This window comes from Siphateles boraxobius, unplaced genomic scaffold, assembly GCF_051911475.1.
Source record: "Siphateles boraxobius isolate OS27281-9 unplaced genomic scaffold, OSU_SipBor_1 41, whole genome shotgun sequence".
Lineage (NCBI taxonomy): Eukaryota > Metazoa > Chordata > Actinopteri > Cypriniformes > Leuciscidae > Siphateles > Siphateles boraxobius.
Window position 1 is genome coordinate 22280620 of NW_027509042.1, and position 244158 is coordinate 22524777.

A 244158-nucleotide genomic window follows, 5' to 3' on the forward strand; every position below is an offset into this window, starting at 1 on the left:
GGCCAGCAACTCGAGGCAATTGATGTGCCAGAGGCGGCGGGGTCCTGTCCAGGAGCCCGCGGCAGCACGTCCATTGCACATGGCACCCCAGCCCGTGGAGGAGGCATCTGTCGTTACAACAATATGCCGCGAAGCTCGTTCCAGGGGCACTCCGGCCCGTAGAAAACTGAGGTCCGACCACGGGGTGAAGGTCTGACGGCAGGACGGAGTAACAGTTACTCGGAAGGTGCCGTGTTGCCATGCCCACCTCGGGACTCGGTCGCGAAGCCAAGCTGAAGCGGTCTCATATGAAGCAATCCGAGCGGTGTTGCCACGGCTGCAGATGCCATATGCCCCAGGAGCCTCTGAAAGAGTTTCAGTGGAACCGTACTCTTGCCCTCGAACTGTCTCAGGCAAGTCAGCAGTGACTTCGCGCGCTCGCTCGTAAGCTGCGCGGACATGGCGACCGAGTCGATGTCCATACCGAGAAAAGAGATCCTCTGCACGGGGCAAAGTTTGCTCTTTTCCCAGTTGACCCGAAGGCCCAGACGAGCTAGGTGCCGGAGCACTAGGTCCCTGTGTTCGCATACCTGGTCTCGAGAGTGAGCTAGGATCAGCCAGTCGTCGATGTAGTTCAGGATACGAACCCCGTGTTCCCGAAGGGGAACAAGGGCTGACTCGACGACCTTCGTGAAGACGCGAGGAGACAGGGCTAGCCCGAAAGGGAGAACCGCGTACTGGTATGCCTGCCCCTCGAAGGCAAACCGAAGGAACGGTCTGTGTCGAGGGAGAATGTAGACATGAAGTAGGCGTCCTTCAGGTCGATTGCTGCAAACCAATCCTGGGGCCGCACACATCCGAGAATGTGTTTGGCAGTGAGCATCTTGAACGGCAGCCTGTGAAGGGAACGGTTCAGCACACGCAGGTCCAGGATTGGTCGTAACCCACCGGTTTTCTTGGGGACAATGAAGTACGGGCTGTAGAAGCCGGTCCTCATCTCGGCCGGAGGGACGGTCTCGATCGCACCCTTCGCCAGCAGGGTGGCGATCTCTGCTCTCATGATAGGGGCGTTGCCACCGACCAAAGTGGAGCGGACTCCCCTGAAGCGGGGAGGAGACCGCGCGAACTGAATCGCGTAGCCGAGCCTGATCGTCCGTGCGACCCAGCGGGACAGGAGGGGGAACTCTAGCCAGGCTCCCAAAAACTGTACCAGCGGGGTCATACGGACCACAGACTTCCCACCGATGGTGCAGCAGGGCGGAATGACTGGCCCGGACGTGGACGGCATAGCGGCCCGGTGTGGAGGTGTGGAGGTTGCTGCTTGGGCCGGGCGGGAGGGGCGGGAGCCGCAGGAGGGCGCCCTCGGCGGCGAACAGACTGAGGGATCTGCCCGGTCGGCTGGGTGGAGGCAGCAGCGGGCCGTCGGGGCAGAATGTGCCTAATGGCCTCAGTCTGTTTCTGGGCGGTGGAGAACTGTTGGGCGAAGTCCTCCACCGCACCGCCGAATAGGCCGGCCTGGGACATGGGGGAGTCGAGCAGGCGAGAGCGCTCAGCGTCCCGCATGTCAGCCAGGTTCAGCCACAAGTGTCTCTCCTGGACCACAGCTGTGGACATCACCAGACCCAGGGAGCGTGCGGTCACCTTCGTCGCCCGGAGGGCGAGGTCGGTGGCGGCGCGCAGCTCATCGAAGAGCCCTGGGTCCGTCCTACCCTCGTGCATGTCCCTTAGCATCTGCGCCTGATAGACCTGCAGAGTGACCATGGCATGCAAAGAGGCAGCCGCCTGTCCCGCCGCTCTGTAGGACTTCGCCACTAGGGTAGACGAGAACCTACAGGCCTTGGATGGGTGCTTAGGCTCGCCGCGAGAAGAGGCACTCTGAGGACACAACTGCATCGCAACAGAGCGCTCAACCGGGGGGAGCCCAGTGTACCCACGGGCGGCTGCCCCATCGAGGGGAGGAAAGGCGGATGAAATCAACGAGCGGTCGCGGGAAGACATGGGAGTCTTCCAGGACTTCGCGATTTCATCATGCACGTCCGGGAAGAAAGGTATTGGGGCAGGCTGAGGACGGGAAGCCGCAGCTGCACCCAAAAACCAATCGTCCAGCCGCGAGCGCTCAGGACAGGGTGGAGGGTTCCACTCCAAACCAATGCTCGCGGCCGCCCGGGAAAGCATGGCCGTCATCTCTGGATCAGACTGAGCCACAGCCGTATTCACACCCGAGGGTGGCAGCTGTGACGAGTCGTCACTTCCAGACGAATCAGACCCGCCTAGTGATGCTGCGATCGACATCGCATCTTCCTCTGGAGCGCCAAAGGACACCCGCGGGACCTCAAAGGACGGTCCCGCGATGATCCCCTGAACGCTCGCGGGTTGCAACACTGGAGAAGGTGCTGCGGGGCACGGACACATAGTCGGCGCTTTGTTCCACACAGTCACCCTCAGATCACCCTGGCCACCAGCCGAAGTAGAGCCTCTCGAGGAGGCGCTAGATCGGGGTGTGGATGAGGGGACTCTCACTCTTGCGAGATCCTTGAGTCTCGATCTAACTGTTGCGATGGTCATGTTCCCACAGAAAGAACATGACTCATCCACGAGCGCTGCTTTAGCGTGATCAAAGCCCAAACACACCAAGCAGCGCTCGTGCCCATCAGAGTCAGACACCAGTCGACCGCAACCAGAAGTGCACGGGCGAGGCATCTTTAAAAAGACGTGCCGCGTGCAAGCTCTTTTTGTGAGAGAAACTCAGTGCTGAAGCGCCCGCGGAGAACACACTCGCTGGCAAACCACGCTCAGATAAGCAGGAAGTGTGCACTCGCCGGGAGATCGCCGCCACACCAACACTGGAGAGTTGCTCGTCTCGTAATTAGCAGACAATCAGAGATAGCTTAAGGAGTGAAGAATTACACTTGGCTCCGAAGCGAAAACATATCTGCCTGTTGCTGGCGTCCTCCTTTTATACCCACGAGGTGGGGCGGAGTTACGTCATGCAAATTCCGCAGACCCATGGCATTTCTTTGCCATTGGCTCGTTTTGTAATACTCGAAGTTGATAGGCTTTCTAAGCGAAACCCCATTCGTCGTCATCCGACGTAACTCGGAGTGACAACGAAAGGGAACCTTGGATGTCCTGTTGCGGTGTAAAAATAAACAAAAACCGATTCAGTATAAATTACACAGAGTGGCATGTAAAGTTCTCACATTTTAATGTTTACCACGGCTCTGTTTTTTGGAAAAATATTATAGTGCCTTTAGTCTTTAAAACAAAAGATAAAGTAATATGTGGGTCATTCCTGGTATGCGGTGACATTTAGGCTTCATAAATGTTGGGAAAAAAAGGGCATGATTTTCATGTTTTTAGCATTCTATCAAAATAGTGACATGTTTAACATATAGGTTTGATGTTTGACATATAGGTCAAGCTTAGGGACTCTATAATAATAATTATTGGTAGATTGTTCAGACACTGTCCATAAAGATATTCCACCCTGTTAGGGACATATACGTATATCACAACATGTTAATAATGTAAATGTTAAACAATAATGAGCTTTTCTTGCATAGTATATGTCCCTTATGCCATCTTAGATTTTTTCTTCTTCTTGAAACAAGCAAAACAATTTTTGATGAATCGAATATGTTTAACATTCCACCCTGCTAGGTTTATAGATCTAACAGGGTGGAAAATTCTGAGCTAAGTTAGCCATAGCTCTTTGAGTGATCAACATTTTTAGCTAGCTAACCTTCTACAGATGAACAGAACTTTTATAACTATGTCAGATTTGTTTTTACATTTTTTTGATTGGACAAACATTCTCCATAACATAGCCTAACAGGGTGGAACTTTAAGGGTGGGACAAGTAGGATAACATTTCAAAAACTAAAAAAAAAAGTTAGGAGTGAGAGCTGAAGCATACCTCAGTTTGTACAGTTGAATTCCAGCAGGTAAAAGAAAAGAAATTTCACTTCTTGACAATGGTCTCAAGGAAATTGGAGTTGGTTTTGCAAGGCAAAAAAGTACATACTAACAGGGTGGAAGATGACTTCAGGTACGCAGTAATTGAAGAAAATTTTAAGAAAAATACCTATATTTCCACATGATTTATATGTGATTAGGGGCAATTTAGCCTAGTCTATAACATAATTTAAAAATATTTTGAGGTTTTTGTCATTTCATGGTTTATATTTCTTGCAGAAGTTGCTTACTGTGCACTGAGGACATGATATAATTGAATGCATACATCAATTAAAATTGTGTAAAATACAAAATAGTATTTTTAATGTCTATTATCTCTGATTAAATGGTATACTTAATACTTAAATCTACAATTTAAGCCATTTATTATAAATATGTGACTCATTTTAGAGGTAATATGAGTAAATAAATCATTGGGACAGGAAAGTCACCGGATACCAGGAATGACCCATGTATCTATTTTATATTTATGTAGACGCGCTGCCGCGGAATAACACTGACAAGTCATCTGCCGAAATTACGTTAGCTAATCTAATGTTACTGGCTTGATCAGTTACACATGAAAGTAATCAGACCAACATATGGTGCGATATTGCAAAATATATACTGTAATTGAGTGTGTATATACCATAAACAGTGACGTGTCGAGGTGTTTCTCCTTCTCTCCTTCTGTTTGAAAAACGCGGACCTGTGATTCCGCTTTGCAAATCGCAAATCAAGCAGTGATTGACAGCGCTCTGATCCAATGGCGTTGGGCATTGTCAGGTTGACAGTAAATCTAGCCCAATGATGTTGGGGGGGGGCACCAAGGGGGGCCAATCATATTTCAGGGGGGGCCAGTGCCACCCCGTGCCCCCCTTCTAGACACGCCCCTGCATGGAGTTACTGATCCGGGAGCTACTGTTTGCTGACGATGCTGCCCTCCTTGCTCACACAGAGGCAGCTATGCAGCGAATCACGTCTTGTTTCGCAAAAACTGCTCAGATATTCGGCCTTGAAGTCAGCTTGAAGAAGACTGAAGTTCTGCATCAGCCCGCACCACAAAAAGAATACCATCCACCAAGCATCTCCATCGAACAAACAGAACTGAAGGCTGTCAACCATTTCAGCTACTTGGGAAGCGTGATCTCGTCTGACAGCAAGATCGACAAAGAAGTCGACAACAGGCTGGCCAAGGCAAACAGAGCATTCAGCAGACTATACGGACGTGTCTGGAACAACAACAACCTTAAAAAAGACATGAAGGTCAGTGTATATAAAGCTGTTGTGCTGTCGACTCTCCTATATGGCGCTGAGTCTTGGGTCACGTACCGTCATCACCTGAGACTCCTCGAGCGCTTCCATCAGCGCTGCCTCCGCACAATCCTCAACATTCGTTGGAGTGACTTCGTTGCCAACATCGAAGTCCTCGAGTCAGCGGAGGTCACTAGCATTGAGGCTATGGTCCTCAAGGTTCAACTTCGCTGGGCAGGGCACGTCTCTAGGATGGAGAACCATCGCCTACCCAAGATCGTGCTGTACGGAGAATTGTCCTCTGGCTACCGCAACATCAGGGCAGCACGAAAGCGTTACAAAGACTCCTTGAAGAAGTCCCTCACTGCTTGCTGCATCGATCATCGTCAGTGGGCAACACAAGCACAACATCGTGACTCCTGGCGGCGCACAGTCCATCAGGCCACCTCCCTCTTTGAAGATACCCGCAGGGCCAGTATGGAGGACAAAAGGAGAAGAAGGAAGAACCGTGTCCCCTCAGCACCCATCCTGGCCCAGACCTTTACCCGCAGCAGTTGTGGCAGGGCCTGCCTGTCCCGCATAGGCCTCGTCAGCCACCAGCGTGCCTGTAGAAAACGTGGATCTTGGTTTGCGAAGCCAAGCCATGAAACGATGAAAAAAAAACTTTCCAGCCTGACCACACATAAAGTCTAATACGTTTTATTTTCAAAAACTATGTTTAAAGCAGTAAGGAGTTTAGATAAGATGTATAAAGTCTTGCTTCATGGACTAAAACATCCTGTAGTTAGATCCTGGTCAAGGCCACATTCTATGCCTTTATACAGTACATTTTTCATATTCCACCTTATATATTCCACTTGACAATTCTAAGTAGTTCAACTGTGAATATCAACAACGGGCCTCAACCTCAAAGTCAGCCCTTTACCTCACTCTCTTTTGAAACATCACCTAAACCCAAAATAAACTCTGATGACCTACAGTACATTGAGTCATTGTTGTTTAAGACAGAAAGCCTGTTCCATTATCGAGTAAATCCCTCCTAGTACTTTTTCTTTCTATTGTGACTTGATCATTTTATCATCATCATTTTTTATTTTTTGAAAAGTTGATAAACAATTTGACACATGACATTACAATATTACAGCCTTTATGGAAACTTTCCATAAATTACATAGTCAGTTGATCAGGTAGACTCTTATTGGAAAGGTAATGTCATACTGAATGTCCATTGCCCCACACTGGTCAGTGTTGGCCTGGTTAAAATTTATGTCACCACATTCCATTTCTCTCAGGGCTGTTTTTTTCTGTAACACTTTAGTTTAGGGTTGAATACTCCCTATTAACTAGTTGCTTATTAGCATGCATATTACTAGGATATTGGCTGTTAATTAGTTCTTATAAAGCACATAATGATTTAATGATGACCATATTACACATCCCTTAATCCTACCCAATGCCTAAATTTAACAACTACCTTACCATTAAGCAGTAATTAGGAGTTTATTGAGGTAAAAGTCATAGTTAATAGTTAGTTAACAGTGAGAATTGGACCCTAATCTAAAGTGTGACCATTATTATTACTTAAAATGGCTTTACTTCCATTCCTTTTATATTTTAGGATTTTTACAAAACAATGTACTTTGACTTAGGGGCAGTTTACACGACACTGTTTTCAACTAAAAGTGGAAAACTTTTTATGCGGTTTGGTCGCTCATTTAAACAACAACGGTGTTTAGGGGCAGTAGCACCTCAATGCAGTACATAGCCCCTTTCACACAGCGCGCTGATCCCGGGAAATTGCCGGGAAATTGCCAGAACGCCTTCTGTGTGAACGCAAACACGACCCGGGATTGATGTCGGGATTGATGCCGGGTTGGGGACCTAAGCCCCTTTCACACAGCGCATTGATCCCGGGAAATTGCCGGGAAATTGCCAGAACACCTTCTGTGTGAACGCAAACACGACCCGGGATTGATGCCGTGTTGGGGACCTAGTAACATTGCCGGGATCAGTCCCGGAACGCTCGCTGTGTGAACAAAATCTGTAACCAATACTGTGTCGTAATGATGACGCTGAAGTGAAGTAAAGCAGGCTAGTGAAACGGTATGTAATACGCTAGTTTATGATCGAATCAGAGAAAAAAAATGCACAAGCGTGGTTTCTCCAGAGAGAAATCGCAGCTCATAAGCAAACTATAGACGCTGCTGAGACATTACGTCACATCGAAGAAACGTGTCTTCACGGGATTTTTACGGGTTGTGTGTGAACGCACTCTTTGATTCCGGAAAATCACTGGCAGTGTGAATGAACCAAAGTCAAACGAACCCGGGTCGAATCCCGGGTCACTTTATCTGTGTATTTTCCGGAATCTCTGTGTGAAAGGGGCTCATGAGATCCACGGGGAGGAGTCGGATCAATATCCAAGGGGTGGAGATGGGTAGGATTAGGGGTGGGTTAGGGATTAGGGGTGGGTTTAGGGATCAGGGGGCGGAGATGGGTAGGTTTAGGTACATGTAAGGTGGGAGGAGTTGGATCTGGATCCGACTCCTCCCCGTTTCATGTTCTGCAGTGAGGACCATCTCGTTTGGGGGGCCTGACAACGCAAGCTTTGAAAACGGGTTTCAAAGTGCAAGTTTTTGAAAACAATACCACTATCGTCTCCATATACACAACAAAAACGTGAATTTGTGACGTTGTGTGTGTGAGCATTACTTATTCAGTCAGGCTCGTAGTGTTTCTTTACAAAGTAACATCGCCAACTACTGGCCTGGCATGAATAACACAGTCCTTTTAGTCGTTTTCGCAGATCCGTGTAAATGTGGAAAAGCAAAGGGAAAAGATTTTTTGTACATTGTTGTCGTGTAAACGTACCCAATAAAATGTTTTTATTGACCTACTTATTGGAAGAAATGTGTTGCCCAGCGAATATTTTAAATAAGCACACAAACAAACTCCCAAAAGATTACAAGAATTTATTTGGTATATACAGAGCATACATATAGCATGCATATTTACACCACATTGTATTTACAAACACTACAAGGTTTCACATACCATTGGAGGAAAAAAACAAACAAATACAAAATATTCACGAATAGTGTGTAGTTTCAGAGCAAGACAGCCTGAAAATGTTGAAGTCTAATTCTGATAGGATCACATTTACATCTTTCAGACTTTCCTCTTTTGTCGGAAAGCCCAGTGACTGATACGTTGTGAACTGTCACATCAAGATCCACACAATATGTACAGTAGCATATTCTTGATGTCAAGACAATGAAACCTTATACACACATAGACACACACTCAAATGAGGTAGATAAACAGAAAGACAGCACAATCAATTTCACCATTCAACATACAGGATGGTTGCTGTGTCAAACACAGCAGTGTGAACTTACATTTTAGAATAAAAAAAGTGTATCTCAAGACAGAGTGTTTACTGGAATGAGAGAAAGACCTTTAGATAAAAGGCCTCTGTTACAGCCATTTAATGACTCTTGATTACACCTATAGAGGTTCAAACTCTGTTAGACATGACAGCATTGTTTTAAACATTCCCAAAAGACACAATACAACAAGGAATATACATATAAACATTCATTTAACCCACATACATGCTTACATAGAGCTATAGTGTGACCAAACCCACGCAGACACTTAAATGGTGAAGAGCTTAAAAGAGAGATCAAAACATTTATGTCATCAAAATATATTTTATAATCCAAATAATATTGTGTTCTCATTTAAAAAATATATCTATAATAAAATCTTATTTTATATGACTATGTTAGGAGAATATAAGTGAATGCAGCTCACTTCAGCATTATGGACTATGTTTAGATTTAGAGAAAACACACAAAACTTGTCCACAAAAATTCACAGTATGCAGATAGAATTATAGGGTGGCTCTATGTATATATATATCTCTGGAAAAATATAACTATACACAAATAAATGTTTAAATTCTTACTCTCTTCTCTCTTACAGGAGACATTTATACATGTTTACAATGAAACTAAGGTTTGAAATAAAGTACATTCTATAGGTACAGCCTGTAGCAAGCAACACAAACCAAAAAAAGCAACATTAGATACTAAAAACAACCAAACAAACAACTAAATGCACAGGTTTGGCAGATTTTCACATCAGAGGGTATATACTGTGCTTAAAGCAAAGCAAACACCACTTCCCTTCTTGCCTCATTTTATCTCTGAAATTAAGCATATACTCAAAGTTAAGGCACTTATATTGTATTGACATTCATGTAAAGTTTTGACGGTGGGATTACTCTAGCTTTGCATTCATACATTTCTTGCACTTCACAAGCACATCTGTATGGATGTTTAAAAACAATCCCAAAATGTTAACTTCACATACACAGCAGAAATAAAGTAATGATTTTTTGTTGTTGTTGAGAAAAGTTGATTTTGTGTTAACTTTAGTGGTGGGTTAGTACCTAAACATGTAGACCGCAGATGCTGCTGTGACCCAAAAAAGACTGGAAAGTAAATGCACATTCTTTGGCCTCAGATTATGTACATCTTTTGCGAAGAGACTGTTTAAATCATTCTTAACAAATACTCATTTTGATTTAGTACTTTAAGGATGAGATATCGAAATATAACAGTCTGCTGTTTGCTGAAATCATTAACTTTTATACTAATGTTGAATAATAATGCCCAGCATTTAAAAATAACATTCTATAAAATAAAGTCATTTTTTTACTCATAAAATGCTTATTATCTGTAATTATCTGTACAGAGACTTTAATAGTGGCTATCAAACAACAAAATATGGGAGGGAAAATGAACATCATAATATGAGTTTTATTCCCCGTCTTATTATTTTGCAACTATCTTATTTAGGCCAATTCTGGGAAAGAGCTTATGCATGTATATATGTTCATTAATTTTTATTAGCCTTTATGATTAATTGTGTAATTTTAAAATGATGTCCTTAATGATGTATAAACATTTGTTAAATATTTGGTTTTAGTTAAAGCTTTTTTATGGAGTGATTTCTACTTTAAATCTCATTTCATTTCAATGGAATCTGCATTCCATTTAATATTCACAGAATATACATTATTTTACTATATGCCAAAAACTCCAGAAGACAGTTGGTCTTAAAGAAAACTATATACCTTAATGTAGAATTAAATGATTGGCATCTGGGTATTAAAAGTCAGATATGGACAAACTGACTATTAAAATCTTTAAATATATTTATCTTATATATTAGTATGCTCGATGGGGAAAGGCACTGTTTAGGCACAGACAGAACCCTTGCGTAACCTCGCCGAGTACTAACTGTTCCTCTGGACCGCCTTCATGCCATAATGGCTGGTGTAAACAGCCTTTGTTATTTTCACACTGATCACAACCATATAAGGCAAAAAAAACTCTCTTGTGGGGTTCAAGAAAAAAAAAAGCAACATTTAAAAACCATCTGGGATCTTGATTTTGTTATTTCCCTCACCTCTAAATGTAGCTTATTTGATCCGGTTGTATATTCAGCCTAACCATTTCAGTTCAAATTGTGAAAATAATAAGGCATTGTGTTCTCAAGCTATGCTACTTAATCACGTATTCTTCCATTCTTCTACGAAGCATAATAGCAATGTAAGCAGCATTGGGTCCAGCTGCTCTATGCGTTACTGCTGCTTGAACACGGCGTGCTCTGTGTGCTGCCGATACTGTGAGCCGCACTGCTGTTCTCAGACACCGGCTGGGACTTTGGCACCTGCTGCCTCGCTCCTGTGCCACCTGAAGAGGGAGATTGATAAAGAACATGTTAAGATTACTGTGGGATTAAGATGAATTACATTGTATTTAGATTTTAAGGGTAAAGATGATGCAATCAGATGAATCTTTTGTCTGTAATGGCTCTTGGAGACCCTGTCTCATTCTTTGAATAGTTATGCTGATTGGATTAGGACTGGTGACACTCTAGAGTCTGGGGTGGGTTGCTATAACTGTATACTTCATTTGCATGCTTTGTAAAAGGTCGCCATCCAGGTGCTTTGTCTCCATTTCTAAGCACTGCCTCATGTATATACTGTAAACTAGGGGTGTAACGATACTCTCATACTGATACGGTATTATTGCGATACTCCAAGACCTATGGTAAAAGGTTAACAAAAAATGAAGTGTTGATTAAAATGCTAAATTTGGGTATAAATGAAGGCTTGGACTTGTTGCTTATAACCCAATCAGCAGGAAAATGCTGACACCAGTATAACAATATTCATGATTCTGAAGCTGAAAATGCATAATTATTTTAGACAAATATGCTTGCACTCTGTCACTGACTAGATATGTTTAAAATAATGTGGCCACTTTTTCTGGTAACACAAGACATTCAGCATTATCAGGACCCACAAATATCCCCCCATTGCAATATTATACATTATATTCAGCATTATATATATATATATATATATATATATCAACTCTCAACTTTCTCTTCACAATATCCCACAGATTCTCTATGGGGTTCAGGTCAGGAGAGTTGGCAGGCCAATTGAGCACAGTAATGCCATGGTCAGTAAACTATTTACCAGTGGTTTTGGCACTGTGAGCAGGTGCCAGGTCGTGCTGAAAAATGAAATCATCTCCATAAAGCTTTTCAGCAGATGGAAGCATGAAGTGCTCCAAAATCTCCTGATAGCTAGCTGCATTGACCCTGCCCTTGATAAAACACAGTGGACCAACACCAGCAGCTGACATGGCACCCCAGACCATCACTGACTGTGGGTACTTGACACTGGACTACAGGCATTTTGGCATTTCCTTCTCCCCAGTCTTCCTCCTGACTCTGGCACCTTGATTTCCGAATGACATGCAAAACTGAGCAACAGTCCAGTGCTGCTTCTCTGTAGCCCAGGTCAGGCGCTTCTGCCGCTGTTTCTGGTTCAAAAGTGGCTTGACCTGGGGAATGCGGCACCTGTAGCCCATTTCCTGCACACGCCTGTGCACGGTGGCTCTGGATGTTTCTACTCCAGACTCAGTCCACTGCTTCCGCAGGTCCCCCAAGGTCTGGAATCGGTCCTTCTCCACAATCTTCCTCAGGGTCCGGTCACCTCTTCTCATTGTGCAGCGTTTTTTGCCACACTTTTTCCTTCCCACAGACTCTCCACTGAGGTGCCTTGATACAGCACTCTGGGAACAGCCTATTTGTTCAGAAATTTCTTTCTGTGTCTTACCCTCTTGCTTGAGGGTGTCAATGATGGCCTTCTGGACAGCAGTCAGGTCGGCAGTCTTACCCATGATTGCGGTTTTGAGTAATGAAACAGGCTGGGAGTTTTAAAAGCCTCAGGAATCTTTTGCAGGTGTTTAGAGTTAATTAGTTGATTCAGATGATTAGGTTAATAGCTCGTTTAGAGACCCTTTTCATGATATGCTAATTTTTTGAGACAGGAATTTTGGGGTTTCATGAGCTGTATGCCAAAATCATCAGTATTAAAACAATAAAAGACCTGAAATATTTCAGTTGGTGTGCAATGAATCTAAAATATATGAAAGTTTAATTTTTATCATTACATTATGGAAAATAATGAACTTTATCACAATATGCTAATTTTTTGAGAAGGACCTGTATATATATATAGTAGTTTAATGTAGTGACATATTGTAGTGACACTGACACAAACTCTGTAAACTTGATTTCTTTTCTCAAGTAATTTTTATTTTGGGTGAACTATACACAATAAATATTGTCACTATCCTTGATACATATTGTTGCATTTTTGTATTGCGATATATTGTGGCAAGATATACTGTTACACCCCTAATATAAACTACAATGTATCACTGCCTTAAAGGGATAGTTCACCCAAAAATGAAAATTCTGTCAGTATTTACTCACCCTCATGTTTTTCCAACCCCGTAAGACCTTCGTTCATCTTCGGAACACGAATTAAGATATTTTTGATGAAATCTGAGAGCTGAATCACTCCTCCATTCTAGTCCATAGGCTTCTTCAGGGATTGAAACTTGCCAGCCCCGAAAACTCATTAAAGACATCGTTAAAATAGTCCAAGTGACTACGGTGGCTCAATCTTAAGTTTATCAAGCGACGAGAATACTTTTTGTGCGCAAAAACAAACAAAAATAATGACTTTATTTCAACTATTCATTTCCTTCTCTGTTGGCCTCTAGTCAGTTAATGTAGTGTGATTGCGTAGAGCTACGTCACACGTAGGCTCACTATTGGCCGACGCTGGTCATTTGGGTGATGTGGGTGATGCGTGTGACGTACAACAACAGATCATACGCTATTATACTAGTGAACTGACTCGAGGCCCACAGAGAAGGAAATTAATAGTTGAAATAAAGTCGTTATTTTTGTTTTTTTTGCACACAAAAAGTATTCTCGTCGTTTGATAAGTTTAAGATTGAGCCACTGTAGTCACTTGGACTATTTTAACGATGTCTTTAATAACTTTTCGGGGCTGGCAAGTTTCAATCCCTGAAGAAGCCCTATGGACTAGTATGGAGGAGTGATTCAGCTCTTAGATTTCATCAAAAATATCTTAATTCGTGTTCCGAAGATGAACGAAGGTCTTACGGGGTTGGATGCTTACCGTTAATCTAGTTAATGATTTAATGCACTGATCACTGCTGTCTAATTCCTAGTCAGATTAAAATTATATCTTAGTTGTATATATCATTTACGATTGCATTTTCTGAAGATATGGCTAGACGCACAGTCTACCAATAACATTAGAGCGACAGTACTAGGAATGCCCACAATTGTCATTCATACGGAGACTAGCGACATGGGAGGTGTGAACGAGACTTTAGTTGGACTTGGACAACACGTTCTCAATAAAAAAATCCTGCTTCTGAGTTTCCTACAAGGCTTTCAGGGACACTCGTTTTCTAGATGTCATGAATCTATTACTCGCAATAAATGCGACTTTCTGTGTTTCAGGTCTTTCAGAATGGCAGAAGTTGTTAACCCCGAAGTCATGAAAGCATAACGTTTTCAGGCACAGACACAACATTTATTTCATAAATGTTTTTTTTTTCTGTCGCAGTGAGTGGTTTGGCCGGTGCACGCACTTACATTCATTCTGACCTTTCCATTTCACAAAGAATTCTTCATAGTGAAAAAAGGATCATAATTGAAATCTTCTACACACAAAGGAAAAAAAAAATATTTTAAGAATTGTTCATTGAAAGGTTATTTTGGAGAACACAAAATGGGCACCATTCAGCACTGATTTTTACTCGCATTTGGCTCTTGGCGAGAGTTCCATCTCATTCTTCTGTCTTTGTCTTCACTGATTGTTGTTCTAGATAGACTTAAACATTCCTCTATCAGAGGACTCAACCCTTCATTAGAGTTTTTAGTCAAATTCCAGGTTTGCTTTACATACTTGGCATTTGAATAAAAACACCAATATTAATTAATCACTCTGCTCTCTTACACTACACGCATCTGAATTCTCTGTAAAAACGTCTGTAAATAATTTCAACCAACCCAGCATTGTAAATTGCAAGTGTGTTTATGTATGTGTGTGCTTCTCTTCTCAGCTCAACTGGACGTGTCTCTGCTTCCCTGTTTTAGGCCCCTCTGCTGCTAATATGTGCCAGAGATGTGCTGCCAAGAGCTCCAGCTAAAAACAGCCTATTTCCTCATACAGCGCTGTGTACTACACTCTCGCTTATCTGCCGCCTTACATCCCATTTTTAAAGATCATCTTGTGAACATACACAGTGACAGCACACAGACTAACAAGTAACAAAATTTGTTGGATTTAGTTAAATTAAACTGTACTCCAAACAAAGATGCATTTTGTGTATGTTTGAGAAAGAGTTTGATGGCAGCTTGTTGACCACTTCCACTTGACCGTGTCATTTCGTTGTGTAACTCCCACTCTGTGCGCACAGGGGCAACGTCCTTAACCTATCAGTGTGATCTACGACAGGGATGGTGATAGGATTACAGGAGCTGTTTTTTAACGGACCCCCCCAACATTCCACAAGAGGCTTTCCATAAAATAGTAAGCATCCCTAATGTATGGAACAATTATGTACTCATAATCATTATACACATCACTCTTCTAGTGTGAAAGTAAAGTGTTGTTATTGTTAAGTAAAACAAGTTAAACTAAAATATATCTAAATCATTAGTTGATTGAAATGAGGCTGAAATAAAATATAAATATTAGACAAATAATTAAATTATTTTTTACAAGAACTGTAAATACGTTGAAGTATGAAAATTACTGAAACTAAAACTGAAATTAAAAAAAAAATAGAAATTGAAAATAATAACAAAACAACATAAGATTAAATTAAACAATTTAAAAAAAAATCTTTATTAGTATATTTTGAAAATAAAATTACTATATATATATATATATATATATATATATTAGGTTTATACATTTAGATGTATTCTAGGGAGTAGAAGAAATGTGCTGTTAATTAATAAAATTAAAGTAAATAATTTACATATAATATTTTATTCACTTTTTGGCTGACTTTGCAAACAACATGTTTTCTTTAGAACAATAGACAAATTAGGGGTTATTGAGATCAAAAAGTATTTAAACTCCAGTAATGCACTATACTTTACATTATTATTTGTCATTTTTTGAGAACTACTGGGGAAAAAACAGATTCATTCTGTGGATCTAACTGACAGAGAGAGCAAGGGAGGATTTTGCCTTTAATTTCACCAAAGCCTTTATTTGGCATTTTCCTACACTTCACAGTTAAGAAAAGCACCACAGTTTTTTTGATATTTTTCGTCTTTAAGCATTTTTTTCAATAAAAAGTCAATAATTTAGGCTGCTCCAAACATGAAAAACACTTGGGGTTAACGTCAGTATCAAAAAATGATTCCATGCAGGGCTATTTTAGTAATATGTTTAAATACTTTACAATATTGTGTTTAAAGTAATCAATGGCATTATGAGAAACACATGGCTGGAATGATCAGAGCTTAGTACGCCAAAACTGAAAAAATAAAAAAACAATTCATTTCAACATTTCATTTTTTCTGACCAGAAAAAGTCATAGTTTTGACCTTAAATTAACTTAGAGGGTAGTCGAATGAAACAAATGAAACAGTCTTACCAGAAACGCATAACAAGTGACCCTGATCTAAGGTGCAACCATAAACTGGCAAATAATAACAAACTCGGTCTCGGGGGTTACCTGATCTAAACTCTTCAGTCTCACGTAACAACAACAATGAGCAGGAACACAGCTGGATACTGTCATCCCAACTGAATACTACATGCAATATTAATAAAAATTATACTGATTTATGTTTTTGAACAAACTCTAGAATAAAAATGAAAGCTAATAAAAGCTAAACATGACTCCTTTTATGTCAAGACACGGATATATCCAAGATACACATGTCCAAAAAATAGAAATAGCTCAAATTCAGAAGGGCTTTGATCCTCAGTCAACATACTGATACTCATTGGCCTACACTACTACAGATTCTGGAACAGTGTTCAGAATGAGAATCCCTTCAAATGTGTGCCATAAAACGGTAGCAGGTCAACGTCACTGAGGACATAAACCAGAGGCAAGACTAAGGGTGAATGCAAATGGGCGGAAATGGGGGCTAAGAAAGAGCATGCGCTTCCTCTGAAGGGTCAACAGAGGTCGTCGGCCTGGCGACAACAGGGCAATGCAGCGAGGAGGGGTGGAGTGAATCTTGGCATTCAGCTGGAGGATTGTATATGTATTTTCCTGTGAGGCCTGGAGACACCCTTATGGATAGGGGGAATTCCAGTCCCTTTTGGGCTATTGTACCCAAAATACTGCCGACCATCCAGAAGTCCCCCCCAATTTTTGAAAGAACGGAAAAGACAGATGCGCTTCTGCTGACGAACGGGATATATTTATGGGCTGGGAGTCAATTTGCTATTGTTAATATATTGCTGTTAACAGAACTGGCAAGCCCTTCCGACGATCAAAAATGAGCATGTTTCCTTGCTTATTTTGACAATATGATAAATGACATGATACATAACTAATTAGAGTGAGGCAGGGAATGAGAACAAGGGTCAGATGAGTTCAAGGCTGTTCTAATGTGAATATGCAGGGATATTTTCTCACCTGTATGCGAATAGATGAACCAGAGAGCTCCGGTCAAAAGGGCTCCGATCACAAAGGCAGCAAAAGCGATGCCCACCACAGTCGGGGTGTCCAACACATATATGATGTCTGTGAGAAAGAAGTCAAAATGTAGATTAAAGTATGTCTATAACATGTAACAGTTCAGATTTTTCACTCTGTGGTCAGGGTTACAGTACAGTATTGTAATATTTGGTACATCGCAATTCGGAGTGCATCAATTTGTAAGGATGACTCCACACAATATGCACCAATAGTCAATAAATATAAATAAGCTAGTTACACATAATGATTCTTAATTCATAGTCAAGATTGTTCTAAAACAACATGAATAGTGTACAACAGACCCAATTGCCATTTTTTTTACACTATTCATGTTGTTTTAGAACCATCTTGACTGAATTAAGAATCATTATGTGTAACTAGCTTATTTATATTTATTGACGATTGGTGCATATTGTGTGGAGTACACTAGATGTTTGTAGTGGTGTCACTTGGACACCTATTTTTCACTTGGAGATCTCTCATTTGGTCTTGTGTTTGTGTGGTTTAACCTCTGGCATTAGACATTACCTGAACTATTGCCTCTAGTGGCCAAGAAATTGTGTTGCAAGTACCAGAGTGGCACACCTGAAATCAATGCAACTATAAGTATGACTTGATTCTGTCTGTTTGTTACCAACACCCTGATGAAGGCCAGTGGGCCGATACGCGTTGGTTTTTTAATGTTTTAGCCCTTAAATAATAAAGGCTTTTTAACTTTTGCATCCTACTGAGTGCCTGGACTTGGATTTTTTCCAAACTGAATCACTGTTGGGGTTTTAAAGTAGGGTCCTCCACTCCCTGCTGGAGGCTCAACTGGTCCATGCTATGTGGTGCAATTGTTTGGTGACCACGTATAAAGTAAGAACACATGCTTGGTATGGGATTTGCAGTGGCATCCGAGAGCAAGCCAAGCATCTGAGAGTTTCCTTGGACTCGCGCCACAGGCCGAATGACTTTCAGAGCTCTAATTATCTCTAATGATCACTGATCACACAGCACAATAGACCCTGTGTGGCCACCAGCTTCATAGCCCATCTGGTCTAGCGCCAAAATCCCAAGCACAATAGAGGCTATTCTCAGAGAGAGCACCTTCAGATTTTCATCCCCTCTGACAGACTGATGACAGACTATCACTGGAGCGCTCTGTTAAAACAAGAGCGAGTGCTATGTAACAGCTCCCACCTCAGGCTTTTACCCTTTACCCCAAATCACCACCAGAACCAACCCCTATGTCATATCTGTGCAGGGCAGCTCAGAAATATAAAGCTTGTCATCAACACTTCTGTCTATGTACATGTTTTGAGGCCTAAGCAAAGGGTATAGAGAAACAGAAAACAAAATAAACACTTAAAAAAAGTTCAAAAGTTTGCAGTCGGTGAGATATGTCTCTTATGCTCACCAAAGCTGCATTTATTTGATTAAAAAAAGAAGAAACAAAAGAAAAGAAAAAGCTAAGAACAGTAATATTGTGAAATATTAAAATGTAACTATTTTCTCTTTTAATATACGTATTACAAAGCTATTTATTCAAGTGATGGTAAAGCTTAACTTTCAGCATTAAAACAGTTGTGCTGCTTCTTTGATGAATAAAAAGTTCAAAAGAACTTTGAAATAGAAATCTTTTGTAAAATAATACATCTTTATTGGTCACCTTTAAGCAATATAATTTAAATGCATTTTTTTGAGTAAAGTATTAATCTGAAGTATTCATTTCTTTTAAAAAAGCACACTTATTAAGTTTTAAATGGTAGCATATCTTTGATAAATGTCTTTTTTCCTTGCAATGGGAAATGTAATGATTCTTTTTTTATATATATAAAAATTTAATGAGGTCCGATGTTGTTTGGACTTTACTGACTATCAAAAATATCTTCTTTTGTGTTCCACAGAATACAGAAATTCATCTATGTAAATGATGACAGAATTTTCATTTTTGGGTGAACTATAGAAAATTAATAATAAAATAAAATCTCACAATGTACTGTATGCATGGCTTACAAGAGGAAGCGAAACAGAACAGAGAATAAAAGCTTGTACGATTAGAGGATTCCTGAGAGAAGCTATGTCAAGCTATGAAGCAAGGGATGTGGTTTGCTCCGCCGTTGCCATAGGTTTGTCTGAGCTACTCCACCCACAAACCCTGTAAAGTATCATTCACATCCAGGGAAGTAAATTAACTAGCCCTAATGACTTGGACAACATTGCATGTAGTCACCACCGCCCAAGATCTCCTCCCGGGGTGTCAGAACATATTTGTGCTGTTCTTTACTTTGCCCTTTTTAGGGCTAGCTGGGTTTCTCAAAGGAAGTATGAACACAAGAACAATACTCTTGTGTGTATTTTTTGGACAAGCATTGGACAAACTTCAGCAAGATGATGTGTTTACCTGATTCAGCAGTGAAGAGCACAGTCAAAATCCCATTCACTGTATTCATAATGAAATAATTTAAGCAAAACATAAATCTTTGAAGACAGACTTACTGTACCATGAGTACCCAGTCTCTCTAAACTCTCAGCCAACTTTTGAAACACACGCTAGGAAGTCAGAACCGCTCTGCAGATTTTGGGCAGTCCGAGTTGACCATATTTTGCTGAAAATCGCATGGTTTATGATGGGCAGAGAATAAGATTTTTTAGCTTCAGATTATGAATCTGTCCAGTTGGAGGTAATCATACATGTTTGATATTTTGAGATTATTTTAAAACACATTGTTTTCATTTGCCATGCATCCCCTAGTAAAGTTGTATGTGTTCGGAAAAACTTTTAAATCTAGTGTGTGATCCTCAGTCATTTACAGTATAATTATTTTAGTAATTAGTCAGCAACTGTGTGATTATCAGCACACTAAATTAAAATAAAAACATTTACAAAAAATCATTGTGAGGCTGTACCTCTGCTTTAGACCAAAAAAGGTATGGAAGTATTGATGTTTTCTGATCATGAATCTTTTTTCGGATGGCAAGGTTTAGTTCTGCCATGTTTTTCTCAAGCATGGCATTCCCATAAACTGCCCTCTTTGATTTGTAGATTAAGGCAAACATTTTGGGATCCTGTCCAGAGCGGCGCTTTGAGTTTTTTGAAAGTCTTTTTGCTTTTCTGCCATGTCCGTACAAGAGTCGTCTTTGTGTTCCAAATGAGACGAAAAGCCTGTTTTCTTCTTATTTTTATGGCATATCTGAGTTGACTTAATTCACACCAGAGAGAATAAACCTGGCATTGGCAACGCACACAAGCTTGTTCATCAAGAGTGAGCCCACAGTGGATTAACACTGAATTCACATACAATCTGGATTCACTCCACATTTCCCAGGTATGTGTGATCTGCTTTCTTTGGAACAGAATTGTTTTATTTTGTTTCCACTCAGAAACATCTAAACCTACATAAAACATGACTTGTGGTAATAAAATCCCAGCTTGCATCCTTCAGGAGTGGCAATCACTCACCTAATCAAGTGTGACTAATAGATGCATGCTCCATTTGCTACAAGCAGCACAGCAACATTGTGTTATTAGACCGGAATGATTTTAATTAGAGTTCCGAGTCAGTAAAGTTGATTCACTCCAACCGCAGTAGGTGCAATAGTGCCAAGAGGATGCAGGGAACAGAACAAATCAGTCATGGTCAAATTAAGTTTCTTTGTAAAAAAAAAAAGTTTAGACAACACCCTGGTGCCCTCTTGTATATCACACAGTCCATCTATGGCAAATGCTGACTGCAGGTATATAGTGCATAAACCCCCCCTTTCTTTATCACGGTCAAGTTTCTTCCTTATCTTCATTCTCTCCTTTTTCCCGCTCTCTGAATCTCCTTCTCTCTCTGTACAAAAAGGGGAGGCCTTAAAGAATGTTTAAGTGAAAACAAATGCTATCCAGAATTGAAAAGTTGGTCTTTTTCTTCTCCTCTGATGCATCTATGAGTCCCTTGTCCCACATCTCTAATGAATCACATACTTTAAAACCACATTGAAAGCACAATAAACACACACATGCAAACGCACACATACTCAACTCAAATGCCACATACTAAAAGACTCCAGATGGGTGTAATGCACCACAAAGTGAGACAAGACAGGAACACACACATTTTCCCATGATGCTCCATATATGCCAATCACATCAAGATGTTCTTCAGAATATCTAAGGCTAAGATATTAAACACAGCACAAAAACAAAAACAAAAACAAAAAAACAGCTATAATACTGAAATGACTGAGGTTTGCAAAAAATAATACTAATTTCCAAAAAAGTGCACCTTTAATGTCTAAAGTTGGATGTTGTATTGACTTGTGATCTTTACCTAGATGTGGTGGAATTTTCTCCTCAGGGACCTTAACAGTGACAGGTGTGTTGTCGGAGATGACCACCATTGGCTTGGTGATGGTTTTGGTGTTCATCATCATGAGTAGGATGTTGTCCAAACTGAGGGAAGTGCAGGCTTCATCGGGTAACATACACTACAAAGAAAAAAAGCAGAAATGTTAGAATAAGATACAACTGTAATCGTTGGCATATGGGCACCACCATCCTCAAAAAACAGCATGAACCTCCCTCATGAGATAAAAGAGCTTCTTATAATAAACAGGCTTACAACTGCACTTCTTTTATTATGAGGAGAGGCCAAATTTTGGAGTCTGATGCAGCCTGGCAAACAGAGAAAACAGATATTCTGAATGTATAAAAAGGATGTTATTCATTATATATACCTTTCAACATTCATTCATTTTCCCTTTTAAAAGGTACACCTTTGTATCTTATTTACCCCTAAAGAATTTCTATCGTGGCTACCTTGAAGCAATTGGGAAGTTTTTCTAACCCTATATTAAATGTATTTGTTACGTTTTGTCAAATTCTTAAAATGCGGTTAATCTAATTATTAATGTGATAAATAAAGAAATAATTTAAACTAAATCAGTAATTTCTTTTTCAACAAAGCATCTAGATGTATATAAACATTGTTTAATGCTGCTCAGAGCTGGCATTAATGCAATTACAATGGCATAAATCATGTTATGAGATAATGTTTTAATTTAAAAAGTTCAATAGAGAAATATGAAATTATGTTAACAGTATTTTTAAATATTAAACTAAAACCGACAGTAGGTGGTGGCAATATTGATAATGCTCTGTTTAAAATGTACGCTACTTAATTTTATCTTTTGTTTGTTGAACTGTTGTATAAATTCAGTCACACATTTGCAATCGTGTTGATTTTCGGGGAAAAAAGTATTATTGCTCATAATAAATTATCAACATTAAAAACAAGAACTCAAACAGGGTATGTTTTCGTATCGAAGAGAGTTTGAGTCTTAAATTGATCTCTATACACAATCTGTGTCTATATTTATTCTTCACCTTTATTTATATAGTACTGCTTGTGTGGATGCAGTCAGTTTTAACCATAAAATACAAGGTTGGATATCATGTATTTTAACATTTACAACACTACCATGTTTCCTGTTTTTACACTAGAGCCAGAATTTTGGCTTTTAGAAATACATGCTCAGTTTTAATGTTATTTTAAGGCGGTAGAACCACTGCCTTAAAGGTTCTTTACCTTTTTTTCTGAGAGTGTAGCAATTTGTTGCAACACAATACTGATTTGTTATCAACTGGTCCGAAAGACTCTCAGAGTGACCCCATCTGACCATCCATATTGTAAAGCCATGTGATGTTTAAAATTTTCACTTTGTTCTTCATAAGCATGGATTAGTGTATATTTCAAGCCATTAAAGCCATCCCCTTCGTAGCAGAAATGGTGCCTGAGCCAAACTGAACACACGCTCTTCGAAGAGAAAGCACGTATAATTTCATAGACAGTTTATACAGTTTGACGCGTCACATCTCTTATCCTCATCCAGATTATAACTGAACTGTAAACATCTACGACCAAACAATGAGTCACTTTCAAGATCATGTTAGGTGAGACATAAACAACCTTAACGTGCAATATGATGATTAGAGTGGGAATGCAGGGGATTAAAATGATTATGACTAGAAGTGAGGGAGGGAGGGAATTTGAAAAAGGACAGTGAAAGTTGGAGATTTGTTTTTCCTCTGTGGATGGTAACTGAAGTATCCTGAGATTTATGCATCCCGCACTCAGAGAGAGTGGATTGATGCTAGCAGCTGGCATAGAGTGACCCGTGCCAAGGCAATGAATCAAAAAGCAACTCTTAGGATGGACAGCAAAGTCAAACAGATTATATAAATGAATTAAAGAGTGTGTTCATGTTATTCATATAGTATAAAACAAGCATACACAATGCAGCTATAAATGATAATGCAATAGAATGATTTTCAATCTGATTGTTCGAAAAAGCTAACACACCTGTAGTTTATATGAATCAGCTTAAATTGATTAGTACTGGAGTTAAATAGTTTTAAGAATTGGAACTGTGTTATCACAGAGTCATCCATAAAGATCGTAATAATACAAAGAAATGAGGGAATAATGAGTGTATGATGAAAGCGAAGATAAAGGAGATAAAGGCAGTGTTCCAAAACCTAGTGAGCTGCCGCACTACCTACTGCCAAAAAAAAGGATGCTTCCTTCTAAGGCAACATCATAACCGAAATGGAACTTCATGAGGAACCCATTTGGAAGGTTCTACATAGCAGTTCCTACAGGATTTTGCTATCTTGAATGTAAGAATTACTGCAAATTCAAAACCATTTTGAAGTTTGGATTCTTTGTCTTATTTACATAATTTTGAATGCCACAAAAAAAAAAGAAGTTAACTGGAGGGCGGTAAAGCAATATTAGCTATTAAAATCCATAACTCTGAATGCAAGCAAATCATTATGTGTTTAACTGAATTACAGTGAATTCTATCATAAAATAAGGAGGAATGGATAGGCCACAACTGATTTCATGTACAGGCAACTACTTTTAGTGTTACTATTAATACTAATTATATAAATACATTATGATTACTGGTGTTTTTTTTTTTGCTGCAAATCAACACAAAAATGCATAGAACAATCCAAACTTAATTTAAACATAGTTTGATTTTAGCACGTGGCTAAGCAATACTCAAATAAGGATACTATAAATAGTACACCGCATTATTGGGTGTTTATAATTATAATAAACTTGCAGTGATTTATTTCAGTATAGAATTAATTATATGTAGAATAAACACTTCTCTTGCTTTGTCTGTCATGACAAAGGATTTCAATAAAGGTTGACAAAACACAATTCTCTAATAAGCATAAATAAACATAAGATACAAATAATGGGTCTTTTTTTATTAAATTACACTATTCTCTATTCTCACTATTCTCAATTATATTTTTCAGTAATGAATTAACATTTCTCCTGCTTCTGCCATCTTGGGTTTATTTTTTAACTAGTATTGCCTTCGATGTGAATGATACACGTGATGATGCTTTAGAATTTACGAAAACAAGGTACAGTGTATCTTAGAAGGCAGCATATTGTCGCTGCCCAACTTTTTAAACAGCATTTACACTATGAACACACCTAATGTACAGTGTGACGCCCTTAAAATACTGCCTACAAAGGCAGCTCACTAGATCTTGGAAAAGAGCTGATATGTCAGTTAGATGATGGTTTCTACCTCTGGCAGGTTCATATCCTGGTGATTTCGTCTGGAGCAGAGGGACATCTCACAGTGCAGGAAGAGCAATGACACGTTGAACTTTGATCTGTAGGTGAAACTGAAGCGTTTTTTGTCCATCTGGGCGTGAGGGATGGGGAAATCGCTTCGCTGAGGGTAATAGAGAACAGAGTCGTCCTTGGGACATATGTTCTCTATGACAACGTAGTCTGAGGGCATGAGAGGATTGGATTCTGGAGATATGAAGCAGGTCTGGATCATGAACCCAAGGTTAGGGTCGGCTTTTGTGGCGGAAATCTACAGAAAAAGGTCACATGTCTCTGTTAATAAAGGAAAAGTCATTTTTCTGTGAGACAAATTATGCATCTGCTGCAAACAATAAAATATAGAGACAGCAAGACAAAGAGCGAAAGAAAAACTGCTTTCTTTATCTTGATTAATACAACTTTTTGATCATTTTTCATAAATATGATCAAACGTGATTCATATAGTATGAGATGGATCAGCAGAGTGATGCTTAGATGCTATATATTATGTCTAGGCCTCTGCCAGACACGCTCAGTCTATCTTTTTTGATCGGTCTTTGAGATTTTTTCCCCCACAAACTATCTCAGGCATCGCTTAAAATCAGCAAATAACGCACAGAGGCTGTCCATTTGTTTTAACACGGCACACTGTCTAAAGAAACATTGTCAAAGTGTTCACCGTTCCAAGAATCACAAATTCTGACGTCAGATTTCTGTGCCTAGAATAAATCTTTGAGGATCATTCAGTTGTAATAGTTTGGCCATCTGATGTTGTAAAAGCATGCATTACAGACAAGAGCAGCCACGTAAAACATCACATCCCATTTCCTCAATATAACTGTGCCAAAGGGGTATCAAACTCAGGAGAGTGGCCAAATCATTTCAGGGAGGCAGACTATGATCCTCGTACAATAATGCGAAAGATGCAGACATAATATTGACTTTTAATGACAGGCTATCACACCACAAAAATGACTTGTTAGATTTCTAAAGGCATAAATTAGCCTTGTCTGAGAACAGTCCAAAATTGAAGTCATATTCCACACAATATTCATATTCAAATTGAGCAACACATTTGGTTAAAAGATAAGGGACCATCACTGATGTCAAGACTAGTGTGATGCATTTACATATACAAATGCATTGTTGCACAAATGGGCTCAGAAGACTTGGATTTACAGTCAGTGATCACTGTCTAAAATGTTAAAAAAGCTGGAATCTACATTTCGAACAACATGAACATCAGGAATTTTATTTTTGGGTGAACCAGGCCCGGATTGGCTAATCGGGAGCACTGGGAGAATTCCCGGTGGGCCGGTCTATTTAATTGGGCAGGAGGGCCGGTGTTGTCATGGCACTGGGTTGAATGCTCCAGTCAGAGCGCAGCACCACTATTTTTTTATTATAATTTTCTCGCAGCCCCACAAAAAAAAAAAAAAGTCAGTTGTTATAGATGTGCAAACAAAGAATAAGAGATGCAAAACATGGATAATAGGCGCAAAGGCGGCACTGAAAAAGCCAGAATAATAAAACATCTCTAGAAACTCAAGCGGCCAAATAGCCTCATGGCCGTACCCACCATTGTGGTCTCCGAGGTCCGGACCTCGGTCATTTTTCTGAGTGTATAATGAACTTTGTGAAATAATTTCCTAATACTCCAATGTGGTGCTGCAATGATTCTTATATTGCGACGATAACCGACCTAATAATCTGAGCTGCTTCAGTAGCTACTCAACACCGCTCGTCGGCAATTGCAAAATGTTTGAGATGACCGATCAAAGCAAGCGGTATTTATGTTAACAGAAGCGCGAGCCGTGGCCGCGCGCGAATCCCAACGCGACGCTTCAAGAGATTAGCAAGTGGAACTAAACTAAACAGCTGTTTTACAATAGAAGTTTTAAACGATCCGAAATAAATAATCAGTTTGCAAAGACTGTATCAATCAAAGCTCAGCTTCGGGAAGGGGAGATTTACAGGTAACCTAAAGATAAAGAGACTGAGAGAAGAAGAATGAGAGAAGGAGATTGAGATGAGAGAGGAGAGCAGGAAGAGCAATAGCCTATTGCATACTGTGCCCAGAAGGAGAATAACTTTATCACAATGGATTCCTATTTAACACAGATGTACATGTTCTTTGCCAATGACAGTGGAAAAATAATATGCCCCCGAACCCATATCACTTTTGGGACCTTTGTATTTGTACTATGTACGGCTATTGCACTGAATAGACAATTATATTTTTGAAAAATACAATGAATTACAAGGCTGTACAGAACAGTGCACTATTGCAGACTTACATGCTGAGGGTTTAATTACATTATTTTAATATAGTCGGTCAGGAACTAAAGTGGGCCGGTCTAAGGTTTGAAACTCCAGGGCTGAAAACTAGTCCCACTCCGGCCCTGGGGTGAACCCATTGATCCGAATAGAAGAGAAAGAGTTAAAAACGGGGACCTGAGCATTCCACTCTGAGATCAAATATTGTCAGCCTTGCCCCTTTGAAACCCCACTGATTAATAGCAATATGACATGCTCCCGGACCAGACAAAATGTACACATACACTCACAGCAGACCGCAGACTTCTTTACAGCGATTGACAGAGAGACATCTAAAAACACGTGTGTACTTTTGCAGCTGTAAATGCTCACACACTCAGGACAATGTCTGATCAGACCGACAGACACCAGGCGCTTATGGTATTAGAAACATGAAACCCTACACAATGAGAACCACACATTATGGTTAAAGGGTAAAAGCAGATCTTGTATTTCAAGAGCTTTTGGCAGTGATTATATTTGTGTATATGGTTTCTCATTCAATTACTAAATTAGATTTCTAATGTGGTTACAACACTGGAAATGGTTTTATTGAACCCCAAAGGAATCTTTTCCATAATAACGCACACACATAATGTATGTATTGCACAATGTAATGCCCCATGGTTTCCACATGTACACTACTGTTTTTTTTTTTTTTTAAATAATACTATTATTCAGCGGGATGCATTAAACTGTTCTGATCAAAAGTGACAGTAGAGACTTTTAAATTGTTACAAAAGCAATTATATATCATGTAAATGGTGTTCTTTTGGTGAACTTTCAATTAATCAACGAATCCTGAAAAAGTCTAGCACAGTTTCCACAAAAATATTAAGCAGCACAGTCTTGACATTGATAATAATATAAAATGTTTCTTGAGCCCCAAATCAGCAAATTAGAATGTAACACTGAAGACTGGAATATGGCTGCTGAATATTCAGCTTTGCCATCACAGGAACAAATTACATTTTAAAAATATAATAAAATAGAAAAAAGATATTTAAAATTGTAGTAATATTGTGAAATATTATTACAATTTTAAATATATTTTTTTCTATTTTATTATATTTTTAAAATGTAATTTGTTATCAGATGTGCAATCTTACCAATGCCAAACTGTTGAATAGTAGTGTACATGTAGGTTTTCAAGTTGTGTTTGTGTGTAGAGTATGTGTGTGATAGGTCAACAAGACAGAAATGTATTGGAACATCTTGAAACTGAATTTTATCGATCAGAATCAAGAATTAAACCATGTTGTAGTATTTGTATATTTATATTTATATGTATATGTATATCAGTGGTGTGCGGTGTTGTTTTAAAATGAGAAGGCAAAGTCCTCACATTTTTTTATATATATCAAATGTAAATGTATGTCCCTGTTAGACTTAATTTTCCTGGTTAAATAAACATTACATAAAAAAGAGAGACCAAATATAACTATTTTTTTACACTAACTATGTAATGTTGTATTTATTAAAACCAAGCATACATTTGAAATTTCTTTTTTAATAGTCAACTTATTTCCATCTAGCTTGTACACAATGATCACAGATGAAGTTGTAGCCTACATTTAATTTCACCAAGGTGATTGCTCACTAAAAACCCCAACAGTCATCTTGTTTTCAGTCCATTTCATGTTTGATTTTAACATGACAAAGCGAAGGTGATATCTAAATGGCTGAGTTGTTTACTTTCTTTTTAATTAGTCTTCCCATTAATGCCATCATTGTCTTCATTCAGGCCGATTCGAGAACGTGCACAAAAACAAGAGGCGGGATTTATTGCACAAACCAATCATATCCAATTATAACCGTTCATATCCAATCATAGCAGGATGGAGGCATTGCCTCATCTCATGCGACTTTCCCTCATTCATTCTCAATAACCACCTACTGAACCCACGCACACTTTAGGGGTTCTGTTTAAACTCAACGGGTTCAGAGGAGGCACGCGAGACATGGTGTCCCACTGTAACTGCTAAAATTGGCAGATGTGCTTCTTCGTAGCTAGGTGGTTCTGTCCTTTTCACACTGGGGTAACCCACATTATTATGTTTCTTGGGTCTGAGCTATTCCCCTCAAAGCAAACAAATTAGCTCAGATTACATAAACTTCGCAAGCAAATTGAGTGAACATAATTTGCGGAAATAACCCGCCAAATTGGCTACTGATTTGACATCAATACAGTTGATTTGTATACGCATTTAGTCGGTTGGCAGGTGTTTATTTCAAACCCAGTGTATATGTATATGTATACATATGTATATGTATGCTTACCTCCACATAGATGGGCCTGTTCTCAGTGATGGTGAGGAATGACTGAGTGATGGGGAAGTGGAAGGGATTGTTATACAGCTCCATGTTAAAGGTAACATTGTCTAGAGAATCTACAACGAAATCATCAGATCCAATATCACTGTCAACTGGGGTGCCCTGGTTCTTACGGTATGTGCAGTTGAACTAAGGACAGAGAAACAAAGAATTGGAAAATATTAATATGCATATTTTATGTAAGTGAATATTCAACTCAATTGAAGAGAAATGTGAAGGTGAGAGAGACCGAATAGTTATTGTTTTCCTGATAAACACAGTAAATACAGTCCTAATTAAACTTAAATATATTATCATAATATTAGAATATTATAAACAAAGTATCTTCCTATGGTGACGCCATAAAGAATAAAAAAAAAAACATTCAAACAATTGCATTGATGGTTATGACTAATTAGAATAATTAACTGTATTTTAGGTTTTCTAATCAGACATCAGGTATAATATTCGGCACATCTGATTTGAGAGTCACAGTGATAGGAAGATTTTTAGAGAAGAATTACTTAAAATTTGGTCTTGTCCTCAAACAAATAAATTGTTTGTATGAGGATACAATACATTGTTTGTATATATTGTAAATTTACTGTTTCTATTTCGGTAGTACGATTTATAAATAATATAGTTTGACATGTAAATATCATACCAAGATAGTCGCCCGAGGTCCACTTTCTGGTAAAATTCTTCCAGTCACCTCCGGATCTCCTGGTATTACAACATCTCCTGTCTCCAGATCTTCATCGTCAACAGGCCAGCCGCTTCCATCCTTCTGTTCCGATTGGCTAATAACAATCTGCCAATCACAGACACACTTAGTTCCTGACTTCTCAGTAATAAAGTAAGGTAAACCCAACAATTTCCTAACAATCATACAATTTCCTCTACAAAACGTTTCTTAGAAATGACATTGCTTCACTCTGGTGCACACAGATACAGTCAGAGATAATCGAAATATATACTTGCCAAAGGTCTGCCAAAACAGATAAGAAAACTGGATTTAATACATGGGAATGCACAATTTCAGCAATGTAACTCCCAATGCAGATGAACAAAAAAAAATCTCTCAGTTCTTCTCATCGGAAAAAACACGGCAATCCATTTACATTATAATATGAGAATTGCGTCTTTGAGCTCAGGACAGATTATGGGTTCAAAGGTGAAAGAGGCCTGTGAACATTGTCTAATGGAGGTGAAATTGATTCACACTAGACTTGCCAATTTGTCATAGGATTGTCGTTGCAACAACATCCTCCTTTGATGCTCGGTGGATCTCTCTCTGTGAGCCAGTACTGTGCTCTGACCATACGGGTCACATCGTTTTAATTGCCCTTGAGGCTCAGAGTTCTGAGTAAAAGATACATATTTGGGAGGTTGGCCAGTTTTTTAATGGGTTCAAGGCTAAAAGTGTTTTTAGGAATTTCCGCTATTAATGATCGCAAAAAATCAGTGTGGAAATGAATCATCCCTGCTGGGTGAAAACACACATGCGGGAACAGGAAACACAGAAAACACATACAGCGTGTTGGAGGGGAGACTCCAACTGACCCTAGGACTAGATTTCACATCTGATATTATTGATGGTATATTGGCTTTAGTACTCACTGAATTGATATAGAGGACCACTGGGCTGGGGTGGGAGGGGATTTTGGTGGTTTGGCAGCCAGACAGGGGCGTCTCCAGTATATAGTGGGTGGTGTTGGAGGTTGCTTTGCATTGGGAGTCCTGAAGAGTGATGTTGGGTTTTCCAAACCCATTGGCCTGTGAGGACATTAGGATAACATGACTTCACAGGAAAAAATCTCAACCTTTGCTAACATATCAGACAAGATCACTCTTCAATATATTGCTTTCTAAATCTATTGTGCTTTCGAGATCTATTGTGTGTTTCAACTTTTTACAGTGACAAACAAGACTTGTAAGCTGGTCTAACTTTGCTCAGAAGCATTTTAATTGTAGAATGAGGGTTTTCTCTCTCTCTGAAGTGGTAAATTACACCACTTCTGGTTTCTGACGTCAGTGCATATGGCCCACACATTCTGGGAATATTCACACTGCATCAGCTTGAGGGAAAAACAAGGTGTCTCTCACACAGCACTTCTGCACTCATTTAACGTCTAGTTCTTACCAGTGTTAGGAAAGCTACTTTCAAACAGTAATTTATAGTGTAGCTATACTCAAGCTACTCTTTTAAATAAGTAGTTGGCTATATTACAAACTACTAATAAAACAACAACAGAATACAAAAAATACATCAAAAGATTTTCACCGAAAGTTTTTTTTTTTTATAAATGTATAATTTTATTGTATTTTAACCATGTACCATGTTTTCCACAAAAAAATATTAGGCAGCACAACTGTTTTAAACATTGATAATAATAAGAAATGTTTCTTGAGCACCAAATCAGCATATTAGAATGATTTCTGAAGGATCATATGACTGAAGACTGGAGACTGAAAATCACATGTAAATTACATGTGAACTAATTTGAGACTTAAGAGCTAAATAGAGTTGCGTTAGTAGTCCCACTACTTTTAGTTAGTTACACTGCGATAGTCATCCAATATTTGGTGTACAAAAGGTTGTGTACTTGTCACTTGTGTTTCCTACCTGTAGAGTTTCCTTGTCAATGCTGACCACTATTTTGTTTTTCTCACACTGCACACTGAATCCTACATTTGGAGATCCCTGATGCTCCTCGGGACCCCCAGCCTGATAGAATCGCTCCTCAAGAGATGGCATCGGAGCTGGTAATGACAGGCCCTGCTCCATGGATGGCAGAAAGGGGAACGGGAACCCGGTCCGGGCAGGGGAATCCCGGGCGCTGGGCTTTGGAAGTGGGTTGATATTGCGGAGAATGGACAGCTCAGGTGGGAACATTCCCTCATCAATGTTCCCTAGATCTGGAACTGATCAAGAAAGAAGAGATTTAAACATCAATCTGCCTGACAACTTCTTGGTAATTTAGATTCAAGAAAATCACACACAAAGCAAACACAGTTAGAACCAACTGACATTAACTGTATGTATTATTTTTTATCAGTACTGAAAAAAAAAGAATTCTTCAGTAAAAAAGTATACAAAATTGTATTATGAGATTTACTTAGCAACCAAAAAGAATTGCTTATGAAGAAAGAAATGTATTTGCCTGGTCACTTCATGCGTTTTCTCTGATCAGATATCTATCCGATTTGTGAAAGGGGTTACATCTACACTTGGCCACATAAATGTGTCTCCGCAAAAAGAATATAAATTTGATCCTATGTCAACAAAAGCAATAGATATTTCCTTTGCGGCAGTTTGAGTGTTGGCTTGCTGAAGAGATGCTCAGCTACTCATCTGTGTTGATCTGCATGTTGCAGTAATGCTGTCATATCTGGCTATAATGTCATATAGCCTATAACACACGTTTATTTTTAACATATTGGAAAGAATAAAATTTACATATGTGGTTTCAACAACCATATGCACTTACATTTGTCCAGTTTCACCTGGAATGTGTCTCAGACCACCTCCTAAAGTGGTTTGAGTGATCGAGTGAGAGTGATCGAGTGATCGATTGAGTGAGTGAGTGAGTGAGTGAGTGAGTGAGTGAGTGATCGAGTGAGTGTGTGAGTGATCGAGTGAGTGAGTGAGTGATCGATTGAGTGAGTGAGTGATCGAGTGAGTGAGTGATCGAGTGAGTGAGTGATCGAGTGAGTGAGTGATCGAGTGAGTGTGTGAGTGATCGAGTGAGTGAGTGAGTGAGTGATCGATTGAGTGAGTGAGTGAGTGAGTGAGTGAGTGATCGAGTGAGTGAGTGAGTGATCGATTGAGTGAGTGAGTGAGTGATCGATTGAGTGAGTGTGTGAGTGATCGAGTGAGTGAGTGAGTGATCGATCGAGTGAGTGAGTGATCGAGTGAGTGAGTGATCGAGTGAGTGAGTGATCGAGTGAGTGAGTGAGTGAGTGATCGATTGAGTGAGTGAGTGAGTGAGTGAGTGAGTGAGTGAGTGAGTGATCGAGTGAGTGAGTGAGTGATCGATTGAGTGAGTGAGTGAGTGAGTGATCGATTGAGTGAGTGAGTGAGTGAGTGAGTGATCGAGTGATCGAGTGAGTGAGTGAGTGAGTGAGTGTTTGGGAGGGCATTTACACCTGGTCTTTTTATGACCGGATAACTACCCAATCAGAGAAAATGCATGATTTTTTTTTTTTTTTGCTGTGTATTCAAATAATTAAGCTTATTTATATTTTTAATTAATTAAGCTAATTGTAACTATTTTAAGTCGATATTATTAATATCTTCGGATGTTGCTCTTGCCTTGTTCTCTGAGGCGCAGTTTGAAGTGGTTGGCGACAGGGGTGTTGGTGTAGGAAGTGACGGGGTTGAATCCGTTTTCCTCTGCCCATTGGATCAGAGCCTGAGCTCCGGTGGGCAGCTTCTGTTTGACCGTCTTTGATACCTTCATCAGCCTTTCAGTGTCATCATTCAGGCCGACAGTATCTGACGTCTGAGAAGGACAAAGGGAAATAATAAGATAACACGTTCACTTCACATGCAGAAACAGGAATGCAGTCACACATGTTCATTCTTTACTGTAGTTTAGAACAGAAAAATTATTAGTCAGAAATTAAATAAAATATCTACTTCTGCTCAAGTCCATTTTTTTCTGAGACACATTTCAAAACTCTCTTTTTAACTATAAGCCAAGGTTCTTCTTGTTTTCACTGACAACATATTCTGATCTAATACCTTATTTTAAGGTACAAAATGAAAACTCGCCAAACTCCAAATTGAAGTACAGAAAAAGGCCAAAAAAATATTGCAAATTGCATGCATGTTTTAAATCAAATTTCAAGAACTATAGACTGATCCTCAAGAACTATATGATCCTCTTATCAGGGCTCAAATGCCAAACAACTTTTACCTTTTCAGCATTAATTTACCAACAGAAGTAATTCATAATCTCGTTTTATGTCGAAAATCAAACAAAAGTCACCCAAACAAAAACTAATAAACCTGAACGTTTTGATGGTTTTACAGAGAGATTGAGACCTCACCTCATCTCATAAATACTCCTGAGCCTGAGTTTATAGACAAAAAATAAGATTATGTTAATAAATAATTTTTAAAAAATTTGCTAAATGCAGTCTCGTGGTCAGTAAGAAAGGCTTTTTTTGTCAAATCACATGCCATTGGCAAGTATGACAAAAAAATATATTTTGGCACACCATCATTATATAAACATTTGTATTTTTGACAAAGTAAAATCATTTGCCAGATTAAACTTAAATAATGGTTTGAGATCTTGGTCAAATTACATAGGAATTAAAAGTTAGCATCAGTTTGTTCTCTATTGGGTGTGAAGAACAGATGTTCCTCATTCCTAGCCATGTTTCCCACAAATGCCTCACCAGGCGGGACAACGAGCTTAAGCCAATATGCCAACAGTAGCAGGGCTTTGATTTTACAAGGCTGTGGATCGTATCACACACATAACTTACGCATAACATTCACACTAACTGATACGCTCGGACACGGACAAGTGCAACACATTCATGGCGACATATGCGTTATACACACACTTAGACATTCATATTAAAATGCTCTAATGAACTTTATGACTCTTTGATTGTCAATGCCAGAACACCTATAGCATAATGCAGGACCACTTCTAATAGTTTGATCTACACACTTGTGCATCTACTGTAAAACAAGGATCTAAATATATCTATATCATATACATATACATATACATATATATATATGTTATATTTGTACTTTATAAGAATTTTAACTTAATTTTACTTAAAGTCTTTATGTATAATTATGTATTTATTTTACCAGGAAGGTCCCATTGAAATACACAAACTCTTCTACCAGGGAGTCCTGGTCAATGCATTATGAAACTATTCATAATGTACCTTATAATGCATTATATATTTTCATAAATAATTGTAATCAAAGTTAAAATGCATTAAAATATTTGCAGATTCCTTGTAACATCTAAATTTTAATTTTAAATCTTTACTTTTATATGATGCATAATTCATTAAGGATTTAGTAAATCATGCTGTTATTATGAAAAAATGATAACCTCTAAGTCTGTCTGACATGTTTTCTTTTTAAATGATCATTTTTTTTATCAGGCTCCTATGTTTAGGTATAAAGTAATTTCACTTTAAAGGCAATGAAAAGGCTATTAGTCAGTTATTGAAATGCCTTCTTTTCACTAATGCCACTATAGTCAATTCATTGGTATTTAACAAATGTAACTGTCTTTTGTAGCAAAACCAGCTAAGTCGATTTGTTTTTTCTAAGCTTTTTTTGCAAAAATGATGCAAGTGACTTCCACGTTCGTCTCTGTTAGAGTTTTACAGCAGCACAAGGAACACTGTTGTATTTACTTGCTACTTGCTACGAAATCCTGTCATTGCCACTGTAAATTGTTGTCTACTGTACTTGTCACGTTTAGCCTTAGTTTTGGTTTCGTTTTCTGTCAGTATGTTTAGTTACAGTACCTATGTTCCTTTGTTCTCCTTATCCCATCATTAATTAGTTGTCATGGTCACTCATTAATGTCCACACCTGTTAATCTTTGAGTTAATCATTATTGTGTATTTAAGTTCCTCATTTCCTTTCATTCGTCATTGAGTATTGTTTGTGCTATGCACACTGTTTGTTTGTGTTTCTTCACTTGGATTATAAACTACACTTATGTTGGAATTCCAGCGTCGTCTACTTCACTTCGACTAAGCGTGACAGTACTATTTTGGTGTTTATCTTTGTGTATGCAGTGAGAGATCAGTTTGTAAAAGAATTGCCTTGAAGTTGTATATAAAGTGCTGTACTCTACATTACACTTTTCCAGCTTAGAAAAAACATATATAAATGATCATATAAACACCTTAAAACTCTTAAACTAATATGACTGTTCCTAACGACAGTGTGGATTTTTTCCTTATAAGCAGCACATAAAAACGCACAAATATTTAGTAATAAATTAGTAATAAATAAATGGAGTCGCTCTCCAAGAGCATTGGACAGTGTAGTGACAGTTTCAGTGGTGTGAATGTTATGCTGTGCTATCTGAAACCAGCAGACAGACGCTCTCATAATTCATATTCTGAAGTCCCAGGCCAATGCTACAATAAAAACACTCCAAAGGCTCTGGCTGAAGAAAAACTCACTACACCCGTCCTTCTGTTATTACTCCATCTCATAACAGGCCTCCAGATCACACAATTCATTGGATCAACCTGCAATCCATTGCTCAGCCTTTTCACACAGTTTGAAGAGTAAGCATTACGTATAGTTTAATGACAAAAATAATAAAATCATACCGTTCAAATTTTTGGGATCATCACTATGATTGTTGTTTTGTTTTGATTTGTTTTTTAAGAAGAATTTGATACTTTAATTTAGCAAGGACATATTCACTGGATAAATCTTTAAACTTTCTTTTTAAAAAATCCTGAAAAATTACACTGTATTATGGTTTCCAAACTTCATCAAGCAGCGCAACCACAAGACACTGAAGTGGAGTAATGGCTGCTGAAACTTCAGCTTTTATTAAATAAAAATACTAAAATAAACATAGCTTTAGTGAACATAAGAATACTTTCAAAAACTTAAAATAATCTAACTGATCCAAACTTTCTGAACAGATATACATAATGTACCTGCAAATCCCTCATGACCATTGTTTTTTTATTCCCATATTGCATGTGGCAAAAAAAATGTAAACATCATACCACAATGTCCAGTTTGCCGATGATGCTGTGGGCTTTGATTACCCAATTCACTGACTTCTCACATTTCAGAAGTAACACAATGTCACGATGGAGTGGGGCGTCACCATCCAGCGGCCTTAAATCCACGATCACATCCACTTGGAATGCACTACTCAGAGAGAGAGAGAGAAAGAGAGAGAGAGAGAGAGAGAGAGAGAGAGAGAGAGAGAGAGAGAGAGAGAGAGAGAGAGAGAGAGAGAGAGAGAGAGAGAGAGAGAGAGAGAGAGAGAGAGAGAGAGAGAGAGAGAGAGAAAAGAAATGAAAGGAAGGCCATAAGAATCTTGGAAAATTTAAACTTCAGCTTTAACATGCTCTCCGTCTGGCCAATTGATTAAAAAACTGGATCGTTTCCTAGAAAACAAAGCTGGACACATGTGAAACAGACCACATAACGCAGTGCTGGGATCCATCATGATGCTTGCATATCTTTAGATCTGTTTTTCATTTTTAAGTCACTATTAGGCAACAGTGAGTGATATTGTTGTGGGCAGAGACAGTTTTACCCTGCAGAGTTTTCCAATATCAACAATACCCCAGTTCCTGCCTATTTCCAAATAAACTGTACAAAACTGGAGGAAACACAAAGACAACCTAAAATGACAAATACAAAGAGACAAGCACGTACATTTACACACGAAAGCAAACACACCCATCCATGAACACTCGTGTATATATACACACCATGGTATACTAAACACACCCATATGAACAAAAATATCCTGCACAGTATGCTCAGCAACACAATTATTCGTAGTTTGAATGTTTTTTCTTACATGAATTTTTTGTCTGGTAAGGCCTTCAGGCTTCAACAGCAGATTAAATGATATGCACAGGTTTTCTTTTTATTTTTTTTATTAGAGCAAAAAATAAATGGTCTGACTTTAGCATTGTAAAATTACAATAACCAAAGTAGATAAAATTTTTTTTTAAACATTAAGCAGCCAGTTTATGCAATGAGCAAAACAAAGATGCTAGAGCACTTGTTTGTTTTAATTCAATTATTATGTCCATGTAATTTTAAGATAAAATGAAATGACAATCCTAAACAGAACTAGCAACATTGCCTTCATTTATACATTTTATACAGTGTATGAAAGTTCTTTTTACAAAAAGAAGCATTTTAGCTTGAGGTGCGTTCACGCCATGTTGTTATTACCGTAATTAAATGATTTCAACTTGTAAAAAGCGTTTACGTCCTCGTACAGCTCGTAATTACAGCTTGTAAGATGGGAATTTTCGGAGAGCTCGCACCCGTACCACGCGACCGCTGTATCACCTAATCGATACAGATTCATTTAGCCGTTGATAGTGTTGCCATAAAAATATGCATAATTTTCAGTCCAAAGACATGTAACGCTCTGAATAGAATGTCATGTTCTGTCATCTCGAGACTATAGTAATTACAAAATGGCAGCATTTGTCATAAGCTAGTCTGTTTCTTTTCTTGTCCACCACATGACCAACTGAGCTGAACAAATGTTCACTACCTCATGTAGGGTGCACACAGGTATACGCACACGCAGCTTCGGCAAGCACAGGAAAGTGTCTCTTATTTATATGGCAGCAGACGAATGCCTGTTTGCTTCTTGGTGTCTGCGTCTGTTTGGCATCAACACTTTTAAATTACTCATCATTGTCTTTTGGGAGACTTTTCATTTGTGCTTTGCAGACATTACAGCTTTATAATATTTCCACACAGTGACATTTGGTAAATGATTCCAGTGCAGTTTGTGAGCATTGGTGTACTTCTGGAACACAGATCAGACAAAATAAAATGCAAAAACCCAGCCGTTTCTGATTAATGACTGGTCGACCAGTACATCTCTTAATTTAATTGGTCCTTGCTGTTTTCATATCTTTGAAGGAAATTAATAAATAAATAATATCCTACTGACTCCAAACTTTTAAACAATAGTTTACATTTCCCATCATTCTCAGCATTTAATGCACTTTTGTTTATTTAATACCAAGTTCAGTCATGAAACCATGACACTGATTGTCTGTCTCGTAGCCGGTTTTGCAGTCAATCAACTGCCTCTTCCTATCTTCACTCGCTTTTATTTTGCAGCCCAACTAAATGGAGCTCAGTTCTGCACACACTGTCTATAGCCCCCCCTCCTCCCCAGCACCATCTGTCTAGATCTGCTATGGGAGCTCAGCTTTGTCTTGCACCAGAACTTTTTATGTTCATCATAAACTCGTTGTGTCATGCCAGAACATATTATCATACACTCTTAGGGTTTAGCAGAGCAAGTCTTTGTAATAATGCACATTCTTTGCTTTTAATTTAGCTGTTAAAGCTCTAAAAAGCTGTCTTTTAAAGAGAAAATTATATAAATAAATAATATAATTAAATAATGTGAATATTGTACCGCTGTATTACAGAAACTTTTACAGAAATGTCTTAATCCTTGACTTGTACAAAAGTACAACAGTATTCTCCTCACCTGCTGGAGTTTGGTGCATGGAGCTCAATGATGTGGACCTCCTGGTCATGATCAGGACCTGAGAGAACACACCCTGTGGATGGTTGGGGCTGGACGTAGCTGGCCAGGTAGTTCAGAGACAGGAACTTGTTATCAATCTTACAGGTCTCGGAGAAGACGGGGTCTGAAACAAATATGAGAAATGTTTAGGCCAAGGGCTGATAGAAAATTAAAGGACACAGAAAAATAACAAATAATTAACCAACAAATATATAATGACAAATGACAATAATGACAAATAAATTAACCAACATTTAGCTACAGTCCTGTAATCTGATATTTAGTATAAAAGCACTGGAACGTTTCGCTGTTTGTATCACTTGACTTGTCTGTGTTTCAGACCACTGTACATGAGCAGTAATGGAAGCAGACTGGAGTTGAACATTTTTTAGGAGTGGCCCAAGATTTTTTAATGATTTGGAAAGACTCTTATACTCACCAATGCTGCATTTATTTGATCGAAAATACAATAAAACAGTAAAATAGGAAAATATTACGGTCATGATCCAAGCCTGTGTGAGGACTTTTGTGTTATTTCCTGTCTTGTGCCATGTTTTGTAGTTTTTCCATGTTGATTAGTCTCCCCAGGTGTGTCTTGTTAGTTCCCTTGGTTACCCTCATGTGTTCCCATGACAATTTACCATGCCCCCTTGTTACCTTGTTAGCCTGTGTAATAATTGCGCTTGTGTTTCTCTTGTGGTTGGTCAGTTGTTGTTTGCTGCAATATGCTCCTGTCCTGAGTTTCTCTGTTTGTCCTGGATTCCTTGGTTTGTTTTGTTAATAAAGTAGTTCTTGCAAGCGGATTCTCTCTCCGCTTTATCCCTGTCTCAGCATTATATTTACGATTTAAAATAACCATTTTCTATATATTTTAAAATTTAAAAGCTGCATTTTAAGCAGACATTACTCTAGTCTTCAGTGTCACATGATTCTAATTCTAATGTACTGAATTTGGGACTCAGGAAACTTTTCTTATTATCAACAGTTGTGATGCTTAATATTTTTGTGCAAACTGATAAAAAAATTTGGATTGAAGAAATTTAAAAAAATGTCAAAAGAACAAAATTTATTTGAAACTGAAATCTTTTGTAACAATATAACACGTTTTTTTCTGTCACTTTTGATCAATTTAACACATCCTTGTTGAATAAAAGTATTCATTTCACCCAAAACTTTTGTACAGTATTGTAAAATATAATTAAATTATGGCAAATTAGTCTTACAGAACATTTACTCAAAATTCCCCTCCAAAAGAAATCTGCATTCATTGACAAACCGGTCAGTAAAAATTGGAACTGTCAAAGTAGGAAGACACTTCTGACCAACCAATAGGAGATGGATATCAGTCGATGTTTATAATCTTGAAAATGGCCAAATACTGGCACTTTAATCACTTATATAAATTAAAACCATAATCATTCAATCAAAACCCAGCCTGACCTGATTGCTGTCCTGTTGCAGATTAATTACTTCCTAAAAAAAAATGCTCTCTACTCTCAAACACTGTTCCCTTTCAAGGGAACTCGAGCTGCGTCAAACGCTGTGGGAACGCCCCTGCGTTGTGCGTCATGAAGCACGTATGGAATCAGCCCAATGGAGAGATGGAACGTCATAGGCGGGTGACGTCATCGACCAGGAAACTATAAAGCACCCCATAAACACAAGCGCAACAGCTTTTTGTGCCTTCAGTCGCGCTATATGTGAATCCGTCCCTGTGTGAATATTGTCTGTCTTTACATACTCTGCACCACACAAACAATTTATATATATATATATATATATATATATATTAAGAGAAATATGGCGAACAAACAGCAGTTTAGGAAGTGTGTCCCTCCCTGCTCGCGTTATTTTACGAGTGGGGATACACACGTTCTTTGTGTTGTTTGTTTGAGAGTGCAGCATGCCCAGTCAGCTCTCGAGGGAGCTGATTGTGAGCATTGCGAGCGTCTGCCATTAAGGACGCTGTGCTCCCGCCGGGCGCTCTTCGAGGAGAGCGGTTCGGTGCGCTCTCCCCGCGGTTCGGGTCCCGCTCTTGCTGAGGCAGACTGACGACGCGTATCGTGGGGATCGCAGATGGATCTCTCAGCGGGGTTAGAGACGGGCTCTGCCTTATCTCTCCCTTCACCTGTGAGATCCAGTGCCTCAGTCCCGTGTTCGGAAGCACGCGCTGCGGTTTCTTCCGCTCCGGCTGAGGCACCAGTTATAAATGAGGGAGATGTGGAGGATTCGCCACCTTACACTCCCGAAAGTGATGAGCTAGTGGAGGTATTATCAAGAGCTGTAGAAAAACTCAGCATTGTATGGCCAGTGACTAGACAGGAGTCTGTTTCTAAATCAAAATTAGATGAGAGATTTTTGCCGTCACGAGTGCAACCCACACGCCGGTGCTTGCCGTTTTTTCCCAATCCCCACATTGAGGTGTCAAAATCGTGGAAAAAAAAACGGTGTCATATAGAGTGTTTAGTCCCCAGACTTTAACATATTCTAATTTTGTGGGGGCAAAATCATATGGTTATTCGGCTATGCCTCGCGTGGAAGAGACGCTTGCGAGTTTTCTCTCCCTCGAGGCTGCGTCATCTGTTTAGGCACCGGCATTACCCACCAAGCCTCTTAGAAATATTTTGGTTTTTGTGGGTAAAGCGTATTCGGCGGCGGGTCAGGCTGCGTCATGTCTGCATACTATGTCTATTATGCAGGCATACCAGGCTGACCTGCTGAGGGACGTGAGTGAGAGTGAGGAGGTCAGTGCTGACGTGGTTCGCGAACTGCGTCAGGCTGCTGATTTATCCCTGCGCGCAACCAAGCTCTGGTGGCCGCAGAAAGACATCTGTGGTTAAATCAGACAAATATAAAAGAAAAAGAAAAAGCTTTCCTTTTAGACAATCCTCTCTCCCCCCTGGGTTTATTTGGCGATACTGTAAATTCTGTCATCGATAAATTCCAGGAGAAGGAAAAGCAAACAACAGCTTTTAAGAAATTTCTCCCTTTTAAAATTCATGTCCCTGGGGCTGCTGGGCGGGAGCAACCCCGGCCGTCTGCGAGCTCATCATATGGGGCGCTGAAGCAGAGTGTCGCGTCTCGTGCTTCCCCTGCTGGACAGTGGGCTCAGCCGCGGCACTCTCAGCCGAAATCTCCCAGTAATAGAACTGATCTGAGGACAGTTATATTAGCTAAGAAGGCTTCGGCTAAGAAGAAGTCCTGGCGCCACGGCGCGCAGGACACTGAGGGTGGTCCCCGCCGAGGCGGAAAGGTATTCACCTCTTTCTACGGTGCCCATTCTTCCTCGGTGCCCTCAGGGGCCCGTTCTGCCAACCCCGCCTTCATGCCGGGGCGCAGACGGTCCCAGCGAGCGATTTCCCGAGGGACGCTCGCTCCCTCTGAGGAGGGTTTCAGAGCGGTTAGACCAGTTGTTCCCTGCCGGTGTGCCGTTACAGGGCGCTGTGTTTGCTGCTCAAGTTACACCAGAGGCCAGTCTCGAGAGACTGGTACCCTTAGAAGAATTTCTGGCAGAGTGGAAAAGCCTTCCAAAAATATCTCATTGGGTCCTGCAGACAATAGAAAGGGATTATGCTATCCAATTCAGGTGTCGTCCACCAAGATTCAGAGGGGTTCTGCCTAGAGTGTGGGCCGCGAGAAGTATCTGGTTATGGAACAAGAGGTGAAAGCACTCCTTCAAAAGGAGGCTATAGAACGGGTTCCTCCTCCCAGTGTGGAGTCAGGCTATTACAGCCGATATTTCATAGTTCCAAAATAGGATGGGGGGTTGCGTCCAATTTTAGACCTGCGCCTATTGAATCGCTCGGTAGGGAAGCCAAAATTCAAGATGCTCACTATCAAGGAGATCGTGTCACAAATCAGATCCGAGGACTGGTCCGTCACAATAGATCTAAGGGTACGCGTACTTCCACATTTCCATCCTTCCACAACACAGGAAGTTCCTGAGGTTCGCCTTCGGGGGCGAGGTGTACCAGCACAGGGTTCTTCTGTTTGGCCTAGCTTTATCTCCCCGCACTTTCACGAAATGAATGGACGCAGCACTAGTGCCCCTGAGGCTTCAGGGTGTTCGTGTCCTCAATTACATCAACGATTGGTTGATTTTAGCTCAGACAGAGCAGATGGCGGTTCGACATTGAGATGTCGTTCTCGTTCATATCAGGAAGTTGGGGTTGAGGCTGAACGCAAAGAAAAGTGTATTATCTCCTCAGAAGACCACTTTTCTTGGTGTCGTTTGGGTTTCGGTTTCGATGCAGGCGCGACTCGCTCCGACCTGCATCGTTTCGATTCTCTCAGCTGTGAAGCAAGTAAAGCTAGGCCAGCTTCTTACTATAAAACAGTTTTAGAGACTGTCGGGTCTGATGGCAGCAGCGCCCGACGTTATACCTTGCGGCCTGTTGTACATGAGATCGCTACAGTGGTGGCTCAGGACCAAGTGATTCTCCCCGAGGGGAAATCCACTCCGCACGGTCAAAGTCACGCGGCGCTGCCTTCGTGCTCTGGTCATGTGGAAAGAAACTTGGTTCCTATTCAAAGGGCCTGTGTTGGGGGCTCTTTGTCGTCGCGTAACGCTAACGACGGATGCTTCCCTCACAGGGTGGGGAGCGGTCACGACTGGTCGTCCAGCCCAAGGGCTGTCGCAGGACCATCATCTATCAAGGCTTATAAATTTTCCAGAGATGTTGGCGGTGTTCCAGGCTCTGAAACGCTTCCTAGCAGACCTGAGAGGTCATCATGTGTTAGTTCAGTCAGACAACACGTCGTTGGTCTCTTATATAAATCATCAGGGGGGCCTGCGGTTTCGCCGGCTTTACAAGTTGGCCCGTCAGATCCTCCTGTGGTCCCAAGGGAGGTTACCATTTCTGAGAGCAATGTATCTTCCTGGGTATTTGAATGTGGTAGCAGACTCCCTGTCGAGACAGGGGCCGAGGCAACAGGGGATTGGAGACTCCATCCCGAGGTGGTGGAGCTCCTTTGGTTGAGTTTCGGTCGCGCCGAGGTGGACCTATTCGCTTCCAAGGAGACCCCGCATTATCATCTGTGGTTTTCCATCAGCCATCCAGTCCCTCTGGGGTTGGTGGCTATGGTGCAGCCGTGGCCGAGGTCACGTCTGTTCGCCTTTCCCCCGATTGCTCTGCTACCTGGAGTTCTGGAGAGGGTTCGCCGGGACGGGGTCACCCTACTATTAGTAGCCCCGTTCTGGCCGGCCCGAGTATGGTTTGCGGACCTGATTTCTCTCCTGGACGGCTCTCCCTTGGAGCTCCCGGTCAGGAGGGATCTACTCTCTCAGGCGGGCAGCATGATATTTCACCCCCACCCAGTATTGTGGGCTTGGCCTCTGAGGGGGCCCAGCTCATGAACTCTGGTCTCTCAACCGAGGTTGTTGAGACCATTCTTCACTCCAGAGCTCCATCCACGAGGAAGCTTTATGCCTTGAAGTGGAAACTCTTCACTTCTTGGTGTGGAGAGCACCTGCAGGACCCAGTTAACTGCCCAGTGGGTGCAGTGCTGGAATTCCTGCAGGAGCGCTTCTCCACAGGGCTATCCCCCTCCACACTAAAGGTGTATGTGGCGGCACTGGCTGCTTACCACGTCCCTTTCAGTGGAGTTTCTCTTGGGAGAAACCCGCTTATAACTCGTTTCCTTCGTGGCACACTGAGGCTGAGGCCAGCAGTTCGTACGAGGGTGCCGGCCTGGGATCTGGCCATCGTATTAGAAGGTCTTTCCCTAGCTCCTCTTGAACCTATCGAAGAAGTTCCTGAGAAGTTTCTCGTTTAAGACTATCTTTATTCTTGCTATCTCCTCACTAAAGAGAATCCGAGATTTGCAGGCTCTGTCGGTTTCACCCTCGTGCCTGGAATTTTCGCCTGGCATGGTTAAGGCTTTTCTGCCTCCTAGACCAGGTTACGTTCCCAAGGTCCCTACTAATGTTGCTAGACCTACAGTTCTGCAGGCCTTTTGGTCCTCCTCCATTTCTGTCGTCTGACCAGGAGAAACTTAATTTACTCTGCCCTGTTAGGGCGTTAGACGCCTATGTCCACAGAACTGCCCTGTGGAGGAAATTTGGGCTACCCAAGAAGGGGTGTCCCGCGTCTAAACAGAGAATGAGCAAGTGGGTGGTCGAGGCTATCTCACTTGCCTATGAGTCGGCTGGTCAGCCTTCACCTTTGGCTGTACGAGCCCACTCTACCAGGAGTATGGCGGCTTCTAAAGCCTTACTGTCAGGAGTTTCCCTCAGTGACGTTTGTGATGCGGTTGGATGGTCTTCACCGCATACTTTCATTAAGTTCTACGACCTAGACTTAAGTTCTACCCCTGGGGCACAGGTGCTCTCGTCCTCTGTGCGCTAGTTCTCACATGGCGGTCACTTGGTCCTATGGCGAGGTGGGTATTAGCGTTCCCACAGCGTTTGACGCAGCTCGAGTTCCCTTGAAAGGGAACGTCTCGGTTACGTATGTAACCCTAGTTCCCTGATAGGGAATCGAGACGCTGCGTCATTCCACCATACTCCCGGCATTCCCGCTAGCGCTTCCTTCAGGCCTATCAGAAGCTGTTGCGCTTGTGTTTATGGGGTGCTTTATAGTTTCCTGGTCGATGACGTCACCCGCCTATGACATTCCATCTCTCCATTGGGCTGATTCCATACGTGTTTCATGACGCACAACGCAGGGGCGTTCCCACAGCGTTTGACGCAGCGTCTCGTTCCCTATCAGGGAACTAGGGTTAGATACGTAACCGAGACGTTTTCTTTGCTACTCCACAAAAGAGATGACGGCTCTTCTCTATGCCCCAGAGAAACAGAAGACAGATGCTTCCTTATTTGGCCATTACGTTTTTGGACAAAGTGCAAGTGTGATGAGTGTCAACTCCTCATGAAAGGCTGGCATCTCTTACTGTCTGCTCTTCATGGCTCTTTGAGGTGCTGGGGGAAAGAGGGTTGCCTGTTCTCTCCAGCAAACAGATCGGAAGCATGTCCGCTCTCATGCGGAGCTACAAAGGGTTGAGATAGAGTAGAAGGCCAGAACTCTCCTGTAGAGGTAAACAAAGCCTTTTGAGTCACTGCCAAACCTCAAACTCAAACACCGCTGGGCCAAATGTTTTACGGGTCTGACTGGAAAGCGTACTTTGAATGATGCAGTCATTACTTTCTTGCAGTACTGGAATCTTGTGTTCTTTTACGGACTGAAACATGAACACCAGCAGTTTAACCGGGCAACCTGACAGCTGATAGATGCTGAAGTCAGACGTGTTGCTGGTTTGGTCTTAGAACTCAGCGGGGGAACACGATGGAGCCTTGGGTGAAACACACAGCCGGATCTGTCCTTTTCTTCTTTCTTTAAACAATCCCTGCAGCTTGCTGCGCTAATGGCGCGTATTTGCAAGTATCTGTTTCTGCTTTCTATGGTTCATGCTCTCAACGAGTAAACAACAAACTATTTGAATGTGGCAGCCCTGTCTGACTCAAACATCATATCAAAGTCCAAGCGTCGGTTTCAAGTTAAATCCCCCTAAACCGTTTCCATTGAGAATAAGCCAATTTCCCGCCCTACGGCTCATGTCATTGGGCAGATCGCTAAGATACTTTCTTAGCAGAATCTTGCCAGGCTTCCTGGTACTGCTATAAATTTGGACTTTCTGTTTTTGGCTCTATTTTCTTCTTCTATACCCTCCCTGCCAAACTTTCCTTTTGCTCATTCCCTTTTTCCTCTAGGTTTGCTATTCTCCCTCATCCTTCCCTTTTTAAAAAGGACTGTTGTGAAAGGCTTCAGATTTGGCAAAGGGCCCGTACGCACAAGCTGGCAGTCAGGGCTTTCATCTGAAACTCTTCCCGTATGTTTACTTGGCCTTTCCATCCATTCTCCACCTCGCGGCTGCTTATGAGCCTGACATGCAAGCAAATCAACTGATTACGAATGAAAGACAGAGCAAGCCCACAGATTTTGCCATGTTGTATTTAAATGAAACCGAATGACGCCCAGTGGAAATTAGGTGGCTTCACTGGGATTTGCTTTATTACCCATGGGTCCAGTTACTAAACACAGTCAATAGGCACCATTGAGAGTGAATTAGCATGTGCAGGGCGATGATTGAAGTTCAGAGGCGGCAGAAAGTAATGGCACAACGTTTATTTCAGGACAAATAAACAAACTAAATAAACATATTTTTTTAACAAAGAAAATTGATTTAAAACAGTGTCAGGTGATAAGAAAAAATATTAATAACAGTTATTAAAAAAAAAGATTTTGAGGGAGATGTAAAACACTGTGCATGCTCAGAGATACATACCCTCTCCAACCTTGATGTAGATGTCATGAGCCATCTTGAGCTCGCTGAAAGAGGTAACGGCACGGTAGCGTTGATGGGCCCAGGAAAGAAGGTGTTCATTGCCATGAGGAAGATTTTCCATCTTCACCTCACATGACTCAGAGAAATTCCCTGCCTCAAAATGGACTTCAGATCCCTCTGCAACCTAAGACAAAATCAACAAAATAAAACAGTTAATGTATTTTCTATCACAGTGGTGTTAAATACGTAATCCTGATTAATAGATTCTGATTCTGACTGATTAATAGATTCTGATTGGTTCTGATTGGTTGATAGATTAATTTTTCAATAACAAAACAAGTATGCAGTAGTTCCAGGTTTGATCACTCCAATTCCATATCACTTTGACTAGTAATTGTGGCTTTTGTCAACACAATAATTCATAAGTACGCATTATTTTTTGCATGATCGTATTATAAAGAGAAATTGGAAGATTATTTTCTGTTTCGGAGCTACCACGATGTACAATACAAACCCCTTTTGTTAACTGGTGGACCGTTTTTCCCCCTTGACAGTTCAAGAAACAAAGATCTCTCTGTTGATGAAGACGGGCCCATAAAACTCAGAGCTGTATTGATATGCACATCCCATTTCACAGGGAGAAAATCTGAGGTAATAAAGTTTAAGGGCAAGACGACAGATTACGAGAGGAAAGGAAAAGAGTATCACAACAGGCCTTTCCAAAATGAAACCTTCCACACGATCTTTGCCAAAACACATCTTTAACACTCTGTCCTGATGTTTCCTAAAAGCCTCTATGAATGTGTGCTGTGCACCATATTTTTACACATGGTCCTCTAACACAATAAGGTGTCCGCTTTCCACTGTTTATATAACACACTGCTGTGCAGCAGAGGAGATGGACAGGAGGTAGAATAGAGAGCTAACAGCTGAGATTAGCCTTATAGACAACATATGTACACACTTTCACACATGCAAAAGCAATGCAGACCATCAAGGTCAGACTTTAAGGGGATCAAATACTTTGTCATGCAGTATGCAGACTCAGAGGAGTGTGCATACTGAACCCATAATAGGACATTTGCCAAAATATGAATATGCCAAAAATTTAGCATTCTATGGTTTCAAATGGTTAGCATTAATAAAGTTAGGATAATGCATACTTTTAAAAAAAGTAGGTAGAATACAGTCAGTTTAAGTGTAAGTCCTTATAACTTTAATGTCTAGCAGACAGTGATTGTTTACATGCACAGACCTTTTTTCTATGTAAATAAATTAAAACTGATTGCAGATTGCCAACATGCTGTTTATATGTACAGATCTGCATCAAATGTATTCCGCATACAATATCTTTGAAAGAGAAGCTCGGATAAAAGTATGCAGCAAAGATTAGTGGGAGAGAGATGTCCTGCTGGAATTCACAGTTTTGGAATTTACAGATTCAGGATAACATGGCATGTTTTTTTTTTGTGCTATGTATTTTATTAAAGAAAACATGGCTCTTGCAGAAAATACAATAAGAGCCCCTCCACCCCAATAATATGTGTTTTATGTTTATTTATAAAAACACAATAAAAATTGCTTAGTTATTCTGCAAAGAAACACACTGCCTTGTGCATAAATGCAAGCTGAAACCAGTTGAATTTAAAGGTTTACACACCAATTATTCCTTAATAGTTTAACTAATTATTTTCAAATATGCACCTTCCAAATATGCTTCTTCAAAACATCTAAGTTTCATTCAGAATCCAAATCACGATTTCTCTGGTGTTTTTACTGTAGTACTTTTCATTGTGATTGAGCTATCATTCTGATTATAAACAGAGTATTATTCTACATGCAAACATAATTAGAGTAGTGTTAGTCTTATAGTGGATAGGAAGAATAACACAGTATGTACACTTCACAGCTGTCATAGCAACTCTGAGGAGTCTTGTCAGCTTCTGCCAGCTAACCTTTCATCCAGGTTACTCTAAATACGTGTTATGTGCTTGGTTTCCTTCAAATGCTATGTTTAAAGAATGAGTTGCAAATTATAGAAATTACAGAGATTTAAAGCAAGCTTTAATGTGAGCAAATGATTAAAGTAACATGGCCAAGAGGTAAGAAAAAGTAAATATGAAAAATAAGAAAATGTGTTTAAGTTTCATTTGATTGCTGGCAAATGTGTATATGCTCTTGCAAATGCATAAAGCATTGCGTTGTGAGTTTCTCTGTACTGTCGTCTTGCTTGACTTGGGCGGGCTTTGCTCTGAAAGTCCTCCCTTTTGGCTCCAAATGGACCCTGGGTCCACATGCTCCATTTCAGAGAGATAAACATTCACATATGCTGAAAAACTCGCCGTACAGCTCCACACAGCCAAGCACACGGTCTAGACAGCCCAGACTCATTACATTTCCATGCTTGTGAGGGCTTTTTTTCCATTCATTTCTCTCTCTAATTCTCCCAAAGGTGTTCTTTCTACTCTCAGTGGGCTCTGTGCTGGCAAACCCAATTAAACCATTACATCACACCACAGCTTTGGACCCCATACGAGCTACGCAGAGAGCCAGACAGCCAATCTGAACTACAGCCAGAGACCTGTGTGCTATTGTGCGGTGAGAGACAAAAGAGGTGGAGTGAGGGAGAGGGAGAGATAAAGAGAGGTATATGACGTGCTGAATGAGCTGAGATCTGTCCTGGTGCACGACCCAGCACCATGAGGAACATCTGCTTGACCTCTGGACGGCTCCCCAGGGAAACGCCCCATCCTTGCCAGGAGTGATAAATTTGAAAAAAGAAAAAACATGAGAAAGGCATAGCGTAGAAGAATTTTGGTCTCGGTTGAAGGTTATTTTTAGGGTTCCTCCGTATTGTAGACCGTGTGTAATACTGTTCAGTTTTTCTTTTAAAGGAATATTGAGGGTTTGTATATGTATAATGCATTATAAAAGTATTTTTAATGCAATAATTATGCCTTGTAATGCACCTTATAATGCATTTAATGGTCTCATGAATAATTTTAATCACAGTTATAATACATTATAATACACCTTTAGAAAGTATAATGCATTAAAACATGACAAACCAATTTCAGATGTAACAAGGATTATGTGAATATTATAATGCATTTTTAACTTTAGTTATAATTATTCATGAAAAGGTATAATGCATTATAACATACATTGTGAATACCTTTATAATGCAGTATACATAAAGGCTTAAGTAAAGTGTTACCAAAAACTGTTTTAAATTTTAAGATTCTTAATTTATTTCTGCAATGGCAAAGCTGAATTTTCTACAGCCATTACTCAAGTCTTCAGTGTCACATGATCCTTCCGAAATAATGCTGATTTGGTGCTCAAGAAACATTTATATTTATCATCTCAGTTGAAAAAAAAAGGTTGCTGCTTAATATTTTAGTAAAAAACGTGAATATTTTTTTTGATGAATAGAAAGTAATGTAAATCTTTTGTAAAATTATAAATATCTTTACTATCAATGTAATACCATTGAATTACCATTGTGTATGAAATGTGCTATATTAATAAACTTGCCTTGCCTTGCCTTGCCTAATACATCCTAGCTTTAAATATATTAATTTCTGTAAAATAAATCTTACTGATCTAAAACTTCTGAACGTTAGTTTACAGAAAAGGTTTGCATTGTTTGCATTTAACAGTTACAAGTGCTGTTGATTTAGAATAAATTTGGAATATTCCTTTAAAAAGCGGAGAGGAGAGGAGAGGAGAGGAGAGGAGAGGAGAGGAGAGGAGAGGAGAGGAGAGGAGAGGAGAGGAGAGGAGAGGAGAGGGGAGGAGAGGAGAGGGGAGGAGAGGAGAGGGGTTGTGTTCTGTTGGCAAGCCCAACTAAGCACGGAGGAGTTTATCGATTTAATTGCGGGAATAGGGCTGTAATTAGTCTCGAGGAATTAGAAGGAAAAGCTTAAAAACTAAATTAGCTCCAGGATTTGGGAAGAGTTTCAAACCTCAAGAATTTCTAAAGGGAATATGGAAGCAATAAACCCACTCTGGAGTTCAGCCAGACCCCTAGCCCCCAAACCCAAACCATCTTCATCATTTCCAAAGCCATCAAACTCAATGCCAGCATACAGACGGGCAGACATGTTTTTAAAAGATTATGGCATATAATAAAACTTGAGTTTACTAACTTTTAGTAAAGACATCAAAAGTACTAGTTATATGACTGTTATCAGATCTATAAACAATGTATCCTACTTGGGTTGTCAAAAGTACCTGTACTTCAGGACCAAGTCAGTACTGAAATTTTGAAAATAGTCAAGTCAAGTCAAGTCACCTTCATTTATATAGCGCTTTTTACAATACAGATTATTTCAAAACAGCTTTACAGTGAAGAAGCTACAGGTAGTAAAGAGTATGCTACCGGATATATCCAGTACCCGCTGACTGTTTTTCTAAGTGCAGGGCTCCAGACTAACTAACCACAAAAAGACTTTTTAAAAATGAATCTTGGATGTTCTGCACATCTCTGTGTAAATGGCACAGACGCGTGGTTTCAATTACCACACATACAGACACACACCACTGAAGCACGCGTGAGGTTCGCTGTGTTATCAGCCTCTTCCACCTCACTATGAGGACATGAATGCATGAACTAACTTCATCTCCAGAGCCGCTCTGGGTCTGATTCACTTCATGAGCATTTTACCTTTTCATTTGAGAAAAAAACAATCATCATATCATACACCCACAGAAACTCAATGGTCTTTACGACAACCGACAAAATAAAAGTTTGGTTTAACTTGAAGAAATTGACAAAAATATTGGGCTACTGTTGTACAATAGATGTATCTATGTCTCAATTTAATAATAATAATAATAATAATAATTATACTAACACTAATAATAATAGTAATTATTATTATTATTAATATTACTAGGTACGCGTAGAGGGTTGATTATGTTTTACTTTTTTTATAAACAGTTTACTTTTAAACAGCATGTGGCCTTCAAATGTTTATATGTATTATTTACTTATAATGATTACCATCATAAATAATAAACTCATTGAATTGAATTTAATATTTTTTTCAAATAGTTAAATCAAATAGTTAAATAGTTCTAACAGATTTTGCTGTCGTACAGAAATTGGTATAGAGAACCGTAAACTTTTAATGGTATTGGTACCAACTACTGGAATTTTGGTATTGTGACAACCCTACATCCTACACAAGTAAAAGAAAAAAACATTTCTCTCACCAGTAAGAAAAGGAAAATTTGGAGTGGATCCCAAGTCATTACAATACATTTTGGGAGAGAAAAATGTCACTCCATCTAACTCACACAATCGACTCCCGGTGTCATGCAAAGCTTGATACTTTGACTTCTTTTGGAACTATTTTTGTTGGCAGAGAAAGAATATACAAACTAATGTGCAAAATGTTGAAATGTGAGTGAGGCAATATTAATATGAACTTCTTGTTTATATAATTGTTGTATAAAAGGAGGACATATACGTACAACAGTAGAAACTTGGAATAATCATGTAAATACCATGGTACAAATATATGAGAGACATTTAGAACCATAAAATATATTAGTACCATAAAAAATACCATTGCCTGCTATAGAAAAGAATTGGCTTGAATATGCAAATCTTGTACCTGAAAATGAAGCACAATGAACATTTAAAAAAATATTTGAGGTAATAATGACTTTGGAGTGATTACAGAGTGAAAAGTGAGTAATAACACAGGGCAATTACTATACACAATTAAAAGGCAAGTTTCTCTTTAACGGTGTGTCTCGTGAATGATGTGGTAAGTGTCAGTAAAGTGTGCTGAAAGCTGCTGCTCACCTTTATTGAGCATAATCAGTGGTGTGTGTTAACAGCAGAATCTCTAAGTGGGAGGCAGTTACCTCAAGCTGTCCAAATTACTAGTCAGTTTTTTATTTCTGCATCTGTGTGAAACTGGTTTGAGGGTAAATAAGAAAATAAAAATAAAACCCTCTTTATTTTTGTTCTGTCTATTAGATTATGATTATATTTGCTATTCCTATAAACCAGTTTCATCAGAGCATCTGATGCATCAGATTAGCTTGTGCTTTTAATTTAATTGGATTTATATATATATATATACACATATATATATATATATATATATATATATATATATATATATATATATATATATAAGCAATGCATATAACGCATTTGTTTAAATATTTAAAAAGTTTTCTTATGTGAGAGTGCATCCTAAGGGAAAAAACATTGGAAATCCTTAAATGGATATGGTTTGGGTGTTTACTAATCAAAATTAGAGGGTAAGAACCAATTTATATGTGTACGCACCTGTTCCGGAAGAAATTTTAGCGTGAGAACCTTTTCTAATCACGGACACCAAGAACATTGGCATGCAATTATTAGTGAACATGACCTGTTGTTGAGTGATACTGTACAGCTTTCCAATGAACCTATCCATAAAAGATGCCATAAAGTCATAAATGCATTTTCTATCCACTGAAAAGTGTCTTTATTGGAGCAGTCTCATTTGACAAGAATGACGTTTCCCTCAGTGTCTTGAGTGTCATCATTTCTCAGTCCTGCTATTCTCACACTCACACTAACCCGTCTGGAACATTTCAGCAGGCTTAGCCCGGCATAAATCGTCCTGTTTATGTTTTATCTGTCAGTAAACAGGTCCAGATTGGAGCTTAGCCCTGGGTTTGCTCAGAGATATGAGCTAATGTCCATGCTCTGCTCTCGGGAGTCTGATTCCGTCTGAGTCGGTGTTCAGGCCCACAGGATCACTGAAAGACCCTGTGAGGTAACCTGACAAATTCAGAAAAGTCATACAGAGTTCTTGAGGCTTACACAACCCAACCAAATATCACACCATCCAGCCAAACCAAAATGTTTTTATCTACTTCTTCTGAGAAAGCAAGAACAGCTTGACATCTGACATTTGCTGATCCAAGGGTTTGAAAGATTGGGTTATGAAATTTTACACCCCACTGTTGTCATGGTTTTCGCACTGGTTTTGTAATGGTACCTACGTTTACGCCTCAGCCAAAGAAGGCGACATATGAACCATTTTCATCACACCCGTGTTCTCCTAATATGTCCGATTAACATCTGTCCTCCAACTAGTAAACCACATGCATATTTCACTGGATTTCCTGCACCTTCTGCCTATCAGCATACATATTACAACCATATGTTAAGGGGAAAAAAAGAGATGGCATGCCAAATGGTTTATATCAATTATAAGCACACACACTAATCTCCAAAACGTTAACAATGAAACACCCTCTACTTGAGAAAGCACAAATATCTGTAGGAGATGATGAAGTGCTCAAAACAGGCGTGAGAGAGGAGGAAAGGGATGCGACGTGAGCTCCTGAGATGGGGGGAAACAAACGTGCCATGACGTGCTGAAGAGATGAAGGCAGTAAATAGATTTGTGGGTGATTTGTTCTGCTTACTCCAGAAAGCTAATCAAGTTCCTGGCAAAGTTCCATGGTCGTTTTCCTGTGAGCTGTAGAGAGAGACTGTCATGGAACAAACAACACCATCTGTCTGCAAGCGCCACAGAAGAGCGTTCCTGAAGATCAACCTCCATCGCAAAACCAATACTGGTCCCGCAATGGTTTCAATTAAAAATCAGAGGGAGACTGTTTTTGCAAACCTCCCAAGGCAATAAAAATCAGGAAAACAGCCACTTGGCAAATACAGAAAGAGAAACAAATTTACAACAGCCAAAACTTTTTTTAAATGTTACACCATCAATTATTTCAGAAACGCTTGCCAGATCGAAAACAGTCCCCAAAAACAGAGACCCTGCTGAAGATCACAGATCAGACCAGAACAAATGTACAGACTGGTTAGTTCTGGTTTAGTGCTGGTCTAGTTTGTGGATCATAACATCTGTTGTTCACCAGAAAAACTTTCTTTTTGGTAAAGCAACTTTCTGACCAAAAAAGCTAAGCAGCACGACGAAGATACAAATTGGCTGGTCACAAACAATGAAAGTTCAACACATGCCAACTATTCTGGTCTTCTTCAGACCTATCTTGATAAAAACAATTTTTGAGATCATTCTGATATACAAGTGTCTACCCATAGCCCCCTTCAGACTCTTTCACGACTGGTGGAAGATTGGCAATGGATTCACAGGGATTGTGTTTAACAATGAGATGTTTGGATTTCAGGGCTTTTGTTTTAGGATGGGTGGTGAAAGCAGCCAACACCAGCTTTTTGCTCAGACTCCAGGACTCCCATCTGCCTCTTTGGACCTCCAAGTGCTGGAACCAGGAAACAAGGGTTGGTAGGGCTAATCCACAGACAACCAGCCTTATAAAGCCATTACTCAACTGTAAAAATATAGGGCCAACATTGAGGGACTAAGAGGTAGAAACTGTGACAAATGACAAATAACAGTGTCCAAAATTAAGAGATGGAAAAATTATTTCAAAACATAGTTTGAAATGGATGAACCAAGTTCTTTGAAATGTATTATTTGTTTTCATGTTGGTTTTGAAAAAAGTGTCTGCCATTTTCATCAAAAGTTTACATGTACTGTGATGTGGTGTAACCATCAAGTAAATAATATATTTTCTTTAAAATATATATATTTTTAACTTTGCTTTTTTTTCTCTAATAATTAATAAAAACATGATGCTAACCTTAAGGTGTTTTTTATATATATTATTATAATATTAGGACAGCTGTAGCACCATATTTAACTTTATTCTGTGAAAAAAATATCAACATTTATTTTACAGTTTGAAATTGAAAACATGTTCATCATAGAACACATTTACGGAAGTCATTGTATGAATGCGATTTTTATGATTTTTCTTTAAATAAATTAACAGATCTAGCAAAAAAAAAAAAAAGAGAGCATCATGTCATTGACCCTAGAGTAGTTGGGTTAAACTAGCTGGGTTGATTTGTGCCTAGACATGAGCAGATGTAAACCCTCTGCTTCCTTTCCAACCATGTTTGTAAGTTTTAAACAAAATCGCACATGACTTGGCTACGTTGCTACTTAAGCCATCTGCAGCAGCTAAGTGCTGGAACTGAGATCAGTTCACGGAGCATTGAGCCGGAAATAGTTCCGCATTAAACAGGGTGTTTGTGAAGAGCTGTGCTACGAAAGGATGAAGTCTGTCAGTGTGTCAGGATGCCTGGTAAGGAGGTTCTTGTAGTAAAAAAAATATAATAATGAAATAGTGTGAGCTCATTGGCTTGGCTGATCTCTCACTAACTGTGAAGTCTGTATGTGTATTCAGATGATGTCATATTTAGACATGGGCTAATAAAATCAAAGCCAAGTACAAAAGGAAGAAGTGAAGTGAAGGATGAAGGTACGTGCTGACAGCTAAACAATGGGATCACGTCTCTGTTTGTTTCACAGTCCTGACTCATTATTGAGATGTTCCAGTGGAGAAAGAGGGCTTGAGGAGTAAAATTCCCATTTGCATCAAAAGGGCCAACAGATTACATCATCAGCTCACACAAGGCACCAGCATTTATGTCGAAACGAATGGTCAGTTGACTTTTCAATATAGCTGATGTTGATGGTAATCCAGTATGTAGAGTGCAGGGTGGCCAATATAATAAATATAAATAGACACTCTGTACATAATTTTATATTGTTATAAATATAAAGTTGATGTACATCTATGGTAAATTGTTGCATAAAAAAACAATTTTACTTTTCAGTGCTGAATAAGGCCTTTATAACTGAGGTCCCTTCTCACTGAGCTCATTGAATCTACTAACGAAACGTGATGTTGCCCTAAGCAGCCAAAATGAGGTATGCCTTGTTTAGGCAGCCCACTAGGTTTTTAGGTTTTGGAATATATATATAACTGTCAGGCCCTCAGAAAGGGCCTAAAATGTCATTAAAAAAAAAATTCAATAATAGTTTAAAAAGTAAAAAATGTATTAAAAAAGTCATCAGTTGTAATGTTATTTTTGGAATTCATAAATTGACAATAAACATCTAAATCTTCTTGAGGAAACAAACCCTTAAAATCTGCCTATTCAGTTTGTGTTGTGTTGTGTAGATGCCCTCTAAATGGGTGGGGCTTGTTATCACTTTGGCTGAATCTGAAATCGCCCATACCCTCATATAGAGCATTATTTGAGGGGGTAGCCAGTTGTAATGGTGTCAGAAACCATAGTGGACGATATTAAGTGTACTCATTCTATCCCACATTGAACTGCAATAACGAATGTACAGTTAGCAACTCAGAGACCATTATGCACATCTGCTGTAATTATGCATAGTAAAATTTTTCCCAAATCTTAAGATTATTATGGTCTGTTACATTCACGGCTACTGTGAAAATGTAATGATCGCTGTTCACTGTTATGATGCAGAAGTTTCTGTCGCTAATTTTTCTTTGGTCTTGCTGTGGCCATGATGTTTCGGCTTACATAAAATTTTGTTGGTTTTGTGTGTTATGCGTTTTGCAACCTGGCCAGTTGTCACCATATTCCTCTGAAACGATCACACCGGTTGTGTGATAATACAATTATTTGTAATAAGGATTTGAGGATAATGAGAATGTATTACTTTTGTTTATTTCGGTTATAACTCTCAAACTCACTATGCGGATTGCTTGTTGCAATTTTTTTTTTTTTTTCAAAGTTAAATTATACAGTAGTATAGAAGAAGACACGGTAAGTTAGGCTGAATTTAGGCTGAGTTTACTTTTTTGCCAATGAGGGAAGAGGTGAGAGGGCCAAGGTTCAAGAGTCAGGGTTCACTACTGAAATTTCAGTCGGTCAGCTTTCATTTATCAAGTCAATCATATTGGTTGTGAGCACTTTGAGTATTTGTCTTGACCCTACTGTAGCTACCTGCTAAAGTATCTGTCATAAACACAATGTTTACCCTTTCTCGTAATGCTAGGGCACATAGCCCTCTTTATTAGCGCTGTATATGAAGCTAGACATTTAAAAGAGTGTTTACTTGCTAATAAAAATCCGAGGATGACTATTCTCCTCTGAAATACATTTTGGTGAATAGTCATAAAGTCATCTGCATGAAATTACATGAAGCTGACATGAGAATACATTGTCTCTACAGGAAATAACTCAATTTGCGGTCTAGCAAAGTATTACATTTTTCTCATCCATAATCTCAAAAGTATCTGTAACCCGAGCCTTGGTTACAAACCATAAAAAACATGGTTCTGTTTCATTCTGTGCTCATTTTGTGCCATGCAACGAGTGAAATGTGTTGACGGGCAGTTTTACAGAATAAATAGTCCCTTCCCACAGCCAGGTGATGAATGAAAACTACAGGATTCTGAATTTTGGAGGAAAGACCAAATCTAACATGGTAAAAGTGGACTGACTCACACAAAGAGAATGCAGGGTGTAGTAGAGTTGGACATTTCTCTGTGGCCACTAAAGGAGTTATGAAGATATTATTATGCTTGTCAGTATGCATGTTTAGAAAGTCCCTTACATAGACAAAGAAAAAAGCATGCATTTTATTTGCACATACATAATCTCAGTACATCGCTGCATGTACAGCACAAGCAGGAGAGCAGAACACACATGGAAATAATAGTGGCTCTCAGCATTACATTCCTCTGGAATGCTATGGTTTTAAAACACATTTGAAAATGATTATTGCATAGAACCGCTAGCTACATAAAGGTATTTACAGTGTACATAAGGCAGGAAGAGTGTGAAAGAGTTAAACCAGTGAGGCCTATTGCTCTCATTTCATTGTGATTTTCTCATGTGATAGGGACATGATGGGAAATTAAAACCCGCTACCAGCCAAATTTGTGTATTTGGGTGCATAATGTATTTACCAGCAACTGTGGTGGGCGACCTGTCACGGATTGGACTTTACAAGGAATTCTTAGTGACAACGGCATGCACATGTACGTTTCTAAGAGCAGAATTGTGTATTATATGTTATTTAATCTCAGGTCCATGTATCTAATAATCCTGGAAAATGTGCCAGAAGTGCTGGTAGTTCTATTTTGAGGAGCAATGGATTCAACTGATGTAGTAAGTTATTTATTCTTAAGGCGAAACGCGGCAGGCAAAAACATCTTTTTTTTTTTTTCACTGGTCAATTTTGAGATTTTTGGATATTTGTCTTCAATAACATGTCTTCTTTCAGACTTGTGGTGAAAAAAAGTTCGAAATACACATTTAGGTCTTTATTTTACTACACTTTGTCTGTTTGCATCTGTAGATTTCTCATAAATTCATCAAAAGTTGGCGTTCTAAATCATCCCGCTGCTCCGTGATCGCGATCTGCACCCTGTCATCACACACACCGTTAGAAAGCTCTCTCTCTCTCTCTTGTACAATGCTGTCGGATCCAAATATGGTCTTTTTTTTTTATCAGCAACCAATCGTGAAAGAAAAAGGGGGGATTTAACTCTAAATGTGCAATCTCACATTGGCTGATGCTAAATCTTTAAAGCCCGTTTTCTCAAAATGACTTTTCTCTCATACTCAAAGTCCGAAATCTCCACTTCAGTAGCACCTATATGCACCAAACTTCCCAGTCTTGTATCTAGTTATATTCTGAAGACATTTACAAAGGGATTTATAAATATATTATCCCTAGCCTGATTTATAAAACATTTTATTCTTACAAACATGCCGAAAATATTTTTTTAAGGCTATTGGCACTATATTCTGATTTACAGGATAAGAAAAGTAGATATCCATAAATCCCTCTGTAATTCTTTCCCCATCTAATATGTGAAGACAATGAAAAAAATAATTTTGAACCTGGCTTTATCCAATACTCAGATCTCGTTGTTTTAAATATATGCAAATTAGCGGATATTTAATTAGATAATGGCTAATTTGCATATTTAAACATTAAATTACAGAAAACTTGTAATACATTTTTTTCCCATCTTAATGTAGGTAATCAACTGGGAAAGTTTCATGGTGATATCTGCTAGTTAAAAAAATTACCCTATTCACCTGTAGTGTCTCGCCTTAAGTGCTTTGTTCTAATCGCGATATTGAATAGTGTCTGTAAACCGCAAAAAGACTATTTAAATTTAAATTGCGTGTCTGTGTGTGAATGAATGAATGAATGAATGTCCAGTTCATTCACTCTCGCACCTACAGTAGTAAACATGTTATTTTTACATGAATGAACACGTCCAAACTATATTGCTATAGCCTACTGAGATGAATAAAAATAGACTGAGATATGTTGAAATAAAATGTCTGTATAAGCAACAAACTGCAAATTAACATTTATATGCTGATATATCATAAACACGGTATATGTTACACTAAATATTAATGTTTAGACAAGACTTAGTTGATTAGTTTTGGATAGATTATAAAGGCTACTGGCACATCAAATAAGCTTTTGTTCGCCAATTTCTGCTCATATGTTACATATATAGTATGGGATGTTTTGTCAAATATAAAGTAGTATATTGAATTATCAACTAAGATGTTATTATAGTGTTTGTTCCAATATCCAAACTAATGAATCCATACTTTGAAATACGTATGATAAAATGTATACTTTTTACAAAGAAAGATTACACTTGAAAAATTGTTAAAATTGTAAATGCTGTTGTAATTGTAACCTATTTGTAATTGGTTTCAATTTCTAATTGTAATATATATATATATATATATATATATATATAAATATATATGTATATAATTTATTTTTTCCTCAAATTCTTTGGTACCGAGTGACACACCTGTGTGAAAGGCTCATTATGCAGCTCATTATGCGGCTCATTATGCAGGTCATTGTCTTCTCAGGTGTGAATCAGAGCATTATTCATGATCATTCACAATCATTCACGCCCAACCCCAAATTTAAATCAATGTATTGTTAGATGTGAACGATGAAGCAGGATGATTTTCAGATCATTTTGAAGCAAAAACTCTAGACGACAACATCCATTAGTCAAAAATCTTGTGGACACATATTTAGTATGTGTTTTGTGGCCTCATTTCTACGGTGGCCGAGAGGTGCAAAACAAATCACAATTATAAGAACAAAATAACAATTCAGAAAACACAACGACAATTTAGAAAGCAAAATAACAATTCAGAAAACACAATAACAATTCAGAAAACACAATAACAATTCAGAAAACACAATAACAATTCAGAAAACACAACGACATTTCAAAGAAAACGGAAAAGGTAGGTACATTTTGAGAATGGCAAACTTGTCGCTGATTGGACGAGACAGCTGTCAATCAAGCTTTACAGGAAGTAAGAAATTTGTGATCAACTTTGTTTTGCTAAATGCGAAAATGAAAAAGATTCTCTAGAGCTCCGAGTTTTTAACTAATTTGCGGGCATCAGGGAGCCGCTATCAATATGCGGGGAACTTCCGGGAGACTTGGGATGTCTGCATATCACTCCATGGGACCGAACTATCTTTGGCATGTTGATGGGTGCGATAAACTTAAGCCATTTGAGCACAAGCTCATTTTAATGTCGTGGTATGTCGCCAGCATGTCCACAATCACGGCATATGAATGTCCTTCTTCAAAGTAACGTTTAAATTTCTTACTTCCTGTAAAGCTTGATTGACAGGTGTCTCGTCCAATCAGCGACAAGTTTGCCATTCTCAAAATGTACCTACCTTTTCCGTTTTCTATGAAATGTCGTTGTGTTTTCTGAATTGTTATTGTGTTTTCTGAATTGTTATTGTGTTTTCTGAATTGTTATTGTGTTTTCTGAAATGTCGTTGTGTTTTCTGAATTGTTATTGTGTTTTCTGAATTGTTATTGTGTTTTCTGAAATGTCGTTGTGTTTTCTGAATTGTTATTTTGTTTTTATAATTGTTATTTTGTTCTTATAATTGTGATTTGTTTTGCACCTCTCGGCCACCGTACATTTCAGAAACTTTCTGTTTTTGTTTTTTCAATAACCATGCATAAACAATATTCTCTCAAAAATACAAACATGTACATGTTGCTCACATATTATGGTAGGCCTGTTTGTGCTAAACGTTGCCATTAATATGTTTATAAGCAACTGAAAAAAGCACAAATGTCAGGGCATGTCAAAACATCTCAAGGACCCCAAAAACACCTTAGACCCCAGAGGGTTAACACTGAAAAAGAGAAGAACATCCTATCGCTGAAAAAATCCATCATAAAAGGGGGTGGTGATGGCGCAGTGGATAAGACACATGCCTTTTATGTTAGAGACCCGGGTTCGATTCCACTGTGAGACACCAATGTGTCTCTGAGCAAGACACTTAACCCCTAGTTGCTCCTGAGGCGTGCGACCTCTGAAATATAGCAATTGTAACTCGCTTTGGATAAAAGCGTCAGCTAAATGAATAAATGTAAAAGTACATTTCCCATTCAATGCCAAATGAACTAATTCAATAGCACTGCTTATGATCAGAGATCCTTCCCAGTCCACTGTCATTTTCTCATTAAGCCTGACTAATTGTGGTTGGCTATTCACTAGGTGGCTTTCTTTACTTACCACAAACACACACACACACACACACACCCAACCCCACGCTCCTCCAGCTCTACTCTGAGCTCCCTCAGCGCAAAGAGGAACTCCCTGGATCTTGTCATCTTGTTATTTTGGGGTGAAGAGGAGTGAAGTAACTCTGCTCTGTTTCACAGGATGGCTGAAAAACAATAATGTTGTCAGGGAGAATCGTTGTTGCTGATCTCATTTGGTCCTTCATTTATTTGTGAGTAATGTTGCTCCGAACAAAAAAGTGTTTCAATGGTTTCCATGAATAAACAACTCCATGGCAAACAAAAGAGAGATTCTTTTGTTTTTTGTTTTTCTGGCTGTGAATGTCCTCTGCTGTGCAGTAAATACTAAAGGGTTTGGATTTAAAATATGTGTGTAGAGATGGATTCTGATTATGTTCCAGGCGAGACGTTTTGAAAGCACACAAAAAGAAATGAAAAATATCAAAGGAGTTCTTTTCAGTATCTCAATAGTTTGTCCTATAGTAGATAACATTAGGCCTCATTCATAAAACTCATGAATGAATTTGTATACAAATATACATTGTTTGTAAGAGCATTCTAAGGTACACTGTCTTATGCAGTGATATAGATATAATAGACATGGATGTATGGGAAAAATGCCGATACCGATTATTACAGATCAAGTAGACCGATAACCGATATTTTGAACCGATATATAGCCTATGTCTGGTGTAAAAGTAAATTAATGTCAAAATTAAGAATAACAAAGGGTTTTGACAAATACTTTCTTTAAACATATCTTTGAATCTGAGAACTGTTATTAATAATAATAATAAATTAAAAAGTGCAGGGAGCACCCAGCAGCATTCTGTAAATATTTTGTAAAACTCTATTTTAATGTTTAAATTAAATTTTAGTAATCAAAAAGCATTTCTAATTAATTGAAATCATCAAACTTATCCAATTTATTTATAGTTTAATTTTTTTTTAATTTTTAGGGCCCTATGAAAAGACAAACTTTTATTTTGACGGGTTGCCGTGGAGATCTTTGAGTTTCTGTGCGTTTATGATATGACTATAGCTTTTCTCAGTTGAAGCATTAAAAAGCTCATGAAGTGACTAAGCGGCTCTGGAGATGATGTTTATGCATTCATGTCCTCATATAATGATGCGGCTGAGGCTGAAAACAGGGGTGCTCCAGTGTGTGTGTGTGTGTGTGTTTGTGGTAGATTAAATCAGGATTCATGAACTCGGATTGAAATTCAATTTGATTCTGTACTGACCTGCTTTTTATTAATTCATCAAAAAGTTTACAAATTCCGTGACATTCCACTTTATACCGTAAATTCCGTTTTTATGACTGGATTCCGCGATTCCATCTGTGTTTTCTGCATCGCGGAAATCACAGGGCCCTATTATATTGAGGTGTTTTGCAACTTAAGTGTAGTAATTTATTGCTTCTTCAGCAAAGTCTGCTTCTGCCTTAACTTTGAGAGACAACTGATGTGTGATCAGTGAAGCGTCAGTATTCAATATCGCGTCAGACACTATTCAATATCGCGATTAGAACAAAGCACTTAAGAATAAATGACTTACTACATCAGCTGGATCCGTTGCTCCTCGAAATGAAACTACCAGCACTTCTGGTACATTTTTCAGGGTTATTAGATAGTATTATTCCTCACAGCGTATGGATACGCTGTGTACACAGCTGTAGTAAGATACTTACTAAACACGATGTGTTTTATAATCCAGCGTTGGCATGTTTGAATGGCTTGCCTTAGATCATTTGCGTTTGAATAATTGGCACTTATCAGGATCTAATGATGTACAACACTTAATATGTAAGATCAAAATCAACAGAGTATTTTGAGTTTCTTTTGCACTGATAAGAAAAAAAGCTCAGAGGGTTAATATCGGCGCCGATAATCGGCCAGGCCGATAATCGGTCAACCCCTATTGGGAAGTACAACCAATTAAAACGCATTATCAAAAAAGAAAAAATGTGTTGGGCGGGGACCGGGGAGTTGGTTCTATTAATCGGTTGTTGAATGGACGGAGGCAGATCTGAATGTGACATTGCTGTCAACTGTTAGTAAGGGGGCAGAGTTTAAGTGGACTAAATGATTGGAGAATTCTGACACACATCACTAGAAAGAAGTCTATAGTTTCACCGGAAGATCGAGTTATGACATTTCGATAAAAAATTACGAGGTCAAAATATATATATATTTTTTAAATGACACATGCATGGATGAATTGTTGACAATAAGATCATCAAGTTGCATATAGTATATACTGTATGGTGAAATTCTATTTCATGTCAACTTTAATATAAAAAAGGTGGATGACTATACAGTAATATGTTCAGTCCGGTAATCCAGATATTTGATCGTTTTATAATTTGTTTATTAAGTTCAGAACATGCACTATATTTGGTTACTTAGTAATATTAATTTACCAGCATCTCACATTAAATTATTGTTGATAATAAATTCAGAAGCATGATTAGGGAGGGAAAATTCAATCCATACCAACCAGAATGTTTCCAATCTGATTCCAGATTCTGAAAGTACTGTTTATATGAACCCTAAATTACAGTGTTCAGAACGCCACCACGATAATGTCACCGGAGCTACAGCAAGTATAATTGTCATTTTTGCCTTGATGACATATGCCAGCTTTCTTTTAAGATACATGTCAAAAGAGCTTTTTAGCATAAATCAAGTAAACATTCAGTATACAATGTGCAGTTTGTAAGACATGACGTGTAAATAAAAAGACGCATGTTCATATGACGTTAAACGTATTCAAGCATTTACATGCTTATTTCTTCCTTTTGATTGGATAATATCAGGTCTACACCACCCCCTTTCAAACGGAGCATAATTTCATTCGGATTGAGCTCAATCGGATTGATTGAAGTGTTTACATGAAGGCTTTTCATTTCGATTAAGCCATCAATCCGATTATAAACAGCTTATTTAGGTGCATGTAAACATAGCTATTGAGGGGACACATCCATTTCCAAAACTATGCAGATGGGTTCCCAAAAAAAAAAAATGTTCAGCTTGTGTTTCATAAATGAGGCTCTCCTGCTGCTCAGATTTTTCTACTGAAAGCGTCCAGTCGTCTCACACGTGTCTCCTCTAGAGTTTCAGTAGAGATCTCTGCAGACTTTTAAATTTGCCAAGATATAAAATTCTGCAAATCCAAAGTCAGGGACCTCAACATGAACATTTCTCATGAAAGTTTTCCCAGACCAAATAATCTGAGCCATGCTATCCACATTAATAACTCTACAATCTTACTCTATGTCAGCAATTATCCCATTTGTGTCAATTTTTTTTAAAATAAAAAAGTTTATGCATATCTGGGAACTCTAAGTCTCATGAGCTATGAAAGAGCACCCACTGAGCAATAAGTGTTTCTGTGGCAAAAGCGATGGTTAAAGCAGTGGGAAACAGAGCGAAGCCACAAGCGTCTCGACACCAAACATCCTTTAGGCAGCGTGGTGAACATCCACAGCAGTCAATATAAACCTGTGAGCCTGTGCCAGATGCAATTACACAAGCCTCTGTCTGAAAGATGGTTGTGTTGGCATGGGGTGTGTTTACGTGTATATATGTGTGCGTGTGAGCGTGTTTGTGTTTCCTCTGGGTACACACACCTGAATGCATCTTTGAGCGACTAAGACTTCTGCTGACAGGAGAGTGGAGAAGTTTGTTTGAGGAAGGTAAGATGAGCCAAAGAGAGTGTAAATGAATTGTGTGTTTAAAGATGCTTGTTGATTTGGAATGAATGAGAATCTGAATATTAATTAGGCCTACTGAGAAAATGTAGATGGAGTTGGCTCACAAGCAGTGCTGGGGAGGAAGGAGAGAGAGACAGAGCGGTGATAGAGAGACGGTTTGAGAGTCATAAAGCAGCTCAGACTCACATGGAAGATGCGTTTGACTCCTGAGACCAGTTTCTCTGTCCGAAGCTTCCAGAGGACGGGCTGAGGGGAGTTCAGCACAAAGACCAGTGGTTTTTGGTGCATTTGCAGGGACTGGATGGGCCGCAGATGTAACGCCACCTGAACACAGCAAAGAAAGGGGTCAAATGAGAGAAGGGAAAAGACATGAAATGCATAGAGTGCTGAAGACAATGAAGACTTTCATTAAAGACAGGAAGGACACATGGAGCTCTGAACTGTATAAATTCCACAGAGCTTCTGCAGCTAGAAGGAATTCTCAGACATTTATGGACTTTTTAAAGTACAACATTTTGGTTCAGTTGGTCCACATTTGATCTACACAATTTTAGGGAATTCAGTGACACTTTTTAATATTCATCATTTGTGATATTATTTTGAAAAACTGAAAACATAAGTCATTATCTTTTGCAACCAATAAAATGTTGTTACTTTTTTATTTGATGTTTATACTGTGAAATTTTTCGAAAACAATTAATGAAAATGATTTTTTGAAATTGAAAAAAAAAAAAAAAAAAATTGTATAAATCAACATGCATTTAAAACTAGATTTTTAAATATTTTTCATTTTCTTCATCTGATCACTCTTATTTGTCATTGACTCGCAAACACTGAGTTCACCTTTGCTCTTGGGTCACATTGTAGCCTACATCTCAAATAATATTTTAAGCACAGCTAAAGCTGCTTATTTATATATGGGATTATCCTATGGCTATAAAAATCATGCTAGCAAAGCTTTTATTTATATCATAAATAAAATCCTGCTACAACAGTTGAAACAGAAATCCTCCCCTCGACTATATCTGCATTTATGGTGACCCCAGTGTGAGCTTGTGGGCCCAATGATGAAAACCTCACTGTCATAAAAACCTATCATTTCTCCTGTCCTCTTTTATTTTTCTATTCCATCCCCTCCTCAGTTGCATTCTGTTGTTATTGCAGTAATGTTAGAGCCAAAAACATGACTACAGAAGCACTGTGGACGCCTGTTACTCCTTATCAGAGTGTATGCTATTTATGTCTCCACCCCACTGATAATCGCACAGCGACTGAGAAAGCCATGTTTTTCTTTGGAAGGCCACAATATGTGGCCACACTGGTATTTGAACTTTCACACACAAGCCCTTTTGTTAAAAAAAAAAGATGGTGATAGTAATGGAGCGAGAGGAGAGAGAAATATAGAGCTACACATCATGGATCGGTCGATTAATGAGGTTGAAGAGTTTATATAGATTTGTTTCTATTTTTGGTTTTAGCTTTACTTTCCGCTAATTTACACAAGTTTATTTTTGGAAAATAAAATGGTACAGATATTTAGCCTACTTATTTGTTAAAGACCTGCCAGTAACATGACTTAATGGCTACACAATCACATAATCTGGGTTATTTTTAAATGCTGGCATATGAATGCAGATTAAGGCTTTTAAAATGCATTTGAAACAATTATTAGTCCTATTAGTAGGTGAAAACTATATATTGCATTTCCCAACATACAGAGAAAAAAAGAGACAAAGAAAGCTGTGGATTTGGATTCTGTCATTTCAAATATTCAGAAATCTGTTTCAGATTCTAAGGAGGCATTTAGCCGGTGTTTTGTTGCATTATACCCGGTCTCACAGCTTCTGACGGGGCCCAGTGGGCCAAATATAAACTGCTGATTTAGGGCCTGCAGTGGGGTCGAAACTAAACTCCATTCCAGACATGGTTTGATTAACTATCTCTCAACACTGACCTGACAAACAAGCACTGCCTCATCACCTTTAGAGCTTTATTACTCACGCTCTTCATCCATCAGGCACTGACCGATTACCTAAACTTCTATTCGCAATCTTTCAAAATAAAAAATATTTAAAATGTCTGTTTGTTCCTCACACAAAGCTTTAATACTGTTTCAAAAGATCACAGTTTTGACACTTATATGATGTTTTGTGTTCTTTGGAAGCTTGGAAGTTGCATTCATTGTATTTGCATGGAACGAATGAACAGTACATTCTTCAATATTTCTCCTGGAATTACATGATGCCGGTAAATGAGTAAATGATGACAGACTTTATTATCATTATTATTTTGAGGTGAAACATTATTTTAAACTCTGAGGTCACCATGTATATTTCATATAGTTTGAAACAGTTTGTCTTGTGATCAACAAAGTCATGTAGTCAAAATGTCAAATTGCAGAATCATTTATATTTATGTCTGGAATTACATTATGGTGAGTACATGATGATAGATTTTTTTCTTTTGGAGTGAACCATTCTTTCAAACTCTCAAAAGGACATCCAGGATATTTTTTAATATAGTTTGAAATAGTTCCTTTCACAGTTGGCCCTTTCTCAGGCTAATACTATTACACACTTGAGAACATATTCCCACGACTACATCAGAACAGCCAGTGTCAAATTATTGACTTAACAAATTAGTCAGTTAAGCAATCAGACACTGTAAACTACCTTAGATCCACTCAAAACACATCTACAAATGTTGCTTTGATGCAGTTACGTAATGTGTAAGATAAGGAAAAGTTCAATTGAACTGCATATGAAAACTTTATTCATTTATTTATTATTATTTTTAACTGAAACATTGAATCATTTTATTTTTACTCTTGAGTGCAACATTCAGATCCAGAAGGTCATGTCCAATCAAACCATTTCTTATAACTTAGGGTGTATTCACACCAGGAAAGTCCGATAGTTCACTTGCTTTGGTCCGGACCAAAATTTTTTTTATTTTTTTTGGTACGGTTCGCTTTCACACTGCTCTTTTTGCAAGTGAACCAAAATTTGTAAACAAAACCACACGTGTGTCGTGCCGACTCGGTGTCATTGGTTGTTGCGTTAAATCTTACCCAGATACAATAGTGCTATTTTCTGATTGGCTAACAACACCAGAGGAGACGCGCTTGATTCCTGCCGGTTCCACAGTGAGAGCGGCGCGGCCAGAGTTTTGGGCGCTGCGGCATATTATATATATTAGAAATAGTTTTTCAGCGTGAGAAATACAATGTGTGGCGGGAGAGCGTGACAAAAGACCGAAATGAGTGACTGTCACGCTCAATGCGTGACACTTGAGAGCCCTGTCACTCATTCATTCATTCCATTCCAATGATGCACACACGACGCGCAGAAAGACGCGCAACAGTATCGTGTGGCCAGACAGCGCGCCGGAATGGAATGTAGTAGGCTACAACAGATCACTTTCCCATAACGCAACTCCGACTACGGAAGCCTGTTAACTCAAAGGCGCAGTGCTTTCTTGCAATTGGGTCGGTTCATGTTCACACCGTAAACGAACCGTACCAGAGTTCGTTTGGAACCGTACCGAGACCACCTCCTCAGCTAGGTCTCGGTTCGGTTGTTTGGTCCGCACCCGAGTTCGATTGCTGTATTCACACCTGCCCAAAAGGTCCGCACCAAGGGGGTAAACGAACTAGAGTTCGATTCAATCGAACCAAACAAGGCAGGTGTGAATACACTCTTAGATTTATGTTTATGGCGGAGAACCAAACTTCTTGTTGAAATGCCTTATGACCCCATTTATTAACTGTACATTATCAAGGGTAACTCAATCGACATGTCCTAAATTAGACACTTGATGTGGACATGTGGCCTTATGACTTTCTCTTGTGTGCATCTATCCACAAGATCACAGGCCATATTCATATTATGGTGCAAATGGTGCTCAATAGTGCCCTCTATGTAGCCACAATGTGCTCTTGATCTGCCTTTCGCAAAACTACATTACCAAATTGTAAACTTGATATAGTAACTTACAAAGTTACTTACTGTACATTACTGTGTATGACTCTGGGCAACGGAGACATCATCTGCACGGTAAAATGGACATGTCCCAAATGGAACACCTGATGTGGATATAAAGGTCCTCAATAGCACCCTCTATGTAGCTGCAATGTGCCCTCGATACACCTTTCTTGCGAAACTTTGTTAGGGCCGAGGATGCCATTTGGAACAAGATCAGTGCATACCTAGTCCAACAAAACTAAATTACAAAAGAGCAATAAACTTTGCCATTTCAAGATGTCCGTTTTAGGGGAAGCAGATGTGTTCTTGGATTGAACTGTGATGCGTTTACGTGCTGCCCTAAATGACAATGACATCTTAAGTGAGCTCTGACCAATGTTTGGAGCAGCGTAATGAGCATCTTTACCACAGATTTCAGCCTATATGGAGGACGCTGGAGTAAATAAGAGTGTTTAGCAACGAGCGAAATAAAAGTGTGACAATAATCATAACAGTGGGGCCTTTGAAGAGGAGAGAATGGAAGATATTACAGAGTGCTTATCACAAAGGGCACAGAGAAAACTCAGACGCACAAGCAAGAGACCCTCGCCTTTCGTTCCACTGTTTTTTTTTCCCGCTCATTTGCCTCCCTAATGTCTGTACTCAGTGGAAAATTTTCAATAAGCATCCAATAGCCCTATCTACCCAAGCCTCCCGCTTGGCTCAGTCTGAGCAGACGTTCACAAACAAATCCTACCTGCATGGAAAGTTTTTGAGTGGGGAGGAAAAAACTAAACTGATAAATGGATCAATTTGCTGAAAAATTAAACGAGTTATTCACCCCAAAATGAAAATTCTGTCACCATTTACTCATCTTCATTTTGTTCTTAACCCATAAGACTTTAATTCATCTTTGAAACACAAACTTAAGAGATGTCTCTCCCTTTAAAGAAAGTTTATTACATCAACATTTTGATGCTTCAAAAAGTGCATAGAGACTGTAAAAGAAATACATATCAATCAAGTGGTTTAATACATGCTTTCTGAAGAGACACGATTACTTTATATTATGAACAGATTTATGTCAGGATTTTATTCATATATAAACATTGATAAATGTACAAACCTAAAGCAAATATGGTAAGCAAGAGCTCGAACATGCTAGATGTGAGAACCAATGAGGTTCGTTCTTGCGCTTCAAGCACAGCAACATGTGTTTCGAAGATAAATAAAAGTCTTACGGGTTTGGGAAAGAGATGAGTAAATAATGACGTTTTTCAATTTTGGGTGAACTATGCTTTTCAGGATGAAACAGGGAAAGAATATGTCTGAATAAAGGGATGCAATGAGTTATAAGTAGAGGGGCGCAAGCACAAACTCTCCTGGTTGTAAAAATCGTGGAATTTCAGAATCAGACAGAAACAATTCCAAAAAAGTGAGTCATTAAGAGGAGGCACAAACACAGTCATGCTGCCGTTCCAAAACTGCTCCAAGGTGAGAAGCAAATTACCTTGGCTAGGCATGAGCTAAAAACCCAGCTCTCCAGGGTGAGCTCACATACTCCGCATCACACATTGGCAATGCTGGGAATTGGGAGCGTTGATTAGTCCCACATCGCAGGCTCTGTGAAACTCCATCTGCCATGCTGTAATGCATCTGTAATGCGTGCACTACACTGAACAATACAACATGGTTTACAAAGGATTTCTACAGTAATTGAATAGCATATACGTTCATAAAGAAATGAGTTCATCCTTCTATATGGCATCTCTTTCCACTGACAAGGTGCCACTGAAATAAAGGGTTTCTCTTATACCTGCTGGTCCTCAACCAGCTACTATTCATTTTGGTTTGTTGTTCCTAACTTATGTTAGAAAGTTGCGAAGTTGCATTAATCTGCCTCCATTTTTGGTGCAATGCCCACATCTCAAAATTCAATCAACAACCGATGGATAGAACCAGGTGACTGGCAGACTGTAGCAACATACTCGATTAGGTCATCATTGTCAAGTCAGCAGAAATATGAGACGATCCCCCTTTCGAGTACTGGCTATGGCACCAGCAACAGCACCATTGCAGTGGAAAACACATTACAGCCCTCTTCAATCTCAGTCTCACCACTGGAACTACCACTGAATTGCAAACAGAGTTGTTAAACTGACCAAATCCAGGCCTCAGAAGAACAGACTGGTTGAAATGATCATGTTTTAAAAGATAAAAAGTAAGGCATGGCCAGTGTGAAGCCCAGAGTATGAGTCTGGACCTGATTTCACAGGTCACTGCACTAACCGCTGTCTGATGGTGTTGCATGAGCCCGTCCGGCCAGATTGAGTTACAAAGAAACTACAGGCTCTGATAGGAGACAGCTGCACCTCCCCGTACAAACCCACCCCAGAGGCTAGCATCACTGCAGGGGGTGATGGGAAACCGATCACACCATGTCATTTAACACACCAGCAACCTATCATTCAAATCAACAAATCAACCTCAGTGAGAACAAACAGTGTCAGCAAGACACTACAGTTCCTGTGTGGAGACCATGCTGTTCCTGTGTATTTGTCTGTGAAACCTTCATAATTCCTGCATTTTTGTGCAAAGCAATAATTAATCAACTCTGTCAAGTCCTTATGTACCGTAAATCTTTCTCTTTTATTGCTGACAGCAATTCCTTGCTCAGAGGGAAGGGTGTTGACTCTATTGACAGAGCTTGTTATGTGACCGATAGTCCTCCCAAACTTTTAGTTCACCAAACATCCTCTAATTAGATGCCAAATAATGCAAGATAAGCAAAAGATTAAGCCTTGATGAGCACAACACTCGCAGGGTTCACTTGGGCCATGAGATGTACGTGGGAAACGGCAGGGCTATTAAAGAAGATGATGGACAAACGATATGGAATAATTCACGGAGAAATGGAGAAAAAGTTGGTGATCAGATAACTAGTCCCTTTTGGGGATGTCAAATGCACTGGTACGTTGCTGCAAATTTGGGACTAAAATACAAATAAATTCTAACAATAAAAGTCTTTCTACAGTTTGGTTAATATAAAGTACCAATTGGGCATATATTTAACCTTTTATTTAATTACAATCTTTAACCATTACTTGAATAAGAGAAGGATTTAATTATTCGAATTATAGTTACTGTAACTACTTAAAGAATGTGACCATATTTGTTTTTTTACTGTGGTATCAAAATTGCTCTCGAGAATTTGCACTGCCATTGGCCTTAATTGTGATTTTTGCAACTGGAACTTCATATATCACAACTGTGACTTTATTTCTAACAATATGTCTTTATCTCAAAATTGTACATTTGTGTTGCAAATATGGCAAGGTATAAAGAAAAATAAGCTACAAAGATGTCTCTTTGATGATACTGCCCCAGTGACAAGCTGTTTTTGATATTTTTTGTATATATACTGTATCTGAATTGTGATCGCAATCTATTTTAAACTGTATCTCAGATGTGGAAACAGTCTTCCATATTTAACTGCACAAATTCACAAAGGCAGTTTTAACTACATCCAAACAGAAAAACATTAGATCTCGAAAACAACTCTTTCAGTTAATTATAAAGTTTGCTTTCTCGAAATAATGCAATGTTTGTACATTCTCTGTGACTGTGTCAGAGCAACACACTTAACTTAGCTTAGCAAAGCAGATTGCTGTCAAGAGATTTTCTTGTAAATTTGATAAAATCGCTGCCGTGTGTCTGTACATGATCTACGATTCCGTTTGTCTGCACTCTGTTTGAGACAATGTAGAGCTATGCGAGCGTTTGTCACTGTTATAAGTGCAAATCTCTGTGTGTGTTGTGCATCTTGGTTCTTTCTGCATGGATGAGGAAGAATAAATGAGGTAAAGATTGAGGGTCAGATCAATCTGTTGTGTGCTGTTATCACCACTGCTCAGTGAACTGTGGCCTCAACCTAAAGCCCCTTTAGTGCACTGTGTTGTCTAGCTGCCGGTATCTAAGTGTACAAACACACCGATATATCTACCTCATCAGCCCTCTGTGCAGACACACCAGAGCATCTGGGTAACCGATAGCCATCACACTGTGTTTGTGTGTGCTTGTATGAATTTAGGGGCAAGTTTGGAAAATAAATCTGATAGCCCTAAGCCTCTGTGTGTTATGTGCACGAACACACACTTGACCTCATTAAAGAGAACAGACAGGTTCCGCTTTACGATGAACATGCACTTTTTTGTTGCACGGGGTGAATTTACCAAACAGTTTCCAAAGACCCATTATAGATTTGCTATAAAAATTTTTTCAAAAACTATGATTTTCTTAACAGGTATTTTCCATATGTTGTATCTTCAAATAACGTTAATGCTTTTGAATCTCCTGGTCTTTCGCTTCTAAGTCTTCTACATTGAATAAGGAAAAAGTTTACAACAATAGTAAGACTTGTTTTTAGAGAATATATATTTAATAGTGTATGTATACATGCAGTGTGTATTTGAGTTTAGTGTACTTTGTCTTACTGCTGATTTTCTCACTTGTTTTAAGTATAAACAAGTTACAAAAGTTGTGACAAAACAAGTCGTCTTCTTATACATCTTCTTTTATGGATTTTTAAATATGTCTAATGTAAACTTAAAATATATTAAAAAAATTACAGAATTCATTGAGAAGTATTTTCTTTTTTTGCAGTGTACAAAACCAAGCGCTTTTTACCAGGCGTAAACAAGGTGCTACAACCACAGAATGTAGACACTAAAATGATGAAACGACAAAAAAAAAAAGTATTTTTTGCCTATTTTTCCTATTTAAATTCCCTAACCCTTATCTAAAAATACTTCATCCATGACTATATAAATTTACAGATGTTAAGATTTGTTTTTAGAGATATTTTCAACAGTGTATAATGAGTGTACTTTGAGTGTACTGTCTTACTACAAAAAGTTCGGCATGAAATCAAAATTGACCCTATTTACTTTGTACATGTACATTACTAGTCTTGTGGTGAACAATTCACCAGTGGATTGATTTAGAAAAAAAATATTTGTCTTTGTTATCTTTGATCAGAATCTGAAAATGAATGGCCTGGGTAGAACATTCCCTCCAGCTGTCAGTCTGTTGCGAACTTTGACAGCGAGCTGAATGGAACGCCCACTTTTCTAGATCCAATCAATTCCCAGTGGGAAAAAACAAGCCACATCCTCTATTTCTCTATTTTCCATCAGAAGTTGATCGCAACTATCAGTTCACTGTGACTAAGTATAAACAAGTTAAAAAATGTGAGACAAAATATACAAAATACACTTAATTAAGATACAATCTATGAGTTAATATGTGCATTTAAGGGTTTTTATATATTTGTTATTGTAAAACATAAAATATTTTAGACAATTAACAGAAAAATGCCCTCAAATTCATTAAGAAGCCTTTTTTTGCGGTGCACAAAACTATTTGCCTGGATCAAACATTGTGCTACAACCAAACATTGTGTTGTTACTGCAGAATGCAAATAATATAAAACAATCAAAAAACAACAAAACACAAAAAAAAACATTTTTGTGTGTATTTTTTATTTATCAACTTACGTCAAAATAATGGAGAAACACATTAGATTCAACTGGCAATGGTTGAGATAGATTCTCAGGCTGGAGGTGGCAATGTTGCCTCTGTCCCCTTCACATCTTCAAAATATCCAGTTTGGGTTTGCGAGGCTCCAGTCTCTCGGTCTAAGAATTCCACCTGATAAAACAATCATCCGCTCTGCCTCATGCTGAGCCGTGGCCAAGAGCTGGTGTTTGATGTTTAACTTTCGCTAAATTGATTAGACAAAGATGGCCTGCGAGTTAGATTAAACTGGCTTGACTTTGTTTATTTTCAGCCATGCTGTGGAATCACACACTCAGAGAGGGATAAGAGACACGGGCTATCCGCTGTTTGCTCTCATGTTGCTAAGAGAAAATTACGCTTGTTTGTCAAAGATAGAACGTGGTTATTTTTGTGACACAAACAGTTTTGACAAGGGAAATGCCACACCCTGTAGACGTCTGATAAGTCCCATGGCTCTGCACTGCACCGGATGGTGAAAGAAGTATGCCGATACTGGTTTGCATAGAGAAGTAGACCACAACTAACACCAAATATACTGCATGATTTCACCTCTTGTCACGTTAATATAACTTTAGATAACTTGAGTTCTGACCACAAAAATCTTTATCTAACTATTTTTATTACTGGTATTTATTCACCTGTACAATTGTTTACTATTTTTCAAGTTATTCTTGTCTTTTTTTCCCTCTCTTGATACATTTATATGTTTGTTTGTTTTTTGCCCTTGCTGGCTTCCTTTAATCTGGTGGTTCTCAACTGGTGGGTCAACAAACAAATCTTTTGCTATCCTTCTTTTAGAATCAGCATCAGCCATTGAAAACCTCATACTTGTCAACCAGTTTAAGACTGAAAAACAACAGGCTTATCAACTTTTAGAAGGGAAGCAAATAATGTTTGTCATATTGTTTTTTGTTGATGTTTAACCATAGACTCGGATCAACACAAATGGCTACAAATTGTAAAAATGAGCCAAAAACCTTTTTTGCCTCCATGAATAGATTCAAATGTTCGGGGTCAATATGTTTTTTTTGTATTAATACTTTAACATTAATTTGATCAATAGTGACTGTAAAGACTTTTAAAAAGATTATATTTCTTCTTTTGAACTTCCTAATCATCAATCTTGAGATCAATCAAAAAATATTACAGCTAATATCAGGGCTCAATTTCGGTGCGGGATTGCAGGTATTGCGCATCATTTTAATCATTCCCGCAGGTCTTGCGTTTATAATGCGGGAAATTCCCGCAAACATTCATTCAATCTAGCATGTAGGCCTATGAGTAAATTTAACCTAACAGATTATAAGATCAAATCAGTCATTTTAAAACTTTCTGCGAGACGCAATTTCACAAACAGCGTGAGTGATTCTGCCAATGCCGCGTCTTCTCTGTCTCTTAAAATAGGTTACACAAGGCAAGTCAATCGCGGTGCACTGCAGGCGGCGACTCTAGACTCTCGCGTCTAGACTTTCGCGTTTCAGAGGTCGGGACATTTGATGGAAATGTCACTTGCACAACCGGGCCATTGCATTGTCACTATTGTTTATAATTTGTACGTCTTTTTAAGTCTTACCCATTTAAACATTCATTATTATAACGAATTATAACGCTTTAACGGTCAAAAGCACACAACATTGTCTTAATTCCGGTCTTGGGGAGTATCCTCTCAAACACAATCGGTTATGTCTTAAAAAAATAATACAAAAAGAAAATGCATGTGACACTATAATGAAAACAGTATGGGCCGTTCACGTTACGTCTTTTGCGCGTTCATCCTTTGCTGAAACGTCTTCGTCTTCATGGAGAACATGGCTAATGATTGCTTAGCAACAGGGAGCCCTTTTTAAAAGAGGAGAAAGTGGCGCGGACTGCGCTTTACACGCAACATGTGAACGTGAATCCGTGCACTAGCTCTTAAAGTGAGAGTAGCCTAAAATGTGTCTGTCATTATAGTATATTAAACAACAAAAGATAGCATTAATTGTAAGGAATCAGGATTAATAGCCTATGTATTCAAATTATACAGGACTAAAAGACTATTCCGTGTTATTTTTTCCGTTTCTAGCATTTCTGAATACTAGTGTTAGACCTAAACTTTTCTCTTTATTTCATGTATTTATTTCTGCTACTTTTTTCAATTTAATTCAAAGATTGAAATCAAGCTTCCTTTTGTTGTGTAAACTAAAAAAAATGACCCCTTTTTTAAAATTGTCTAAAAAAACTCCCCCCTCAAATTAAAAAATCCCCCCCATAAGAATGACCTAAAGGGGGATTTCCCCCCTATTTTCCAAAACGAAATTCAGGCCCTGTAATAGTATCAATGTTAATAATGATGAGAAATATTTCTTGAACAAAAAATCATATTAAAAATGTTCCGAAGGTTCCTTAGTTCTGATGAAGGATCATGTGACACTAAAGACTGGAATAATGGCTGCTGAAAATTCAGCTTTACCAACACAGGAATAAATAACATTTTAAAATACACTGAAATAAAACGGTTATTTTAATTTGTAATAATATTTCACAATATATACTGTTTTTACCATATTTTTGATCAACTAAATGCCGCCTTGGCGAGCATAACAGACTTATTTCGACAACATACGGTAGTGTATGGGTTAAATTTGCTGGTATATTTATTCACATTCTGAGTATTGCGTCTAATCTAGTGTAAATGTGCCATAGAGTAATTCTTCTCTTATCGGCCTAAAGAGTTCCTCTCATGAACACACTATACTTATAGCCCTTATCACATCTACTGCCACAGAATGAATGCTTTGTTTCCCCTCTCTTTGAGTCGCTCTATCCATCCACACGCACACACATATAGGCCTGCCGGCAGAGAGAAAGGTTCTGGCACTTTGATCCTTAGGTCACTGCAGAGACTGATGAGATCATTGCAGTTTTGTCCATTGAGATGAAGGAGTACGTTAACTTGGAACTAAAGGATTACCGCCCGAGCGGCCCGTGTCAAAACACGGCCATTCTCTGTCGCCTGCCGCAAGGGTATCAGACTACCACCTTACAGCCAGGCCTTTGTGGAGGTGGCAGGGATGGAGGGAGCAGATTGCAGGCTTGAAAGGGCCTCTCTGACTGGGCTGGTTTGCTGTCTAGCAGTGCTTTCAATGCAAGTGTGTTTGAAGTCGAGAGAATCCGTCTCCCTGAACCCTTTAGATAAGGACACTGAGATCCATGGAAATATCTCTTATGTCTCAGCTCTCACAGCGAGGAAAAAGCTGTCTTGATGTACAGGGCTGCAGGGATGGTCACAGACACGGCTCTTAATCAAAAGCACAGAAGCAAGACTCCTTAATGAGTCAGGATCTTACTGCTCTACCAAAAGAACATTCCACTGCATCATCTAACGTCATCCTAACTTATATTCCCAGAAAAGACAATGTGTCGTAACTACTGCATTCCGATTAAAACCCCAAGACCATGTCCATTATGTTTAAGGCCAAAAGCTGACAAAATCTTTTAACAGGGCTAAATATTTTAAATGGTCAATGCCGATATCTTAAAAAAAAAAAAAAAAAAAAATGTGGATATATGATTATTTAAATTGAATTGTTAAGTGTGTGTGTGTGTGTGTGTGTGTGTGTGTGTGTGTGTGTGTGTGTGTGTGTGTGTGTGTGTGTGTGTGTGTGTGTGTGTGTGTGTGTGTGTGTGTGTGTGTGTGTGTGTGTGTGTGTGTGTGTGTGTGTGTCTGTGTGTGTAAGTTTAATTAAATTTATATTTTAATTAATAATTAATATTTTATTTTAATTAATAATTAATATTTTATTTTAATTAATAAGTAATATTTTTTTACCCTATATGTATTAACATAATTTGAACTAATTTGAAAAATTACCAACTAATAAATAAGTTGAAAATAAATAATAAATCAGCCAAAAATATTTTGAACTAGATTTAAGTAGATTTGGGAAAAAGCTTCCAAATATTGGTCGTCCACAGCTGAATTTTGCTGATTTGATATACACTGAAGGCTATTGGCTGGTTAAAAAAAAGGACAAGTTATATTATGTGTCCTGACAAATTCCTGTTTCAATAGAAAATACTCCAACACAGGAAAGAACTGAGAAGGTCAGACTCTTTCTTGGGGTCTCTAAAGAGTCTTATTTTTTTGTACTTTATCCTTGTTTGTCCGGTATCTGGCATGAAGGCACAAACATATACTAGGGAGAGAGGGAATGGCATGTCGCAGGCAGCACTCAAACTTGAATCTCCCACAAATGCACCCTGCTCAATATGGCCACTGCACCACAGCTCGGACAAATACTTCATGGGGGAAAAAACATTGCATTATTCATAAATAACAAAAATGACTGAAGCGAAAGAAAGTACTGTTATATTTTCACTGAGAGTGATGAGGAAGTGAAAGCAGTATGCACAGTCACTGCTAGGTGTTCAGTTTCACTTAATTACCAAGTGCTGCGGTTCAGTCTGGACCAGTGCCAAGGCCATTACAGAGCAAATCGCAGCTGTGCACTTCTCTCTATTATTGAGAGGATAACACAGCCTGTCTACAGTAACACTGTACAACACACTGGCACTGGGAAAAGAGAGAGGGACAGGAAGCAGTTCCTTATGATTTGTGCAGTAAAATGGAAATGTGTGTATGCGTGAGGAGAGCAGAAGGAGGGAGGCTGTGCTTGGGAAAGATTGCACACAAGGATGTTATTTCAATGTGCATAAGAGGGCAGCACTGACACCTTGCAGCTGCTGACTGTGTGAGTGGTAATGTACGTATTTCTGTGCAATATACAATAAACATTTGTTCATATCATATACTTTTTTGACACATTTTTTTTCTGAGGTCCACTTTTAATTTTAGTCAAGGTTTTGTGCCAAAACAGAAATAATTAATTACATTTTACGTGAATATTTTTGAAACGGAAACATTGGTGAAAAGAGAAGAAATGGGACTGGACATGTTGCAAGCAGGACTCGAACCTGAAATGGCTCAATCGGTCTAAAGCAAAAGTGCAAATCAATGTTTTCATTTGCCTGTTTTACATTGTGACCAAACAAACTGCGCCAAAATCTCCTGCACAAACTTTTACATTTGGACTGACATTAAATGCATATATGCAAACAGGATATTTAAAAATGTTGTTGAAAGAAGTCTTTAATGCTCACCGAGGCTGCATTTACTTGATTAAAAATGCAGTAAAACGGTAATATTGTGAGATATATTGATACAATCTGAATATATTTTAAAATGTAATTTATTCCTGCAGCCATTACTCCAGTCTTTAGTGTCACATGACTCTGATTTGACATGAATGCTGATTTGCTGCTCAATTTTTTTAATACTCAATTATTAATAAAGGTTATTATCAATGTTGAAAACTGCTTAATTATTATCAGTGCTGAAAACCGCTTAATAACTAAGCAGTTTGATGCTTAACATTTCTGTGGAAACTGTGATACATATTTTCAGGATTCTTTGATAAATAGAAAGTTCAAAAGAACAGTGATTAAGAAACCTTTTAAACATTATAAATGTCTTTTCTGTAACTTTTGGTCAATTTAATGCGTCCTTGCTGAATAAAAGTCGTACTTGACCCAAACAGCTGCCACTAAAACGTTATTGAGTAAGACTTCAAGCTTTAGTTGCAACAATACTTGGATAAAGTACAAATTCCCCAAAATAATACTTAAAGACAGCAATGAGGTAGGCTACAATTACTATGTATTTGAGTTTTGACTATGACCCCAAAACACTCTTCCTCACAATTCAGACCCAGTGTGTTCACCTCTACCTGACAGATTTAAGCCTGTGAGGGGACGTGGAGGACTTAGCGTTCAGAGACTAACCTTGCAGTAATTGCTGACTGACCGGCTTTATTCATGCTGACTCTGTAAACAAGCCAAGACCCAGTCCAAAACAAATAGGAGAATGGCCGCTTCAAACAAATTGAGATGAATTTATGAACTCTGTGACCTGACTTGCATTCCAAGAGGTTGCATGACAAACAGCTTGCAAAATTCACACAATATGAAGGGCAAGTGACGCTGTTATTTCTAACAGGAGGATGTTAGATAGACAGTGTGCATATTTGCTCAGTTTCTGACCTCAGAGGCACAAATATAAATGAACACATCCATCATTATAACAGAGCACTAAGTCATGGCTTATCCTTATTTAAAATATTTTAATACATTTAGGCCTGGTTTCACAGACCGGGCTTAGATTAAGCCAGGATTGGCCTTAGTTCAATTAGGACATTTAAGTAGTTTTTATAAAGGCGCCTTAGAAAAACACATTACTTGTGTACATCTTGAGACAATATATAAAAAATATTTTAAGATATGTCAGTGCATGTAGCTTTCAGTTAAAACAGCTCAAACATGCATTTAGTCCGGGACTAGGTTTAAGCAGGGCTCGACATTAACGCTTGTCCGGGACAAGTGGATTTTTTGAAGGGACAAGTAAAAGAGAATTTTACTTGCCCGACCGGACATGTAGCCTGATTAGAACATCAATAACAAAAATAAACAAATAACTAGGGAATCAATAAACCGAGAGAATGATTATGATTTTATTAAATTTATTGTAAGTTGCGATTGATTGTGGATAATGTAGACTGACGGTAAGGTGGCGCTGTTGACGTTCGCGCAGCCTCTCGAGGAGAAATCTACACAAATGAGCGCAGCACACACACACACCCTCAGTTATACTGCCTATAAAATATTTATATTTGTATATTTTTAACATTTTAAGCAACCTCAATTATTTTTCCTGAATACCATCACGACTGAAAATGTGACATTGATTTCCAACAACAGTTCAGTAAACAGTTAAAAATTAAGTCACTTACAATTTAGATGCAATATTGGCTGTTTTTGTTGTGTTTCAGCAGCGAAAATAGTTCCAAACAAAAATCACAGAAGAACCACGGCGCATCTCACAGGAACACTCAACCTGTCTTAATTACTGAATGATTCAGCATTTTGAACGAATCGGTTGAGTCAAAGATTCAATGACCCATTCATAAACATCTGTCTCATACTTGAATGAATCAGCCGTTTGAACGAATCGTTTGATTGAACGAATCAATGACTCACTCATTAAGACGGTCGCCTGCCACCACCTACTGGCGGTTAAGTGTTATGTTTAAAAGTAGTATCATTCTTTCCAACGTTTCCTATTTGTATATTTAAATCAATTTCATAACATTATTTTATGCAATTGTAATTCTTCAGTGTAAATGATTTAATTTGATCAGCCCTACCTAGGGTAACAGCCCTATAGTGTCTTATTATTCTAAATAATTGAATTTATTGATCAAATTTAGGAATTTAAAATGAAAGATGAAGCATACATTTAATAAGATTGGGGGATGAAATGCCCTTTAAAGATGCAGATATTACAATATGCCGATTTAAATATCAAAGCTGATTGAAAACTGTTGAGAATATTGCTTCAGAATAAATTAACACACGGGAAAAAAAAAAATCCGGACAAGCAACTTTTTTACTCGGACAAGTAAATCTGGACAAAAAAAAAAGGACAAGAACATGAAAAGGCTTAATGTCGAGCCCTGTTAAGTCTTGTCTGTTAGGTTAGTATAGTTATTTTGAATTAATCCAGAAATGCTGATTATAAAATGAAACATGTTTCATTCAATACTGAGAACTATCAATAAAAATAAATTGGTAATTAAAAATGGATACATTTTTACCCAATATTTGTCACTATATCAGCAAACTAAAACTAGTCCTAGAATAAAATGCATCATTGCTGTTTTAACTGAAAGCAACTTGCACTGAGATATCTTAAAATATGTTTTACTATTTCAAGCTCACCAGTCAATCCACCTGTCACAGACCAGTAATGTTTCATCCACAGTCATCAAGCTACTTAAATGTCCTAATTGAACTAAGGCCTAAACCTGGCTTAATCCCTGTCTGTGAAACCAGGCCTAAGTTTTGGTTTATTGTGGGAAACAAGTTTAAATCTGGCTTGGAACATTTCAATCAGTAAATAAATCAATTAAACAACTGAAGTTTAAATCAATGGCAATTTGATTCACATTTCCATATAGTACAGGCCACTATACTGGATATTCAGGATGAGGTAATTGGTGATAAATAAATGTATTTACAAATGATTTTACAAATGTAAAAATTACCACATCAGACCCAATATTCTCTCAAAGCTGCACGTGTGCGTGGCCGCGCAGAAATAATAAATTGCCGTGGAGAGGACAGACCCAAAATGTGTGGGGAAATCCATTTGATTGTAGTTTAAATGAGAAAATAATTGCAGTGCTCTGGTCAACTGCTGTAGAGTAAGTGTCGCAATAGAGTTAGAACGGGTGAATGCGGTTTACAGGTTTCAGATGTGAGCGCATGCAGGCCAAATTAGTTGCGGCATGAGTGGCTTGGTGGAAATAACTGATGATGGGCACAGCACAGTAACAAAACTTTGAAACTTTTACAATTATAAATCCACCACAGTTGTAGCATGCAAACTCAAAATACATCAGTTACATCGCTGTATAGTTCTGGTATAAAGAATGTTTTTGCTCAGGTAGCCAAAATATCCGCAAAATAGAGAAAAGTTCTGCTCAGCAAGAAAAAAAAAATTGAGGGATCATTGGTCAGACCAACTGTATCAGATTGTCTCAATTCATTACCTTTGCAAATCAGAGCAAATCTCAATGCTGCATAGCGTATTACGGACAAGCCCCGCTAGTTGGCGGAACCGGGATGGCCAGTAACCCTATCGCCCCTCTAGGTTTTCAACATTGTATTTAGGAGCAGTAAATCAGGGCTTTGCTGAATTGTTTATGTCTTGGGATCTGATCCATCTGTCGTTGAAGGCCGGTGGCGCCTGGGCACATGAAACACGACCCTCCTACAGTCTCCATGCTGGATTAGAACTGAAGGACAGTTTGTGTGTATATGTGTGTGTTTATCTGTGGAAAAAAAAGAGAGAAGGAAGGTTTTGGTTGTGCGTTTAGCGATTTAAGTGTGGGTGTGTGAATCCAGAAGGCCACATCTGTGCCAATGCCCCAGGTAGGTGGTTGTTAATTTCAAGGCTCATTGTGATTCAGCCAGATGTCCTTGGGTCCTTATCTTTCTCCATTTAAGAAGCAGGGCCAAACTCTCTCTCTCACAGCAATGACCCCACAAACCGGCCTCAGCCCCTTCCAAACCTCCTCTGTTCTGCCAAGGAGTCACGGACGGGCAGATCTATCTGTCCTCCAACCATCCAGCCAGGGACCACACAGGTGAACAAGGCCTTAGAGACACTGAGCTAGGTGTCAGGACAGAGTCGAGTTTCGTCAATAAATAAAATCTCTTAAATATAGCTGGTGAGGAAAGTTTTGGCGTGCCGGGTAACCCAGCACTCCTTCATTAGCACAGTGAAACAAGCAAACGAATACACGCTGAGCACACGGCCCCGCAGAAAAATGGAGAACATCTGGAAGCAGTCCAAATAAAATAGTCAAGAGGGGTTCATATATAAACCATAAGAAATGCGGCGCTCTCGGCTGCATAAACGTGTCAAGGACAAATAGACTTGCATGACATTAGGACACTTCTATAGTCCGAAATCCCAAAGGAAGGAAGACAATGCCCGGGCTCAGCATTCTGTGTGATTAGCAGGACAATGCTTTTTTTTTTTATCTTGCAGAGAACCACAATGGACAAAAAATGAACTTCCACCACAGTGAGAAACAGATATTAAGTGAATGAGAGTCTTCTGAGAATTTCACCATTAGAATGACCCTACAGTTCCCCTTTGGGGTGTTATTGTTTACTGGTTTCTGAGCCACACAAGCTGAATTCGAGACCAGTAACTGGAGTCGTGGTTTTTAAAAGAAACATCCGACCGCAAAGGGCACTTTGGACACATGGTAACAGTGCAAAAAGAAAAAAAAATTAATTCGCTTAATCTGTACTTCTGACTTCCATCATAATCATACTCAAACCAAGATAGGTTTTTTGGAAATATAAAATGGCTGAGATAGTAAGCTTTTTTTTCAAAGAACATACTAAGCTTTATTTATTTTTTCCCATTAGAATTATAAAATAAAGTTAGGTCTATACTTACATCAAGACAACACTTTTCAATGAGTCAACAAAAATATATGTCAAATGTCTTAAACTTAAAAGACTTAGATAACTTGCCATTGCAACTAACTGAAATAAAAGAAATGAACTGAAAAACTACACAAAAAAAATAAAGCTGAAAAAGTAAAAAAAAAGTAAAATAAAAACAAATTAAAGCTAAATGGAAATATAAAAAACTAATAAAAATGAGAAAAAAGCCATCAAAACATTAAAATGTACAGCATGTAATATGGATATTCATTTCATTTTTTGCTAAACATTTAACACTGTTATTTAATTATTAGAGTTATTAAAAATAAAGTGAGTGTTAGTTGAGAGCAAAGGTAATCCAAATATAAAAAATTGGGAAAATGTGCAAGAAGAAGAAGAAGAAGAAGAAGAAGAAGAAGAAGAAGAAGAAGAAGGAGAAGAAGAAGGAGAAGAAGAAGAAGAAGAAGAAGAAGAAGAAGAAGTATCCAATATGGAACTGTTATATTGTGAAGTCCTACTAAATATGAAGTCTTAAGTACATTTATGTTGTTTTATGGATGTTTACATATTTATTACTTTAAAATATATATTTTTTAATATAGATAAGAAAAACATCAGAATCGTTGTGCATGTGTTAACAAACTGGTCCTGAATTTTCCAAATGTGTGTGTATGATTATATTCTGATCCACGGTCATTTAGGTAGTAAAGATCGCCAGTCTGGATGTGTCTAACAGCTGTCATTATACTTTTGTTCAGTAAATCCTTAATCTTCTCTTCCGACCACTGAGCACAATATATGGACGGATCATTGAAAGATCTGCGGCTTGGAATGCAGTGAGAGGAACGGTGTTATCTTCCTGTGTTTGTAGACAAAACTCACCTCATATAAGGCTTAAGGGGAAAGCTTAAAATCCGCTCATATGCACGGTGCATGAAGAGCACGTAACTGTTCATTTTTGTGATGTTATACTTTCTCCAGTTTAATGTAAAGAGATCATTTTAAGTATAGCATTTTTTTTTTTCATGTGTAGGTTGACAGTTTGTCTTTATTTTTGCCATTTCGTTTGGTGCCACTAGGCGCTGCCATTACATCTCCACAAGCTGTTTACATATTTTAGGAAGCTACATGGAAACTTGTAATTCTATTTTGTTGCATTTGTACTTTTCAAGCTAGTTGCTTTGTATTATTCATATTATATGCATCCTATTCTCCCTTTTTCCACTAAAATGAAGAAAAAATTACATAATAAATCTGGAAAAACGAACCAAGACATATTGCAGTCATGACTCCAACATGGCCCTAGAATGTGCTGAGTAAACACAGTCTTGGCCCCCATTCAATTGTTAACCGGTTATGTGCAAATAGCACAAAAAATGGCAAATCTGTTACCAAGATACTGATACAAACCCACAACAATAGCATCATAGGGAATTGAGCTCTTTATCCATTTGCCAACAAAAACGAAGTGTTAATGGCACTATAGCTTAGCAGAAAATGACATGTCTCATTCATCATCGGCAGAGCTCCAGTCCGCTGTAGGCTGCTGGAATCCTGATGGCTAGTTGAGACATGTTGATTTTCACACATCTCCAGGACATGGTTTCAGGCCACTGCAAAGTCCTGACAAAGCACATTTAGAGGATGGGATCCAATAGCACGACCTGTGACTCATTGTGCTCGTGCACAGAGGAGTCATGCTATCAGACGTGCTGGTGTTTATCCATGACCTGCTGTTCTGATTAATCGCCTAGAGACGCTAACACACTCAGAAATCCTGCTGAAAGCTAATCTCCCAGGCTGGACTAGTTTTCTGGTTTTAAAACAGTTTTGGGCACTGTTCAGACTGACTACCCAACCAGCTCCAGCTGTTTCTTGGTGCTCGAGAAACATTTATTATTAGCGTTGAAAACTGTATAATATAGTTTTTTTTTATTATCTTAATATTTTGGGGGGAAACCGTTATACACCTTTTGTCAGGATTCTCTGATGAATAGTTCAAAAGAACAGCATTCATTTTAAAAAGCTTTTTTTTTAGATACATTTCTTTTTGTATTGGTTTTACACAAATTTCCCAACAGATACTTCACACTAAACAGAAAAAAACTGACCCTCCAAGCAAATTATTATTTTTTTTTAACATTGTCTTTAGTTTAGTTCTGATCCATTTATTGCATCCTTGCTGAAAAGAATATTATTTTTTTTTTAAATCTTACTGACCTCTAACTTTTGAACAGCAGTGTAAATAGGCATACATTTTTGACGTTTTTGGCTGCCTAGTGGTTAAGCTATAAAGGAAGGTGTAATGTGATCAGGCTTGAGTGATTTGGCCAGGCTATGAGAACACTTAAATGTGCAGTCTGTAAGAATGACAACTAGTGCTCGAAAAAGGTACTGCAGTCCAAATTCAAAATATCGGAGATTACTGTTTCTCCCGCCACCTGCTCCTCAGACTCCTCAGACTGAACGGTGCTCACACGGGTTGCCAGTTTGAGCACACGCATCATGAACGAGCGCAAATGACAATGAAAACTGGCAAATTGACAACGTGCACTATCACACAGACCAAAACAAAAACAAACATTCCAGCCTGGAAATGCACATTTCAGAGTAAAATAACTGGCTGTAGAAGTGTTTTTCAGAGAAACCAGTATGTGAACTTAGCATTTTTCCTCAATATATACAAACATATTATGGGATTTTGTATGCTTTAGTAGAGTGAATAAAGTTACATACAGCACATTTAAACCAGGTTCCAAAATAATAGGGGCTATATGAAGAATTAGTGACGCCGGTGGCTGTTAAGTAAACTGCAGCCAGTAACGTATTACTTGTGCTCGCACTCGTGCAAACGTAAGGTACAAGAGACTAAACGTGAATCAATACCCCGATATACTCACAGCGGGGTTTTTTCACTCTTTGTTTGGAAGTTAAAAATACCTTTGCAGCGATATATGGTTAACAAACATCCCAATGCCATCCACGCTGATGAGAGCGACGTTTAGATGAATATGCAAATATGTGCTTTCCTCTCAACAACAAAATAAACACACAAAAAATGACAGCAGTGAGAAAACAGCAGTTAAGAAAGCATCTGATCAATATTTCTGCACAAGCTCTGCTGTTTTGATAGTTTGATTACAATGTGTATTTGAAACTATCTAGATCTGGCAATATGTGACTATAGTTTGAATTTATCTCTTTTCTTTGCATGACACATTCACATTACAGTTCAGAATGGCTCTTTTGGCATCATCCTGAACATTATAGAAGGATTAATTTCTTGTGTCATTGAATGGAAGAAAGGCTTTTGGTAGCACATGTTAACATCACATCCTTTTGATTTTCTCTGCAAAAAACATCTCGAGTCCTTCACATAAAAATTAGTCTACAGGCTTTCATAGACAACCTATGAGGTTGGGGAAGCTCTCGTTTCTTAAGTTTCGTTACAAGCTGTTCACACTTTGGCAAAAAAAAAAAAAATGAATTCATAAAAATTCTTACATATAGTCCCTTTTAAATGATTGACCATGAAATTGCATTTTTAAAGTAACTTTATTTAATGTTATTTATTTATTTAAAATATGTATAAGTGATAAACAGTAATGAGTCAGTCTAAGGCTCACTGGCAAACAGCAACATTAAGACCTACAATGATTTTTCTCCTCATATTTTCATTTTAGTGGCTTAATGTGAGATATATTACACTTACAGTATGTGTAATCACATGGAGTTCTAGAAATAAACGATGCATGTTACAGTAGCTAGATGCTAATAAAGTTACTGGCAGATAGCTTTATTTACTCACCATTGCATTTGCTTGGTTTTTAGACACGGGATATACAGAGAATAAAGACTGAAAACCTTGATTGAGACAAATTGAGCATGAGACTGTGACCTGTAGTGAATTTCAGCAAGCAGCTGGCAAAAAAGTCGAGTGACTTTTGCCAATAAAAGCATTTGTTTTGTTGATCAAACACTTGAATCTTCTGTTTGCAAATGACTTTGGGATTGACAACTTGCAAATAAAAGAGGCTCTTTCTCTCTCGCTCGCTCACTCACTTCATGTAGCTTACTCTTCTGAGATATGTCAGATAGCATTCCTCAGGCTTTTGTTTCACATACTGAAGCCACCAATAACAATCTGATATCTCTGGCACGGATGTTTACAGCGGTCCGCTCTTGTGCTTTGGTCAGTGCGCTTTTCTTCTGCTTCCTGTCTGTCAGGGTGGAGGGAACAACAGCGATCCTGATTACAATGCGTGAGGGCACACAGTACATGGTATGGATATGAGCGGCAGTCTAATGGAGCGCTACAGAGTAAAATCCAAGTGGGCTTTGAACCCTGGCAGGGGTGAAGAAGAGAGCCTTTTGTCTGCGCCGACCCAGTTGAGTGATACTTGCTCCCTGATGCAAAAAACACACAACAGTGAAAACGAGGCGGTTTAAAGCCATCATTGTCTGTGTCGGCAGGGACCAATATTGTATTTCAATAGAGCTGTGAGCCCAAGCCTCACAAAGTCCAGAGGGGGAAAAAAAGCCTTTCTCGATCCGCGTGGCTGATAGTGCCCGACAACTGCATCCATTTGCACTCTTTCTGTATTTCTTTCTTCTTCTGGCCCCTCTCACTGCCTCTTTCTTTCTCCCTTTTTGCTCACAAAAGTCCAGACAGAGCCTCAAAAATTTACCGCAAACTTTCCTGAGGCCCAATGGCGTTGTTTTTGGTGATATGTGAGGGCTGAAAACTTGAAGGCCAATCTTTCTCCAAGTACATATTTTTTTTCCATACTCATTGGTTACTAATGAGAATTAAAAAAAACGCACAACTTGGGCAGGAAGGGTTCATATCAGAATAGTTTTTGTGCATGTGCTTAAAGCACCATGCTCTAATTACAGAAATGATAACGCAAACATGAGATTGTACCGTCTTGCTGTGAACATCTAGAGTCAGCAATGCTCTCGGCCAAAAAGTTCTCCCAGCAATTACAACATCAATTCATACTCAAACTCTGGACGCACCCCACGCTGTTTCTACAACACCCCCACCAACTAACAACTTAACAATCCAGCCAACTCACCTCAGCCAAGTTCAAAATCAAAGTATGTTTATAACCACTTCATCATTGCAAGTTAAACTTACAAGAAACAGCTCTGCCATGAAGCCATTTAAACAACTCTAGGTTTCCCAGGTTTGGTGGTTTGATGTTTCATAACAGGGAAATTGCTATTTGAACAATCTAAAATAGTGCTCACAATGGGTCTTTAACATCCCTTTTGTCAGACAACATTTCTGCTGGTCTGTGTTTAAGTCTGCATGAAAATACTGAAAGACATAACTGCTAAAGTGCAAATCAGAGTTGGGAAAGCTACTTTTGAAAATGTAGCTTGCGAAGCAACAATCTCATCTCAATGTAATATGGTTTAAATATAGTCGAGCTACACACTAATAAACTACAGTTTAAAATAGAAAACAGTTATTTTCAATTGTAATAGTAATTCATAAGATTACTGTTTTTACTGTATTATAACTTAAAAAAATGCAGCCTTGGTAAACTTAAGGGACTCATAATTGGAAGTTGTTCAATTGGAATCATTCATTTGATCTATGAATCCTTAGTTTGACCAGTTAATCGTATATTAAAATGAAAACAGTGCGAACGGACCGATCAATCGATTGAATCAGACTCCCCAGTGCTACATATGAGAAACAGCACAGTAAAATGGCATGGTACAGTGAAGTAACAATTTATCACACGTAATAGATAGTAATTAGAAAAAAATAGCTTACTGGAAAAACTACACCAATCTGAAAATGCGCTACTGAAAAACAAAGTCATTACCAACACTGCAGCTAAATATAGCATCAATGCATTTATAAGTTCATTGATTTAATAAGTGCATTAATAAGTGTCACTAGTTAAGTTAGCCTGTATGCTAATAAAATGTATTTATATAAATAACAACGCAACTTTGTTATTTTGTGGTAACTGCTGTCACGAGAGATTGTTAATACTAAAACTTAACTTCATTGTAATTATGTTTGGGGATTGTTCGATTCACATTTTTATTTACTATGAGTACATTTGAGGTCATGCTGTTTTTTGACAGCATACATCCCCCTCGTGTTTTAACTGAAATGAGCTAATCGATGCAAATGAAACGGGCTTAGTGCACATAGGGATCCGTTGCAGCATTTGAGCCCTAGTAGTGAAGGAACTTTACTGTACCTCTGCTGGTTTCTCTCTGTCTCCTTGTGCATTGCCTTTTCGTAGGTTGATGATGTGCACCTCTTGAGGAAGACTGGTGGTTCCTCGGCTAGCGCAGCCTGATAGGGCAGTAAAACTCTTTAACATGGCCTGAACCGGGTGACCCACCCCAACTGGCAAAAGTTCACAAGGGCTCCGAGACAATGGACCTGCAAATAATAGAAAACATGGCGTGAACACACATTCTAAATACACATTCTGCCTCATTATTCTGAAAACATGGTGTTTTACTTATGATACATTGTTTGACTGTTTAAATGTTATCACTAGTGCAGGCTTTTACATAGAACTCTGTAAAGTCACTTCAAATCCATGCCATAAGTATGCAGAAGATCAAAGCATCCCATATGACAAAGCCAGTTATAATAAAAACCCTTAGCAACAAATCTGCACAATTAAAAATGAAAGCAGTGGTTTCGTATTGCAGTTCTGTAAATGTTAAATGATAAGTGTCAACCATTATGCAACCATGTAAATAGATAAAACAGACAATAAATGAAGTACAGAGAAAATGGATTGTGTGGTACAACCATTAAAAAAAAAGTTTGGAAAAAAAATTACAGCAATATCATAATTTCGCAAATTTCGGTACCTGCCCCAGCATCACAATGTGCTTTTATTAAGCACAGTTCAGAACAATAGATTGTTTACAAATAAGTTTACATATTCTACATCATAATAATTGATATATTATATACATAAACAAATTATAAATAAATTAAATCCATATGGGTTTGTCATTCACGCTCTTTATGATGGAATTTGGTTTGCACTGAATTTCCCTGCATTGTAAAAGGTAATACTAAATGAAATATGAATTTCCATTAATGATGTGCAGGTAAAATAATAATAATAATAATAATAAATAAATATATATATTTATACATATTATTAATGATTATTTAATTATAATGTATTTATTAATTTATATAATTTGTAATAATTTGTGAGTAATACATTTTATTTACTTTTGCATTCTGATTAACATATATACAACATACAAAAATGCAATACAAAATAAAAATTATGTTATGTATAAATTAAAATAAATTAAAAACTTTTTTAATTATTTACATTATTAATAATAGTAATAAAAAATCTATATTATTTTTAAATATATTAATTAATACATAAATAGTGAATACATAATGTGTATAATTTTATATATTTATTAATTATTATTATTCATAATAAAGATTATAAACAAGTCACAAACACACAAGCTGGCACACAGCATACTTCCTGCTCATTACCAAGACTCTTCTATCCATCTGTCCTCTTTAATAGCCTCTACTCTTACAGTTTTCTCTCTCTCTCCCTAAATGGGAAGATTTACCCTCTTAATCACTTTCACAAAGCAAAAAGGCTTCACACGTTAGTGCCCTCCTATGTCAGAGACTCCTTTAATTGGCCCACATTCGAGGAGGTCGTGAGGCTCTTACCACAGAAACTAAGCAAGCAGTGATCTGTTTGTACTGTAGAATTGGAACGGACACGCTCTGAGCCATGACCTTGAAACACAACAGAGAAAAAGATCATGGAATAATGAGGAGAAAAACAAGCACTGTGTGAAGATAACACCACCTAATGATACCGTTCAGCCATCGGTGATGAATGTTAAACAGGACCCTCTTGGCAGCTACATTGAAATGATGGTGAAAGGTTCAAGGTGCAGGTCTGGTTCGAATGGTCACAAGACTTGTCTGGTCTAATTCACCGCAGGTCATTAGATCTCCATTTGTGTTTAGGTCGTGCTTTAATAAGTTGTGCACCCTCCAGCTGAAGGTCAGCGTTAACAACAGACATACCAAATGGCAGTAAGATCACAAGGGAGGATGAATGAAGAATGTTTTTCTCGAGCTCAGAGGGTAATCAGCTACCAAATCTAGTAGATGAAGGACCCATAAGGGTGTGTGTGTGTGTGTGTGTGTGTGTGTGTGTGTGTGTGTGTGTGTGTGTGTGTGTGTGTGTGTGTGTGTGTGTGTGTGTGTGTGTGTGTGTGTGTGTGTGTGTGTGTGTGTGTGTGTGTGTGTGTGTAATAGACAGAGGTCCCTATAGCTTATAGCTAGGCTTATGTCTCTCCTGCCAAGAGAAAGCAAAGGCGCATGGGATGATTGCATTTACCCATCAGCCGATAAAGCTCAGGACAACCTGGGCAGATGAGCAGACTCAGACAGTAAAGCCAGTGTGTCTCCAATGAGTCTCAAAGAAAAGAAAAAGATACAGTGGGGGAAACTTTTCATTTGAATTCATTTCAACTGTGACACGACACATAAAAAAAATTCTGTTGATTGAATGGGGAAAAAAATGAATCACAGGTTTCCTTATGACACAACATAAAATTTTGTAATCAGCGTATCTTCTAATTAATGTGGAAGCAACATAATGACAATATCTTTATAAAATCAGTTTTTTTTTTTATATTCGGTTAACTGCATCTTTGTTTCATGATTTAATGGCTTTTTAATGCAATTTTACAGATATTGGAAGTGAAAAAGAACAAAGCATTTGTAATTTACAGTAAAAAAACAACATAAATTGACATTCCCACAATTCTGTTTGTTTATGTGTATGACACTGTGCACCTAGAACCTCAGCTTGTGAAATATACCTTTTATTTATACTGTAGATTTATGGTCAATCTGTAAAATCTGTAAAATTCAAACTTCAAAACCACAGCTGCAAGGTTTTTTTTGTATTTTTACCGTAAATGAATGAGACGTCATGTGGTATGTCTAAACACATGCATACTAATAAAGCATAGCTTTTGAACTTGTAAGAAGTATGCTCTAACATTCTTGCAAATGCATTACCTACTTTGACAGCACAGTCTCGGATGCAGCATTTGTGAGTGGCTAGCTGACTAGCCAAAATTAGATTTTGCAGCTTTCATCAGAGACAGACATTTTAGCAAGCAATATGCAGGAGGATGAGAGTGGCAGAAGATAGCTAATCATCTATAATCTGAATACTGAATCATCATACAGCAGTGGAATTGTTGTTGCAGCAGTGGGGGACTGCCCACTTACCCTGAATGCAGCCAATCATTCTTAAAGCTGACTGATTGATTTTTAGAAATGGTCACTTTAATGCACACATTCCTCAACCACACTGAGTAACACATGTAAACGTACAAAGTCTTTTCCTGAGGAAGTAAGCTCCCGTGAGACAGCTTGAGGTTAAGTCCTCTTGCAGGTCTGTCTTTCTCTCTGTGTCCACACCATGACCTCAGATTTCAGCTCCAACATGACAAACACACAACCACACTGTGATAATGATCAGAAAAACATTTGGAAACTATTATGGTGTGTGAGCGAGGGAGATTCATCTCTTCAGGGTTCACTGTCTTATGTATGTCTTCAGTTATGCAATGACCGATTTTAGCTGTTCATCCAAAAATGAAGATTTGGCGATATTTTGTGCTCTCTCGTGTAGTTCCAAATCCGTATTACTTTATTTCTTGCATACAACACAAATCGTACATTACCCGTAGTGTGATTTAGGTGTTTACATGCCTGTTTATTGTGATTAAAATCGGCATATGCCGCATAGTTTACTGTGAATATGGTTACAACGATTATGTACAATACACTCTTTTCCATACAGTATATTTTAAGTAAATGAAGACAGGAGCTCCATAATAACCAAAAGTATCACAAAAGAATCATAAAAATGGCCCACAGGTCTTGTGCATTATATTCCAAGTCTTCAGAAATCTTCTTTTTTTCTTTTTCTCAGTGTTCCACAGCAGAAAGAAAGTCATATTGGTTTGGAATGACATCACATTATGTAAATTATATCAGAATCAAGATATTTAGGTGAACTCCTATATACACTGCCATTGCATTTCACATGGTTATAGTTCTTTTTGTAATATTTTTACAATATTACAGTATACAACTGTATATTTTTTGATCAATTAAATGCAGCCGGTGAGCATAGACTTCTTTCAAAAGCATAAAAAAATCTTACAGACCTTTTGAACAGTAAAGTATTTGTAGTGATGACAGAAACACTTGCATTCAAGGTTCGAATGACCTCTGATTTTCAAATGTTATTTTTTTTTCTTTCTACAGGCTCTATCAATCTCACGCAACCCTTGACGTCATCTTGTAAGTGCGCAAGGAAACTGCACTTTGATGTGCTCTAATAAAACAGCCATTTTGGGAAAACACGAGGATCAAGAATGAAAGGTTTTAAAATCACAGATAAAGAGGTCAACAGTCACTTGTGTGACTTCAATACTCCATCCTCCTCCACTACCTCCCTCTTCCTCCCAGCGGAACAGAGTTTGTTGCCTGTCTAACGACGGCATCACGCCTTCGTCCCTCACCAAAGGCAGAGATCACTCAAACTCACTTTTTCCTTCACAGAGTGAACAGAGGAATAACAAGCACCAGCCAGCCAGAGTCTGGAAGACGGCCAAAAGATTACAGCTCTTATTGGGCAGCCATGTTGTTTCTTTATTTAACTGCTTTGGGAAAAGGGCCCACAAGACAAAATGCTTCGGGGAAGAAAATATGGATGATTTGGAGAATAATAGAGGGAAGCCGAGCATTTGTTGTTGTGTGATTCTCCAACAATACTGGAATTGAAATCAGGGTGCATAAAAAAAAATGTGTTTCCATGAAGAAAAAAATGAACCTGAATGCTTTCAAAACATTAATTTTGTATAGTGTATATTTCAAGAGAGATATTTATTTTAAAAATAGGTCTTCTAGAGTTTTATTCTAAGTTGATGAGGTAAGATTATTCTTTCAAATTATCTGAAAAAACACTACATTTTTTGAGGAATATGAAACAAAATACAATTAGCTAATATGTGCCATCCTTGGTTTCCTGTTAAGCTTTGGGATACAACAATTTCCAATTTTAACAATATTTCACAATATTACTGTTTCAAATGCAGTCTTGGTGAACACCTACAACCGACACGAGCTGTGCGATACGACAAAAGCAAATAGAACCCATTATAATCAGTGATGCTGTCGACAATGGATGCGGCACGACACAACAACATTTCCGACAGTAAACTGACGCCCCTTTCTATTTCTATGACATACTCCACGTGCTTGCGCTACTTCTAAAACGAAGGACAGATGGATTTGCAATGATTGCTGTCGCATACAGTGCGGACAGCTTCTAGCTGTTGCGGCGCAACAAAAGCTGTGTCCAGTGTAGACACAGTGTATAAGAGACAAAAATAATCATATCGTCCATTAATAAGACATCGCTATCGCGTCTCGGAGTGGGTGTTGATTTCTTCAGTTCAAAATAACGAAGAACTGTACGTTTTTATGAAATGTAGTGGAGTAAAAAGTACAATGTTATTCTTTGAAACATAGTAAAGTCGATGTAAAAGTATCACACCGAAAAATGTACTTATTTACAATATCGGAGATACTTTGTTACTGTCCACAAATGTGCAACCGTATTGGCTCTGTTAACTTGAAGGCAGGACATTTATTGCTAAAGTTGCTTTCGATTTCTCCTATTCATCTTCCTACAAGTGGTGCATCTTGTACCCTTTTACTGTTTCTGGTCATAATTTATCGGTTTATGAAAGCTAAAATTTAAGTCTTTCCACTCCCCCTGGTTGAGAATCACTGTTCTACAAATCTCCATGTTTTTTTCCCCTTTGTCTGTGAGTATGTGCTCCCTCTTTCAGCGAGCAGAGGACAAACTGGTCCTATCTGGCAGCTGTTAGGCTCTGTGGCTGTCTGCTAGCTCCAGGCTGGACACCCACAGAAATTCAAGAATAAGAGACACCGTTGTTCAGTTCAGCAGGCCTAAAGGCTTGAAAAGCAGCCCAGCACTCTCACACCTTAAAGAGCTCAGCTTCAAATCCCAACACTTCAGATACACCTCTGATCTTTATTCTAATGTCGTATTCTACCAGCTCTGCACTTTCATCCTTGGTTCCTCCAAAGGCTTCTTCTTTACGCTCATGGAGGTTTCGTCACCTTGTGTCTACTCTTTGATGGGTTTTAGGTCTGACACCCTGTAAAGCTACTTTGTGATAATGTCTATGTGTCCAAAAAGTGCTAAATAAATTAAAAAAAAATAAGTTTTCAGGCTACATCATGACAAATTTTATTATCCTTGATCTTGAGAAATAAAAGTTAATTGAAAACAATATTAAACTTTGAGAGCTCAAAACTCCCTCCCCCATCCCAAAAGACCATAAAGTGAAAATTAGGGGTTGGAAACACAGTTAACTGGTAAAAGTTTGTCAACCAATTTTAATTACTTTAATGACTGGAAATCACAATTTTGGTGATGATATCTCCCCAAAAATATAACAATATTTATAAATAAATAATTAATGGAATTTACCTTAATATATTGTAAAAGCTTTTTTGAAAAGAACAATTAAGATGTGAACACTCATATGTATTCAGGTTGTAAGGTAAATATATAATTGCTAGATGGTTACATGTGAACTTCTTTTTTAAATAGTCTTAAAAATGTCTTTATCATGAACACTCTTATTTGTCACAAAATGGTGTAAATGGAAGCCATTTACACCATAAACAATATTTACTTCCAACAAATGCCTTTTCTAGCTCCAGATGAAGCGTGTAATGTAAACACATACTGTGCTGCAAAAAAAAAAAAAAACATTGTGACAACCTACCAAACCCTCTTCTGTCTTGCAAAGAAAATGTTACTAACGCCTACATGCACCTGTTTCATTGATGCTCAGTGACAAACCCACACCACATCTGTAACTGGCTCTACACTATACATTTCTGACAACACACATACTGTCATTTACAGTAAATTCACTTCTATCTCCAACAGCATCATTATCTTGCTTGCAAAAATATTGCATCTGCACCTCTGAACAGAGAAACCACAAACACACATACACACACACACACACACACACACACACACACACACACACACACACACACACACACACATCCTGTCACAAATTCTGAGGTGGGGAAACAGTGTCCGAACTCACACTTGCCAATTAAATGGCCTGAATGGCAGGTTGTGGGTAAAACCGAGAAAAGAAAGTAATGAAGAAAAAAATTCCCACACTGTTCTGTACAAATGAGACGATACAGCAGAAAATAGAAATGATAGCGCAGTAGAGTGTGTACAAAAGTAAGAGTGTAAGAGTGTGTCCACACAAGCAGTGCACGTGTATGCCGCCCCCGTTGAGCTCATACAGTGAGAAGCGTCGATGCATGACTTTCCGGAGCTTTATGTGGGACCACGTGTTCGAGCTTCCATACTGTACAACACAGAAACTATTCAGAGTGCTCACTGAGAGGGAAAAAGTGAAAAAGATGTGAAAAGAAGAACCCCTGCATTGATAAGGCTCATACATTTGTGCTGCTCTTTGCTTTACAGGAATAGTTCACACCTAAATGAAAGCTTTCTCATCTTTTTCTTTCTTGTGTCGTTCCAAACCTGACTTTGGAACACAAAAGGAGCAAATCTGTAGATTGTGCTGGTTGCTCTTTTCCATGCAATTACAATGAATAGGTACTGAAGATTTCAAGCTTCAAAAGGGGGTAAAAGCCCCATTAAAATATTATACAAGTAGTCCGTAAGTGCATATAATTCTTCTAATGTAATTTTGTGTGAGGAACAGAGCAAAGTGTAAAGTCGAATTGAAAATTCACTCACCCTCGCGTAGTTCCAAACCTGCACTTTTTTCTTCTGTGGAAGACAATATAAGATATTTTGAAGAATGTTAGGGTCCAAACAACATTGGACCCCACTGACTAAGTGTTTTGGTAAGAAAGCACATTTTTGAAAATATCTTCGTGTTCCAGAGTAGAAAGATGCATAGAGTTGGGAATCGAAAATCTAATTCTGGATTTGGATACATAAGTTCAGGAATCGGATACTTATAAAATAAAAAATTCAATTCCTCTGTGTGCATTTTAATATTACTTAATCATTCAAGCACAAGACCACCAGCAGTTTTCTGTGCTGCTCATATATCCAAAAAGTGAGCACAGAAATCCGCCTCTAATTCTGAATAGTGCGCGATACTGAAGTTCTCTTCGCCATCTTTTTGCACTTGAATGGACAAATACACAAAAATATGTTAAAATATCCTCGTAAACACGGTTGGCTCAGTCTTGAATGAACAAAGTTTATGTCTTAAGTTGACAAAGAAAACGCATAGCAGTATATTGGATCCGTGCAGCTCTTAAAGTGACAGCAGCCTAATAGTCCTGCCGTGTCTATAATAATGTTAATCAAACAATAAATGACAAAGAGAAAATTCATTAGCTGTTCTTGATTGAATAACTTTTATTAACTATATTTCTAATGTATATTTTATTTATAAATTGCAGCGTTATTTTACATTTGATAACAGTTTCTGTATCTGAATACCTGAAAATCTTAAAGGGGTCATATAATGGTACATGAACTTTTACAAGTTGATTGTACTGAAATGTGTGTTGGCAGTGCCTGTACACAACCATCATATAATGATAAAAATCCATCCAGTGTTTTTGTTTTAATCTTATATGCTTTCCCCAGCCTCAAATTGAGCCGTTCGATTATGTGACGTCACTTAAATCGGATGCCCCTCCCACGATTGATAATGGACAGCAGGGTTTCAACACAGACCTGCCCTGAGCGAGCTGTCATTGTAGTCCGCAATTGTTAATACACTGGAGCAGAATGGCGTCTAAGCGATTGTGGTGTTCTGTTCTTGGCCTTAATAAGTAACACAGCAGTCATTTTGGTGTTCCTAAATTCGAAACGCTGAAGAAGCAGTGGCTGAGTTATATTTTTGAAGGGAATATTCCCAACGATCTACGTAAATGCTTTTATGTTTACGCTAATCATTTCTCACCAGACTGCTTTATAAATGATCTGGTTTTGCTAAGAAGCTGGTCCTGAAAACAGAATCTCTACCAACTATTCGTGTTCCTGCTGCACCTCCAGAAGAAGTGAGTGTAACGTTTTATTAACCTTTAAATATGAATCTTTGCAAAATCGCTTGCACGCTTCACGATGAATGCGGCTAATGTTTACAATCAGGGTATATTATGGCATGTTTTCTATGTAACGTTACGACGTTCTCAATATAATTCATAATCCCACGTTTATAATGAACAACGTGTTATGGTTAATGTGTTATTAAAAACTGTGTACGCCGGTGTACATTACGTGACATTACATTAACCAATCATTCAGAAACGTCCTGTTCGACAGGCCTGTCGAACTTCTTCGGGGCCGTTATCTTGTTCCGGGGTCCGACTCCGGTTCAAATTGGTATGGTTGCACAGATGTGTCCTCAGAGACTCCTGCTGCCATTCTTGTTCCAAAATATACCCTCAACTGTTGTCAAGGCAACACTCCACGTGCGGATGTATCAAAACCAAAACGCCCCACAGAACAGAGGGGCGGAGTGAGCAAAGCTCATTATCATTTAAAGGCATATGCACTGAAACGGCGTACTGTAAAAACAGAGCTGTTTTTGACCAGGTAAAATTTGTGTTTTCTTATAATACTAATGAGAATTTTTAATAAAAGTATATTACAAAGTTTTCATTTAGACCCTAAAGATTCATATTAACTTGTACAAAAATGGTATTATATGACCCCTTTAAAACACTGTTTATTTCAATCGTATATTTGTTCAGATGTATTTATTTTTGCGATTTCTAATTTTTTTTAAAATTATTATTATTCAGCGTTTACATGCCTTTAATAATACCTGAAATTTATATTAGGCTAGTTGTTTTTGCTATGGTATTTTTAAACCATAGTTGTGTCCTTGTGTAATTGTTATTTAGCCTGTTGAGTTTTGTTAATGATATTCAGCTACAATGAAATGTTTTGCAATCAGACTTAGAGTGAATGTAAACGTAAGGTTTTTTACCTTATTGGAATCGAAATTAGGATTCAATAAGAATCCGAATCAATAAGCAGAATCGGAAATCGGTAAAATTCAAAGGATAACTATTGTCATACAGGTCTTAAACTAAATTTTTATGAGTAAATGAGTACAAAATGTACAAACTATCCCTTTAAATCAACTCAGTCAATCTAATTTGTGAATGAATCAATTTCAGACCAGTTTTATGAACTCGATAAATTGATTCTTTGAAAATATTTAACTCAAAAGTAGTAGTTTTTTAGTAAATAAGTAAGGAATAATTGACGACAGGCAGTTGAATTATTAGAAAAATAATGCACACCCAAGGGGGTAATGCGGTAACGACGCGAAGCGGAGTTATTTTTCTAATAATTCAATGGCCCGAAGTCAATTATTCCGCTTATACTACAGTTACCACACCTCGAAACATTGTTCAGAAGATGTATTTCAAGATGTCTGTCAAGTTTTTGTCATTAAAACGCTCTTGTATCTAGCACTAATTTCTTACGCATCTAATCCCATGCCTCCATTGCTAATTCCAAAACGTAATTTTAGAGTTAGTAACGGTGGTTTGAGCCACTGATAGCAGACTAATGCTGGGGACACACTTAACGACTTGCTGAAAGATTCTAAGACTGACTGTTTCCATCGACTGTAGCAGATTTTAAACACCGACAGTGAACACAGACTGAACACGCGTTTGGGCATAATCAGTCATAAGTATCAAATTACATTCATAACCGGCCTTAGAGTAAGTATGTCCCCAGCTTTATGCAGTTATTAATGCAGTTATTAGAGAGACAGAGAGAGAGAGAAAGAGTGAGAGAGAGAGAGAGAGAGAGAGAGAGAGAGAGAGAGAGAGAGAGAGAGAGAGAGAGAGAGAGAGAGAGAAAATGAGTATGCAATAATGAGACCGAAAAGCATGTGCGTCAATATTATTATTTATTTATTAGTTCAATTCATTTTAATTAATTTGTTCATTCTTTTTTGTTGACAGTACACTAGCCTAATAAATGAAACACAAAGTCCTTTTAACAAGTAGGCCTATCAATAATTATTTATTTGTTATTGTAACAGTGGCACGCCCTTGCAAAAGGATTTCAATTTGAAATTAATTAATTCGGACGCCAGGTAGACTTAGGTACCAAAACATAGGAATTTAGATCAGGATAACTCATAAGCCACCAGTTACAAAAAAAAAACAAAGAATCAACTCCTTCTCAAAACATCACACAACAAAAGATTTCAGTGTAAATATTTACATTATTCTTTTAACAACAAAAAAACCCCAACAATAACATTTTCATTTTCTCATAATAGAGGTTTGTTGTTTGTTATTCCATGATTTCAAAAGTCCATTTTTCAATCCAATATCGAATGCAAAATATAACTCAAGATATCACACTTAACAATACTCGTATGCAAATCGTCACACTCAAAGACAATCCTATACAAAAACAGGAACAAAACAAAAGCGCTCGCTATGAGCGTGACTTAAATGAGTTTGGGGCGAATAATTACGAAAGTCCGTTTGTGTGCGTGTATGTGCGTCTGTCACTGACGTGGATGCACAACGCCAGAGGAAGACTTTCGGGCTTGAGGGGAATTGATTTGGAGTGAGTACCGGAGGTAAGGCTTTTAGGAACAGGCAACGCTCTGCAGCTGGTGTCTGAAGGTTCCAAAGATGCGGCGATGAAAACCCCTTTGGCTTGTTCCCTCTGTTGACTCTACCAACTCGAAACAGCGTGCGTTGTAAGAGTTCCACGCAGGTGACTTGACTCAGTTAGCTTAACTTGTACTGTTCACTTCCATGCAAATCTTTAGTAGCAGGCGAAAGACTCATGCCATGAATGAAGAAAACCGTGAGCAATTACTGTCCGTCCAGCTGCTGCCTTTACGTTTACAGGCCCCCCTCCTTTATTTCCTTACCGCTTCCTTTTCATACCCTCTGCGTCATCCTTTGTATGTCTCCTGATTGGTCAACCTCATTTCATTCGTGTGATAGTAATTAATAGCGGGTTCGTCCCGAAATCGTCACGTCACATTATATTATCTGCAATAATTACGAAGACCCGTGCAGCAGGACTTTCAATTTATTTATATATTCAGTTTAATTTTCTATTGATTATAGATAGGACTATTTATTAAAAATAAACTGCATGTTTTCATTGATTGTGAAATTAGACATCGAAAATTGCAGATCTTTTCTGCGTTTTTTACTTGTTGTGAATTGTATCCTATTTTCCGTTATTAAAGTCAACTACGCAAAGTTGTATGGAATTGTAATGCGGTCAAGACCTGCCTGGAACTACTTTAGCAGTGTGTTTCCCTGAAAATAATTGAACACCTTAGAACGTTCGTCAACCAATCAGATTCAAACATTCAATGGCCCTAAATTTAAATGTTTAACTGTTTGCGAAGCCATCTCGCCGGTGATTCACGATGTATTCTGGGAACTTTCTCGTAGCCCTTCAGGATGTGCCTCCGAAAAATCTCCCTTTCGAGGGCTATGTAGGTAGGGGCAAGGGGTGAATTGGGATTGAGCCTTAGTAGAGTGCAGAGTAGCCCAGACTCTTTTATGGTGCTTTTGCATAATTTTTGAAGCTTTAAAGCTTCAGTCCCCATTTATTGTAATTTGGCAGAAATGAGCAATGAGTCTTCAAAGTTTCTCCATTTACATTCCACAAAAGAAACTCATATAGGTTTGGAACAATGTAAGGGGGAGTAAATTAAGACTTTTAAATTTTTAGGTGAAGTATTGCTTTTACAGAAGCAGAAAATGGAGAGGGACTCTGGCACTTCCCTTTTACTTCACTTTTAATTCACCACAGTTTGCTTTTATGTCCTCGGATCTTCTGAGAATTACTTTCGCTTTCACGCAGATTTAATCTTCAGGGTAAAATAACAGAAAGTTATCTCAAACCGCAGATACTCAAAGCAGTTTATGAGCATTATTGAATTTAGAGAGAGAGTGAAACATGGCTAGGGTCACATGGAGAGGCAGGAAATGCTCTTGTAGAAATTCAAATCAAGAACATTTCTGGCATTGAGGGTACTCAAAGTACTTCTGAAGTGCCCACTTAAAATGAAGCTAGAAACTTCCAAGAAAAATACTTGATTCATAGACACTTTTGGTAAAAGGCCAAGGGCCTGGATTTGGGCACGGGAAGTGATGTCAGTCCCTCATTGCCAGCAAAACCAAATCTGATACAGCTTTTCTAAATTAACTCAATTAACTTTTCTAATTAACTCAAATTACACAAAACTACAATGAACATTTAATCCTCATTGTACCTGGATGTGAAATAAAAAAATTAAAAAAAATCACAATATATGTTCAGTTGTGGTGAAGAAGGAGCTGAGCCGTAAGGCAAAGCTCTCGATTTACCGGTCAATCTACGTTCCTACTCTCACCTATGGTCATGAGCTTTGGGTCATGACCGAAAGGACAAGATCCCGGATACAGGCGGCCGAAATGAGCTTTCTCCGCAGGGTGGCTGGCCGATCCCTTAGAGATAGGGTGAGAAGCTCGGTCACTCGGGAGGAGCTCAGAGTAGAGCCGCTGCTCCTCCACATCGAGAGGGGTCAGCTGAGGTGGCTCGGGCATCTGTTCCGGATGCCTCCTGGACGCCTTCCCGGGGAGGTGTTCCGGGCACGTCCCACTGGGAGGAGACCCCGGGGAAGACCTAGGACACGTTGGAGAGACTATGTCTCCCGGCTGGCCTGGGAACGCCTCGGTGTCCCCCCGGAAGAGCTGGAGGAAGTGTCCAGGGAGAGGGAAGTCTGGGCTTCTCTGCTCAGACTGCTGCCCCCGCGAACCGGCCCCGGATAAGCGGAGGGAGATGGATGGATGGATGGATGTTCAGAATATGTGTTCTTGGACATATTATGAATGATTCTGATTCTTTAAAAAAAAAAAGTTTAACTTCATATTTTGTCAGTCATCTTATATTAATAATCATGGTATTACTATGTAACTATTATGATATAACTATGTAATAACTAAGGGCTGGTATTGACATTTCACAATTCGATTCGATTTCGATTCACAAGCTTGCAATTCGATTTGATTTCGATTCCGATTCGATTCAATATTGATTACTTTGGATATCAGGTAGGCTACAATACATGGTAAAATTCTCAAGGAAAACAAATCTCTTAACTAATGCTGTAAACTATGGGAGTCAGTTGTAGCCTACTAGGCTTCCAGGGCTTGACATTAACTTTTTGAGGCACTTGTCCTTCGGACAAGTAAATTTATGTTTCACTTGTCCATGCACAAAAGTCACTTGTCCGGGTAAAGATTTATAATTTTATCTAGGGCTGCACGATTTGGGGAAAATGTCATATTCCTATTATTGAGATCAATATTGCGGTTGTGATATGCGATTGCGATATAATAAACAAATGGTTTCATGAGTCAACTTGTTTGGTTCTAAACCAAATGCACACACAGATTAGTGATAATTCTGAAATTAGCAATAACAACTAAATGATTGATAACACCTATAATGATCAATAAGCCATTGATGTTTGGATAAAAATGAACTGTCTAACAGGTAGGACATATACAGAAATTGAATAAAGTTATCAAACAGTCTGCACAGCATAAATTATAAATTATATATAGACTACTCCTTATTAAAGCTACACAAGTTCTTTAGTCAAGAGCAGTGAGTAATTTTCTCTGTTCCCTTTGTTCTTTCATTAACTTTACTGACAGAACACTTTATTGGTAGCTGGCCCTTTAAGAGCAGCCGCTGTGGACAGAGACGCGGATCTCACACGCGCCTCATTCTCTCACGAGTCACAACTCTTTATGTCCATCATAAGACTGCTCTTGTGTTATGAAGATACTCGACAAATGACATTTTGGCTTAATTGTGTGTGTTGATGTTCGTTCAAGCGCGAAAGAGAACTGTATTCTGGCGCGCGGTCTGTGCATGCGCATCATACTGGTGCGCGTCTTTCTGCGAGTCACATTCAGGACATTCACAGGCCATTCACATTCAGGACATGTCTTCGTTTCAAATCTGTAAAATTAAATCTGTAAAATAGACGTAACGAGTGGCACATAACGTGAAGTAACATGGCATTTTATTTTGTTTGAAATTTAACTTGTCCGGTCGGACAACTAATTTTCTCTTCTACTTGTCCTACAAAAAATCCACTTGTCCCGGACAAGCGGACAAGCCTTAATGTCGAGCCCTGGCTTCATTAGCCTACTATATTGAAGGGACAAAATTTACTGATTTGTATCTAAACACTTAAATTACACTTTTATTTATTTTTATAATAATAAAGTTATATGAAAAATAAACATTTAAATGGTGGCTGTTAAAAGAACTTGACAGATTTGCCACTGCGCCAAAACGTTATGTTTTTGAATTTCATAAGAAAATGGACGTAATTTGAAATCTGAGAATTTGTTTCATATCAATAGTAACAAAACACAAAGATTATTGCGATTTATTGGATGGGATGCGCGCTACAATGATCTATTCATTCGTCAACTGAAAACAGGATGACTAGCCTAATCGATTCTTGGGACTTAAGAATCGATATCGATTCGTAAAAATTTGAATCGATTAAAATCGAGGAATCTATATTTTTAAGCAGCCCTATAATAACTAGTCTTCTAAATATCCACCTGTATTTTTCAGCCTGTCAATTTTTTACAATCCAATCAATTTACAATCAATTCCCACCCTACATGTATTCTCATTGAATATCATCTTCCACTTCAAAAGCATTAAATTAATAAAATAAAAATGTTAATGAGCAACATTTAACATTAAATACATCATCAGTATTTTCAGACACACCTTGAAGAGAAACAATGTTCCAACCATGCTGAGCTATGTTACATAACCTGAAACCTGATCATGTGCAGCAAAGCTATAAAGAATATGTTTTTAATTAAACTAAACCACCGTAAGCCTAGTCTCAGGACAGTAAATGGGAACAGAGGCTCTGAGGGGTCACAGATTCAGCATGGTGGACTCTATCTATATAAACCATAAGGAAACAAATATCTGTTCTCATATAAAATGAGGGATTAAGGCCAATCCTCAAAACCTTCTGCCTCTTTGCTGCTCCATGAAATTCCCAGGCTCTGTGAAGCTACATCAAGCACATTTAATGAACACAAAATTCTCCCTGCTTGTGTTTTTATCAGTAATCATTAGACCTGCGCTGCTTATCCTACTGTAACTCACTCCCATTCCAGCCAGAGGCCACAAATACAGGAAGCCAATGTACTCCTTAGCAGGGAATAGAGGGAGTTAAGTTCATCTGTCTGTGAATGAAATATGGTTTCACAGAATGCCATTGAGGAGCAACATGCAGGTGAAGAGAGGGGTAGAGAATATGGACGAAAGACACGAAAAGCTAGTGGGAGGTAATTAGGGCTGCACAATTAATCGAATTTCTAATTGCGATTACAATTACGGATGCCACGATTACGTAATCGTTCAAAGCCGCGATTACAAAAGAAAATCCACTCTGCGTGTGTGTTTAGAGCATAATTATGTAATGAGAGGCGAATCACGACTAATTCAGAAAACCAAGCACAATATGACATACCAGGCAGTGACGTAAGTGTACGCTGAAATAAAAAGTCTTTCAACTCAGAAAACAGAATTTACTGTCCTGTCAGCCGTTATACTGTGCTCGTAGCGCGCACTCTTTAATTGCACGCGCAAATGCGGCGGCGCGCACTGTGTATCGCTTCACTGTATAAAGTGTAGTGGTGGGCCGTTATCGGCGTTAACCTGCTGCGTTAACGTGAGACTTTTATCGGGCGACAAAAAAAATATCGCCGTTAATCTATTCTCAAAGTTGGGTTGGTATCATAAAATAGCTTTTTCGAATATCGTTATATTTTCGCGCAGCAGGGTACTTTCCTGTCAGGGACACAAGGTGTATACTTTTACATGTTACGTTGATCGTTCCTCTTGTTACTTTAATTGTTGTAAAATGAGTTTATTCCAAGCGCGCTGTATCTTTTTTATGGGCATGAGCGATGCTCAATTTACAAATGAATCACTCTTTTGGGTCGATTCTATTCAAAGACTTCATCAAACAAGTTGGCAGATCTGTCTAAATCGATTCGCGAATCAGTTCTGTTCAGTTCCTCACGCACTGAATCGTCTGAACTCTGAAGCGCGTTCAATCACACTCGACACGGAGTCGTAACAGGAAGATTTAAGAACATCAAGAGCTACAGTTTAGTCTAATGAAAGCAAATCTACAAATGCATCATATTTTTGCCAGCGATGAAGATCTTTATTAGTTGAACATCTTCGTAAGCTGTCTGTGAATGAATGATTCCACAGGACGATACATTCGATTTCATTTCATTCAGGTAATACGTTTTACAACCAAACAGATTATTACGCCACGATAGCACTACTAAAAAGTATGACATTATCCGTTGGACATATACATTAATTTATAGGCTACAAAATAAATAAGCTACCATTGTGTACAGTTTATGAAATGAACACCCGCCATCCCGCGGTAATGTGTGTGTATTGCGCAGGGGCATAGTCACACGAATAGTTTACATTGATTGAAACTAATTTGTTTAAAAAGGAGGAGGCTATTGCCGCTAAAGGCAGGTTCACATAAAATCATTATTACATATGACATTATTTTTTGATCTAACTAGCATCTGGTTTGGCGATGCAAAAACGGACTGTAGCTACGTCGTGCTTATTGTTTTTTTCTTCTTCCAATTAGCCTACTATGTTTTTAAAAAAACGACGAAAACATGTTACTTGTTCAATTAATAAACAGTTTGTTTGATGACAAATCGCTAAAGATGAAATTGGCCTCCCTTTCTGTCATTGTAATTGTGCGTTTTATTTATTTATTTTATTTAAAAAAAAATTTTGACCGATATTCGACTTTTGCTCCTCTATTGTCGAATGGCATTTTTGGCAGAAATTCACATCCCTACGCGAGGCGAACTATTCTCAAAGACTTAATTTTAGTCATTATTTGGGTAGCACACATATTCTGAATGCCTTCGGCAGAATTCAAATGAGCCATTTTAATCTAGATTAATCTAGATTAATTCCAAGATTCCAGTGAGATTAATCTAGATTAAAAAAATTAATCTATGCCCACCTCTAATAAAGTACAAAAGAAACTAGGTGCATGCAACATTGTTACAATGTAAATTATTAAGTCACGAAATAAAAGTAAAATACCAATAAATCACGTGTTAGCTGAGAAGGATTTGCATGCAGGTATGATTTTCATTCTATTCACCAGGAGCTGTTTCATTTACAGTTCTTGTTAGTATTGTGTATTTACCATGGTAACTGTCGTTTCCATAACCCAAAAATGCCACTTTATTTTCACTTTGTGTTATTTTTTATATTATTAAATGACTGTGGTGACTCATATCAACATTGTATTAACAAAAACTAGTTTGGGACTGCTATTTAATTGCTTTAGCATAGTCCTAATGTTTTTCTAGTCTTTACTATGAGTCATTCTTACAAATTATGTGTATGTTAAGTACAGGGGGACAGTACTTGTGTGTGTTAACAATTTTTGTGTAAACATGTATTATAATATGCCTATATATATATTCAATGTAAATTGTGATAATCGTAATTAATAAATCGCAATTACAATTTCAAGGGAATAATCGGCAATTATGATTTTTGTCATAATCGTGCAGCTCTAGAGGTAATTCTGCACGCTGTTAGCAGATGCGATAAACTTCAACATCAGTGTGATGTTAAACCAGCATCTATCAAATGCCAGAAGAAGCCATTTTAACAATAAGTGTTTGGTTTTAAACAACTAAATTCTCAGTTACAGTTCTTTTTCGAAAACATGAAGGGATGAAAAACATTCATGTCTAGGAGAGTAGAGGGCTGATCAAGGTATGGCAATGACTTTGTCTCAAAACCTACTGATTGCTAAATGCCTACATATGCATCTAAGGTCCAAAATTTTTATTTTTTTTCAAAATTAATTTATGTTCCTTATAAAGTTACTGACCAACTGGCGAATAACTACTTTTTACTCACATTTGGCACTTGATGAGTGTTCATTTTGGAACCCTTTGGCGGCCATCTAGCATCCTATAAAGGAACTGCAAGTGACGGATTTAAGACACACTTCACCGGCGACATTGGTAATAGTCACTTGTGGCATATAAATAGAAAACATCTTTTGAACCCCACACAACACTTATTCACACTACACAACCATGTTTCTTGTCATCTGTCATCGTCTTCATTGAAGAATGCATACTACACGACACAACACTGACAAGCAGCACAAACTACAACACATTTGGTAAAGAGGCAGTCCCGACCAACAGCGGAAAATTTTCTCCGTGACTACGAGATTTTTCCTTTTTTACCATGTGCACTGTGATTGGCTGGATTATTGCAACCTTGTCACTGCATTGCACACACTACTAGATCACGAGGCGATAATATCAAACTGGTTTGAAAATATCACACCGTCTGTGACTGCTTGAGACAGGAGACCGCAACAAACACAGATTTGGCCGTGATCCGGAGTTTTGTCGCAGACCTTGGAAATCTGTCTGCGACAGCAAAATCCAGACAAAAGTTGTGTAGTGTGAGCTTGCCTTCAACTAAATCCTTCAGAATGAGCAACCCTTTGTTCCATGTCCAAATATGTTACCAGGTGTATTTTTGTGTATGGATAAAGAGCTGTAAATCAGTGTCGGGGAAAAAGGTTCAGGGACAATCGTGGCCTTGAACCTCAGATGTTAAAGCGCGTATGGATGGAGACACATCTTTCATTTCTCAGGTAGGAGGAGAGAGAGAGGGGAAGAGGCAGCTCCGGGGTCAGAGTAAAATTCATGGCCACCGTTACTAGTCTAGAGAGACGGCAAAGCTCACATAAGACTTTTCCTCCGTCCTGCTCTCATTTTTTTTCTCTCTCTCTCTCATCGGCACTCCTAAGGTAGGTATAAATCAATGGTCTTTGAAGTAAAAGATGACATGGCCATTTCCCAGAGGACATGAGAAGAAAAGAGGAGAGGAAGACTCTCAACAAACAGCTCGACAGCTGCTCCATACAGACCTGCACATGTGTGTGCACGACTGGCTTTAATGTCCGACCTGCCGAAACATACAGTCTGACTGCTGACACACACGTAAAGAAACAGGAATGTATGCATCATACATCAACATGCACATGACAAGGGAGATAGAGAGCAGCTTAGCTAACATACATTACATCGCCAAGAGCAGGCAAAATGCATCCAACTCATTCTCATGGCAAATCGTAACTATCGTAAGTTTGGGTGAACTAGTGAATTTCCATGACATTATGTGGTGGAATAAAATGGCATTGGTAAAGAGGTACACTAACTTTTGTTTAAAAAAAATGTAATGAGGGCACAGTTGTTTAGTGTAAAGGGAATAACTCCACAACTATGTGACAATTGTAACTCAAATATATATAGTATATATATATTTTTTTTTTAGTTACAAAAATATATATATAATTTTTTTTTTTTTTTTTTTAAATATATATTATGATGGATTTTCATAGACTGAACGTTGTGTCTGCATGTAACAAGTGCAAAGCAATTAAAGCTACACATAGTACTCATTTGAAAAGTGGAAAAAATAAATGATGAAGGCATGGTTAAAAATTCCCAAGACAATTGTAATGTCTTGAAATCTGTCACATTTTAATAAATATCAACCGTTATTAAAGCTAACCGTTACCAAAAGTGCCCAAAGATGAAGAGGCACACAAATACAAAGGATTGCAATAGATCACCAAGATCAATAGAAAAAGACAATAACAGTCACATGATAAAAATCAATAGTTAATCAATCAAAAGCACCATGGAACAGCAGGACATTCATGGTGTTTGATTGGTAGAAAATAGTCCTCCATTCAGTCAGACAGGGAAGAGTGCTTTTCAATGATACAGCTTGTTCCCTGTAGTGCCTCTTACCGTAATGGCAAACTAAACATTCCTCTGACCTCACTGCATTGTCAGCATAAGAACAGCACAGCACAACTACTGGCTGACTCCTCGAAAATGGGGTGCACAAAGGGGAACGTGCCTTCTCACTAGGTTTTAGCAGATACTTGTTATTTTTTTTATTTTTTGCTTTTAATCAGAAAACAGTCCCTCTTTGAGGTTCTCGGTTACAATTCAATTATAGTTCTCTTGTTTTAACATACAATGAATCCAAGGCAAGACTAAATTTCTTCATGAAGAAGTTCTTGAATGAGTAAATTTCATCAGTAATGTTCACAAAGAAACACACATGCACACACGTAGAAGATTCTCTTCTGTAATAGCACCTGAATAAACTTGAGGCAACTGTTGTATGTAACACATAAACAAGGAAAGAGAGGGTCCAATATCAGAGTAAACACTCCAAGTCCTGTGGCTATTTGGACAGCGATTCTTCTTCCCTCCATGGCAGCTCTTCAACTAGGACTCTCCTCTGATAAACAAAAGACGTCATGTTTTTCGAGTCATCGGTGAGAGCCACCACCTCTCTAAGATATGCTCCAAATCTTCCAAATAAATTTTAACAAAAAAAAAAAAGGGAAAACAGTGAATCTTTTATATAAAAAAAAATCTTGTTATGTTTATAAAGAATTGATAGACGAATACTAAGAAGGTTGATGTCTAACTTTAAAAAAAAAAATAAGGACGAGGGTGATGAATGGAGTCCTGGAACACCAAAGACCCAAGGTATGCGTTTAAGGGTTAATATATATTAATATTTTTGGAATTACACTGTTTTCAGCTATTAAGTTATATAAAATATATATGAAAATCTATAGAACCGTTTTTGTTATTGTCGTTTTATGCTCCCACCTGTCTCAACAATTGATGGTACCAATGACACGCCTGACAGAGTGGGCACACAGGAAATAAAGACCGTTCTGTAAGTGTGAGTCAGGAAGGGCAAGCTGAGGGCATCAGCATGTTGAATCAGTGTTTCACAAGCTGTAAAACACTCAGAGGGCATACAATCAGCCCTTTTAAGGTCAAAGGGCAGGCTGTCAATGAAAGACAAGTCAAAAGTCAGCTCTCCTTCTTCCAAGCACATAACAGCCTTTGGTACTCAGCATAAAAAGTTACAAAGGGTTGGATGAAGTGTGAAGTGTTATAGTCAGGATGACACATATGCCCTGTCCCAAATGGCACCCTAAACCCTACAAGTCCGTGCTTTAGCAACGAAACTCTGAGGAATTATCAGCTAGATTTCAGATCAGTTTGAATTTTCGGTTTGGAATCTCTTGTATTATCTTTGACTACAGGACATGGGCTGCAAACTGTGGCTTTTTGTTGCAAAAACCAGTCAAAAAAGGGTCGGATGACAAGCTTTTTTTTAACAATATCATTTTTTAGCATACTGCTATGTGGTAGCTAGGGTGTCATAGGTGATCGCTAAACTGTTCATTACTTGTCCAAATGGTCACCTCAAAGTCACATTGGAAAAAACAGGCCTCTACCATCAATTTTGCAAAATTCCAAAAAAACTTACCTATAATTTAATGCTTATGTTCTATGTTCTAAGCTAATGTTCTAGCTGAAATGAAGACTAGAGGCAGTAAAACAACAACTTTTATTCACTTTTACTCACTTATTATGATTGCATGGGAAGTTTTTCAATTAATTAAGACCTAATAAAGCACAGTTCCTTGCACAATATGCTTTAGTGTAGGATTTGCAACCTAATACATTTTGATGTTTGCATCACATAATCAGCTCCATATATACATTTTCTGACATCTGGTACAGTGTTGCACTTGCGATGCAAAGCTTCCTAGTACGAGTCCTGTTAAACCCGAGTCTCGTTAAAAGAGCTAAAATGGCATGGATATTCAACAAACGCGTTTTTATCATTTGCTTTTGGTAACACTATTAGTAAGGTTTAGGGTAGGGTTTACTGTGAGTGGTACTGTTATTTTTTAACGCAATAGAGCATTACCTTTTAGCATTACATCTAATTTCTGAACTGCCACGGTATGCACAACAACCAATGTAATAAAATCCTGCACTGAACACTTTACACTTAACACTTTAGGAGTTTGTTCAAATATTTAACCCGAGTATGCTTCCTTTATCAAGCATTTACTGCCAGTGGCGGCTGGTGATAATTATTTGGGGGGGGGGGGGGGGGGGGCGGTGAAAATAAATACAAATAAATTTCAGATAGATGTTTGAGGTCTCTTACCCCTGTTGTTGTCCACAAAACTTCAGTGCCAACACTTTGAAATAAAAGACAGAGAAAGCAAAAAAGGGAATTGCTAACATCACGTCCAGCCAGCCACCTCCGTTTCTCATAACAAGCGCTGGTGAAGCTCTGGGTGTAGCTTCGTCCTCTGTCACTGGCCTGCTGCTGGATTTGTAAATCGGGTTGGTCCGGTCCGAGATCCTTAATCCTTTTTTTTCTTCCAGCGAACGCTTTGTGAAAGGTTTTTTTTGTAAATCAATGACAGAATTTGGTTTAACTGCTGCCATTATCGATACGAAAGTGATCAGCCTATCAAGGTTTTGGCAGAGTCGCCTGCGCACTCGCAGTAGTGGCCAAAAGCGTAAAGTTGAATGACAGGTGATGAGAACCAATCATATTGGATAAAATAACATGTATTCAATTCTGATTCGGCAGGGACGCAGCAATCTGCGTCCGGAGAAGAATCTTTAAGAAACCAATTAGAGACCAACTTTAGGTCACATGCTGCCCGAAAATTTAAGGCCTCAGATAGACATCCATTTGTCCGGCGTCCCTCGTCCATGAAACGCATGAAACATATTGAAAAACTGAAAATAGTTAACCGATTAAAGCCAGTTTTTATTAAATGCTGAGGCTCTTACTACCAGCCTGCACATCGTATGATTAAACTATTTTATTTTTATTTCATTTTTATATACATGTATATTTCTGGAATTTTGATGGGGGCGGCGCCATTGACAAGCCGCCACTGTTTACTGCACAGATCAAAGATTCCTGGAAACGTGATTTTCTATCTTTGAGTTTTTTTCAAAAAACATATCTTAAAAGGTAGGAAAGAGGAAAAACGGAAAGTAAGAAGAAAGGGAAAAGCGAGCCACAGCACAGTAAATATTTCAGGACCCTCTAACGTCTGAGTGTGAGACACTTTATAACCTATGCTGAAGTGCAGAAAGAATTAAGCTCAGTAAACAGGACTATGTATTGGACTGGATTGAATGGGTGGGGGGGGGGGGTATAATCTATAGTTAAATATGCATGCAAAGTTGTGGCCATAATAAACTTCATTATGATAATGGATCACATACACCTGAGCAATATAATACACATAGTTTTGTTCATTATTTTAAAATAAGTATGTAAGGGTTATGTAAAATTATTAGACAGGTCAAATAAAAGTTTTGTTTTTAATACATCTGTTTGCTAAAACAGATATTTACATTTATATTCTGCAAATATAAAATAACAATTTATTTTAGACAGTAATCCTGTCCAAAAGTGTACATACCCTAAAGCAGTGCTTTTCAACCAGTGGGCATCAGCAAACTTCCAACCAGGCTCAAGATGATTTAACATGATTTAAAATAAGATAGAACAATAATTAAACTCTGCTAAAACAACTAAATATTGAAAATGCATAATCTTAAGTTTAATTTATTTTAAAGTTTACATTTTTTTTAAATGACTTAATTTTTTCTCATTATGCCAAGCTCTATATTCTTAAAAATAGTTATCCTTAATATTTATTCAGTAAATCATGAACAACTGGAACAGTCATATAAATGCATTGGTTAAAAAGCGTGTGACTCCTGAAGAACATTCAGCTCCATGCACCATTTTATTTACACAAACTATTGTCTGGACTTCAAATAGTACTGAGGACAAAATACTAATATATATATATATATATATATATATATATACACACACACACATCATGATTTAACTCTCCTCTTAGGGGTAGGTAAACATATTAACACAATTGTGTAAATGTAATTATTTCAGATTTCATCCGGCAGTATTATCTATTTGTTTTTTGCACAACCAGCACAAAAGGAGTTAACTGTAGCGATATGATTCTTCTCATCTTTTTCAATGAATCCACGGCACGCTCCCTAGACCTCTCCAAATCTTGTGGCCTGTGTTTTTCGTTTTCTTTTCTTTTTTCCAGCACTCTATGAAACACAATGGAAAATGCAGGGTCACCCCAGCTGTTCTCCATTAGGTTTCTGGCTGAGGTCGTCTACACACTCACTTACTGGCATAACGGTTGTGGTGGAGGGGAAAGAGATAGAGAGAGAGAGAGCGAGAGAGTATCAGACCGACTCGAAGAGATTGCGAGCCGTGGTGTAGATTGCAGTAACCTGTAATTAAGCCAATGGCGGGTTGCTGTTGCTATATAAACATCCCTACACCTCTACCTCGTGCCAACCCAAGAGCAGTGAAGGAGTCTGGCTACTAACACTTAAATCACAGAGCAACATCTGGTTTAGAAAGGAGATCTCACTCGCTCTCGTTCCTTCCAGTGTGGAGTCGTGTGGTGGTTTGGATCTCACTGCCTCCACTGCACCACGGCTCAAATTGCAGCGGTTGCGCAATACAATTTGGAGGCCCTCATATACACACACACACAGACGTACGCACATTCAGACGTAGTCCGTCACACAAACCATAAAACAGCACATAGATCATTTGACCTCAAACATTTGGAGAGGCACTATTATAGTCTGTCTGATTCTGTGCCTGGTTCTTAATAGAGGAAAAGCAGACGAGTCATTTTAAATGAGAATATGAAAATAAAATGTTGTTCGGGGTCGTTTCTCAGAGCAAGAGACTAAACAAACATGTATTTTACATTGCAGGGCTTAACAATAAGGATTTGTTTTCTCCATTTATTGTACCTGCCTTGCCAACGTTTTAACTTTGTAGACCAATAGTGATAAAACTTAATAATACTTCTATTAAAAAAAAACTGACAGAATAAATGCTTTTCTTTTGCGCTTTATATTCATCAAATAATCCTGAAAAAATGTAGCCTATCACAGTTACCTCAAAAATATTAAGCAGCACTGTTTTCAACATTGATAACATGTTACTTGCGTACCAAATCAGCATATTAGAACGATTTCAGAAGGATGACGTGTGATCATTTCTAAAGAATCATAAATGCCACTTGATTATTCAGCTTTGCTATGACAGGAATACATTACATTTGAAAAAATACATGGACCACAAAACCAGACACAATGGTCAATTTTCTGAAATTGCTGAATTGTTAGGATAGGACAATATTTGGCTGAGATACAACTAGCCTATTTGAAAATCTGGAATCTGAGAGTGCAGAAAAATCTAAACATTGAGAAAATCGCCTTTAAAGTTGTCCATTTATGTTTCGCATTTACTCACAATTTTTTTATATATATATATATATAATTATGGTAGGAAATTTACAAAGTATCTTCATGGAACATGATCTTTACTTAATATCCTAATGCTTTTTGGCATAAAAGAAAAATCAATAATTTTGACCAATACAATGTATTGTTGGCTATTGACACAAATACCGTGCGGTTTTGTGGTCCAGGGTCATATATATATATATATATATATATATATATATATATATATATATATATATATATACACAGTAGTCAATATTGGAAGTGGATCAAAAAAGTTAATCAAAGTTGTTCTAAGAACGTGTATCGTTCAAAATTAATGTATAACTCAAAAACATCCAAAAAATCATTTAAGCACATGCACATTATCAATGAACAAAATGCAGTAAAACACACACACACCAGTTCCATCAACAGACCTGAATCTATCTCACACTGGCCCTGAGCCATGCCAAATGTTGAGCCCTGCCTTGATATGGTTTATTCAGTGTTTTGGGTCATTTATCTCCACAAAGCAAAGCCTTTATTGTTTTAAAATGAGGATGAAGGACTGATCCCCTCCAAAAGTGTGTCATTAAGCTGAATATACCTGAAGGTATATTACTGTAAACTCACCTTTCAGCACTAATTCTATGTCTTTGTCACATGACAGAAAATAGACGAACAATCTGTATGGGGCCTACAGGCATGACGAGACTGCCACTCATCCCCGTGAGCTGTGGGAGGGTAGAAAACGATGGATTGCTGAGGGGAAAGGGAGGCGTTTCACCCGTGTACATGAGCCAACGCGTGTTCCTGCAGCCGCCCCACAGGCCACACGCTCGGCCCTCGGTGTAACCAGCATCCTGCAAGAGCTGTTTTTGGCAAGTGCTGCAAATTAATATCTGGCAGGATTTCTGCTCCATTCTCCACTTCACCAGTGAAACTTGAGGGCTTCCAAAAACCCTGCCATCCCATAATAACAGGCCGTACCGAGAATCTACAGCTTGGCAAAATGAGAGACCAAAAAAAGGCAACTCCGATTTACAAAAAGTGCTTAGAAAGGAATTTCTGACAAATGAAGGGATGAAAAGAGGCAGTGAGAGAGAGAGAGTAAATGTATTGAAGAACAGACAGCTTGTTTAAAAATACTTATTAAAGAGAAAGTTTATCCAGAAAATGAAAATTCTAGCATCATATATTCAACCTTTCAAATCTGTGTACTTTTTCTCCTCCATGGAACACCAACAGAGATATTTAACAGTTGATATTTTTCCATACAGTGAAAGTGGACAGGGACAAGCATCCTCTAAATTCATAAGAGAGCTTCATATGAACAGACAGAAATTTAACTTGCTATTCACATTAATCTTGCCTTGAAAATATTCTGTGACAGCCATGGCTGAATGACATGCGGGTGAGTAAATATGGCTATTTAAAGTTGAACATATTATTCAGACTATTTCAAGATTATTCAAAATCTTAAAGCCTGTTTTTCATTCACCGCTTTGGCCATTCACAGCGGCAGCATAACAAATCTTTAGTTCACGTTCGGGCAATGATGAGAGGGACAAAGTTTACCAATTAATGTCATTTTACTCATTCTTGCAGGGTAAAGTTGTCAGAGTTACAGTTCATGATAACTCCCGAGTGGATTGACTTAAATAAACAAACACAGCAACACAGAAAGTTTCTTGCACCGCACAGCGAGAGTATTCACGTCCCTCACACGAGCACGCTTGATATGAACCACATTACCATGATGCATTTCGCAAGGACTACAACACCCGTAGTTATTGATTTTAAAGCGATAACCCTTATTTTCCTCTCCCATAACATCTGTTCGGACCAACATAACAACCCCCCCCTTCTCATAGGAGAAGAAAACACAGTCTCATGAATAATTATGAGACACCAACGCATCATCAAAGTATTATAGTGTACTGCCACATCACAACCTGTGACATGGACACGATGTAGATTTTAAATCCGGAAGACGAAAATATTTCCGGGGGAAAAACTCAAAATTAACCAGTTTTCCAATTATATCTAACATATGCTCACATTGATGTTCAACACACATAGGCTACCTCGGTTAAAACCTCAGAAAATTTAGTTTAGGGTTTCATGACCTATTAAATGTGAGTCTCATTAACATGTGCTCATTACATATAGACCTAAAAATAATACATGTCACCTGTGAAACACTATTCCTGCTGTATCAGTCACGTCACATGAGATCCTGGGACACAGTGGGAGATATTTTCTTCCTAATCTATTATATATATTACACATTTCTCCACTGTCACAGGAGATTCAGTGTTGTGGAAGAGACGTTCTGATGACAAGGTCTCAGAAGACATGGAGATGTTCATATATCACACCTCTATCATCTCTAGAATCAGATGACTACAGCTGAACACAGGTTATGACTGGAAGTGATCTGAAGTCCATGTGGAAAGGGCTCAGGGCTGCAGACACTCTGATGCTGCAGATTAGATAATGTCCTAGTTTTTTAGAAAACAAGAGACTTCAGGGAGGCCGCTATGCTCTAAAACAAAAGGAAGTACAAGGAAAATATTGAGCATGCCCAGATATGACAGCAATAAAGTTTGTTTAGACTCCAATTTGATCAAAATCAACATCACCCAAAACAAGGGTTTGGAACAGCTTCATCAAGAATAAAAAAAATAAAAATAAAAGAAGGAAGAGCCTCAATAAATGTGCTCCATGAAAATGTGCCAACCTGTCTGAGGAAGACTCTAAGAAGCAAATATATAGTGCAAAGCAACAATACTGGCTCAAGAGTATTAAAGGAAAGGGTAGGTAGAATTGTTTTCTGGCCAAATTTCACTAAACTCAAGAGACGTTCTGACACAGTAGCCTTTGTCCTCCTGCTTTACCATCACTAACAGGAACCGTTCCGCTTTGAGCAGCTCGAGACTCGGGTCAAACATCTCGCTTTACCAGCTGTGTTGATGGAGGTGTTTGTCCTATGTTAGTGTTACGCTGACCAACAATTCAGATAATATTATTAAAAAGTCCTCTACTTTCTTAGCTTATTTATATATGGCATAATTCTCACCTCTGAGAATTGTTTACTATTATAACCCTTTAATGCAGCTTTCTGACAGCTGTATACTTCATATAATTAGTAGCTTGGGAATTTAACACATTAACATTTTTAATGTACAAGAAAAAAAGTGTAAACTGTAGATTTAATCATGCCCCCTCAACAATAAATGAATGTTTTTCCACCAAATATTTACACTACTTTCCTTTCTTTTTTTTTCTTGAGAAGAAAAGCATTTGGTTTGAGTGACAGAGAAATCGCAAAACTGCTGAGAATGGCCAATGGGATCTGTTACCAACAAAGAGACATTTGACTGAACAAGTGGAAGTAAAATCATAGAACTGTGTGAAATACATGCACTCTTAAGTCATAACACTCCATTCCGACAACCCAAACTTGATGACTGTCATAATTTTGCCTGTTCCTTCTGTTTGTTTGGTTTCTGCCATATTGTTTTCTTTCCCTTTTTCTCTTGGCATGCAACTGTCAGGGTGCTGTGCCAGAGGGGAACAAATCATCACTCTTCTGAAGAGACTGAGCCAACAAGCCCTGATCAATCACACAGATAGAGCTGCATGAGTCGGGTTAGAGGACGCATATGACGTGCGGTGCTGGTGTTTCGGGCTGAGAGATTGAGGCTGTCAGCACTTTCTTAATGCAAATCCCCCCGGCCTTTGCTCTCTGACAGCCAGATCTTGAAGACTCATGCTGGGAGGAACCGGGGAAATTCCGAACACAGGGGGCGAATCGTGATTGCCTGACAAAACAGGCAACACTGCCTCACTCCGTCAAGACAATGAGCACCGAGGCACAGCTTATCGAGAACACGCCCTGCGAAGAGTCTCGGCAAAGAACATGCCCCGATTTCTGTGTTAGACTAGATGCAGGCACGCTTACGGTCAATTATAGTGTTATTTCATCATAATATTGATGAATATTATTGGTTTATCACCCTTCATATTATTAACCAATGCTATGGCTTTGATTTCGTTATCAATGAGGTAGCAAGCACATCATAATAATTAAACTGAAGAGCTAGTAACACATCATATAGTATACATTTACATTAATCAGATACACTACTTTTCACAAGTCCGGGGTCAGAACACAGTTTCAATTAAATTGATCATCAACTGTTTGGTTACTGACACTCTTCAAAATATCTTCTTTTGTGTTCATTATAACCCAAAAGAAAGAACTTCATACAGGTTTGGAACAACTTGAGGGTGAGCAAATTATGACAGAATTTTCCTTTTTGGGTGAACTTCCCCTTTAAGCAATGAAGCTTGTCCCTGTCACAGTCACCCCACAATGCACGTTAAGCATGTTCAACTGTCTGACATCTTTTGCCTAACTAACTTTTTGTCAAAAAAAGGCAGATAGGGTCCATTTGGCACTGCTTGGTGACCAGAAATGTACACTTTACCTATTAACACACACTTTAATACATCAAAATTAGCCAAGGGAGCTTGAGCTCTGGTATTTACTTCCTCGTGAGCCATTACACAGCAGCACTATTGAAAGGCGTTTAAAACGCCCCTCATAAATTCTCAGCCATTCCTTCATCTTCATAAGGCAAACGGAACATATGATATAGACGGCTCATGCAGCGTCATGCCACATTCACTCACTCTTGACCTGTTATTCCAAAATCCCAGGAGAGAAATGATGGGTTACAAGGATAACAGTGCTTACCTGCAGAGGTCAAGCTGCTGAGGGTCAAAAACAGGATGGCAGAGGGGTTTATGTGTGCCGTTAACGGCATGGCTGGAAGAGAACGCTTTCCTGAAGCCAGACGTGGCAGAAACAGAAGCAGCGGGGTGTCTTCTTGAATGGTCCCCACACACTCTGTAGAATGAGAGAGAGAAAGATGTCAGTCAGTGACCAAGCAGCAGGGTATTAGGGTCACATCCTGTGGGCTTAGATGGGACGAGACAGCAGGGCTCTGGTTGATGTGACGGCGCTGTTATTCGCAACCCACTAATTAAGCCTCATGTCAACGGTGGGAATGAGGAGAACAAGCGATGGTTCATCATCTAACAACTCTAACTGCTGTGTGAAAAAAAACAGTTTCAAATGAATAACAAGACAATAAAAGAAATGCTGAAGTGAAGTTAACAGTCCGATTAGACACCTGGAGTTTGCCGTTAAGAGCATTAACAGATGACAGCTAATTAACACGACCACAACTGAACTCGAGAGATGAAGAAGCCAAGCCGAGTTCACTGCAGGGTGGGCTAATGCCAATACATGCCACACCAATACAGCTTAAATACAACATGCATTATCCACACGAAGTTTCACTTACTCCACTACCTGACAAAACGGCACAGTAATAAACTTACCATCTGCATCGTGACAGATATTGAGTCATCAAATTAAAAACCTTTCAAACAAATCTACACTGGCATTTAAACATTTACGTCTGCCCAGAGAGCCTGAAATGTCACATCAGACTCGATTCAGTTTGATTAATTCCATTCTGACAAAATTAATAGTTTCGTTTTCCATGGCCATCGCCACAAATCTGAGATAGAGATTCAGGGTTTTTGGAGTAAATAATGTTAAATTAAGGTTAAAATCAAGTCCTTCTGAAGGCAAACATCAGCAAAAACGTATCCAAAAAGCAATTTCCAATTGTTTTTAGGCTGTTTAGTATTATGGTAACACTTAACTGTATGTTAAGGTGACATATATTACTAGTTACTTAATACTTACTGTGGTAATAACAGTGAATGATGCATAATTACATGTAACTAACCCTAAACCCAACACTAACATAAACCTTATAGTAAGTAGGCTACATGTAGCCTAGTTCATTAACATTACTCAGTTTATTGTAATTACACTGTAACAACATCACATTAAATTGTCATATTTCTAAGAATTTATACTTTGTCGCAGGTCGCACAACACGCCAGTTTCGACATGGCTGCATCTCTGCTGTTTTTTTCATCAGCTCGTAAAGATTACCAATCATGAAAGTAGCAGATTTTAAGAGGCATTCATTACCATGCCACACATTGTGTGAAGATTCACATACATAGGCCAATAACACTTTATTATCCTGACCAAACAACATCACAGGTTTGCCACGCTAGTTTACAGAAGCATTTCACTAATGGGTTTAGCAGTTACATTCAGAGCAAGCATCCAACCGTGCAGCAACGGGTGAGGCACGGTCCCTGAACCCACCACCACATGCTACTAAAGTGCATTATGGGGAATCAATGTGTTTAATTTACACAGAGATGCAGAGTGGCACAGGTGGATTAAAACCTCAAATGTCAATCAAAACATCAATGGTTACGAACAACCACATGCTACACCGGGGGGGGGGGGGGGGGGGGGGTGTCCCCAAGAGAAGAATAATGAAAGCCACAGCTTCATCGGTATCTGAAACTCTCACTAGCTCACTCTCTCTGCTTCCTTCGTTCTATCTTTCTGTCTTTTTCTCATTCTCTCTCAGTAAGGTGAGGAGAGCACACATTCTCTCTCGGCAAACAGCTGCAGGAACAAAGAGCCATTCACACACGGGCAGCTGCTGAGGCTGGGAAGTCATTTTGGAGGATCTCAACAAATATTGCACTTCCACCACAGGGGCCCCAAGCCAGTGCCCTCCGCTTTTGCTTCGATGTCCCCCTCTCTTGCCATTCTCACACAAGCATTTTGGATTCCTGAGATCAAAGAGGACATCATCAAAGGAAGGAAAAAAAGTAAAACAGAAATCAAAGCAAAAACAAACAAATAAAAGCACTTAAAACAATTTTAAAAAATGGGGCACAAAAAAATAAAACTAACATCTAACAAAAACTAAATAAGATTATGCTGGCCTAGTTGGGGCAAAACAAATTAAAAAAAAGAAAACAGAAAAAATACAACATAAATAAGAACAAAAAACCAACAACAATATTTGTCAGCTGTCCTATATAGCCTAGTTAAATATACATAAATAAATAGCTAGCTAGCTTAACGGCAAATCATTTTCTCCAGGCCTGGTTAGAGCAAAACAAAATACAAAACGAAACTTGAACTTTCTGAGCATGTCAACCAAAAGCAGATCAGTAAAGAAGCACACTTAAACGTGGGCAGGTCGACTCTATATAACTTGGTAGGTTGTGGTTAGATATAAAATAAAAGTGTATTTGTTTCAGTTTAGAGACTGATCACCTCATATGACTCCCGCTGAAAGATTGTGTCTCTCCCTCTATTTCTCGGCAGAAAGATATAGTACAATAACATTCAGAAACAGTCTGGAAAAGTCATTAACAAATTCAAGGCAGCAGACCCCAGACTGAACATAATAAGTAGCTACTCCACACTATTACTGTGTAGGTGGAGTGTCGAACACCATATGGTTTAATACGCAGCCTCGGTCTGAACTCAAAGAGCCACTTCACTCTGGAGGAAGAAGCGTGCCTTAAAACTATATCCATATTCAGTCCAAAATGAGAAACTGGCTTAATGAAAGATACAGATCATTCACAATCAAATAATTAGTTTTGATCATATTCCGTTTCTTGTGGAAATGTATATTCTGTATAAAACCAAGGGCAAACTGTTCCCATGCCAATCTATCCAATGTCAAAAGCTATTCTTTAAAAGTGCATGGAATGGTTTTATGAATGCATTTCACTTTTGCTTTGTATTTCCTACTGAAACAATAAGTTGGGATGACACATTTCAAATGGCTTCCTTCTTTTTTTAAGTTTCAATAGACTTAAAAACAGTTCACCAGCAAAATGTAATTTCTCATGTTTTGTTACATACAAGTTTGTAAATAAATGTACCTCATTTAAAGGACAAAAATGAACCTAGGGCTAAATAACACATGGGAACCGAGTCGACCATTCTCTGGGATGCGTTTTCATGACAATCGAATGTACCCAGTTTTAACGTTAGTGCTACGTCCTGGTCGATAGTCACAGTTCAGCTCACGTAGCACGGCGTTCGTGGTTCGACTGGTCGAGGCTGTTTTCAAAAGATGGCTCCTGCTTGTATACGCGAAGTGTACTGTCTTTATAAAGTATCTTCTTAATAAACTGTCTGTATACTTACAAAGTTCTCAAAGCTTCGGTTTGCAGGTAGGGACCCTCATTAATGCTACCATGTTAGTGTGGGGCTATTTTGAGCCTCGTAGTGGTATTAACTAGCGATTTTTATTTTTATTTATTCTATGCCCTATATACTAGCGTTAAAAGCTAATCTGTGGTTCAACTAAAACTAACGTTAAAACTGGGTACATTCAATTATCATGACAACGCATCCCAGAGAACGGTCGACTCGGTACCCATGTGTTATTTAGTTCATTTTAGGCTGGAATTGTCCTTCAATTACAAAATTGTATGACTTTTTTTTACCATGGTTTTCAACATGATAGGCTATTTTCTTCAAGTGGTCTTAGGTGGGAAATGCTCATTTAACACTTTTAAAAATAACGGTTCCAAAATGGGGATTTCACAGCGACACCATAGAAGAAACATTCTGGCTTGCCCAAAGAACCTTTCATTGAACAGTTCTTACGCAGACAATTTTTCTCCTAGTGTAAAGAACATTTTAATAATCCAAAGAACCTTTTTCCACTACAAGGAATCTTTTCTGCAATGGAAAGGTTCCATGGATGTTAAAGTTACTTCATGGAATCATATATGCCAATAAAGAACCTTAAGCTAAGAGTGTAAAGACAGATTTGCATTCACCATTCCAAACAAGGTGATTTATTAATATTGATGATCCATTTTCTTCAAAGAAAAGACCATCTTTAAAAGTACACAGGTTTATAGACAACGTCAAAGCTAACAGACACGGACTAAAAGTAAAAAAGAAAAAAAAAGATTGTGTATATGTTTGACAGTGTCTTTCTGAAAACCATCTCAGCGTAACTCACTCCAGCCTACATTGTTCAAGCTAAGAAACATGGCACGAGTTTAAATGAAACTGTGGGTACCTGAGAGTGAGTGCATCATATAGGGCCACTTTGGTAGTGGAGGCCTCCCGAAAGCTATAATGATGTCCAACACGAGCCTCTTGGCTGCCTACTAATGAATCTTATTTGGATTGAGTCATTCAGTCTAAACACAGTGTGGTTTCCCGTTTGCTTAAGTCAACGGTGACGGGAGCCTCTTTGACATGTTTATAATGGAAGATGTGCTCGTTGGCCCAAATGGATCCTCTCCGTGTTGGCTGCGAGCGTAGCCACGTGTCAAACAGTGACACACTAGGGACACGAAGTGGCCAGCTGCACTAAAACAAAACCACAACCTCCAACAGTGATACAAATTGATCAATCTAATCGGCTCACTGGGCCAATTGCACATCTGTAGCACCGGACACATTCATTCACACACAAACACACTAAATCACACCTCAGGGTGGCTGCTAACACCATAGAGCACACACTTACACACACACTTATATGGAACATCTGCAGATCTGTGTATATGTAACCTTTATTTGTGAGTCACATCAGAGCATGCAAAGTAACACACATACACTTGCACCAACATGCATTTTTACTCATACACCTCTGGTTATGAATCACTGGCTCTACTCACAGAACGGCAATGTGACAAAGACAGTTAAGAGAAGAAAAAGTTGTGCAAATGCATCATCTCTTGTTAATCTACTCAGTTATGTGCAGTGACTTTAGTTCCCTCCAAAAAGCACTGAACTTTCTCTGTCTCCCTCTATCTTTGAGACTAGAAAGTAATAAGTTGGGAGTGAGTGAACGCGAACCCTGAGGACCCGAATCAACATGTCACAGGAGTCTTGAATCAGATAACAGTCACAAGTCTGTTGTCCTCACAAAACCACCTACACTCGTCTACACCTCATCTCCACTACAATAATCACTATATGAACAGTCTTAAAGTACTTTCAAGAGCTCTGATTAGCCTTTCCCATGGAAGTCACTGCCCAAAAACCCTCGCTTTCTCACGCAAGACACTTGCAGAGATCATCTAATGTCTGACAGGCATGACCGAGACCCAGAACAAATCCCCCTGAGGAGATCAGCCACGCACCAATAATGAAAGGGACTTACATGAATGTACTCAACTAAAGATATTACTTTTATAAATGTGTAACTAGTAAACACGAATAGGTTATGGATTCGATTAAATTAAGACACTTTGCCAAACTAATAAGGTGAAAACTGTCTCTCTGGAAAACAAACATAGAAGCATAACAACAAGGGCATCCATTGTTTCATGGTTAGAAAATGTTTAATAAATACTATGTTTAATACAAATGCTATGTTTAATAAACAGCAAAGCTATATTAATAAACAAATGTATGAGAACACAAAGATCAAATTCGGAGTAATAAACAGGAATATAACAGAATCAATAATGCAAACTTCATCAAATACGAGACTAATTCAATGTAAAGCAGCTCTACAAAGGCTTGATTTTATTTTGATTTGTTGCACATTATTAGACGTCATGACCAAAAGATATTGGAAGCGGTTTTTATTAAAAGTTGACATACAAACTAACTACATCAGGTGCATTTTGTTATTTGCATTGTTGTCTGCGACTGCAACCCAGTCAGAACACATTTTAGTTTGCTGTGAACCACTAGTGTAGAATTCCACATCTGCTGAAAATGATCAACAATGTAAGAACTTCTCTGCTGTTAATTTTGCTGAAGAACTGCATCTATAGAAGACAATCACCATGCACACAGACAAATGATGACACAAGACATCATATTTATGAGTATTTCCTGTTGTTTTAAGTATCACTGGTATCAAGTTCAGTGACAGAAATCCAAGAAAGGTATCCCTTGAAGTTTTGTGCTGTTTTACATTATACCATTCCCAATGGTGTAATATACTCACAGGCCTGCTTGAGAATTTCACAATACTTGCAACTAGTGAATGGAAGAGGCTTTTGTCTTTACATGCACTGAAAGGGATTCATGTCATGACTGTACCTCCTGTGTTATGTGAACTATGTACATTACTTTGATTAAATGAAATTCCTGTGCAGGGCAGTCCACTCATCCTGAAAAATAGTCAGGCTTGACTCTAACTTAAAAGAGTTAATGGACAAAAAAAGTGTTTCTGTTTTGGACAACACACAGCAGTTCAGCTGTCAGATGGCACCACACGCACCTCAAGTTTCACAGGTCATCCTGACCACATCACAACATCTGCAGAGCTCGTGCAGACTTACAAAAACTCTTTAGAGTTCAGCTGTTGTTGTTTTTTTTACAAATTTTACAATCACATTGAATTCTAATGGGCTTTAAATCTTGCACTTGAAGAACGTCACTTGCATAGAAGACAACAACTTCATAGATTATAGTAGAAGAGTTCTGGTTTTGTCTCGTCGCGAGACTCAGACTCAACATGCTGCTCTGAAACGTGCATGCGCGTCTATGGAATGAGAGTGCGACTGTAAACATGCTGTAAAACAACATTTTTACAAGGACCCTAAACTGGTCTTGAAACAATCCTGATACAATATAGGCTACACGTCAAAACTAAAGCAACGAGAAACAAAGTGACATACCAGCGAATCTTCAGTAATGCTGAGGAAAACTTTCTTAGGGAGTTCACGGTAACGCTTCCTGCGGCTGATATAGTAAAAGGACCTGCGCAAAATCTTCTGTCAGGATAGTGATTAACCGTGCGACAAACACCACGATTTTCGGGATGACAAAGCCTGTGACAGATCTCAAAAAGTTTTAAATACCTCTCCCGCTTTCTGTGTGTCTGTGTGTGTTTTAGTGGGAGGAGCCAGTAGGAGGAGGCTGCGATTCACATCTATCAAGAATAAGAGGATGAAGTGGGCTTGAAAACCCATCAACTTCCGCAGCCATGATGACATGAGTTTACTTTTAAGATTAATATATTACTATAATTATTATTGTTGTTATTATTATTATTGCTATATGAAATTATTGGGTAGTTGAGAGAGTATTTAAAAAAAACATTTTAAAATATAAAGCATAGGCTAGCCTACATTTTTTTAATATTTCCTTTATTAGCACTTTAATTACTTATTACACATAACATATTCCATGAAGTCTCTCAAATAAAATGAGGTCATAAAAATGATAATGAAGCTTAGTGTTAGAACAAAGCTGTTTAAATTAGTTTGAAATTGAGTGTAATATCTCACAACTTGCTGGCTCCCACCTAGCATCTGCACTAACAAGCTTTTACATATTTTACACTTAGGGCTATAACGCTGAAAATGTCTCTTTCTATTATGTGGAGGTGTCAGACTGTAAGACTGAATATTAGTAATTACTTCCACATTAGGCTACTTTATACAGCTATTAAAACCGAAAGAGGCAAATTCACGTTCTTCCAAGCTTTAAAAAAAAATGTATTTTGTGTTAAAGGTGCGTTGGTGATTCTCTGCAGAAACATTTTTGGTAAGATGGTTGAAAGTCTCCTCGTATCTTGATAGCAATCACTATGTTAAGCGGTCTAAATATATTTTTATAAATATGTATCGTCTGTGGAAGGCTTACCATAAAATGTACGTTCAATCATTGCATTCGGTCCGAATGAAATGAAAGCATGCGTTCCCTATCAGTCAATGTGTGTTTGAATATCACTGCGCAGCCTGAACACGCAGACATCATACGTCATCAGCGCGTTTCACGTACGCTGTGCACACAGAGCGAGAATGGCAGGCATACAGTTGTTTATGTTCATTATTACTGTTACTCACAGTACTGTAAAGTTTTCTCACTGGTAATTATACACAATGTAATCCAATAACGTTGTCTCTGTTCGTCACGATTTTCAGGGACCAAATGCTTTCGATGCTAGTGGGCTAAAGTTAGCATTTCCCAGATCACCTATTGCACCTTTAATCAAGCAACATTTCCAAGATTCTCCATTCAGGAGCCATTTAGAAATGGATTTTGCACTCCACACAAATTGGTTTTACATTTTAGAGAATTTTATAAATTATATTTAACAACTTACTAACAACAATACAATTAATAATAGCCTACTCTACATAAAAAAAATTAAAAAATATTAAAAACAAAGTGCCCATGTTGTGCAAATGTTAAAATATTCACTTGCCTTAATAACATGAACAAGCAACATTTGAAAAGCTAATGTTCATTCAAGAAGTTGATTTATTCATATTTGAATGCATTTTTGTTCTGATGAGCAATGTTTTACAATTTAGTGAACACTTTTGTAAGGTTATTATTTCATTATTTCTACTTCATTCATTTGAAAGCCCTAAATCCATGTGTGAGGTATTTCACTTTATACCTCATTTAAATAGGACTATTTCACTTATGTTTCTGCTGATGGGCCACATCCCAGTCCCCAGCTCTCCTTGCGATGGTGCGCTTGATTAATTCATTACACAAAAGTTATGTGTGTCTCGCGAAGACGGAAAACATGGACTACCAACATAGTGGTGTGTGTAAAGCTGGGCAAGGCTTAGCCTTCCCCTGGCCACAGACTTGAGACTGGCGTCACTCTTTTATTTCTCTGAAATAATAGCATTTTTCATCAAAAAGATTTAGCAAACTATCCAGTGCCTATATGTGTTTGCACTCTAAAGAGTGTCAAAGGTTTCTACACACGAAATTTTGGGTCAATACACTGATAAAATTTATTTTGTGGTGAAGTAAATTGGCTACAACAGAAAAAAATAATTGTACAGTAATTTACATGAAGGCAAGAATTAAAAAAAATAAGTAAATTCTATATTAATACTCAATTCAAGCGTGTAGAAATAAAAGCGTACATATCAACATTATAAAATTAAGTAAAATTACTCAACTTTTCTGTTTCTGGTGTTCCCATGATGCACTGGGCCTTGAATAATTAATGAGGTTGATTTTTTTGCTGTTTTCCAGCTCTATTTACACAGTTTCAGCATTACTTTTGTTGTTAGGATTAATAACTTGCCATTTTGTGATATTTGGAGTTCACTTTCCACTCAAAATGACACATTCGAACACTAAAACGATCCGTCAAATGTTACTGTCTTTGTGTATTGTCTACCAAGTATTGAGGTCTCTGCATGTGTTCATATGTTTTGTGGATCCATACATGTAGAATATCTATTGTATTAATAGCTTGGATGTTTCTAAATAAAGCTTATAATTTAAAAGTGTGGTTTAACTCAATGTCACATATTTAGAGTGAAATCAGATGTATTGCAAAAGAAACTTCAACTAAATAGATATTACTCAACCTTTTCTTAGCCAAGTTAAAATTACTTATTTCCTTTGTTACTTTCATTAATTTAGTTAAGTAGACTTAACTTAATTCCATATGTGAAATTTACTTAACTGCAACTATTTGTGCAAAAACTTTCCAAAGAAAAAATAAGTAAATTTTACTTACTGTTTTTTTCAGTGTAGGACAAACCCTGCTGTTGGGTTACATTTTTAAATTGCATTTTTAATCCAACGTTTGGGTTTGTTCATATTTGACCCAAAATTGGGTTAAACAATCCAGCATTTTTTAGTGTTTTTTACAAAGTGTTTTGCAGCATTGAGCAATGAAGCCAATAGATTACCAACCAAGCTAAATCACAATTATTTCCATTAGTGTTGTCGTGAGTTGCTCTCTCTCTGATACCTGATGATTTTGGAGTTAATTATAAAAAATGGAATTTTTTCAAAGTGCAAAAAAAAACCCAACAGAAAGCAAAAACTTTTGTGTCAGGTTGTTGTCTAAAATAACGGTACCCAATGTGAGATCCACCAATTAGAGAGGTTCTTCATGTTTTACATTCTTGTTTTTTAATGGATAAAATGAATGAATTTCATAAATTTCCATGTGTGCTTGAGCCCCCGTCTATGAGTCTGACCTCAGCCATAAACTAATCTAAGGTAAAATGATGTCAATGCTCTACACCAAGCACAATCGAATAGATAGTCAATACATCTCATTATATGTAGTTCCACACAACCCTTAATATTTTCTATACATATTTTCAAAAATATATAGAATTAACTAAAATAATTTGGAAACAACCCTGCTTTATTTGCATACACTCAGAAATATATATATATATTTTTTTTTCATTTTTTTACAAAAGCTGAGACACCCTTTCTTATTTGAAGCATTTAGGTATTAATACACTTTCGCAACTAATATGTGCCTTTAAGATACTAATAATATGCACCCTTATAGGGTTAAATACAATGTTTTTCCCAGTGACAGCTTTTTGTACCATTTTTTCTGAGAGTGTATATAAATTCAGATCAGAATTTAGCTTTTTTTAATCATTTGATCTTATCTTCAATAATTTAGTGATAGCTGTATCACTCTGTCATTGCCAACTGATTTGATTCAAGGCAAAGAACATGCTGTCCTAACTGGCCTTTCAGGGACTAACCTCTTTCTGGACCAAAAGCTGTCTTATATAGTTTACTAAAGAGTCGTTGATCGTGGGATTAACTAAGCCATTGACAATCAACAATTAACTGCCATAAAATAAGAATTGTGCTGTCCTGTTGTTTTCCATTTACAATTGCATTTGGTCAGCTGCATACATATAGTTTTAAACATGAACAAAGGAAAAATGCAAGATCCTTTGTATGGTTGTCTGTGAGTTTTACTCCTGTACAGATGTATGTTTGTGTGTATTTGTATTTGCAGGATATTTTTGTTTACTTTTTTTAACCTCCCCTGGCTTGTTTTCCCGAACAAACAGACTTATGCTGTCTGACTGAAATGTTCCCCTCTGCTCTAAAGGAAATGGAAATGCATTACCATTGCTTACAGTGTAAATGTCAAAGTCGTGATTTGCCACTAATGAGACAGCACCCTTGCGAGATTGAAAACTTTGATTTGGAGCTTCTTGCTGTCTTGAAAACAGTGATATGCTGCTTTTGAGTGTCAATGAAGATGTACTCAGAAGCTTCATGTCATTTTTCACTTCTCATGCATATGTATGCCTTAGAACCAGGCCTACTCAAAGCACCCGCACAGAAGGGGAGGGAGACGTGACAAAATCTAGTCCTGAACATGAATCTCTGCCCTAATTCTTTGATTTCCTTTGTTTTGCTTGCATATGTGATCTTTGTCAAACCCTTTGCATTAAATTGTTCTTTAAAAAATGAAAAGAAAATAAGAAAACCATCTGTAGATTTCGTTTTTAACACAATACAACCAATGCATTGTAAAGCATGACAATGCACTGGTTGTGCATTTAAAAATGGAATGGCTCACCACATCTTCTGTAATAGCTGCACACACATATAGGCTACCCATTCTCCCGTCTTGGTCATGATCTCTCTCAATTTTTAGTTGTGAAAGTGCTTTAATGTATAACACTTTCTCATGCATGAGAAGTGACCCATGAGGAATGTCGGGTGCTAAACTCTTGACCTTGGAGCCACATGGTATGATGAAGCCTTTCATCTGAAGTATGAGCAAATGCAGGGGATGTTTATTTATAGTTACTTCAGATTCCCTTAAAGTTTTCTTAAAGACAAAAATGAGAATAAAAAAACAAACATGAATCAACACATAGGACATAAGTTATATAGCTCTCACTATTTATAAAAGCAAAGATAAACAGGGGATAGTGTTCAACCAAATATATGTATATATTTTTTTTTACCTTTTGGTAAATGTGTGCCATTACCATATGTAAGCTTATGCAGCACTGCAAGCTAAAAAACATAATGGAAGTATTTTTTTAAATCCAAAATAAGTCATTTGCTGCCCTCTTGTGGAAGGTTTATTTTTTGATCATGTTTTTAATTTAGTAAAATGTAAGGATAGTTCATCCAAAAGGAAAATTATGTCATCACTTTCTCACTCCCAAGTTGTTCCAATCAAATATCCTTATGATTTTTCTTTCTTTTTTGAAATACAAAATGTAATAATGTTCTCAGTCACCATTTAGATGATAAAAGTGACCGAGGCTGTCATTCTTTAGGCTACCTAAAGTCTTCTCTGAGAAGGAAAGGGTTTGCAGCAACAATAGGATGCAAATTTTCATTTTTGGGCAAACTTATATTTAAAATAATTAATAAAATATATTCAGACATGCACTCTTCCATAGCAGTAGCCTACAGGCCCTAGTGTTCCTTAAGGATCGATTACGATATGTTGACAAAAAATGTAGGCCTATATAATTTAGAGAATGTATGCAACACATTGTTTTAATAATATGCTTCCCAACAGCCATGCACGTAATTTAAACTAAACTTTCAACCACCAACCTAAACGAAAGATTTTTCCAAACAATGGCATAAACCTCGTAAGCCTATCTCTCCAAATATTTGTATGGATGCGTATTGCGTAATTTGCGGGTGGAACATGTCCCCATCATCACTTTTTCCCCAGAGTCGACACGGTCCCCACCATTTTTTGAAACACCTCGCGATCTTTGAATCTTCGTTCCGGTGAAATCACAAACCTTGCTCTTGATAGGCTATAGCCTACAATCCCTAGACATCTTTGGTTTTAAATGAGAAAAAATAAAAATAAACAAGAGGACTGTGATAGAACACGGTCCTCGCACGCTTAACAAAAATTATAGCCTACTACCAGTCCATTTGACAAACATTAGTGCGGATCAAAGTATGTAGGCTGTTCACTAGGCTACTCTTGAGACTAACAATATCCTATAGTAGGCCTATTTAAGTAGCCAGATGCAAGGATGAAACTAGCACATTACAGAAGTTCTGTAGCCTAAATGAACTGGGCATAATGTTGAAGTTGTTTTCAGGACATCGTAATGATGTGTTTTGTGCATTTATTGTAGCCTACATTTCCAGCAACCCACTTCACACACACTCCCTGTGTCCCATTCAGTTAAAAGAGTTAATAAAAAAGTGATGCCACTGGTAGGAGATTCTCTAGCTTGCTCCAAGTTTTGTGGGATTTCAATTAATAAGATTTCATTTCAATCGTTAAAACAGCTGAAAAGGGAAAACAAACTTTTTTTACAGTCTATGACAGGGTATATACAAACAGGGTTTGTGTTTAACAATGGTAATGCTTGATTATTACTTTATTACTTGGTTTATTTATTTATTTATTAAAAATGAAATTCTTATCCAAAAGACCGGGACAGCGTCAACAGAGAAGCCAATCGCTGTCAAGAAAGTACGCATGCGCATTAGTTCGAGTTCGCCTCCCCTCAGCATTGCTCAGTGCCCTTGCTCTATCATATCATAGTTCTCTTTGTGAGATTTTCAAGCTGCCGAGATGACCGATGTCCGATAGTCGCCAGAAGCTGACAACCAAAGCTACGGAAAAGAGCCACAATGTAACCATTTAACAGACATTAAAAGGGAATACAGTTATAGCAATCGACAGAATGTTCTAGAATGGTCATGTGATGTCCGGAGACCAGTTATGTCGCACTTTAAAAAAAATACTCTGACGTACGTGTCTGTTTCACAGGAGTCCGTTCGTCGTCGTAAGAATAAACGTGATCAATTGTAAAACAGGGTTTCGGAGTTATTTCGTTTATAAAAAAGAGTGAGGTTTCCGTGGGATACATTTTAAAGGAATATATTTTCTCGGTGTTAGAGGCGCGAGGGGGAAGAAGAGAGCACGTGAGGGGTTTTGTCCAATGGGATTGGGCGCTTTCAGCAGGAGGGTATAAATACCAGGCGGTTGCCGTGAGAGACATCCGCCATTGATGACTAACCTTTCACAGAAACAGAGTTATTTAAAATATATATGATGTTAATTTGTTCCGTTGGCGTTAAAAACTAAGCTCAAAAATCTTTCAGTCGTTTTCTAAGAGGGTTTTTCGGGCGCAAAGCATCAACAAGATTCTTCGATTGGTGAAGTTTTCCGGCAGAGCTCCTCCTGCACTGCAGCGTCTGTCTCAGTTCGGCAGTTTAAACTTTCTTTGTTGTGCCCGAGACGGAAAGGTAACATTTTGGGTCCAAGTTGAACTAGCTTCATTTGCCTAGCGGAAGGGTTAGGGGAGGGACTGTTAACTGAGCTCAATGTCAGAATCTGTCGGGGCGGGGTAACGTGTGGCTAGCCGTGCTAAAGCTAAGTTAGCCAGGCGCCATTTTGTAGCTCGAGGCTTGATAACTCAGTCATCGGGGAATTAGTGTAAAACTGTCATAATTACCTAAATTGTGTTATATGATTATATAAGTTCCTTATACTTATAATTTAAGCAGAGGCGACACTTCTGTGGCATTTGTGTTGAGCCGGAAGTTGGTATTGCGTCATCCACAAGGTCATCGGGTTTATGTAACGCATGTCCCTGGATTGAGTAAAGAAACAAACAAACAAAATGCATATAAACACAACACACTGCATATTTCACTCTCTGAGCATAGGGAGCTGTTTTTAGTTCATTATTATATTGCTGGACAATTTTGTTATCATTCGAAATCTCTTTCTGGCCTATATAACGTTAGAATGTTATTATCATGTGTGCAGTCTCAAATTTGTTAAATTGGCATGCTCTTGACCACAATAAACATACAAATTGTCACAACGGCGCTACATTTGTATAGACGAATTATAAAATTTGTAAGAAAATAATCACCAAACTATTATTTTTTTCTTCGAATGTACAACCTTTCATTCTCTTCTTTCCTCCCCTCCAGAAGCAGAAATACTCCCTTCCCAATCAAAAGCAAACCAATGTGAATCTAAATGTTTTTATATAGCTTACAAAAAATAAAATAAAATGGCATTTTACTTTTTTATTTTTTATTGTTTTTGTTGTATAAATAAATTTGTAAGTTCTTAGGTTTCATGTACAATGATTTTTCCCTTTTTCTCTTATCTAAATAAAGTACACATAATGATCAATGTAACTTGTAAACGTTTTTGAGTATGAGAAAACAAAATATTATTTTACTGAGCTGGGATGATGACCTTTTGCTTTAGGGTAAGTGTGAAGAACAATAACCTCTGCAGTTGAGCTGAATAAAGCTTGCTCAGAGACAAAAATAATACTGAGACTTTCAAGCACATGTTTTTCACTGTAAAAGTAAGAGTCTGAAAGTGTTTTTATTTATCGTTTTACTAATGGGTAACTTAAGTCTCGAAGAGCATTTTAAGCTGTGAAGTGAAAATTAATTTGGGATACATTTGTATTACTACTTGCTTTTTGTACTATTTGCCTTGTAAAAAATGTTGCAGTAATATACATTTCTGAGGTGTTTATTTATTTTTTTAAGTTTGATTGAAGTTTAGTTTTTGATAAATGTCACATTAGCTAAACAGCACTGGTATATATTTTTAATGTGCTGTATAATCTTATGGAAGAAAAAATGGTCGGCATGTTCGAACTTTGATTTACTGCATTTTAACTGTCAAAGTTTGTGTACGGATATCTGTTTGTTTGTTTATTTAGGCTAGTATTAGTACTTGGTTTAAGTTATTTTGGGTGGAGTGAGACTGATCTTGTACTTCAACTTGTAAAGATGACTTGATGTCTAGTGGAGCTAAAGGGCATTGTAATATGTGTTTATTAGGCATTAGAGGCCAGTGCACACCGCAGCAAACCTGCAATAGTCCTGAGCACTGTACTTCAGTGCAGTATTTGATTAACTAGAAATTTTCAAAGCTATTACATTGACTTTTATACCTGTGTGATTCAAATAGGCTTGTTCTGATTTGCCTAGAGATAATAAACAGCAGTGCAGAATACCATGAGTATGTTGACACTGCTCTCCTTGTTTACAGTGGCACAGACAGTGGATGTGTAATGGTCGCTGAGCTGCCTAGGCGTAGCTGCGAAAACCCTTTCCATACTGGTCACTGCTCCCTGGATCAGTTCTGGCGATGTCTGTTGCGAAACCCCCACAGAATTTCACCATGAATGGAAACCCCCCTCCCCCCCAGTTCAAGAACCCCAAAAAGCCTGGACGCCTCACCAATCAGTTGCAGTATCTAGAAAAAGTGGTGATTAAGTCCCTTTGGAGACACCATTTCTCCTGGCCTTTCAGACAGCCTGTGGATGCAGTCAGACTCAATTTGCCAGTAAGTCTGCTCTTTCCCCCACCCTTTTTTTTTGTTTACTATTTTTACTACAAATTTTTATTTATTTATTGCTATTTTACTGATTTAAGTATGCATGTACTCATCTTTAGCAGCATGCTTTAAAAATGGTATTTATATTTAATTCAGGATTATTATGCAATCATCAAGAACCCAATGGACTTGACTACCATTAGAAAGCGTCTCGAGAACAATTACTACTGGAAGGCTATGGAGTGTGTAGAAGACATCAACACTATGTTCACAAACTGTTACGTGTATAATCGGGTGAGGACCTTGGTCTTGTTTTGTGTAAAAAAAAATGTAAGTTGAATATTTGATTTTCGACATGTGGTCTCAGACATTTTGTGTATGTGTGTGGTTCCAGTCAGGGGATGATATTGTTAAGATGGCTCAAGACCTTGAGAAGTATTTTTTGGAGAAGGTGGCACAGATGCCTCAGGATGAGTTTGAGATCTCTGCTCTGACAACTAAAGCTCCTCTAAAAGGGGGAAGGAAGTCTACAACAGGTATTCTCACCCTAAGATTTTTCTATTTAAATAGATTAATGCCAAATTACTATACGTTTCAGGTTTTTGTGTTGTGTTTGGCAGTTGACAGTGGAAACTAAATATACCTTTGCATGTTTCTACAGGGTTAAAGATGAGGCCGCAGTCTCCTGTGTCTGAGGTTGTTTTCCAGCAAACAGTGACTGTCATTCCTCCAGATGCTCTACACACAATTCCCTCTGCTCCCTTGTCTGCACAACTAACAGCCAAAGTCAGTTCCAAACCACCTGCACTTTTAACATGTCATGTCTTATCAGTATCATAAGTGTCCTTACCAAGTGAACTCCTATAACTCAGGCATTGTTACTCTTTGTAAGCCTCTTAATTACAGATTTGATAAGAACATCCTATTACTTCATGAATTTCACAAACTATGATAAAATACAAACAATTAAGAATATTTGTAGGGCCCTATAAAATCCCTTTTATTTTTTTCCAAATTCCGCTTTACTTTTTCCCAAATTCGTTTTTTCCATTTTAATTTTTGCAAATTCCAATTTTTCCTGTATTAATTTTTGGGAATTCATTTTGTTTTACTCTTTACTGTTATTTTAGTCGTAAAAAGAGTGTGCTTTTAACGTTAATGATTAAAATGTACACAAATAAAACAGGAATGACCTTAAATTTATTGAGGTAACACACATCACATTTACTCTGTACTTTTCAGGACAAATACTGCATGATGCAAACACTGCACTCGAAGTACTTCAGGTAACAACAAAATATTAATGGTTATGAGCTTTAAATTGTCCAGTAAAATAAATTATATTAGTTTATATAAGTTTAAATAAAAGTCACACTCAGTCTCTCTCTCGCGCACTGTCAAGCGCGCTCTCGGACACACTCGGTCTCTCTCGCGCACTGTCGAGCGTGCTCTCGGACACACTCTGTCTCTCTCGCGCACTGTCCAGCGTGCTCTCGGACACTTGGTCTCTCTCGCACACTGTCGAGCGTGCTCTCGGACACACTCGGTCTCTCTCGCGCACTGTCGAGCGTGCTCTCGGACACACTCGATCTCTCTCGCGCACTGTCGAGCGTGCTCTCGGACACACTCGATCTCTCGCGCACTGTCGAGCGTGCTCTCGGACACACTCGATCTCTCTCGCGCACTGTCGAGCGTGCTCTCGGACACACTCTGTCTCTCTCGCGCACTGTCGAGCGTGCTCTCGGACACTTGGTCTCTCTCGCACACTGTCGAGCGTGCTCTCGGACACACTCGGTCTCTCTCGCACACTGTCCAGCGTGCTCTCGGACACTTGGTCTCTCTCGCACACTGTCGAGCGTGCTCTCGGACACACTCGGTCTCTCTCGCGCACTGTCGAGCGTGCTCTCGGACACACTCGGTCTCTCTCGCGCACTGTCGAGCGTGCTCTCGGACACACTTGATCTCTCTCGCGCACTGTCGAGCGTGCTCTCGGACACACTCGATCTCTCTCGCGCACTGTCGAGCGTGCTCTCGGACACACTCGATCTCTCTCGCGCACTGTCGAGCGTGCTCTCGGACACACTCGGTCTCTCTCGCGCACTGTCGAGCGTGCTCTCGGACACACTCGGTCTCTCTCGCGCACTGTCGAGCGTGCTCTCGGACACACTCGGTCTCTCTCGCACACTGTCCAGCGTGCTCTCGGACACTTGGTCTCTTTCGCACACTGTCCAGCGTGCTCTCGGACACACTCGGTCTCTCTCGCACACTGTCGAGCGTGCTCTCGGACACACTCGGTCTCTCTCGCACACTGTCGAGCGTGCTCTCGGACACACTAGGTCTCTCTCGCACACTGTCGAGCGTGCTCTCGGACACACTCGGTCTCTCTCGCACACTGTCGAGCGTGCTCTCGGACACACTTGGTCTCTCTCGCACACTGGCGAGCGTGCTCTCGGACACACTCGGTCTCTCTCGCGCACTGTCGAGCGTGCTCTCGGACACACTCGGTCTCTCTCGCGCACTGTCGAGCGTGCTCTCGGACACACTTGGTCTCTCTCGCGCACTGTCGAGCGTGCTCTTGGACACACTCGATCTCTCTCGCGCACTGTCGAGCGTGCTCTCGGACACACTCGGTCTCTCTCGCGCTCTGTCGAGCGTTCTCTCGGACACACTCGGTCTCTCTCGCACACTGTCGAGCGTTCTCTCGGACACACTCGGTCTCTCTCGCACACTGTCGAGCGTGCTCTCGGACACACTCGGTCTCTCTCGCACACTGTCGAGCGTGCTCTCGGACACTTGGTCTCTCTCGCACACTGTCGAGCGTGCTCTCGGACACACTCGGTCTCTCTCGCACACTGTTGAGCGTGCTCTCGGACACTTGGTCTCTCTCGCACACTGTTGAGCGTGCTCTCGGACACACTCGGTCTCTCTCGCACACTGTCGAGCGTGCTCTCGGACACTTGGTCTCTCTCGCACACTGTTGAGCGTGCTCTCGGACACACTCGGTCTCTCTCGCACACTGTCGAGCGTGCTCTCGGACACTTGGTCTCTCTCGCACACTGTCGAGCGTGCTCTCGGACACACTCGGTCTCTCTCGCACAATGTCAAGTGCGCTCTCGGACACACTCGGTCTCACTCGCGCAGTGTCGCTTGCGGAGTTCGCTTCGCTTTTGTCCAGTCTGGCGCACCTCATAGACAGACGCGGGGTCTACGGAGGGGAGGGGCTGTGTGTGTGTGAGAGAGACGCGTGAGTGACAGACACGGAGGGAGAGCAGGGAAAGGAAATGCAACTGAAAGAATACGCTGAGTGTTTTAAATAGCGTTAAAAAAATGAATAATGTAACGCAAAATGTGACGGCCGGTGTTGATTCTGTGGCGCACCGCGACGAATTAGTCTAAGTGTGGGAAACACTGCATGAAAATCACGTGGGAACTACTCGGCTCGGTACTGAGGACTTAGCGTCAAGTTTCTTAACTTTTTCGCCAACGAAAGCAAAGCCGTGGAGAGCCGCTTCACCATGCTTTCAATATTTTGAAGGGGGAGAGGCACCTGAAATGACGGGAGGGGTTGTCTCGCCCAGATTTGCTTCCCCCGGTCTGCATTTTCCCCAGACATACGTTCTTCTCCTACACAAAAACAGAATTTCATTCCAACTATGTAAAATTCCGCATTAACACGAGCTTCTGTGTTAATTTGCCAATTCTGTGATTGTGGAAATTATAGGGCCCTATATTTCTCCAAACCTGCCTAAAATGCCAAGAGTCGAAGTCCAGATATTGCTTGCTCAAACATCTGTCACAATGTGAAAGATTAGAATTATGCCCACCCAAAGGCATACAAGGCAAGGCAAGTTTATTTATATAGCACATTTCATACACTATGGCAATTCAAAGTGCTTTAAAGAAAGGAATTAAAAATTAAACTTTATTAAAAATAATCACAAAATAAAAGCAAGGTAAACGTAAACAATTGTAAAAGAAATTAAGAAATATATATATATATATGATACAGTCATAAAATCAATTAAAAGAGTAAAAAGATGCATAGATAAACTTCTCATCTGGCAAAACTTAGAATACCGGTGTATCATATTTTTCACATTTACACAGCAAGAAAGCGATGCTTCAGTGATTTGTCGTCATTTCGCAGAGACAATGCGTGTTTGGATGCTTAAGCAAAACCACTTAATTTGGCCTTAGGTTAAGATTTAGTTATAAAGCTGTTCCTGAGCAGTACATCCCAAAAGTTTGCGTTACAAGTGCATTTTTTTCTGAGGACACAGCTTCCTGAACCTGGGAGAGTACAACACCAGCTATACACAAAGACTACATGCCACTGTGAAATGCTCTGCTCAAGTTCCGATTAATTGGCTTGATCATCTGCATTTTCAGAATACGATGAAAACAATTTTCAGAAAACCGACAACATTATTAATGTGTTTTTACAACTGTTTAAAGGCATGGCAGCTGAAGCTCCCAATTATGGTAAGGGGTGTTACTTTTCCTACACACGCTTGAGGCGTTTGGCCAGTCACAACGCACTGGGATTGCTGGACAGGCTAGCAATCGCTAGCTAGCTTTGAAAGCATAAGATCCCACCCTCCCTTCAGAACGCACTCTAAAGCCACTCCTCCTTCAGACAGGGATGCAAACTTGTCACATTTCGTTGCAATTGCAAGTTTTGAATCCAAAATAGGTCATGTTTGATTTGTGTAGATCCAATGAGTTTTCAAAATGGGGATGGGGTTATGTTTCCATGTGTGCAACTGCTTTCAAACGCTTTTGTGCATATTTGCATGTGGCATAAAGGCAAGGGTTTCTATTTTCAATATTTTTTTGCAGTGTTGATGATTGTAGCCAATCACAGGCATCTGTAAAAGTGGGGATTTAGCTCTTACTAGCATAAAGAACAAATATAGACAAACTGTGCAGAAATTGATTTAAGATTCAAACTCTCTTCGATACAAAAACATACTATGTGAGTTCCTGTGTTTAATGTTGATCACATCATACGAATATCCACACGATTGCAAATGTGACACTGATTTTATACAACAGTTCAACAAACGAAAGGTATTAATATTAAGTGATGTTCATTTTAAACAAAATAATAGCTCCAATGAAAGCCACTGCAGCACACAGCAGTGTTTGTGAACAAACCTGCAGCTTTGAACAAATCGTGAGTCAATGATTCATTCATAAATTCAGCCACTTGCTTCGTTATTGAAATAATGACTCGAGGACTCCCTCATAAAGACATGTCAGTGACTTGTCAGTGACTTTAAATTTGATATTTAAAAGCATCACTTATTTATTTTATCATTGTTGATCATTATCATTTTTTTTTTACCATCATTGCATATATTTCCATTTAACTTTTTTTTTTGAAAGCATTATTTATTTTATAAAAGTATTTGTAAAGGTAAAAAACGCACTGGAAAAATTGATTTAAGGGGGCAAATATTGTCCCTTACTGAAAAAGGTGTGACTGCAGAGAGGGGGCACGCAGAAGAATGTTAAAAGCCTCAAGGGGGTACGCCACTCTAAAAAGTTTGAGAACCACTGATATAGCACACTACCAGATAGCAATACCATAGAGCATAAAAAAAGATGGACGACGCACCTTCAATCTCTTCCATTGTAGAAAAGTGAAGCCGCCAAATTCCTAATATGGCGCTGACATCTTGCACAGATTTGGGACCTGCTTCTGCACAGTAGTGAGCGTGGGACCCGAGTCTGCGCAGTAGTGAGTGTGAAGTAAAGCCGCGATATCAAGGTCCCGCCCTCACTCTCGCAGACACCGTTAGTACAGTTTACTGCAGAACAACTCATTATGTCAGTGTGAAATAAACAGTTATGGACATGTAGAAATTAAAGCTGAAGCTCCAATGTCCTCCCGAAAATCCCCCAAAAAGTCCATTGGTGCCTCAGTGACTACTTCGTTTAGAGAAGCTGTCAATCATGACGTCACATTCCCGTTTTTATAGCATCAAATAACTAACTATCAAGATGTGAAGAGAGTTTCCACCAGTATAGTAAAGAGTGTTGCCTAACCTACCTTTAACATTATATTAAGGTTAGGAGCAAATTTATGTGCATACACATGTTAGGAATTAGGCAGAAATGTGTTAAAGTTCTCCTGCGTGTATAAATATGAATAATCCACATATTTATTAGTAAATGAGACCCAATGTTTGGCAAGGATTAAATGGTGTAGCTATGCATCTTTGACTCAGGAGAGATACAAGAAGGTAGCTCTCATCGAATTCACTTTGTGTGATAATTATGGAAATAGTTTGCTAAAGGTGCGATAGTAGGAGAGCATTAGTTGTTTTAACTGTAATCCACATCTATCTAAATCAATGGTCTCATTTTCTTTCAGTTGAAAAATGGCGTAAAAAGAAAAGCGGACACTACGACCCCTACTGCCTCTTCCATCACCAGCTTTGAGTCATCCCCTTGTGTAACCGAACCAAAAGTCCTAAAGTTATTCTCCAGGCGAGGCAGTGGCCGACCCATCAAACCTCCTTGTAAAGACCTTCCTGAATCACCACCACAGCATCAAGTGGGCAGAAGGACCAAACTCTCTGAGAGACTCAAATACTGCTGTGCCATCCTAAAGGAGATGTTTGCCAAAAAGCATTCCGCTTATGCCTGGCCCTTTTATAAGCCAGTGGATGCTAAGTCACTGGGCCTTGATGATTATCATGAAATCATTCACCAACCCATGGATATGAGTACCATAAAAGTGAGTACCGCTATTGTGTTAAATATAACTGGAAAATCTTTGCTCACTATTATTGTGCTATGTAATTGGCTTTTTTTTTTCTAACAGAAAAAGATGGAAACCCGTGAGTACATGGATGCATTGCAATTTGCTGCAGATATGCGGCTCATGTTCTCAAACTGCTACAAATACAATCCACCAGGCCACGAGGTTGTGGGAATGGCTAGGAAACTCCAGGTGTGTCTTTTGGTGGTTTGATCATTCTTCAAAACCATTGCTTGTCTTATCTTCCTGTTTCCTTTTAGAAATGCAATATCTGCATATTGTTCTCAGGAAATTAAGTTTTTCCTCACAGGTGAATGTTGGTCTTTTTTTGTTTTTTCAGGATGTTTTTGAGTTTCGCTTCTCTAAGATTCCTGACGAGCCGAGGAATGCAGCCCCAACCTCGAGTCAGAACAGAGTAAAAAAGGAGAGGGCTCACAGTCCATCTAGCTCTGAGAGCAGTGACAGCGAATCATCGTCTCCATCAGAAGATTCCTCAGACACAGAGGAGGATGAAGAGGAGAGAGCACAGAGGCTCGCCAACCTGGAGGAACAGGTAAGACTTGCATGTAGACATTTGAGTCCTTTCATGCATACATTTGCTGTTCCAAAACAGTTCAACATTGGCACGCTCCCGATGTGATGACTCTTGCAATAGGTTTGTATCAACATTACGCTGCCTCCTTCAACAAATTCTATGGCAGTGTTTAATGCATCCTTGGTAGCGAAAGCCATTCCATATGTTCTTTGCCAAGAAGAGAAAGAGGTGTTTATGAATATGCTTATACTGTACACTCTAAAATGAAAAGTCTTCACAAATAAGTCTGCGGAATTACAGGAGGATCACTTTTTACTTGTGTACAGAAGTGGACGATGTGGCAAAAAAATAAAAATAAATTGTTTTTGTTTTTTCATGCAGGATCACGATTCACAATCTTCCACGATTTTTTTCATGAAAAATCTTTTTTTCATGTTGATTTTTAAGGGTGGGTTGCACCTATAAGGATTAAATTAAGCAAAGTTTAGAGCTAATCAAGGATTTGTTGATCTGGGTTTTATTTTAAATCGAGTTGTTGCACGACTTAATTTTAAACACGGATTAACAAATCAGGGAACAGAATTCTAAACTGTGATTAAAATTGATTTTCTCCGCCATGATGGATTCGCCATTGTAATTAATTCCATTTCCTTTATTGACCACCAGAAAGTCTATCTCTCTCTGACACAAGTAGCTCTTGCCGACAAAGGAAATAAACTTCTAAAATGTCAGCTATCTTATAAACTGCTACGTAGAGAGACCGTTAGAATAAAGGGCTAATCAAGCAGGCAATGAAAACATTGCGGCAGCGTGTACGGATTTCATAAGCCTGTAAATATATTTATAGTATCAATTAATGGAGTAATATGGCAGCGTAACTTATGACAAAACAACTGAGGTAAGAAAAAAAACACTGGCATGATTTGCTGAGTGACTATCTCAGCTCTTCACAGCAGCGCCCTGTCCGTTTCATCGCCGCCCAGCTGCCACGCTCAACTCATCGTCACCGCTGCTGTTAAATGCTAAATATATTCTTCTTCTTTTCTTTGTCCGACACCAAGGTGCACCGAGATGAGAGATGGATCCGCATCCCAGACTCAATAGCAAGCGTAAGCTTTCATGTAAAGCTAAAATGTATACTTACAAGTTTACAAAATATAGAAGAAAAACAATGACAGACTATTTAGGCCAAAGTAGGGGTGGGTCAAAATCTTTTTTCACTTAATATTATTTTATCTTTGTTATTAAAAATGAGATCAAAGATACACATTACAAATAATAAGTAAAATACAAGATACAAATGAAACAGTGCTTTGCTTTTTTTTTTAGCTACAGTACATCTATTTAACAGTAGCAGTCAAAAAAATGAAAAGAAAAATAAAATGTAAAAATAAAACTTCATAGACGTGTATGCAGTTTTACTGCATAAACTGTATAAATTAAATTTACATTGTATCTTATTAAAGCTAAAGCTACTCAGTCAAGAGCAATGAGTGATTTTTTTTCTTTTTCATTGGGTCTCAAAAGTGATCAAAATAGAGCATCACTTTTTTTAAAGTAACTACTGTATGATTCAATTGTTACACCACCAGGTGGCGACAAGTGACTCTTAAATTAATTTGTCATTGAATCATTAAAGAGATTCTTTCAAAAACGCTGATTCATCCAGTAATGAAACAAGTGAAGTATTTATGAGTGTCACTGAATTATAAAAAACAAAACAAAAAATGGTTTGATAAAAATGATTCGGATTAAACATTTGACTTTTTTTGTTTTGTTTTATGTTCAGAATCTGAACTGTGTCTATTTGGAAGCAAAAAAAATTTTGATTTTCAATTTATCTGGAATTGTGCAGCTCTAGACCCAACCGACTATGTTTATGTAAACCTTGTGTATTTGACAGTTTAAGCGCAATAAAACGTGAAATATAACTTAATTCAGTACTTTCACAAGCTTCAGGTGTTGTGCTCAGAAAACAGTAGGGGTTAAACGGATCGTACGGCCAGGCGCCACAGTTCGCCATGCATGTGATTCACGGATTAATTTCAAAGTTTTACCATCATATAGTAACAGTTTAGCATTTACATGCGTTTTGTGCTGCCAACTGACACATTCAAGCATTTTTAAACCATTCCAGCACAAGTAGAGGGAAAATAGAACTTCGGTACTCATGCACTGTTACCTGTCATTTGTTTTTTTGTTTAAAATCACAGCTTTAACAAACATTAATTTAGATCTCATTTATTTAGTGAATATTATAGTGTTATTTTACACTCCGGTCCAGTTTCGGTCCACATTTCTGTACCTGAATACTACAGTTAGACCTTACTTTATTTTTAATTTTGTTATATTGTATTTGTCTGTGCTTGTAATTAGTGTATTTTTATTTTATTTTTTTACTGACTGTTCACTTGTCTTTTAATAATGTTTGAACTTTATAAGTTAGGCTAGTAGTTTTTGCTGTGGTATCGAAATACTTAAACCCCCCACCCCTCTCAGTTTTTTTTTCTTGCTGATCAGAAAAATGATCTGATCCTTGACTCAAAAACCATAATATGATACGAATCGTAAGTTCCGTTGGGCCATCACAGAACAGTGTGCAAGTAAAGTCATTTGAAAGTTTAACTAGCAGGGCTTTAAAACGCATGCAAATAATAAACGTTATTGATGGGAAAGAACTGCAGCTGATAGAATGTGCCCTGAAGAGAGACATGCTACAGTACCATGTTAGTATCATGCTACAGAAGCAGATCGTGAAGACATTGCTCACAATCTAAAATCGTGATATCGTGCACATACACCCCTTCTGTGTATTATAATGCTTATTACAGTTTTGTGTTTTGTGCTGTTAGCTTAGCTATTGTGCTGTTAATTTCAGCATTCAAAATCAGTCAGTTATGAAGCTTCATGATGGTTTGGATGCATTTGTACTGTAGGGAGTGAGAGGTAGGTTGCAGGGTTTTGAACTATAGATTGGGCGAATTTATTCTTTGTGCCATTTCTGTTTCTACTCTCCAGCTGAAAGCAGTACGAGAGCAGCTGCAGTTACTGACCCAAACACCTCTCTTGAAACCAAAGAAAAGGGAAAAGTCCAAGAAGAAAAGGAAGAAAGAGAGAGAGTCCAGTAAGCGAAAAGGTGAAGAAATTAAGAAATCTGCAAAAATACAGAAAAGGTCAAACAGCATCAAGTCATCAGGGTAAGATTATGTTTTATTTGTGTGTTAGTGTTAGTGCGCACATCTTTCCTGGTGGTTTCCACACTAAAAATAATGTATGGAATCTTTTTTTTATTTTATAACACTCTGGCACATTATTCGCAGAGAAATCAAAATTATGTAAACTCTGTTCTCAGGCGGAAGGAGAGTAGAGCATGTGACTCCGAAGAAGAGATGAACACTGTACCCATGTCTTATGAGGAGAAACGGCAACTGAGTCTAGACATTAACAAACTTCCTGGGGACAAGCTTGGCAAAGTAGTGAATATCATCAAGGCTCGAGAACCCCTGCTCAGGGACACAGACCCTGAGGAGATTGAGATCGACTTTGAGACTCTTAAACCTTCAACTCTTCGAGCTCTTGAGTGCTACGTTGTAACTTGCCTTCGGAAGAAACCGAAAGAAACAGACAGTGAGTAAATATTTAGTCATTAACAGCTTTTCATGCTGGCACATATTTTATGGAAATCTATGTAAATGAAATTATGTAAGAAGTAGTACTACAAGCCTGTTCACACCCACGTGTGATTGAACGTATATTTTATATTTGCATGTTTAGTAAAAAAAAAAAGTCATCATTATTAGAAAGAAAAAAACTCCAGAAATCTTTTGATCAGTGTTTTGGCCTCCATGTATCCTGAATTTACACAACGAGGGCTATTTTTCTGTACAAAATAGGCACATACTCTAGATAATTTTATTTATTTATTTCCCTTCTCATTATTTGAAAAGACAAGGTTACAGGCAACCCTGTTTTACAATCTTGTAGAGCAGCAGTGGCTCATGCTCTTCATTTTCAATTTGGTTGTACATAAAAAAAGCAGACTTCAAGAAATACAAATTTATGTGTGTAAAGGGGAAAAGTTTAGCTTCAATTTATGGGTAATCTGTTTACATTTTTAGAAACAAAGTCACAAAAGAAGTCTCAAATCAAGGAAATGGATAAAGAGCTGCAGCACACAGCTGGAGAACCAAACTCCAATAAAAAGGCCAAAAGTGAGTGTATGTGTGTGTGTGTGTGTGTGTATATATATATATATATATATATGTAATTGTGTAAATGCAAATATAAACATGTATTTTTCTTTCTTTCTCTGTGCAGTTGAAACAGAAGGTGAGTTTAAAGAAACGACCCGTCCGTCTCGTCTGAGTGAAAGCAGCAGCAGCTCGTCCAGCTCTGACAGCAGTAGTAGTGACTCTAGCTCCTCTGATAGCTGTGACTCTGATTCAGGTTAGCTGCTTCACACCTACCCACCAACCCTTTTATTCACTCACTGTCTGTCAGGCCAGTCTGTGCCCCCCGCTATCTATCTGGCCACTGATGCAGAAAACAAACCAAAAATTGTAAAGCTTACTTGGATATCTCCAGTGTTATAAACTCTTCAATTTATTTCATGGACTGGACAGCAAAGTACATGAAACGTTGCGTAGGTCTTTTTTCTCTCTCTACTCAATTAAAACAAAAATTGGTGTTTGTTCCTTTTTTTCACTACTTGTCCCATCTCTTTTTTTTTTGTAATAAAATTTTGCACTTTTGGCTCCAAATGATGATAAAATTATTAGTCACGTAAGGGGTCCCTCACTCTTTCAGTTGTTTTTTATTTGGGTGCTATTATTTATTTGTTGTTTTCCTGTGTTCAATGTTTTGTTCTTGTTTTCATCACAACCACTTATTTATGTTGGTGCTGTAGTTTAAGCTTGAGACCAGTTGGATCTTAGTGTGGCGTTTTCCTGAAGTTGATTTAGCATTTAGGTTAAAAACACTTTGAAGAAAGGCCAGTTTTCAACTCGGACCTTCATCAAACATAGCTGAGGGCAGAGTTAAAATGTACAGTAGTTTGTGCCATGCTATTGTCCCGGCTAAGAGTTACAGCTGGTCTGTTTTAAACTGCTGCACTCATTCATTATTATGTGAGTCCATTGCTTTGTAATTTCACCTTTTGTACTTGTGTGATAGGTTATGCAGAGATGTATATGTAATAATAATCTACAATAGATTGTAAAAGCATACGTCAATATGTTGTATGTGAGGTACTTGGATTGTAAACCATAGTTGGAACATGGAAGCTAGGACCAAAACAAGCTTGTCATAAGCAACCACTTGTCCTGTTTTAAATCTATTGCATATTTTGTAGATGTGTGCATTTTATTTACCTTAACCGGTATAAAGCTTAACCATTGAGCTTGGTGTTCGACACCCAGAGATTTAAATAAAACGCATTTTTGTAGACAACTGTTGTACATTAAGATTAGTGTTGTGATTTCTTCCCCTTTTGTCATTTCACATTTTTTTCCACTTTTGCTCCCGTCACAAAACACTTTTCACACATTGTGCACATTTTACTTGAAAACACCCAAATTTCAACCACTTGAAATTAAAATTGTTTTTTATTATTATTTCAGTGATTGACACTTATAGCACTTAAAATGCATACAGTTTATTTTTTATTAGTGGAGCTCATACAAACTGGGTAAATCAGCAGAAATGCCCATGGGATGGGGTTGCCCTTTCCCTCAGCCACGACTGAAGTGAAATGACCTCAGTGTGCATTGTGCGTGTCTTACAGAAAAGAAAGCTAAGAGGAAGCAAAGCAAAGCCCCTGGTCATGCCATCAAAAATAAAAACAAGGTAAAAAAAAACACACAAGCCAATAAGAGTCCACAACCATTATTAAATGGCCTACTCCCACTCATTGATGATGGCACATGGAGCATTTCACTTCATGTAGGGCCAGATTTTTCCTGAGTGAAATATTGCCCCATTGTCCCCCTCCCCAAACAGGCAAGGCGGCAGGCCGTTGCTGAGGTAAAGGACTCTTTTTCTGCCTCAGTTGTGACGTGCCAGTCTCGCCTAGCGTCACTAGTCTCAGAGGCAGACTCCAAAGACCTGCTTGCGTCACAGCAAGCAAATCATCCTGCCGAGGACACCATCACAGCATTCCCAGGTTAGGCTCAGTGCCTTTGTTCACACTTCAGTTCATGTTAATGTGTTTTCTGTGGCCACATTGCACAAAAAGAATGAAATGACCTCCAAAAATGAAAAAGGTTTCTTTCTTTTTTTTAATGTCTCGTCTAAAACTGCATTTGGAGACCAGATGGATATCTGCTACTTTGATTTATCAGTTTAACACCTTTCTGTCCATCCCTCTGCTTTCACAACAGCGTTACACAGCCGGCTGCCTCCTCAGCCATCCAGACCTAGTGGCAAAGCTGCCCCGCTACCTCGTAAAACCTGCACTGCGCCCATACCGCTCAGCCCACCTCCAGACCAGGCTCTCAGTCCTTTACATAACATTTCCACCACCTCCCCCTGTAGAGACAACACAACCACCCCTCCCAAAGTTCCCCATGTTTCAATCACCCCACACCAACCCGCCACACTCCTTCCAGACCCATTGTTCCCCTGTAGTCCCACGCTCAGTCCCCTTGACCCGCAGGTATCTCAGGTTGGCCCCCGATCACCTTCTGCTGCAGAGAAGCCTTCACATAAGTCTGAGCAGGAAGGTAAGAGGTCGCTTGATGTGTCGACTCAACTCCCGCCGATCTCCGTCGCTCACTCTCTTTGCCCTCGCTCTGTTAACGATGTGCATCTGCAACTTTCCCCTCCCATTGTAGGTTAGCATTGTTTGTTAGTCTTTAACTGGTGGTTTGTCGCCGGGTCTTGTCATCGATTGAGTTTTTCTCTCCCAAGCTGCATGTCATTGCTGTCTCCGCTTGAATGTGCGTGTAAAACAGGATACCATTCAAGGCAAACTCCCATCTCTCTCTGTTTATTTCTCCTCAATCTTGCAGGCATCCTTCCTCTTCTGTCACCACTGACCTCACCTCCTGCAGCCGAGCCTGTCACAGGATCCCAGCCTACCTCCAGCTCCCTGTTCGAGGTAATTCTCTTTCTGCTGAACATATCCATATGGAGAGACACTATTTTGTACAGTCATTCATTTAGTTAAATTAGGTTATTGTCATTAAAGAAAAAGGGGCTTTAAAATATAGTGGTTTGTTGCAGACGCTTTCTTAAAGGTACGCTACACAACTTGTACTGGTAATTGCGTAAATTGGGATTTGACTCAGCTCCTTCTTGTGGCTTATTGCTATAACCATGCCACTACCAATACCCTGACACGTCTTGGTCACATATTAGGAAGCTGACATTTGTTGGGCCCATGAGGTGTGGCTGATTGTAACAGTTGAACATGGTTTGATGAAGGGAAGGGACTAGACCAGTGACGGTAATAGAATGAAATCTAAAAGGTCGTCTGCAATTGTATGATTATTCAAAGTAATTGGTGTAGCTGAGAAAAGAGGCGGTCAAAGCATTGATCCTTGTTGCATCACAGTCAACGGCGGAGACTTCAGAGACTGAGGCTTTGTTTCTGGTAATGGTAAAAATGACTTGGAAAAATTGTCAAGAGCTAATGAAAATCTGCAGTCTGCCTAGGTGTTAATTAAAAGAAACAGTCCAGTCTTACTGCTTTTGGAGGGTTGCATGGGATTCTGACTACATTCAAAGCCTGTAGAATATTTCTTTGACTGTTGTGCAACAGTGGTGGCTCAAATAATGGTGCAGCACTGTCTATCATTTTATCTGTTTCTGTGATACCTACCACTAAATATGACCTAACAATAAAAAATGTGGTTGGTCACTGTGTCCGTTAGGAGGAGTCCACCTGTGTAAATGGGCGGTGCTTATCCAGAGCCCTATATTAGCATCCACGCCAATGGACGTTCAGCTAATCAGAATACACCCCGACCCAAAAGAGCTTCTCAATGTTATTATCAGGAGAAACATTGTGCCATGAATTAACTAGTTAGGCTTTAAATCCACAAATCAGCTGTAACCATGAAAGTTTGGCAGGAATAGTAAAATGCTTTCAAGTGTCACATCTTTTTCCATTTTTATTATATATAAATGTTATTTTTAATGTGATGACCAAAACATTATTTGTTTATCCTTCAAATAAAACTAAACGAAAGGGTTTCAAGATGTAGGAGAAAACACACTCATGTAAAAATAAAAAATACATTTAATTACCATTGTAACCAGTAGGTGGCTGCCATTTCCACTCCCAAATATTTTTTTTTAATCGTTTTGCTTTTTGAATTATTGTTTGGACATAGAGTAATATAGATAAAAATAAAAATGCACATTACCACTGATTTAAGCTGTTCCCCTACATTTTCTGCTTGTGCGCTTAAAAATCACCTTATGCGCCTCTTCAAAACAAGGACATTTCTATGGCATTTCTTTCTTTTTGCTGTATCGAAAACGTACCGAACCATGACACCGCTGTATCGAACCGTGAATTTTGTGAACCGTTACACCCTTAATTTTGATGTATTATCATAATTATAAACACACTGGTTTGTAGCAAATTGTTTTATCATTTATTACATTTTGTTATTCTTCTAGATATTTGCCTATAGCCGCTAATATAATCTCACACATACACCGTTGCAAATAAGGTGCATAGCTTTGGTTTGGACTTACGTATGCTCATTATAACAATCTGGTTAAGTTTGGCGTCACCATTTCTGGGTTCAAACGCTGATCAGATCCCAAAAGAAAACGACAAACAGTACTAATATACAGTCATTGTATGCTGTGGTTCTGCTGAAAAATTGTTCAACCACAAATGACTTTTTGTACTGTCTTTCTCTCTGCAGCAATGTACATTGTTGTCACCTCTGCACGAGAGTCCATTAACAAATGTGAGGGATGAGCAGAGCAGCCCTGAGACACTGGAAGAGCCCTCTGTTCAGCTGCACAAAATGCACGGTCAGCATTTCCTCTCCCGTTTCCTCGGGAGTCCTTTCTCTTTTCCTTTTTCTCAATGGTTTCTTGAAATGAGTTATCACGTTTTCTAGGAGCGAAACACGATTCCAGTGAACTATGCAAGTCTATTCAAGATGCCAAATCCTCCCTGCCTAAAAAGGTACAGATGCTTTACATGGGCACCAAGCAAAATATGCGCTCAATCTTTAGTTCTCTGTGATAACCTGGACCTATTCATATGCGTTTAAGGATATTGTCCTAAAGCATGCCGACTCCTGGACAAGCCTGGGTAAGATGGCTACTCAAACTTCTTGCCCCATCAAATCATCAAAGGAAAGTTTCCAGCAGTTTCGCAAAGTTGCCATCGAAAAAGAGGAACGAGAGAGAGCTCGTAAACTGCAGCTGGAGGCTGGTCGAGAGAAGAGCGGCACAGACAAAAGCAGGTATAAACGGAATCTTAGTTTTCAGGCAACATGGTGTATAAAGTTGTGTTATGTAAATTTCAATTTGGAGGAGTTTCAATCTCTGCCTGGCTGGCTGGAGACATGATTCCAGCTGACCACAGCTTCCCATGGCTCTGTTTCAAAACCTAGCGAGTGTGCGTAATGCATTCAAAATGTAATTTCTATTATTAATTTACACTCGTATCCCCATAGCCAACAATTGATTATTGTACGACTGTTCTCGCTGAACAAGCTGACAATGTGGCCTTTTTAATGATATCTAGTCTGACGCAGCAGCTCCAAAAGACTAAGCTAGACTGCCAGCCTTCAAAGCCTGAAGTGGAGTCAGCAGAGCTGCCTCTGATGGCAGCCATCTTGGATCCCCCCAAAGAGCCTGAGCCCTGCTCTCTTCCGCAGAGCACTTTAGACAGAGAACGAGAGATGGCCCGCAGGAGAGAGCAGGAACGCCGCAGAAGAGAGGCCGTAAGTACTTCACACACTAAATATTGTAACATTTTCAATTGAATATCTAAATACTTAAAGTATTTGAAAAAAATGTATCCAAATAGTGTTTAGGATATTTTATGAATCAAAGAATTGTCCTTTGTTGTTTGTTTTGATTATTAAATATGTTATGGTTTTATTATTATAATGTATAATAATAATGTTATATTTAACTCAGAAAAGCCATTTAGTGACCATAAACATGTTCTAGAGAGGGGCATTTTGCTAAATATACGCACCTTATTACATGCATGTTTATATGTCTATTTGGTGTTTTTAATATGCTTTAAGACAAACCATGTGCAAATTCAGAAGTCAACACCATTGCTGAGTATTTTCTCCTTAAAACCACATTGAACCAAAGACTGTCTCAAAAACGTGGTTTGAAATCGCTGGTGTCTGCGCAAACTACCTTGTAACCAATCAAACCAAGTTTCTGAGCTGGTGTAAGTGAGTGGAGGGGACAATTTGCATATTCATAGAACCGCATATACTAAATGAGGCAAGGTTGTAGAGTTACATTCAAGCTATTTTAAGGCATGAATAATTGTTTTCACTTTTTTTATTTTGGTGATCAAAGATGAGTTTTAAGGGATACCATTATTTACTACAGGGGGACTCTTAAATGTTTATAAAAAAAAAAACAAATTGGAGTGGAAACATTAAAATTAGGCTAGTCATTTTTATTATTATTTATAAAAATCCTTGTGTGTAATTTGTTTTTGTATACAAATCAGTTAATTTTGTCCTTCAATATTATGTTAATGTAGTACCAACTGACTCCCTGTACAGTTTACAGCATTAGTTGAGAGAATTTTTTCTCCTTTAGAAAATTTGACTTGTAAGGTACTGTACTCCGCTTCACGACGGGGTCCTCATGACCCTGCCAGGGGTTTATTCTGAGATGACGACAAGCTGGATGTACATTTTCCCACTTATTACACGGCTACTTGCTACATAGATCAATATTCCATGTCTAATTATTTACTTGAGTTAAAATATTTTATTAGGTCTTTAAACGCAAAGCTTCTGCAGAGAGAGCAGTTGCTAGCGCGGCAAGTTCAAACTAGACGGACATTTAAGAGATACGGTATACAGTCATACCTCTTATAATGATTGCTTATACAGCATTTCGCCACATAAATAATTATGGAGATAAGAGATATTGATTTCAGATTAAACCGTTTTAAAATCGTACCTGTTTGTATCTTCTAATAATATTGCCAAAATTGCATTATGTCTGCATTAAAACACACCCATTGATACTATAATTTGTATTACTATAATTAAGAGTTGTTGGTTGTAATGATTAATAATAAGTAATATAGGTAACACTTTAACTTAACTAATGAACCTTATTGTAATGTGTTAACTTACAATGAGCAATACATTTGTTACAGTATCTATTATTTTTTGTTAATGTTAGGTAAAGCTGCAGTCCGTAACTTTTTTGGGGTTGTTATAATGTTTTTAATTCCAGTGGTACTGGTGGATTTCCGCGTGAAATTCGAGCATGTCTTTGCGTCATTACGTCACATCTGTACACATAAAGAAGGTGTCTCGGCTATGTTGCGTGTGAGGATGTTGGCGGTGGAGATTTATAGCCTTTTCTCACAGCACTGGATATAATTAAACTTATCAATTTGATGGCTGATCCAGAAAGGTTCAAACAACAATCACCAGTGACAACTGGAGATTCACCCGTTGTAAAATGCAAAAGACTTCGGAGTGTCTACAGAAAAAAATGACTGCCACCGGGCCCATGCGAAAACAAGGATAAATATCAGAAGGACATTAAATGTAGTCATGCAATGCTGATGTTGTTAACATTGTGCAAATTACACTTTGTTCTCAAATTGTTAGTTTGACTAAGCGATCATTAGATTTAATTAGTGCGATTTACTGCAATGCTTTTTTCCCCTTAGTTGGTCAGAACAAAAGTGGATGTTACATACATGTTCAGATGACATTTTCCAGTGAAAATTCTTAATGTTGGTCATACTTCCAAAAAGTAGAATCTGTGATACCGAATGACAGGATCCACACCGGCGCGGTGACAGACAGCCGCACATTCTCCTCAAAACATTGGATTCATCCGCACTGTGCCGTGCCGAGGCACAACCCACGTAAAGTTGATAATTCCGCGAATCACTGCAATTGCAGATTTCGAACAGAGATGGCGACAAAGAGGAAAAACTACGGACTGCAGCTTTAATAAAAATACAGCTGTTCATTGTTAGTTCATGTTAATTCCCAGGGGATTAACTAATGTTAACAAATACATCCTTGGATTTTAATAACGTATAGTAAATGTTAAGATTTATTCTTCATTCTTTTTTCATGTCAGCTAAGGTGGTTAACTTATGTTAACTAATGAACCTTATTGTAAAGTGTTACCGTAATATATCTTCAGGTATTATATTATTTGTATTCTTATTAACAATATTATTTTTCATAATAAAATTTAAAAACATTGTTGCAATTGTTATTACTATATGATTAAAAGTTATGGTTATCACTATAATTAATAACAAATGTAATGCAGTAACAGTTATTACCTAATATAATGGTTTAATAATAGTAGTAATAATATTGTTTTATGATGATGTTTTGACACATTTTTCTTATGAATGCTCTTTCTCTAGATGTCAGGAGTCATTGATATGACCATGCAGAGTGACATAATGGCCACCTTTGAGAAGAACTTGGACTGAGATATAAACAAATAAAAAATGTGCTTGTTTGTGTTGCGCTTCTGTTCAGTGAACAGTGCAGGCCGTCTATTCCCTTCCCATACTTGCTCCATGTTCAAAAGTCCTGGTGACTGAAACGGGTCTTGGTGTTTTGACAGGCAAAAAATACTGCAATACAGCTGCATCACTTGACATTTGTACTAAATTTGCTCTTGTAAATATAAGAATACAGTAGTGGACATTGTACAATGTTGTAAGACCAATTTTTGCACCATTAACAGTGTTGTGTATATTTTTTTTATATATATTTTGATAAGTTTGATGCTTGGATCCAGAAATGCCTGCACTGAAACGCTGCTGATTGTCTGAGGCAGTTTTGAAAGAGAAACATGTCTTAACGTTTCACAACAGTTTTTGTTATTCTGTATTTTTGTTTATAAAGAAGAATGTTTACTTCTCTTGATTATTATTGCCATCTGAATCTTTGACACATTCCATCACCCCTTCTGCTGTATGAATATTGCATAGCTGGTCGTCTTGCGCTAGCTGCTGTCAGAACTGTAAAGGATATTCCTGTGCAGGGCCCCGTCCCTGCTTCTCCTATTAGCTAGTACTTCATATATTTGACTTAATGCAGCAATTTAAACAGAAAATGTGCTGGCTGCGTTAAACTTGTCCTGTTTAAGTTATATATACAAATATATATATATATATATATAAAAAATATTTCTGTAGTGTCAGAAATGTAATGTAAGCATGTGTGTATAAATATTTAGCGGGGGTTTTTTTTACTGGGGGACAATTTTTTTTCTTTTTTTCAGGTGTCTGTCTTTGACGAATCAGACTTAATTGGAGGAGTTATTGCACTTCCTGTATTTCTATTTGTATCCACTTGGAAGTGCAGTGCCATATGTTTCTCTCTTGGAGATGATAGGCAGTTCTCTGTGCCTAAAGTTAGTGGATTCTCCAGAGCCGTGTTGATTCCAATGTGTGATCTGGTGATTGTAACTGCACTGAAAACATGTTCAAAATCGTTTCTCTGACTATGATGGTTGTGGCAGTTTTCATCCCAAGCACTTTATTCATTACACCACCATGCTGAGGTGTCACAGGCTAGTGAGGGAAAGACATTATTTCAAAGAAATCACATTCTAAAAATTAAAATCAATAAAAGAAAAATAAGTATTTTCATTAAAAATTTGTGTTGTGATCATTTATAATTGTTGAAAAAATAGATTTGGGTCGTTCTTGTTTCCCAGTACATATTCGTCCCTGTCATACAGTAAAATCACTATACTGTTCAAAAGTTTAGGAAATTAATACTACTATTCTGCAAGGATATGTAAATTACATTTATGTTATAAAAAACAAAACATATATATATATCAGATCAGTGTTGTTCCTCTGAACTTTTTATTCATCAAATAATCCTGAGGAAAGCAAATATTAAAGAGCAAAGCTGTTTTTTCAACATTGGTTAAAAAGAAATGCTCCCTGAGCACCAAATCACCATAATGATTTCTGAAAGATCATGACACTGAAGACAGGAATAAATTACATGTCATAATGTATAAAAAATAGAAAAGTTATTTTAAATTTTAGACATGAAAAGCAATTTATAGAGATTTTACAGGTGTTTATTAAAAAACGTGTTTCAAACAAAAATATTTTTAGAAAATATTCTTTGAATTGAGCAACATTTCCTAGGTTTCTTTTACATAATTATTCTATTAGATAGCCTAAAAATTACAAACAAAATGGTATGTAAAAATTCGAAATATGGTTTAGAAAGATCAAAATTGATTAAAGTACTATTTCAATACAACTTTAGTTCCTTTTCCATGTATCAGGACCCATCCTGTTAATTTCATCAAGAAGTAGGCTTATTAATTCAATGTCCTTATTTGTTATTTGGACCATCCTTGACTTTAAGGATATTGTATCTTTCTTAACTGTAAGCCAACCGCAGAATAGTAAGATTATACAGCTTTGCTGTCCATTTATATTAATTTCAACATTTACTAGTAGGCCTACATTATTAAAATCAAAGATTTGTTAACATTAGTTAATGCACTGTGAACTAACATGAACAAACAACAAGCAGATGTATTTGTATTAACATTAAGAAATATTAAATGTAGTAGCTAACAAATGTATTGCTCATTGTTAGTTCATGTTAGTTAATACATTAAATAATGTTAACTAATGAACCTTCTTGTAAAGTGTTACCGAATATCTAATATGCTCTAGGTCTAGGCGGACCTAAGGTCTTATTGGACTCGACTCTCGAGTAGGCTAATCGATATTTATATGCACCATGATGAGGCACTGTATACTGTATATATTGTATACTGAGTAAAATATATAAAGAGAGGTAAACGTCGTTTACACAGTGGGCGCGACTAAAACGAGATCTCTACCATGATTGACGAAGCTTCTGCTTATTATAACCGGGAGCGTCCGCGAGAGTCCAGAGAACTCTGCGCACGGGGGCGCGGACAGTCTATGAGCTCGCGCTTGAGCGCGAGGTGGGCCCAGGCTACTGCGTTTACTATTATGGAAGCTTTCTAGTTTTGTCAGTGTATATGGGGTGTAATGGTTTAGTCCGAGGTGCAAACACCTTTAGGACTGACTGAGCATCACTCCTGTCACGTAAGTGCGACTCTGTACACCGTCTACACAGGGATCCTCCCCTGTCAGATGCGCTCGTGACGGTGCGACAGGGCTATTACGATGCACGTCGTTTTTGAAACATAGGCAGTTGAGTAAACAAATCAATAGACGCCGTGATCAACAAGCGTATTCCTGCAGTAATGTAAAGATGGCGAGACTGCTTCATAACTTGCTGTTGTTGACAGTCGCGCTGACGCTAAAGATCAGAGTTATGGGATACTGGTCTCTCATCTATGGATATTGCGCGCTATGCACGGGCGTAGCGCTGCTCAAACTTGGCTGGAATATCATCCTACGACCGTCAACAACCTTTCAGTGGACGGTTCGTGAGACACCCCCCGCGTGCCTGAATGACACGTCCTTGGGAACCCACTGTTATGTTAGAATCAAGGTAAGAGATTTCGTTAAGGATCGGTGTAAGATGGATTCATGACAGTATATGTAAGAATGTATAACTTTACACTTCGGTGCTTCCCATAGGATTTTTATTGCTCAAATGTTACTGTTGCAAAGTCCTCAGTTATATTTCTTTAAATAATATGCACTTTATTGTCTCAGTCGCCCAGTAAGAGCTACAAGAAAAAAAAACATCTTGATGATACATTTGATTACAAATATGTGTGTACTTAGATCATTTTAATCGTTCTGTATCTTGCCAAACCTACAGTTTGAGACATTGTTGTGTGAAACGTGTGAAATCACGAGTTGTTTTTCTCTCAGAATTTGAACTCCTTTTAATCTCATTGAGAAACATTTGAGACATTAAACTGATATATCACCCAAAATGAAAATTCTGTCATATATACTCACCCTCATGTTATTCCAAACCTGTATGACTTTTGTCCATAACTAAACTAAAAAAAATCTTCTTTTGTGTTCTGCAGAAAAAAAAAGTAATGCCGGTTTGGAATGCCATGCCTATCACTATGATGATAATGTTCTTTTTTTCATAAGGTATCCCTTTAAAGAGATTGCATTTGTGATTTTTGTCCTAATGGGTTTTCTCCTAGATGAAAGCAGTGACCATCAGTGAACATACATTCAGCACCATTTGGGTGGACAGCAGTGTGATCGGTTTCCCACAAAATAATAGTCATTGCCTGGACTTTGCTGTCCACCCAAGTGGTGCTGAAAACATTTCCTTAGGCAGTCTCAAGATAGCTGTGATCTATACCTGCAGAGCTTTATAGCGTTCAAATGTTATTCTAATTGTATGCACCTTTCTCTAGAAAGTAGCATCCAACCACTTCGAGTTTTGTGTGTGACCCTTTTTGTAAACTGGTTTACAGACATTTCTAAGGAAAAATATTGTAAAACGGTCCCTGCAACTACTGGGAGTGAGGGATTTGGTATAGAAAAACTCTTGCATCAACTCATGATTTCTGTCTAAAAGTAAAATAACAACTGACCCTAAATATGTAATATCCAAATGTGCTGGAAAATAATAAATTATTTTCCTGCAGAGTTAAAAAATAAGAACTTTATATAGTTATCAGGTATTGGCTTGTTTTCTGTATTTAAACAGGAACCCACAACTTGTTTGTTTTCAAAATAAAAATTTTGCATTGCAAACAACATTCTCTTTAAATAACCATACAACCTGAGGATACTATCACATGCAATTTGATGCAGGCTGTCATTTAACAGGGTATGAATTTTCTCATAAATGCCAATGGAAGATATTGCTTTAATATTAGCTGAAGCCTGCGGTCAACACTCCCTCTCTCCTGTTACATTTTATGGCTCTATAAAGCAGAGAGTGATGTGAGAATGGATTTTACATCAGGATGGATAGGCCCGAGTGTATAAAGATATTGGGCAGCTTTTATGAAATCCTCTGTGAACGGTGAAGAATAACTGCCTGTGGTCTCTGTATGGTTTTAGGAGTCTGGGCTCAGATTTCACTATGTTGCTGCCGGGGAACGAGGAAAGCCACTTATGCTGTTTCTGCATGGATTCCCTGAGTTTTGGTGAGATTTAAAACACACTCGCACACACAAGGGAAACACTTCTCTACTGGGATGCTGCCAGACACAGATCAGATCGGAAATGTTGTGGAATCAGTCCACATTATACCCATGGAGTCAGAGATCATTTCTGAGACACAAACTTTCCTTTTAACCCATACTTCTCTCTTTTTAAGACACACTGTCTAAAAATATCAACCTAATGCTATTAATATCCTCTTGAGATTCCGAGGTGTGCTGTACTAATTGTTATGAAATGTAAAACGGCTGATATATTGTATTACTGATATATTGTGATACGGAGTGTCGTGACATTCAGACTATCTTGGGAGAAGTGAAGCTGTCGTTTCAGTGAGCTGCCAGACAGCAGAACTGCGGTCATGACAGGACTGTGCCTAATTAATGTGGCATGGCTCCTTTCTGCTTCACTAGCCATTCTACTGCTCCAGAATCAGTGATGAACTCTTGCACGAGTGGAGGAGACCTGGAGGACGCCCTTTTTTCTGACTTCTGCTCCACTTTAGTTTGCTGCATTCAAAATTGCAAGTCAAAGATTTCCCTCGCTTCTGAGCAATAGGGAAGTGTTAAGGGTGTGTGTGTGTGTGTTAATTGGGTTTGGGTCATGAGAGCCTCTTAACTCCTGACTCATCAAAATCATATGCTTCCTTCTGCTTTTCCTCAACTTTCTCTTTCTCTCTCTCTATCTCTCTCTCTTTCTTCTCCATCTTTAAGACACAAATACCATTAGGGAGTGCTGCCAGTGTGGCAGAATGTACTAATACAATTACAAAAAAAAATGAGTAAGTCCAACTAATTTCAAGGTACTTTCACTCCATAAATTAGTTTTTAAACAAGCCATTACAGTTAAAGTGCTATAGCCGCTGCTGCTTCAGACTTTTGGCCCAAGTGGATTTCAACACACATCATTTTAATTTGTACTATTATTGTAGGTTTAAAAAAAACGTGGCAGAAATGATCTATTCAGGTCTTAATTTGGTCAGTCTAATAAAGTCGTTCCCTACCACCTGTTACAAATGTTCAGTTGTGTTTGTCCTTAGTTTCATTTTCATGGACTTGTATTCATGAGTTTCCTGTGTCCCATTGTTCTTTTTTCCCGTTTCTCTTATGTTGTCATAGTTACTAATGTCATTAGTACATTTGTTTAGTTCAGCTGTGTATTACATTAATTACCTCGTTTGACAGCATACTTAAGTTCAGCCTTCTCCTGTGTTTGGTGTCTGGTCTTGTAGGTGTTAGCAACTTTCTGTTGTTCTGTTTTATGCTGTGGATTACGATTAAAGACTCGCGTTTGAACTTTATCATTCGTCGTCTGTCTGTCTGTCTGACACCACCTTGTCTTTTGTACAGAACTTGCAAGATCCTCTAAAATATAAAGGCAGTTCTGTTTACGTCTATGAGCTATATTTACATTATCGCTATGGGGAAAAAAAGTAAAATATTGGAAATATTATTTTATACCTGCAATTAAATATTTACTTCTTATTAGGTTTACACTGTATTTTTTTACCCGTTATTAGAGACTTGTTACATGTGCACAACTGTTTAAAAAGTTTTCTGTAAAAACGTTTTTGAAAGAAGTCTCTTATGCTAACCAAGTATACCGTAAAAGCTGTAATATTGTAAAATATAATTAAAACAACTGTGACTGTAAATTTTAATATATTTTAAGTATTTTTTTTTACATTCTGTGGTGCAAAGCTGAATTTTCAGCATCATTACTCCAGTCTTTAGTGTTACATGATCCTCCAGAAATTATTCTAATATGCTGATTTATTGCTCAAGAAACATTTCTTATTAACCAATGTTGAAAACAGTTGTCGCGTGTGTGTGTGTGTAAACTGTGATACTTTTTTCAGAATTTTTTGATAAACAGAAAAGTTCATCAAAGGTTTTTAAACATTAAACATTGTTTTTACTGTCACTTTAGATCAATTTAGTGAATCCTCGTTTAAAAAAAGTATTCATTTCTTTTTTTGTTAAATATCTGACCCCAGACTTTTGAATGGTAGTGAATAAAACTGAAATATGAAACTGACTGTCAGTACAGTAAAATAATTGTGATCATTCATTCATTCATTCAATTTTTTAATTTTTTTAATTTTCTTACTTTTCCATGGACTCCCCAGCTCCCCATTGGGATTCCCTGGGATCCACTTTGAAAATCCCTGCTCTATACTATCTTATGGATTTAACAAAAAAATAAGGAATGTAGAAAAGAGAGAGTGAGTGTTCAGATATCTCAACCTTTTAATCTAAATTTAATAGCAAACTGTATGCTTGTGTAACTTGTAGAAATCATACAAAACAAAAATGTACCCATATTTTTCCAGGTTCTCCTGGCGTCACCAGCTGAGGGAATTTAAGAGCGATTTCCGTGTCGTTGCCGTGGATATGCGAGGCTACGGGGAATCTGACCTGCCCTCCTCTGCTGAGAGCTACCGACTGGACTACCTTGTCACCGACATCAAGGACATTGTGGAGTATCTGGGTAAGAACAGACTGCCTCCATTATCTCAGCCCTATTTCCATTTCACATTCCAGCCTGTCTAGAGGTTTTGGTATGGCTGTTGTAGTGGTGAATGCTAATGTAGCGCTCTTCCTAATAGTCTGTAATGTGAAGGTGACCTATTCACAGATGTCCTTGGCTTTTTAGATACGTATTGTCAGTTTAGGCTGCTTAACATGAAGTCTAATTAACTGTCTCTAGATTTCAAATACAGATTTACTAGATGAGCTATACGTTACAGTGTGACTCAAGGACAAGGACAATTGTGGATGAACACTGTATATCATGTCAAAGTTAAAATCATATGTCTGCTTGCACACAGTGGCATGTGTATAAGCTGCTGGTGGTGTATTATGACAGGCCGTCAACGACACCTTATTAGGATTCATGATGATGTCTTGCTCCAGGGGGCTCAGCTCCTTGACATTGAATCACTATATTGCAGACGGTGGAAACTTCCACATGGCTCACAGCAATGGTGTCATTCATCCTTAGTCAGTCCTTGATATGACACTAAATTGCAACGTTATATTATTGCAAAACACACACAGCATATTGTGGCTATGATTTAAGAATTTGTCCACGACAAATTACACAAACCGAAACTATTGTCCGAATGAGTATCATTGTGCAATGTGTCTAACCACTAAGCCACAGTTCCAACTTAAAATTGAATGCTGAGTGTAAATTAAAATATTTATTTTTAAGTTCATTATTATGGAGCCCCATATGACATGTGGGTAAAAAGTAAATCATGTTTTAACAATTTGTTCCCTCTTTTCAGGTCAATTGTGGGCACATTGTATTCATTCCCTCGTTTTAATTTAGTTACAAAATAACCACGTTTTAGCTAAAACAAGGGAACAAATTAGTAATAAAATTGTCCAGGAATTAATAAGACGCAGGAACAAATTCTTAATGGTTTTTTTTTCCACATAATTTTGGGCTTTCAAATTTGAGGACAAAATTTTAGGTTGGAACTGTGGCCTAGTGGTTAGGCATTATGCTATGGTGCTCAATTGGAAAATATGAGTTCGAGTTTAGCTTGTGTCATTTCCCGATCCTATTAATAAGTCTTAATAGGTGGCAATGCTTGATTCATGGCAACAAAAATGTATTTTTCTAACCCCTGCATGTCATGAAAATATATGAAATCATATAAAATGCCACTGAATACCAATTATAAGTAAACTCAGAAGTAGAACTGTTTTAACTTAAATCCCAACTATCAATTTTATTTCACAACAAAATGGTTATGATGCTTATTTGGAAAAATAGGAGTTTGAGTTTGGTTTGAGTCATTTCTCAATCCTATTCCCCCTGTTTTCGCTATAATTTCCCATCTCGTCTCTCACTTTTCCTATCAATTATGAGGCATACATACACAACAAACACAAACATGTCAGCTTCCTCCTTCTGATCCTCTCCTCAGGATACAACAGATGTTTTCTCGTGGGGCATGACTGGGGTGGCATCATCGCATGGCTCTGTGCAATTCACTACCCTGAAATGGTGACAAAACTCATAGTGCTGAACAGTCCTCACCCCTGTGTGTTCACTGGTAAGAGCACTATACACCTGACAAACAGACTTCCTGTTCAAATATGCCAGTTCCAGAGGCTCTGCTTTGTTTTAAGCGCTCATTAGTGTGACCTGCATCATTCACAATGAAATATTGTGGTTTTGCCCAGGGAATCATGGGGCTTTGCCCTCCATCTGTCTTGTGCACTCCAGCCTGGAGGAGGAGGTAATTACAGGATGGCTTTTGGCAGAGACACGGGACCCTCTTATAATAACACTCAGTACCTGCCTAGAGTGACACACACAAATACACCTTTTGATTTTCTTGTTCTTCTGAAATGTATCTCCTCTAAATGGGTTGTATTCAGTCTCAACCCTGTAATGCACGTTATGAAGCACGTTTGATTCAATTTTCTTACATAAACTGGATCTCATTACTGAAATCAAAAGGTATGTTGCCTAGAGACAACGCTGTGGAAAAAAAGAATCAAAGACTGATGATAAAAACTACCTGCAACATGACAGAATTAAACAAAATTGGCTCCTAGCTCATTTTTTAATGAATACAAATTTAAATACCTGAAAGGTAGATATTATCTATATAACATTTTTAACACGTAGATAAGGTAAAAGACTGTACAATTAGGTTTATCTACTAACAAAAGTGAATCGTATTTTATGATGGCTGAAAAATCAATGCAATTAGCTTCTCTGAGAGCAGTTCTCCAGAGTAAAAATGTGTGTCCTCCATGCAGTGCACCATGCCAGATTTTAAATAATTTTAAAACGACTGCCTGGATGTAGTGTGATCAAAAAATATCTTTACTCATTTATTTAAAATCTAAATCCAAAACCATTTCATTGCCATTTTATGTATGACTCATGTACTTAAAAAAAAAAAAAAAAAAAAAAAAGGATTTGTGAGGTAGAGATACGCACTTCCCACTTCCCACACAGAAGTATCTTCCTGCCTCCTCCAGCCTATCAAACCTTGTCCCGCACCACACTCTGTTGTGTCGGGTCCCGCGGGAGTGGAGGTCTCTACCCTGTGGCCACCCTGTACAATGGTGGGTTAAAGGGATAGTCCACCAGAAAATGAAAAATCTGTCATCACTTACTCACATTTATGTTGTTGTTTTTTTTTCTTTTCTGCAAGACACAAAAGAAGTTATTTTGAAGAATGTTGGTATCCAAACAGCTTTGGTTTCCATTGAATTCCATTGTATGGACAAGTCAATGGGAACCGGAACTGGTAAGCAAGTACATTTCTTATTTTTCTCTCTTCTCTGTCCAGATTATGCCCTTCGTCACCCCAGTCAGATGCTCAAGTCAAGTTACTACTTTTTCTTCCAGTTGCCACATTTTCCAGAGCTAATGCTCTCCATCAACGATTTCAAGGTGAGCTTGACAGAATACAATACTGTTTAAACGTTAGGGGTCAGTAAGGTTTTTTTAAAATAAATTAATAGCTTACTAATCAGTATGCATTAAATTGATTTAAAGTGACAGTAAATACATTGTTACAAAAAATATCTCAAATAAATGCTGTTCTCTTGAACTTTCATCAAAGAATCCTGAAAAAAAAATGTATCTCGGTTTCCACAAAAATATTAAGCAGAGCAACAATTTTCAACTGTTATAATAATCAGAAATATTTCTTAAACAGCAAATCAGCATTTTAGAATGATTTCTGAAGGATCGTGTGACACTGAAGACTTGAGTAATGGCTGCAGGAAATTCAGTTTTGGTGTCACATGAAAAAATGTAGATGTAAGATATAGAAAAATAGAAAACATTATATAATTAAATTATTAAAACACAATATTACTATTTTCACTGTGTTTTTGAACAAATAAAGCTTTGGTGGGCATAAGAGACTACTTAAAAATCTTAGTGACTCAAAATAGTTGTATATACTTGTGTTACTGTCACGGTGGGTTGTGGAGAATGGAAGAAAGGTTCAAGTGCGGAGTGAATTGATGAGGTTTAATAAAGAAAACATAAAATAAACAAACCAACAAAAGAATCCAATGATTTCAGAACTAAATCCAACACTGACATGGCAAAACAGGACCGGTTACGAACTCCACCTGACAACACTGAAACAATAAACAGCGTATGAGCACAGGACAGCAAACACAGGTGAATTAAATAGGAAGGCAAATAAGGAGGGTAACGAGGGTAAAAGGTGGGACGAGTAAACCAATAATCAGATAACAAGGGGGAGCGACCAGACAATGACAAGAGCACATGGCCCAACATGACAACACTCATGTTTATCACAAAGACAGGACGGACATGTGACAGTTTCTTGATAAACCTTACTGTAATAAATTAATGTAATGAATGTACAGCAAACAATAGATTCTGAATTTCTGGACTGATTTGAAAATTTCATATAAGGAACTATACATATGTAGCTTATAAGCTTAGAAATGCTAAATTACTAGAGTGTGGGTTGATGCTATCTCTATTGTTTTAATTACCCATCATTCTGGATGAATCTTCATAACTGAACAGCTTTTCGGTCCAGCATGTAAATTTGTTTGTCAGAATTACTAATACAGAGTAAATCATTAGGCCAAGTTTATCCATCTGTCTTCAACACACACAGCTCAGTCATTATGAATCAGCTCTTTAACTAACACTTTGGTGTGTTTTGGATGAGCAAGTAAGAAATAGTTTTCCTCCAACAGCATCACTTAGTGACCCCCAGTTCTGCTAGAGGAATGGCTCAAAATCGCTCTGGCCACTGTGCAGAACTTGTATCTGTCATTCCCAAGATTAATTCATGCTGCATTGGCTGCACAATTGATAATAATAAACGAACAAATTGTTGTGGTCTAAAACCAGGTCTTTCAGTTTTGTTATCCAAACCCTGTAAGTACAAAGTAGTTAAAGACACCTAATATAAAGTGGGACCAAATTATGTGACTTCATTGCTTGCTAACGTGGATTTACAGGCGCTGAAGAATCTATTCACCAGCCGCAGCACAGGCATCAGTTGTAAAGGCCGCTGGCTCACCACAGAAGACCTTGAAGCATACCTGTATGCCCTCTCACAGCCAGGGGCCCTCACAGGGGCCCTCAACTACTTCAGAAATGTCTTCAGGTACTTATGTTTCTTATTTGATAAAATCTGATTACAAATTATGTATTTTAACTGGTTTGTTGGTGTCTTAAAGGAAAAGTTCGGTATTTTACACTTAAAGCCCTGTTTTAAGATCGTTTCTGAATGATAGAACGGTTAAGATTGAAATTTGGACAAATGCTGCAGTCCCGAGAATTTTCGGTTTCTGTGTTAGCACCCCCCACCTCCACAATGGTTTCATAGGTGCACAGGTTCGTTGTAAAACTGTGGACCTATTTTTCCAAACACCTCACAACCGGACATTCTTCCATTGAGAGCTTGAATAATAGACACTCCTGCCCAGTTGGTGGCGATAATGCACCTTTGCCAATGTTTGGATAGCGTAGCCTATGATACCGCGACTGGAAAACTACAGAAAGAATACAAACAACCCCATTTCCGTTTCCGTCGGCGGAGTAATAACGTACCTCACAGAAGATCCAATACAAGTCAATGGAGTTGGACAAAAACTACGATAAAACCTGTTGGAAAGCATCTTTTGCAGCGATTTTTGTGTGAGCATATCAGTGAACACCCCAGACCACTCGGTGAGTTTCACGTCTTTGTAAACTAAAGTTTAATGCGTTTTATGAATGATTCTTCCAATGCCCCTATTAAACCATTGTGGAGGTGGGGGAGGAGGCGGAGGTGGGGGGTGCTAACACAGAAACCGAAAATTCTCGGGACAGCAGCATTAGTCCAAATTTCAATCTTAACCGTTCTATTTCATCAGAAACGATCTTAAAACAGGGCTTTAAGTGTAAAATACCGAACTTGTCCTTTAACACACAAACATGCTGCTTAGTTACTGTCAGAAAATGTCCCCTCTAGTGCCTGAAATGCATAATTGTTTTTTTATATATTATTTACAAAGCAACTTTTTTGACTTCAGCTATTGCAGCAGTAATTCCTATAACATCGTTTTCTTGCTTATAAAGAAAAAAGATTATATAATTTCAAAATGTTATAGACATAAAAGAAATCGGTATCATCATGATTTAGGTGGACAGAATGGAAACTCATTTCACAAGTGCATGTGTCCCTGTCAAGAGGGAAATAGATTGATTTCATGCTCTCTGAACTGTGCATGAGCAGCCATTAACTCACTGCTGATGTAGTAATGATATTCATTCACATTGAGTTCATATCAGCAACAGATCAACTGCTGGGTGGATCTCTGAGAGTACTAAATGATCAAAATTGGTGTTTCAGTTCATTTTAATATACCTCTGACATTTGTGGAAATACTCTTTCTTTAATCTGCTAGCGGTGTTCATGTGTTTGAAACATGTGAGACGTGTACGCATGACTGAGTCCTCCATCTGCTCCTGAAGCACACTTTGATTATGTCTCAGGGCAGAGCTGCGCTGACTGTTTTTGTGTGTGCGAGTGGGTGTGTAGGTGAGCAGGTGGGTGTGTGTAGGAGGGCGCTGACATAACAGTTTCTACGGAAACCAGAAACACTTAAGTCCATATCAGAGACCTGAGGAGAGGAGCCTAAGGTGTCCAAACCTTTAAACATGTCTTTCACCTCTTTAACTAACCGGTGTGTCCATGGTGGGTTTTTAGGGCTGTCATAAAGCCGCAGTGTTCATTATAGAGAAAAAAATTAAGATTTTACAAAATGTATTTTTAAGTCTGTCAATGTGGAATGATATATTATGAAAAACAATATACAAGTATTTAGCTGAATTGAAGATAATATGGAAACATTACAATATAGAACATAGAAAAAAAGATACAATGTAAAGTCAGATAATATTTTGCTTTAGCTTCAGTGCAGTAATAATATAAAAGCTAATTATTTAATTTAGCATAATAGCACACTTGTTCTCAAATAGTACAAATAGGTCTTTATACATTCTAGCTGCCTTCGTATTTTAGGAAGGGGGTCTCTTGCAAGGGAATCATCATGTATGGGGATCCATACCATCAAAAAGTTACATAACTTGGTATATTAGAAACTGTCACAGTTCTGTCACCCTTGTCTGGGTTTTCCCTTGGTTTAGTGACAGAGCTGTGACACTCCCGGTTTGTCATGTGTTTGTGTTGGTCTGGTCTGTTGTGAGCACATGGCTGTAATGTTATTTCCTTGTGCCATGTGCTCTCCTGTCGATTGTCAAACCCCGCCCATCTTGTTATCTCGTTATTGTTTAATGTCCCTCACCTGCCTGCCTCGTTACCTTCATTTGTTTGTTTCCTATTTAGTCTCCCTGTGTTTGCAGTCCTGTGCTGGGGAGTGTGGGGCTGTCGATACATCTGTGATTTGAAATTTGAAAGGCGGTTAAATAAGACTCGTTGAAGCGGCGTTTTGTTTGGAGTTCAGGAAGACGGACGACTGTGTGGGTCTGACTTTGAACGGTTGAGGATTAAGATTCTTCTGAGCGTCGGTGTTAAGAGAAGATGGGCAAATCGAGGGAAAAAAAAGAGGAAGTTGGATCAGAAACAAAAACTAGAATACATGAATCAGAGAATGAAGGTGAAAAGGAGATGGATTGGGTACAGGTGGAAGGTGGGAGAATAAAAAGTGTTGAAAAAGCAAATAAAAAGAGGAAGAAAGATAATGAAGAGGATTCAGTAAGTACAGATGAGGATAGCGAAAGGGAAGTAGTAGATGAAAGGATAGAGGAGATAAAAATGATTGTAAGATTTAAAGAGGGACAAGGAATAAAAGGGGTAAACCCAATTGAATTAACAAATGAATTGAGGAAACAATCAGGGGAGATTAAATGTGCAAGAGTGCTTCAGGATGGAGCATTGGTGGTGATATGTGAAAATGAGGAGCAGAGAGATAAGGTAAAGAAAATGAAGGTTGTGTGTAAACAAGTGATATCAAGTTGTAATCAAATAGGTGGAAAACCATGGTTATGTGGAGTAATTACAGGGGTACCATTGGAGGTCAATATGATAGAGTTGATGAGGAATGTTAAAGGAGGAAATGTAATTGAAGCAAAACGATTGCAGAGGAATAGGGAAGGTAATAAGGAAGAAAGTCTTTCTGTAATGTTACGTTTTGAAAGTGGTGGAATGTTACCAAGTAAAGTGATGATTGGATATGTAAGCTTTCGGGTGAGAGAATATGTGCGAGCTCCGCTGAGATGCTATAATTGTCAGAGATATGGTCATGTTGCAAGTGTATGTAGAGCTAAAAAGAGATGTGCACATTGTGGGGAAGAGCATGAGAATGGAAAATGTGGAAGAAGTGAAGCAAAATGTTGTAATTGTGGGGGGGCCCATAATGTGGCATATGGAGGGTGTGAAGTTAGAAAGAGAGCAGTAGAAATTCAGAAGGAAAGAGATGGAAATAAGTTGTCATATGCAGAAGCAGTTAAAAAAGTGGATTCAAGGAAAAAGAAAGAGAGTGAGGAGAATGAGGAGTGGAGAGATCGAAACAGAAATGAAGAAAAGGAAAGCAATAAATCGGATGACACAATGATAGTAAGTAAAAAGAGTTTTGTGTTATTCATGGCAGAGGTCATAAACTGTACAGCACAGACGGAGCGAAGAACAGAAAAGATACAGATAATAGTGAGAGCAGCAGAGAGGTTCCTGGATATCAAAGGGCTAACATGGGAAATGGTTAGAGAAGGTCTAACCTCAGAAATTCAGCCTAGTCAAGAGTCATGGGATGGACAATAGTATTGATGTTAGTAATCTTACAATGGAATGCTAGAAGTCTGGTGGCTAATGGATTGGAATTTAAGGGTTATGTAAATAAGATGGAGGTTAAGCCTGATGTGATATGTGTACTAGAATCTTGGTTGAAACCTAAACTGGATTTTGTAATTAAAGGATACGTTTCTGTGAGAAGAGATCGGGAAGAGGGAAATGGTGGTGGGTGTGTTACTTTCATTAAGTCTGAAATTCAGTGTAGAATGGTGGGGAAAGGAAGAGAAATTGAATATGTGGTGGTAGAGGTATGGAAGGATGATAAGAGTGTTGTAATAATTAATTATTATAATCCATGTAGACAAATGATATTGGAAGAGATGGTGAAGATAGAGGGGCAAAACAGAGAGAGGGTGATTTGGTGTGGGGATTTTAATGCTCATAGTAGTATATGGGGAGGAAGTGTAACTGACAGAAATGGGCAGGTGATTGAAGAATTAATGGATGAGATGAATTTGATCTGTCTAAATGATAGAGGAGGTACACGTGTAGACATGAGAACAGGTAAAGAATCGGTGTTGGATTTAACTCTTGCTAAAAGTAGGTTAGGGGGCATAATTAGCTGGAAGGTATTAAGGAAATGTAGTATAGGTAGTGATCACTTTCCCATTTTGATTGAAATGAGTATGAATAAGAGTGTAGAAAGAAATGTAAGAAGAGAAGGGAGATGGAATTATGAGAAGGCTAACTGGACTGAGTATGTGGAAATGGTGGAGGAGGGTTTAGATATAAATGAAGTAAGAAATGCAGATGACATAGATGCTATAAGTGAGAAAAATATAGGTGTCATTAAGAAGGCGGCAGAAAGTAGTATTCCTAAGAGTAAAGGAAGAAGAAAGATAAAAATGGTACCATGGTGGAATAAGGAGTGTGATGATGCTATTAGAAGGAAAAGGAGAGCATATAAGAATGTAAGAAGAATGCATAGTTACCCAGGTTTAATGGAATATAAGAGAGAACAAGCACAAGTAAAAAAGGTTGTAAGAAGGGCAAAAAGACAATATTGGAGAGACTTTTGTGATAAAATAGGGAGAAGTACACCAATAGGAGAAGTATGGAATATGATTAGAAGGATGAATGGTATAAGGAAGGAGATGGAATATCCTGTTTTAAATGAAGGGGAAGTAATAGCAATAGAAAATTGTGATAAAGCAGAAATGTTTTGTAAAACATTTATAAAAGTAAATAGTACAGAAAATCTGTCTGAAGAATTTAAGAGGGAAAGGGAGGAAACTTTAAGAGAACATCCTCATTTATTGGAAATGAGAGAGGAAAGAGATAATGTAATGGATGTCCCGTTTGGATTAACCGAACTAAAACGAGCACTGAGGAGAATGAGAGAAACTACTCCGGGTCAAGATGCAATCAGTTATAATATGCTTAGACAGTTAAGTGATGAATCATTGAGAGTAATGTTAGAGTTTTATAATAAAGTATGGGAAATGGGGGTGTTACCACAAAGTTGGAAAGAAGCACTGATACTGCCAATAAGGAAACAAGGGAAGGATCTTAGTAAGCCAGGTAACTATAGACCAATAGCTCTTACTTCTCATTTAGGGAAAGTGATGGAGAGAATGATAACGGATAGATTAGTATATTTTTTGGAAAAAGAAGGCAAATTAACACCTTATCAAAGTGGGTTTAGGGTAGGAAGAGGAACTATGGATCCGGTAATGTGTTTGGAGGCAGAAATAAAGAAAGCTCTGTCAAATAGAGAATCAGTAATTGCTGTGTTTCTCGATATTGAAAAAGCTTACGATATGTTGTGGAGGGAGGGTCTTATGATTAAGTTGGAGGAGATGGGGGTAGGGGGGAAAATGTTCAATTGGATTAATGACTTCCTTAAGGAAAGAGTAATAAGAGTGAGGGTGGGAGATTCTATATCATCTCAAGGAATTGTAGAAAATGGCACTCCTCAGGGAAGTGTAATAAGTCCAGTCCTTTTTATAATAATGATAGATGATATATTTAGTAAGGTGGATAGGAGTGTTGGTAGATCATTGTTTGCAGATGATGGGGCTTTGTGGTTCAGAGGAAGAAATAAAAAGTTTATTATGGGGAAAATGCAGAAGGCGGTGGATGAGGTGGTAAAATGGTCATATAAGTGGGGATTTAAGTTATCTGTGGAGAAGTCACAAAGTATTATATTTTCCAACAAGAAAGTAGAAAATGAGTGTAGGTTAAAGATATACAACAATGAAATGGCACGAGTGGCATCAGTTAGATTCTTGGGATTATGGCTGGATACTAGACTTACGTGGAAAGAGCATATTCATAAGATAGTAAATAAGTGCAAAAGAGTTATAAATGTAATGAAATGTATGGCAGGACAAGAGTGGGGAGCAGATAGAGGGGCGCTTCAAACAGTATATGTAGCAATGATACGATCTGTGCTAGATTATGGAAGTGTGGCATATGGGTTGGCGGCAAAGTCACAGTTAGTGAAGTTAGACAGAATTCAAGCACAGGCATTGAGAATTTGCTGTGGAGCATGTCCAACTACACCTATAGCAGCAATGCAAGTGGAGGTAAATGAAATGCCGCTTAATATCAGAAGGCAACAGTTAATGGCTGTTTATTGGACAAATCTAAATAGTCAGGATGAGAGGCATTCAACAAGGAAAATATTAGGAATATGTTGGGAACAAGGGATGAATAGATACAAGAGTTTTGGATGGGTGGTAGAAGAAGATATTAAAGAGATGGGGATAGACAATTATAGAAGTGTGCCAAGAGTAATGTATCCGCATACCCCTCTATGGATTCTTCCTCAACCAGGAGTAGATTTAACATTACTGAAGATAAGACAGAGTGAAGGAAATAAGGAGATGGAAGTAATGAGAGCAAATGAGTATTTAAGAATTAGGTATGGAGATCATATACAGATATACACGGATGCTTCCAAAAAAGGAGAAAGAATAGGAGTGGCAGTATATGTACAAAAGTTACTTGTGAGGAAAAAAGCAAGAATTAGTGATCAGTTATCAGTATATACTGGTGAGCTGATGGCTATTTTGTTAGCAGTGCAATTAGTTAAAGAAAGGAGAATTAATAATGCGATCATATGTTCAGATTCATATTCAGCAATAGTCAGTATTGATAATCAAAAATCAGAATCAAGACCAGATTTAATGATGGAAATCCTGCAAAATCTCTTTGAGTTGAAGCAAAGTAATATACAAGTACAATTTATGTGGGTGCCAGCCCATGTGGGACTTAAAGGAAATGAAGAAGCAGATAAATTGGCTAAACAAGCAGTAGATGAGGAAATGGTAGAAATTGAGATACCACATAGTATAAAAGAAATAAAATCAGTAATAAAAGAGAAAGTGATTAAAAAGTGGCAACAATATTGGGATAATGAGAGTAAAGGGAGACATTTATATGCAATACAAAAGAAAGTGGGAGAAGGGAGGAAAAAAGGGAGAAATAGAAGGGAGGAAAGTATAATTACAAAACTAAGAGTGGGACATACAGGTTTGAATAAAACATTACATTTAATATCTAAGCATCCAACAGGATTATGTGATAAATGCGGACAGAGTGAATCTGTAGAACATGTGATTGTTAATTGTAAGGGTTATGAAGAAGAAAGAGAAGTGCTAAGAGAAGAAGTATGGAAAAATGAAGGGAAAGAGTTAACATTAAAGAATATATTAGACTCAAATGTAGGAAATAGTACAGTCAATGTGTTGTTTCAGTTTCTGAACAATACAGGTTTAATGAAAAGAGTGTAGGATTAATAAGTATAGGCTTGTAGAGAGATGTGTATGAAGTAAAGTGTGGGACAAGGAAAAAGTTAATCCGAAGGTTAAGTAAGGTTTGGTGAGAAGTGGGAGTTAAAGGGAGGTGGGGTGGAAACTGGAGGAGCTGAACACGCAGCGTCAGTGGGTTAAAATATATATATATATATATATATATATTTTTTTTTTTTTTCTCTCTCTCTCCTCCTCTCTTTAGGGGTGGGGAGGGGTAGAAATGTTAAGAAAATAGGAGGTGTTTCTGATCCAAGCTACCTGATGATGGCAGTAATGCACTGTAAAGTGCGGTTGCCAATAAAACAAAGAAGAAGAAGAAGAAGAAGTCCTGTGCTGGTTCGTTGTCTATGTACCCTCGTCTTCTTCTTGATGCCTGCCTGAGTTCTCTTCTGTTTTCCCCCCACGGGGTTGTTTTGTTTGTAAGTGTGTTTTGTTTATTTAATAAATTCCTTTCACGCACATGAATCCTCGCTTCCTGTTTTACCCACTCCGTGACAGAAACTTGCACGACGAGGAATAATTCCAGGAAACAGACTTTAATCACAAGCACTCAGAAACCAGGGGAAAACCACACAAACATTAATGAGAACAGACAGAGACTAAGGGAGAACTGAGGGTTTAAGTATACAGAGCAGACAAAGGAACCTAATTAGTAAATGAACAGGGCAAAGGTTAATGACATAACTAATTAAACAGACTGGGCAAAACTAGGTCACATGACTAAACCAAAACCACAATGAAACCATAACATATTGTTATATGTTACAGATTGTTTCTCTATGATCATTCTGGCATCTGAAAATGATCCAATAATTTATACACCCCCAAGCCACCCTAAGTGTATATGCCTTTCTTCTGTAAGCCAAACACAATCAGAGTTGTTGCGTACCCCCAATCAAACACTTGTTAAAAGGGGTAAGCAACTTAAAAAGGACACATTAAACAAAGCGCAATCTAACCAATAACGTTTATTATAGACCAAAAATAATGAATGCACACAAACTCACGTTTCCTAACATTCAAACAAATGAAGAGAAAAATACAACTGATATCAAATTGACCAAACCAAAACCAAGACAACTTCACAAACTTCACCCTTAAAGGGAGAAGTCAACAATATACTGTATACATTAGATCAAAGACAACAAAAAGAACACTTGAAAAACAGCTTGTATCCAGTGACTGTCTGGGCATAGTGGCGTGCGTGGTGTTCATCGCCGCATGCCTCAACCTGTATCACTCTAGTCTTATATACTCTCGGAACTCCTACTCAGAACTCCTCCCTAGTATTTCCTCACTCCTCCTCATGTCCGCAACAACAAACCCAGAGCCAGCGCCAAAGCCCGCTAAGGACCTAAAGCCTGAGCCCACCACAAACCCAGAGCCAAACCCTGCCACGTCCGACGACAGGTGTGTGAGCTGGTATCAATGTTCACCCCTGAGAGAGTGCTGGTGGATTTGGACATCATAGAGCGGAGTTCCTCTTATTTTCCTACACCTGAAGTATATTCCTCCTCATGTGAACTCCTTTATATCCTGATTCCCTGATACATACAAGCCTTGTTTTCACTTTTTGTCCCGTTTAGTCCAAAGTAGTTTTTGTCATTGTTGGTTAAGCCCAGTTCCAAGTGGTCTTCGTGGCCATTGAGTCAAGCCAGTACCAAGTCTCCTTCGTTGTCCAACACCAAGACTCTTTTGCCACGGATGGTCCAACTCAGCCTCACACTCTCTTCTCCTCTGGCAAAACCATCCAGTTATTTGGCCTTGCCTCTTCTGTCTCCTTTCAGCCCTGTGGCTCCTGCAGTGTTTCCGCTGTGTTGCTCGGATCCTCCTTGGGCTTCCCAGTCATCAGGTCCGCCTTGGTGCATGAATCCCTCAGCTCCAGCTCCACCTCTAGCCACCGAGCTCCCGACTCCACCTTGCCCTTCCGACCCATCAGCTCCACCTTGGTCTGTAATCCTATAGGCTCTGCCAGGCTCCCTCCGGCTCCAGCTTGGTCAGTCATCACCCTGTTTGTGCCATGGACTTCCGGTCCTCTGGCTACACCTCATCACTCCACCCATTCGGCTTCATCGGGCCCTTCTTTCCCTCTGCTCCACGTTGTCATCACTCCCACTGGCTCAACCCCGGTCTGCCAAGCCCCCATCTCCACCTTGGTCCCACGAGCCTGGGCCCTCCAGTCCATCTGTTTCACCCCTGATCTTCGGCTACGCCTGGGCCTCCCTGGCACTTAACCACGCACACCTGTCACTCATTAGCCCTCATCATAAGTACTATATAGCACACCATCACAAATTGTCTGGCCTCGTCAAGAAAACATGGACTCACTTACCTGGTTTACTTAACTTTGGATAACATCCATTAGCATCTAGTTTTTTCGTCAAGCCTTCTTCAAGTAATCATCTAGTAATCAAATTCGTCTCGTCTTCCCTGTCATCTTCTCTTCTCGTCTGATCCCTAGTGTGTGTGGGTCACCCTCCTCCTGCCATCAAAGAGAAGACTGTCGTTTACCAATGTTATGACTTACCTTCTGCTGTGTCTGTTCCTGCTGCCTCAATAAACTTACCTAGAGCTGTTCTTCATCGCTTTCGTCATCATTATGTCAGAGCCAGTTTGTATTGGTAGACCAAGTTTGTATTGGTAGCCAGTTTGTATTGGTTTTTTTCTGTTTGTCATTTTGGGGCTTTTTTTTAAAGTTATTATTATATTATTATAACTTTATTATTATGATTATTTATTAAAAATATGTAATTATATGTTATTATAAATATTTTGTTAAACATCATTTTCATAATTTGAAACTGAAATAAAAATGTGTGACATTTTATTTATTATTTACTTGAATGTTTTTAAAAAAAAATTATTTCTTTATTTTACTTCTTTCTTTATTTATATTTTCTTTCTTATGCTATGATGCTTGTCAGTTGTCTGATTAAGACATTTCATATACAGGCCCTTCTCAAAAAATTAGCATATTGTGATAAAGTTCATTATTTTCCATAATGTAATGATAAAAATTAAACTTTCATATATTTTAGATTCATTGAACACCAACTGAAATATTTCAGGTCTTTTATTGTTTTAATACTGATGATTTTGGCATACAGCTCATGAAAACCCAAAATTCCTATCTCAAAAAAATAGCATATCATGAAAAGGGTCTCTAAACGAGCTATTAACCTAATCATCTGAATCAACTAATTAACTCTAAACACTTGCAAAAGATTCCTGAGGCTTTTAAAAACTCCCAGCCTGTTTCATTACTCAAAACCGCAATCATGGGTAAGACTGCCGACCTGACTGCTGTCCAGAAGGCCATCATTGACACCCTCAAGCAAGAGGGTAAGACACAGAAAGAAATTTCTGAACAAATAGACTGTTCCCAGAGTGCTGTATCAAGGCACCTCAGTGTGAAGTCTGTGGGAAGGAAAAAGTGTGGCAAAAAACGCTGCACAACGAGAAGAGGTGACCGGGCCCTGAGGAAGATTGTGGAGAAGGACCGATTCCAGACCTTGGGGGACCTGCGGAAGCAGTGGACTGAGTCTGGAGTAGAAACATCCAGAGCCACCGTGCACAGGCGTGTGCAGGAAATGGGCTACAGGTGCCGCATTCCCCAGGTCAAGCCACTTTTGAACCAGAAACAGCGGCAGAAGCACCTGACCTGGGCTACAGAGAAGCAACACTGGACTGTTGCTCAGTGGTCCAAAGTACTTTTTTCGGATGAAAGCAAATTTTGCATGTCATTCGGAAATCAAGGTACCAGAGTCTGGAGGAAGACTGGGGAGAAGGAAATGCCAAAATGCCTTAAGTCCAGTGTCAAATACCCACAGTCAGTGATGGTCTGGGGTGCCATGTCAGCTGCTGGTGTTGGTCCACTGTGTTTTATCAAGGGCAGGGTCAATGCAGCTAGCTATCAGGAGATTTTGGAGCACTTCATGCTTCCATCTTCATGCTTAAATCTATACTAGATTTCATTTTCCAGCACGACCTGGCACCTGCTCACATTGCCAAAACAACTGGTAAATGGTTTACTGACCATGGTATTACTGTGCTCAATTGGCCTGCCAACTCTCCTGACCTGAACCCCATAGAGAATCTGTGGGATATTGTGAAGAGAAAGTTGTGAGACACAAGACCCAACACTCTGGATGAGCTTAAGGCCGCTATCGAAGCATCCTGGGCCTCCATAACACCTCAGCAGTGCCACAGGCTGATTGCCTCCATGCCACGCCGCATTGAAGCAGTCATTTCTGCAAAAGGATTCCCGACCAAGTATTGAGTGCATAACTGAACATAATTATTTGAAGGTTGACTTTTTTTGTATTAAAAACCCTTATTTTATTGGTCGGATGAAATATGCTAATTTTTTGAGATTTTGCGAATTTTGGGTTTTCATGAGCTGTATGCCAAAATCATCAGAATTAAAACAATAAAAGACCTGAAATATTTCAGTTGATGTGCAATGAATCTAAAATATATGAAAGTTTAATTTTTATCATTACATTATGGAAAATAATGAACTATCACAATATGCTAATTTTTTGAGAAGGACCTGATTTCCATTACATGAGAGTAGGTGTTAAAACTTCATGCTGATTTGTACTCGGCTTTCGCCAAAATAATCACCAACTAAGACGTAGCTTTACAGTAACCTATGCTTCTCCATCCATTTACGCTTCTTTCCATCTGGTGACGTGAATCTCCTTCTGTCTGGTGTTAATAGCTGCAGTGTATTGCGCGTCAGCACACACAACGGCTGCAACCACAGTGCGGTCCCCCCATAACAACCCTCTGGATTGAGCGGAGTAGGGAACATCTCTAGGGTCTTCAAGTGGGCACCTTCCGTCCTCAGTGTTTCGTCGACTAGCCCACGACACCTCAAGAGGCTCTTGCTATGAGACCTAACCACAATCTCACAATATCTCCGCAACCCAACCATACATGCCAACCCGTTTGACTAAGGCTGTCGAGCCCCACTGGTGCGTTAACATGGAGTTTCAGTGGCAACGGTTCCGTATGGCATACCACCTACCACAAAACACAATATCTGCCCAACCAACCGTCATTCACGCAATATACACAGGAACGTAATGACTGTAAATACTATTCAACCTATACAAATAAACCAACAGTTGCTGCTGAGACCTTACCATAATCTCACAATCTCTCCGCAACCCAACCATACGCGTCAACCCGTTTAACTAAGGCTGTCGAGCCCCACTGGTGCGTTAATATGCAGTTTCAGTGGCAACGGTTCCGTATGGCATACCACCTACCGCAAAACACAATATCTGCCCAACCACCCGTCATTCACGCAATATACACAGGAACGTAATGACTGTAAATACTATACAACCTATACAAATAAACCAACAGACTCTTCAGGTTTTCAAGAAATCTACGAAACCGTAGCATGGCGGCCTGTACACAGCCAGCTAGAATCTTTCAGTCTCAACCACAGCCAGTTGCTGCTCCTTTCTGCTGCTTCAGATAAGTTCTTTACTGTGCAACGCAACTCTTGGCCACTGAATCCGACGTCTCTGAGGAACCGGGTTGTAGAGTGTGCCACAAAACCTCGACAACCCACTTCCACTGGATAAACCTGGACTCTCCATCCTCGCTGTTCTGCCTCAGTGGCCAGATGAGCATACCGCAGTTTCTTCCTCTCATATGCCTCATCTACCGCATCCTCCCATGGCACTGTTAACTCTATCAGTTGAACAATGCGTGCTGATCCAGACCACAAAACGACTCGGTTACTAACGTAACCTCGGTTCCCTGAGAGGAGGGAACGAGTATTGCGTAAGTAGCTTACGCTATGGGAAAACTCCTTTTCTCGAGAATATTGAAGTCTTTATGTAAAACGCATTGCAGCTGCACAGCTGACAGCAATGAACGAAGGCAGCTCGGTCATTGGCTGTGCTGCGGCAACTTGCTCGAACCAATGACGGGGCGACTCTGAATGCGCGACCAATGAGCGCGCTTCGCGCCCGCGCGCGTCAGAGCCCGCCAAGATGGGCGTGGCCAAGAGCTATATATTGGGCGCCCCGTCATGAGAGTTCTTTAGGTTAAAACGACTGAAGCGAACTAACCAGGCACAAGCACGGCAGCTTACGCAATACTCGTTCCCTCCTCTCAGGGAACCGAGGTTACGTTAGTAACCGAGTCGTTCCCTTTCGAGAGGTCTCTCCTATTGCGTAAGTAGCTTACGCTATGGGAACACCATGCAAAACGCCGTGCGTGCTGAACTTCGCCTTATGATAGCCATAGGCAGGTGCCTGAGCTAAAAAAGCAAAGTTATCATCCAACTAGCCGGCAGAGGCGAGCTTTATATGTGGGAAAGAATACAGAGCGGCTAGAAGGCGCTCAGTGTGACACAAGCACATACATAATCTAGATACGAACTCGTAGTTCAACTAGCATCATGCTGATAGTACATTGGAATGCAGTGTCGGGACCTGTAGGTTGTAGAACCTGATAAATGTGGACGGTGAGGCCCAGCCTGCCGCCGCACAAATATCCTCGATCGGTATCCCGCTCGACCATGCCCAGGAAGAAGCCACACTCCTGGTGGAGTGTGCTTTGACTCCCCAGGGGCATTGAAGTCCCTTAGCTTCATAAGCCAGCGCTATAGCTTCAACTATCCAGTGAGAGATTCTCTGCTTTGAAACGGCGGAACCTTTCGTACGGCCGCCAAAGCATACAAACAGTTGTTCTGTCTGTCTGAATAGGGCAGAACGCTCCAAATACACTCTGAGAGCCCTAACGGGGCAGAGTAGATTAGCGTCGTGTTCGTCTGCTGGGGACGATAGCGCAGTTAGGGAGATAACCTGTGCTCTGAAGGGAGTGGTGAGCACTTTAGGAATATACCCATGTTTCGGTCTAAGGACGACCCTGCAGTCGTTAGGTCCGAATTCTAGGCAGGCAGCGCTTGTCGAAAGCGCGTGCAGGTCGCCCACTCTCTTGACCGAGGCGAGTGCCAGCAAGAGCGCAGTCTTGAGCGAGAGCTGTTTAAGGTGCACGGTTCGGAGTGGTTCGAACGGAGGCCCTTTAAGAGCGTCTAGGACAGTAGCTAGGTCCCAGATCGGCACTGAGGGGGGGCGTGAAGGGTTCATCCTCCTAGCGCCCCTTAGGAAACGAATAATTAGGTCGTTTCTTCCCAATGGACGTTCCATGACAGGGTCGTGTGATGCTGTGATGGCCGCCACATATACTTTGAGCGTGGAGGGGGCGCGGCCCGCCTCCAGAAGCCCTTGTAGAAAAGCGAGTACGTTCGTAATCTCGCATGTTTCAGGGTTCAGGCCCTTGGCATTACACCAGACACTGAACACTTTCCATTTCTGGGCATATAAGCGTCTCGTGGAGGGCGCCCGCGCCTCAGCGATGGTTTTTAGTGCTCCGCTCGTGAGGTTCCTGGGAACCCGTTGAGGGGCCATGCATGAAGGGCCCACAGATCGGGGCGGGGATGAAATATCATCCCGTTGGCCTGACTGAGGAGGTCTGGCCTCAGTGGAATCGGCCGTGGTGCAGATTGCATTTGCATCAGATCTGGAAACCATGTTTGGTTCTTCCAGAGTGGGGCTATCAGCAGCACTGCGTCTTTCTCCTCTCTGACCCGACTGATGACCTGCGGTAGCATCGCGATCGGGGGAAAGGCATATAAGGGACGGCTCGGCCAGCTCTGGGCGAGCGCATCCATGCTTTTCGTGAAGAAAAGAGGGCAGTGCGCGTTCTCCTTGGAGGCGAAGAGGTCGATCTCCGCTTTGCCAAAGGTTTTCCATAACCAGTGAATCGTCAGCGGGTTGAGAGCCCATTCTCCTGGGAGAATTTTGTCTCTGGATAGCATGTCCGCCCCCTGGTCCAGGGCACCTGGCACATGCGCTGCTCTCAGCGAGCGCAAGTTGTGCTGGGACCATAAAATGAGTCTCCTGGCCATTGAATGCATGGAGCTCGACCTGAGTCCACCCTGGCGATTTATGTACGATACTACCGTCATGTTGTCCGTTCGGACCAAGACGTGTTCGTTTCTCAGCTGTGGGAGCAGGGCTCTGAGAGCCAAAGCGACCGCTTTCATTTCCAGACAGTTTATGTGTAGGCGCTTCTCCGGGTTTGACCAAAAGCCGGAGACAGGCCTGCCCTCGTAAAGGGCCCCCCAACCTATTTTGGAGGCATCTGTCGTTATCATCTTTCTCCTTGTGTTCACACCCAGACTCACGCCTGACTGGTACCAGTCGGCGGCTTTCCAGTGCGTCAGGGCTTTTATACAGCCGTGGTTCGCTCTGATTAAAAGGTGGCCCGAACGCCACGCGTGAGTAGGGACGCGGCTCTTGAGCCAGCGTTGGAGAGGGCGCATATGCAACAATCCTAGCTGGAGTACGGCCGATGCTGAGGCCATGAGACCGAGCATCCTCTGAAACCGCTTGACGGGGGCGAGCGCGCCCGCCCTGAATGATGTTGCAAGGCGCCGGATGGTGAGCGCGCGCTCTGATGAGAGACGCGCTGTCATTTGCATCGAGTCTAGAACTATTCCCAGGAAAGAAATCCTCTGGCTGGGAGATAGTATGCTTTTTGCAAAATTGATTCTTAGACCCAGGCATTCTAAATGGCTGATAATCCAAGATCTGTGTGTTATTAACTGACTCTCTGATTGTGCTAGAATCAGCCAATCGTCGAGATAATTCAGTATTCGCACTCCCCTTCGCCTTAGGGGGGAAAGTGCTGCATCCATACATTTCGTGAATGTACGGGGAGCCAGGGACAGGCCGAACGGAAGTACTGTGTACTGGTACGACTGTCCCTCGAAAGCGAATCTCAGAAACGGCCTGTGATGAGGCGCTATTGGAATGTGAAAGTAAGCATCTTTCAGATCCACTGAGAGAAACCAATCTCCTGGGCGTACTTGCGCGAGGATATGCTTGGTTGTTAACATTCTGAACGAGCGAATCATTAGTGCTTTGTTCAGGTGTCTGAGATCTAGGATGGGGCGGAGACCGCCATCCTTTTTCGGGACGAGAAAATAGCGGCTGTAAAAACCTGCCTCGCTCAGAGAGGGGGGAACAGTTTCCACAGCGCCCTTTTCTATTAGTTTGCGCACCTCGGTGCGTAGAACATGTGAGCACTCTTTTCTCACTTTCGTCTCGACCACAGTCGTAAAACGTGGTGGTCTGCGAGCGAACTGGAGCGAGTATCCGTGCTTTACTATATTCAATACCCATTTCGGCATATCTGGAATATTTTCCCATGCCGCTGCGTGTACAGATATGGGCTGAATACAGGCTAGGGGCGGGCCGCTGTGACGCAGGGACCCGGCCAGCGAATCGCCTGAGCTCATAGCTCTCAGAGGCGCGGGCGCGCGCTGAGCAGCTGAGTGAATGGGCGCGTGTGTGATTACAGCAGCGCGCGCTGTGTCTGTAAAACTCGCAGCCTGGGCTGGGGTTGTGTTTGACACTGTAAGGACAGTGTTTATAAGTGGGGGTGCATAAACAGTGGTAGGCACACGCGTCACTTTTATAATGTTTCCCGCTTTTACTGGGGATGAATTTATAACTGTGTGAACAGTGCTTGTGTGTAGTGGTGCGTACATGACCGTAGGCACGTGATCTACATTCACGGGGTGCGCAGCTTGAGCTGGGAATGAATTTGGCACTGTTTTGACAGTATCTGGGAATGCACACCTTGTGGACATGTGAACCCTTAGTGACACAGGCAGAAAAAGACTCTTTTTGTGTTTTCTGTGCGTCGCCGTAAAAACGGCGTTTGTTTGCATGTGAGCGAGCTCTGTGACTGGCCCATTGACTGCTGTATGAACATATCCAGCCGCCTGTAAGGGGACTGGGTAATGCTTGAGCTTTTGCAGAGAGAGTGGTCCGGCTTTTGCGAGACACGCACTCTCTCTTTTCATTCTTGTGGCTAGGACGGCTTTCGAGGCTCGGGGTTCAGCACAATCTTGGGCCGAGGACCCCGTCGCTCAGAAGGCGGCTTGCGGTTGTGAGAGCGCGAGCGGCGTCGAGCGTCAGCCTGAGGCGCGGGCTGAGAGGCGGTGGGGGCTGTTCTAGCCCGCTGCGGCTGCGGCGGCCTCTGTCTGCTCTGCGATGAGCTGGAGCGCTTGGGCAGGAAATGCCGCATAGCTTGTGAAGCATTCTGGGCCTCAGTGAAGCGTTCGGCGAAACCCTTAACCGCCGGTCCAAACAGCCCGCTGGTGGAGATAGGCGCGTCGAGAAATGGCGCCTTATCCGCGTCCTTCATCTCAGTCAGAGTCAACCACAGATGGCGCTCGAGAACAGTCAAATTAGCCATGGCACGGCCGATAGACTGGGCGGTGGCCTTCGTGGCTCGCAGGGCTATGTCAGTCGCGCTGCGTAGGTCCTTAAAGGCTTCGGGTTCGGGGCCAGACTCGTCCATAGAGCGGAGAAGCTTGGCTTGGAACACTTGAAGTACCGCCATAGAGTGAAGCGCTGATGCAGCTTGGCCGGCGGCGGCGTAGGCGCGACCGGCGAGAGCTGAAGTAGTGCGGCAGGGCTTCGAGGGGTGGGAAGCTTTGGCTTTCCATCCGGTGGTGGAGGGCGGGCAGAGATGATTGGCCATGGCCTCCTCGAGGGGCGGTGTTCCCTCGTAGCCTCTTTCCTTCGCGCCGTCCACAGAGGAGAGCGAGGAAGAAAAAGAAGGCTTTAGGCGCGCAGAGTGGGGGGCTTTCCACGACTTGGTGAGTTCGTCGTGAACTTCCGGGAAGAAGGGAGAAGGCCTTTGCCGAGGGGCCTGCTGGCGCCCCTGCAGAAACTCATCCACTCATCCAGTCGGCTCCGGGTTGGTTCTTCGGGAGAAGACCAATCGAGCCCGAGGTCTTCCACGGCCTTAGAGAGAACGCGGATAATCTCGCTATCCATGGTGGAGCCCCCGCTCGCGCTAGCTAGCGTCGACGGGGCGGGGTCGAGAGTGGAGCCCGGCCAGTCGTCCGATGCAGCGTCGATTGACAAGCTGTCATCCATTCCCCCGTCGTCCTCGGACGCGCCGAAAGTCACAAGGCCCACCGCTCTGCTAGAGGGGTGTGGGTCCGGCTGGGTGAACTGAACCGGCGGTGGGGAAGGCAAGAGCGGCGGTGAAGCACGCGGAGACTGGCTCGGCGTGACGTCACTGAGCTCAGGTTCAGGAAGCCTCTGTGAGCGGCGCTTTTTCTTAGTGCGCGGCTCGAACAGAGGGATGGCGGCGATGGGCTCGCTCACGGCGAAAGCGGCGAGGCGAGCCCGCAGTGCGGAGAGACCCAGGTCGTCACATTCGGGGCATCCGCCCTTGGTCAAAGCAGCTTCTGCGTGGTCCCGGCCCAGGCAGCGAGCGCAGATGATGTGACGATCCCCGTCCGGGAGAAGGTCTCTGCACGACGCGCAGGAAGGCATTTGAAACAACGCCTGGAAAATTTGCTCTTTTACAAGTGTCGCAGAGCGAACAGATGTAAATACTTGCGTGAGCAGTACGCCGGATGGCTCAGTAGGATCGCGTTAGAAGGCGGCTGAAGGTGCCGACGTCCTCGTAGCAAATCCCGCTGGTATGCTTTTCGACGGCGAAGCTTCAATAATCCGGAGGATCCAGCGAAGAAGGTGTTCGCTGAAGGAGATTAAATCTAAAGAACTCTCATGACGGGGCGCCCAATATATAGCTCTTGGCCACGCCCATCTTGGCGGGCTCTGACGCGCGCGGGCGCGAAGCGCGCTCATTGGTCGCGCATTCAGAGTCGCCCCGTCATTGGTTCGAGCAAGTTGCCGCAGCACAGCCAATGACCGAGCTGCCTTCGTTCATTGCTGTCAGCTGTGCAGCTGCAATGCGTTTTACATAAAGACTTCAATATTCTCGAGAAAAGGAGTTTTCCCATAGCGTAAGCTACTTACGCAATAGGAGAGACCTCTCGAAAGGGAACAATATCTGGTCGTAGGTTAGTGGTGGCAATCTCAGGTGGAAAAATAAGCCGTTGATCAAGATCAGTCAGCATCTTCCAGTCCCTAGCAGCTTCCAGTTGTCCTGGGCGAGAATTGGTGTTAGCGCCAAGTAAACCAACCCTGGCTAAGAGCCACCTTACATCCTGTCAAAATGTGCCTTAATGTGGCAGGTGATGAACACAAAGGACAAGAGGGATCCTCTCCTACCCAGAGGTTTAGGTTCTGCGGTGATGGGAAAACATCATATGTTGACCTAATAAGGAAACGGATCCTACTCTCTTCCATTGACCAAAGGTCTTGCCAGCCCATTTTGCGTTGTTCCACACTCTCCCATCTCATCCACTCTCCCTGCTTGGCCTGGGAAATGGTCTTTATACATCTCATCCTCTCCTCCTGCTTTCGCACCTCGTTGACTACCAGCTTCCTCCTTTGAGCTGGGCCTGCCTTGTGCCATTTAGGAGGAGCTAAACTCATCCCAAAACCCCCTCTTCCATGCTGTACCTGTCCCACGATATCCCCAATTTGAAGATCAGCCTGTATTGTACCTGGTCATTTATGTGTGTTTATATTGTTCAATAAAGTTATTGGTAAAAAAAAAAAAGAAGTAGTAGAATAAGCTACGGAGCCTTAGGTTTATGGCATGCTCCAGTTCTTATGCATTTTTAGTGCATCTCTGTGGCAGAATTACAGCACCACATACTGGTCTGGCATGTATACTACATCGTTTTGAGTCGGTTTAAGTGGTTTTGTGTGTACGCAGATATTTCTTGAGAAGACGCAGTGTTTACATAATTTTTTTTAGAACGAGGGATCGGATAGGGAAAGCTCTGGCTTCGTGTGGATGTGGCCAAAGTCTTCATTTTGTTTAAACTTTTTTTTGTATTGTTTATGCTGCCACACATTTTCTCTGTTTATTCTTTGTTGTTTCCTGAGTTGATTATCTCCTTTGTTTTTGGTTTAACTATATATTAAAAGTGCTGCATTAGATCCTCTTCTCCTCTTCATTGCCAGCCCAGCCATGATAAGTTGATTGGGAACAGTTTAATTGGTAACACTTCACTATAAAGTTTAATTTGTTAACATTAGATGACTACATTAGTTAACATGAACTAACAATAAAAATATTTCTACAGCATTTATTAATCTTAGTTAATGTTCATTTCAGCATTTAGTCATTCATTAAGTAGTATTTGTTTATATTATATAATGGACCTGGGCTAACATGAACCATTAGTGAACAGTTAACAAATATTAATAAATACTTTTGCAAATTTATTGTTTGTTGTTTATGTTAATTAATGCATTAACTAAAGTTAAAGAGACCTTATTGTAAAATGCTATCGATTAATAAATTATCATATCATGTAATTAATTTGACATTTAACATTTTGAATCAATTGACAGTCCTAATTTTTATTATTATTTGTATTCGGCAGTGTCCTCCCACTGAGTCAGAGTGAGGTGAAGTCTCCTGTATTGCTGCTGTGGGGAGAGAGAGATGCCTTCCTGGAGCAGGACATGGCCGAGGCCTGCCGTCTGTACATCAGAAACCATTTCCGCCTCAACATCATCTCTGGAGCCAGTCACTGGCTGCAACAAGACCAGCCCGACATCGTCAATACACTCATATGGACTTTCATTAAGGAGGGAGAAGGCCGGAAAAACTACAGGAACTTATAATGGGGTCCTTCGCCCTCTGAGCTTTTCTGAAGAGAGGGACCAGGGAAATGCCTGTGAACAAAAACCAATGTAATGATTAGTGCAATCCTCGGTTTAAATTTGATACATTTAAGATATAGAAACAAATCAAACTTCAGTGAAGCGGAAAAGAACAAAAGCACATTTTAATTGGAGGGGTTACGTAGAGAGTAGTACGTTTAATCTATTTTTCTCAAGTTTGCACATGACATACGCCTTAAGGTTTCTTGGTGATACGTGATAGTGTTTAAAAGTGTGTTGCAAAATATCTGTGAGTAAGTTGTAAAGTGTGGTGCCTTTCAACATACCATTTTGCAGCGTAAAAGTTGTGCCATGTCTTTTTGAGACCGAGCAGTGGGGTTGTCAGCCATTTGTATCATCAGTTTTGATACTCTCCAACACGTAACACAGTCTTAAGGGACTCCTAAACCCCTCCACATCTCTATCAGGTAGTGTTGTCTTAGTGGAAAAAAATTGTTGTTCTTCTTTTTTTGTATTTTTGACAACATTTGGCTTAAACGTTTGAGAATGTCATTATTTTGATCCTATGATAAAACAAAGTGATGTTTCAATATTGTACACTTTTTTGTATCTCTTCCTAAACACTGCATCTGAGACAATAGAACCAGCTCTGTGACATTTTGATTTTATAAGCAAATAAATAGGCCTAATAGTGGGAACTTACTCACTTGAACTCTCTGTTACCTTTGGTTATTGATAAGAAGGATCTACAAATGTAGGCGTAGGATATACAAATGGCTGGTCTTCTTGCGGAAACAAAAGGTTGCAGTTACAAATTGTGGAAAGTCAAAAAGACTTGCCAGAATAATTTGTAACTGCATCTACCAAATTTTCAGAATGCATTTCCAGAATTCATAGACATTTTAATTACATTTTAATATTTCATACTTTGTACCGCCTTGGTCAATTACATAGCAATAATTATCATTTTTTTTAAAGGCTTTGTTCTTAAATTGACACTTTGTTTATTTAGTAATAAATATATTCAATAGAGTAATATTTCAAAAGTAGTCTTTCAATAATGATACAATTATTATATTATTAATTTAAGTTTATCAGACTTTTGTATTATTATTTAATATTTTGTTAAACGACAATATTAATAGCATTAAACCAAAAATAAAAGGTGTGAACTTTTCCTTGGGGTATTACTTTATGTAATATGCAATATGTGCATATTTAACAAGATGCAGCAATATGTGAAATATTTCACTAAACATATTTAAGTCACTATACAGACATCCTTGTTTCAAAAGTATTTTAATCAGGCAAATTTAGATTTCAAATAAGGGAAATTAAAAAAGGGAGGGCAGAACCTCCCTTTATTAGTTTAATGCTGCCATAACATTGGAATGTGGTCTGCAAGTATATTACATTTATTTAAGAATGTTAAAAAAAAAACTCTACTCATGTTGCCAGACCAAATTAGTTAGCAGCCAAGCACTTCCACTTCCAATCAAATTCATGCACAGTCTCTATTAAATAAATCATCTACTAATTGTAAAAAAATGTCACATTTTCTTTATTATTACTTTTGATACTTTTTTACATTTTAAATGTAAAGACATCACTTTGATTATTTTTTAAATATAATATAAACGGAGTTCCTAGAAAACAGTAGGCTATCTTAGTTGAAGGCAGTGTTTCATTTTCTGAATAGCTACAACTAAATGGTTACACACTTTATTTTTCGATGCTCAACTTTAGACGTTTTAGATAGTGTTAGGAATAAGTAGAATAATTTGACATGTATTTGAAAAGTTAGTAGAATATAGTGTATAGAAATATACACAATATAGAAATAAAGTGTTACCAACTAAAGTAAAAACAAGATAGAGGGATTAACCAAAGTTCCTTTGCTCCATTGACGCAGCCGCTCCTCCTCTCCAACTGGGCATGGGTGCTCCCTGTGGAGAAAACGGGGGCACAGGTGTTGCCTGTGGAAAGGAGGTGGACACGGGTACTCCCTGTGGGATAAGGGAAGGAACGAGTGTGAGGACCTGATGTGCATGGGTGCTCCCTGTGGGAAAGAAGCTTGAGGATTCTGCTGCCTTTATTTCTCTGCTTTTGCCTCTCATTCTGCCTCTTCTGAAGTTGGACTTTCTGGACTACACGTGAAGCTGCAACTGTCCAAGAAAAGTGTTTTCTGCTCTGCTAAACATGTGGTGGATCATTTGGCATAACATTTTTTAATTATTATTATTAAGTCGGCATAAAACGGAAGTTGCGATAGCCTTCCCAATTGTGATGTATCCAAGTGAAACGGCTTCTCGAACAAGAAAAATATAAGGCGGGATTTGATTTTGTCCATCGATAACTGATTGGATCGTTGTGGTTTTGCTGCGATCTCATGTGAGTTAGGCTACAGCTTGTCCTGCCTTCTTGTCGGCAAACACGTCATATGAGAAGAGAAGAGATGTTGTTGCAAGCATATCAGGGAAGGCGAAATTATTAGGTAAAGTTCCTCTGTAGTCAATAATTTTATCCCTTAGTACTCATCTTTGATCACCAAAATAAGATAGGTATATTTAAAAGTTTTTTCCTTGAAAAAAAATTCTTCATGCTTTAGCTAGAATGTAACTCTACACTATTGCCTCATTAAAGGGTTAGTTCACCCAAAAATGAAAATGATGTCATTAATGACTCACCCTCATGTCGCTCCAAGCCCATAAGACCTCCGTTCGTCTTCAGAACACAGTTTAAGATATTTTAGATCAAAACATTCTAACTAACCCACTGATGTCACATGGACTACTTTGATGATGTATTTATTTCCTTTCTGGACAAGGACAGTATACCGTCCATACATTTTCAATGGAGGGACAGAAAGCTCTCGGACTAAATCTAAAATATCTTAAACTGTGTTCTGAAGATGAACGGAGGTCTTACAGGCTTGGAGCGACATGAGGGTGAGTGACATCATTTTAATTTTTGGGTGAACTAACCCTTTAAGCCTATTATTAAGTACCCATGAATGAAGATTTAAGTGAGAGGGAGAAGAGAAGGAAACATGCATATTGGAGAAAACCCCAACACCAGTCCAGAGAGAGAACGCATGTGATAGAGAACCAGGTTACTGAAGTCGTGAAGTTGATCCACAGCCTCAGATAGTGCAGATAGGGCTGCACTGAATAGGATAGTGAATAGCCTCAGAAAAAGATATGCAAAACTACAGAAAGATTCAGACTCACCCAGATCAAAAACCAAGCTCCTGTTAGGAAGGTTTCCTGAGCGTCGAGAAGTGCACAGAATGTTAGTTTTTTTTCAGGAGAGATTTCAGGAGACTAGCAATTTCGAGAAAACCGCAGAACCACCGTGATATATCCATAATCTCCAACAAGATGAAGTACAGATCCCTATGTTTTCAACAGCATGACAAAGTTATCTCCTTCTGGACAAGGGATGACAACAGTCGCCTAACAGCTGGAAAATCGCAAACAATAACAAGAGGTAAGATAAAGAAACAGAAATGGTTCCTTAATTACACCATGAAAAACCTGCATAGGAAATTCCTCCTTGAGAGCCCCAACAACAGCATTTGCTACACTTTGTTCTGCCGTATGCGGCCCTTCTGGGTCCAGCCATCCATTGCAGACAGAGACCTGCCTCTGCAAGGTACATGATAATCTCTGTTTTCTTGTAGATAAGCTACAGTCTCTCCGACTCACTGGAAGCACTGACTTGGAGAAAATGGCAAAGTCAATAGGCTGTGAATCAAACTTGAAAGACTGCATGTACAATGAATGTCCCAACTGCAAAGTTAGAGACTTTCCAGTTGTAACTGAGGGGGATTTGCAAGCAGGTTTTTTTTTTTTTTCACACAGTGGACAACAAAGAATGTTCTCAGAGACAAAAAGAACAAGGAAGGTGAAAAGGAGAAAGTGTCTGTCAAAACAACAGTGAAAAAGAGGACAGAGACGATTTTGGAGAACCTGCTAGCTTTTCCAGTGCCAACTTAAAAACTTCAGAAGACACCTCTTTAACATAAAACGTCAATTCACCTACCACCAGGGACTAAGGAGAAGTATGAAAGATCATGAATGCGTAATTCATGTAGATTTCTCAGAAAACTATGCTTGTAAGTACTCCTCTGAAATACAAGCTGTACACTTCGCTTCGAGCCAGCAGCAGGCAACACTTCACACTGGAGTTCTACATGTTGGTGGAGTGGAAGAACGTGTGCTTTGGTACAATCAGCTCATCAAAAGAGAAAGGCCCAGCAGCCATATGGACCCATCTTTCCCCAATCCTCGATCTGGTCAAGGCTTCCTATCCTAATGCAACTGTGCATTTCTTCAGCGATGGGCCATGCACACAATACAGGCAAAAAGACCATTTCTATCTGTTTTGCACTAAGCTGCTGCAATATGGGTTCTAAGCAGGCACCTGGAACTTTTTTGAGGCGAGCCACGGCAAGGGTGCTCCAGATGGAGTTGGAGGCCTCCTCAAAAGGACTGCTGACCGACTTGTCAGCCATGAGAAAGACATCCCAAATGCTGAGCTCTTCTTCAATGCACTGGTGGATGCACAGACCTAAGTAAAACTGTTCTACATAAATGAGGATAATGTAGATGAAGCCACAGAGAATATGCCACATAGTCTCCCGGTGGTACCATCAACCATGCGCATTGACCAAGTGGTAACAGTTACCCCAAGAAAAATCAGTTACCGAGATGTGAGCTGCCTTTGTTCAACGAGACAGACCCTGGAGTGTCAATGTGATGACACCAAAACATTTACCTTTGAGGTTCAGGCAACCACACAGAAGAATAACAGTGAAGACCTGCCTGAAATTTCTTGGCAAAACTCAGAAATCATTGGCCAGTGGTGTTCTCTCAAATATGATGACTATATTTATCCTGGCATTATTCAAGAGGTGACTGAAACGCATGTCGAAGTCAAATGTATGCACCGGATTGGAGTCAACCGCTTTTTTTTTCTGGCCAACACGGGATGATGTCCTATGGTATTTGCATGATGATATCATCAGGATGATTCCTCCTCCAACTTTTGTGACCTCACATCGAGATCATGTGGAGAACGACAGAGACATATGGTCCAAGATCTCAGAAATGTGAACATTCGGAAATCAAAAGAAACACGAATGGACAAAAGAAACTGGAAGATGCAATAGACTATAAGTGATGAGTTGGAAAGGACTGTTTTGTGATTGAGACTAATTTAGTAACAGCATTTTGTAAAGTTGATGTTTGTTTTCTCCATTGTTTCAAGAGAGTTAATTAATTACTTGTTGCTGACACTTGTCAAAATAAAAAGGTTTTATTTTAAAGAAAGGTTTCTCTTTTTTTCCTAATGCATCCTGTCAACCGTGTTACTCCTATGTTACTTTGTCAATCGTGTTACGTGTGATTTTTGTGTCATACATCTTTAAATGTAGGCTAAAATGATAAAAAGGACATCTCTAGAGTGAACAGTATTACATAAAGATGTTTAATAACTAAATTCAGTGTATGTAGAATTATGTTGAAAAAATATCCATCCTTTATGATAGTATACCAAAGAATATCCGTTATTCAGTTTAAAATTCATATTTTATAAATCAGTTAGACAGACAACCTCAAAACCCCTGGTGAATAGAATCAAGAACTTTCAAACAAATGTTTGATCATATGTGTAGTACTTCATTTATGTCTTCTATGACACCACTTTTGTCTGTTACACAGTTGGCAAAACAATGAATCGAATATTTATTTTCATTTAAATATTTAAAAAGTAATTCAAGCTTAAGCTTGCCAACTAATTAATTTAGAACAATATGGGGGTATATTATGGAAACAACTAGATTATTTTTCAGAAAAGCACACTGATTTCTTCACTTTTTTGTTGATCTGAAATGTACCCCTAATTATATAATCACCCCTACACTATTGCCTCATTTAGCCTATATGCGGTTCTTATGCATATTAGCCCCGCTTCCACTCACTCACACCAGCTCAGAGATCCATTTGTTGATGATCACACGTTGACGTGATTGGTTAAAAGGTAGTTTGTGACGTCAGAAACCGCGTTTTTGAGACTGTCTTTGGTTCACTGCAGTTTTAAGGAGAAAATACTCAGCAATGGTGTTGACTTGTGATTTTTTTTCACCTGGTTTGTCTTAAAGCATATTAAAAACACCACTAGACATAAAACATCAATAAAAGTTTTTTTTCTATCTTTTACCATAGGGGTACTTTAAGATTAAAGATTAGGGCACATTCATTTAATATACACTGCCATTCAAAAGTTTGGGGTCGGTAAGATTTTTTATGTTTTTAAAAGTCTCTTCTGCTCACCAAGGCTGCATTTATTTGATAAAAAATACAAAACAAACCCAGTAATATTGAGAAATATTATTTCAATGTAAAACAGCTGTTTTCTATGTGAATATATAGTAGCCTAAAGTGTAATTTATTCCTGTGATCAAAGCTGAATTTTCAGCATCATTACTACAGGCTTAATTGTCACATGATCCTTCAGAAATCATTCTAATATGATGATTTGATGCTCAAGAAACATTTATGATTATTATTAATGTTGAAACAGTTATGTACCGTTTTAACAGTAATGATCTAACTCCAATAGTCCATACAAAGATAGTACATTTTGATGTAATTGTGACTTTAAGACTAAGTCTAGATTTCTCCATAGCCTATATATTTTTTTACTTTTACTTTACTTTTTTTACGAAAAGTTTCGTTATATTACAGGTGGCACACATCTAATAACCTCACACAACCTTCACCTACTTTGCATGCCATAGGCTAAATTTCACATCTGCACCGCATGAGGGCAGCATAACAAAGTCAGAAATACTCCCAACTCCAAGATGTAAATTGTGATGGTTGTGTCAGCTTTAAATTTACTTTCGCAATCAGAATCATTTGTAAACGTTTAAGTGCAGATGCGGATGTGTAACTGTGAGGATGACGCTTTGTTCAGTTTGATAAAGTGTGAGGTAAGTGTCCTCATCCAGTTGTCATTGACAACACGACAGTCTCATGATGCTTTTGAAATGTCATTGTGCCTCAGTGAGTGGTCTGTTAGTTTTATCGTCTCCAGCGCGATATGAATATAATTTTGTCTTATAGTAAAATGCAGATAATATTTCTATTATTCATAGCGAAGTTTATCTCTTTGTGGTTAATGACAGTTTATAGGCTAATGGCTAGCAGTCTGGAATGGATCATTAAATACACACCCTTTATTTAAAAATTTAGCACACAGGATGTCATAGATGAAGTGATTTTGTGAAAATAGTATTATTTTATGACTGGTTTATGAAAGCACGCTTGTTTTGATTGCTTTCTGATATGAAAACTCTTAAGGTGTGAATGCTAATCATGCTAACAGATTAGATCTGTCCACCTCTAAGCTTTATAATATATCATGACTTTGCGTCAGTTGAGCCTAACCTTTAATAATCAATAATTTACTTATAATTGTGCATACTCACAGCTGCTGACCCATGTTTTACTTGGTGGTCAAATATTTGACAGGGGAACTGAAGGTGTAACGTGTTAGGCGTTTAAACAAACCCCACGTGTCAGTTGTTCTAATCTAAAAGCCATGTCAATGGTTAATTAACTACTTTTCTATATATATATATATATATATATATATATATATATATATATATCACACACACACAGCAATATTGGGCATAGCATTTCTTTTTCACATGCATACCTTATTGTCCACATAAATGATAAACAATTATACAGGTCCTTCTCAAAAAATTAGCATATTGTGATAAAGTTCATTATTTTCCATAATGTAATGATAAAAATTAAACTTTCATATATTTTAGATTCATTGCACACCAACTGAAATATTTCAGGTCTTTTATTGTTTTAATACTGATGATTTTGGCTTACAGCTCATGAAAACCCAAAATTCCTGTCTCAAAAAATTAGCATATCATGAAAAGGGTCTCTAAACGAGCTATTAACCTAATCATCCGAATCAACTAATTAACTCTAAACACCTGCAAAAGATTCCTGAGGCTTTTAAAAACTCCCAGCCTGTTTCATTACTCAAAACCGCAATCATGGGTAAGACTGCCGACCTGACTGCTGTCCAGAAGGCCATCATTGACACCCTCAAGCAAGAGGGTAAGACACAGAAAGAAATTTCTGAACAAATAGGCTGTTCCCAGAGTGCTGTATCAAGGCACCTCAGTGGGAAGTCTGTGGGAAGGAAAAAGTGTGGCAAAAAACGCTGCACAACGAGAAGAGGTGACCGGACCCTGAGGAAGATTGTGGAGAAGGACCGATTCCAGACCTTGGGGGACCTGCGGAAGCAGTGGACTGAGTCTGGAGTAGAAACATCCAGAGCCACCGTGCACAGGCGTGTGCAGGAAATGGGCTACAGGTGCCGCATTCCCCAGGTCAAGCCACTTTTGAACCAGAAACAGTGGCAGAAGTGCCTGACCTGGGCTACAGAGAAGCAGCACTGGACTGTTGCTCAGTTTTGCATGTCATTCGGAAATCAAGGTGCCAGAGTCTGGAGGAAGACTGGGGAGAAGGAAATGCCTGAAGTCCAGTGTCAAGTACCCACAGTCAGTGATGGTCTGGGGTGCCATGTCAGCTGCTGGTGTTAGTCCACTGTGTTTTATCAAGGGCAGGGTCAATGCAGCTAGCTATCAGGAGATTTTGGAGCACTTCATGCTTCCATCTGCTGAAAAGCTTTATGGAGATGAAGATTTCATTTTTCAGCACGACCTGGCACCTGCTCACAGTGCCAAAACCACTGGTAAATGGTTTACTGACCATGGTATTACTGTGCTCAATTGGCCTGCCAACTCTCCTGGCCTGAACCCCATAGAGAATCTGTGGGATATTGAGAAGAGAAAGTTGTGAGACACAAGACCCAACACTCTGGATGAGCTTAAGGCCGCTATCGAAGCATCCTGGGCCTCCATAACACCTCAGCAGTGCCACAGGCTGATTACTTCCATGCCACGCCGCATTGAAGCGGTCATTTCTGCAAAAGGATTCCCGACCAAGTATTGACTATTGAGTGCATAAATGAACATAATTATTTTAAGGTTGACTTTTTTTTTTGTATTAAAAACACTTATTTTATTGGTCGGATGAAATATGCTAATTTTTTGAGACAGGAATTTTGGGTTTTCATGAGCTGTATGCCAAAATCATCAGTATTAAAACAATAAAAGACCTGAAATATTTCAGTTGGTGTGCAATGAATCTAAAATATATGAAAGTTTAATTTTTATCATTACATTATGGAAAATAATGAACTTTATCACAATATGCTAATTTTTTGAGAAGGACCTGTATATGATTGGGCTTAGGAAAACATGCAAAGTAAAATGTCCATATCTACCATACCCCATTCTGCTTCTAAATATTAGCTTCAGAAAACCCATATATTGACTGCAGCCAAACATGTTTTTTGATGTAGGTTACATTTACTTTACAGTATTCAAAACCCTTTTACTTGTAATACATGTAATAGTTGTTTATTTTATTCATTTATTTCATAGATATTTTTTCAACATGGGAAATATCTTTTGTTTTATCCTATATGGGGCTAGTTTTTTTATTATTATATTATCCTTCTAGAACAAAACTAAAATGAAACAATGACAAAATATACAAACAAAAGTAAACAAATAAATAAATAAAACGCATTGATTGACCATGAAGATTGTTATTGTTCTAAATGTGCACTTTTTAGGACACTTTAGACAAAAGCATCCCTCATTTATTTGTTGTAGAAAAAAGATAGTGAAGAAGATGTGGTTAGGAGACTGAATTGTGTTTCTTATTTCTCTTATTAGATGTTCGTCATGACAGAAATGTGCCTACGTTTGTGCTCAGCAGTTTGGCAATAACATGTCATCCACCGAAGCTGCCAGGGAGTTCCAAGCTAAAGAGCGCAGATGCAGAAACCAGCTGAAGAAGCGACTGGCAAATGCTTTGTCAGGAGACCTGAACCGGTAATTATCACCTTCAACATGAAAGACATTTGTTATGCTTTTTTTAAAACTTGTAATGAATTGCTCATAGTAGCATGGAGCATCACTGTTGTTATATTACGCACCCTTAGCAACCAGTGTAGTCAAATCACGCAGACCTGCTTTAATGTTTGCACAGCTTATGCCACTCCCTTTGCTGATTTCATACTGTATGCAAACTCTGATCATTTGCTTTATGTGAACATACGCTACCATTCGAAAGTGTGAATTAAATAAAAATACATTTTTATTTTTGAACAAAAATATTTGAGACATTTTTAAAAGAAATAGATAATTCTGTTCATTGCATTGATGAAAACTGCTGTCAGAATCTAAAAAGAAACATTTCTCTAGAAAAATAGTTATTTTGTTTATGGATGCACAATATATTGGTACAAACATCTGATATTACTGTTTCTTTTCTGTCAGCATTGGATTTATTTGTGCATTCTCATTACTCTATTTTTAGATTTATACTTTTTCCGTCATCTGGCACTCATTTAAGTTAATCTTTAAAACTTTAAATCTTAAGCGAATCTCAGAACGATTATTTTTTGATACGGCACATTCTTATGCTGTGTTGCCTAAATACAATTGGAATTGATTTTAGTTTGCAGTGTTTTATTTTTTTATTTATTTAGACAAAATTAGTATTTGAATTGTAATATCGTCCATTTATTAAATATTGGCCATAACATGAAAATTATTATCGACTAATCGATATCGAATCAGTATCGGCCAGAACTGTAATGCCAGTAACATCCCTGCTATTGTTGTTTTGTGAGATGAGGACTACTCAATGCACTACTAGTCTTGAAAGAAGAAAGCAAACATGTAAACTAAACTTTTGAAAGGTTATGTCCTCCTTTTCAATCCAACCTGTAGTGTGCTGTGCACTTCTGCCGTCTGAAGCTTGTGGCATCACGGGAACTGTAGTTATTACTGATGGTCCACACCGCAGTTTAATTTAGGATGGAAATGCAATTCTTTCTCCCACTTCTTCATCTGTCTGTGCTCACATTGGAGGAGAGAGGACTTCAGTCACACCAATGCCCAGCACTAAGGCCTAGGGCAACAGAGGATTCTGGGTCACCCAGATTCAGCGCACTGCAGCAGAAGATGCCAAAATGATGCTGACAGTGATGTTGATGTGGATGTGAAGTTGGAGGAAGAGCCTCCATCAGTAAAGACTCTTTTTAGATTTAGTGCCTCAGTGATGCTTTAGTGATAGTTCTTGAATTCTCTTGAGACACATTAGTAGTGCTGTGTGTTTTTATTGTGTAGTAAGTCAGCCTGTTTTAATGCTGAAAGCCTGTTTCAGTAAAATATTTGGCTAACTGAGATATAACGTTTAAAACGTTTAAAAGAGATAACGTCACTGAGATATCGCAATTATGAGAAGTGTAAAAATAAAAAGGTAATTGCGGCTTTATATCTAACAATTGTGACTTTATTTCTTATTGTTTTTATTTATTGTAATTGAGAGAGACTTTATTTCATGATTGCAACTCTATATCCCATAGTGTGACTTTATTTCTTATTTTACACATTATCATAGGATTACCTTTTTTTGTTTTTATTTTTATTCAAAACACCACAGACCCTTAGAAAAGCAATGTATGTAATTTTTATGTAAATATTGTTAGTTGGTGTTAGTCTTTCTGGGGTTCAGCCCTTTTAGTTCCATCCCAGATATTCAACAACTAGGCTACACTACCTCATATTTTTAATATATATATATATATATATAAATACTTAATTTAGCATCTAGAAAGACTCTCAGCAATGTGTTGCTAAATGCAACAAAATAGTAAGAGGCATTTGGCAATTAGTTTGTTACAAGACAAAATGTTATTCCAGTAAAAAAAAACAGAGAGAACATAAAAAACCCCTCCTGCAATATTTGCGATCTCTTTCTGCATCAGGCTTCTACAGGAGGAGCAGGAGACTGACGTCACTGTGTGTGTGGGTTCTGTTGTTCGGCTGAAGGCCCACAGAGCGGTGCTACTGGCCCGAGCTCCTCACCTCCTGCTGGGAACCGAAGCAACTACACCTGTCATACACCTGCAGGGGATTGAACCTGCAGCACTCAAAGACTTCATACAGTACATAATGGCATTTCTGTATTACTCTTCGCAACCGACTTAATCAGTATTATTATTATTATAAATATTATTATTGCAGTAAAGCTAAAGCTGTTTTTTAAAAAAAAAAATCATAAAAATGTCAAATAAAACCATGGATCAATTTCGTACCTGTAACTGTAAAAGAGTTGAGCCATACGTGTTTGGTAAAATGCTACATGTTGCTCTTGCTACAACAGAAACGTGTACACAGATGACAAGTGCCTGGCAAAGGAAAGTACTGCCTTAAATATACACAACGGCCATTCGCTGGTAGTGAACGGTACTGCTGAAGACGGCCCTGATGTTGACTCTCAGGTCAGCTCTGACTCAGGTAAGGACAACATTTCCAGTTACATTTTACTGATTTGTTTCTCTGCATCTCTATGCAGAAATCTTACTGTTCTTTACTGGAGCTGCAAAAGTGCTGCTCTCTATTTATGAGTAGTAATAGCCACACGATTACATATTGTGACTTTGTCATTCTGCTTAATTTCTCTTTGTTTGTCAGGTTCAGAGAATTTCGAGTCAGCATCTGGGCTTGGGGCAGATCTTTTGGCTCTGTATCACATGGCTGATATGTCTGACATCAGCATTCAGGTGGCAGATAAAGTCTTTTCAGCACACAGGTAAAATCATCATGACCAGCTTTCTGCAGCTTTTGCATAAATTTACCAATGTGCTTGTGTCACACTTCTCTTAAATCGTTTATGTAGCAGGGTTCTGAAGTTGCAGACCATTTTGAAAACGTGGTATGTTTTTCCTTTAAACAAGGAAATAAACAGTTCTAGGATTTTGGAAAACTGAAAACTTGTTGTGTTGTAAAATCATGAAGCGATTTTTAAGAATGAAACATTCTTGCATAGTAATCAAATAAGCAAGTTTGTGACCATTGACGGTTTTTCATTTAAACCCATTGATATTACAGTAGCCTCAGTACTTTATGCAGAGATTCAACACCCGCATGAAGACACTTGTCAGCAATTTTTTTTTAATGAAAACATAAAATGAAATAGATGAACAGTAACAAAAATCTATTGTTACGCTACCAGCAGCACAGGCCTACTGTTGTTTAGACAAACAAGCTAAACTCATACTATAACAAACTGAAAAGAATTACAAAGTACTTTTGTATTTTCAATAGAGATGTGCTGAAATAAAAATTTTGTCCGATATGTTAAAGGGTTAGTTCACCCAAAAAGGAATTATTTCTTAATGTACTCAAGGATTGTACTCAAGCCATCCTATGTGAATATGACTTTCTTCTTTCAGCCAAACACAATCGGAGTTATATTAAAAATCTCCTGGCTCTTCCTGGCTTTGTAATGGGAGTGAATGGTACCAAGTTGTTTTTTTGAAGCCCAAAAAAGTACATTCATCCATCATAAAAGTAATCCATACAGCTCCAGAGGGTTGATAAAGACCTTCTGAGACGAAGTGATTTTTGTAAGAAAAATATCCATAATTATAACTTTATAAACTGTAATCACTATCTTCCGGTAATGTCCGTCCACAAGATAAATGGCTTGTTTTCTCATAAGTTGGAGCTAAACTCTACTGGACCGTGGCCTTCCAGGACAGAGTTTGGACAACCCTGCAATTTAGCTTGATACCGATTAAAAAGTAAAAAAAAAAAAAAAACAGTATCAGCCGATATATGGTACTGTGCATCTCTGATATTCAGTGCTGGATGGTCTGACTTAAGTGGAACCAGCTAAAGTTTCAGCAGCCATTTTGTCAGCAGCCATATCACCTTGTAGCCCAAGACTGTTTGCCCACTGAAGCTAAGCAGGGCTGAGCCTGGTTAGTACCTGGATGGGAGACCTCCTGAGAAAACCAGGCTGCTGCTGGAAGAGGTGTTAGTGAGGCCAGCAGGGGGCGCTCACCCTGTGGTCTGTGTGGGTCCTAACGCCCCAGTATAGTGACGGGGACACTATACTGTTAAAGAGCACCGTCGTTCGGATGTGACGTTAAACCGAGGTCCTGACTCTCTGTGGTCATTAAAAATCCCAGGATGTCCTTCGAAAAAGAGTAGGGGTGTAACCCCGGCATCCTGGCCAAATTTACCCAGTGGCCTCTGTCCATCATGGCCTCCTAAGCATCCCCGAATACTGATTGGCTTCATCACTGTCTCCTTTCCACCAGTAAGCTGGTGTGTGGTGGGCGTTCTGGCGCAATATGGCTGCCGTCGCATCATCCAGGTGGATGCTGCACACTGGTGGTGGTTGAGAAGATTCCCCCTTCCATGCAAAGCAATTTGAGCACCAAGAAAAGCGCTATATAAATGTAACGAATTAAAGTTGCTGTATCATAAATTCCCAGGAGGCGGCAGAAGTACAGTTTCTCCTACGTGAAACAGCAAAGTAAAAGCTAATCTGAAAGAAACTAACTGAATATAATCTGACATTGAAAACCAAAATACCAAAAATGATATTTTGCATACAAGACACCAATTTGTAGTGATTGCTGATGATATTAGCAATGCGACACATGTACGATCGTGTTATGAAGATGAATTACAGCATTGTTGTATTTGTGTAGTTTTCTGTCATTCATTATCTTGTTAGCACCTTTGTTTGGTACTGCAGAGGTTAGAGCAGTTGCCATGACCTGTTACTATAGCAACAGGCTCTCCGTCGTCATCATCATCATCATCCAGGAGCTGCATCTCTGCGGGTTTAGGTTGTATGGATGGAGAGAGAGAGACATCTGCAGTCCTGATCAGTATGTCAGGCTTGAGGTGACTGCTGCAGATCTGTCAGTCTCACTGCAGGATACATACACCAGAACAGCACTGGTCATTTGCACAGGCGTGCTAGTTATGACTTCACACATGGCTAGCTTATGAATATTATAATTCATAATAATGAATTATTATGGATAATAATAATAAATAGCCGCTGACAGTCCCTGACTTTTGTAGGTCAGTCGATAAATGTGTCATCAATTGAATACTGTATAAAATATGACTTGTTGGATCTGTGGTATTTCCTCTTTGAATGTTAGACGTTTGGGCTGTCTTAATGTAACCAAAAAAATAGAACCCAAAATAACATGTATGTCAAAAGCAGAATTTTGTTTTATAATTTCGATGGAAATGGAAAAGCAATAGAACGGAGTACACATGTGTGGACTGTATGACATAAACAAAATGCTCTACTAATGGAGATGCTTCCTCTGAAATAGATTCATTACTGCCATCATGGGAAAGTACTACAATATTGACCATGACAAAAAGGGCCTTACTGTAAAGACCCCTATTATCAGGGGCATGCAGATCTGTCCGAGTAATAATGTGTTATACCAGTTTTTTTAAGCGTTATTCTTAGCCTCCATCAGTCATCACTCTTAGAGCTGCAGTTTGTTCTGAGGGGAGACCAGAAGTGACACGTTGTAAAATAAGAATCTATTTATAGCGAATGTTTATGGCAGATAGAGAATAATGGGGCTGTTGGCTGAGAGAGATAAAGGAGGACTGACAGGGAGAAGATGAGGGACATAAGAGAGCGTAAGACTGTAGATCATATGAAGTGTCACCAGCTGTGTCTAATGCTGCCTTCAGGGAAGTTTTTATTTGTGGCTTCGGAAAACGTAATTATGATTTGGTGCAACAAATTAATAGCGAAGGATGTGCATTTAGTGTGTAGCATAAACCACTCAGATTAGATAATTTTTTTGTCTTTATGCTATTTTCTTTTAATCCGGTTCTTTTAATTTGTTAAAAAGTACATAATTTATTTTATAATCAATATGACTTGTAGATCCTCTTAAATGCATAATTGTTTTTTCATTTCTGAATTAAAATAAATTTGTCATAAACAAAATTATATATATATATTATAGTATTACCCTGACATTTTTACTTAATGCTACATGCAATACCCTGATATCACAATGAAGAAATACCTTTCAAGAATGAAATTCTTGTTTTGTAAACTATGTTGATAGAGTAGATATATTAAGCGTAATCCTTTTGTGAAACTCTAGACGGCGCAGGATGATAGTTCCTTAAAGCAAGTTTCGTGTATGCTATCATATGTGCTACATGCTCACAGCAGCGTGTCTCTGAATGTATTGGCAGTAGTAAGTCTCCATACTTGCTCTCCAGCAGCATACCATCAGATCTGATCCACCAAGACCATATACATTAACATTGTACCATGCTAGAAAGTTGTGATGATAGCAACATTTAAAACTGTTTAATAATGACAATAAAATGATAAACAGTAAGTTTTTCAAACCCATATGAAATCCACGTGATTAGTCGTCAAATGTATTTGTATACCACTTCATACAATACAGATTTTCTCAAAGCAGCTTCACAGTAATAAGAAACAGTGTTAATGTTGCAAAGTTCTTGAATCTCTTTAATTTTGAAACAAATATAATTTTAGCTGTAAAGCAGCTCTAAAAACACAAAAGTGTCAATATTCAGCTAAATTTAGTTCACTGTTGATTTATTCAATTTAGTTAAATAACTAAAAAGTATATTAAATTATGCAATAAGCTTAATTCAGCTATAAGCAGCTTTACAGACAGCAATAGTGTCATTATTCAGCTCAAGTCAGTTCAGTGTTCAATAACAGTACTGGTGTTGCAGAGTTCATCAATTATGAAACAAATTCAATTCAGCTATAAATAAGCGCTACAGAAGACAATTGCCATTACAAAGAGTACTTTTCTAAGAACTTGGATCATGACAGCCATCCGGATATGTCTGTGAAGGCAATCAGCTCACTAGGTTTTAGTCAGAGCCACAGTCATCACCATCTTCTAAAATATTCAACAAACCATTACATCTTCCTCCCTCCATTTCAAAGTCCTGTTTATATTCTTGATTTTTTTTTCTACATGCCCAAACATATCATTCAGTGAATAACACACACAAATACACACAATCAAGCCCAAACATTTTTGTTTACAAATATCGATCCTGGCCTGGGTAATGTGGCGTGAAGCGTGTGTGAGTGATAGGGGAAACTGACATTGTGCGTTTTTTTTTCCTTTCCCACAGGGCCATTCTGTGTGCTCGCTCGCAGTATTTCCGAGCGATGTTGTGTGGCAGTTGGATGGAGAGTTTGCGTCAGTGTATCACTCTGCAGGGGTAGGTTATGCCGTATAACCATCAAAACGAGACAAATCACTGCAGCTCATCATCTAGCTTCCAAAGACATAACACACATACACAAACACCTAGTACAAGTACATGTTTAGTTTTTGTCATCATTTAAAGGTATGTAAAGGATAATGTACAGCAAGCCAGTCATTATATTAAACTCTTTGTAGCTTTTGCTGTTTCCTCTTTTATCAGTTGCGGGTATACTGTATGTGTACAATTGTATAGAATAGTTGGCACCCCTGGTAAATATGATCAAAGATGGTTGTAAAAATAAATCGGCATTGTTTATCCTTTTGATCTTTAATTAAAACAATTCGCAAAAATCTAATATTTCATTGAAGTAAAATAAGTGAAAGTAGAGGAAAAATCAGATTATGAAATAAATGTTTTTCTCCAAATTTCAAATAAATACTAGAATTTTTTTTCTAGTAAGATATCTCTGAGAGCCTGGGACTTCCTGCATTTAAGATGACAAAGATCTATAGTTCATATATTTTTCTTTTAATTATGTTTTTGATTGAACCTGTGGCCCTTGTGCTTGCAGTCCATGTCCTTTAAAAATCCAGACTATGTGTGTTAAGTTAATTGGTCATGTGTGTGATCGCAGAGTTCAGCATGAGTTCTTAGTCAGACCTTCTCCCGGAGGAGGATATTCCAGCCACCAGCAATCAATTATTCATTGCTCAGTCTGTGTCTTGGAAAACTAGGATACTGTGAGGAGTGTTTCATGCTGGGCAGTTCAATCCATGATGTGTATAAAAATTTGACTTTTGTGGATTTAAGTAAGTAAGTAGACTTTATTAATCCCACACAAAGTGAAATTCACTTATAACAGCAGCTCCACACAAAAAAAAAACAAGTACAGAAAAACACATCGAATAAAAATACTAGATAGAAGTAATAGATATAATAAGAGTGTTGTTACTGCAATTAAAGAGTAACTGCTCTTGGAAGGAAGGACCTGCGGTAGTGCTCCTTCTTGCACTGAGGGTACACCAGTCTGTCTATTCTAAAACTGCATTTAGCTTTTACTATACTATTGTCAAAACACAATATTGAGAAGAATAAAATACCTGATGCTGATTTTTCTGAGCTCTGTGACAAAAAAAACCCAGTAAATTAAATAAATAAAACATATCTGCAAACATATTATGGTATTTGTATGCTTTAGTAGAGTAAAAATGTTACATACAGCACCTTTAACAAAGCTAGATAAATGCTGTAAATATTTAGCATTAATTAATGTTACCATGTAAACGCATTAAAGGTGTAGTAAACGATTTATGAGAAACACTGTTGATATTTGAAAATCAGCTCCCAAACAAACACACCCCTACCCAAAAGAAACACACCCCTCCCTTCATTGCTACTCCCCCCAAACATGGACATGCTAGTATGCAACAAAGATGACTAACAGCTCAAATGATTATGGATGAATCAACTGTGATTCAACAACAACAACAGCATATTTTGGTTATGCAAAACGTCTCGGGTTACGACTGTTACCCTTGCTCCCTGAGAAGGGAACGAGACGCTACGTCATAGTATTGACGCTTTGGGGACGCCACTTTGTTATTGAGTCTGAATCATGAAGCATGTGTCTGAAGTTTGAATCATGTGTGAAATCAGTCCAATGACTAAACAGAGCGTCACAGGCGGGTGACGTCATGATTTGGAAAGCATAAAAGCTTTGACGGTGATTCAGTGTCTTGTTCTCTTCTCAGGGAACAAGGGTTACAGTCGTAACCCAAGATGTTCCCTTTCGTGAGAACTTGGGCTGCCTCATAGTATTGACGCTTGCTCTGGGAACGATAATACCCAAACCGCCATTCTTACAAGTACCTGTCTGTGTGAATACTGCGAGCACACCTAAGACAAGAGCACATTGTGAAGTCAAAATCATAAAATCTTACGAATGTGAGCGGAGAGGACCAGCCTGCCACATGAATCCTCTCGATGACCGTATTCATAGCATCGCCAAAGAGACCAGGAAAAAAAGATCTTTCTCTTTGATGTCAGACAGATGTAACCTCTCTGTGGCTGCCATAGAACAGCTAATGGCTCTGGCTGTCTCTTTGGTGGCCCGGAGAGACAAAACCGTGGCCTGATGTAACTCTTTAACTCCGTCGGGCCCCACCCCCTTGCCTTCGTCAAGGTCTCTTAGCAGGTCCCACTGGTACGACTGCAAGATGGCCATCATGTGCAGACATGCACATCCAGTTTGTTGGATGAGCGCCCTGCTTCTCGTTCGACCAATTCTTGGTTTAATTTAGCCATGGCACCGGTTATTACTCGGTGGATAGAGATGGCGAGTTCTCAAAATCCCCCGCTTCGATGCTCAGCACATTCAACTCCTCATAGCTGGACAGCTGAAGCACCTGGCTCTCTCCCGGGGCGGAAGAAGCCACCGCACAGGCTTCCGAATCCGAGCAAGAGAGAGCTGGATCCCTGGAGGCCAAAGACTCTCCAAGGATAACAGATGGAGAATTGCAGAGATTAGTTGAGTCTTGGGGTCAGAAAGCCTTAAAAAAGAAGAACAAGAAGCCGCAGCACAGGCTTCTGATCCCAGCCAGAGAGTGCTGGATCCCTCGGTTAAAGGCAGAGAAAAGGCGGAGCCCGTCTGTGGCGAACAGGACAGGTGCGATTGCTAATCAGCAACACCTGTGAAGCACACCGGTCTCGCATCTCTCACGGAGGAGCGGAAGCATAAAGGAGGAGCGACGACGTTGATGATAGAGAGAGGAACAGGCCTGTATTTTAGTTGAGTTTTGGTTTTTGTATTTGTGTTTTATTTTAGCCAGCAGTCGTCCTGCACTATATTGGGACAGACAAAACTAAATAAGACACACAGTTTCAACCTAGAGCGCTTGCTGAAGCACAGAAGCTTACAGGTCATTCAGGATGTGCTTTCTTGGTCATGTCGTCAACCGCCTGTGACGTTCTGTTTCGCCATTGGACTGATTGTAACTGTGGATTGAGTTTGTAATTTGTCAAAATAACTCTAATGTGTGTCTGTTTTTTGTTTTGCTTTTGTTTTGTCCATCAATCAGTCTGGGTCCAGATGAGATGGAGATTTTGCTTCATTTCATGTACGGTGCCATCATAGACTTCCCACCTGGAACAAATGTCAGGTAAGCACGCTCTGTAGTGACATTTCCTATCTTCCAATGTGATAAATACAAAAATCCAATGGCTTTGCCAGATGTTGCACAAATGTCAAGATGTGTGTGTGTTTGTCTCTGATCTTAGTCAGGTTGTGTTAGCAGCAGACATGTTGGGCCTGGAGGGGCTAAAAGATGTGGCCGAGATGGTCCTGACTCGGGACTACTGCCGCTTTTTTCCCAAGGTAAGACCAGAGGGAGGAGTTACGGCTTACACTTTTAGTCTATTTGAGGTCAGGAGTGTAAATAGTCCTGTTAAACAGTGAGACTGTTGTCAGATTGTGCCAATAGTACAATCATCTTGCCGTTTATTACCCTTTAGGGAAACATTATGTGATTTGTATTTGTTGTGAGCGAGTAAAGTCTGGGCATTGGTTCAGCTTTTGTAGAGCATTTAATTTGTCAGCCAAGTGTACATGCCCCTATCCCTCTGGTGTTGCTCCAAAAGAAGAACCCTCCCATTTAAATTCCTCAGATGCAGGACCGTGTAACATCTTTTTTTTTAACCATTTTTCTACTTCTCTCAGAATTACTGTAGAGAATTACTGTACTGAAGTACTGCAGCAGACTCAACTCATGTGTACACAGTAAATGCAGATCGTCGTGAACACGTGCTCTCTGATACAAAAGCAGTAGTGGGAGGCAGAGGAAGTCAGGAAGCGTTGTGTTTGACAGCCCTCTTGCAATCCGTGAAGGGCTGTTTTGTTTGTGCTTCGAGTCTCTAATTCTTACTCCCATCCTTTCAAAAATGCTTTGAGACCAGTCCAGTTTGTGTCCTTTCAGCTGGTAATTTCATCCTACTGTACACAGAGATGAAAGAGTAATGCATTCACTCCCCCTCCTCTTTCAAAATAATTAGCATCTGTTTAAGTGTAGGAAAGATTCAAGGTATGCTGAGGAATTAGTTTTCCCCCTAAATAAATGAATATCACTTTTGACAGATTTAGACTAGGACTGTTAATCAATTAAAATATTATATTTAAACACTACGGTTCAAAAATTTGCGGTCGCTAAGTTTTTTTTTAGAAAGAAGTATCTTATGTAGGGCTGGGTATTGTTCAAAATCTTTCGATCCGGTGCCAATTTCGATACCTCAGTTTCGATACCGGTTCCTAACGATACTTTTTTCGATACCAATTTTATGAAATCCATTTGAACAAGATTACATAACACATTACCTCAGAAAAACTTTGGTTTTATTTTTTCAGACACATGCTCCTCCTAGCCAGTGAAAAAAGGAACAAAAAAAGCACAAAGGAACAAAAAATGTTTTATGAAGAGCTCATGCTCACCAAAGCTGAATTTTTTAAAATAAAAAATACAGTAAAACTTAATATTGTAAAATAGTATTACAATTTAAAATCTTATTTGAATACATTTCAAAATGTAATTAATTGAAATGAATTGAATTCAAAGCTGAATTTTCAAAATCATTACTTCAGTGTCACAAGACCCTGCAGAAATATTAAAACAGTTTGCTGCTTAATATTTTGGAAACTATGATAAATTTTTTCATGATTCTTTGATGAATAAAAAATTCAAAAGAACAGCATTTATTTAAAAATGAAATATTTTGTAACATTACACATGTTTTAATGTCAACTTTGATAACTTTAATGCATCCTATTCCTTACTGAAAAAAAATTCTGACTAACCAACACATTTTTGAATACTAGATAGTATCGAGGCAATTCGGTCGGTACCTAAAAAGTATCGAACTCAGTACCAGAGAATGTCTAATAAGGGGAGAATTGGCACTGTCTGGTTACTTCCGGTTTCTGGATGGGCTGCAGTAACACGTCTCTGTCCATGCAGGGGCGCTCGCAGGCGAGTGCAGAATGAATGGAAGTCAAGATGCATTTATTTAATTTATCTTCTCATTTTCTGCAGCCTGTTGATGGAGTTCAGAGATCCATACTGGAGTGCCTTGCCATTACCCACTCTATAGGCCTGCACGATCTCTACAGCTCCTGTGTGAGGTGAGGCATTTTCTGCACTTCTATGGATGCTTCTGTTTTTAAAATGACTTTTCTGATTGAACTGCCCGTTAGAGTTCTTTCCTACATCTAATGTCATATGCATACTGCACAGAGCAAATTAATCACTAAATTTAAAAATGACTAAATAAATCAATAAATAATACATGTTCCAAAATGCTTTCTATTTCTGAGGTTATGCTTCTGTCCAAATGTGGATGCAATCAGTTTTGCAGATATTTATTTAACATTTAAAACAAACCCATTTTTGAAGTCTTTTCAGTTTTGCATCAAATGTTAATATTTGGCATAATTGTTTGACAAAAAAACAACAAAAGCAAACAAACATTTGACCGGATTGGACAAGCATTTGCGGCAAAAGAGCAATGTTTTATGCAATGGTGAGTGGGTGGATTTTATCATCAAACAATATAGTGAAGGCTATTTTGCCAACCGCCTTTAAATACCAAAGACAAATAATGTTGAATATAGACAGACATAGAGCTGCTGTTGTCTTTGAACACCAGATTGTTGTTAACACTTACAGTTAACTTATAAGGAAAGAACTTAAGTCCTGACATAAGTCAATGGAGTTGGACAAAAACTACGATAAAACCTGTTGGAAAGCATCTTTTGCAGCGATTTTTGTGTGAGCATGTCAGCGAACAACCCAGACCACTCGGTGAGTTTCACGTCTTTGTAAACTAAAGTTTAATGCGTTTTATGAATGATTGTTCCAGTGCCCCTATAAATCCATTGTTGAGGTGGGGGAGGAGGCGGAGGTGGGGGGTGCTAACACAGAAACCGAAAATTCTCGGGACAGCAGCATTAGTCCAAATTTCAATCTTAACCGTTCTATTTCATCAGAAACGATCTTAAAACAGGCTTTAAGTGTAAAATACCGAACTTGTCCTTTAATCATAAATTTTTCTGTAATTATCGTGATTAATCACACCTAATATTAAAGTTTTTCATATATTTTTATATTGTAATAATTTCACATTTAATCTCCAAATTAATGTAGAAACAACATAAAGACAGTATATTTAAAATATTTGTTCTAACAGATAGGAAATATCCAGAAATTGAATAAAGTTATCAAACACTTCATAGTCTTCACTGCATAATTTATATTAAAGCTACTAAAGTTATACAGTTAAGAGCAGTGAGTGATTTTCTTTTGTTCTTTGATTAATATTAATGAAAGACTGCAGCAGGTTTATTAGGCTGCTGTCACTTTAAACCATAAACTGTTAAAAAAGATGGACGACGCCCCTTGGCTCTCTTCCATTGTTGAGAAGTGAAGACGTCAGCGTCCCGATATGGTGCTGACATCTTGGGACTTGAGTCTGCGCAGTTGCGATCTCGGGACCAGACCTGCGCAGTAGTGAGCAGGAAGTAAAGCTACGAAATCTGCGCCCCGCCCTCACTCTCGCCGAATGCACTCTGCACCTTTTATTTTTTAAGTGGCTTAGGTCTGCTTCGTTCCTCTGTTCTGCTCCAATTTTTATGTATGTTGATTGCAGTACGACAAGAGACTTGTTAAAATAAAGTAAATACAATCTCCTCAGTCCTCTGAATAGAGTGCCGAAGTTATGACGTCACTTTGTAGGACAACTCGGAAGTTAGCAACGCAAGGGTTCCATCGATCGAAAAGCTATGCATTTTCCCCATAGACTTTTGGAAAATCGCAAAAAATAAGATCTGTGTTCAACAGAGAGTTGTGACCCTTACACGTTTTGTCTATCAAGATAATCTTTACAAGTTAATCCAAAATGTATACATTTTGAAGCCTATATAAAGTTTAAAAAAACACAAGCAGACACAATAAAGTTTAAAAAACCACAAGCAGGTAATAACTGGTGTGTTTTATGACATAAATCAAAACGTGAAAATATTTAGAGGCTTTGTTAACCACAGACCTTATTTCAGGCTATTTAGCAAAAACCCATTCAAAAAACCCATATGCTGCGTCCCAATTCACCTAATTATACTATGCCCTAAAAGTATGTACTCTTTTTGTGAAGAAAAAGTACATACTTTTGAGTGTGTAGCAAAAAAGTAGGCAAGCTTTGGGACATACTACTTCGTCATCTTTAACGGACTGCTCTGTCGTCGCATGCATCACCGTAAACTGCCCTGTCAATCATTTCGTCACAGTTAAAATCCTCCATCCAATCTAATATAATTTCTTACCGTTTCGGAGAGAAATGTTGTAACTCGTTCATCTGCCAGTCGATGGTCTTTCATGCGGAGACTCTCACTCTCCTCATGTGTTTGCAATTTGAATGTAATGATGATCCATTTAAAATTGAATGGCTATAAACGTATCTTTACAAAAGTTCACAATGCTGCTGCAGATGCAATATAACGTAGCCAACATTGAATAAAACAATTTTCGTCAGGTTATACTGATAATTAATCACTTAAACCCCTTTATCTAAACCTCTCTACACAACCGCCGGACTCGTGCGCGTCCTCCATGTCTGTAGTTTTTTAACACTTTTCATTCTTGTTTGTAGTTCTAACCGAATCCTCGTCCAACGGGCGATGGGTTGTGGGCAATATCAGCCGTTAGAGTATGCATTGATCTGCACTTCGGATTCTGACCGGATATAGTAGACCATCCGGGTCTCTTTGGAACACTCATTTCAACATACTACGATTTGGGACGTACTAGTTCTATTTTTGAATACTATTTAGGACGAATAGTATGCGAATTGGGACGCAGCAATAGACTTTAGGGCGAGGGAACCGGAGGGAACTCACTTCCACGTTTTGGCCTACAAAGTGACGTCATAACTTCGGCACTCTATATCCCGAAATCCGTTGGTGCTTTGCTCAGAGAACAGGCTTGTTTGAGATGTGCCTTGCCTCGCCTGAAATCGAGTAGTAGTCGAGAGTAGGCGGCTGCAGTGAGAGGAGGAGTGAAAAAAGCGCAGGCAAGCCGGACAGTTCTCGCTTCTCGCAGTGGATCTGACACCTGCGACTGCGAGATCAATGATGGATATCGCGGGATTCACGCTCGTGCACAGTGTTGCTAATAAACTGGATGTAATTTAAGTTCTGTTGCTTTTATATGAAAATAAATATAATGAACAAGACACCCAAAGTACTTATCTAATTCCATTCCAAATAAGTGTTTATCAATCATTTTTTCTTTAATACAGACATAGGCCATGTGTTTATTTTTTATTTTTTTATAATAAAATGATATTGCATAACCCATAGAGATCGCACTGTCAGAGAGTTTGGGAATATTCACACATATTATATACACATAAAACATGATATCCGAGTTTGAAAATCAAACATTTTAAAAGAGAATAATATATCACGGTTGTTTAAACCAATCAACAATAAGCTGTGTCTTCAGCAAGTCGTTTCCCATCATGCTTTTGATCAGCGCAGTCGGTGGAGAAGAACTGCGCGCGACTGCAGAATCCGACCATGATCCGACATGTGAGCCTTGCGCTCGCGAGAGTTTTTTGACACACGTCAGCATGACATCAGAGCAAGACGGACCAAACTCGGATACATTTCTAACCGGCATGCATTATGCGCTGATCACCGGTGATCGGTTCTGCGCAGATTTTGCTCATCTCAAACAAGCCTAACCTGTCAATCATGACGTCACACCACCGTTTTTATAGCATCACGTAACTAACTAAAAATAAACTTATTTTAAAAACAGACACTTGAATTTACATCAACGTGATAAAAACGACAGCAAATGACAGAAACTACTTTAGGAAAAAAATATATTTGAAGTGTAATTTATCTGTTTAGTTGGTTTCACGTCCCGTTGAATAACACAGGGAGGCGGGGTTTATGACCTATACTAGGACCAGTCACCGGGGGGCGATCGAGACGCTTTGGCTTCACTTTTCAGGTCTTGTGCGACACGCTTGCTTTAAACCTGGCACACATGACGTGGAGCTGACGCATCCTTATTTTCTCACAACTTTTATATCCATTTAAGACTTTATTTAAAGTTTATTTATATTTAGTTCTCTTTTATGTCTTTTATGTAACGCTAGCTAAAGGATGACGTAAAAATGGACGCTGTGTTAATTGTGTTAAATATTTTTAAAGCGTTCTGTTTTTCTCAATACCTCAAAAAATACAGTGTGTGGAAAAAAATCTGTGCAAACTAGCAAAAATTCCATTTTACAAAAATTTCCTCCAACACTTTATGACCATCTTTACCAAGTGTGGATTAAATTGAGTTCTTTAAATCATTGAAGTTTGAACTTGGTTTCTTCACATAAAGTTTGGGGAGTTTCTTAACAAAATAAAGTAAATATTATTGCTGTGATTTATATAGCTGACAATAGGCAAGAGTCTCACGCTCATTAGGTTGTCTTGCATCCTATATCTCTCTAGCAGAGCTGTTTGTGATTGCCGCAGACCAACTGAAAAGTATTTGCACCCTGTATTGTACCAACAAATATTGACTTCGCTCTTGGTATATTAGACTGTTCGTCAACAATTTGTTCAGTTCACATTTGGTGTGAAATTAATTACCTATAGGCAGTGCAAAGAAGATTGATTTGAATGAAAAATTCTTTCATCTTTAGATTGTGGTGGCCATGAAAAAAAAAATTTCCAATAAAATCGTTCCTTTATTTTACTCTAATTTTGTACTGGTAACACAGATAGATGTAAAAATGATTGACTAGATGTCCAAAGATTATTTGATTGACAACACGAATAATGAAGAAAAAAAAGAAAGAAATCTTTGACCTTTAATCGTTCGTACCGCCACCATTACTTAATTACCCAACTCTGTCATTTAACTCTAAACTCACTGCAGTAAACCAGCTCAGGGAGGCGCGTGAATGTAGGTCGGGATTTTTCCAGTGCCACAGAGAGAGTGTGTGTGTGTGTGTGTGTGTGTGTGTGTGTGTGTGTGTGTGTGTGTGTGTGTGTGTGTGTGTGTGTGTGTGTGTGTGTGTGTGTGTTGTTTCTCTGCTGTTTTGCCGCCGCCTCGGCTGCGGGTAGGAGGGTGAAGAATCACGCATCAGGATCTGATGGTATAGGACCAGCGCAGCACTGCTTTCAGTTCAGAGCCAGTCCAGCATCAGCTGAACCTACTGTCCTTGTGTTACTAACCTAGATCATTGGGATATTAAAATCCAAAAATAACAATTTTGTTGCACACATATTTTTAGCATGAATATTTATCAATATTTGGGCTGCTATTTGTTATACTGGCACACATTTATGCTGATAAACTCCAAAAAGGAAAAGACACAATAAAAGTGCTACGACTTGAGCACTATATTCCAAGTCATCTAAAGCTCTACAATAGCTTTGTGAGAGGAACGTTGTTTTTTACTGATAACTATATCAGTAGGAATTGCTAGGAAATAATTTTTGACATTTGCTTATAGTATAGGATTTTGTAGAAAGAATGAAAACAGCGTACGCTCATGGATGTGCGTTTCAATCCACAGATGGGTTGCTGAGCATTTCGTGAAATGCTGGTCAGAAAGGAATTTTGCCCTCCTCCCTCCAGAACTACAGAAAGATTGCCTTAATACAGTCAGCAAAAACATGGTGTGTAAAATATGTTTTCTATTTTGGTGGGGACTTTACACTTTGTTTGTATTTTGAGCTAATAATATTTTCTGACCCCCTCATCTTACTGTAAAACTATTTCTCACAATTACTTTTTTGCATTAAGACAATACTTTAGTATTTCTATTCTGTATGCCGTTTTCCTCATGGGATACAACAATTTTTGTTCAGTGTCTTTCTGCTGCTGTCTGCAACTAATAGCACAATAGAGATGAGCTGTGGCCTCTGATTTGAGGATGGCCATTGACTAAAGAGCAATTATAGGTCTTGTGTATTTGTATGCGTATGTGTATGTGCATTTGTATGTGTATCTGTGTGTGTGTTTGGCAAAGCCTCAAACAGCTCATTAACTTTATCCATAGTCTGGCAGTCCCCTAAATTTCTCACTCACGCAGACCTAGACCTTCAGCGGCTGCCAAGTGTAGTTGTAACATTGGGTTTTCCCTCTCCTGACTTCCAGCCTTGATGTAAACCACCGCTGAGGCATATTGGATTACACTCGGAAATTTGCTGTCACTAAGAAGAACTATGGAAGATGGATCTGTGAATGAGAATGTGTGTTTCTGATTTTCAGACGGTGCAGAGTGTAGTATCTGTGCTGTGTGGCTGCGAGCAGCTGATCGGGAGCCTGCCGGAGGTGAAATGGGCCAAGCAGGTGCTGAGTCTGGCCAGCGAACTGCAAGAAGAGTGTCTGCAGATGATTGTCACACACCTGGCCCAGGTCACACACACCGCTGCCTTCCACGATCTCCGAAGGGTACGACCAATCGATGAAGTTTAGACATAAGATATAAGATGTCTTGTCAGCTATGACCTTCAGACGTGTACTGTTTCAGAGAGAGGAGTTTACACGTGACCCCACTCTACTGAGGAAGGTGTGCATAGCTGTGCGGGAGGGTGTTACTGTGGAGAACTGCTGTGACCTCTTTACTGCTGTCAATCGGCTGAGTGGTGACCCGAGTGAGGTAGACATTATCACAGAAGACCAAGCCAATCAGGAGGAAGTGGAGGTAAACAAAACAGGACACCAAAAGCCAGGATTTCATTACAGCTCATTTAGTAAATGAATCATTTATTTAAACAGATCTTAGCAGAGCCTTCTAATCAGTCGTTGAGGTCAGTTTAACACATTAATTTAGTGTGATTTATCACATTTATTTTAATAGTAAAATGTTTATATTAATTATAAAAAGTGATACAATATATTATAATTATATTTTACATGGCTATTGAGACATTATCTTTATCTAAACAAACACACACACACCATGAGAGGCCATGACAATATTGTTAATGCAGACACAGCTAAAGGGAAATTAAGCTATCTTTCCATTACCTCTGACAATCACATACGACTGTTGCATTATGGCAACTTTTCCATCACTTATTCACCATGGTAAAATTATACTGAATGTATGATTATATCCACACAAAGCAAATAACTGATATGTTTAAATGAAATAATTATAAAATAATTATTTTGGATATAATTATTCATAATGTTCCAAGAATAACGTTTTCTTTTCACCTTGCTCTTATAGTTTTGATTCAAATACATCACATTAGGTTAAAACAGTCGCATACGGTCTACCTGCAAAAGTTCAACTATTTCGACCCAACCGAAGCTCAAATCTGATCTGAAAATTACGTGTATGTTTATGGTCAGAGCAGTACCTGCAGCCCCTTCAGCCTTGACTATATTAAAAATAAGTTGTAATGCCTTAAAATAGCTTGAATGTAACTCTGCACCCTTGCCTCATTTAGTATACGCCGTTCTATGAATATGCAAATTAGCCCCGCCTCCACTCACTCACACCAGCTCAGAGATCCACTCATTGACGATCACAAGTTGACATGATTGGTTACAAGGTAGTTGTACCCGCGATTTCAAACTGCGTTTTTGAGAAAAACTTTGGTTCACTGCAGTTTTAAGGAGGAAATACTCAGCAATGGTGTTGACTTATGAATTTACAGATTTGTCTTAAAGCATATTAAAAACACCACAAAGAAATAAAAACAACATTAAAAGCTTGATTTTCACCACAGGGGGACTTTAAACAATCCAGGATCAGAACTGTCTGTTGTATTATGGTCAATAGAGTATATGTGAGGAATACATAATTAATTCGAATTCATCTTGTATGGATTTGCATATAAAAAAGATGTTTACTTTTGGATTTACTTCTGGAATTACAGTATGTACTTATGTTTTTACTTCTAGAATCTCATTTCATATTGAAACAGGATATTCAAATTATGGTGGCACTTCGGTCCATTGCGTGTTACATACCAGAATTGTGGTTGGATGTTTGGATTTAAGTTGTTGTAAAAGTAAGTGGGATTTGTGACAATGACTGAAAAGAGCAGTCGTTTCAGTTATTAATTTTTGAAGACAACTTATTAATTATTAACAAAGTATTAATTGATGACAACTTTGTTTTTCAAGTTGGGATAACATGCACTTATAAATATATGCATTAAAATGTACATTTTTATTTGAATCTTTTAACTGAAGCAGTGAATGGGTCTGCTGAGCACTTTTCCGTGTGTTTAATGTACAAAGTGCTTCATTTAATCCTGGGATTTAAACTTGCTATAATGTACGTGGCCAAGCCTGGGCTGGATTACTGTAAAGTGACACTACAAATAGAAAAGCTCATAGTAAACAACCTCACCTCTCATGCTTGCTCATGGTCTCGCTCTGTCATTTTATGTTTTTCTTTATTTCTTTTTGGCCATCACTTTCGCTTCCTGTCTCTTTGTGATTTAATTCACATCCCAGGGGAAATAGCAGAATGGATTAGTCTGAGAAAGACCAAGAGTCATGGGTGTGGCCATGTCTAATCTGGCTCTATGTCCATTATAGAGGGAAGCAGGGAGGGGCAGGAGGAGAAATGAATTGCGGATGGAAAGACTGAGGCAGGACCTGAAAAATACAGAGGTTCTTTTTTTTTAATGAACATTCGATGCAGAAGGCTTGAACACAAGCCTCTGCTAGTGACATCATCCATTTAGTTGGAGAGGATCCTGTTAACGATAGAGGGAGGCAACGGAAATCGTTGCCAAGACAACCAGCCTTTGAAGCAGCTGCTGATTCGCTCCTCTTCTCCTGCTGTTGTATCCACCCTCCCTCCTTCGCTCTCTCTCTCTTTCTCTGACTGACTTGCTCACCCTCTCTCACTCATTCTGTCCCTCTGGTAGCCATTCAGGCGTGAGTTGTGTTTGCTGCGCACGAGGCTCTGGACCTTCCTGTTTCAGTCCTTCTTTGCAGTGCGGCACACTCAAGGATGGGACACTCTACAACCCAGATATCGGGAAAAAATACTTGCAGGTGAGAAGGCGAATGAGAAAAGGTAAGACTTTAGCAATAGCAAAGGAAAGAGAAAGGGAAATTAAATGTAAATAATGTGGGCAGAGAAGTACAGGATAAATCAGAGGAGAGAGAAGAACATAAGGCAGCAGTCAGACTGCGCTTGTGTTGAAAAGGAAGGGGGTGTTATTTTATTTATTTATTTGTTTATTTTAATGGTCCAGTGCAGTGATGAAGAGCCCTCCTCTGCATGTATAGTGGGTAGCCAGTGCTGGTGAGAGAAACCCTGCTGGATAACCTCCAGCACCTGTCAGTCCATCAACACTCATCTTTTTAATATGATCTTGTGATGCTTTGACCATTAAGGCTGGAATACTCCAAACACATCAAAACATTATTTCCTGAGGGGGCTAGGGAATGGGGTCCACAATTAGATACAATGGATTTTGTGTTGTTCTATTCTTAAAGTGGAAACATATATGCTTGTGCATAAATTATTGCTATGGGTGTCAAGATCATGCTTACATTCTGCTTCCTAAAGATTCTACCACATATGCAAATGTGATGCCTCATATGCAAAGCATTCACTGTGCAAACACAAACACTCAAGCTGCATTCCTTAACAGGAGATATTTGATCCATGATTTGGATTGTTTTCTGGTATGACAGCAGTGAAATCAGAGCTCAGTTGTATTGCTGGGAAGAAAGGCTAGATCTTTGTTTTTTTATGATGATATTAAGGATGCTGTGGATAAGCTGTGAGATGATCAAAGGCTAGATCTGCGCTGTCTATCTGAGATGAAGGAGTAGGAAATCAGTGGCTCTCTGCAGAGCTGCACTGACTATTTTACTGATTGGGGTTGTGACTGATTGTAAGTGTGCAAGTATGTGCGTGTCTGATAGAGGATGATTGAGGAAATGTTTGGCAAATGTTGATTATGCAGGAGTGGATGTTCTAATTAAACTGAAGCTGTCTGTAATCTAAAATTATTTTATGTAATCTATTTTATTTTCTTCCTCCCTCCGCCAACCCTCTCAGCTGCTCTTGATAAAGGAGACTGCAGAAGGCTTGGGAAAAAACCTGTGCTTACCAGCTCTCAGGTGATCTTTTATTCTGTTTCTTATTTTGGTGAAACTGTGAGAAATGTTTGGCTAAAGAGAGATAAATTGTCCCAGGTTGATTAATCAGCCAAGATTTGATCATTTTGAGATTGTCTGCATCAACCAATATATAGATTTTTTTTCTTTAGTAAATGTATACAAATAAATGTTATTTTACTGTAAATTCAACAAATTGTATTGTGTAGGCTCATTAATTATTTCAGCCAACCTACTTTCTAGATATCTGTATCAGCATCAGCCATTAAAAAAACAATATCGGTTGACCACTTAAAATAATGTGATTTACTGGCATAGGCTCTGCTGTGAGTTCTGATTTTGTAAGGTTTTCTTTTACTGATAGACAAGCTGATTGAACTGACATTAAATGGGTGTTAGATGAGTGCGGCTAGACTTACCTGAGCCACAGCTGAATGTGAGCTCACCTACACAGCTAACGGTTGATTCAGGAAATCTGTGCTGCAGAATTACTGATCCTGAAAACATAGTTGGATTGGATTTGAGAATTATGTTCTTTAAGAGGATGTGAATATCTGTTTATTTAATTTTTTGGTCTTATTATTGAGCTACAATAAAACAAACAATATGTATATATGACCTAAGTGAATTGGATACAAAGACATTGGGCTAAGGAAACATCTTTCCTTCAGTTATGATTTTCTTTAACTTGCAAGAATATGCTTTTAGCCTTTAATCCAAAGGTATAGTGCTTTGTTCCTACATGTCTGACATTACTGTCAAATGGGATGCTGATCTGATTAATATTGTACAAAGCCATCATAGTCTTTAATTATCTCTCCATATCTCTCACTGCAACAGAAACCTACAAAATGCCTCTCGGGCACTTCATCTCCATGTGATAGCCCTACTCATCGTCCCATTAAGGTATCACAGGGTCCGCGTGCTTCCTCTACAAGATCTGTAGCTGCAGCATCAGGCACCATGAAGTCTGATGCTCTAGGGCCTACAGCTCACACGGTTCCTTCTGGGAAAACCAAATCCAGTAACAACACCTCACTTGGAAGCAAGAATGATAGAATTAAGCCAACTCACACGCCAGTTAAAACCAAGACTTCATCTACTGTTAAACCAGTATTGAATGGCACTGGTGGTGGTGCTCCTCGGGATAATTCCTCCACTTCAGGTGCCCGTGGTTCACCTACAGGGAAGACAGTGCTGGACAGGAAGCCAAACCCAGGAGCAAGGCCAAAGTCTTCCTCTGCTGGGTCTGATCTCTCAACAGGCCATGCTAAAGGAGGAAAATTGCAGAAGAACACAATGTCAGGGAAAGATCTGCCTCAGGAATCAGCCAGCAATGCTCAGAATACTCCATCTAACTCTGGCAGCACCTCACCAGAAAACAGCACTGGGAGTCCTCACAACAATGGCCACAGTACACCAACAGGTGAATTTACCTCCACACCACACAGTGGAGAAAAGTGAAAAGTGGAGGCTTCCAGTAAAAATGTTTTTGGCAGTTTTAGTAAAACTGTCTAAGCAGAAAATCTGTCCTGAAAACAGCACTATAATTAAATAAGCAACACAGAGCTTTAGGTCCATGAAAGTCAAGAAGCTATCCTTAGTTTCTCAGATTTCCCCCTAATGTTTACTCTTCTGTCACTGTAAGTAAAAGATACAGTATGTATGTGTGCTTCTGAGTTTTAATAAAAGTTAGAAAATTAGAATGGGAAAGGAAGGATAGAGAGAGAAAAGGAATGCACTAAAGTTCTGAATCTTGAAATCCATGGGTATCTCTCCACTTTTCTTTGCTCATTAGCTAGTGTTTGCCTGGTACTGACTCCCCTGTGTGTCAGAGTCTGTGCTCAGCAGAGTAGGTTTTAGCAGGGTATGCAAGAGTTAGCTTGTCATTAAGCTGCTTAGCACTTCTAAAATTGTACTTGCCTGTTACCTTGCTCACAGTTCTTAAGGAATGTGGGTTTAGATGGCACAGGGATACTGCAGGATAGGCCACTGTACTATGAGGTACAACAAATATCAAAACTTAATACATTTGAAATAAACGTAATACATTTTCTTTAGTAGACCGTTGAGAATATGATTGTAATGGATAATGATCTATTTATTTGGATTAATAGGCTATAGATTAAAATATACACACAAATGTTTTATATGATGTGCTTGGAATTGTTTTTAAATAACTGCATTCTATGTTGTCATTATGCAATGTCATTTATAAAAACGTTTGCGTTGTTATAAAGACTGAATAATCCTTTTATATTGTAGGTCTCAGGTCAAAGCTTCAAGCCAAGGCAACAACAAAATCTCCTCTGACCAAACCTGTCCAAAAAACAGACACAGAAAAGACTAGCAGGTGAGTTGTTCTATGAACGCAACCAGTCTGCGATCCTTACACTTTTTTTTACTGTCTATTTCTTCCAGTTGATAGTCAATCTTTGGTCCTTCATTGTGTTGCTACAGCCCCAGTAATAAATCAAGCAAGACTAAACCTACCACAACTAGCCGTGCAGTACCTGTAATTCCTGCATCCCGCTCAGATCCAAAGAGCAAGAGCACTGTGTCAGGCCTTTCAGAGAACCACGGTAAGAAACAGTCAGGTTTCAGAATGGATCTTATGGTAAACTGTTATTAACACTAATGAGAGTCTTTTCTGTTCCCTCTTTTTAACAGCTTCATCTAGACCTGGTTCAGCTCTTAGCTCTAAAAAGCCTGCCTCCCCAAGAAAAGAGGTAGAGAAAGATATATCCAAACCTTCAACTATTAAGAAGACAACAAAGGCCATCTCTGAGTCAAGGCAAATCATTAAAGCTTCCACATCTTACTCTAAGCAGTCACTTGCTGCCCCAAACAAAACAGGACCTAAACAGAAGGCTCCAGAAACACTTTCAACAAAATCATCTCTAAAATCCCTAGGGGCAGTCAAAAACTCAACTCCTGCCGGCTCTAAAAAGCCAGGCACTGCTGTGAAAGACTCAATATCTAGCCCCAAACACTTAAAAAAGGTTACTCAGAAGAATCCATCTTCTACCGAAGGTAAGACAAGAAGCAAGGAAGTAGTTGCATCTTGTCTAGAGAGTTCCAAAGTTCCTTTGTCCATGGAGCAGCATTCACCAGTCAGCCCGGCTATACTAGACCAGCCAGAAGTGGTTCCCAAGGGTCTATCAGCAACTTCCTCTAAGATTCATGATATGGAAAAAAACAGTGATCCAGTGAGTAAATTACGTAACACAGAGGTGAAGACTCTAACTCCAGACATGCATACATCTTATGAACAGAGTGAGGTGAGCAGGAGTAAACTGGCCACAGGCCATGCCGTTCCACCCCATACCACTGGATCAGGCCTCAATTCCATGAACTCCTCAAAGGGTTTCCCTCCTGATACACCTTGCAGTGTAGGGAGCATTGAGACACCCCTGGACTCGTGGAATGGGCTTCATCCCCAGGTTAGCCCAGAGTCAGAGACTGGCAGTGCCACCACTTCTTCTGATGATATAAAGCCACGGTCGGAGGATTATGATGCTGGAGGCTCACAGGATGATGACTGTTGCTCTCATGAGCGTGGCAATTCAAAGTGTGGGACCATGCGTTGCCCTGACTTTTTGGGCCGCAGCAGCAGTGATACCAGCACACCTGAGGAGCTCAAGATGTACGAGAACGGGGCTGGACTACGTGTGGAGGTACGGCTCAGAGGACGGGAGGCAGAGACTACAAGTGAAGAAGAGGTAGGGCGTCAAAGACCGCGATCGTGGATTAGAAAAGATGAAGTGCCAGTGGAGGAGGAACCTTGTGAAATGGATTCCGCATTAAAAAACTTGAAGAGGTTACAGGGCCACCAACTTTTCTCCACTGAGGAAGAAGAAGAAGAAGAGGAGGAGGAAGAAGAGGAAGAGACTGAAGATGAAAGATCGGAAGTTGAGGTTCTACCGAGAGGAATGGCTCCCCCACTTAACGTGCCACCTCCACAGTTCCAAGGCATTGTCAACCTCGCATTTGAAGATCCTGCGGACCAAGAGAATGAGCAACCAGAGTACCAGTCAGCTTCTAACTTCCGTCGCTCTGTTTTGCTCTCGGTGGATGAGTGTGAGGAGCTTGGATGCGAAGAAGGAGGCGCCCAGATTTTGACAGGTGATGTCTTTGACAGTGAACCTCACAATTCTCAGACAGACTACTGCTCCCAGCAATCCACAAGCACAGTGATATCTAACCACCCAGAAAATGAACGGGAGCCCAAACCTGTGGTATTCCTGACTGAGGTCCGAGGATCTCCACAGGAGAATTTTGCATATAATCAATCAGATACCCCTGTGCAAGATAAAGACACCAGTGACGTTCCTGCTCAGGAACGTCCTAGTCACCTGGACCTCCGGCTGGCAGAACATTATGGCAATCTCCAGACCAAACATATAGACAGCAGGAAAGCTGACTTGCGACTAGACTTACCTGAGCCGCAGCTGAATGTGAGCTCACCTGCACACTCTCCAGCAGGTAATGTATAATGTTAGAGCCCATCCCCCCTGACTACAGTCTCAGAAACATCCACTCAGTTTCCCATCCTGACACATTCAACTCAAATTTTCAGACAATTCTTTTTCAATGAGTTAAATCCAGTGGGGTAAATCCTGATAGTTCATTGATTTAGAAAGTAGCACACTACTGCCTCCCTTTTTCCCTTAATTTAATCCTTTTCTTTAAATGTCTATTGTTTGCTATCTAATACTTCAAAAATATATAAACACAACTAAAATTCCTTCTCTGAGGCACTATAGTAACTCAACAAACAAGTTTACAAGCTTAATTTTCACATTAATATATCGATATGCGTGTGGTGTAGAACCTCTGTTATGTGGTGTGGCTGGGCAGTCTCAGTTGTACCATTGCACTTAATATAGGCACCTAAGTCCTCAATCATTTTTGTTTGTTTGTTATTATCCATGCTGAATATTAAGCTTCTTCCTCATAGGCCAAGTCCTTTATACGTTGACTTTTCCATAAGAGATCTTTATGCAAAAGACAAGCACCATGTGACTTGGCCTTCAAATATATAAATATATATATGGACAAAAATACAGTGAGCTAAGCTTCCTTTTAATACTTCCCATAAAGGACCACACCTTATAGAGGCCATGATGCTTTGAATGTGTTAGATCTAGATGTTTTTTATACTCAATATTGATGTTGAGTGTTGCTGTCTTACTTTTCAAGACTTTGTCTGTTTAGTCATCCAAACCAGGGAATCTTGCATGCTAGTGTTAGACTTTGTTATTGATTTTGTTCAAATCCCATCTATGTTTGTATTCATCTTTGTGTGTTATTTTTTTCTTTTATTTCTCATTCACAATATATCAAGCCATTTGTAGTTCTGTAGTAGTTAACCATTTTCTCAACTCTAGATTTTTACATTGTAGATTTCATTTTATTCAGTGTATTTCTGTAGAATTAGTAGTTTTTCTGTATGTTGTGTTTTTAAAGAAAACAAATTCTAAAAAGGTCCTCCTTGTGTCTCTCTTTTTTCACACTTGTATTATGATTCAAATCACTGTTAATGGTTTTGCTTGAGTTTTTCTTGACAAGAAGCATATCTTGAGTTTGCCAAGTAAAGCAATAAGCACTCTTTTGCCAGCATGCCCCTTATGTGTAGCTTTAAGTTAGAAAGAAACAAACTAAAAAGCTCTTGTGCTTGCTTGCGTTTCAATGTGTATAAGAAAAAATGCTTAGTTTGGTTAGTTTCTCAGAACCAGAGAATTCATATATTTTGTGTGTGAACAACACATAAGTTATGCTGGAGATGCAGTGGCTGGCAAAAACATGCCTTTTACTGTTATAGCACTTGTGAACAAAAGAGACACATTCAGTGTAGGTTTTCCTCTGTGCATCACCTTTATGGCAGCTGTCCATCCTTGTCCTAAATTCAGAAGTTGTTCCATGGATAACATGGAAACTTCATGGAAAGTCAAGAGTTGCTCCATGGAAAACTTTGGATTTGCACATCTGCTTAATTGTAATGCATGCGTCATTGAATCAAATATTGATTAATGACAATTAAAAAGTGATTACTGCCTAAGACAGAATATATTTTTTCATCTATTTAGTCTTTAAAAGGATTCGTACTTCAAGCTTGTGTTAACTGCATCATGGAGGACACAGTTGCACTAGGGGTGATTCTGTACATCGTGTGGAGCTAGAAACAACGCATGTCTTCAAGAAAACGTTTAGTTTTTTTGTTTTGTTTTTAAAGCCCACGTACGGATAAAACACTTGGTCATTGTGCAGTATTGTCAATTATTTTTAGGGGACATTGATGGTTGTGACACATTGGATCAAACCTGCACACATGACCGGCGGTCGTCTAAAGCCCTGTCCCCCATTTACGAGATGGACCTGAGAGAAGCCCTCGGACAAAGAATGGATGCAGACAAGAGCAATGATCCACAACTGGAGGAGTCACATTGGAATGGTAAAGGAGTAGAGACAGAGCACGTTAAAGAGGAAGTGGACAATGAAGTCAGAAGGTTTGCAGAGAAAGACTGGAGTCTGCTTCGACAGCTACTGTCTGACCAAGAGTCCAATCTGGGCATCATAAACTCAGTCCCAGAGGATTTAAACCTTGCACAATACCTGATAAAGCAGACGTTGTCCTTGTCTCGAGACTGCTTGAATGAACAGGACTACTTGTATCACGAAAAGGACACATTTAAGCGCTGGGCCGAGCTTATTTCTCCGCTGGAGGACTCCACCGCCAGCATCACTGTGACCAGTTTCTCCCCCGAGGACGCTGCCTCTCCACAGGGCGAGTGGACTATCGTTGAGCTGGAAACGCATCACTGATGGCATCCTGGATTGGAATACAGCCAATGTTTTGATAGGACTCTTTGGATTATGGCACCCTTTCTGCGCTTCGTATTTGTTTTGGGGAGAAAGACAGATCAGTTGCAGCTTAAGTTGAGTGAAGTTACATGGCATTTAGTACTCATTGTACAGGTACTATATGAAGGATTGGAATAATGACCTCAGTGCAGTTTTTTTTTGCATGTGGGCAATTTTCTAAATGATATTGTTTACTTGATGGGTGTTGCTTGAATCTTTGTAGAATACCAAAAAATGCATTTTCTTGTTGCTCTTTTTGTCTCTGAATGATGACGCTTCTAAAATGTTTTGAACAGAGTGAAGAGAGTATGTAAATGGTTCTGGTTTACATTTGTTGTTTTAAAACAATAAAAGCTGTGTTGTTTGAATTGTGTTGCTTTTTTCCTTGAAAGGTATAGATTGATACATTTTATTACGTTTATCTGCCAATATCGTTTCGGATAGAAAAACAATAATTTAGTCTATTTAAATGGTGAATTTGCCTGTGAATATTTTATAATGCAATAAATCAAAGTGAATTAGATACATTATTCTGGGTCTTTTTGACCCCAAATGACCATTGCTACAAACAAAAAAAAAATTAATTGGAATGATATCTGCTTGTATGTTAGCCTGATGTTAGTCCCTCTCAGGATGTTCGGGATCTCCTGAGACCCCAGAAAATGAAATGTAATAATGTAATTTTTTAAAACAAATGTATAATCACTTACTTTATTAATGTTTTTAGTCTACCTTTGTGCAGTGTTGGGGGTATTTAATGTACTTTGTAAATGTATATGAATAAGTAAATAATATATATTTTTTAAATAGGATGAATGGGGCAATCTATACTTGTTTTTATATTTGTCAAATAAAACAACTAAATCAGCCACAACACAGAACACAAATACACAGAAGTGAAGTGGCAACCCTATAGCACATCCACAATGGGGAATGCTCGTGCTCATAAACCGCTCCACCAAAAATCAGCCATATTTTTAACCATTAAAAATGGCTTTTGTTACATAATTTGTCACACAAAAAAAATATATTGTACCCTCTTTAGGTTATGGGAAAGAGTTGGAAATAAAGCTGCAGTTACATTATTCTGTGACATCAAAAAAAAGCACGACTTAAAACAGCCAAACTAGAAGATTTCAGTTTGATAAAATTAAGATACATTTAAATAGTGCAACACTGTACAGAGATCTTCTTCGAACAATCTTACCTTGTCACTTTGAACATGAAAATGGCATTTTGAGGCCGGTATATTTCTGTATCTCTTGGACAGTTAGGCTAAATCAGGACACTGGACTTTGAGGACAAAAAAAGATGAGTCTGTTCTCCATTGCTCCGATTAGCTGACTGTGACAGATGAAGCGCTGAAGGGGAAATCATTCTGTGTCCTTGCAGAGGAAAAGTAAAAGTGTGTCAATAAACGAAACATCAAACATGTTGTTCGAATACCCAGTTAATTACTCACAACATAATCAGGTCAGAGGGAGACTTGCTGGAATGTCTACTATCGAATTTGTTAATGTGCTTTTATCTAAATGAAAACAGCCTTAATGTGCATAGGCTACATTTTCAAAAACACTGCTAAAACTGGAAGCTACACGTATAGTGCATTACAGTAAATAGACACAAATCTGCAGAAAGCATTCTTATTCACTTTTCGACTGGCGCAGTATATTATATTATATTATATTATATTTCAAACATGCAATGTTTTTAACGGGTCCATTTTATGATTAACGTTAAAATGACCTTCCCTGTCTGGTCTTATCTATATTTGTCTCCACCTAGTGGAGTTATTTAGTACTAGCAGTTATAGAGGAAGACCACGTGACTGGCAGCCTGCGATCGTTTGATCTCACTGCGGAACATGAAATCCACGGGGAGGAGTCGGATCCAGATCCAACTCCTCCCACCTTGCATACACCTAAACCCAGCCAACTCCGCCCCCTGATCCCTAAACACACCCCTCATCCCTAAACCCAACCCTAATCCTACCCATCTCCACCCCTTGGGTCTTGATCCGACTCCTCCCCGCGGATCTCATGTACTGCATTGAGGTGCTACTGGAGAAATGCTCTGACTATACACTCACTGGTAATGGGGGAAAATCCATCTCCGTATCTAAAATCTTGTGTGATGACTCAAAACAAAGTTATTATGTAAGGAGATCCATGGTGACCTTCCCATGTTATTGCAAGGTTCCCTTTTAGAAGAATATGCAGAATGTTAAAACATGCTGGTGAGAATAGATTATTCTCAGTGGAATCGTTCAGTCACAGTGGATTTAGTGTAAAAACTGGAAGGTCTTTTTGTATATCAATAGAATTTAAAGTGTCGCTGATCAACTTTTTATCCATTATTTTCTCCTGAAAGAACTCAGATTTATAATTTAATGTAATGACACTCTCCCTATATGACAATGAGTCAGAGCCTCTTTAGCAGCCGCAACCAGGAGAAACTGAGGAGGCTGATGGTGCAAATTACATAATCTCCATCTCATCTGTTCTCTTGTACAACACAGTAATCCTCTTTAAGGCTGCGACACCCGCTGCCGTTCGGCAAAACCCATTTGTCTTTTTAATTGCATGTGAAGTTTCTGAAGTCCACATTGTTTGGCTGTCAGGATGAATTGAGTCTGAAGCAGATGAATGATGTAGTGAAGGTCGGGCTTGGAGCAGCTGCAGTCTATAGAGCTTGAGAAGAATAAAGTGGACATCCTTACTTATCCCGCATTTCCTTGCGAGTGAAATAGTCCGAAAGTTCACAAAATGCCCCCCAAAAAAGGAAACCAGCATAAAGCATTCAAGCTCTTTCAAAGAATCACATTTCAGCTGTGATATTGACAAGGATGAGAAATGACTAAGTGTGTTATAGGTGCAATGGAGAGACTTTCATATATTGGACACATACCGTTTAGATTGGTCAGTGTTAAACTCCGAGATTATATATATTTCCATATTTGTCTATTTTTTTCTATGAGTTTACAACATCTCAAAATGTTTTGCCTTGTATGTGCAGCCACTTTTAACTAGAAAGTGATATTACAATGTTAACAGAGTAAATAAAGGCAGCATTTTACAGGAAAGCACAAGCCTGAGGCCCTGAGTCTAAATTTGCCTATTTTCCTTTAATCATAGATCTCATTTGTGATGGAATAATACTCCTAGTGTTCAGCTGAAAATGCAACTGTGGGTTCATAGGGTGCTACGGGACGAATAAAAATGTTTGTTGGTTCACTCTCATAACATTTTCTTAGGTTAGCTTATGGACAACCATAACAATATCATCACCCATAAGGAAATGAATATGAATGGTTATGGCTTTAAAGGTAAATCTGTGTCAATGTTTGTTTGAGTCACAGAAGTCACAAGCTCACAAACACAATTACAGTTCATATCAGGAAGCCAGAATAACCCACAGCTCTGGCAGGCCTGAAATAATTTGACTATTTTATAATTGACTCATTTATTACGCATGTGTTTGTGTGTGTGTTTGGATAAAAAAAAAGTTTTAAATGAATGAGGTCACAGGTAAACAAACCCCAGTATTGTTCACATTTTGTTGGAATTTCAAAACAAAAATGTCAAATATTCACTTGCTTGATTTGTAGTTTTATAATAGTATATTTTAAGTCAGATTTATTAAAATTTCAGTGTCAGTTTTATTATGTTTTTCTGCTTTTTGTCATTTGTATAAGGTTTCACTATATCTAAACTATTTTTTTATTTCAGTATTAGTTTCAGTAATTTTAGTACTTCATTTTTTCCCTAATTTTCATTCAAGTTTTTCATGTCATATTTATATTGTATTTCATTTCAGCTTTATTTCAATTACCGAAAATTGTTTTAGTTTTAGTTAACAATAACAACCCTCTCTACTTGACACCACAGTGAGTAAACACAACTTTTACATTAACATTAACAAAGGTATGGCAGAGCTCCATAAATCCCTGAATCACTTATTAAACTGTATTATTTAGCCATTACTTACATAATGAAGCCTAAAGTGCTCCTGCTGTCCCAGATACTGAAATTCTTGTCCCAGCATGTGAGGACACCCATCCTTTGTCTCCAGCTAACCATGCTATCAACAATGTTCGTGATTCATCACAAGACTGTTTCATTACTAGACTTCACTGTCCTCAATAAGAGATCGAATATAGAAGGAAGCACAACAGAGCCAGGGCTTCTTTGATAAATAGCCTATGGTTAAGAACATTTATTTGTTGTTCATATTGACATGAAAAGCTGCTGTGCTCCGTGCTCTGGTGCCCTTGGGTAGACGAGAGAGAGAGAGAGAGTCCTCAAAGTCCTCAAGTGTGTTCAGATCCTCATATGAACTGTATGTGAGAGATACACCTGCACTGTATATTTAAAGAACGGACAAAAGGCCTATTAGACGCGTTCCTGGGTCAGCATATTTGTAAATCCTGGAACAACATTTAATCCTAACCATATCCCCACCCCCAAACCTAATCCTATCCATAAGAGGGAAATGATAGGTGTACAAGCACATAACCTTGCAGTTGTAAGCCTAAACTTGACATAAACTGTAAATGTATCTCTGAAACCTGATTGGTTGATTGGAATGTTGTTCCAGGACATCAGGTTCTGCACATAGAGTTTATGATCAATAAACGGTAGTGGAAGAAATGTCTTCGAAAGTAGATGGAGAAGTGCCGTGCAAGTGAGTCTCTTGCATCACATGTCAATCATTGCCTCCTGGTAGTTGACATGTAACAGGAGCATTTATTGACCAAAAGTGTTTTTAATGTTGAGTTAACCAGAATGCCTTGTATTGTCCATCAGTGCGTGGTGAAGTGTAAAAGGCCGTGTTGCTGAAGGCTGTGAATCAGGCTGGTCTCATGACTGCCACAACCCTCTGTTCACTCTTTGTTTGTTTGCCTGCAGGCTAAATTTGCTCTCCATAAAAAGTATAAAAGGACGCCATCTTCTCCTTCCAATCAAAGAGGATACTTACAGTTACAGAACTGCCGCGGATGATTTAGAAAACTTTAGATGAACTAAAAGACGGGAAATAAGCAAGCATTAGAAAGAAAAATGCAATGGGAAACTATCAAAGAAAACCGAATGAAAAGGTTGTGTTTGGTTGAACAGCATAGCTTTGTTTTTCTTGTATAAGTTTGTGCAAAGTAGCAGGAAAATCAGTTTTAATAGGTCACAATTTCGTTTAAATCCATCTGGAATCTTCTTCTTCTTTCTATAGCATTGTGGAGAGGATGAGTAAGTGTAAGAAAGAGTTGAGTGAGAAAGAGAGAGAGCGGTTGCTCATCCGCAGGGCCAGCGGAGCCAACGCCTCTCAGCTGGCTCATATGGAGAAGATGCTGCAAGAAACCAAAGGCCTGCTGGAGAAGAAGACAGAGACAGATTCAGAAAGCAAAGCATGCGGTGACACTATGGGTATGTGTTTATGAATATCTTCAAATGGAATGTCTGTGAACGTCAACCTTGCATTACTAAGTCAAAATAACGTTCCTTGTTTTACAGTATAAATATGTAGACATCGTTAAAACAAGATACATTTGCTTGAATTTCAACGAATATGATTATGGTAATTCAAAGTGCTTCACGCAGAAAGGAATTAAAATAATCACAAAATAAAAGCAAGGAAAATTAAAACAGTTATAAAAGGAATTAAAAGAGTACAAATATACATAGATAAACTTCTCAGCTGGCAAAACACTGCTTGTTTTACTGTGAGATCTTCCCATATTACACTATATACAAAAATCACCTATCTAAAAAGTCTTAAAACAAGATCAAATTTTGAACATTATAAAAAAATCGGACCAGTTTTGGGAAAATATATCTTGAATTTACTGTTCTTATCCAATTTACTTTTTTTTCTTTTCCTTTTAAACATAAAACTACTAAACACACTTTCTTTAAATAAGACAAAAACACAAATAAATAAGAAAATCAAATGAATTCTAAACGCTATATCAAAAACTCAACCGTTCTATTTTCTAATATCTTATATATATATCAATATTTATTTGACCTCTTGTTTTAGGTATGTTTACACATTTTTTACTAGAAAACAAGGTGTACATTATTTACAAGCCATTTGTGCACTGCATTTCCCTCTTTTTAATACCCAGCTAACAAACTTTCTTTGGCTTAACATTCTCATAAGTCTCTCTCAAAGTTATGAACAAAAATTGTTCCAATAATGTCAATAGAATGTTTGTGAAAATGTATGTGTTTTTGTGAGTTCTCAAAACGTTGAAATCCATGAAACTTTTTTCCTGAAACAATTTAGCTGGACGTTCATTTAACATTTTTAAAACAATACTACTTGTTTCAGAATGCTCTGAGACCATGTAACTTAACTTTCCCATAATGTTTGCAAAATGATCATATGGAATTTTCCATTAATGTTCGTACTGTATAACCAAGAATTTTAAGTCGTCATGAAACAGAAGTTGCAATAGTCTTTTCTTCCCTATTATGATGTATATCCGAGGGACTTGATTATATCTATCAGGATTTGATTGGATCGTTGGATCGTTGTGGTTTGCTATTTGTCAATCTCACGTGAGTGACAGGTTGTCCCGCCCTCATGCCAGTAAACACATCATCAGAGAAGAGAAGAGATGTCGCTGCAAGAGGGAGGAGACGATATTCCTTAAAAAATAAGAATTGTCCATTTTGATTTCATGCTGACTTTAATAAACTGGACATTTCGAATGCTTTCATCTCTTTCTGGAAATGTAGGAAAACGTTTTTCATTCGCTGGGTAGCTACTTTTTATAAAGGCTGTATTCATGATTTTCATTTTGCATTGAGTCTGACTCTTGTGTTTTTTTTCTGGTCTCAGTGTCAGATCTGGAGCAGAAGGTCCAGCGCAGCAAGCGAGACCGCCGTAACTCTCTCCACCGCACACAGCTGCTGGAGAGTCAGATGAAGACGGTTCGAGGTGAGCTCGTGGGCACACTGGATCACCTGGAGGAACTGCGCAACATATTGCGACGCTCACAGCAGAAATCAGAAGAGCGGGAAGCAGCCATGCAAAAACTCGCTGCAGGGCTGAGGTGAGAAATCCACTGTCCACCTCACTTCATCTCATCGTGAAGACTTGAAGAAACCACTGTTCTTTTTCACACTGGTTCACACATTCCTGTGCAACCAGATGCTGTTGTAATATCTCTGTTGGATAATTAAAGCATGCCACAATTATTTGAAGGGAATGTGTTTTCCCTCCAAAGATAGACACAGTTCTCCCATTTTGGTTGTCAAGAACTCCGATGTCTGACATCCTGTTTTTATGTCCTGTTTTCACTGAAATGCAGCTTTAAACCATAATTTATCATTTAAGTATAGACATCCACTGAATGCCATGTTAACTTTTCAAATCAATTTCACACACTGTCACTTGTATTGTGCTTATTAACTGTATGAGGGCTTCAGGAAAGTGCTTTTTGTTTTAGTTTATGTCTTTATTCTTGTTTTGTAAGACAACAGATTGCGTACAACTACAATGTCTTATCGTTGAGTTGTTTTATATAAGGAAAGTGGCAAATGAGTCCAGCATTTCTTCATATGAATGCCTGAGTCATAATATTCATAGCTGCTTTTGCCTTTTTTATTTATTATAAGGTTTATTCCTTATAATTCCTTATAGAACTTTCACATGATCTGCAATGTTACACATGCTGTTTCAACATTATTAGCACCAATTCAGTAATGCAGGTAAACTTTAAAGGCTGTGTGTGTTCATGATTTTGTTTATTAAAATATTGAAATATCCTCCAGGTTGTACTTTATGAAAAGAAAACAGAAACATTATATCCATTTCAGTTGTGTATTTCCTCCCCATATCCTAAAGATATTTTTCATGTTGCTCTCGGGAGCTTTAGTATAAGATTCAATCCTAAATCTACTTTTTAGATCCTCTGCTTTGACTGAAGTTCTCTCATACTTTATGGCCTCATTCCACTCTTGGTTGAGAGATATAACACCACTGACCTGTCCTCACTTTGCCTTGAAAGGTTAATGATACTTTTCCCCTCATTAAAAAATGTTTTACACATAAAGAAATCTACTTTTTGTAAAATATGTTTAAAATCTAGTAGGCCTACACTGACTTGTAATGAGGGTTCCAGTCTTCAAAGAGCGGGTAACCTCATGGGGGTCGACATGTTGAGACCAGCAGAACACCTTTTCTGGTGGACTGAATTAATCTGGGTTGACTTTGAAAAGAGCATTTCTACAATGGTGTTGGTATCTGAAAACTGTTGCTTTTGCATGATACATCCACACCACTAGGTGTCAGTATACATCCAATTAGATTGCAATATGGGCAATGTAAACAAAAAAATGTCTTGAGTGTACCTGTAATGATGCAGCAAGGACGGAGCAGAGAGAGAATCCAAATGCAGCTAATTTAATGAGACGTTCCTGAGACGACACCGGCTCAGGAACAGACGACACCGGCTCAGGAACAGACGACACCGGCTCAGGAACAGACGACGACGACACCGGCTCAGGAACAGAAGACACCGGCTCACGACACCGGCTCAGGAACAGACGACGACGACACTGGCTCAGGAACAGACGACGACGACACCGGCTCAGGAACAGACGACCCCGGCTCACGACACCGGCTCAGGAACAGACGACTCCGGCTCAGGAACAGACGAGACCGGCTCAGGAACAGACGACACCGGCTCACGACACCGGCTCAGGAACAGACGACACCGGCTCAGGAACAGACGACACCGGCTCGGGAACAGACAACACACTCACTGGCTCGGGAACAGACAACACACTCACTGGCTCGGGAACAGACAACACACTCACTGGCTCGGGAACAGACAACACACTCACTGGCTCGGGAACAGACAACACACTCACTGGCTCGGGAACAGACAACACACTCACTGGCTCGGGAACTGACAACACACTTCACTGGCTTGGGAACAGATAACACACACTGGTTCGGGAACAGAAAAGACACTCAAAGACTCGGGAACAGACAACACACACCCTGGCTCTGGAACAGACAACACAGACTGGCTCGGGAACAGACAACACACTCACTGACTCGGGAACAGACAACACACACACTGGCTCGGGAACAGACAACACACTCACTGGCTCGGGAACAGACAACACACGCACTGGCTCGGGAAAAGACAACACACGCACTGGCTCGGGAACAGACAACACACGCACTGGCTCGGGAACAGACAACACACGCACTGGCTCGGGAACAGACAAAACACGCACTGGCTCGGGAACAGACAACACACGCACTGGCTCGGGAACAGACAACACACACACTGGCTCGGGAAAAGACAACACACTCACTGTCTCGGGAACAGACAACACACACCCTGGCTCGGGCTCAGGAACAGACACCAGAACAGAAACACCCACAAGGACAGACGCAAACACAGAAACAAACATAGGTTCAGGAACAGAGGCTGGCTCAAGAACAGACACTGGTTTCGCTGAGCGTTCAGGTTCAGGCGTGACTTGAACAGTCTCTGTGTCGCCAGAAGTGACGTGAACAGTCTCTGGGTCGCCAGAAGTGACGTGAACAGTCTCTGGGTCGGTAGAAGAAGGCTCAGGGCTGGACGGGACCAGCGGTGAAGGCTCTGGGCTGGACGGGACCAGCGGCGAGGGCTCTGGGCTGGGCAGGACCAGCGGCGAAGAGGACTGAGCGCTGGGCAGGACCAGCGGCGAAGAGGGCCTTGAGCTGGGCAGGACCAGCGGCGAAGAGGGTCTTGAGCGGGGCAGGACCAGCGGCGAAGAGGGCCTTGAGCTGGGCAGGACCAGCGGTGAAGAGGACTGAGCGCTGGGCAGGACCAGCGGCGAAGAGGGCCTTGAGCTGGGCAGGACCAGCGGTGAAGAGGACTGAGCGCTGGGCAGGACCAGCGGCGAAGAGGGCCTTGAGCTGGGCAGGACCAGCGGCGAAGAGGACTGAGCGCTGGGCAGGACCAGCGGCGAAGAGGGCCTTGAGCTGGGCAGGACCAGCGGCGAAGAGGGCCTCGACTCTGGCTTGACGTGGTTGACGTGAAGCTCTGGCTGGACGTGGCTGACGTGAAGCTCTGGCTGGACGTGGAAATCCAGCTGGGCATGAAAATCCAGCTGGGCGTGGAGATCAGATGATGACCTGGTGTACCGTGCGAGGAAGCTCTCCAGACATCGGGAGAGTTCCTCTCTCCAGTCCGGACTGGAGATATTGGGAAGCTCCCTCGGGTTGATCTCCTTAGCCCCCTGCCGGTACACAATTTAATTGCCTCGTCTCCGAGGGAGCAGGAAGCAGCGAGAGGAATAAACCCCCACGTCAACTGTATCAGATTGGGGCTATCCCCAATCTGACCCAATCGCCACTTGGCTGTCCAGAGCCAAGGCCGCGATCTGACCCGCGAATTCCTGGCTCATGCTGGGAAGATCAGGTGAGATCCGTGCTGCTGAATTCATCTTGGTCGGTCGTTCTGTAATGATGCAGCAAGGACGAAGCAGAGAGAGAATCCAAATGCAGCTAATTTAATAAAGTAACAGGTGAAACAAAGGAATACGGAACTCAGGACAGGAACACTGAAGCAACAACAACGACCGACAAACCACAACTGAAACACAGAGGTATAAATAGACAGGCAAACAAGCTAAACAAGATAACAAGGGGGCGTGGCTAATCAGAAACACATGGGAACAATGATCAGACTATTAACAAGACACACGGCAAACAGGGAAACACATGACAGACAAGAACAAGGAACAAGACACAAAACCCACACCGGACAGTACCATTAAGCCAAGATTACTTTATCACACATGGGCCTGGTTTCACAGACAGGGCATAGATTAAGCCTGGGTTTGGCCTTAATTCAATTGGGATATTTAAGTAGCTTTTATAAAAATGCCTTAAAAACAATAAATTTGGTATGAATCTCGAGGCAAAACAGGTACTGACATATTTTAAGATATGTCAGTGCAAGTTGCTTCAGTTAAAACAGCTCAAACATGCATTTTAGTCTGGGAGTAGATTTAAGCCTTGTATGTGAAACCAGGCTAGTTTAATGCCCAACACAAACCAATCACAAAAATCACTAAACATATTATCCTAAACATTTCCTATACATACTAAAATTAAATGTATGAATGAAAATGAAAAATAATAATAATAATGCAAAATCTTTTTTGTACCAAAAGAAGTTTTCTATATGCCTCACACAGTCAGGGGCAAGTAAAACATTTCTTGCAGTGTTTTAGCATAAGTCTTCCCATTTAAAAAAAAAAAAAAATATTTATTTATTTATTTTTTATAGTTGTCAGCCACTTCCAACATTTTTGATAATTTTCACAAAAGTGTGTAATGGCCCCCAGAATATTTTGTTGCGTGAATTTCAGAAAATGCAATAGGCCTATATCAAAGATAGAACAGAGCCACTGCTAAAAAAAAAAGAAATGCTTTATTCTAGCTTCATGCATTCTTTTTTATCAACACTTGAAAGAGGGTAAGTTTAATTAAAAAAGCAACATTTTTGGACAAAAAGCTGAGAAAACTGTTTTTTTTTCTCAAAGATTACAACGTGCATAATCAATACTTTTATCGCTTGTTTCTGCTCCTTTTGCCTGTATATACAATTTCAGAAGATGCGTAATAGCGCCCCCTACCGTATAACAGTGATAGGGTCCGCAGAGCATAATCAATATTTCGTGGGAGGAAGAAGACTATTTATTTTTCTCTTTTA

The 244158-nt window shown here is 39.0% G+C and overlaps 5 protein-coding genes across 8 annotated transcripts; 4 read left to right on the forward strand and 1 right to left on the reverse strand.

Annotated features, from left to right (window-relative positions):
* Positions 1-8144: 8144 nt before the first annotated feature.
* Positions 8145-131223, reverse strand: tgfbr3 (transforming growth factor, beta receptor III). Its single transcript, XM_077198936.1, has 16 exons — positions 131000-131223; positions 124179-124331; positions 93132-93319; positions 67490-67627; positions 48133-48316; positions 39811-39973; positions 37325-37472; positions 33891-34080; positions 32202-32500; positions 31196-31351; positions 30240-30386; positions 29543-29725; positions 24921-25217; positions 21638-21794; positions 17277-17384; positions 8145-10952 (listed from the first exon to the last, which is right to left on the reverse strand). Exons 2-16 carry the CDS (start codon positions 124246-124248, stop codon positions 10834-10836), a joined length of 2547 nt encoding a protein of 848 aa, XP_077055051.1. The 5' UTR covers positions 124249-124331; positions 131000-131223; the 3' UTR covers positions 8145-10833.
* A 6350-nt stretch (positions 131224-137573) lies between these two features.
* On the forward strand, positions 137574-160792 carry brdt (bromodomain, testis-specific). Of its 3 annotated transcripts, none has more exons than XM_077198929.1 (21): positions 137574-137710; positions 140110-140406; positions 140554-140691; positions 140792-140933; positions 141059-141183; positions 146777-147142; positions 147230-147358; positions 147507-147719; positions 150720-150898; positions 151054-151328; positions 151820-151912; positions 152019-152147; positions 153484-153545; positions 153699-153861; positions 154079-154420; positions 154709-154797; positions 156581-156692; positions 156782-156849; positions 156939-157132; positions 157417-157615; positions 160282-160792. In XM_077198929.1, the coding sequence occupies exons 2-21, from the start codon at positions 140209-140211 to the stop codon at positions 160348-160350; spliced, it is 3285 nt and encodes a 1094-aa protein (XP_077055044.1). In that variant the 5' UTR covers positions 137574-137710; positions 140110-140208; the 3' UTR covers positions 160351-160792. The 3 variants fall into 3 exon arrangements, with proteins under 3 accessions (XP_077055044.1, XP_077055043.1, XP_077055045.1); XM_077198928.1 differs by lacking the exon at positions 137574-137710 and adding an exon at positions 137839-138326; XM_077198930.1 differs by lacking the exons at positions 137574-137710; positions 154079-154420 and adding an exon at positions 137839-138326 and having other exon boundaries at positions 160282-160499.
* A 2009-nt stretch (positions 160793-162801) lies between these two features.
* On the forward strand, positions 162802-193890 carry ephx4 (epoxide hydrolase 4). The gene is made up of 7 exons (XM_077198938.1): positions 162802-163393; positions 164887-164972; positions 167321-167478; positions 168929-169057; positions 170312-170415; positions 171981-172129; positions 192938-193890. Exons 1-7 carry the CDS (start codon positions 163151-163153, stop codon positions 193179-193181), a joined length of 1113 nt encoding a protein of 370 aa, XP_077055053.1. The 5' UTR covers positions 162802-163150; the 3' UTR covers positions 193182-193890.
* A 6118-nt stretch (positions 193891-200008) lies between these two features.
* On the forward strand, positions 200009-232804 carry btbd8 (BTB domain containing 8). 2 transcript variants are annotated; one of them, XM_077198932.1, is made up of 19 exons: positions 200009-200178; positions 203026-203184; positions 205128-205307; positions 205526-205659; positions 205837-205954; positions 210340-210429; positions 213495-213575; positions 213694-213790; positions 215496-215584; positions 221041-221143; positions 221739-221921; positions 222001-222174; positions 224366-224495; positions 225514-225575; positions 226413-226998; positions 227838-227925; positions 228033-228154; positions 228243-230057; positions 231862-232804. In XM_077198932.1, exons 2-19 carry the CDS (start codon positions 203081-203083, stop codon positions 232395-232397), a joined length of 4692 nt encoding a protein of 1563 aa, XP_077055047.1. In that variant the 5' UTR covers positions 200009-200178; positions 203026-203080; the 3' UTR covers positions 232398-232804. The 2 variants fall into 2 exon arrangements, with proteins under 2 accessions (XP_077055047.1, XP_077055048.1); XM_077198933.1 differs by lacking the exons at positions 200009-200178; positions 203026-203184 and adding an exon at positions 204112-204385.
* A 4594-nt stretch (positions 232805-237398) lies between these two features.
* Positions 237399-240202, forward strand: LOC143706713 (uncharacterized). The gene is made up of 3 exons (XM_077198944.1): positions 237399-237531; positions 237660-237853; positions 239274-240202. Exons 1-3 carry the CDS (start codon positions 237494-237496, stop codon positions 239489-239491), a joined length of 450 nt encoding a protein of 149 aa, XP_077055059.1. The 5' UTR covers positions 237399-237493; the 3' UTR covers positions 239492-240202.
* Positions 240203-244158: the final 3956 nt, after the last annotated feature.

Excerpts from the sequence above, each read along its gene's own strand:
- tgfbr3 (XM_077198936.1), bottom strand. The coding sequence starts at position 124,248 with ATGCCGTTAACGGCACACATAAACCCCTCTGCCATCCTGTTTTTGACC. Across the intron at positions 25,218-29,542 it reads ACAGGCCCATCTATGTGGAG|ATTTCCGCCACAAAAGCCGA; the intron begins GTAAGCATACAT and ends CTTTTTCTGTAG. Across the intron at positions 17,385-21,637 it reads GAAAATTCCACCACATCTAG|ACATCATATATGTGTTGGAC; the intron begins GTAAAGATCACA and ends TCTTTCTCACAG.
- brdt (XM_077198929.1), top strand. The coding sequence starts at position 140,209 with ATGTCTGTTGCGAAACCCCCACAGAATTTCACCATGAATGGAAACCCC. Across the intron at positions 151,913-152,018 it reads CTCCAATAAAAAGGCCAAAA|TTGAAACAGAAGGTGAGTTT; the intron begins GTGAGTGTATGT and ends TTCTCTGTGCAG. Across the intron at positions 156,850-156,938 it reads AATCCTCCCTGCCTAAAAAG|GATATTGTCCTAAAGCATGC; the intron begins GTACAGATGCTT and ends TATGCGTTTAAG.
- ephx4 (XM_077198938.1), top strand. The coding sequence starts at position 163,151 with ATGGCGAGACTGCTTCATAACTTGCTGTTGTTGACAGTCGCGCTGACG. Across the intron at positions 169,058-170,311 it reads TCACCCCTGTGTGTTCACTG|ATTATGCCCTTCGTCACCCC; the intron begins GTAAGAGCACTA and ends TTCTCTGTCCAG. Across the intron at positions 170,416-171,980 it reads TCTCCATCAACGATTTCAAG|GCGCTGAAGAATCTATTCAC; the intron begins GTGAGCTTGACA and ends GTGGATTTACAG.
- btbd8 (XM_077198932.1), top strand. The coding sequence starts at position 203,081 with ATGTCATCCACCGAAGCTGCCAGGGAGTTCCAAGCTAAAGAGCGCAGA. Across the intron at positions 203,185-205,127 it reads TTGTCAGGAGACCTGAACCG|GCTTCTACAGGAGGAGCAGG; the intron begins GTAATTATCACC and ends TTTCTGCATCAG. Across the intron at positions 205,955-210,339 it reads AAAGTCTTTTCAGCACACAG|GGCCATTCTGTGTGCTCGCT; the intron begins GTAAAATCATCA and ends CCTTTCCCACAG.
- LOC143706713 (XM_077198944.1), top strand. The coding sequence starts at position 237,494 with ATGCAATGGGAAACTATCAAAGAAAACCGAATGAAAAG. Across the intron at positions 237,532-237,659 it reads AAAGAAAACCGAATGAAAAG|CATTGTGGAGAGGATGAGTA; the intron begins GTTGTGTTTGGT and ends TTCTTTCTATAG. Across the intron at positions 237,854-239,273 it reads AGCATGCGGTGACACTATGG|TGTCAGATCTGGAGCAGAAG; the intron begins GTATGTGTTTAT and ends TTCTGGTCTCAG.